The sequence below is a fragment of the Schistocerca americana genome, chromosome 2 (assembly GCF_021461395.2).
Source record: "Schistocerca americana isolate TAMUIC-IGC-003095 chromosome 2, iqSchAmer2.1, whole genome shotgun sequence".
NCBI classification, from domain to species: Eukaryota; Metazoa; Arthropoda; class Insecta; order Orthoptera; family Acrididae; genus Schistocerca; species Schistocerca americana.
The window spans coordinates 588,546,422-588,809,838 of NC_060120.1; the positions used below are offsets into that span (position 1 = coordinate 588,546,422).

The window sequence follows — 263,417 nt, forward strand, 5'->3', positions numbered from 1 at the left end:
TGACCAATGCCCTTCTTCTAAGGCAACTAGTCAAAATACTCAGTTACATTCTCTAGGCTGACTGCTTTGTCCTGGCACTGCAGCTTGGCTCATGTGATGGGTTGTATTGGGTCAAATGCATTAGGGGAGCAAGAAAGCATGAACTGGATGAAAGATTTGAGGGAAGCATGATGATAATTGGAAGAGAGAGGCATGGAAGAGTTGATGCAAGGAGGAAGAGAGAAAAGAGGAGCAGGAAGATGGCAAAGAGAGGGTTGTGAGTACGTAACAAGTGAATTTGGTGACGATGACTCTTGCAATCCCAGTGGACATATTGGTGGATCAACTGATATAATTGTGCATACATCCAACAAGGTCACTAAGTACGACAAAAAAGGATACATCTGCCTGCAGCAAGTCCCATACCAAAACACCCACAGCATATTTAAAGACTGCTGTGGACTGTGATTCGGACTTGGCTGTTACCTAATGCCAATGGCTGGCTGGCAGCGGGACTTGTCAAGCTGCCTAATGCAGTACTCCCTCCACTCACTGTTCAACTGGCAGTTGTGCCCTTGGTGAAGAAACTGACAGCACAGGGTGCACTGAGAGCATGGTCTGTATTCTAGTGCTTCCCAATCAAACCTACTGCATTTCAACCAACTGCCAGAATACAGAACTAGCCAAGACGTACACCAGACCAGAAGTTTTCCATTTTGTGTATTTATAGAAGAGACAGGAACTATTTCTACAATTTATTTGTACACAATTTGTGCTTAACTGAATCTGTACTGCTGAAGAAGTAGTCTTACAGAAGTGACATGTGTGGAGGTGGATGTGGGATAGGGGCTGATGGAGATTGAGGCCATGAGAACTGCAAGACTGAAGAATAAGTTATAATGACAGTTCTCATGTGCATACTTCAGTGAAGGTGGTATTAGGGTGGTGGGGTATCTATATCGCATAGGTTGCGGAACAGTCACTGAAGTTGAGCATGCTCCACCAGTGGGTAGTCATCTCTGCTCTTGGCTACATGATGGCGGTCATTCATTTGGGTGAACAGTTAGGCCATGCAGAAGTCATACCACAGTTGGTATATAATATGGCTGCTTCCACATGTGGCCCTGACTCTTGATAGGATAAGATATGTCTGTGAAGGGGCTGGAATAGTGTGGGTTGAGTGGGTGCAAAGAGCATATCTGACATGGTATTCCACATGGGTATGACCAGTGTTGTAGGGGATTGGGAGTGTTTATGGCATAAGTATGAATCCGGATATTTTGTATACTAGGTAGATGGCAGAATACCACATTGGAAGTGATGGGCATAAGGCTTCTCATTTCTGGGTATGATAATAAGCAGTCAAAATCCTGGTGAAGAATATGGTTAAGTTGTTCCACTCCAGGGTGATACTTAGAAATGCTCTTTTGCATTTGGTTAATGGAAGTGGCTGCAGGATTAGGGCAAGTGTGGATCTGGCATAGAGATCTGGACTGGAGGGTAATGCCTGTCTACTAAGGCCTTAGTAAGACCTTCAGCATACTGAACAAGAGACTGCTCATCTTTGCAGATGAACTAGTCATTGGTGGCCAGACTGTATGGGAGAGACTTTGTAGCACAGAAAGGATGGCAGCTCTTGAAAGAAAGGCACTGTTGATTGTTAGTAGTCTTGCTACATATAGAGGTTTTTATGGAGCCATCGGAGAGCTGGAAGATGGCTGCTTGTTATTTATGCCTAGATCTTGCATCAACTTGGAAACAGAAGCTATTTTCTATCTGTATTAATTTATATGCTTACAAGTGCTATCTTTTTCCTCAGTGATAAAAATCATTACTGTTAATACAGGAAAAGCAACAGCTTCAACAACTGCTGGCAGTTAATATATAAGGTGATTCAAAAAAGTTTGCAAACTGACACAGCACATCAGGCATACAACAAGGCTCAGAAATCACATAGGAATGAGGGGCCACAAAGGCCATCTGTGGCTACTAAATGGAGCTGCAGTTATTTAGCTACAAATGGTTGACCACTACAGAAAATTCTCGAAGTTTTGTCCAGATGCATCGAGACACGTGTGACATCAACACTGCATTGAATGATGCACCTTCTCAAAGATACCTGGTCTATTTTGAAGGCATCCTGCTACTGCAATGATCCTACCCACAAGGTCCTCTGGCAATGTAACAGGTGTTTTGTATACAAGACGCTACAGATGCCCCTCAGGAAAAAATCAATTGAGGAAAGATCAGCTGATCATGGTGGCCATACGTCTGGCTCACAATGATAAATCCAGTGGCCAGAAAAGATTGCCTGCAGATGTACCCTAACTTGTCTGCTGGAATGCACGGGACTCAATCATTCTGAAACTGAATGCAGTGATGCGTATCCATGTGAACATCATACAACATGTCTAGCAGAACCTCTCACAGGAATACGAGATACATGCAGCCATCAAGTCAGCCAACAAGAATGTATGACCCAATTAAACTCTCTCCGATAATTCCAGCCCAAACCTTAAGAGCAAATGTGCATTGTGAGGCTTGCATACATGTAACATGTGGGTTCACATCCAGCCATGCAGATTGTGAACGTTCATCACACCCTCGAGTAAGAACACAGACTCATAAGTGAAGAGGACACTCACTGTGAAGCCTCAGTGTGCAGTAGATTCCTGTAGAAACTGCTATGCAAGTCGCATACACTTGTTGTAACCCCCAGTTGCAATGCCTGGACACGCTGAAATGAAAGAGATGCAGTCTTTCATCATGTAACGTGCACCAGACGGAGGGTTGGGGGATATCAGTGGTGCAGGATACACCTCATGTACTTGTTGATGGTGCATGCTGCACTGTTTTGAGAATTCTTTCTTCTGTTGCAACTGTACGGGTTGTTCACTGGCGACCAGCATCCAGCTTGTGCACATGGAATGAGCCAGTTTCACACAATGGGCAATGCAGAGTGGTGAATAATGTTTGGCACAGTACTTTTCTAATGGGACATTTTTCATGATACAATTGCATGGCTTCTCATCCATTGCAGTGGGTTGTTCCATAAATCAAATGCATCTCAGCCATTTTGCAGCATGTGTAGCTAGTCATGTTAGTCCCAACCCACAATGGTCTCCACATGCTCCACCTGTGTTTGTATAGCAATGCCCTCTCATGACTGTAGTGCCCTCTTGTGGTGTTTCCAGCCCCCAGTTCCTATATGATAATTGACCTTTGTTGTATGCTCAATGTGTCATGTCAGTTTGTAAACATTTCTCTGAATCATGTTGTTGTTGTTGTTGTTGTTGTTGTTGCTGCTGCTGCTGCTGCTGTGGTCTCCAGTCTGAAGACTACTGCAGCCTACATTCTTCTGAATCTGTTTACTGTATTCATCTCTTGGTCTCCCTTTATGGTTTTTGCCCCCCCCAAACTCCAAACTTCCATCCACTTCTAAATTGATGATCCCCCGATGTCTCAGAATGTGTCCTACCGACCAATCTCTTTTTTTGGTCAAGTTGTGCCACAAATTTCTTGCCTCCTGAGTTCTATTCAGTACCTCCCCATTAGTCACATAGTCGACTACTCTAATTTTCAACATTCTTCTGTAGCATCACATTTCAAAAGCGCCTATTTTCTTTTTGTCTAAACTGTTTATTATCCCTGTTTCACTCCCATACACGGCCACACTTCGGTCAAGTACCTTCAGAAAAGACTCCCTAACATTTAAATCTGCTTTCTTTGGAACTGGAATCCCTACATTCTGCTTGAAGTCGGAGGGTAGGTCAAATGTCTCAAGCATCTTGTGCACCAGATGGAGGAGTTTTGTCATGGCTGGCTCTCACAAGGCTATCAGCAGTTCTGACAGAATATAGTCTACCCCTGGGGCCTTGTTTCAACTTAGATCTTTCAGAGCTCTATCAAATTCTTCTGACTGTATCATATCTTCCATCTCATCTACATCTACATGCACTTCCGTTTCTATAATATTGCCTTCAAATTCATATCCCTTGTGTATACCCTTTACCCACTGGTGTCCAAAATTAAAGAAACAAACCACTATTTCCCTGTTATGTGTCTAATTCATGTTCTGCATGGAAGGTGGCATTCTGGTCAACGGACAACCATGCCAATGATGACAGCAGGGCATCTATCAAAAGGGGTAGCTTTGCTGGCTAGTCCCTCATCCACGACTGCTTTGTACATAGTCACAGACAATGCAGTATGGCACACAGAAGTTGTCTACCAGACTCTCTGCGGTGGAGGGCCATAGGAAGAATGGAAGCAGGACAGTCTCAAAACTGATGTGGCCCAATGGCTTAATGTAAATCGTTCTGTTGTTTCTCAGTTGTAACAAGACTGAAACTGTATCCTGAAGACCAGGGCAGGGCCAACCATTTGTGACATCAGAAAGCGAGGACCGTTATTTGGTTGTAAGAGCATGACGGTGCTGCCTATGTAGTGCAGCACCCATTGGACATGTTGTATCGAGGTAAAAAGTGTACAGAAGGCTTCGGTAGAGTGGCCTTTATTGATGGAGACCTGCTGTATGTGTACATCTGACGTGTCTTCACAGAAGGGAACATCTAGAGTGGAGTCGTCGGTATGCCACCCAGATGGTCAAACAGTGGGCCAATGTTCTTTTCACAGATGAGTCCCAATTTGGTCTGCAGTGTGATTCTTGATGGATTAGCATCTGGAAGGAATATGGAACTTGATTTTGGAACCCAGACATTGTGGAAAGAGATCGATATTGAGGAGGGTCTCTAGTGGTGTAGACAGGGGTTATGTTAACCACAAAAACACCTCTTCACGAAATTGTGAATTGGCAAGGTTTCACTGCTACCAGGTACCTCGACAAGATCTTGGGACCTCATGTGTGGTTGTTGCGAGGTGCTGTAGGCCCAGAGTTTGTATTGATGGACAATGATGCTCGACCTCATAGAGCACAGATGGTTGATGTTTTCTTCGAAATGGAAGATATTGCACCCTTGGCGGGACCTGCTTGCTATTCCAATTTGAATTCCATAGAGAATGTCTGGGATGGATGGGGAGACAGGTTGTATTAAATCAGCTTCCACCAACCACTCACCAAGATTTGTGAGCAGCTCTGCAGGAAGAATGGGTGCTATTGCCTCAACATGAGATTTATGACATCATTCACAGCATGCCCCATAATTGTCATGCCTGTATTGCTGCCAGAGGTGATCACACCCAACACTGAGCCTATTAACCAGTTATCAGAATGTGCTAATCTGTTAAACTGGAAAAAAATGAAGAACATTTTTGTCTATCATTATATTTGTTGCAGTTGTTTGTGTGCTGTATTCTTCACATTGTTTCTACTTTATTATTACCTGTGTATACTGTTTTGCAGCAAAATAAATTCAACCTTGCAAAATTTTTATTTGTTGCTTTAATTTTGGACATCAGTGTATACTCCTTCCACCTTTCAACTTTCCCTTCTTTCCTTAGGTCTGGTTTTCCATTTGAGCTCCTGATATTTGTAGAGCTGCTTCTCTTTTTCCCTAAGGCCTCTTTAATCTTACTATAGGCGGTATCTATCTCTCTACTAGTGAAATATGCTTCTAAATCCTTACATTTGTCCTCTAGTCATTGCTACTTAACCATTTTGCACTTCTTGTCAATCTCATTTTTTAAGTATTTGTATTTCCTTTCAACTACTTCATTTTTAAATGTTCACCTTTCATCAAATGAACACACTTTTTAAAAAATAAATTCTTTTCTCATTTCATACAATATTCCAACTCATATTTGTTCACTGATGTTATGTTAGGTTATGTTATGAGCATACATGCCCCACATAAATAAATATATGTATAATATTTACTTCTAAAACTATGCAGCCTAATGCTACTAAGCACAGTCCTTTCGCAGGTACTAAAATGCAGAAATTCAGAATAAACAGTGGCATGCTGTATCCTTAATTCTTTTTTAACTTTACATGGGTTCCCATCTTTCTGTTATACATTTTCTGACAGTCCATCCATGATTTCAGTGCCAAAAATAACTTCTCTTTCCGAATACTTGACAGGGCTGAAAACTATGTGTAAGCATTAGCCTAGCTCTTGAAACAGCATATTTTGTAGTTTACTCAAAATTTATTTTCATTGTTGGATTCAAATAGCAGAAATATACAGAGACCATAAAAGAAAAATGAAGAGGTCTTTGCATGAAAACTGATTCTAAACATTACATACTATTCACACTAATCACTTCTACTTGAGAACAAAAAATTCATCAAATAGTTCCTTGTTCTAAAAAATGACACCACAGGAAAAGTCTGAAAGAAAGTGTTCCAAGAATGCTGTCATCTTTGCAGGCACACTAGCACAGCAACAGAGAAGCATAACTGTAAAGCACACAGAATTTAGATTCTTTGAGTAGAATATCAAAATTAAGAGAATATTTTAGTTTATTCTCAGTCTGGATATTAGAGGACTTCACATGGGTCATATAATCTAAAGTGCCCCTCCATATTCCCATTTTGTTGTTGTGTTCTTCAGTCCACCACGCTATTTCATCCTGTAGAGGCTTCTTCATCTCTGCATAACTACTGCAGTCTGCATCCATTTGAACCTGCTTATTATAGTTAATCCTTGGTCTCCCTCTGCATGTTTTAACCACCACACTTCCTTCCATTACCAAATTGACAATTCCTTGATGCTTCACGATGTGTTCTATAAATAGTCAAGTTGTGTCATATATTTCTTTTCTCTCCAATTCAGTCCAGTACCTATTCATTAGTTATTTGACCAACCCATATAAACTTCAGCATTCTTGTTTGGTACCATATTTCAAAAGCAATCTTCAGCGTTCTTCTGTGGTACCATATTTCAAAAACTTCTATTCTCTTCTTGTCTGAATTGTTTACCGCCAATATTTCACTTTCACTCCAGACAAATACCTTCAGAAAGAACTTCTTAACACCTAAATTTATATTCAGTTTTGACAGATTTCTCTTTAGAAATGCTTTTCTTACTATACATTTTATATCGGCCCATTTCAACAATTGTCAGTTATTTTGCTCCCCATACAAGAAAACCCTTATAAATTAATTTTAGTGTCTGAGTTCCTAATTTAATTCCATCAGCTTCTCTTGATTTAATATGAATACATTCCATTGTCCTTGTTCTAATTTTGTTGTTGTTGTTCTTTAACCTTTTTTTCAAATACTGATGATATAACAGATTCACTAAGCAGAAATAGTTGTTGCTGGGAATGTATTGTAACAACTAAAGCTTTTGACTGTATGAACTGTGATAGCCTCAAGCAAAATTTGATATTCTGGGATACATTCAATATAGTAAAATCACTGCTTGATTTCTATCTTTACAACAAGGAGAAGTAGATATAAATTCCATGTTCATCTCATGTTGCTAAGCATCCTGGATTTAAAGCATTCAGGTTTGATGAACCATAGGCATCTGTCTTGAGTCCTTGTTTCTAATATGCATGAATAATCTCCTGTCTGACAACCCCAAACAAAAATGAGGAAAGGCAACCGCTCATCTATAGCTGAACTGTGTGTTGTGTGTAGACACATGAAACACTACAGAGACGTAACTACTTTTTGAACTACCACTCTGGAAGTATAACCTATCCGACACACAACAGCATGTGAGGTGTGATCAAAAAGTAACATGAATTTTTTTTATTTCGTGGGCTTTATACATCCAATTTCCAAAATGTTTTATCTTGTTGGAACACATGTTCCTGATGTATGTTTGTATTTTTAACTGTTTTGAATATTTTGTTTATTGTTGAGAGTTGAAAATGTTGTATGTGTTTTTGAGTGCATTAAAATGAGATAAAGTTCAGCACCACATTAGAAATATTGACTGTGGCTTTTGGCAAATCTACTATGATAAGACGAGAGTTTATGAGTGGTATAAATGTTTCAAACATGGTCAAAAAGACACTGAGCACAATGACCATAATTACCACCCTGCATGCCCTAGCACGTCAATTACTGAAAATGTGGAAGAAGTAACTAAATGGCTATGGAAAATTGCCAATTCACCATCAGACAAGTTGCTGATGATGTCAGAATATCCTTTGACTCATCTCAAGAAATTTTTTTGGGTGTTTTGGGCATGAAATATCTAACATCAAAGTTTGGCCTGAAATTGTTGAATTTCACCCAAAAACAATGTAGCATAGACATTTTCCAGGAATTGATGAATGAAGTCAACAATGTCACAGAACTTCTAAATAAGGTTAGAACAGGTAACAAAACATGGGTATATGGGTACTATGTCAAAACCAAGGCCCAATCATCCCCTGAAGAGACAAGACTGAAAAAAATTTGACAAGTCTGATCACGAAGTTTCTTCTCACTGTTTTCTTCTATTACAATGGGACAGTGCATCATCAGATCCTGGCTTATGATCAACAAGGAACACTACTATAAATTATGTTCTGTTTGTATCAGGAAGACCAAAGAAAATGACCAGAATTGTGGCAAAACAACTCATAAATTGCATCACGATAATGCTTTCGTTAACACCTCAATGTCTGCTCATGATTTTTTGGCAATAATCAAAACCATTATGCTGCCTCAGCTACTGTACTCCGGGAATATGGCCTCCTGCAGTTTCTTTCTATTCCCAAGGCTAAAGACAACCATGAAAAAAAATGAAGAGAGCCATGAAACAATATCATTTTGCCACCATTGATGATTCCAGAAGTGCTTCCTAGATTGGAAAAAAGTGCTGGCACCAGTGTATTATGCCTAAGGAGGATTACTTTGCTGGGGATGAAGGTGATTAATAAATAAACATTCTGCACCAACCTGTGACTGCAGGTGAATGTGCGTGTGTGAGTGTGTGTGGCTTAAACTATACAGAGACTGCCAGTTCAAGAGTTAGTAAAGTCTCCGTACTGATATGCATGTCTATGCTTCACACATCAGTCTGTTACTGATGAGTGGTTTCCCTTCCTCATTTTTTCTTAGGGTTTCCATCCTGGAAATTCACAGTTGTAATAAACTTCTGTTTGCACTATCACAAACTATAAAATTCATCATTTGTACAGATAATACAAGTATAAGAATAATTATCAGCACTAGTTGTCTTACTAAAATAAGAACAAATGGTTGCAGGTAAACATCATCACAGTTGACAAGATTCAGTACATGCAGTCCAGTATTTCATATATAAGCATAATCTATGCCAGCAACGAAATCCAGAAAGTAGATAGTCCATTGTTTTTGTAAATACATATCAACTATAAACTTAAATGGGAAATCTAAGCATAGACTAAGAAGTGTCTCAGTTCAGCTACATTTGCACCACCACTGATATTACAGCTAAAGGGGATTTGTAAATGAACAAACTAGTTTATTCTGTATATTTCTGCTCAGTAATGAGTTCGGGAATCATAGTGTGAGACTTTTAGCTTAAAGGGCTAGATTGTTCAGCATATACAATAATGCTGGAAAAATTGTGTGTGATGTTACTCCTGCAACATTCCGCACATAACTTCTCAATGGTTTTGTGTTTTGAGGCTTGATCAAAATATATACATAGATTAATGTCTTTTTGTTGTTACCAATATCTCTACTTTTCTGAAACAATATTTGATTACATAGCAGAATCAGATGCAGGGGTACACATTCTTTCAAACAACCTGCCAATGCATGCTGAATTCCTTGTCAGAAATACGGTAGTATCAGAATGTGAATTAAAGAACTGTATGTTGACCACCACCTCCTACTGTAACAAAAAGTATCATCAAAGCGTACAGAACTGTTAGGATTCTGCAGCCACTTGTTGATGTATTTTCTGTTGGCACATCTTGTGTTCTTTGGCCGACATTTTTTTGATGATTTTTCTGACTCATGTAAGAGATATGTCAGGCATAAATCATCAAACAAACATCAGCTGTAGAACCTGAGCCAGAAGCCAATTGGTACTATGTCTTCAGATAATACTTCTGAATAATGTGAAATGGCTTCAGATTTTACTTCTCCTGCATCCATACTCTGAGTGTCACCATGCAGTGTATGGTCAAGCGTATTTATTATTTCATTATAATGACTATAGTTAGTTTCACATTACACAGAACATTTTCACGATAACTGTTAATACTTGGAACTTGTCACTGGAACAAAAGATATCAGATACAACTTAAATTGAATTATATTTACAGATTATTTAATGGCCATTTACATGTTTGTAATTGACTACTTATTTCTTTCTGGGGCTTCCTCTATGCTATAGGAGAAATAGTTAAGGAGAAACATGTTATGTATGTTTGAAACCCCTTCTGCAGTCTGTCAGACTTTTATTTCGTGGACAGAATGTAAAAAGAGTTTTATAGCTGAGTATTTCACTTTCTCCTATGCCAAATTTAGATTCACTGGAGGGAGGTACAGATCTTTTTCCTTATAGTACTGTATTTGTGCATATCTCCATTGCTCTCAACTGCAATTGATTGTTGATAAAAAATGTCATCAGTGAATAAAAGCATAGTAGAGTTTAGGTAAATATTTCCAATTGCTTAAATAGATGCCTGCTAGCTATATGAGAGTGAACCTACACATAAATCTAATTACTTTTTTGTTGACTGAATACTTTTTGCCTGAGTGAGAAGTTACCACTGAACATTATCTGGTAGTCTGTCAGTAAATGAAACTAAGCTAATTCTGTTACTTTGCTGCTTTTTATGCACCTAAATTTGGCAGTCATTCTAATGGTATAAATAGCTGACCTTAAATGTATTAATGGGTCCACTATGTGGGTTTTCCACTTTAGGTTTTCGTCAATATCCCCCCCCCCCCAAGAACCTCAAACTCCCTACCCTGTTAATTATTTTTTGCTGATAGGTTAGGTACTTCAGTCAGATATGTGTTTTTTTTTTCAGCACAAAACTGGATTAACTGAGTTTTTTTTTTTTTAAAGTTTAAATTGTTGCATCTATGCAAAACAGTAAATTTAAACATTACAGCATTTACTATTTTCCTTGCTGATGCTTCTTTGCTCAGTCTGATAATAATGCTTATATCATCCAGTACAATGACTAATTTTCACCCCTGATTAAAATAAAATGGTAGACCATTGACATTATTGTAATGGGTATATATCTAACCTTACAGAGCACCACTATGATTTCTCCCCAAGGTGCTTAGTTACTCATACATCCTGTTTCTCAAATTCCTTTGGTATTTCTAAACTCATTGGGGCAGATGACAGGACATGCCTTAAGATATCAAGGAATAACTTCCATGGTACTCAGGAAGCTGTGGAGGGTAGAAACTGTAGGAGAAAACAGAGACTGGAATACATACATCAAACAAGTGGGGATGTTTGGCGGATAGGGGGGGGGGGGGGGGGGGGGAGAATGAATCCAGATATGACCTCAGGTATGTATACCATAAAAACTTATTTTATCTAATATAGAATATTATGCAAATTTTCCTTGATATAAAAGAATACTGTAACTGACACAATAAAATACCCCACGTAAGTTGCTAACTTTTGATACTTATCATTTAAAATTTTTATTATGTCGCATGAATAAAGTAAAAATAGCTTCCCCAGTACTGAAAAACATTTGACATTCAAACCCTGATTCTCTAAGTATAACAATACTACATTAGTGTGTGACAACCATTAAGTATACAACTTTCTCAAAAATTACGGTATGTGTAGTCGCCTTTCTTAGGCAGGCCTAACAATGTGATATGTTAATCTGTCTGGTAAAATACCAAAAATTAATATGTATTACACATGTAACTAAGAGCATTACATATTACAAGACCATAACACACAATCTGTAAATAACAGCAGCATTCATAAATACAATTACCTACACTACCCAACATTCACCATTAAGAGTGGCACTGAAAGGATTGAGGTATCCAGCCACAAAAGTCTTTGACCTCTTGCCCAGTAATGTGAAGAATTTAATAGATAATAAAATTAACTTCACACACGCTTATGAGCCATGAAACATGCAAATAACTAAATTAATATTTTAGTTTCTTGTCAGAGATATCAACTACTCCAAGCACTTTTACGTTTCATCACAGTGACGAGTTTCCTTTTTCATAGGGATTGAGTGAGATATTTTCATTTCACTAAATTTCCTCTGTATTGCTTCTTCAGTGTACCTTTTTGCTTGATCTTATTGACATGAGTAGCTCTGATTGTTGTTTGATAAATCGGCAGTCAAAGAATAGCACACTTTTACATTTTGTGAAGTGCATATTTTCCAGTGGCGTAGCGTGAGGGGAGACCTTGAGACTTAGTCTCCCCTGTACTCGTGCTTAAAAAAAGATGCAATAGTAATTCATAACAAAAATATAAAAAACTTTCTACTAAGAGCACTAAATGTGGAAAGACATCAGTTTTGTAGACCGCGCCGCCACATCCTGAGTGTTGGTGTATCTGCCTGCTCGAGACTGGACTGCTCTCAGTCTCTGCCTCCCTTCCCTTACCTGACTGTGTGCGCCTGCACCCCCTCCTCTTCCCCTCTTCCACGAAGGCCGGTGTGCTGCACTTGCTAGCAGATATCAAGACTAGACTCTGCCACTTCTATGCTGGCTTTTAACAGGGAAGTGAACAGTCGCGCGGTTTGTGTTCATAGTCATTCTTGAGTGATTTTAGTGCATATTTTCGTTGTGTCGCCAACGTGAGTGAGCCAGCAACCGTACACCTTATAGAATTTTTATTAAAAACGCCTTTTTCTACATTAACGTACGAAAAAAAGTGTGAACTGAAGGACAAACGACCTACTCCTGTACTCAGTGCAGTTTTAAGTGAAGCCAAACAAAAACTCACTTTTCAGACAGCCTGGTACAAAAAGTATGCTTGGCTGACTGCAAATGCGGTTAATAACAGATTATATTGTTATATATGTCTTCTGTTTGGTGGTGAAAAGGAATGATGGAATGAGGGCATTTGTACAATAATGGACTTTGATAGGAAAGCACAAAAACATCAGACCTCAAAACATCACCTACAGAACAAAGAATCATTTCAGTTATTGGGCAAAAGTAGAATTGATCACTCCCTTTCTGAAGCCGCTTGTCTGACAGCAATAAAATACAACCAACAAGTTGGATCCAGCAGGAGAGTATTGGCTCGTCTTATTCAGGCAATTGTATTTCTTTGTAGACAAGAACTAGCCTTTCGCGGTCATCAAGAGGACGAATCCTCGAGCAACAAAGGTAACTATCTGGAATTGTTGGATTTACTAGCTCAAGGAGAGCAGTTAATCCGAGACCATCTGTCGTCATCCTCAACCTTTAAAGGAACGTCTTCAAATATACACAATGATGTAATAGGAATAATAACTCCGGCAGTTAATGAGAAAATAAAATCTGAAATTCAGAACTGCAATTTCATTTCGATTCAGGCTGATGAAACATTACATGTATCATGTAAGAGTGAAATGAGTATAATATTCAGGTACCGTATTGCAGACAAAATTGAGGAAAGATGCGTTGGATTTTACGATGTTTCTGGAGATAAAACTGCTGAAGGTTTGTCAAACATTGTTCATGCAGTATTGAAAGAGTGGAATTTGGAAGGAAAAGTGGTTAGTCAAACATATGATGGCGCTTCAGTAATGGCGGGCAGAGAAAGAGGACTACAACAATTGGTGAAGCAGTCCTGTCCCCATGCGCTGTTTCTTCATTGTTACGCACACCAACCGAATGTGGTACTGTTACATGCCTCCAAAATCATACGACAAGTATGCATGTTTGTAAGTGATCTTAGTGCATTGCATTCGTTTTTCAGCAAATCATCAAAACGGAGTGTATTGCTAACTGGGACAGGTTTTAAACTGCCACATGCAAGCAACACTTGCTGGAACTTTCGTTCCAGGGCGGTTTGCACATCTAGTCATTTCTCAGGACTATATAGTGTTTTTAATTATGTATTTGATGATACAGACTCTCAGTCGGACCCAGAATCTTTGAGCTGTGCTTTGGGAATGGAACGACGGATGGATGATCCTACGTTTGTCTACTTGCTTTGCTCCTAAAGAGGGTGCTTTGTTTATGTTGACCATCTCTTTAATGTTATTCAGTCAAAATCTGTCAGTATAACTGCTTGCCACGATGAAATAAGAACTGTTTTGAGAAACTTAGGACAATTAAGAACGGAGACAGTCGTTGATGAATGCATTAAATGCAGCTTGTGTTTGAATGGCAACTTATCATTCTGTGACAGTCAAAAGACATCTCTCAGGTCACTAACTTACGAGATACTGGATTTGCAAATTGTTCAGATGGAAAGAAGGTTTCGAGACTTTCCCCAAATTCAGTTTGTTGAACGAAAAGTGTTTCTCCAACTATCAAAACGAATTCCCAAAGTTGAAACTGCTTCAATTATTAGAACTGTACCCTTTTTTCAAACAAGAACAAGCTGAAAATGAACTGTGTAACATATACGCTGATGAGAAAAAACACTTATCTCCAAGAATCCTCTTAAAGTACATTGTCAACAATGATTTATATTCAGTTTATGAAGAACAACGAAGTTCCTGCGTTTAGTTTTGACCCTACCTGCATCTACAGCAAGCAGTGAATGAAGCATGAGTACTCTTAAATGAGTGAAGAATTATTTAAGGAATTCAATGTCCAACATCCGGCTGTAGTGTTTGAGCACGTTGGCAATAGAAAAATCACTACTTGGAGAGCTATCCAGTGATCAGATCTTTGTAGAACGAGTTATAAACTTATTCGTGGAAAGAAAAGACAGGCACATTGCACCTGCGTACAAGAAAATGTAAGTGCTTCTCCTCTTGCTGCTGGAGTTCTACCAATTTGCCATCGTTTCTTGTACAAGTTAGTTATTATTATTACTATTATTTGTTGCGGTGGTAGTGGCAGTAATAGTAATAGTAGTAGTAGTTTTCTTTGATGCATTTTGTTTCATTTGTTTAAATTATTGTTTATTGTACTATTTTGTCTCCCTATAATAACTGCAGTCTCCCCAACCTTTCCAACCACGCTACGCCACTGATATTTTCGTATTTCACTAAGTTATAAGGAAGCTTTTAACATTGTCTATTTTCACAGATGTGAGGTAGATACTATTAGACATTACTGATATCTTAAATTACTACATCCAGCCATGTCATATTGCTGAACTACATATTTATTGAGAACAAGCATCCATCTTTAGCAAATACTTCACCACAGCACCATTGTGGTTCTGTCTCCCATCTCACACTCCAGCCATTGCTTAACCTGGTAATGGGCAACACTGAGGTGAATGTTAAACTGGACCACTGTTTCTGCTTCTGACTCTACCTAGTAGAATTTATATGCTCAGGAAACTATCTCTAGAGAGGTTGACAATTATTAAAATACCAGAATCATTTTTACGGCAATGAAGTTCAAATATACTTAACTCAAAATACTGAGTTTCCCTGAAATCACTTCAGTTAAATGTCAGGATGGGTCCTTTAGCAGTCCACAACTGCTTTGTCCTCAAATATTTAGTCTCTGAAAATCCTCGCAAAATGTTATTATCTTTCTCCTTTTTCCAAACTCTTCAGGGACTCCTGTTTCCAGACATGTTATCAACATTCAAGAACAAGGGGTATGAATACCCTAAAACAATACAATGGAACCTCACTTAATGAGCACCTCCCATGATGTGCAATTTGCATTATGAGCAAAACATATTGTAAAAAATGACCTGATTAATGAGCAATGTTTCACATAATGGGTGATAACGATTTAGGATTTAGTGTGATGTGGTGGGGGAAGCATTCTACAATATGGACGCCTTTCATTGTCAGCAGCAGTATATGAACACTGTCTTTAGTATGTACTGCAGTCAGGGTTTAGTGCTCTTTCTGTTACCATCTTAGTGCAGCTGTGATCACACATTTTTCTAAACTTGTGTTCCCGCAGTGTTTTTTGTGTGCAAATTAACCTCTGTAGATATGTCTCCAAAGATAAAAAAGCAAGAAGACAACCATAACAGAAAGAAAATGATCTTAGAAATCACTGAACATAAAACCACTGAAAAACATGAAAGTGTTGTGAGCGTTGCTAATTTAGCATGCACATACAATCGGTCTAATCTAACTATTTGCACTATTATTGAGAACAAGAAGATTAATGAGATAGATACTTCAAAGGGAATGACAAGCAGCTAAACGACAGTTTTGTAGTCTGGACAAAATTGAAAGGTTGCTCCTTATATGGATAAATGAAAAGCAATTGCAAGGCAACACTATTAACAAGAACATCGTTCTTGAGAACACGAGAATGATTATCGCCGACCTCGTTAAGAAGAAGCCAGGGTCATCAGTGGCTAAAGACTTTTTTAAGGCAAGCCATGGGTAGTTCAAGAATTTTAAGAGAAGAACCAACACCCACAGTGTTGCGAAGCACAGTGAAGCAGCCAGCTCCGACATAAAGGCAGCAGGAACTTTGTCGGCAACTTCAACATGTTCGTAGATTCTGAAGGTTATCTGCCACAAAAGGTTTTTAAGAGTGGATGAGAATGTGTTCCCCGGTCACATGCCAATGAAAGACCATGTCACTTTGCTATTCTGTGGCAATTTGAAAATTAAACCACTGCTTGTTTACCATTCAGAAATTCCATGAGCCTCCAAGAAATGAAAAGTCCAGAAGAGCATGTTAAATGTGATGTGGAGTTCGAACAACGTGGTTTGGGTGACACGTGACCTTTTTTGTGATTGGATCAATGAAGTGTTTGGCTCTTCAGTGAAAAAATATTTGCTTGAGATTAATCTGCGGCTCCATGTCTTGTTTGTTATGGACGATGTTCCTGCCCATTCTCCAGGCCTACAAGACCACCTCTTCGAAGATTTCAATTCATCAAGATCCAGTTTCTGCCTCACAACACTACACTCTTACTCGAGCCTATGAACCAGCTGATTGTTTCGAACTTTAAAAAGCTCTACATTAAAACACTTTTTGACCGTCGCTTTGAGTTGACGGAAGCTACCAATCTCACTCACAGAGAGTTTTAGAAATGTCATTTCAACATTGTTTCCTGTGTCAAGAGTATTGAAAAGGCTTGAGAAGGGGTTACCAAGAGAACTCTCACTTCTGCATGAAAGCAGCTTTGGCTGGAGCATGTTGTTGAATGTGACTAAGGCATTTGAGTCACAACCTGTGGAGCCTTTAGTCAACGAGATTGTGTCTTTGGCCAAGAGCATGGGACTAGATGTGGAAGATCACAGCCAAGAAATAACCACTGAAGAGCTTTTGGAGTTGCAATGTGTTTTACAGCAGGAAGTTGCGTTTGACAAGTTCTTCAGAGGAGGAGGAGTAGGGGGAGGAGGAGGCAGTAACAGCGAAGCAGCAATCTTCTGGTGCAATAAGAGAAATGCCGAAAGCATGGGAATTGGTTGTATTGTACATTGTAAATCATCACCCCAATAAAGCAGTGGCGTCACGTGCACTACAAATTTATTTGACGATAATGCTGTGTCAATTTTCGGCAAGTGTTGAAATTTCAGCAGAAAAGAATGACTATAGATAGCTTCCCAGTAAGAAAGAATTAAGTTACATATCATAAAGTACGTAATACTGTATGTACAATTTTCTTTGAATAAATGGCATGAATAAGATAAAACTTTTAGTGCTTTTTCTGCATGGGATGCATTAACGAGTGTTTCACACTACCAGTAAGATTCTGGAACGAATTAGGCTCGCTATGTGAGGTTCCACTGGACTTCATTCATATATAAATTACACTTCCAATGTTATTCTCCTAAGTAACAATCAAGCTTTGCCTTTTGATTTACTGGAGGCATGTCATCCTTCAGCCACATAAAACTTCCAATATGCACTCACACAGATTTATCAAACATGTTTTTTTTTTTGTTATGGTTTTAGGGTACAAAACTGCTATGGCCGTAAGCACCTATTCTGTGGCTTTCAGAAGAGTAAAAAACCGAATGTTAAATCAACAGCAATGGGAGCGAAACTCAAGAAGGAGGGAAACTAAAAACAGAAGGAAATCTTAGAAAACTACTATTGAAGGGGGGGGAGGGTGTATTCCCCAAAAAAGAGCTTCAAAATGACCAATGTCATCTCACTGACACTGATAAACTCAAGGACATGATCAGCTGAGTGCATGTCATCTGCTAAAAGGGAAGATATATCATATAATAGATCAAACATGATGTATGGTGTAATTCCACAATAGAAAGGAAAAGATAAAACGGAGTGTGAATAATTACATATTAATGAAACTACAACCGAACAAAATTAGAAGGAAAGCCATATCAGTGGCAGAAGGACAAGAGATGGAGATAACTCATGAACAGATTACAGAAACTGTGAAGAGGGAACCAGAAAAGGCGAATGATGACAGAAGTAGGGATCATTTCAGGACACATAATTGTTAACCTAGCAAAGATCTCACAAAGGTGTTAACCCTGTACCACAGAATTGAACTAAGTTGAAATACTTGTATCTCAAGTCCTTCAGTACAGAGAGAACTATTCCAGTAATAGTTGAGTAACATACTTATTACACAGAGGACTATTATGGAATTTGATTGACATTTTTCACCATTACAATCCATGACCGCTGTTGTTTGAACTATCTTTTATGTAGGCAATGACAACTTAACTTCTGTATTGATTATTAATTTGTCTGCATACTGAACTTTCAAGCATAGATACGCAATCACTATTATGAAACTGCATTATTTCATTGGAAGAATGCTGATGTACAGAATGAGCAATTCCACATGTCTTGGCATTGTTTCTATGAGTCTTGATTTTTGACATCTTCATCATGATGCCACATTTGGATCAGTTTCTCAACGAGTTGCAACCTGGTTGCAATGTTGATCTTCCTCACCTTCCAATTAACAATTGCACATGGATTCTCTACATTGTTCATGTCTGGACTATTTCCAGGCCATGGCAAAGTTTCTACATTGTTTTCAGCTAATAACTGTGAAATTGACTGAGTCTTATGGCAAGGTGTTCCATCATACATGAACACAAAGTTACTGTCGGAAAACCATTCCTTTGCCTGAGATAAAAAGCCTCTTCTTCCAGAACTTTCCTATGCTGAGTTTGATTCATACTGCCTTCCACAATGTAATGGTGGCCAGTACCCTTTGCTGGTATGACAGTCCATATCATAACAGACTTCAGATGTTTTACAGTTTGCACTATGCAAAACTCTGAAAACTCTTCTTCGACCATTCTTCGGACATACTGGGTATTATCTTCACATATGGAGAATATACACTCATCAGAAAAGCAAATGGGAAAGAAAATAAAGTTTAAGCACAAAAAAATCCATGTCATCAGATTTTATATGCTCATCTGAACGGAAGGAAAAAAAAGGACAATTTCTCAATATGTTTTTTAATATTTTGTTGAAAACAAATACTCATCTTTCAAAAGAAATTTTCACATAGAGATTCTCAGTTGGTTTAAATGAACTTTATTTACCTTGCTCCAATTCTCTCCAAACTGATTTCTATCTTCACGAGTCCATCTAAATCTCTCTCTACTCATTTCAGGGTTAAGTTTTGCTTTTTTGTGTGGACCTATGAGCTGGAAGACCATCACTAATAAGTTTTCCGAGGACTGTGAAGCAACCAACATCGACTCCGAAGTTCTCCAGAGCCTCCTCCAAATCTTGACTGGTAACTCTGCTGTTGTTTTTTTGCCATCTGGACAAGATTGCATTGAATTCTAGGTGACAGTTTTCTCTTGTGTCCGCAGTTCCCTCGGCATGCAGGACTGAAATTAAGGCCATCTTTCGCTGCCTGACAAATCCAGCTTACAGATTTTTGTGAAATTTATAACCTGGTTGCTATTTTCCACTGTGAACACCATTTCTTCGATTAACAATTTTATAGTAACAACTTTTCTTGGTGACAGATCACTTTTGCGACCCACACCAACAAATATCTGGCACACAAAAGAATTATTGATAACAAAAATATTCTCAGCTGAATTAAACTGTCTCCAAAACAACTGCAGCCATGCTATCTCTGATTCAACAGTAAGTGATTTGCTTAGGGAGTCCTGTCAACATTGTTGTTGGCACAGTATTGCCAATAGCAAAGGTAAATGTCATATACATATGTAATAGAGTGAAAAATGCTGATATCATATGGCTGAATAATTCCAGAGGAGAGAAACTAGGAAATATCAAACTCTGTTTTGAGTCTAATAATTTTCACACCTCTGTAGACCAACAACTACTGCACGGCAAGAGGATATACGTTTAGTGACATTCATGCAGGTTCTTAATTACGAATATAAGAAAAAAAGTGTACCTGTTCTAAGTTAAATCATCATCATTTACATGGCTCTAGCAAAGTAAAAGTTATAATCACATCACACACAATTACTTTGAGAACAAAGTCACTACTGAAGGCTTACGGAAGGGTGAAGTGATGTCAACATGTGGATGGGTACAACTTAAGTGATTATCATGAGCTATTTAGGGTACACAGAGTACGATTCCAAAATTTATTAGCTTCTGCATTATTATTTAACAATCAAAATATAAAAATACATGTCGAAAAATTATGTTTGGTTGCTTGTAGATAGGCAACCTAAACGAATAATATTCTGGACCACAATATTTTTAATATGATAAAAGCAAACAGCACTGTACCTAACACAAACACTCAGGTACAATGTATCTTAGAAGTTCTCACTAGAGAACAGATACTATATTACTACTACAGAATCTGCATATTTCTGGCGAAATTGAATTCCCTCTTGAAAACAGCTTAACAAATCTACTTCGTTGTAAAGCATAAATGGGTTTCCTCTACCCATTTTCAAATATATTCTTTGCAGGCTATAAATTAACTACTCTGTATCACATACTTTGGTGTTAATAAGTTTACAAACCAGTCACAGTTACATTCAGCCTTATTTTCAGAAATCACAAAAAGAAACTTATATCAACCTCTCACTTTCATAAGAAAATGAATATTTACAAACAGCTATATTGAAAACATGCACAAACCACAAAAAACTGTTATTCATTCGATACCAAAAATACCTTATGATACTCATAACCATGCTCAAAAATGTATTTAACATAATCTGAAAACTGACAATTCATTACCTTCTGGAAAGCTTATACATAAGTTTTTAAAATAATTCATTTACATAATACACATACTCAAACAACAAAATCTGCACTCATTCTTATGTTACACAGAAATTGCACTAATGTTCAAATAATTTTAATTTTATATGATATTCAACATCTCTTCTTTTACTTCATTTACCAATCCTCCATCATTATCTCAGCAATGACATTCTAGAGCTGTGAGGTATAGTGAATGACCAGGTTAATAGCACTTAGCAAGATTTTGGTGTTCTTACATGGTGTGTGTGTTTGTATATATGCAGAGAGAGAGAGAGAGAGAGAGAGAGAGAGAGAGAGAGAGAGAGAGAGAGAGAGAGAGAGAGAGAATTTCTTTTTGCACAAACATCATAGATGTTCTATGTATTTTAACAGGTGCAACAACTTAGTGCCGTAACATGTTGTATTTATGATTTCTATCCTGCATAAATGCCATTAGTGTCATGTGTACTCTTATTCCAGTTTTATTTTTTTTTTGTATAAAACTTATTCTCTCATATGTGATCTGGTGTAAAGCGTTGAAGGGCCTCATACGTCTATTACAAAATTTTACAGTAGAAGAGTTCATGATAATAGCACTCCAGTAAATATATTGAATTTCTCAAACAAATTAACAGCACATAGCAATAGCAAGTAATTTTACCAGCACAGTCTGTGTCAAAAGTTGTTGATTACACCTGTCTGCTACCCACTGTCTGCAGAAGTCACTGAGTTGATAACACAGTCAGTGAGTGTAAATGAAACCAGGTAGATGGCAAAAACACCAATCAGATGGGAAGCTACAGACACACAATAGGCACAAGTCGTCACTAAATGTGAAGGTAGTCCTATCAATATCAGAGCTCCTCCCAAAATGCCGTAAGTGCTTGAGCTATTAACTGTTTTGGTCAGCAGTATTTCGCTCAGCAGCAGAAGCAGTAATGGTAAAAACACAAGCTGAAACCAAGGAATATTTAATTACTACCATAAAGTTCTCAAAAACTATCTACAGCAAGCACCAATTCAATTATAATAAACTCCTGCTACTTTATATTAGAATTGCCTTATATATGTAAATATAGCTACATAAGTTGATTGAGACAAGACAAAGTTGCCATCAGTTCACTTGAATGTTGAAACATTGTACCCATCCATATGTAACACACAACTACGGCACAGTAGCACAAACTTGTACTGAGACAATTGTGACAATATTAAAGTAATTCTAATACGAAGCATAACCATGTTCTTTATTGTGCTGGTAATCGGTAACAACATTCTGAGCAATAGCCATAATCACATATTAAGATCTGGGGCAACAGTATTAAGCCTAACTTCCCAAAAACCACAATCTTCTTATAGCTTATGTAGAAAATGATACTTGTGGGTAATCTTGTGAATCCACAGTTTTGAATAGGCCTACACTAATTGACTACCTATGCACCTCTGGTTGATTTGTGGTAATAGGCCTAGTTCATTCGTTACACGTACCAATGTGTCAAAATCTTTATGATGAAAAATAAAAGAACTATTTCCAAACAACACATTCATTTCCCACTGGTAAGGCTACATGCCAAATATTTTCTGGTGTCCGCTGTGCCAATTCATGTGAGATTCATTTCTGGCTACAGTAGCTCTAATTGCACCACAGCTACCAACATACCAATACCCACTTACGGTGAGAGGTAGGCTTAATTGTTTACTTGTCACTGTACTACTAGTGTCATCATTACACAGCAGTTCCTTCCAACCTCATATCACATTTTATGAACGGTCATTCTTTCTTATTGTATTTTATACTATTCAGTACAATTCCCTACAAAGAACTTTATGATAAAATTTAAGTGAAAATAAGACCACTTTGCGCTTACCTCACTAAATAAGTACCCTAGTCCAAAGGCAAATAATGTTCTTGTGATTACTGCCGAACAAACAAAATGCAGATTCCACACAAAAAACCGTGACCTGTAGGTTCGCTGCTCCACTGCTTTAACTCCTGTTGTCGCCTCATTAGAAGTTTCATCTATTGGACTGTCTAATCTGCTGTACGGGATGTTGCAATTTTGCACTCTTCTTAGTATTTCGTCTGCATATTTACTTCCAGCACTCTCGTAGTGTTCTTCAGTTTTCTGCTGGATTTTTACAGGCCTAATAAGCCCATTTATCGCATCCTTTTGAATGCTACTCTTCCACGTCGTTGCTTCTTCACCTGTTGTTGAATACTCCGCTTTTGCTGTAAATAAAAGCGTTTTTGAATCATACATTAAATATGAACGGCTAATCATAGACTGGGTTCAAAACAAAGCACTAAATCTTAACGAAGTATCGTTTTTATTACCATCTGACCCGCTCTCATATCTTCCTGTTATTCTCTGCAACCTGTTCTCCGAATTTTCTAAAATTCTTCGCCTTCTCGCTTCTCTACGAGCCGCTCTCTCATCAGCTGCCATCACTGAAACAAGCGTACCACCACAACCAATTACACTACATATTCTGCCTTTGTTTTTGTTGCCACCTTATTTTTTTCTATTTTGGTAGCAAGAGGTTTCCGAACTAACCTATACTAGTGTTTGAAACTGGAAAGTAGTTGTGTTATTAAGTCGCTATATGCAATATAGCTTTTTATTATGAAAGTTATATTTACGTATATTGGCCGTTCATTTCTCCTAGGAGGTACAAACGCCACCCAAACAGCAGAAATTTCGGAAAGGGTCGTACGCTGATTCCTATTTTGCATTGCCTGAATACGCGATTGATTTATCTCAACATATCACTTAAAGAACAGATAACATTCTACGTTTTAAGACGCCACTTTTCAGAGCGAAAAAAAAGCGAAAGTGACTAGTGCACGTAAAGCAGCTATCCCCTCCCTAACAGTTTCATTCATACCAAGTACGCGTTTGACGTCAGAGATTTGCTGTGCAAAAATCAGCTGGTACACTGTAACAGCAGTCTAAGGGAAGCTCCGTGCGCTGCAGTGTTTCGCAGCCGCAGTGAAGTTAATGTAAATGACGGATTGTAGTAAGGGTAGAATTATCATGAAGTAGGTCATGACCGCGACATATGGAGGGTACGGGGACGTCTTCACTTCCTCAGGTGTGCTGTCAGTTGACTCGGGGACATGCTTGAGGTGAAAGCAAGCGTGCCCGCCTGTTCTGTGGAAGCGTTTTACTTGTCACATTTGTGTAGCAATGGCTCTAGCAACAGAGCAAGGAACGTCAGTGGAATTTATTTTGAAGTCACTCTTAGCGGGAGGTAAGCCACGCTTTTTAGTCATTTATTGATGGAAGAAAGTATGTATTTGACCAAAACAGCAAATAGTTGTTGGTATTAAAACAGCTTTCTAAATGGCTGCATTAGCCTTCTGATACTTTCTTTTCTTCCATTTTTTCTCTCTTGCAGTAGCCTGTTGACTGTTTACATTGTGGAAGCTTAACACTGTCATCATTGTTATAACAACAAAGACAAAACTAAAAGTTACATATGAAAACCAGATCTTATCTAGTTTCTATTATGATCTGGCTGATCCATCTGAATCCAATGCCTACCTTAAACCTGCAGTTTGAGATATTTGCACTATGTGAGTAGTTAAATTGGAAAGTAAGATTAAACACAACTCAGTATTTCAAATATATATCTACTCTGTAAACTGGAAGTGACTTTAAATCCATGAGGATTTAGTCTGCAGTCACTCAGCTAAATGGCAGCTACCTCCATTTTTAGGGAATAAATTTAAGGAAACAGTAATGGTTGTGCACAATAGGAAATTTTTTAAAAAATCTCAAAATTCTGTCATTTTTTGAGCCATCACTAAACATCATTGTGGACAATAAAAGAGTCAGTATTAGATTTTTTTGTAGTCTTAACAGATTGTAGAATTTGTTAACAGTTTTGGTGTTACACATAATTTCAGCTGTTCATAGGGCTATTGCATCTGGTGCTTCTTGCGTTTACTCATGATATAGCTGTAGCTGTTTCTTGTATTTACAGTGTATCATCATACCAGCGTATATGACGTGCACTGCAGTGAGACACACTTGTTTGAGTGATTATTGCAGTGGACTGACAGACATGAATTCAAGGTTTACATCTCTATTTTGTTTCTTCCAGGAAACCGAGACTGCTATAATCACTCTTTCTATAAATCTACATTATGGGTGCATATATAAACTTCATGATAGTTTACAGTTTTGTAGAGTGGGTGTGATTCCATACTTTTTTTAAATTTATTATCATTGACTGAAAGCAGCATTCAGTTCTGCTCGGCTGGAAGACACCTTTGCAGAAAAGAGCAACTGCATTAGTAACTGTGATTCCTGACATGTTAAAGATTAAGACTGAACTTGTTAAGATTGTAATGAAACAGTTTTTATTGCGTTCTTGCATTTCATGAAAGAAAACCATTGTTGTCATCTTCACTGTTACTTTAAATAAAATGTCTTGAGTCACCATATATTTTACGTATCTGTAGTTTGAGAATCTGCCCGATATTATCAAGTATCTTTTATCCAGTATCAGTCACCCTCCTGCCTTTTCCATGAGTTGAAGATTTTATGTTCTGCATTTATTAACAGCTTTTCTTATAAATGTAACACTTCATATATATGTTGTTCGATTGAAAAGATTGGGTTCCCCAGCATTCCTAAACTTCCAAGGAGACCGCTTTATTTCAAAGTAGATATTGCATCAGTACAGGGATTGTTGTGGAAGCCTGAGTGACTAAATAAAGCTCCTAATACAGATCATTTTCAATGCGGCACTGATACTTTCACCATAGCAACACTTCTGCCAGAAGAAGAGATAAGATGCTATGTCAAACATACCCTGGATATAGAGATAATATTGAAGATTTCACATTATTCGTTAAGTTCTTACACACAAAAATGCACCTTCAATGAAATAACCTAAGTACCTTTTAAACTGAGGCCTTATCAGTAAAAACTGAGGAAGAAAGATGGCACTGATTATTTTTATTAGTGTTATAATGCTTTTTTCTGGTAAAATTACTGTGGGAAAAGTAAGTGTAACGGGATCCAGTAGAAGTCAGTTAAAAGTTATTGTTAAAGTCAAAAACGGAATATTTTTAGATGTTAATTATTACTTCAAAAGTCAACAGAAGTAGACATGTATTTGCACACATCATATATATCATGAGAGTGGATACTCAAGGATATACAATAAGTAAGCATACGTTTGTCAGCAATTAATTTACATAAGTGCCTAGTTGTGTGTAGTGACCCTTTTCACCCTGAAGGCTGGATACACATCATAGCATGGAGTAAATGAGACACCAGAAGTATTTCGGAGCTATTATGATACATAAACTCAACTGCTGTGTACAGCTCACAGACACTGACTGTAGTTGGGTTCAAGGCTGAACATCCAGATTGATGGGTCCCATTTATGTTCAGTAGGACTCATGTCAAGTGACTTTGGGGCACAAAAACATCTCTGTGGAGTGTTCTGGATGCCATCCTGACACAGTTTGAAAGTGAATGAAAAGTGCATTGTCTAACTGAAAGTGGCTTCCTGCTTGTCACTTAGGTGAAAGTGACATGTTAACGACTTACGAGCTGTAGAGAAACACTGGTATGACTGTCATAGGCCCTGATCTAGATTTTAGTTGGACAGTTTGCTTCTCTATCTTTTGGAACCGAGATGATGAAACGCACACAAGACCTAATTTTATCGCGTGTAAACGCACCACACATGAGAATCCCATGACTTACCTTAATTTTCAGTTAGTTGGGTTCATTGCATGGATTACGAGGAATATTAGATTGTAGTCATCAGCTTTGACCAGAGACATTATGTCAATGACTGATGTGACATCACCTTTCCTTGTGTATCTTCACGGCTTGATTGTTAGTTGGTGAAGCCAACAAATGTAAAAGCGAAAAACGAGGTTGTGGTGATAGATTGAGCTATAGCTTAGCCAGTTTGAAAAAAAATCACCACTGATATGACATTATAGTCACCACGGTGTTTGCAAAGTTCGTTGCAGGTTTTCTACTTCACTGGTTATAGTATGTTTCCTGCTTCACTGGTTATAGCCAACAGAATTGAATATTACTATTAGTCAATTGTCTCACACAGTTCTCAAAATGTCTCTAATGTGCCCATTGATACGTATCAACATATACCACGACTCATCAGTCTGTGTGATTTCCATCCATGATTAAAGGGACCATGTTTTACTCTGTTTGCTATGTTGGCCATTTTAATGCAAAAACACCTTGATTGAATATTTAGTGTCTACTTTGATAGCATGAACATTTCTGCTGCAAATGAGGAGGATACCATTGATAAAAGCATGTAATTTCAAAGAAAACTACATCAGTGTGAGCCGTTCATCACTTTCATGAAGAGTATTACTTATGATGAAGACCTGTGACTACTTCAATCCATAATGATACGTAACTGCAATCCTCAGGCATTGTTGAAAGATCTATTGCATGGTTACTGAGCACTGTAAATGAGAACTAAAACTGTCTGTAGGTGATAATTTGTGCTTATCTATCTCGTCAGCAGCTAACCAACTAAATCTGACATTCTTATCCAAGTTTGTTGCTGATAGCAAGAAAGTGCACTTTTGTTAAAATAAATAAAAGGTGTGCATGATTGGAAAAATGAGCAGCTTGTGCAAACATGTGAACATTCACTGAGATGGTGACAGAAGGCTGTCGAGGTAACACGGCTTAGTGTGCTGCAAATTACTTTCCAGGACTTGAACTATAACTCCTGAAATTTTATTTCCATGTACTACTCTGCAGCCTCAATTGAAGAAATATATTAAGGTTGTAGCAACACTTTATTCTCACAGATAGAAATACCTATTGATGTGTGTGGTTGAAAACAACATGCTATACAGGGTCAAGTCACATTAATGTGACCACCACCTATGTTCAATGTCAACATGCAAAAACCACTCATAAACACCTGGTGGCAGTGGTAGCATTGGACGGTATACAAGTCATGTCAGGAGGATGCAGAAAAGCAGTGTAGCCATTGTCATAATGCAGAAATGGAGCGATTTGTCTGATGTCCAAAAGGGCATGATCATTGGATTTTGGGCCAAGGGTGGAAGCATTTCTAAAATGGTTAAGTTGTAAACTTTTTGTGTACCTCTGTGGTTAAAGCAAACCATGTGTGGCAAAATGGCACCATCCAAAACAGGCGGTAAGGTAACTGTGGTGTGGCACAGGTCATAGATGACAGGAGTGAACAACGGTTGATGGGTGAATAGATGTGCAGCTGTTGAGCAGCTGACAGCCCAGATGAACCAAGGGGCTACCAACAGGGTCTCCTCAATGACATGCATTCAGGAGCATAATGTCTCTGGTCAAAGCTGTCTTTGAACAACAGTGCCATTCCTCTTCATTTCACTGTGTGTTTCTTTCAGTTACTATACTGTACTGTATTGTACATACTGTAGTTCTTCTGTCTATGTATGGTCCAAGCTTGATTGAGTTTTTTACTTGACAGTGACATAATTTGAAAGCTATTTTCATCCTTAAGTTTTGCGCACGAGTATAGTCACTGGAACCCGACACCTGGTAGACATTCATTTGAACCTGAATGATTTGTATTCTTATATGTATAACAGTAAGGGTTTTGGTGCATTGCTGTGTTTGTTGTATACCATTTGGCAATGAAAGTGTAAACAAATGTTGGTGCATAACTGTACCTGTTGAATAGGCCTAAGTGTCACTGAACCTATTGTCTCCAGCGATTTGTCTTCTTTCCAGTAAAATACTTACAGGTAGAACATTGCAACAGTAACATTTCAGTCACTAACTTGCACGCATGCAGTCGCACACGTGGCACGTGTGTGCCCCCAACCACTGCAGTACTTCTTACTTTTCTGTGCTGCATGTCTATCCTCCTCCTATTCTATGTCCCCTCCCATGGGGACCATGTCTTGTGTACAGTTGGGAAACTGAAACTTGTGAAAGTATTAGAAGACTTAGGTAGGGTTCATGCATACACCCTGTTAGAGGCCAGGCTTAGGGAGGGGTGTTTCTACCTTCCCAATTGCTGGTGGGTCTCTATGTCTGGAGTTCAGGAGGTGTGACCTGATATATGAAAATTCACCTAAGGTGGCTGTGCTCTTCTCTGTGGGGGCCCCCAGAAGGAAGGAGCACTCCATCAGAGACATTAGCAATCTTGGGGACTCACCCTCGATGAGTACTTCAACTCCATGAATGCAACCTAATAAACAGAATGGAATGAGGTCAAAGACATGATGAAACTTGCAGTTGCACCCTGCTATCATGGTCTCATGCTCAGGAGGAGGTCAGAACTTTTGTACAGTGAACCTCTTCATCATTCAGAAAGGTATGGATATAATTGCAGGCCCACTTAAATCCTGCACTTGCTTACACAATGGAAGTTTGCTTCTAGAGACAGACAGTGCCTTTCAAGCCCAAAAACTGTTTACAGCCATGCTTCTCCACAGATACCCTGTTTGTGTAGAGTCTCATCAAGCACTGTATTCTTCACATAGTGTCGTGTACACTTGGTGCTTGATGGCTTGACTGAGGGCAATATAGAACGTTATCTCTCCGACCAGGGCGTAACTGCAGTCCATTGGATTATGAAGATGGTTGATACAAAATTAGTGCCTACTGCACCCTTTCCTTAACGTTTTATCGAGTAGAGCTCCCGTTGAAGATCAGGTGAGGTATGAAGTCATCAACATCAGACCTATAAAATGTATTCAATGCATTGTTACCAAATGTCAGTGTTATAACTGTACTCGCATGACCTGTAAAAACACAGCCAAATATGCAACTTGTGTCGAGGATGTTCATGAACGAGACGGCCCACCTCCTTCTCCCTACTGCATCAACTGCACTGGCAACCATGCTGCTTCATCCCATGAATGCCCTGTTTACCTTGATCAGTGAGCTATTCAGGAGACCTGAGTGAAGGAAAAGGTACCTCTTAGTGTTGCTTACAAAATGTTAACTAGCAGAAAGCCGTGCATACCACTATGTAGCAGTTACAGTACCGTTGTTTCTATATCACTATGCATGAAAGATATGCCCAGGCAGACCTGCAACCTCCAGTTCTGTTCTGTGGTGGTGGAATATCGTAGTGCTACGGTTATGTCCTCACCTGCGTGCACCACAGTTATTTTGACTTAACACACCAAAAGAACATTTGTCCACACTGGTGAAGCCACTTGGGACACAATGAGCAGAACGGAAATTTAGAAAGAAGAAAGTCAGCAAATGTCTGGGACCATGTCTGACGGACCAAAGGTACTAAGAAGTAAAACAAAGACGAACATTTTTCCCCTGCTCCAACTCAGAGATCCTCTACAACAGTGACACCATGTGACACCTCTGTCTGGCTGACCTTTGTGTTACCAGTGCACATCACCAACCAGTGTTCCACCACGGAGTCAGCTGACCAACCAAGGAAGGTTACTGGTACCTCTGAAGAAATAATGGAAGTGGATGCTCCAGCCTCAGAACCCTGTAATAGTTCACAGCTGAAATATGGCTCTCGGGAGCCTCTGAAGTAGTTGCTCCTTCTAAGAGAAATATCTCCTTTCATCTAATATGGCTTTTCTCCAATGGAAAATTCGTGGTATCAGATCACACAGGATAGAGTTACAGCTATTATTGCGATGACAATGCCCAGTTGGTTTATGCCTCCAAGAAACGAAATTATGCCCTCAAGACCTCTTTGATCTCTTACACTTCACTCTAGTATGTTTCGACCTTTCTTCCAAAGAAGGAACTCCAGCTCACAGAGGAGTCAAGATGCTCATTTGGGATGACATTCATAGCCCAGCTACAAGCTGTTGCTGTCCATCTTTCTCTCCCCAATTATGCCATTTCTCTTATCCTATCATTTGATCTCACCAGGAGGTACATACTGCAGCTTACCACTCATCTCCCTCAAACCTTTTTGGTACTTGGTGACTTAAACCCCCACCATTTCACTTTGGGCTCTGAGAACTGCCCAAGAGGCTCTCTCCTGACAGATATTCTCAAGCAGCTTACTCTCATTTCTCTCAACACAGGTGAATCCACATTTCTTTCAGATGACACACACACTTTCTCGCACCTGGATCTCTTGTTCTATAATGCACAACTTGCCCACCATCTAGAGTGGTCCGTCCTCTCAGATACATACTCAAGCGACGATTTTCTGTGTGTACTTTGTCTGCTAACTCGTGTCCCATCTATGTGCAGAGCCAAATGGTATCTTTCTAAAGCTTACTGGAGGCCCTACTCTTCACTGGCAATCTTTGATGAACATCATTTCCACACCAGTGATGATCAGATAGAGTGCCTTATGAGTGTTATCCTTACCACTGCAGATTGTCCATCTCCTGAAACTCTTTCATACTGCGATGTGTCCCAATATCCTAGTGGAGTGAGGAATGCCACAACACTGTCTGCAGAGATGTGCTCTCCATGTCTTTGAACACAATCCTTTACAGAAGAACTGTATTCGTTATAAACAGTTGCACACAAGATGTCTGATTGCATTATCAGAGATGGCGAAAAACCTAATCGGATCTCTTACTATTTCTTTCAGCTGTTTAACTCCCTCTTCTGTTGTTTGGGGTAACCTATGTCGGATTTCTGGAAACAAGGTACATCTCCCAATTCCTGACATGACTGTAGTGAATGATGTTATTGTGGTCCCTGTCTATATTTCCAACACCTTGGCTCAATACTTTGCAGAGATCTCGAGTCCCACCCATTACCATCCACCCTTCCTACCTTAGAAACAAGTGAAGGAAGCTTGGGAGACATCTTTCCCCTCTCAGAATCATGAATGCTACAATGCCATTTTTACTATGTGGGAGCTCGAACATGCTGTTACCTCACCATGATCCTCTGCTCCACGACTGAATGATTGCACATTCAGATGTTGCAGCACCTATCTCTTGATGGCAAGCACTTTCTCCTTTGTATGTATAATCACATCTGGACAGCCGATGCGTTTCCTTGTTGTTGGTGTGAAGCCACTATAATCCCCATTCAAACAAGCCTGTCAAGGACAAATATCTTCTATCCAACTACCACCCAGTTTCCCTCACCAACTTTGTCAGCAACGTGATAGAACACATGATCAAGGGTCGGCTGGTATGGTGGCTTGAGTCTTGGAATTTGCTAACTAATGCTCAATGTGGATTTAGTAAGCACTGCTCTGCAGTTGATCACCTCATCGCTCTGTCAACCCACATTATGAGCAATTTTATGCTCCTTTTTTTTTTTTCTTTTATTTGGAGAAGGCAATACCTGCTGGAGGACAGGCATCCTCCATGAAATGCACATGTGGGGCTTCCCAGGCCGCTTACCCCTTATTATTTGGGAGTTTTTAAATGACCAGATTTTCAAGGTACATGTGTGTCCAGCTTTATCGAACACTTTTTTTCAGCAGAACTGGGTGCCTCAGGGCTCTGTGCTGAGCGTAGCCCTACATGTCACAGCAATTTATCCTATCATGGACTGTCTCCCACCAGGCATCTCGAGCTCTCTTTACATCGATGACTTTGCAATCTGCTGCAGCTCTCAACGGACCTGTTTAGTTGAGCGACGACTTCAGCAATGTCTCAACCGTCTTTACTCGTGCAGCGTCGACAATGGCTTACATTTTTCCACTGAAAGACTGTGTGAATTTCTGGCAGCATAACGAATTTCCTCCACTGTCCTCAAATCTCGGTCGTTTTGCTCTTCCATTTGTCGAAACCATCAACTTTTGGGGGCTCACGCTTGATAAGAAACTGTTTGTCCTCCCCTATATCGTATCTAGCAGCACACTGTACCCAATCTCTGAATATTTTAAGTGTTTTAAACGGTACTTCATGGGGCGTTGATCGGAAAATCCTCCTCCACTTATACCGACCCCTTGTCTGATCAAAAAATGGACTATGGGTGTCTTGCTTACTCACCTGCATGACCGTGTATTTTACGCCGTGTCAATACAATCCATCATTGAGGCACACATTAGCCACTGGAGCATTCTACACTAGCCCAGTTATGAGTCATAATACAGACGCTGTTGAACTACCGCTGTCATACCGGCGTTATGTTGTCTTGAACAGATACATGTGTTGACTGTGCTCTATACCTGACAATTCAACCTATGCAACTTTCTTGATAATTGTCTTGACCGCCAATATGGGAAGTGCAACTTCCTTTCTTGCCTCCCAAAATGCGCTTTCATATACTGCCTTGGAAGCGTATCCTTACGTTGCCTGCCATGTTCCCGATGGGTGATAGCCCTTCACCGCTTTGGCTTTGTGCATAGGTCTGCGCACATCTTGGATTTAGTTCACTTCCCAAGGACACTACTTTGGATTTGACCTATCGCTGTAAATTTCTCGAACTTTTCACACAACTTGGAAGACAGCATATTCGCCTACACTCATAGCTCGCTAAGACAGTCCGTGGTGTCAGATGCATTTGTGTCATTGGCAACAAACATTCTAGATACCGGCTCCTAGAACAGTACTCTATGTTGCGCACATCCCCCGCGTCACAGAACATCATTACGAATAGTTCCAGGGCTTAAAGTGTTAACACACTGATAACATCCTCCGTGTCACAGGACTGCACTACGAATAATTCCAAGGTTTTAAAGTATTAACACATTGATAACATAGCTGGTCATGATTGTGGCCGATATGAAAGGAAATGCTCGATTTTGAACTTAACAGTCGTTATCAGGGACTGAGCATTCCAGCAGTTGCAAGTGACTTGGAGTGTTATTCATTGAAGTGTGAGGGGACCACTTACTCTTCTTGGTCCAGTCTGACCCTGACAATATTTCACCCATACGGAGAGTCTTGTCAGGCTTCAGTTGCTGAAAAACTTAAGGTAAGCACTTAACAAAACGGACCTTCTCGCTACAAATCGCGGCTGTTTACTAAATCAAAAGAATATGTGCAATTATACAATCTCATTTAGGAATAAAAATAGTGATAGAATTTAGCTCATTAACAGGGCGATGACAGTAATGTGAATGAGATCACTTTAAAATAATTTATGAGGCACATTGAGTTATTTACTTATGTTCGCTGCATCTATCAGTGTATGGGATGGCGTATAAGGGGGATTGGATGAAAAAGGATGTTGAACGTGTCTACAGTATAATCACATGGCCATTTCACGAGTTATATAATTCAGTAAAATATGATACCGTAAAGGTTTTGGAGATAATGGCTTCATAAACTTGAAACCAGAGATATATGTTACAAGGATCACTGGAAACACTGAACAATTATTTCAAATTTGTTTCCCAAAAATCTAACTTCGCTTGTTTTTAAAGCACTCACCATAAATCTGAACAGGTAGCCGCATTCTTACTAATCTTTTTTTTGAGTCTTCTGCAATCTTTTTTTTTGAGTCTTCCGCCTTCTGACTAGTTTGATGCAGTCCGCTACGAACTCCTCTCCTGTGCCAACCTCTTCATCTCAGAGTAGCGCCTGCAACCGACGTCCTCAATTATTTGCTGGATGTATTTCAATATCTGTCTTCCTCTGCAGTTTTTTCCATCTACAGCTCCCTCTATTGCCATAGAAGTCATTCCCTGATGTCGTAACAGATGCTCATCATCCTGTCCCTTCTCCTTGTCAGTGTTTTCCACATATTCCTTTCCTTTCCTCTCCGATTCTGCGCAGAACCTCCTCATCCTGTACCTTATCAGTCCATCTAATTTTCAACATTCGTCTGTAGCAGTCACTTACGTTAGTAAAAACATCAGGAAATATTAGGGAAGTTGTTGGGGCACCGGTCATAAGCGGATACTCAAAACTATGCCTATTGCGGATTTCATTTGCTTTATGATTTGGTGCGGAAAAAGAAATTAACAAGGGACCAGACTTCGACTATAAGGTATAAGCGATATTGTCTAGAGTATAAAAATGCCTTTGTCTCGGCCGCAACGTGAATAGGTGGGTTCTATGTGTGGATATTAATACGCAGGGCTACAAATACTGTATTATTGAAGCGTGCGCTTGTGACCACGAGGTGATGCGCACCTCAAGATGCACCCTCGATTTTTTCTCATTATCTCTCACTTTAGATAATAATTGCGGGGAACGCATATGACTGCCGCATTTTCTCTGATATAGCTATGTCTCATTCAATTTTGGAATATTCATTTCGATCTGCAAGACTTAAACTTATCAAGTATCTGTCTACAGTTTCACGAATACCGAGTACTCATTTTATGGTTGATAGTATGGTTGGTGGAAGAACAATACTTTCGCAACGTTCTCTAGAGTGGTTAGATATTTCAATCTGAATGAGGGGCATTTAGCAAGTGAAGAGAGAAAATGATGTAGAGAAACAACTGTATTTTTCCAAAATGAGACTTTTACTATTTCTCAACATAATCTCCACCAATATCAATATGCTTGTCCCAACGGTGAACTAGCTTTTTGTATCTGATATGAAGAAGCCTGTCTTGTTGTTGAGCCACTTTCCCAAAACTTCTTAGACCTCCTCATCGTTTTTGAACTTTTTTCCACGTAATGGCCCCCTTGTGTGGACTGTTTCATCAAACCTTACAATCTTGTTTAGAAAAGGATCACCTTCCCTTTCATATTGTTTTCTAAAGTCTGTACACACTTCGAATCTTGTTTCCTTGTATTGTTGTATTAATTCTTTCGGGACCAATCTTGCACTAGTTTTGCTTACTTGAACTTGTTACTGGTAGCGTTAGGAAGTGTGCCAACACTTATCGCAAATGTTTTTGCTACATATTCAGCTGTAATGTCAGTCTTCACAAATGCGGGTTTCAAGTGAAGGAACTGACATGTCCAGGACGTTGCTCGTCAACCAGTGAGGTTCGATCGTCTTTGAACCGTTCTACAAGCTTAAAACATTTCCGCGCTTCATAAAACTATCATCATTCATTGAAATCATTCGAGAGAAGATTGTTGCCCATTTTTCACCTTCAGAAAGCAACAAGCGGGTCACTCCAGATTGTTCAGCTAATGTGGAAATTTAAAGCGGACGCACAATCGTTAGATGCAATATTGTAGTTATAAATGAAACAGTTTTTATCCGTTAGCTGTTCTTAGCCATCACAGTGACGCCAGCCTAAAGTCATGAAAGAACAAAACTCCTCATACAAACTGTTTCATATCTACATCAGTTTGTCTTTTATTTATTAAATGTCCCTAGCATTACGGTCGAATGAGCTGCATGGGCTTGTTAAAAGGGATATTTTACTTCAAAATCCTACGTTTGCATTATTCAAACACCTAATCCATTGATCTATGTTCCATCCTTTTAATAGGTGGGTCTGCAAAGTCACGGCCGGCAGGTGTGGCCGAGCGGTTCTAGGCGCTACAGTCTGGAACCGCGAGACCGCTACGGTCGCAGGTTCGAATCCTGCCTCGGGTAGGGATGTGTGTGATGTCCTTAGGTTAGTTAGGTTTAAGTAGTTCTAAGTTCTAGGGGACTGATGACCTTAGAAGTTAAGTCCCATAGTGCTCAGAGCCATTTGAACCATTGCAAAGTCACGTTTCTCATGCAGTTGGGAAAAACTACTTCATTTACAGTTTCTACCGTAGCTCTACAGCATACCACCCTAAGCATCCCACAGTACGCCGGCACGACTAAAAGGAGATCCCTTTCACGTGCACGTCGCATGACATAAAGACGCCGACACTGACCGTGAAGTTTGTGTAGTATTGTTATCTCCTGCGAGGTTTGCTATCGTGTCTTACTCTCCGCTACACTCGATAGACGATTGTCTGGTCATACATGTGGCTCTTGAAGCACGGAGAAGCGAGAGACATCAGAAAGCTATTAATGACATCTTTGAAACAGAATTACGCGGAACGCACGTTGCAGAGGACTTTGGAAGCTGTTGGACACTTACTTACAAAACTACTACCATAAGGAATGGTTACGTCGTGGTTCTTTCCCCTCTCTCAAAGAATCATTACAACGATGAGGCACGTTTAGAAATGAAACAGGTGAAAACTTAGCTTCTAGCCAGTAGTCGACGCAACAGCTGTGAATTCATGGCGGCGTGTCTAAATGAATATTTTTCGTGAACATCAACCGAAAAGGCTCCGATACGAGAAGTTCGATTAACACATTGCTAATACAGTTTTTTGTTGTCTCTGTCATCACTTCTTATTTCAAAATGGTTTCATCTACCTTCCAAAAAGACAATGGCCGCGTGGGGTAGCCGCGCGGTCTAGGGCGCCTTGTCACGGTCCGGGCGGCTCCCTCCGTCGGAGGTTCGAGTCCTCCCTCGTGTGTGTGTGTGTGTGTGTGTGTGTGTGTGTGTGTGTGTTGTCCTTAGTGTAAGTTAGCTTAAGTTAGATTAAGTAGTGTGTAGGCTTAGGGACCGATGACCTTAGCAGTTTGGTCCCATAAGATCTTACCACACATTTCCATTTTCCGAAAAGACAATAGATTTAAAGAAGCCTGATGGAGTAGATATAAAAGTAGTTTCATCATCACAGCATGCGACGGCATATCATCAGAATGTAGTTTTATCTGTTCCTCTCATCATCTAACTGTATCACATTGCAAAAAAGACCGTGAAACATGCAGACACCGACAAATCAGAAACAGCTGATAGATTTTGGAAATACTGTAGCTCCCGAGTAAAAAAGTTTCAGCACTAATTATTTGAACTATTATAATCAAAATTTGAAGAAGTCCATGTAACCACCGTACCACTGCTTCACATGCTCGGTCTGAACAACTGGTGCTGTGGAATTGAAACGGTGAAGTGTCATGCTATTTGTTGACATTTCTATGCAAAGAATCATTCGATATGAAAATCAAGTTTTTTTTGCAGTATCTGTAAACAGTCTCATTCTGGTCTGAAGTACCCGCACGAATCCTGCTTTCTCGGCTTTCACGTAAAATACACGACAGTAAGATTAATATCATGTGCTCGATTGTACTTGTTGATGGGCACAGCTTCCTTGTACTGCATGTAGCTTTAGTTACACAGCGACCGAGACTTTCAGATAGCTGTTGCATACGATTGAAGAGAGACTCGGGAAAGGGACTACACTGAAAAGAAGCTGTCCACTGAGAAAGTCAGCAGGCGGCTGTGCGCAGTAGAGAACAAAAGATCTCTCTCTCTCTCTCTCTCTCTCTCTCTCTCTCTTTCTCTGTGTGTGTGTGTGTGTGTGTGTGTGTGTTTGTGTGTGTACGTGTGTGTTTCATACCGACGTCAAGTCACGTGTGACAGTCTTACCGTTAAAAAAGAAAAAAGAAAAAGGCGTATTGCCGAAGTTTGGGTGCAGATTTTAACAAACACAGTAAACTTAAAGACAGAACGTATCTTCCTTTCGTAGCCACTAAATGGCAGAACATTCGCAGTGATATTTTCCTAGATTAGGCAACCGAAGCACGATGGACAGATTTCCCGAGTCGGTGCTACGAAATGAGAGCTGACTCAATGGCAACAGTGCAAGTGGTTTCTGTAAGACTCCTTCATTCATAACATATTTTCCTCTAAAATCTATTTCATTGAGCTTTACAGACATCTGTTGTATTTACATCATGGACTCCGTTCAAAGTTCCAGAACTCGGACAAAAAGTTAGAAGTGCTATTACTTATTATAAACCAGACAAATCAGCCACATCCGGAGGCATCAAAGGAATCTTGTGAACTAAAATATACTCGCAGATATAAATTGTTTCTACGCAATGTTCGCTTTCTTCCATCTAAGCATGGAAAGTTCAAAATGTTCAAATGTGTGTGAAATCTTACGGGACTCAACTGCTAAGGTTATCAGTCCCTAAGCTTACACACTACTTAAGTTAAATTATCCTAAGGACAAACACACACAACCATGCCCGAGGGAGGACTCGAACCTCCGCCGGGACCAGCCGCACAGCCCCTTAGACCGCTTTTTTTTTAAATCTCATTTTGTTCGAGAACAGTGTATTGACAGCCTGGCTAGATGTCAGAAAGATATGATCATATTCTCCCATGATTGTCCACGTCGGATATTTATATGGTATACTTGCAATAAGGTACAAATGTCATGGGATACCTCCTAATTCCATGTCGGACGTCCTTTTCCCCGGCGCAGTGCAGCATGGACTTAACAAGTCGTTGGAAATTTCCTGCAGAAGTATTGAGCCATGCCGTCTTTACAGCCGTCCATAATTGCCAAAGTGTTGCCGGTGCAGGATTTTGTGCGCTGTCTCGTGACTTTTTTCACTTCAGTATATGGGATTCATGTCGAGCGATTTGGGTGGCCAAATCATTCGCTCGAATTTTCCAGAAATTTTCTTCAAACCAGTTGCGAACAATTGTGGCCCGGTGACATTGCGCTCTGTCATTCATAAAAATTCCATCGTTGTTTGGAAACGTAGAGGCTATGAATGGCTGCAAGTGGTCTACAAGTAGCTGAACGTAACCTTTTGAAATCAATGATCCTCGCAAACACAGCCCACACCATTATGGAGCCATCACAAGTTTGCTCGGTGCCTTGTTGACAACTTGGGTCCATGGCTTCGTGATGTCTGTGCCACACTCGAATCCTCCCATCAGCTCTTACCAACTGAAATCGGGACACAATAGACCGGGCTACGGTTTTCCAGTCGTCTAGGGTCCAACCGATATGATCACGAGCCCAGGAGGGGCGCTACAGGCAATGCCGTACTGTTGGCCAAGGCACTCGCGTCGCTCGTCTACTGTTACAACACATTAACGTCAGATTTCGTAGCAGTGTCTTAACGGATACATTCGGCGTACGTCTCACACTGATGTCTGCGACTATTTCACGTAGTGTTGCTTGTCTGTTAACACTGACAACCCTACGCAAACGCCACTGCACTCGGTCGTTTTGTGAAGGCCGTCGGCCACTGCATTGTCCATGGGGAGAGGTAATGTCTGAAATTTAGGATTCTCGGCACTCTCGTGACACTATGGATCTCGAAATATTTAATTCCCTAACGATTTTCGAAATGGAATGTCTATTACGTCTATCTTCAACTACCATTCGGCGTTCAAAGTTGTTAATTCCTGTCGTGCCGGCGGTAATCACATCGGAAACCATTTCACACGAATCATCTGAGTACAAATGACATCTCTGCCAGTGCACTACGCTTTTATACCTTGTGTACGCGATACTATGACAATCTTTATATGTGCACATTGCTATTTCATGACTTTTGTCACCTCAGTATATGAACATTGCGCATTATCCAGGTATCTGTCGACCATACCGAGCTCCCACGAAAACATCGAGACCGTCTACTTGATGCTAACGAGGATGCCGAAATTGTATACGCACAGCACTGTGCGATCTTTGTGTAACATTTTTGGAAGTTGGACCGAAATAAATCTAAATTTCTAATGTCATTCTTTTTTAACAGATGTGCTTAAGTATGGTATGGTAAGAATGGTCTCTATGTTCGAAGACAGTGGAAGCAAGAGTGTGGAACACAACCAGTAACGCGGTATAATTTTTCACTATTATGATAAGTTATAAACTTCGGTAGTGTGGAGACGTAGATGTTCTGCGGATCTCGCACAATTTCGTTCTGCTTCCTTTCCAGTGATCTGAACATTTTGCACACTCGCTATCGAAATGTACCTTTGCAGTGTTAAAAGAAGAAGGTTCAGTGAAGTACACTGCCACCACACAATGCATGGGAAGCAAAGATGTAGTAGCAGTATTATTGTCAGTCTTAATTTTATTAGTTCATAGTCGGTGTTATTGACTTATATTGTCGCTACAGGCACTGTGTGCGTGAAACCTTGGTCAGACGTAATAGAGGGCATGGCGGCCACAGTCAGATCAGGATAAATAAACAAAATAAAAAATAAATTGAATGCGTGTTGTGTCATAGCCCGGCGGAAAGTTTAAGGACCTTTCGTTTTCGGTAAAGGCAACTGTAACTGGTGTTTCCTATCTTGATGAGGTAGAACTCTGGCTCATTCCACAATTGTTAGACGATGGACCACAGAACGTTATTTGGCAGCAGATGATGCACCGCCTCACTGCCGTAACTCAGTACGCGACTGGTTAAACGGCGTTGTACCCTACCGCTCGATTAGCCGCAAGAGGGTGGATGACAGAGCTTGTTTCGAATGGCCTCCACGTTCACCCAGCCTGACGCCATGCGGTTTTTATCCTTGAGGGTTGATAAAGGATCATGTGTATATGCCTCTGCCACCAGTTGATCTACACGACCTAAGGAATAGTATTGAAGCAGCTGTTGCAACAATTACTCTAGTCACACTGATCAAGGTTTTGGAGGAACTCTCTTATCGACTCGATGTGTGCCGTGTGAAGAATGGTTCAGATTGAACACTTGTGAGACAAACTTTTCGAGTTGCTCTTCCACTTGATGAATTATTTATACTTGTAAGTTGAATATAATAAATGCTACAAAGCCTTAAAACGCCGATATTCATTTTGAAACTCTCGGTTGTTTAGAGCACGGTGTAAAGCGGATTTGGATTTTCTACGCAAATTTTTGATTTGAGAGTATGTTTTTCTGGAAAAGAAAGCCAGGTTACTAAGAATTAAGACTTGGTTTAAACTGTCATCTCCGGCTCTGAGTGGACCAAGTACTGGTGGCAATAAACTGAATCACAACGTACATACGCACTCTACTGTACTACCTTCTATTCGTACATTATGGAATTGAGCAATTTTACTTACTATTTACAAGAGAAATTGTGCACATTCACATTACAATAAATTTGAGCTTACCACGATGACAATCATGCAGTATACTGGGTGGAACATAGTATGAGGGTGAAATTTACATTTTCTCTGAATTTAACAATGAAGACGTCTATATACGAAGAATGTCATTTTCAACATTTGGAGTAACTGCGCAAGCCGGCAGCTGCAAGTGTTCTCTATTTATGTCTGATTAAATTTGACGCTTCAATGTTATATTGCTTACTTTTAATGTAACGCGTGTGCATTTCTTGTTACCTTCAGTACGAGACGTTATGTTTGATCAACGAGCAAACAATAGAAAGTTTTGTCACAAACAACATCGTCTCTTATTCCGTGCAAACATTGTACGTTACTATTAATTTTATCTACTTACAATTTATTTCCATGAGTTCCAGCCAACATTTTAATACGGAAACAGTTAAAACGTCATTTAATTTGTACAAGGTATGCTACTACTACACAACGCACTGAGATTTTTTACACATGCTACCACATCTTTTATTAGGTTAGGGTATACAATCTTTGATCTGTGATGTATAGAATTAGCGCACTCATGGATCTGACAAACGCCGAGTTTTTTTAACTCACGATATTCTCTTCAACCACTTCATTTTTATGAAAGATATGAAATAGCTTGAAAGAAATGTAAGTGTTGCATTAAACATGAGAAATAGTACGAAAAATGAGATCAAGAATACAGAGAAGCTGTACACTTCTAGTAATGAAAGAAACGATTCAGCTGCAGTTAATGACTAACTACAAGAAAAGATTTTAAAAACACGTGAACAGCATACGTACATACCTCGAAAAGGGAGACGATGTGCCAGGGCACCGAAATACGGCACACAAAATACAGGGCATTTGAACGAAGAACTAAAAGGTGTAACTGAAGATTCCGCTACAATTTCCAATTCGTGTTATGTTGTCAGTCCCAATATTTTATCAGTATCATCAAGCAGTAAGGTGTTCTTTACTGGCTGACCTAGGTAATATAGCGTCAATTTGAAATATTTCGAGAAACCTAAAAATTCTGGCTTCGGACCGATGTGTGGTGCACAAAACGCAGCTACAATCTTCTGTTCAAAAATAAAAGAGTGTAGTGGCGCGTAAAAACTGTGGTATATAAGGTTATAATAGTTCAAAGAGGAAACACTTCGGTCTGTCAATGAAGGACCGTGTTTTTTGTTGCGTGAAAGTGTACATCATATCTTTTAGGACAATACACCATGTTCAACATTTTTGTGAGTAGGTTCCGTCCATGAAGTGGAGTGATACTGGAAGAGCTGAAAACACTAGTGTAGGATTGCAACAATCACTAGACCAGGAACGCTCTACAGCCACAAATACTTTTATGTGCAAGTAGAAGGGTACGAAATATGATGGATGAAGAGCGTATGTTCTAACAGTTTGTAATCCAAACTCCTCTGTTTTCAGAATGTTAAAACACTTCCATGGGTCGATACATTGTCTAGACGTAAAGGACTTTTTTTCTTTTGAAAACCTTGGCCTTCGTTGCAAACTTCTTCATCCAGCTGGCCAAGTTGACTTCGATAGCATCCACGAGCTGTTGTTTTACCCCTTGCAAAGAATTTAATGAAAAGAATCCATTTTGCGTACTGGAAACCATTGTTAGTAACGTTTTCAACAAATGAAATAGCTTCGTCCTCTTGGGTGCAAGTCACGGCTTCTTCGCTTTACTTGATTTTCTTGTCATTTTGTCATGAATTGATCCCTTTGGTTTAGGTAAATTGGTCACCTCTTGAAACGGATGGAACTGTTTCGTGCCCTAGCAGCAGTCACACGAACGTACCGGCTGCTCACTACAAAGTTCTTCAAATTGCACCTGACGACTACACGCACACACGTATTTCAACGATAAATACTATAGAAAGCGGGGAAAAAATTCAGATTGTGTCTTGTAAAATTGACCGTTGCAAACTTGAAGCCTCACTAGCAAAATAAATTCAAAAATGCCTGTGTCAAGTCTGGCAGCGATTATCGGCTGTGGATTTAGTCACACCTGTTTCCTTGTACAATAGCAATTGCATGCGTGTAGTACAGATAGGCGCTCAAAAAACGATCGTTACTCTTGTGTTTACTACGATACGGGTTATCAGCTTGCCACTCGCGGTTCCCGTGGACACAGTCGTGACGATAGTTCAACTCCCTGCCAAGGCCTCTGGGAATGGGAATATTCCAAGCTGACGTGCGTGGTTAAGTGGATGCCGCATCTAATGTTGCTAGCTGACATTGGGGGTACAGTGCTGTGACGGTTTGTTTTCAGTTACCTACTCCTGCATCACATACGAAAAATCAGCTAATGGTTGCTGAATTAATTTCACAGTTTTCAACCTTGTCGTTGAAGGGGCAACATTATTTAAATCGTATACCGTGCATAAGGTCATGTCCGGTTTCCCCAGCACCAAGATGAAAACTGTACTTAAGTCTTAGACGATCTCTGCTGGGAAGCAGGCAGAACTAAGGAGGATAATATGTGAGCGCACAGCACAACACCAATGTTCAAGGACAAATACCAGTGACGAAAAAGGACTTCCAAAGTGGCTGATATGCATTGAATGATTAATCAGATAGGATTAACAGCACTCTGGTCATTCGCTGATGATTCTGTTTCCTACAGGAATGTTATGTCGGGCGATCGAAAGGAAATGTCGAAGCAGTTTGACTAAATTTCCATTTGGCGAAATGAATGAGAGGTACAAATGGTGATGGAAAAAATACTTTCAGAACCAGCTACATACCGATGGAAAACAGCCACAAAAGTGTTGTAATACCTGAAGCATATCATACAAATGCGAAAGAGCACATTTTTCGACTGAAAATAAATACAATTGAAATCACTGTACTCTAGGTCATCTATCTTCTGTTTGCAGCGAACCCTATATTTCCGCATTCGTAGATACCATATACTTAAACCGTATTCCTACCATGCAGCTGAATGCAAGATCCGTACTAAAAGTACAGTCCACGGTATGTGGTAGAGGGTACTTTTGGCACCACTAGAATTTCTCCTTTTCTCTTCAATTCACTAAATTTGCTAGGGAAGGAAGATCATCAGTAGGCCTTCGTATAAGTTCGAATTTATCTGCTTTTTACACTCATATTTCTTTCACTAGATGTATGTGGGAGGATGTAATATGTTTCATGACTCTTCTTGGGTCGTATCATTTTGGAATAGGTACGGATTGAATAAAAAATCAGTCGTGTGAAACTCTTTACTTTATTCGTACGCGACAACTTACAACTGGTAGATACAGGTGAACACGTTTGACTGTATACCACATCATTGACTAATAAGCAACTTATAGATACACGAAGTGTTTTTACAGATATGTTATTGACTCGATGAATATTTGACTAAAAGAACTCATTACGTTACAGTGGTTGCCGAATGTGCAACAGAAACTATAGTAACAGCGAGTGTGCCCCGAGGAAGCATGGGTAATACATATAATGGTCTCATTATACATAAATGGTTTGTTAGGCGTTGTCTACAGGAAAGTAATGTTGGGGGATAGAAAATGAGTGGAGAAATACTTGGACAAAAATGAATGATAGCTCTCTTTAAATGTGGATAAATAAAAGATAATAACAAAGAGAACGGCCGCGCGGGATTAGCCGTGCGGTCTAAGGCGCTGCAGTCATGGACTGAGCGGCTGGTCCCAGTGGAGGTTCGAGTCCTCCCTCGGGCATGGGTGTGTGTGTTTGTCCTTAGGATAATTTAAGTTAAGTAGTGTGTAAGCTTAGGGACTGATGACCTTAGCAGTTAAGTCCCATAAGATTTCACACACATTTGAACATTTTTGAACAAAGAGAACGAAACCGATAGTATCAGATGCAAGATTTGTAGTGAATGTCTGGAACATATCATATCATTTACATATTTAAAACTAATACTAAGAAACAATATGAAACAGGGACAAATCTTCAAAATCATTTGAAGAGACAGGAAAGTGCAATGTTCTTCAATATCGTATCCAGTAAACTTGTGTGTCCAATTCTAGAAAACTGTTCCAGTGTTTGAAGTCCTTATCAAGTATGCAAGACAAGTCGTCGAAGGAATTCAGAGTCGCGCTGGTAAGATCGTAACAGGTAAAATAGCCCTTACAAAAATATTGAGAGCATGGATAACTGAGATTGGAACCATTGGAAGAAAGTTGAGGTAGTTCCCCATGAAGCTCTCTTGAATAAATTTAGAACATATGTACTAGATGAAGACTGTGTGAGTAGTCTACTGTTGCCATCAATACCTCGCATAGGGATCGTGGGAATGAATACAGAGGCTTGTATACTTAAAAGCCAAAACATTATGACCACTCCCCTGCGAGATTTAATGCAGCCTAGTGGTGCTGTGGGCGCGTGATACGGCAAAGAAAGTATATTAGTGGAGCAGAGTTGGATGGTGAATCATTCTTGTGAGGAAACAGATTGTTCTGGTCTGGCGTCTGCAAATGAGGACCTTGCAAATGGAGATTCTGGTCAGCTGTTCGCATGGTTCAAGTACGTTCACATTCCATGTAGGAGACAGAGTGATGGGGTCCACGTCTCGTAACAGAATGATGGAGGTTGGAGGTTCAAATGGTTCAAACGGCTCTGAGCACTATGGGACTTAACATCTGAGGTCATCAGTCCTCTAGAATTTAGAACTACTTAAACCTAACTACCCTAAGGACATCACACACATCCATGCCCGAGGCAGGATTCGAACCTGCGACCTTAGCAGTCGCGCGGTTCCGGGAGGTTGGAGGCTTGTCTGCTTTCTAGAGCAGAATAGGTTGCGATCTTTGACAGATTTGACCACACAGTGCAATGCTGGTGCAGGTACAAGTCTTTTAGAGCCGATCGTTCAGTGCACATTGGTCAACATGGGTATCTGTAACAGACAAACCCCTATGTGTACCGATTTTAACCAACGACATCGTCAGTTACGATTGTAAGGGGTACAGGAACATTGGGACTGCACTGTGGATCAATGGGAACATGTCGCCTGCATGGAGGAATCACGTTTCTCCTTACACAAGGTCGATGGTCATCTCTGGACAAGCCATCGTTCTGCCAAACACTATCACGATTGGTACACATAGTCGTTACTTTGGACAGTTGACTTCACAGTTCTGACGCGTACAGGCTGTTGGTTGTCATATCTCCAATATCTCCGTGACGTTTCCTTCCAACAAAATAGCACAACACCACATGTTGCTCATGCTGCCTAATCTATCGCAATACACTGGATATTAGACTGTTGCCTCTTCCAGCACATTCGCCATGTCTGTCACCCACTGAAAGAAAACATCTGGTATTGGTTGCCAAGAGAGCGCTATTACTGCACTCGCCAGCCACAGCAATTGAACTCTATACCAGAGTTGAAGGAGCCTAGGATATCGTACCTGGACTGTCATCCAGGCTCGATTCGACCCAGCCATGTTAGAACCATTTTTGTTAATTTGGCACGTCTATTTACTATGTTTTGCCATCTGTACATCCCAAATCACCTACAAATTTAATCGTGTATTCTTTCTATTGTAATGTACACATACAATAAACAAACTTTTGTTACTTGCTATCCTCCCTGGTGTTGCTATTTTAATAACCAGTACAAATTCCAATTGAAATTTTAAGACTTCGCTACTGTTTACTTCTGGTTTCAGCCAGCTTACTGTTCCAAATAATTAATATGCGGACTCTCTGGCACCGCACCACTGACGTTCTTGTTTTTAACATTTTGTCTTTCTGATGTGTAACGACGAATGTTCTCCTCTCTGATGTGGGTGGTCCACGTCTCTCTATGAATACTCCGTTTCGCTGCGTGTGGCAGGACTTCTTCTCGTCCTGTGCCATGGTAGAGGACCAACACGTCGATTTTTGCTCCAGGCTGGTGTACATTGATGTTCTATGGCTCTGATCGTTCTTGGTGAGCTCCTGAAGTATTGTCTTGATGTCCTCTCATACCAGCAGCTTCTGAATTGCTCAGCAGGTGTGGCCAACTTGGTGAGTTCATTCTCTGCCTAGGGCACGCACTTGGGGGTAGCTAGGCTACGCAGTCTTCTGTTAGAAGAGGGAGGTCTCTCGCAAAGGAGCGGTAACTCACTTATCCATTGAAGACCCCCAGTCGAAAGTGTTGTCACAGGTGTAGGGCTAAGCAGAGGGCACAGTTCTGAAGCCTCTGTAGACGACCAATACGTGTGCGTGTGCGCGTGCGTATGCGTCTGCGTTGTGCATTTCAACTATTTAAAGCACAAGCTTCATGTAGGTAGCGAAGCTCTGCTGTGGGAGAGGCGTGGTCTGACAATTTAGGGACAAGTATGGAAACCATATCCTTCCTGAGACTGTGTGGAGGAGGTTCTCAGTATGTTGATTCCAGGTTAAGCTGCGATCAGTGATAATGCCCAGGTATTGACTGAGATGCCCCAAGGTTTTCCATTCTCTGGATGGTAGCCAGTGGTAGTGCTGCTGCATTGGCCATCAAGCAACCACAGTGGAGTATGTCTTTTTGCTGTTGGATTTCAGATGCCATCTGGTGGGCCACCTCAACGAATCCTCGACAGCTTATTGCAGTTAGTGCTATGGATGGACGGCACTCACGCTACAACTTTAGTGTGCTGTGTTGTCGGCATGTGGGGCCATCTGGACTTAGGAGCCGTCCTGGTAGTGTCTGCTGTGTATGATGTGTACAGAAGTTTTCAAGGATGGGTCCCTGTGATAGGTCGGCACACATGCGCTGTTCCGAAGACTTCCCTTCTGATCCAGCGATGTATGACTGGAGGAGGAATATACGTAGAAAGAGGACTCCCTTCTCGAGAAGCTTGTACTGAAGCTGCTTGTGCCAAAATAAGTCCAATACTCTTGACACGTGTGGGAGTATGGCTCTAAAATACTCCAGCATTCAGTTGCATCCAGTGCCTCGAAATTGGAGCAGTTATCCATTGTCATGTGGTGATGTTGGAAGTGAACTGTTCCCTTGGGAGCAGCATTTTGTCTCAACAGCTTGTAGACGACGGCGTAAGTAATGCCATCTGAAGACCTCCACCTCCTTCCAGTCTTCTGGTTAGGTACCTGAGTGAAGGACCTGATTAAACATTGCTGCAATATGATCAATGGTGGCAAGTGGCGTAGAAGGGCATTCCTTCGTGGTTTTCTAACGTTGGGCCATCAGAGGTGTTGCGCAACCTCATCTGCGCTAATCCCGTCAACGGTGTCCTCTTCAACATAGGGGTGTGCTGCCAAGAAGGCAAGAAGCCTGTTTAAGACGAGTGCAGTGTAGTCTTGATCCATAGGCTCTTCAAAAGGCATAAAATTTGCCTCAAAAATTTCTACCACTGCATTTGATTATGCAACAGGCTCGCTGACGACTTGCTGACAATCCTGTACCTGTGTCAAAGGAAGGTCTTTGAGGCCTTCCAAGCGGAGTCATCGTCCTACCTTAAGGTTGCCATTGGTGTTCAATGACTACGACCTGGATTTCCTGACAATTGCTTCAGCAGCTGCTTAGTTTGCGACTGACAAGTTAACTTGTCACTGACAAAATACTGTTCTTCTGTTATGGCTTCCAGTGACTGTAGAGGCAACAGTCTTGATTGGTCTGTTGGAACTCACGTGGGAGGTGGAGCTGCAAGTCGCGTAGCTTCGGAGAGTTGCTCGACAAAATGTCGGGAGCTTATGTCTCTGCCGACTTCTTCCGTTGAGAGGCAGTGACCATAGCGATCTCCGTCTGTGTTCTGTACTGGTCCCAGCTGGTGCGCTGTGAGACGAAGTGTCGTCGTTGGGGTAGCGTCCCGTCAACATAAAGGTAAAAAATAACGAATATATAGTCCGAGGATAGAGGGTTGCAGGTAGTCGCTCCGTTAAGACGCTTCACAAGCGCTACGTGAAGTGCGTCTGGGTGACGGCCTGCTTTTGGGTATCATGTTGGCGACAGCAATATCCGCACCAGTCGTCTCTGTTGCACGGAGAAGCCGCGACTCACTGTTGTTGATGAGCCGCGAGTGTCACGTTGCATACTTCGTGATGAAGTCACTCTCGACGAAGACATTGCCTTTGGGAGAGAGAAGAGCTTTCAGCGCGAGCCACTTCGAGATCTGCTCTGCGTGGTCTATTGCTGCAACAAATTTGATGCGTCCAGCTAACGTCTCTACGGCGACGGCGGTTGCTTACATTGCCTAGAATGGCGCTGGTTATGCTACATGGTGTTGTTCAAATATGTGTGAATTCCTAAGGCACCAAACTGCTTAGGTCATCGGTCCCTAAACTTACACACAATACTTAAACTGTTGCTAAGAAGAAAAAAAAAAAAACACACACACACACACACACACACACACACACACACACACACACACACACACACACACATATGCCCGAGGGAGGACTCGAACCTCCGGCAGGAGGGGCCGCGCAGTCCGTGACATGATGCCTCAAACCGCGCGGCCACTCCACGCGGCGATGGTGTTATGTACTGCTACATTTACCCACCTCTGTGCTGTTTCGAATTTGGAACGAAAAGTCGTCCACAGGCCCAAAGACGAGGCGCTTCCTCCTAGCACAGATGCTGTCTCGGTAGTACTTCATATCTGTTGCTAAAGCATAAGAGGGCTGCCGTATAGCCTGTTACTTCTTCTGCCTAGACACCTAAGAACCTAAAACTCTCCACTCATCACCATCATCATGCATACACATTCTACGATATATATAATCTCAGAAGGCGCAGCGCCATCAGCATTTCCAGGGAACACTGGATTCACCAGAAGTATTTTTACTCAACAGGCGCATGAACAAGACGACCCTCTAGTCCAGGAAAGTAGCATGAAGCCTTCCGATCATGGCTAATATAGCTTCTTATTGTTTCTGGACAGCGGTAAATTTGTACTATAGCCATAAACAAGCGTGCATCCATGAGTCTCTCCTACTATGGTTCAAATGGCTCGGAGCACTATGGGACTCAACTGCTGAGGCCATTAGTCCCCTAGAACTTAGAACTAGTTAAACCTAACTAACCTAAGGACATCACACACATCCATGCCCGAGGCAGGATTCGAACCTGCGACCGTGGCGGTCTCGCGGTTCCAGACTGCAGCGCCAGAACCACGCGGCCACTTCGGCCGGCTCTCTCTCCTACTATGAAGAACTATATAACAACTCAGACATCGTAAAACTGAAAACTATGGGGATTCAACTATAACAAGAGATCGGAATGCACTATATGGGACTGCAGATGATGGAAAACTATGTTGTTATTATTACGATCTGCAATGAACGAAAACAAGGAAATAAAGACTTGGCCAGGTATCTCAGACTATATTCGTCAGAGATTCTCTTCCTTTATACTCGTGAAATATTTTCACAATGCAGGATTTTAGCAATAGTCGGCAGAATAATCTTCAAACCAATTCTCGTAGTGTGGCAACTTTTCTTTACCCGCGTGACTGGTCAAGGTGACGCAATAGTTACGGCACTGCACTCAGTGTGAAGGAGGAAGGTCCAAATCCGCATACGTTCATAAAGATATAGGTTTTCCATCGCTTCCTTAAATTTCTTAAGAAAAATTCCGGGTAAGTTATTATAAACAGACACAGCTGATTTCCTTCCTCGTGTTGTTCTTCCCTACCGTATTCTATGTCCGTAATGACCGTCTTGTCGACAGAATCTTCCTTTCTTTCAAACGCGCATTTCGCCAGTTATTGGAGTTTCTGTTTTTGAAGTTTCTTGGTAGCCTTCTCATAAAAAAAGACAGTGTATGGTATCATTCCACTCGTCCGTACTAACGCGAATCTCACCGTATGTCGGAAATTTCCAGTACCATACGGCCATGTGACACGTGACCGAACTCTCGTAAACCAGGCCGGGGAACGAGAGCACTCAAACAGCGAAGCAAATACAGCCTACAGCAATCAGGCAAAGCAAACAGACTGCGATCGATTGTCGTTTGGAGTTCTAACACGAACAACGTTTATGTTCCCTCCGCTTTTAAGATTTAAAGGGAGAGATGATTTTACTGCGAAAATGGAGAATTAGCACATTGTTATGTCAGTTCGTGTAACAGGTCATACTAAAAATAGTGTTACACTTACGTAAGCATCTACACGAGCAACCTTAGGCGGTTGTTAAACTGTGTAATAAGAGTTGAGACTGTCCTTCACTACATGCGTTGTATTTCGTCCAGATATCAAATTGTAAGACGCTGAGATGTAATGAAAATATGGTAAGATGGACAATGTGTAGTGTGTGTAATAAGAGTTGAGACTGTCCTTCACTCCATGCGTTGTATTTCGTCCAGATATCAAATTGTAAGACGCTGAGATGTAATGAAAATATGGTAAGATGGACAATCGAAATGAGTAACAGATTGAAGAATACAAAATAGAAATATGTCGGGTAGACAATAGATATCATCAGTTGCGATGACATATGGAGCAAGTAACAAATCACAGAAAAATTGCAAAAGCGTTACTAGATTCCTGTAAATGTTTGTGCAGTTAAAGAGGTTATTGTGACACACGGACAGTTATCCATGCAAATAGTAAAGTAGTATAGTGCTATAAGAGGTATGCCGATGACGCCATAATTTTATTTCATGGGAATGGGGAAGACATGAAGCAGGTGGCTACGAAAATGTGTACCGTGCACTCTAAAAGACAGTTTAATTTAGAAACAGAACGATAATATCATCACTTATCTTGACTTAACCATTTCAAAAGCGAATGGGAGACAAGTTCAGCATCTTCAGAAAACCGATATTCACGGAACTGTAATCCATGCAAAATCGTACCATCCTAAGTGGTATAAGGAGGCCTATTTTCACTCTAAGTTGTTTAGAATGATACGACTGTCTTTGGCACAGGACGAGTTAGATAAGGAGCTCGAGATACTGGAGCAGACTGTGGAAAAAAGGGATACGACAGTTCTATGGTTACACGCACATACAGTAAATTAAAGCGCAATCAGCACGAACTTAAACCAAGTAAGATGTGTAATTTTGTCAAAATGTATCGTGGCGCAACTTCTGATAAAATCGAAGGGCACCTACATAAATTTGACGTATAAGTTGCCTACAGTTTGGATAACGATCCATCAACCACACCACACCGCATCACTGACACTACCGCGACGTGGTACCTTCTCGTCAACAGCAGATATACTACAAGACAGAAACTGCACTGCATCGCGCTGGTGGACTCACCCCTGTGCTCAAGTGCAATGTCGAAGATACATATTTACTCCGTTTTGAGTGTGGCACAGCAACAGCTGTCTGGATCTTTGTACAGAAGATCGTGGCTTTCGACCACAGAGTAGCCCCACATCACGTCTCTCCCTCCATGCTGACATACCCTTACACGACCTACTTTCCGTCATCTAAGTGGCACGCCATCATCCGAATCAAATGGTTCAAATGGCTCTGAGCACTATGGGACTTAACAGCTGTGGTCATCAGTCCGCTAGAACTTAGAACTACTTAAACCTAACTAACCTAAGGACATCACACGTATCCATGCCCGAGGCAGGATTCGAACCTGCGACCGTAGCAGTCGCGCGGTTCCGGACTGCGCGCCTAGAACAGCGAGACCACCGCGGCCGGCTCATCCGAATCAGCGGCATGGATATCAACTATCTCTTATGTTACGACATCGTCGAACTGGCAGACTTCTGGACATGTCTCCAAGCACAACACCACTCTCTGCGCCGACATCGACACTATCGGGCCACTTTCGCGAACTAACCAGCGAATTGGTTCAATTGGCTCTAAGCACTATGGGACTTAACAACTGGGGGTGACGTGCTTCGAAGGGGTTTCGGGGTGGGCGTGGTCGGAGAAGGCGGTAGATGTCGTGGGTGGTCATCTTCCTGGACCTGAGGAGCTCGGAGCATATGTAGCTGTATTCCAAAAAGAACCAACTGATGTGTGATATCGGAGGTGGGATATGTGCCAAAGACGTTGGCAGGCGTCTCGATACGGGTGCGAAACCGGTGGTCAATATTCTAGTGAAACTAGTCTATTATTTTAGCTTTTCCATAACTGGAGCATAATATCGGTGTAAATTGCTGTGGTCCTAGCTCTCACGTTAACCAGACGGGCCAACATCCCGCTTCGGTAAGGTGAGGGAACCATACCGGATTTTCAAGGCGTGTCCGGAACATATAAAAACCTGAAAGCCAGCTAGAGTCTGGCCGCCGTTATCGCACTGATGGGCATAATCTGCGCGATTTGCGGTATCTGGGCTGCCAGATAGGTACTGACGAAGGTGACTCTCTGGCATATATTCAGCGGGCACAGTGGTGATTCTGTACGTTTGCCTGAATGCGTTGCAACAGCGCCCGAAAACTGATCGCGGAGGTGCGGCGAATGACTCGCATATACATCAATCCGAGACTGCGAAGGGTGTCCACCGTTTCATAGCGCATGATTTTGCGACGTTCATAGCGCTCCCTGCCCCTGCACTGCAACGGGTAATCCACTGCATCGTAGCTTGTAGGTCGGCCGCTGAAGTACGATGAGGTCCAAGTCTTCCGCGTCGGCTCGGCAGCGGAACACGGGGTCCCGGAGTGGAATACCCGTCAAGCGTCGCCGTAACCCGCACATGAGTGGTTCCATCGCAATGGCATAAACACGGTCGACGGTGGGCAGCCCTGCCCTACTGAGCGTTCGATCCGCTTAGGTTCTGTCAGTCTGCCATTGTTGAGAAGCCTGGACGTTGCCTCTTGAAGGAGCCACATAATGACCTGCGTGATCCAGTCCATCACTGCGTTGAGGAATGCATGATTGGCACGGTCAAACGCTAGGTTGAAGTCGATGAAGATTTAAACGCCTGGCAGTTGCGAGTGTGTTCCCACAACGATCTGCGAGGGCAGTCTGGATGTTATCATCGCTGCCTAAGGGTGTTTGTTCCTGGGAAACAATTTCTTGTAATGAAGCGGCTGGCGGAGTGGCTCTTGATGTGTGTATGCCCTGGGCAGTCACCGTGTACAAATCTCCAAGTGTCGATGGATAAATACAATACTGAAGTGCCTGCAAGTGAGTTTCAAATAAAATGAGATATTAAAAGTATTAGGAGAGTTTTGCTACATGGGTAGTGAAATAGCTGACGATGGACAAAGCAAAGAGGATATAAAATGGAGGCTGCTAATTTCTGAAAAAGAGAGATTTGTTAACTTTTGATATAAATTTAAGCGTTAGGAAGTCTTTCCTGAAGATATTTGTCTGGAATAAAGTCTTCTATGGAAGTGAAACATGGACAATAAGAAGTTCAGACAAGAAGAGAAAAGAAGCTTTTGAACTGCAGTGCTCTAGAGGAATGCTGGAGATTAGACGGGTAAATAGGTGTAACTTACGAGGAGATACTGAATCGAATTCGAGAGACAAGAAAAATTAATGGGATAAAGTGTCTAAAAGAAGGCATCGGTTGATAGGACACATTCTGAGGCGTCAAGTAATTGTTAATTTGATATTGCATGGAAGTGAGGGGGGGGGTAAAAATTGCAGAGGGAGAATAAGGCTTGAATATAGGTTCAAATGCATATAGGACGCGGTAGGTACGCAAAGACGAAGAGGTCTGCACAGGATAGATTAGCATGGAGATCTGTAACTGTAATTAAAATGAAATTAAGTGGATGGGACATGAAGCTAAGCGAATGGATGGTAGATGGGCCAAGTAAAGTATTTATCGGATTTAAAAACTTAAAACGACGACCTAGTGGGAGGCTGGTGGATGGCATTATAAAACAAGTGGGAGCAACCTACATACGTTTAATCAGTGTCCCTAATGCGTAGAAACGTCGAGACGAGAAATTATCCGGAAGTGGATGTCAAATGGTTGGTGATCTACATCTACATCTACATTTATACTCCGCAAGCCACCCAACGGTGTGTGGCGGAGGGCACTTTACGTGCCACTGTCATTACCTCCCTTTCCTGTTCCAGTCGCGTATGGTTCGCGGGAAGAACGACTGTCTGAAAGCCTCCGTGCGCGTTCTAATCTCTCTAATTTTACATTCGTGATCTCCTCGGGAGGTATAAGTAGGGGGAAGCAATATATTCGATACCTCATCCAGAAACGCACCCTCTCGAAACCTGGCGAGCAATCTACACCGCGATGCAGAGCGCCTCTCTTGCAGAGTCTGCCACTTGAGTTTATTAAACATCTCCGTAACGCTATCACGGTTACCAAATAACCCTGTGACGAAACGCGCCGCTCTTCTTTGGATCTTCTCCTCTGTCAACCCGACCTAGTACGGATCCCACACTGATGAGCAATACTCAAGTATAGGTCGAACGAGTGTTTTGTAAGCCACCTCCTTTGTTGATGGACTACATTTTCTAAGCACTCTCCCAATGAATCTCAACCTGGTACCCGCCTTACCAACAATTAATTTTATATGATCATTCCACTTCCAATCGTTCCGCACGCATACTCCCAGATATTTTACAGAAGTAACTGCTACCAGTGTTTGTTCCGCTATCATATAATCATACAATAAAGGATCCTTCTTTCTATGTATTCGCAATACATTACATTTGTCTATGTTAAGGGACAGTTGCCACTCCCTGCACCAAGTGCCTATCCGCTGCAGATCTTCCTGCATTTCGCTACAATTTTCTAATGCTGCAACTTCTCTGTATACTACAGCATCATCCGCGAAAAGCCGCATGGAACTTCCGACACTATCTACTAGGTCATTTATATATATTGTGAAAAGCAATGGTCCCATAACACTCCCCTGTGGCACGCCAGAGGTTACTTTAACGTCTGTAGACGTCTCTCCATTGATAACAACATGCTGTGTTCTGATGATGGTGATCATGTGACGAGACAGCGTGTGGATGCTGCTATTGGCGATAGAAGACTATAAGGGTGTGGTTCCCTGGCCACAAGGCTGGGAGTGGATTGTTTGTGCTACCAGGATGCCGCAAGAGTCAGTTGGGAAGCCAGACGTGAAAGTGCCTCTTGTGGCTTCTACGTAAATATCGCGGCCCCATTCCAACTGGGAGCTGATAGCGCCCATGTTTTCACTTCGACAGCTCAACATCCTCTGAGATAGCGCTCGATTTGGCCTGCAGTACTAATGGGTTGGCTAGGAAGTAGTTTGTTGAATTATTCACTGCAGGTTTGAATATACATATTCTGCTTCCTTCCGTCCAGTTTCTCCCCCCACCCTCACTCCTTATTCCTCGTTGTGAGGAAAGCGAAGGAAAAAAGAAAGGTGTTGAAGAGTGGAAGTGCGACGTAACTGCAACGCTTGGAATAAAAGAAATGTTGTTCCAAAAAGAGAATAAACGGAAAGTTAATTGCCTTTTCGTAACGTTAATGGCAGCTGTAAATAAAATTCTTGTAATTTGGCGTGTGTAACTCAGTATCTTCAGAATAATAATAATTAACGTCGTTAACGTATATTGCTCTTCATGCTGTTGAGGCTTTGCTGCAGATGCTGATTCCTGGATTTTTTTTTTTTTTTTAAATGAAAACGTGCCGTGAACTGCATGGTTCTATACTCGTGTAAAGGCAGTTTTTGTTTCAGGTGTGCTATTTATTATGTCACAGAGCCCTCGTCGAAATCTTACATCGTGCTGCCCACCCTTACTCCCCCTCTTACACGCTTCGTGTATCTTTTATAACATTCAATACATTGTTACACACAGAAAATTCGTCAATTACAATTACAATGGTTATCAGCAGTTACAAAAAAATATCATCCGGAAGTTAAAAATGAAATGGATAGAATGTGATATCGAAATGCTTTGAATAAACAACGCTGGCTATGGTTTTGTTAATTACACAGAAGCTACTCATTAATTCGAAATGCCCTTCGTTTATTACTAATGTTGTTGGTCTCACTTTTGGATACCTGCTTATTGACGATGTAAACAAAACGATTATTTCGACTATTGTAGCATTTATTGAAATTCTGTTCACAACAAACAAACGTCTTTCGCGGAAGTGAAAGGAATGTTAGACTGTTATAGGGATAGTGGGTTCAGCAGGTATCCAAAAGTGAGACCAACAACATTTAGCAATAAACGAAGGGCATTTCTAATTAACTACAAGAAAATGTACCTATAACTGCCCATGTAAAAGCGTAGGGATCCTGTTACATTTTAGGGAGGCCCATATCATTAACGTCGATATACAGCAGGATTTTGGAACATACATTGCGCTCGAACGTTGTGAATCTCATCGAAGAGAACGGTCTATTGACACACAATCAATACGGATTTAGAAAACATCGCGCTTGTGACACAGAACTAGCTCTTTACTTAAACGAAGTGTTGAGTGCTACCGACAAGGGATTTCAATTCCGTATTTCTAGATTTCCAGAACGCCTCTGACACCGTACTTCATAAGCGGCTTGTAATCGAATTGCGTGCTTATGAGTTATCGTCTCAGTTATGAGACTGAATTGGTGACATCCTGTTAGAGACGTCACAGTTTGTAGTAATTTACGGAAAATCATCGAGTAAAACATAAGTCATTTCTGGCGTACCCCTACGTGGTATTATAGTTATACGCCTCTGCTGTTTCTTATCTTGATAAACAATTTAGGAGACAATCTGAGCAGCCGTCGTAGATTGTTAGCAGATGATGCTGTCGTTATATCATTTAGTAAAGTCATTAGAAGATAAAAACCTATTGCAAAACGATTTAGATAAGATAACCGTATGGTGCGAAAATTGTCAGTTGACCCTAAATTGTGAAGAGTGTGAGGTCATTCACATGAATGGTAAAAGGAATCAGTTAAACGTGAGTTACAGGATAAATCAATCAAATCTAAAGGCCGTAAATTCAACTAAATGGCCAGGAATTACAATTAAGAACAACTTAAATTGGAAAGAACACGTAGTGGGGAAGGAGAACCAAAGATTGAGTTTATTGGCAAAACACTTAGAAGATGCAACAAATCTGCTAAAGAACTGCCGAACTACGCTTGTCCGTCCTCATTCGGAGTACTGTTGCGCGGTGTGGGCTCCTTACCAGAGAGAATTAGCGGAGGACATTTAGGACGTTCAAAGAAGGGCAGGACTTTTAGTTTTACTGAGAAATTGGGGATAGAGTGTCACGAACATGATACAGGATTTGCGGTGGAAATAATTAAAACACAAACGTGATGCGACGGGATCTTCTTACGAAATTTCAATCACCAACTCTCTCCTCCGAATGCGAAAATATTTTATTGACGTCGACCTTCATAGAGAGAAATTATCATCATAATAAAATAAGGGAAATATCGAGCTCGCACGGAAAGATGTAGGTGTTCTTTTTTGTGCGCGCTGTTCGAGAGTGAAATAATATAGAATTAGTGTGAAGGTGGTTTGCTGAACCCTCTGCCAGGCATTTAAGTGTGACTTGCGGAGTAGCCATGATATCTTCAGCTGATATCAAGTTTTGTATGTTCTGGACAGAAGTAGAAGCAAATGTAAATTTGAAGAAATATTACGATATACGGCAGATTTTTCCAAATATTCAACACAGCAGTGTGCTGTGAGCTAAAGATAGCGATACGCCCAGATCTGGTTGTTCAGTCGTTAATGAGTCAAGTGTTGTAGATGATTCTGTCGATAAGACTGTTTCAGTATAGTGTGGGTCACGAAAGTAGCATAACCCACAGAAGCACAAAAGACTATTCGCACCTATGCTTGTGTTTTGCACGGACTGACCGGCACTGCCCTGGCATTTAACATGGCCTTTCACCACCCGCTGGGAAGATTACAACTAAATGACCTATTTATGGACTAAATGCATAACGGAGAAGAAATACCAGTAACTTATCGTTAGGCAGTTCGTAAAATATCCTAGGGTCGCGATATAAAAACCCCGTAAACACTCTAAGGTATCATTCTTTCCAAAGCAGGGTCTTAACATATTGCTGCTTGTTTGTGTGTTGTCGTGTGAAAGATTACAGTAAATATCTAATATTAGTGTAGCAAGCAGTTCTTTTTATTTAATTCAGCATACTAGTAATCTCACAAAGAACCATCTTAAGAATAGCTGACAAACTTAGATACAATAACATTTTAGAAAAAAATACAAACATTGGGAACTACAGTTGTGGTACGAGGCGTTACTATCGAAATAGTATTTTTTGAAACGTGTACTTCTTGCTGTTTGTGAGAATTGATTTAGCAGTATTGATAAACTTGCAGTTACTGCATACCTAAATATCCCTAGGTTCTATAGCGTTACGCGTAGCAGCTAGTTAACCACACATAGTGAATGGAATCCACCTGCGGTGTCCTCCTACCTTCACAGGTTCGTACACATTTGCTTTGTCAATTACTCCGGTTCTGGCCGTATGACGGAATTCCATTTGACCATTGGTTCAGTGTTAGCAAAAGACAAAGTCGTACAGCATTGTTTAGGAGAAGCTATTGAGTTGTTAGTCACCTAAAAGTTTAATGTTTCTTGTTTCTGTCGCACATTGGCATCTGATCTACTTAAACTAATCGTGTTACCAGAAATAATCATGCTATATGAACGATATTCCTGGCTGTGGAACAATGTTATGCATGATGATGCATTTGGGCACTGCATGTCAAATGTCAGTCGTCGCAAATTGGGAGTTTCATTCTCATTGGGCCGCGGAAAGCTGTTGTCGGGAGAGTTCAGTGAGGTCTTCTATCACTTGGTCTGCAATAGTTAGTATTTTTCACAACGCTCCCTCTCAGTTGTGAGAGATGTTCCTTGCCAAGTGGAACGATCTTGCTTTGTATTATACACGCATCAACAAAAGTTTTGCGTCACCCCGGTTCCCATAACCACAGAAGATACACGTTGACTGTGGATACTGTAAGACAAATACAGTCCCTTTGACTGTTCAGAGACGTCACTAAATCCGCCCAAAGATGTAAACAACCATGCGTGAGCAGCGTCTATTAGACGGAGGGGTCCGACAGCCGATCAGTTCCAGTCATTCCTCCAGGAAGGAGGTACACGGCTGTAGTTCAACCCTGCCTAGACGGTCAATACCGCGGTTCGATCGCGTCCGCATCGTTACCTTGTGCCAGGAAGGGCTCTCAACAAGGGAAGTGTCCAGGCGTCTCGCAGTGAACCAAAGTGATGTTGTGGAGGAGATGCTGAGAGACAGGAACTGTCTATGACATGCCTCGCTCAGGCCGCCCAAGGGCTACTACTGCAGTGGATGACCGCTACCTACGGATTATGGCTCGGAGGAACACTGACAGCAACGCCCCCATGTTGAATAATGCTTTTCGTGCAGCCACAGGACGTCGTGTTACGACTCAAACTGTGCGCAATAAGCTGCATGAAGCGCAACTTCACTCCCGACATCCATGGTGAGGTCCATCTTTGCAACCAAGACACCATGCAGCGCGGTACACATGGACCCAACAACATGCCGAATGGACCGCTCAGGATTGGCATCACGTTCTCTTCACCGATGAGTGTCGCATATACCTTCAACCAGACAATCGTCGGAGACGTGCTTGGAGACAACTCGGTCAGGCTGAGCACCTTGGACACACTGTCCAGCGAGTGCAGCAAGGAGGTGGTTCCCTGTTGTTTTGGGGTTTCATTATGTGAGGCCGAAGTACGCCGTTGGTGGTCTTGGAAGGCGCCGTAACGGCTGTACGATACGTGAATACCATCCTCCGGCCGATAGTGCAACCATATCGGCAGCATGTTGGCGAGGCATTCGTCTTCATGGACGACAATTCGCACCCCCATCGTGCACATCTTCTGAATGACTTCCTTCAGGATAACGACGTCGCTCGACTAGAGTAGCCAGTATCTTGTCCAGACATGAATCCTATTGAACATGTCTGTGATAGATTGAAAAGGGCTGTTTATGGACGACGTGACCCACACACCATTCTGAGGGATCTACGCCGAATCGCCGTTGAGGAGTTGGACAATCCGGACAAACAGTGCCTTGATGAACTTGTGGATAGTATGCCACGACGAATACAGGTATGCATCAATACAAGAGGACGTGCTGCTGGGTATTAAGAGGTACTTGTGTGTACAGCAATCTGGACCACCACCTCTGAAGGTCTCGCTGTATGGTGGTACAACATGCAATGTATGGTTTTCATGAGCAATAAAAATGGCGGAAATGGTGTTTATGTTGGTATCTATATCTGTTCCACTTGTCTGTGCAGGTTCCGGAACTCTCGGAACCGAGGAGATGCAAAACTTTTTTTGATGTGTGTATGTGCGTCGTAATCCACGGAAAATATGTATCTCGATACGTACTTATCAAGGCAGCCCCGGAGTAATTAGTCCAGCTAAACGTGCACCAAGAATCTTGCGTTTCCTATATAAGTCTTTCTTGCATGATCTACTTAGAACATTATCGGAATCAGTAGCAGGTTGTTCTATGCTTTGACAGTTAAGACGTATCTTCATTTTACGAAAGTTCGCTTGAAATCGATAATTATTCTTTCCAATCAGTTGCCGCTGCTTATGGTGGTGGTGGTGGTGGTGGTGGTGGTGCATTTACAACTGTAATGTTTATCATCAATGCCATTTCTAAGAAATGAAATTGCTGCGGCGATTCCCCGTGCAGATACATAGCGGAAATTCTTCAGAGTTTCTGGCAATGCTGACATAAATACGTGGTTTGTCACCGGTAAAATCATTTTATCTGTTACCTTGTCATAAATTAAAATCCATCAATTGTTTTGAGAAAAGTCCTTAGGAAATACTAAATTAAGACACTTAAAATATTCAGCTCACTGTTTCCACGGTGAGTGGTTAGTTAGTGTTGGATTTAGTGAACCTTAATATTGTATTACTACAGTCCATAATTTTTTTCTTCAAAAGGGAGCCATGATACTTAAAAGGTTGCTTATCTTTTATTTAAAAAAATTGACCAATTGTAATTAGGACTCGCGCACGGAGAGTTCCGTACAAAGTTAAAGTTCATCCATCCTGGAATGGAGGCTCTCAACGATTTTTGTTTGTTATCGATACTGGCAAGATATTAGTCTCAAGAAGTAAAAGACTGTATTAAAATCTGTACAGGATTTCCGCAGACAAGCCTGGACATACAAAAAGAAGCGAGCAGGGGACTAAAGTTTGTATATGTAGAGAGAGAAGATTTATTAAAACATTTTTTATTTACTTACTAGCACATGTCTACAATTTATGTTTTGTGTTTGCATGCAGTAATGTTCGTCTATTATACTTTTGACGGATGATGAATGCATTGTATGCTCAAATGGCAATATATATTTTTTGTGATATAATTACAGTTTAACAAGTTTCAGATTTATTACTTTATTTGTAGTGTGAAATCCTGTGTCTTGCCGAATTTCGTGACTCCAGGTTATGGGGAAGTACCCTATAGCTTTTGATGAGTGAGTTTTCGAGTATCAAAATATGAGGCATAGATGGCCGTATATTTTGATTCCATTGATGTAGAAGCGTAAATTTTTTACACCTCCAAGGGACCATAGGCCTTTGAATGTGACATAAAATTGAACTTAATACGACAAACTGTTCCAAAGAAAAAGGGTCTTAAAAGGCGGACCGACTAACGTCCAGATAAAAACGAAAAATTTTTTTTTTTTTTTTTTTCGTGTGATACAATTATACATTAATTATTTTCGCATTTGTTACGTTATTTGTATTGTGAAACCTTGCTTCTCGCGTAATGCCATGATTCTAGTGCAAAGGAAAGCAACTTATACTCGTACATGGGCGACTTTTCGAATATCAAAGTATGTGACATAAATGCTCATATCTTTTGACTGAAGTGACTTAGAAACCTAAAATTTTTACACCTCCAAGGGACTATGGACCTTCTTCATATTTTACATAAATTTGAACGTTATACGTCTCCGTGTACCCGAGAAAAAAGGGTTCTTTAACAGTCGGTCGGACGGACGGACGGACAGACGGACCAACAACAAAGCGATCCTCTAAGGGTTCCGTATTTGCAGATTGAGGTACGGAACCCTAAAAAGGTAGAGTATGGGAAAAATTTAAGTGTGTTAGTATCCCCACTCAGTCTGGCGTCTGCATAGGTGAACACAACTTTACTAATGTCCTTCTTCCACTGCTTGAATTTTGTGAAAATGAAACAAAGATAACGATAACTAATGTTATATGAACGGCGAATATAAGGGAAGTAAATTCGTCGCAGTAGTTGGTTTACCATAACACCATCACTTCGTATTCAGTTTTGGCAGATAAAGCTTCGGATAGATGACAGGCTGCACTTCAATGGTATCACAGTTTCTAGTTTCCTTGAAAATTAAAGGCGGCAGTTGTGATCTCTCAGGTTTCCTCGGTGCGATTGATTAACAGTGAGCTTCCGAGTGTTAAGCCGAGTTGCTGTTATTTTCATTTTATGAACAATATTTCGACGACCGACACAGCCGACCTCTTCACGTGCTACGACTTTGGCTGTTGCGTGTACTCGCTGCCTTGTCTCCAACCAGACTGTGAACTATTGTTGGTCTCACGCCACTATTTATAGCAGATTTCGATTCCTGGTGCTCACAAGGGCCTCTGAAGCTCTGCAGTTAACCTGTCAGCAACTTATAATGTAATCCGTAACTCAAAAAAATGGCCTCAGACTGTCTTCTACGCAACAATGAACATGGCCAGTATAAATGCTGCTATTGTTCAGCGATCAAATAACAATAAAAACCAAAAGCGTCGTAATTTCATAAAAGCTCTAGGCTGTATGCTCGCCAGTAAACATTTGAGTGCCAGACAAGAAATACCTCAACTGCGAAGCACTCTGCGTAAGAGAATCAGAGAATTTAGTGGGGAATCTTCACAAGAATCGACTGCCTCTGTACGGAAACGACGTCAAGTGTGTCTCCATGCTAGACATCGTAAGACACTTAGGTTTGTGTACGTTTGTCAAGAACACATTGTTCGATTCTGCCAACAATGTGCTATGGCAAGAGATGATTAACAGCTCATATCAAAAGTTTATTGCTTATTTTGTGTTCGAAGAAAATTTATCTCGTAAATAATTAGCAAAAAATGTATGGTTTTGTAGATTTAAAAAGAAATGTAACGTTAAGAGCTGTTAAAATGATTGTTTTGTAGACTTTATGTAAAAATCAAGTAATAAAGCATTCGTACGCTTAATGACGTTTATTTTTATGAAAATCCTTTAATTAATAAATAATTCACAAATTTAACTCCCATCGATTGCTGAAAAGTGCCAATAAACACTTAAAAAATATATATGAGAAACAGGGTCAATATGACCCTCCACATTCTTGATATACCCTTTTTGCATCACATTCTCGCCGGGTTGAGAGAAGAACGGACGGATCCCGGATAAAAATGTAGACAGAAAACCTTCATGCTCCCATTTCCACACCTCATGCCATCACCATCTGTCATAAAGAAAATCGGTGCAGGAGACTGTGGTCCACAGAGCTCTAAAACTGTTCAGACAAAGATATCCTCAGCGAAGAATTAAAGCACGTAAGAATAATGTTACAAGGGGATTGGATACTCAGAGCTTCAAACTGAACGGCAGTCAAAATCAATAAGGCATAAGAAAGAGGTCGAGATTTAGACCTTATGCTGGCCTGTTATCTGGAAAGATAGATAGACTCCTACGTAAACATGGCATTCAGTGTATTTCGGTCCCTTCAACTAATACGAGAAGTATCCTTTGCAGTATTAAAGACGATGTGGGTCTCCGAAAGTCGGGTGTTCTTCGCATTCCATGAGAATGTGACTTGTCTTACAGGAGGCAGGCCATCAGAACAGTCTAGGAAAGATACAAGGAACATCAGCTACGCACCCGACTAAAACGCGCAAGCAAATCACCTGCCGCCGAGCAGTGCGTCGAATATAATATAATTAAATGAAACTCGAGGAGACCAGTATCATGGTGCAAACGCCAGATTCTGAGACAGCATAACTAAGGAGCTTATTGAAATAAGGATGACAGAAAACCTAATAAACAGGGACGGAGGTTTCGTTTTAAATCCTCCTTGGAGCCTGGCACTCAACTTCTTAAAATTTCATCGGCCATCATAGCCCCAATAGTTGGAAAACGCTGAAAGAATACGCGTTTCACGAATCACGGAAATATCGGCACGAGATCTGAAAAACAAAACGCCATCAAAGGGTGTGGTGAAAGTCGGGAATAAATAGTGGCGTGGGACCAACAATAATGCAGTTTGCAGTTTGGTCCAGGCAGCGAGTACACAACAGTAAAACTCGCAACCCCTGAAGAAAACCGATGGGTCGGCTGTCGAAATGTTGCGGATAAATAGAAACAAGAACTGGGCAGAACACCCGAAGGCATGTTTTTAACGGCGGCAATTATTTTGATAAAACTGGGTGTTTATTCCGCAGAGAGTGAACCGCCTATATGTCACTCTGGCAGTGAACTGAAGCGTCGAAACAGCCAGGTACGCGTTTTCTGATCGACGTGTAGAACTTACCGACCTCACGTTGTACATTCTTGAATAGCCTTCAAAGGCATAATGGAGACAAAACGTGTAAGCTGTAAACTGCAGCGTTCCAGTTAGCAATGGTGGACTCGATGTTTCTGAATCTCTTCGGAATTTCACCTGGTCAGGGGTTCGGCAGATTGTGTTTCCAAACGAAGGAAATGTGTCATAAGAACGTCATATGTCTAACGATTTTTCAGTGTATAATAAGTACTAGTTCAAATGGCTCTAAGCACTATGGGACTTAACATCTGAGGTCATCAGTCCCCTAGACTTAGAACTACTCAAACCTAACCAACGTAAGGACATCACACACATCCATGCCCGAGGCAGGATTCGAACCTGCGATCGTAGCAGCAGCGCGGTTCCGGACTGAAGCGCCCAGAACCGTTCGGCCACAGCGGCCGTCTATAAGTACTAGGATAATGTGTGTTCTCATAGATACAAGTCCATCGTTTCTACTTGTATCAGTCTTTCGTTTATAACTTTCTCGAGAAACTTGTACATCCACCTCAAATGCCTATGAAATTTACTTTCCTTTATTATTAAAGACTCGTTTTTCACGCCATTGTGTCCATAGTTTCTTCGTTTTAGTTACAGTTTCTGAACATCGTGTTTCTTGTTCGCACTATGCATCCATCATACCTTATATACATATTCTTTGTTAAACTGTTTAACTTTGTATTATTTTATTCTATTTTGTTGTTTGACTTCCATTTTGAAAAGTTGCCCATGTATCGGTTGCAACTGTCATGTTTTTTGTCTTTTGTCAACAGCAATGTTAGTCGTTAATTTTATATAGTTGATTTGATTTGTATCAGTTACCTGTCTAAGCCTTTCGCTCAGTCGCTTCGTTGAGACGAAACAGGTGCAGATATGTGATGTCAAATATTGGTCGTTATGTTTGTATGTTCACTTGTCGAGCTGGTAATATCTTGTGCATACTGGCAGAAAAACACCTTATTACGTATGCAGAAAACATAGAAGCAAGGCATCTTTAAGAAAGTGTACGGATATTTGATGAGATGTCACATCTAGAAAATACATATTCAATCACTTCGGCATTACTTCTTAACACGTAAACGTTGTAAGATTATTTCCTACTATACTGTCATCAATTAATCGATACGGATGAAACGTAGGGCAACTCGATGTGGGTATACAGGGTGAACATTAATAAAACTGACAAACAGCAAGGGCGGATTCGTAAGTGCAAATGGAGGAGAAAAGGTCGTATGAACATGTGCCCGAAAATGCATCGTTGCCACGGTAGACGGCGCTGACGAGCGGAATTTCCTCCGACCATGTGCCATGTGTTCCTATTGTGTTGCAGGTGAACAGTAGCGGTTGTCCTGCAGGATACACATAATCATACTTTGGCTTACGGCATGTTCGCGGGCCACTTGCCTAGAGGTTGTACTAGGGTTCGTCTCAATATCCTGTAGAACCGTGTCCTCCAAATCTGGTGCACGCACAGTCCGCCGCCTCACTGCACGTTCGTCTGTCTGAAAGGACCGACTATCATACAAACACCCAAAGAGGGCTTGAAATGTTGTGTGGTCCGGTTGGGTCTGCGAGAGTACTTATTTTAGTACAGCCGCCCTCCCTCTCGAACGTATCCATCTACTCGGCCGTACACAAACACCATCTCGGGTTGTTCCCGACACGAATAAGGAACCGTTATGCTGCTTACAGTACGCTGCGTCAATCACACAGTCAGAGGAACTGTCATTCGTCATTGCTGTCTACCGTGGCAACGATCCATTTCCGGACACATGTTCAGGGGCCCTTTTCCCCATTTCCAGTCACGAATCCGTCCTATAGTTTCTCGGTTTTATTACTGTTCACCTTGTAGAAGCGTCGACCTTTAGGCAAGGGCAAACGACGGTAGACATCCATCGGAGAAGGAAGAAAGTGTTTAAGGCAGTACGTCTATCGAAAACCACCGTTGGGAATTGTGCGCCAAGAGATGCTGCTGCTTCATAATAACGCCCGCCCCCATATCGCAAGTGCCGTAACGCAGCTACCCTGTAGTTCTGATCTCTCCCCACGCGATCGTCTGCCTCCGACACCTTAAAAAAGGCCTTGAAGAGTGGGCGATTCTTGACGGACGAGGATGTGCAGCAGGCAGTTAAGAAGTTCTTCACGTCGCAGGACACAGTGTTTTACCAAACGGGTATCTTCAAGCTGGTGTGTCGGTGAGATGATTGCCTCACTGCTCGCGACGATTTTGCCTGATTGGCATACCCTTTCTGGACTGTACGGCCTCCGAACGGAAACTTTGAGATTGCCCTTTAGTACCGGTTGTTACCAAAAACTTCTACTTTTTCTATTATTGTTGATATTTTCACTACTTCTTTGTAAGACATTAATACTGTGTAGTATCTAAAGTTAACATTCCCTTTTTCTGACTTTCATGTGGTCTGAAAGCTGATGTTCAACGTTATTCAGAAGCTGCAAGTTTAATTTGTATTATATGTTTTACCGTAGTGTTTTTCTTTGCAGGAGTGGCTGGTATGTGCTCCAAGACCGCCGTTGCCCCTCTTGACAGAATAAAAATCCTGCTGCAGGCGCACAACAAACATTACAAACATCTGGGTGAGTACACGCTACGTATTGGACATGCCAGACTGCGTAGAGCGCATCGAAATTTCGTAGTTAAGAAAGGGAATAAACGCTAAAAGTAATTAGATGAATGTCTTCGGACTGTGCATATTTCAGGGATTTGCTTCGGATGATGTCACTTGAATTAAATCATGTACTATAAAATAGTTTACCTAAGTATAGGTTCTGCTGAAAATTAAGTTTCGCCAGGAGCAACGTCAGCAGTGTGTTGTAGATGTTTTTCGCGGATCGAGGACAGATATAAGGTAAAGTAACTAAAAACGAAGATAATAAAACATAAACGGCAGTAGGTATTGAAGTACAGACCCTGAGCATCGATTCGATCATTGAATAAACTTGGTCTCCGTCGGACTTTCTAACCACGGAGCAGAGTTAATGTCGCCCAGCCGGCCTGTTGTCGAGACGTAAGGCCGTGCCAGCTTACTTGGCCGGGTATACGTGTTTAGAGACCGCGAAGGCCAGTCATTCAGAGTCAAAATAATCACACGTGCCGGACTACATTGGCTTTTCGTGTGGTGTAGGGTGGCAAAGACTTGTGTCATACTGTGTACGACGAGGAGTTGTAACCAAAAGCATATTCTGAGTTCGTATACAGTAAATTTTCTTCAGAGAGAAAAACTTCTGTACACAAATCAAATCGAATTTAGACATCATCGCTCGAGCGAAACTCAACTTGCCTGTCTCTCGCACGATACCCTGCAAACCGTGGATGAAACCCAACAGGTGGAGTGCATATTCCGAGACTTCCGGAAAACTTTTGACACAGTGCCATACTGCAAACTGTCAACGAAGATCCGAGAATAATTTCCCAGATGTGAGAATGGTTCTAAGATTTCTTAAGTAATGCTACTTCGTACGTTATCTTGGATGACGAATGTTCTTCAGAAACAAGGGTGTCGTCACGCGTGCTCAAGGGAAGTGTGATAAGACCGCTCCTGTTCTCTTTACATATGAATGAGCTGATGGACAGGATAAGCGGCAGTCTTTGACTGTTCTCTGACGATGCTATAATGGACAGGCAAATGTCGTCCTTAGGTGACTGTGGGAGGATACAGGATGCCTTGAATAGAATTTACATTTGGTGTGGTGAATGGCAAATTGCGCAATATGCGTTAAAAAGTAAATTAATGCAGATGAGTAGTGAGAACGATTCTCTAATGTTGGATTATTGTATTAATGGTGGGCTGCGTGACACAGTGACCTTGTATAGCGACATGAAATGCTATATGCACGTAAGGTCAGTTGTAGGAGAGGCGAATGGTCGACTTCGGTTTACTGGTTTATACGAGTGTGTAGCTCATCTCCAAAGACGACCACTTACAGAATACTTGAGGATCCATTCTAGAGCACCGGTCGAGTGTTTGCGACCCCATCAGGTCGGATTATAGGAAGACATCGATGCCATTAAGAGGCGTGCTGTTACATTTGTAACCGGTATGTTTGATAAACACGCGAGTTTTACCGAAATGCTCCATGAACTTAAACAGGAACCCCGGAGGGAAGATGATGTTCTTTTTGCTAAACACTACTGAGAAAGTTTAGAGAACCGGCATTTGCGACAGACTGCAGAACGATCCTACAGCCACCAACATACAACTCGCTTAAGGTTCACGAAGACAAGATAAGAGAAATGAGGGCTCGTACGGAAGCGTATAGACAGTAATTTTGTCTTCGCTTCATTTTTAGAGTGGAACTGGAAAGGCAGTGGATCAAGATACTCTCTGCCATATATAGCGAGTCCACTCGTAAGACGCGTCAGTCGCATTTTCTCTGGTGTTACGGCAGATATGAGGGGCAGTCTAATGAAAATCGAACACCCGCCACAACGGGACAATGTAATTGGTCCCATTCAATAGTAACCACCACGAGCGTTAAGAGAGTTATCGACTGGGAGACGATTAATTCCTGTCTCGTAAAATGCGGTCGGCAGCTGACGGCTCCACAATCGCACCCACTCTTGCACTTCCTCGTCCGAGTGCAATCGATGTACACACACATCTTTCTTCAGGTCGCGGAAGATGTGAAAATCACACAGGGAAAGATCCTGGCTGTACGGAGGGTGTTGCAGTGTTTCCCAACCAAATCGCTGAATTGTAGTCTTCGTCTGATTGACAGTGTGATGTAGGTTGTTATCGTGCCCACAGCATTCCACAGCCTGAGGCCAAACGGGTAAGCCAACAGTGGAAACATACCACGTCTCCCCCGCCAAAGAAATCCGAAGCTGTTCACACAAGTTCCGATAAGGCTATGGCGACCTTGTTATTCGACTGCAGGGACCCTCTGTTCGTTGAGTTTCTCGAGCATGGAACCACAATAAGCGTGCAACGCTATGAAGACAGTTCGCAGGAACTGCGGCTCGCCATAAAGCCAAAACGCCCAGGAATGCTATTGGACGGAATCATCTTGTCGACAACGCCCGCCACAACACTGCCAATCGGACGAAGGCTAGTTCAGCGATTTGGTTGGGAAACACTGCAACATCGTCCGTACATCATGGTCTTTCACCGTGTGATTTTCACATCTATGGCGACCTTAAAAAAGACATGCAGGACGTCGGTTTTTATTGGACGGGAAAGTGCAAGTGTGGGTGCTTTTGGGGAACTGTCAGTGGTTCAAATGGTTCAAATGGTTCAAATGGCTCTGAGCACTATGGGACTTAACATCTGAGGTCATCAGTCCCCTAGAACTGAGAACTTCTTAAACCTAACTAACCTAAGGACATCACACACATCCATGCCCGAGGCTCATCGAACCTGCGACCGTAGCGGTCGCGCGGCTCCGGACTGAAGCGCCTAGAACCGCTCGGCCACTCCGGCCGGCAACTGTAAGTGGCCGGCCGCGTTGTACGCAAGAGGAATTGATCTTCTCGTCTCCCAGTGGATAACTGTCTTAACGCGTGTGCTGATTAATTTTCAGCGGTACCATTCCGTTGCGTTGTTTCACCTGACTGCCCCTTATATTTGGAATTTCGTTTTTCCAACGTGTTTCTAAAGTCATCCCAAATAAATACTGCTTATGACGTCTTTCATGCGACCCAGTGTCGACGGAAAGCGTCTGTTTGTTTCGCGTTAAAACCAAAACCATTTCTAAAACGCATTACTCCGTGCCCGTTCGATAGTGCGGTCCTAGATTAATCTAGTGCGATATTCGTTTTATAGATATGTATCAACAGGAACTGTAATACACGGAGGATAACCAGTACTTCAGCAACGACAACACCGCCCTGGTCGTCGCCGACTGCTACCACCATGCAGCAGCACTGCTCTGTCGCTGCTAGAGTACTGGTTCAAAATGGTTCAAATGGCTGTGAGCACTATGGGACTTAACATCTGAGGTCATCAGTCCCCTAGAACTTAGAACTACTTAAACTTAACTAACCTAAGGACATCACACACGTCCATGCCCGAGGCAGGATTCGAACCTGCGACGTAGCAGTCGCGCGGTTGCGGACAGAAGCGCCTAGAACCGCTCGGCCACCGCGGGCGGCAGTACTGGTTATTCTCCGTGTACTACAGTTCCTGTTAATACATATCTATAAAACGAATATCACATTAAATTTTCCGAGCGAGGTGGCGCAGTGGTTAGCACACTGGACTCGCATTCGGGAGGACGACGGTTCAATCCCGCGTCCGGTCATCCTGATTTAGGTTTTCCGTGATTTCCCTAAATTGCTCCAGGCAAATGCCAGGATGGTTCCCTTGAAAGGGCATGGCCAACTTCCTTCCCCGTCCTTCCCTAATCCGATGAGACCGATGACCTCGCTGTCTGGTCTACTCCCCCCAAAAAAACCAACGCGCATTATATTAATTTGGGACTGATATCGAATGGGCACATAAAATTCCGCATCAAAAATCGTTTTGTTTGTAACCTGAAACAAATCGACGATTCGGGTCGAATCGGGGTGCCGTATGAAAGACATAATGAGCAGTACTTGTTTCAGCGGATTTCATCTCGCATCGCAAAAACGAAATTTCAAATATCTGCGTAAACACCAGAGAAGGCTGTTAGGAGAGACAGCCTGAGTGTACACACTGACTGGAAAAAAAAGTAGCAGCACCAGCAAAGAGTTGTGCAACATAAACGAAAGTTGGTAGGCGTGTTTCTACATCTGAAGGATGATCTCTATTCAAATTTCACGCGAGTCGCGTAAGAGTGGCACTAGTACCTTTGAGATTGGACATGGTGAGTTGATGTTGGTCAAGAGTGCCTTTAACGCGACAAAGGCGCCATTATCAACACCCCACTGAGGTTGAGCGAGGTCATGTAAAATGGCTACGAGAACCTATATGTTCCTTCTGTGATATTGAAAAAGGACTTAGCAGGAATGTAGACAATGTCTGCGAGGTAAACACACTGGACCTACACCTGGTTATGGTCTGGGGTGCGATTTCTTACGACAGCAGGAGCACTCTCGCGGCTATCCCAATCAACCTGGCTGCAAGTTTGTACGTCTGTCTGGTGATTCGACCTGCTGAGCTGCCATTCGAGAACAGCATTCGAAAGGGTGTTATCCAACAGGATAACGCTCGCCCAAGTACCGCTGTTGCAACCCAGAGCGTCGCTATGTTGCCTTGGCCTGCACGATCACCAGACCTGTCTCCAGTCGAGCACATATGGGACATCATCGGACGACAACTCAAGTGCCATTCACAAACAGCATTAACCGTCCCTGCATTGAGCGACTAATTGCAACAGGCATGGAACTCCATCTCACAAACTGACATCAGGCACCTGTACAACACTTTGCATGCACGTTTGCATGCTTGGATTCAACATTCTTGCGTTTGTACCGGTTGTTAATGTATCAGCATTTCACATTTGCAGTGGCTGATCTCGCGGATACATTAACCTGTGACCCTGCAACGTTAATCACTTAAAAATGTTATCTAGACAAGTGTATTCCCGAAATGTTATTACTGTTTATTAATTAATTATTTTTTGGCGTTGCGATTTCTTTTCGTCAGTGTGGGTACATTCCACTGCTACTGTACAACGCATGGCGGAGGGTACTTGTCCTGATATTATCGATTTTCTTCCTATCAGTAAACCCTCTATTCTTTAAAGAATCGAACTCCCTCGTATAAAGCAGCTTCAAACGCCTGATAACAAATGAGTTAATTTTTTAAATATTTGACATTAAGCGTGTAAGCGAGAAAAAGTTTAAAAAAAGGTTTGAAATTATGTTTAAATTTTGTTGGAAGTCGCTAAGTGGTCTCATTATCAAACGCTCTATGAGTATAGTCCAGGTAATTTGTGCTCCGCTTTAAGCAAAAGTTAGTTGTTCGCGCATCCGAATGTCTATGACGTCATATCTCACAAAATACATGTAGTACAATGATGTATTTTTGCACACACTTTCAGTGATGTACGTACACTCCTGGAAATTGAAATAAGAACACCGTGAATTCATTGTCCCAGGAAGGGGAAACTTTATTGACACATTCCTGGGGTCAGATACATCACATGATCACACTGACAGAACCACAGGCACATAGACACAGGCAACAGAGCATGCACAATGTCGGCACTAGTACAGTGTATATCCACCTTTCGCAGCAATGCAGGCTGCTACTCTCCCATGGAGACGATCGTAGAGATGCTGGATGTAGTCCTGTGGAACGGCTTGCCATGCCATTTCCACCTGGCGCCTCAGTTGGACCAGCGTTCGTGCTGGACGTGCAGACCACGTGAGACGACGCTTCATCCAGTCCCAAACATGCTCAATGGGGGACAAATCCGGAGATCTTGCTGGCCAGGGTAGTTGACTTACACCTTCTAGAGCACGTTGGGTGGCACGGGATACATGCGGACGTGCATTGTCCTGTTGGAACAGCAAGTTCCCATGCCGGTCTAGGAATGGTAGAACGATGGGTTCGATGACGCTTTGGATGTACCGTGCACTATTCAGTGTCCCCTCGACGATCACCAGTGGTGTACGGCCAGTGTAGGAGATCGCTCCCCACACCATGATGCCGGGTGTTGGCCCTGTGTGCCTCGGTCGTATGCAGTCCTCGATTGTGGCGCTCACCTGCACGGCGCCAAACACGCACCTTCCGCCGACCACTGGCGACAACATCGATGTGCTGTGGAGACCTCACGCCCCACGTGTTGAGCAATTCGGCGGTACTTCCACCCGGCCTCCCGCATGCCCACTATACGCCCTCGCTCAAAGTCCGTCAACTGCACATACGGTTCACGTCCACGCTGTCGCGGCATGCTACCAGTGTTAAAGACTGCGATGGAGCTCCGTATGCCACGGCAAACTGGCTGACACTGACGGCGGCGGTGCACAAATGCTGCGCAGCTAGCGCCATTCGACGGCCAACACCGCGGTTCCTGGTGTGTCCGCTGTGCCGTGCGTGTGATCATTGCTTGTACAGCCCTCTCGCAGTGTCCGGAGCAAGTATGGTGGGTCTGACACACCGGTGTCAATGTGTTCTTTTTTCCATTTCCAGGAGTGTATATACTATATGCAAATGTGTAGCTAATACAGTCAGTAGTAAAGAAGTAAGAAATTAAAACGTTGTGCCTGATGCGGAAGTTTTACTGCCTGAACAGCGAAAATGTAGTAAGTAATAAAGCTTTCCATCATTTTGTGGGCAGGTGCCAGCGATAAAAAGTTTCGTAAAGGCTTTAAATTGTGTGTAAAGTTTGTTGCAAGTCACTAAGTGCTCTCATTCTCAAATACTGGTTGAATGTAGTCCGGTTATTCGCGTGCTGTCAGTTACTACGCCTCAAGAGGTGTACATAGTTTTAGATGTAATACTTGTTTTACTGTGTTAAATCGGTAGATTAGTATTATACCCCTTTAATGAGTAGGTTATTACAGCGTTTTAAATTATTAAATTCGGTCAATAATTACACGTAGTATTGAGAATCCAAATTTTTGTTGCCCCTGGAAGCCGGTGGGTAGGGAACTTGTAACTGCGATCATGCACCTCGTTTGGCATTTACTAACATTGACTCAATTCACGTGCTTGTGTAAGGAAAATGTCTATATGTATGTGTACGTGTCCTAATCTCTGTTGTCATATGTATGATACCTGCGCAAGATAGACGGTGGTGGCAGCATAATGATGGCACCGACTTTTTCGGATATGGGTTCTTACAATTTACCTAACATGGTTCGCGAAAATCCAGTCGTTCTTCTCCGATTTCGTGTTTAAGTTATCCGAGCATTTCTGTTACTTTTGTATATGCTATTATCATCTTAGAAGCGCGTCTCTGAATTCGTTCAATGTCGGTTGTAAGGCCTACTTGATAAGAACTCCAAACACCGGATCAGTACTGTAGAAATGGTCACACTGACGTCTTGTCTGTGTTTTTCTTTGCAGATGCATTTCTCTTTCCGAGAAGCATTCCAACAAACGTATTTTTCATTCGTCTTTGGAAATATTGATTTTCTACTTCTATATACATACTTCGCAAGCCAACATACGGTGCGTGGCGGAGGGTACCCTGTACCACTACGAGTTATTTCCTTTGCTGCTCCAGTCGCAAATAGAGCGAGAGAAAATCTAGTGACTATATATCTCAGTATGCGCCCTAATTTCTCATATCTTACCTTCGTGGTCCTTATGCGAAATACAGGTTAGCGACAGTAGAATCGTTCTGCAGTCAGCTTCAAATGCCGGTCCTCGAAATGTTCTCAATAACGTTCCTCGAAACGAATGTCGCTTTACCTCCAGTGATTCCCATTTGCAGCCCCGAAGGTTCTCCTGAGCACTTACGTGTTGCTTGAATCTACAAGTAAAAAATGTAGTACGCTGGCTCCGAATTGCTTCAATATCTTCGTTTAATCCGATCTATCGCGGATCCCAAACACTAGAACAGTACTCAAGAATGGGTCGCACGAGTGTCCTGTACGCGGTCTCGTTTACAGATGAACCACTCTTTCCTAAAACTCTCCCAGTAAGGCGAAGCCGACCGTTCGCTTTCCCTAATACAATCTTTACATCCTAGTTCCGTTTCGTATCGTTTGCAACGTTAGGCATAGATATTTAAACGATGTGACTGTGTCAAGCAGGACACTGTGATCGATGCATCCGATCATTATGGGTTTGTTTTTCCTGCTCATCCGCAATAACTTACGTTTTTCTACATTTAGAGCTAGCTGCCATTCATCACACCAACTAGAAATTTTGACTAAGTCATCTTGTAGCCTCCTTCAATCACTCAACTTCGACACCTTCCTGTACACCAGAGCATCATGAGAAAACAACCGCAGATTGCTGGCCACTCTGTCTCCCAGATCATTTACTTATATAGAAAAAAAATGGCTGTCCTATCACACTTTCCTGGGACACCCCTGACGATACCCTGTCTCTGATGAACACTCTCCGTCGGGGACAAAATATTGAATTCTATAACTTAAGAAATCTTCGAGCTACTCACACATCTGGGGACCTGTTCCATGTGCTCGTACCTTCCTTAACGTCTGCAGTGGGGCACCGTGTCAAAACTAGAAACATGGAGTCTGTCTGTTGTCCTTCATCTATAGTTCGCAGTATATCATGTGAGAAACGGCCAAGCTGAGTTTCGCACCAGCGATGCTTTCTAAAACTATGCTGATTCGTGGATATAAGGTTTTCGGTCTCAAGAAAATTTATTCTATTCGAACTGAGAATATGTTCAAGGATTCTGTATCAAACCGATGTTAAGGATATTGGTCTGAAATTTTTCGGATCCTTTCTTTTGCCCTTCTTATATACAGGAGTCATGTCCGCTTGCATCAGGTCGCATGGAAGTTTGCGCTGGACAGTTAATTCGCTGCAAATGCGAGCCAACTGATGGGCCAGTGCCATAAAGTACTCTTTGTAAAACCGAATTGGGATTCCTCTGGACGTGGCGAATTATTTATTTTTCAACTCTTTCTGTTTCTCTGCATCAGGGATGCTTGTTACTATGTCCTTCATTGGGGCTCTATGCGATGATAAAACAACAGTATGTTTGCACGATCCTAGTGCGTGGAAGATTTTTTAATTTTGACATATTCTGTAACCACGCTGATTGTTCGCCCGATTTCCTATCTTTCCCTAGTAGTTCCTCTAAATACTAATACCATTTGACGTGCTCTAGATGTTCGCTACTGATTTTGTTATCAGATACTGTAGGTTATTTGAATTGTTCCAGACCTGCTGTTCTCTGAAAAGGAAAACTAATCCCTAATATTGATTTAATATTTTATCCATTTACTTTTAAGTCAATGTCAGTAGAATTAGAGGGCAGCTGTTAACATCCGAGTTTTATCCTCATTGCAAAATGGAAATCACTTTGAATATGATCAGTTCGTTGAACAATATTAATTACGCTAGGCTGTTCAAATGGCTCTGAGCACTATGCGACTTAACTTCTGAGGTCATCAGTCGCCTAGAACTTAGAACTAATTAAACCTAACTAACCTAAGGACATCACACACATCCATGCCCGAGGCAGGATTCGAACCTGCGACCTGAGCAGTCGCTCGGTTCCAGACTGCAGCGCCCAGAACCGCACGGCCACTCCGGCCGGCTACGCTAGGCTGTAATTCTAATTCAGGGAGGAGCAGTCTCTTTATTGAGATACCGTTGTAGCGTTTGTAATGAGCAGTCGGAAGATAACAAAGTACAAGATGCAGTATGAAACTTCTTGGGACAGTTAAATTTCCAAAGCTAACACTCTTTTCTTCAATGTTCTTTTAGGTGTGTTCTCGGGTCTTCGGCACATCGTGAGGAAGGAGCGGTTCTTCGCTCTGTACAAAGGCAATGGGGCGCAGATGGTGCGGATCTTCCCGTACGCTGCCACGCAGTTCACAGCTTTTGAGCTGTACAGCAAGGTAATCGAGCTGAGCGACTCTCTTCGTCTGCCTCTCACTGAAAGCGTGTAATCTCATTTCTATGCAGCTCTGCCGCTCTACTTTGCATAAACACGATGGTAATTAACTTTAGAATGTATATGTCCGCCTGAGGAGAAAGTAAGTTTTCTTAGTTCAAGAGCCGAGACAGCTTACTTTGTGTTAAAGAGAGAGTTCTGTGTGCTACATGCACCATCGCCTTGTTGTTGTTGTTATTGTTGTTGTTATTATTCAGACTGTCATAGTCTATTCACTTATTTTCTCCCAGAGAAGTCACGTCTACAGAGGTTCACGGTTAGTAGGGACTCTACTGTAAATTAAATCGTACACGCCGAGCAAAATGACACATTAGCGGACATTAGCCTCTTTTTTTATGGAATGGATTTAATTGTCCATTCGATACACTTGACTGGGATTTCTATAACTTGCTTTAGATGATGGGCAATATGGTTCTTCTGGATAGCTCGCAACCGATGTATTGCATGTAGTTGATCAATTATTGGACTTAGTATCGAATGTTCTGCATGTAGATGGCATGTAAACCCTTACATTATTTCGAACTGGAAGAATTTTTATTTGAAACTGAAACAGCAAAGAACATTGATGCTTCAAAATTTTCCACTTCGTTCAAAAGCTACACAAGAGCCAAAGGAATGTATTATAGGCTTTCCGTTTTTCTTCTAGCAGTGAACACGACAATCGTTTCTGACAAGAAACTGTGTGAGGAAGATATGTAGCTACGTCACGATACGTCGTTGGAACACCCTCTCCCCCCTCTCTTTATAACTGGCTAAATGAGCTGGCTTTCTGGTCGATAGTAGGAAAGAGCATACGATCTGCAGTAGGGTAGTACTGTGTTGAAACCATTCTTATTAGTTAAGACTAATTTAACTACACTGATGTGCAGAACGTAAGGACGAAAGTAACTTTCGCATGTGTTTATCTGCCAAGTAATATAACTCGATGAAATGTTGACCATACATAGTCAGAACTACTACAGTACAGTGCAGAAGGTAACAGAAAGTAATGCGAATTGAGACGATCAGAAATAATACTTATTCAGAGACAATAGTTCCACTTAAGTCACCGCGATTTCTCATGGTCCCCTGATATTACAAATGAAAGGACTTGGCGTGTGATCGCCACAGACGAGCTGCCATACTGGCTACAGGGTTGGTACCGGCAAGGTGTTCTAGTGGTAGGGCGTTCCAGTCTTACACCAGCTCGACTAACATCTGCTGGATGGTCGTTGTCGCCTGTGCACATACAGGAGTACGTCTCCCCAGCCTCGATGAGATTTAAATCGAGGGAATGGGCAGGCCAGTCAGTTTGCCGAAAATCCTCTCGTTCCAAGAGCTCCTCCACCCGCGCTGTTCGATTCGGCCGCATATTATAATCCACAAAAAATTAAGTAGGGCCGAGTGCACCCGTGAAAAGAAGCGCATGGGAAACGAGTACAGTGTCACATTAACGTTGACCGGTCATTGTACTGTGTTCAAAGACTTGTAGGTCAATACGTCCGTGCAACATTATGGCTCCCCACGCCATTACACCTGGATGGGCAAAACGATTATGATAAACAACGCAGGACGTGCCCTCATGTGGCTAGAGTTGGGAACGCGTAATGCACTCAGGAACATTGTCGAACGTGGTCGTTATGGTGGTACACGTGTTATGGTATGTGGAGGAATAGTGTTGCATGAGCACACTGATGTCTAAATATTTGAACACACTACACGCTCTGGTTAAAGTTACTGTGTCACTGTACTACTTTTTTTGATCTATTGTTATTTCATCCGCCCCTCGCCCCATATTGGGGCTTGGGGGGGGGGGGGGGGGGGTGAGCCGTTAGCGATACAATCAACCTGCTCTTCTCTCTTCTGACAACTGACAAGAAAAATCTGAATGAGATGAAAGATAATAAACAAAAAGGTGATATACTTACAATGAGTTTAAAGATTTAAAGGTGAAAATAAAATGAAAGACTTGACTTTCTTCGCATTTAGCTAAAAACAATTGTAATAAAAGATAAAACTCAGAAGCACAGTAAGATTACATTTAAAAACATATTAAAAAACCTTGATGCAGAACACTGATGTTACAATGAAGCACTTCACTGGCACGAAAGCTTGGAAGGACTTGCTCTCGGGTAGGTGGTCTGTTATTAAAGTGGGAATGGTGATCATTCAGAAGGATAGAATGAAGATGGTATATGAATGGAGCATTGGTGCGGAGGTAGTGTGGGGTAGGAGCGAGTTTTGGAATACAAGACGGTTTGGGGCGAAGGGCGTATTAATGAGGCTAAAATTTGTTAAGGGAAAGGGCCTAAGGAAAGAAAGATGAAGAGGAAAAAAGGGGTGGTATGGAAAATACGGAGAAGGGAGGGAAAGCAGAGGTGGAATACCTGTGGTGGGTTTAACGTTCGTAGGAGGGATAAATGTCGGAACGGAGTTCATGATCTGGGAGGGGGAGACGGTTAAGCTCCTTTGGCAGAGTATGTGGAGCGTGCGTAGATGTAGGATTGGTGGGAGTTGGCAGCAGCGCGGATTGGAAAGTAGAGGGGAAACTATAGGATTATCGGAGTCGGGTTTGCGGATGGTGTAGGTTTTTTGGAGTTCAGTGTGAGGAGAGATGGGAATTTGATGAGTTGATAAAGGATTCATATTGGGGAAACTAGATGGATGTGGGAGGTGAGGTGGAGTGCATGGCATTCAAGGATCTGGAGGGACATATAGAACTTGGGGAGGGGGGGGGGGGGGGGCGGATATCCATGCAGCAGCAAAGTATGGGTCCGATCAAGGTTTTGTAGGTGTGGAGAACAGTGAAGTGGTGCAAGCCACAGGTTTGGCCAGTTAGTAGTTTTGCTATATTTTGGACTTTCTGTGGGATCGCTATTAGAGGTGGTTTCCGCCTTAGTTGCCAGTGGTTAGTCCAAGTTATTTTAGTATGTTATTAGCTGGATAGAACGGTGGTAACAGTAAGGTAGAAATCGTGGAGGCTGAAGGTGCTGTTGGTTTTTCTTATAATGATTCCCTGGGTTTTGGAGGGGTTGATCTTGAGGAGCCATTTGTTATGCCAGGAGCTAAACTGATTGAGCTGGATTTGGAGGGATCGTTGGATTTGGAGGGATTGTTGGATTTCTGGAGTGTAGGGGAGAGGGCGAGGAAAGCGATGTTATCAGCATACTGGACGAGGGGGACTAGTGGGGATGATTTGGGCATATCAGCGTCTAGAGGAGATAAACGAGAGGAGAGGGACGGAGCCTTGGGGCTTTCCTGCAGTGGGGTGGAAGGTATCGAAATTGTTATTGTTAATACTGACAAAGGATGGGCGATTAGATAGGAAGGGTGCCATAAGACGACATGGTTAATTGGAAGTGCATTGTACCTCTTCCCGATGTGCGTCTTTTCTGGGTTCATTCTTCCCTGAAAATACGCTATCACATCGAATAGCGTACAAAGAGAGGCAAAAAACTGCTCGGGCCGAATAATTTAAAGAACGCGCATGCCCAAGTTCAGAAGTGCCAATGTTCACAACTCTAGCCTTCTGTGGAGCTTCAGTTTGGTATTTACACGATGAAGTAGAAATAATATTATAGTTAGGTTACAGTATATGTCGAGATTCATTGTAATTTAACTCATCGCATCATTTCTTTTGAAAACCATTATATAAGAATTCCACGTCGGTAGAATTGCTACGACGTCAAGCGTTTCATATCTCTTTCAACGTGTGATTGGATAAGCTGACGGTTTATGAACGTAGAGGACGGGCGTTCGAATCTGATAGGAGTCATTTGTCACTTTTTTTTAAAGACCTGTGCAGGTAATATTTTAAACTTTAATTTGTTACAAATTGTCCAGTTGTAGGCTTTTCTAGGTTCCACATTCTTTCAAAGGATTCAGTTTTATAATAGTCTAATCTTTAAATAAACAGACAGATGGTCATAGTAAAAATATTGAAAATGAATGTATTTGTTTGCAATTACTTCGACCGCCTCCTAGTGTCTCTATAGTTCTTAGCTAAGAGAAACGTATTAGCTAATAGGCATAGTCATAGGTTTTCTCTCTTTTAAAACAGTGTTAGTGCGTCGTTATGGTGCTGATGCCTCCATAGCAAAGAGACGGATTAGACGATTTAGAGATAACGGTGAGATATCGAGTTGTCCAGTACGTGGAAAATCACAGCTCTCTAAAGAATTGGTGAGGACGGCCCAGAATGCCCCCTTCTTATCAAAGAACCTTTGCCTGACGAACAAGTCGTAGATAGGCTAGCAATTGTCAGTTCCTGGGAAGATGTTGATAGGAGGAAAGTCATTTTCTAGGGCGAGTGCGCAATTGAGTCCGCGAGCAGAGGTCCTGCTCATGTTTACTGCTCAAATGGGCAACGATATGATGCGCATTTCGTGGCCACACGCGCTAGAAGCGGATGCATAAATGTGAAATGTTGGGGCTGGATGTCATACATGGGTGCAGGAACTTTAGAACGTATCAAAAAATGGCTCTGAGCACTATGGGACTCAACTGCTGCGGTCATTAGTCCCCTAGAACTTAGAACTAGTTAAACCTAACTAACCTAAGTACATCACAAACATCCATGCCCGAGGCAGGATTCGAACCTGCGACCGTAGCGGTCTTGCGGTTCCAGACTGCAGCGCCTTTAACCGCACGGCCACTTCGGCCGGCAGAACGTATCCAAGGCAAGTTCAATTCAGCATGCTATGAACATTTCCTTGAAAGTGTAATCATTCCTGGGTTCGACTTTGGTACACCGAAGGATGTCTTACTTACCAACACGATAATCAGCCATTACACAATAACACTAGGATTCAGATCTGGTTTCAGAGGAGGGAGAATATTATTCAGTGCCTTCCGTGGCCTCCAACGTCATCTGATTTCAATACCATAGAGCACGTATGGCTTAACTTCAGAAGACTCTGCGGGACAATTGGCCAGACCCTTCTCCGGGTACTGTGACTGCCCTAAGGGATTTGGTTCATTCTTCAATGGAGAGAATTTCCATGGATGGGAACTTTTTCCATAGACTTGTCACTTCTATACTCGAAAGATCCAAGCTGTTCTTGATGCCAGTGGTATGTGGACTAAATACTGAAGCTATACGTAGCCTATTCTTCATTTTATTTTATTCCATTTTTCTGTAAAAGGTCTACTTGTTATTAATATCAAAATACAAATCTCGTACTTGCTTCTATATTATTTGTATTTTTATGGGAGGCAAGATGAACAATCACCGTCCAAGGATGATTATTTTTATTGTTATGGGAGGTCAGATAAATATTACCTTCCAAGAAGGATTATTTTTAGACATGAAATTCAGAAACCGTAGTTAGTTAGTTAGTGAAGAGAATAGCGGAAAAAGTAAAATAACAAAAAGTAAATAAAGCACGAAATCCCTGCGAAGCAATTAAAAAAAAAAGAAAAAAACTGCGGTGAGATTCATTTCGACACGTACTACAGTAAGCTGACATGCTGTCAAGGAGCTAACGATCTCTTCTTTTTAGCGTAACCGTCAAATATGCCTACCGTACTTGAAGAACGAATTCTAAACTGGAAGCAACAGTTCTGAAAGGCACATCTAATCACTCGTGTGAGCCGCGCGTGAGGACTTGAAAATGCGCCAGACAGCTGATCAGTTTATGGTGGAATCAAGAAAAGCCTACAACTGCACAATTTGTAGCGAATTAAGGTTGAAAATATTACCTGCACATGTCTAAATAAAAAAGAAAATCACAATCGACTGCAGTTAGATTCGAACGCTCATCAGTCTAAAGCGTAACCACTCAGCCATTGCAACATATGTAGAACGCTCGTCGTTGTAGTAAGTCTGGCGACGTGGAGTTCTTATATTTCAACCGCTTCTACGTGCTCGAATAATGATTTTCAAAAGAAATGATATGATGAGTTAAATTGCAATTTATCTCGACATACACTGTATCCTAACTATTACATTGCCTCTATTTGACGATGTTTACACCAAGCTGAAGCTCCACAGACTGCCAGAGTTGTGAACACTTCTGAACTTAGGCATGTGCAATGCTCTATCCTTGGCCTCTCAGTGTACATGGAGAAGCTCTTGGAACAAGAGAATATTCGACGAATGAACTGTCCTGTCTTTCGCTCGGCTAACTCTTTGAGCACCAGTGGCTTCTGCCTGAAACCTCGATCCCATTAATTTTTTCAAAGAAATATTAGTGTGTTTCGCATGAAATCACCGACGCTACTGCAATACGGAGACATCTAATGGTACACTTAGATACTTACACGAATGTAGTGCATTTTGGCAGTCCATTAACAACGTTAAAAGCAATAGTTGGCGCGGAGATTGTGACTGTAGGAGATTGTGACAAGTGGTATATATGAGAGAGAGAGAGAGAGAGAGACTTCAGTGTAATTATTGTCTTTGAATAACGATCTCATTTCTGTTTGTCTCAACGCGTATTTCTTTCCGTTACCGTCTGTACAATACTGTAGCAGTTCCGTCTTATGTATAAAGTTTCACCGAGCTATGTTACTTGTCAGTGACACATCATGCGAAAGCTGCTTTCGTCCTTAAGTTTTGCACACCAGCGTAGTAATCGTACATGAATAAGCAGGGTTCAACCTCGATGTCACTGGAGATCGGGCCCAAGATCAGGTACACGGTAAGGACATGAACGCGGCCGCAGTCTTTCCTACATTTACATGTACATGATTATTCTCCAATTCACACTCGAGTGTGTGCCAGGTGTTTCACGATATCACCTTCAAGCTATTTCTCTGCCTTCCATTCCCGAACAACGCGGGGAAAAAGGAACACTTTAAACTTTCCGAGCGGAACTCGATTTATCTTACTGTATGTAGGTGATCTTTCTCCTTATGTGCGTGGGCGTCAAATGGTTCAAATGGCTCTGAGCACTATGGGACGTAACATCTATGGTCATCAGACCCCTAGAACTTAGAACTACTTAAACCTAACTAACCTAAGGACATCACACACATCCATGCCCGAGGCAGGATTCGAACCTGCGACCGTAGCAGTCGCGCGGCTCCGGACTGAGCGCCTAGAACCGCGAGACCACCGCGGCCGGCTCGTGGGCATCAACAAAATATTTTCGTATTCGGAGGAGAAAGTTGATGATAGTAATTTCGTGAAAAGACCTCGCCGCAACGAAAAATGTCTTGCTTTTAATGATTGCCATCCCTTTCGCGTGTCTTACTCCTAGCACTCTCTCTCCCTTATTTCGCAACAATACAAAACGAGCTGCCCTCCTTTGAAGTTTTTCGGTGTCCTCCACCAGTCATATCTGGTAAGGGTCGGCTGCCGCGCGACCGCATTCCAGAGGAGTACAGACCAATGTAGTGAGGAGCCCGCCCGGCCAGCCTGTGGATGGTTTTTAAGGCGGTTTTCCATCTGCCTCGGCGAATGCGGGCTGGTTCCCCTTATTCCGTCTCAGTTACACTATGTTGGCGATTGCTGCACAAACACTGTCTCCACGTACGCGTTCACCATAATTATGCATGATGTAACCATAATTACGCATCACGGCAACATTTGGGGTTACACTGGTCTAGTATGAGAGGTTCCCGGGGGGGGGAAGGTTACACTGGGGGTCGAACCGCACAATAACCCTGGGTTGTGAACATCCGAGGGCTATGGCGGGGAAGAAGCCTCTCCGTCGTTTCTTGGTCCACGGTTCAATACACACAATGTAGTGAAGGCATTTTCCGTAATAGATTTGTTGCATCTTCTAAATGCTCTGTCAATGAAGCCTTACCCACATCATTTTCTGTGATCGTTCCAGTTTATTTTGTTCGCAATAATAATCCCTCAGTATTTAGTTCACAGCCTCCAATCTTGTGTGATTTATCGTGTAGCCGAAATTTAACGGATTCCTTTTACTACTCATGTGGATGAACTCACACTTTTCGTTATTTAGAGTCAATTGAAACTTTCCGCCCGCTATAGACATCTTGTCTAAATCATGTTGTAGTTGGTTTTGACATGTGGTTACTTCACTAGACGGTAAATGACATCATCATCTCCAGACAATCTAAGAGGGCTCCTCAGATTGTCTCCTATGTCGTTTGTGTAGATCAGGAATAGCAGAGGGCCTATAACACTTCCTTCGATTTGTCTAGATCAGGAATAGCAGAGGGCCTGTAACACTTCCTTCGATGGTTACTACGGACTATGATCTCTCGGACAGGAAATCACGAATCACACAACTGAAAGACTTTCCATAGGCACCTGATTTGGCTCTGAGCACTATGGGACTTAACTTCTGTGGTCATCAGTCCCCTAGAACTTAGAACTACTTAAACCTAACTAACCTAAGGACATCACACACATCCATGCCCGAGGCAGGATTCGAACCTGCGACCGTAGCAGTCGCGCGGTTCCGGACTGAGCGCCTGAACCGCTAGACCACCGCGGCCGGCGCACCTGATTTGATCGGAAGTGTCTCGCGAGGATCTGTTTCAAAAGTCATCTGGAAATCTAGAAACGTGGAGTCAATTTCTAATTCCTTGTCGATAGCACTCGCTGCTAGAGTTTCATAAGAACGGTATTTTCTGAATTCGTGTTGACAATAGATTTTTCTTAGAGGTAATTCATAATGCGTGAACACAGCATATGTTACAAAATTCTGCTACAAAACAACGCCAGTGATATATGTCTGTAATTCAGCAGATTACCCCCATTTTCCTTTCTAGAGTACTGAAGTGATCTGTGCAATTTTCCAGTCCGTAGGTATGGATCTTTCGTCGAACGCGTGGTTGTGTACCATTGTTAAGTATGTGGCTGTCATATCAATATACTCTGATTATGAGCGAAACAATCCTACATTCATTGGTTACAAAAGGGAGCGACCTCTGTAGCATTAATTTATGTTAACTGTATGTGGTTAATATATCATGTAGAAATGACTTGCGTAAATGTTCATGTGACGAAATCACTGACATCAGTTTCTATTGAGACTCAAGGAAGCGTCCTGGTACGAGTATTGTACAATGTTCATACAAATGATCAGCCAATACAAAATCAGAGAATCAATTCATGCACGCTGACGATACAAGAGTGACAGCTCAAGGTTCGACCTAAGAGGCAGAAGAAGAACTGACACAAATATGAGCACTGTCTACGTCCTTTACTATGAAGCCAAACCCCAGCAGGTAGTGACATTCCACCTCAAGAACAGAGAAGCATGGCGAGAACTCAGTGTGATGTGCGCGGTGAACAGCACCAGCACTGCCCACGACCCTGGATCGCACTCTAACTTGGGTTGTCGATCCTCGTCTGTTGCGAATATCAGTTATGGGAATGCGTCTGTATGCAGCCGAGTACGCTGCTTGTGTATGTAGCGCATCTGCAAATTTAAAGACTGTGGATACCGCAGCAAACTGGTTAGTGCCACTTCCAACGGGATGCCAGAAGCAATCAACAGTGCAAAAACTCTACCCGGTTATTGGTATTGCATCCTCTTACATGCACAGGGACATTGCGTCGGATGTGAAGAGGACGAAGATGGAAACCGACTGCCCTCAATGAACGGATCGCACCCCACTGGCAGACACTTGCGACCCAGGAAAAGCTTCATACGAATAACGCTGGTCCTCGTGGGTGCCCATAAAGGCACCTGGTCGAGAGATGACAGACAGAACTAGGTAACCCGGACATCGTAACAAAAGAAGTGCCAGATTGTGGTAGTGAGGTCTCCTGTCCTGCTTGGCGAAATTTGAACAGCATGAGGGTGGGAATCCGGTGCTGCGTGACCACGTGTAGATGCTGTGCGGATATGACGACTGGACCACTTGTTGCAGTGCCGCTTTGTGGGTCAACATTTCATACCAAAATATATTTTTAACTTTAATTACAACACCATTTCGGCCGCCGTTTTCTGGAAACAACTTCTTTAAACGGACTCGGAACAGAAAGAAATAATGCGTCATACTGATAGGATCAAATGAATAATCTAGGGATAAGAATCCAAATTGGAATGTAAAATTTGAAAAATTTTGTAGGGCAAGGTATCAGAATATTAATTTTTCAGCAGCTCTTTTGTGATTATATATACAGGCTGTCCCATTTGTCGTGACCACCCTAAATAACTGTTTGTCCAGATGCAAATTACAAAATGTTTCAAGCAAATATTCTTTAGCCGTCAGGGGGACATCAATCAACACGATAGCCTTCGTTGTAGCTTTGTTTTTTTACAAAGATATGAACAGCGGTATGACTTTTTTAGATGGCACCCTGTATTTTTATTCGGTAATTCATTTCCTCTCCTAAAGACCTATTCAAAATGTATCACAGTGTACCATTCACTGAAATACGACGTTATTAATTACATAACACAACATTGACTTTGAGCCAGGGATCACAAAGTTGTCCACTTGCTGCAGTTGTCAGAAAACAAATGAAAACCAAGTAAAAACATGACACAAAATTGACTTTGACTCTCCTGTACCATTGCCCAGGAATAGAACATTCGAAGGTGCTCAAAGTCGTGAGCCTGGACACCGATACACTGGTTCACTCCTTGAATGGAACCGTTGTTTATCGCTTCCAGTGTTGACTGCTGAATATAATTACATGCAAAGACGATACGCTCCTGTATGTTTTCTGGAGTTGTTGGAATATCGCGATAGACAACGTCTTTAATGCATCCTCAAAGAAAACGTCCAGAGGATTTAAATCAGGAGACCTAGCAAACCAAGTGACTGTTCTTCCTCGACCAATGCATCTGACAGGATACCTTCAGTTCAGAACACGACGTGTACGCAAGGCATTATGCGCTGGACATCCATCGTGTTGATATTACATAAGCATTCTGGTTCTTAGCGGCACTTCATCCAGAAGAGGAGGAAGAATTCGTCTCAGGAAGTTGGCATACGCTGTGCCGTTTAGACTACCGTTGATGAAATAAGGGCCAATAATTGTAGTACCAAGCATCCCACACCAGACGTTGACTCTCCATTGACGCCGATGTTCCACCTGTCTAAGCCATCGTGGGTTGTCGCTGGACAAATAATGCATGTTCCTTGTATTTACCCGTCAAAAAAATGGTTCAAATAGCTCTGAGCACTATGGGACTTAACATCTGTGGTCATCAGTCCCCTAGAACTTAGAACTACTTAAACCTAACTAACCTAAGGAAATCACACACATCCATGCCCGAGGCAGGATTCGAACCTGCGACCGTAGCGGTCACGCGGTTCCAGACTGAGGCGCCTAGAACCGCACGGCCACACCGGCCGGCATTTACCCGTACTTTATTTGAGAAGGAACATTCATCGTTAAATAGAACATCGGAGAAGAAGTTCGGGTTGGCGAGGATTTACTGCTGTGCCCACTGACAGAACTGTACACGATTCTGGAAATCATTCCCAGGCAATTCTTGGTGATGTAGGTGTACATGGTAAGGATGGAACCGGTGATGTTGAAGAATACGATCTTCTCTTCGTTGGTGTACATTCTACTCACACAACTCTGCAACTGACGATGGTTGACGGAATGACGGGTGTGCATTCTACTTACGTTTACATGTCCTCTGCCAACGTCAGCACGTGGCTGTGTTCCATACCCCGAGTACATGCACTAAGCACTGGGAGCGTCAACATCAGTGTTGTGTTATGTAATTAATAACGTTGTGTTCCAGTGAATGGTATACTGTGATACATTTTTGAATAGGTCTTTAGGAGAGGAAATGAATTACCGAATAAAAAATACAGGGTTCATTTAAAAAAGTCATACCGCTATTCATATCTTTGTAAAAACTACAACGAAGGCAATCATGCTGATTTATGTCCCCCTGACGGCTAAAGAACAATTCCTTGAAACATTTTGTAATTTGCGTCTAGACAAAGAGTTATTTAGGGTGGTCAAGATAAATGGGACATACGCATTACAAATATCGGTTTATAAAGAACTCGACAGCTGCGTTTCGTAAGATTCTTGCCGAATGATTTGATTGACACGGAATAGTCACTGTTGTAGAGTCAAATCGTCAGGGACACATGGCGATCATTGTTAGAGACAACTCGAAACAATGACGACTACATGTGTGACGCTTCATGTGTGGAGGAACACCATTTTCAGCAACTCATGTGGCTAAATATATATCCCCTAACAGTAATCCTATCTCATTACAATTACAGACCTGGTTGAAAATGTTTATTTTAGTACGCGTTTCTTTCTCGACATGGCATGTTGTGTTCTTAGTATAACTGTATAGTGCAGGTGACTGATGGTAGAACGGATGCTGTTTGGCGGTTACACTGTTGACGATTGATTCACTCTTGTTACAAGGCCGAACATGCGTATCACGTAGCGCAGAATGCTTAAATATGAAATTGAGAAACTGACTAGTAAACTCCATCTCATGCAAGACATGCTCGATTACATTTGTCTTTCGCCCATGAATGTTTCAGCATGTTATATACTGTCGTCAGTGGCCTTATTATCTACTCAAAATCAGTCTGAAGAATGTCATGGAACAACAGCTTTTGAAGATACTGTTAAGTCTTAGAAGTAAGAACTATTCCTACAAACAAGAACAGTTTTCTGGTTCATATTCTTTCATGTAGGTAAAGACCGTGACCCACGTTAGGAAGCGATCTGTGAAGTATTCCTGCCTGTAAGGTTCGTTACGAAACTTTGGGCTATAAAATTCTTTTTATAAATAAGGGAATAAAATACTCTATTATCTTAAGGGCCCCACATACGAGCGGGGCAAAAGATCTCTTCGTACATTGCGCGTGTGTAGCAAATTGCAGTGATCGATCGCTGATCGCTGGTCGCATGGAAATCCCAGGCAATCTGACGGATTGCATGCGGTCTGTGCACGCAATATGCCGCACGACTAGTTGGGAGTTGTGTGTCGCTATGTGGCTGCGATTCGTTTCTCCATTTATCAAGCGTGGTTTTGTGGTTTTGGTATGTTTTGCTTTGCCCACGTTGATTAAGAAATTTGCGCTAGAATTTATATTTATCCAGGAACCAAGAACTAAATGGTTCAAATGACACTGAGCACAATGGGACTTACTGCTGAGGTCATCAGTCCCATAGAACTTAGAACTACTTAAACCTAACTGACCTAAGGACATCACACACATCCATTCCCGAGGCAGGATTCGAATCTGCGATCGTAGCGGTCGCGCGGTTCCAGACTGTAGCGCCTAGAACCGCTCGGCCACTCCGGCCGGCACCAAGAACTGCTCGGAGAAGTGATGTAGAAGCTGGAGTAGCCATTTGTATTGAGAAGTAATACATCCTCCGATTTTGCAGTGATTAGTATTTTGAAGCTTGTGCTATAGTAGCAGAAGTGATGGGGAGTTCATAGTAATAGTCGCGATACAATGGGCTCCATCTTATGAAATAATTATACGCATTATTAAAGTTTCTAACGTCTAAACAGAATGACATACGTACCTACTGCAATATTAAGAGGACATTTTAATGTGAATGTTCAGCGCAAATCTGTTATACAGCTTCATTATAACAATAATTATTGTAATCAGTAGTACTGCCGTTGACAGTATCTCTATATAAACACTGAGACAATTTAGTAGACCTAAAGATTTTCAATTAAACGATAAGACTAACGAATAGAAAAGGAATTGAGTACTAATAAACGTGAAACATATTGTCTTGGCATTCTGGAAAGATTTACGCAACCCATTTGGCGTCACTGGAAAATTTAATATATTTGTAAGGTAACCTAAAGTTTCCAAGAAAAGTATTTCAAAACAAGTTCAATAACTTATAAATAAAATAAATGTCGGACAACACAACACCAAGTCCCTGAGCGGAGAAAATCTCCGACCCAGGCAGGAATCGAACGCTGGCCCGTAGGATTGACATTCTGTCGCGATGACCACTCCGCTACCGAGGGCAGACCAATAACTTATAATTCTCGTCTGTTTTAAATTTGTGTTTAGAAGTATTCGTGAGGATACGGCGATCAACTGCAACTGCTGCTAAACAGAACAGTTCATTTCCTGTAGCAGAACTTTTCCGACACATTGACGTTCATAACACTGACTGCAACCACTTGGGAAAACGATATCGCATGCGAGGAATCGCCACGATTCGTCGCTCATGTGTGGGACCGTTTATATGCCACTGGCTACTGTCTTCAGCTGACAGTGTCACGGGGTACACATACTGTTACAACTTAACCTGCATCTACATGTTCTAACGTCAACTAAAATTATTATTCCTATTTGTGAAATAGTGTTATGTCTTATGTATAAGAACTATCTTTAAATTCTGTTATTCTTTGACATTTTCAAATCAAACCCACTGAAGTTGGCACATAATGTGCTAAAACATACGTGAGTGAAACAGAAGTTAATCAATAGTGTCTTGAATAAGGAGCATTTCGAAACAAATTTCTCCATTTTTTTCTGCGGAAATTAAGAGCCTTACCTTCAAAAATTTGTCCTCACTTATCAATATTCGAATTTTGTTGCTGAGCTATGACGAAGGGGGTTGGGTTTGGTGTCAGTTAGGTAGAGAATTAAAGCCATTAATTAGAATGGTGTAATTTCCAGTCAAATTAGAGTGGGCTTTGGTACGTGGAATACTGAGCATGTGGTTGTCACGCCTTCACAGGATCGGTGTATGTACGTGGCTGAAGAATATTGCTGTTTTCTGCACTGAGAGCCGGTTAAGATTTTTCTTAATTCTTTTGCCAGCCTTCCCGTCTGAACAATAAGCCTGTACCATACGTGCCGCGTTGGCTTTTCTATAATTTTACACCCTTTGTGCAGACAGTCACAGGTAAATGGGGAAATGATGCCATCGAAAGAACTACTCTCTCTTGTTAGAGGGCGTGATTCTCCCCAATATATTCTGAATTAGTTTCAACAGTTGAGTAAAACTCAACATTGTAACTAAACCATCGTATATTTTGGTACTCCATATGTGATACAAGGAAGTCGTAATTTATAAAAAAAAAATGGCTCTGAGCACTATGGGACTCAACTGCTGAGGTCATTAGTCCCCTAGAACTTAGAACTAGTTAAACCTAACTAACCTAAGGACATCACAAACATCCATGCCCGAGGCAGGATTCGAACCTGCGACCGTAGCGGACTTGCGGTTCCAGACACCAGCGCCTTTAACCGCACGGCCACTTCGGCCGGCCGTAATTTATAGTTGATGCACTAGTTAAATACAATTATAAGGTCTCCAGTGGTATCTCATATACAAAATCAGTACAAAACGCCCCGTTCTACACCCTATACTAACCATTGTACTACACAAAATAATGGTGGGAACCACGAATTGGTACCAATCGCAATCGTAAATTCTAGGAGGGTTTAGTGATCTAATGTTAAATTGATGGGAGTGAAGCAGTGACTTTTATATTATTTGCTGTTACAAATACTTGGCTTTTATTCTACGAGTAGGTTGCGATTTCCAGGAGTGCGGTTAACCCGTTTTCGGCTGTATTTTCCGAGTATCTCGCGATTTCCTGTGGTGTTGTTATGTAGAGACATAAGAGCACAAAGCGTAGCTAGAGGTCTAGCTTAGATGGAATACAACAGTTTGGTTCTGGGTTGGCGAAGCCAATGAATGCGGAAAAAAAGAAAGAAAAAGAACTAGTTGTGGTAACAAATTGATCTGTAGTGTTTCCAAACGTCTAGGTTAGGTTGGAATGCAACAGTTTGGTTTGATTGGGCGAAGCGAAATTTGGGAAGAGGAAACACAACAAAAGCTGTGAAATAGCAGGAAGTTGGGTGTTCGGTTGAATTTAGCGAGGGTCAAAAAATACTTCCTTGAGCCCGTTCGGAATAATAGAGAAGATGGTCCTTGCGGCGACGATCGTTGCCGACTGCTTTAGTTCATACAACATTCAAGGTACTGAAGGCTTTCAGCACTGTAAAGTGAACCATAGGCTGAACTTCGTAAATACAGAAGATAGTTCCGTTCACACACAGAACGTGGACAGAATGTTGCGGGGCTACAGAGGCGCCATCCCACGGTATGGCAGAAAGACCAAACACTTCACAATTTACCTAGCTGAGTATATGTGTCGTCGGGTGCATCGCTAGAAATAAATATTGCATCACCTTTTCGTTGAAGCGGGTACACTTTATAATATAACAATTCTTTCGAAGATCGCCTTAAGCGCGACTAGCGACTACAGTTCCGTGCCTTTCGTGGAAACCGGTGCCTTCAATTTCCTCAACATTATAGGTATGTTACAGCATCGCTTTGGTTGATTTTGTACATTAAATTTGAATATCTACTTTTTCTTTTTTCATTCTTAGATTTTTTTCGTTGTTTGTGTGTTCGCGCATTGAAAATTTGATGATGCGATTGGCTGATTACGTAACGTATATTATGCTCTCATTCTGTATTCTGATTGGCTTGATTGGACTGGAAATCACGTGTCCTCGCCCATGTTGAATAACCAAAGTACACTGTAGATCGCAATCTCGATTTCACAATTTCGGAAGCTATCGTGCCGTATTTGGTGGATTTCGTATTCATACTTGCTTGTTCCGCAAATACGCAGTTTCAGTGCTACAGCGCATTGAAGATCTGTTCAAGAGACGTCCTTTTTTTCTCGATCCGTTGTGCTACAGTGCCTGAAAGTGCGATAACGATACATAAAAATTACTTCTGTAAGCCATGCTTAAATCTGTATTGTACCGCATTCTGAGGTCAGCTTGAGCCTTCGATACTGCCCGACGGTTTTGAACTGTGACGTAATACTATTGTTGTGGGTCACGACATTATCAGTTAGAGATTAAATATTATTTTTAGTTGTCTTAGTTGTGAGTGGAAACAATGATTACAGTTGAAATGATAGTGATGTTATTTATGAATACATTTTACTTTCGAATGTCAAATTCTAGCCTGACGTGCTATTTGTTTTTAAAGACCGAGGCTCAGTTCGTGTATTATAGTGATGTTAACTTATTAATCCTTTGTTTTATTTCAGTACTACTTAATTACTATATTTTTCGCAAGTTTCCTATATCACTGGTCAAAACCGACGACTGGACCATGAGAAATGTTCGATAGGAGTCATTGCCTTTGGCCAGTAAAGTAATGCTAATGGCTGCTGCGACATCACCGTTTAACGAACCCAATGAACAGGGAAAACAAAACGGAAAGGAAGTTGGTTGCGGTGGCAGACTGATCTGTAGCTTAGCTCGAGTTGCAGAAGCCAACGAATGTGAAACTAAATAAACCTGGTTGAGATGACAGAGCGATCTGTAGCTCTGCCCGAGGTCTACGTTATGTTGGAAGGTGACTGGTTGTGAGCTGGTGAAACCAATAAATGTGACACTCTAAAACCTGGTTGTGGTGACAGACTTACCTATAGCTTAGCCTGTCTGAAACAAATTGCCAATAACATCTCGCACTAGTCGCCATATTGTCTACGATGTTTGTCGCTTATGTCACTGGTACAACCCCACGACTCATATCAGACATTCCTCTGTATTCGACATATTGTTGATTGCAGCGAATTTTGGGTGCGTGTTTCGTGTGTTTTTTTTTTTTTTTTACTGCTATCAGTTTTTGGCTATTTGCATTGTTATTGCCATTTAAGTTGAGCTAAATAGATCAAGTGACGTTTCTGACACATGTTAAATTTCGCGCTAATTTTGCGTTTTTTTTTTTTTTTTTGCGTGTTTGAAACCAACCATTGCATCATTTTTCTCTGTTTTGTCATTTTATATGATATTATTGTGATTTTGCGGTTGTTATTTTAGTAAGTCCCCGCCAAAACCCCCAATTTTCCGCTGTTGTCCCAGGCGGCAGCATCAGCAGCAGGCCCAAACAGACGCAGCAACAGAGAAGTAACCGATTTTGTGACTTCTACGAGTTCCTAAGCAGGAGAGAATTGTATAATTTCATCTGCGTTTCTGATAGTTTGGTTTCCGTAGTTTCTGCGTGTTAATTTAATATCTAATAGCCACAGTTCTCGTGTTTTCGTTTGCGTCGGAAAGTAAACCGATTTTGTGACATATTACAAGTTCTTAATCAGGGGCGAATTATTTAGTTTTACCTGAGCGCTTCGGTTGTTATGTTTTTGAAACTCTGCGTATTAATCTAATTTATTAGACACAGTTCCTGCGTTTCCATCAGCATCTACAGCAGAGTTCCGCAACACCTGCCAATAGTCCGTTTATCTGGGTTGTTTAGTTTTCTACGGTCTTTACTATGGATAGGGATTGTGATTGTTGTGTGTATGCGAGCCGAGTTGGTGACACTTCGATCTCAGCTCCAGGCTATGATGGCTTCGGTTACACAGCTTGAAGTTGCAGTGGCTAGGCACCACTGTTTGAGGCAGGCCGTGGGGATCCAACGGACATCCAGCACGTCCGAGTCCTCCTATTGGTCCTCATCGATGGCAGCCCAGTTTATGCTCACACTGAGGTTGACCGTCACCTGTGGCCGAGTGGGAGGTCACCCTGGGGCGTAGCATGCGGCGAAAGACTTCCCAGGAGGCCACACCCGCTCAGTCTGACAAACAGTTCCAGGTGCTGACTGTGGCTGACACTGTCGCTCAGCCAGATGCCGTCGCCTGTCCTGTTTCAGAGGAAACCTCTCAGCCTGCAAGATATGGGCAATCACAGAGGGCATGATTATTGATATTTGGGAGCTCCCATGTTAAACGCGTTATGGGGCCGCTAAGGGACAGGGCTGCCAATTGGGGGGGGGGGGGGGGGGCAGAAAGCCAATGTGCACTCTATGTGCATACCGGTTTTGGAGTCATTCCAGATGAGGAATGGATCCTTCCGGATGCCATGAAGAGCACAGGGTGCAGCCAACTGCAGGTGGTGGCTCATCTAGGTACCAATGATGTGTGTCATTTTGGATCGGAAGAGATTCTTTCTGGTTTCGAGCGGCAAACAGAAGTGGTAAAGGTTGCCAGTCTTGCTTGCGAGATGAAAGCAGAGCTGGCCATTTGCAGCATAGTCGACTGGACCGACTGCCGAGTGGAGGTCTGAACCAGAGGCTCAGACGGTTCAGTGACCTTGTAGACATCAGATTCCTCGACTTGCGCCATAGGGGGTTTGGGTTTCGGGTTCCGCTGAATAGGTCAGGAGTCCACTATACGCAGGAGGCGGCTACACGGGTAGCAGGGGCTGTGTAGCTTGGGCTGGGCGGTTTTTTAGATTAGAGGGTCTCGGGAAATCACAAAAAGGGCTTCAGTCACAAAGGGTGCAGGCTGAACACGTAAGAACGTAGATATAGGAACCATCGGTATAACAGTTGTAAACTGTCGTAGCTGTGTTCGGAAAGTAACAGAGCCCCAAGCGCTAATAGAAAGCATTGATGCTCAAATCGTTATAGGCATTGAAAGCTGGCTAAAGCCGGAGATAAGTTCAGCCGAAATTTTTACGAAGAACCTAACGGTGTTTTGAAAGGATAGGCTAAACACGGTTGGCGGCGGCGCGTTTGTTGCTGTTAGAAGTAGTTTAACTTGTCGCGAACTCGAAGTAGATAGTTACTGTGAGTTAGTATGGGCATAAGTCATTGTTGGCAACGGGAATAAAATAATAATTGGATCCCTTTACCGAACTCCCAATTCAGATGATATAATTGCTGAAAGGTTGAAAGAAAACTTGAGTTTTTTTCAAACTCATACCCGACTCATACAGTTATAGTTGGTAGTGCCTTTCATTTACCCTCGATATGTTGGCGAAAATACATATTCAATTCAGAAGGTACACATGAAACATCATCCGAAATTGTGCTAAATGCATTCTCTGAAAATTATTTCGAGCAGCTTGTTCCTGAGCCCATGCTAAAAGTTTGTGAAAACACACTTGACCTCTTAGCAACAAATAATTTTGAGTTAATAACGAGCATCAAAACGGATACAAGGATTCGCAGCGAGATTGAATATTGTAACCCCCAAATCCTCAAAAAATAAACGAAAAATACACCTATTCAAAAAAGCAGATAAAAATTCACTTGATGCCTTCCTGAGAGACGATCTCCACTCCTTCCAAATTAACAATGTAAGTGTAGGCCAGATGTGGCTCGAATTCAAAATATAGTATCGGCAGCAATTGTGAGATTCATACCAAATGAATTGACAAACGACGGAGCTGATCCTTCTTGGTACACAAAACAGGTCAGAACACCGTTGCAGAAACAACGAAAAAAAAAAAAAGTCAAACAGACCCAAGATCCCCAAGATTGGAAGTCTTTTACAGAAGCTCGAAATTTAGCGCGGGCCTCAATGCGAGATGCTTATAACAGTTTTCACAACGAAACTTTGTCTCGAAACCTGGCAGGAAATCCAAAGAGATTATGGTCGTATGTGAAGTATGTTAGCGGCAAGAAACAATCAATGCCTTCTCTGCGCGATAGCAATGGAGATACTATCGAAGGCAGTGCTGCCAAAGCAGAGTTACTAAACACAACCTCCCGAAATGCCTTCACAAAAGAAGACGAAGTAAATATTCCAGAATTAGAATCAAGAACAGCTGCCAACATGAGTAACGTAGAAGTAGATATCCTCGGAGTAGTGAAGCAACTTAAAGCACTTACTAAAAGCAAGTCTTCTGGTCCAGACTGTATACCAATTAGGTTCCTTTCAGAGTATGCTGATGCAATAGCTCCATACTTAACAATCATACATAACCTTTCGCTTGACGAAAGATCCGTACCCAACGACTGGAAAGTTGCACAGGTAACAGCAATATTCAAGAAAGGTAGTAGGAGTAATCTGCTAAATTACAGGCCCATATCATTAACGTCGATTTTCAGCAGGATTTTGGAACATATATTGTGTTCACACATTATGAATTACCTCGAAGAAAACCGTCTATTGACACACAGTCAACATGGATTTAGGAAACATCGTTATTGTGGAACACAACTAACTCTTTACTCGCATGAGGTATTGAGCGCTATTGCCAACGGATTTCAAATTGATCTCGTATTTCTGGATTTCCGAAAGGCTTTTGACACTGTACCACACAATCGGCTTGTTGCGAAATTGCTTGCTTATGAAGTATCGTCTCAATTATGTGACTGGATTTGTGACTTCCTCTCAGAGAGGTCACAGTTCGTAGTAATTGACGGAAAGTCATCGACTAAAATAGAAATGATTTCTGGCGTTCCCCAAGGTGTTTTTATAGGGTCTTTGCTGTTCCTTATCTATTTAAACGATTTAGGAAACAAAATGAGCAGTAGTCTTAGGTTGTTTGCAGATGACACTGACGTTCATCGACCAGTAAAGTCATCAGAAGATCAAAACAAATTGCAAAACGATTTAGAAAAGATATCTGTATGGTGCCACAATTGGTAATTGACCCTAAATAACGAAAAGTGTGAGGTCATCCACATGAGTGCTAACAGGATCCGTTAAACTTCCGTGACACGATAAATTAGTCAAATCTAAATGCCGTAAACTCAACCAAATACCTAGGAATTACTATTACGAACAACTTAAATTGGAAGGAACACATAGAAAATGCTGTGGGGAATGCTAACCAAAGACTGAGTTTTATTGGCTTGACACTAGGAGACTGCGTACATTACCATTGTTCGTCCTCCTTTAGAATACTGCTTAAGGGTGTGGGATCCTTACTAGATAAGATTGACGGAGTACATCGAAAAACTTCAAAGAAGGGCAGCACGTTTTGTATTATCGTGAAATAGGAGAGAAAGTGTCACTGAAATGATATAGAATTTGGCATAGACATCATTAAATAAAAGCGTTTTTCGTTGCGGGGGAATCTTCTCACGAAATTCCAATCACCAGCTTTCTCCTCCTAATGCGAAAATATTTTGTTGACGCCGGCCTACATAGGGAGAAACGATCACCATGATAAAATTAGGGAAATCAGAGCTCGTACGGAAAGATATAGGTGTTCGTTCTTTCCGCGAGCTGTATGAGAATTGTGAAGGTGGTTTCAAGTACCCTCTGCCAGGAAGTTAAATGTGATTTGCAGAGTAGCCATGTAGATGTTGTCTTCAGTATTTATTATTAAGAATTTGAACGCTTCTGTCTATGTTTATATTTGACGCTGTGGGAAAGGGTATTGTCAGTGTTAGCCTATTTAAAATCATATTTGTGTTGCATTTTGGGGCTTATTACTCTCTAGTAAATGGGTACAAAAGCTTCTACAAATTTTTGAAATGACGTCTTATTTGTTTTTAGCTGTTACTGATATTTGGTTTTATAACTGCAATTTCAGCATTTATGTCACTTGGAGTGTAAGAATTTTGATACGCAGGTTTATCGTGTCAGAAATCTCATGCTTGAAAATCGCACAAATGCCGAAGTCGCAAGAATAAAAGGGTCTAGTGAAGCAGGGGATACAACCCTTCTGCTTTGACCAATGACGTCACACATTACTCATAGATAATAATGTCTTCACTTTCAGCCATAGATAATAAAACAGTTCTGTGTTCCGTATAAGCGCTATCATTGTACATTAAAATAATTGAATCTGATTTTAAAAGAGATCGCTGCATATTGTTCAAAATATTCTTTGTGTGCATTTATTTAAATAACTGGTTTTTTGCATTCATTCGGTACTTGATTTCATTCTTAGTGATATTGAGGTAATTTGGAATATTAGTTTCTTATTTTAGGACAATTTTTAATACCTCATTTTCGTTTGTAGGTATGGATTTATCTGTTCCGATGAACCTGGATGATTTGAGAGAGGCTATGGGCGTAGACATGTTGTACACGATTTGTTTTTTTACAAATGTGTGGTCTTGTTGCCGAGTATGCTCGATGTCGTGAGTGCGGCCAACATATGCGCCTCACAAGTGTATCTCGTCGCCGTACTCACGACTTACTCGTATGGCGCTGCAGCAAAGGTCGGTTGTGGCGGTCCATTAGACGAGGGTCCGCCCCAGTAGCTGAGTGGTCAGCGTGACGGATTGCCGTCCTCTGGGCCCGGGTTCGATTCCCGGCTGGGTCGGAGATTTTCTCCGCTCAGGGACTGGGTGTTGTGTTGTGTTCATCATTATTTCATCCCCATCCGGCGTGCAGGTCGCCCAATGTGGCGCCGAATGTAATAAGACCTGCGATATGACGGCCGGACCTGCCCCGCAAGGGGCCTCCCGGCCGATGACGCCAAACGCTCATCATCATCATCATTAGACGAGGGACATGGTTCGAAAAATCTAAGCTCGCCTTGAGAGACAGTATGAAAATCACGTACTGTTGGTGTCTGAGATATCCTGTGTGGCTGTGTGTCCATGAATGTCGTGTGAGTAAGCGCACAGTTGTGGATTGGTACCCTTTTTGTATGGAAGTTTGTGGGGAATACATGAAATGTACGGGGCCGTTGGGTGCGGGAGCGGGTGTTATGGTCGAAATTGACGAGTCGCATTTTGGCAAAAGGAATTACAACAGGGGGAACGTCCGGTGGGATTATGTGTTTGTGTAGCTGTAGTTTCAGGACAAGAGTGTGACGTTGTAATGTTTAAAGTAGTATCCTGTCGAATAAAGGAAGTTTGGTCAGCTTAATTGAAGATCACGTTGCAGAGGGTTCCATTGTAATTTCAGATGGTTTTTCTTCATATAGGGATTTAGGGGAAAGGGGTTATCAGCTTCTCGTAGTTAATCACAATACTGAGTTCAGATCATTATCCACAGGGGCTTGCGGAAATAGCATAGGCCATAGAGGGTTTATTGGTCAGGTGTGAAATCTCTTGTAGGGAAGGGGAAACTCCGGATTTCCACACTTCAAAGTCACTTAGACAAATATTCATGGAGGCTTAGTATTCCCCAAACATATTGCTCGTTTGAATGTCCATTACGTATGTTTTCGTGTACTCCAGTACTGTACGTAATAGAAATTTCGCAGCTGTCGTCCTTCTTTCGTTTTCCAGCACTACTATCAGTACGGTTTTTTCGAATCTGTACTAGCAATATTAAAGGTGAAACACCCGACACAACTAAAATTTGTATCCCGTCCTTCATTTGACCTATTCTAAAATAACGATATCTGTGACGTTGATGAGATTTACCTATAAATGTTAACTGGAGAGCAGGAAAGAAATGTTGTGTATAGTAATACAGCTCAACTAAAGAATGGGATAGTATTGTCACATCTGTGAGCAAAACTATAACTTTCAGGCGATACTATTAGCATCGAAGGCGAAAAAAAAGCTGTACCCCATAACGAAGTACGGGATACAAATTGTATGCGTGTCGTCTTATTGCCTCTTCACGTAGTTCAACTGAGGTACAGGTTGCAAATGTAACGTACGTCCATTTCCACATTTTCGTTAGCAGTGTACGTGTATGTAGGTTAACGGAAGTATGGAATACAAATATTATGTGCGTAGCTCCTTCTGCCATTGGTAGTACTACTATGTACGTAAGAACAACTATTAGTGGTAGCGGAGGCGAAAGAAACAACACATGTAAAATTTGTATCCTGTGCTTCAGTTGACCTAGGGAGTTCAACTGAACAACAGGATATTAATGCTAACGAAAACGAGGAAATCGATGTACGCTAAACTTGTATCCCGCACTGCAGTTAACCAATACAGTTCGAATGAGGTTCGAGATACGACTCATATATATGTGACGTGAAGTATTCTATGCTACCAATATTTCTACCCATTTTTTCCCCTTCATTTTCCACGGAAATAATATGATACAAACACGCAACATCCTTAACGTGAAAATACTACTTGCCTTGATATATGTCAACTTATTTTCGTCTCTTGCATTCCTTTGTTTCTGAACAGTCTTGTCAGCTCTTTCATCTGTGTAATAAATAGTCTCTGGCCAATTCTGACGTCATTGGTCAAAGTCGATGGGTTGTATCCCCTGCTTCACTAGACCCGAATAAAATATAAACGGTAACAGCTAAAAGCAAATATAACGTCATTTTAAAAAATGAGCCATGTCCTGACGTCGTTGGTCACACTCAACCGATGGTATCGAAGTCTCTGATTTCTCTGCATTCTGCACTTCGTCTATATAGCTTTGCATAGTTGCTTCCCATTCTGCATTTCAAGCTGTCATTCTAACCAGCCTGCTGGCGTGACGAGACATTCATACTTTACTCCTTGTCATGATTACTTGGGAATAACTGCCATTATGATACGAGGCACAGAAAACCGCCAGTAACGCTACTTGCACAATTGGTAAATTGCCGGCTAATGTTGCGATTGAAGGCCGCGGAACACTGCCAAGAACACGAGCGCATCGTGTACAGTGCCTTGACACCTAGACCCGACCTCCGTGGCACGCATTCCCTCGAGGAACGAAAGTCGGCCACACTATTCCCGTTACATCTCACCTTGTGTATTTTGAGCAACCAATTTGACCCATTACCCAGCGGCTCATTGTCACAGTATATAGCTCTGTCTATCTTTTATGCGACTCCTGTGATAAATGAGCATAGTTTGTGAAGAGTCTTACCTCCTTTTCATTCCTGGTTATTTGTAACTTTTCGTCGTCTTCATCTTGATACAAATACCTTTTGATCCTCGGTTAATGAATTGTGAGCACAGTTCAGTACTCATCTGTAAAATGTCCCGTACCGCAACTACGTTAAAACGTTAACTGGAACTATTTTCTTACTCTGGATACACAAAAACAAATGAAGATACACTGACTGATATCCATATATTCTCTGCTGCAGTCTGAATATATTCTGGGGCGATAAGCGATGCATTTGGCCACTATAGTTGGCGCCCGGCGGCACGTGTGTTTCCTTAAATAACTGCCTAGATACTGATGCTTATTTGGCAAACGACCAATATGCAAGTAATAGACCTATTTGGAAGAAACTCGTTGCCGAGAAGATTTTCCCAACAACCGATATCGTGCTGCCTTTCACCATATTCGTCGTGTCTCTCTCGGAATGATTACACAAATGCATTTGACCGACGTTATTTTATCGCTTGCTTATACTGCTTTGCTCTGTCTTCAATTCTCAACCACTGATGGCAGTCTGCAACCGTCTTGGTATGCCTTGATTTTCTTCAAGTTGTCCTTGATGATGTCGCAATAATTTTCCCGGTATACTGTCTCGCCAGGAACAGTATCTTCTCATTCAGAAGACTCGGGACTAGGTGGCAGTTTCCAGGAAATCCTTAGCCCTGCTCAGGTGTCATTGTTAGTCGCATCGTGCAGATAAAGTGCATTGCTGTGTTCTTTCAGTAGGATACATCGACACTAGAAAATACATCTTTGGAACACTAAGGTACGAGTAGGAGCTACACGAAACCACCTAACTGTAAAATCCATTGATTTCTCAAGTTATTTTATATACATAGCTTAAGGCGTTATCTTATATTTCCTTTTTGCACGAATGAAGTCACCCATGTCCGATAAATCCACGTCGAAAATCTATATCTTAACATTTTAATGCAAATTTAAATGTGCCTTCCGTGTTGTGTCCCGTTAACTTTCGCCGACTGAATCAAAACTGCCGCGTATGTTGTGATACCTGTACCTATACTGTTACACTGATGGAAAAAAAAAATCGCAACACCAAGGGGTTGTGCGACATAAACGAAAGTTGGTAGGCCTATTTCTGCCTCTGAAACATGATGTCTGTTCAAATTCGCACCAGTCCCGTACGTGTGGCACTACATAACTACTACTGTAAGTTACAGGATGTAGGTTCCGCCTTTTTGCAAACACACTGTTTTTTCCTTAATACCCAAACATGTTTCAGCACCTCTGTGCCATCATCTGCGGGTTTTTCGTTTTGAAAACTGTAAAAAGTGAACATATTTTAGGTTGTCAAATGGTTCAGATGTCTCTAAGCAATATGGGACTTAACATCTGAGGTCATCAGTCCTCTAGACGTAGAACTACTTAAACCTAACTAACCTAAGAACATCACACACATCCATGCCCGAGGCAGGATTCGAACCTGCGACCGTAGCAGCAGCGCGGTTCCGGACTGAAGCGCCTAGAAGCGCTCGACCACCGCGGCCGGCTGTTTTAGGTTGTAACTAATCTAATGAAGTGAGGCCTAAAGAAAGTTTTTGTTCGTTTTGCTTCTTACCGTGATCTTACATTATATCATTTTGTAGAACCAACTGTATGGTGTGCTGCACTAATCGCTTGTCACCTGCAAACCAAACGATGTAAATGTGAATGTCGTCGGCGAGTTAACACACTCCTTGATTTGTAATACGTGATTTTTGCGTATATATACGTTACTACTGATGTTTTGTTGTCTGAGGACACTGCACACACATAATAATGAACTTCGTGTAATTTCGTTCTTTATAAACGCCTTTTTACTTCGCAAAATGCGGTGAGCACTATGTTGTATTTCCTAACTCCGTCGGCGGTAATTTGTTCCCGAGAGAGTTTGGAGAGGGATTTGAATTTTGTTCTTCTCTCTCTCTCTCTCTCTCTCTCTCTGTGTGTGTGTGTGTGTGTGTGTGTGTGTGTGTGTGTGTGTGTGTGTGTGTGTGTGTGTGTGAGAGAGAGAGAGAGAGAGAGAGAGAGAGCACCTTTAGCTGTTTTTGTTGTGTCGCTGTGGGCAAAAATTTTTGAGTAAATCGCTCAAGAACTTTTGTAGGTAGGCCTATACGGTAACAGCGTTAAACGACGACACGTCTTGATACAGTTGTATAGATTTTATTTATGTACCGTTAATATGGCAAAGAACTTTTCGAGATTTTTGGTAACAACTTTAAACACCGACTTCCCCCTATATGCACTGACGGAAAAAAATCTCAACGCTATAGCATAAGACTAATTGTGTCTCCCATACCCCTATTCTTTCTCCTTATAAATAACTTAAAACAAAAGTTGTGTACACAACTGTGTGCTGTTTGTTTTCTTCCTTGCAGCCGGTTTTAATAAAACGAGTAAATTGTGTTTATGGCTTATCGGCCCATGATCAGAACACTGATACGGAATCTGAATCGTCCGAATGTAATACTACCTATTTGCAGATTAAAACTATGCCAGATACTATAATTGAAGCTACTATAGTAATAGATCCAGCATCAGGAGAGGTCTCTCAGAACCCGTAGAGTCTACGGCGTAGACCAATGATGCCAATCGATTTACCATTCATTTTAAGCGACTTCAACTCCAATCACCGAGCGTGGTCGCGCAGTGGTTAGCACGCTGGACTCCCATCCGGGAGGACGACGACTGAAACCCGAGTCCGGCCATCCTGGTTTAGGATTTCCGTGAATTCCCTAAATCGCTTCAGACAAATGCCGGGATGGTTCCTTTGAAAGGGCTCAACTGATTTACTTCCCCATCCTTCCCAATCCTGGCTTGTGCTCGGTCACTAATGACCTCGCTGTCGACGGGACGTTAAATACTGACCTCCTCCTCGTTCCCATTCAAGGTTTCCTTAGCAATAACAACAAACAAGTCTCAAGGTGTTAGACACAGGGGGAAGACAAGATTGACAGTGGGGGGGGGGGGGGGGGGGGGGGAGAATGGAAGTAGAGAGGGAGAAGAGGGAAACGGATGGAGAGAGGGGGAGGAGGTGATGGACAGAGAGAGGGGGCAGAAGCAGATTAGGACAAATATCCAATTCCCATACATATATAGCAATGGCGAAGCATTGCCATGTTCGCTGGTATTCTATATTTTCGAACGCTGAGCCGCGAAAAGCTTATATTGTAGGTACCATAACATCTGTTCTAATCTACATTTGTACATTCTACAGATTTTCTGACTACTGTCCTCTGTCTGAAAACAGTAGTTAGTAATTTTAGGGTATAAGCACGCGAATGGAGCTAGCTTTTGTAAGTTCCGGTAGTTCATGAGTGTCTTGCACAGGGCAATTCGTAGTAAATCGCTGGCTGCAGGTTATCTACACTTTCTACAAATTTAAGCAGGAGTATCTGATTTGTAAAATTGTTTACTTTTAATTGCAATGTATGTATTTACTTAAGCAGTGCAATATATCCACCAGTTTTCATCCATTGATCAGTTCGTTCTAAGGACGTACGGTATTTTAAAGTATACAAACCGCAATGTAAAAATAGCTCTTAAAAGTCGACTGCTGTTGTGTAATAGTGTGTTCTGCACATGTACCAACTGTTATGGTCCGCAGCTCGTGCTCGTGCGGTAGCGTTCTCGCTTCCCACGCCCGGGTTCGATTCCTGGCGGGGTTAGGGATTTTCTCTGCCTCGTGATGACTGGGTGTTGTGTGATGTCCTTAGGTTAGTTAGGTTTAAGTAGTTCTAAGTTCTAGGGGACTGATGACCATAGATGTTATGTCACATTTCATTTGTTTTCTCCTTTCATCAGCAGTGTATGTTGTCTGTGTTTGTCGTAAAATTCTGCTGTTTTAGAGTCCATTAGTGAGAATAACCGACGAAACAAAAGTTTGAGATTCAAAGATCGCAGCAGAAATCACTTTGTTGAATGAAAATGTCTTTAGTTATTAAAGGTCACTTGTAATCCTGGTAGCGTAGCATATCCAGAAATTGAAAGAATCAGCAATCTTAGTTTAAAGTTACTTGCTTATTTCTTCAGAAAAACATTGCGCCAAGCACAATGTAGCAGTCTGTTAAAGCTATTCTCCAGCATAGGATGCAGTTGTTATTCGTAAGCAACTGGAAATCGCCCCGACTGTCGCGAGATAGGAAATTTCCGCTAGGAGGGCTACCACGAGACGTGTACCAGAGATACTGACAGCATCATAAGTACTATCCTGTCCTGTGCATACTGTCTCCTCTACTGGAAGCGTCAGCGGGAAGCACGCGCTAAAGGTTGATGGCTGGCAGTAGAAATGTATGAAAAATAAAAATGTCAGTTATGGAAGCGGGAATAATAGACAGGGTCACCTTGTGCACTATGTCTATGTGCGAGAAAATGCACCTCGTTCAACATGTTCAAAGGCTGTTCGAAAATAAGGAACAGACTGCAGCTCCAACAGTAGGCTTTGTCGCACGTTGGAACAATCGATGTCGTTTGTCTGGGATCAAAAGTCATCCACTATCTGATCAAAAGCATCCAAACACACCAATGTAATATTGAATGACCACGAGATGTTAAAAGAGGAGGACCTGACAGTATATAAGGAGGCTGGTAGCATTGTATACTCTTCAAACCACTTTCGACCATTTCTGTCACTCGATGGGTCCGTATTAGTGGGTAATCCTACCCAGACGTACGGACATCACAGAACCGCATGCTATGAACTCCTCGATGTAATTACTAACAAACGCAGAGATGACAGTAGAACTTTTGTGATGGTCGCCATGTCGGTGCAGGCGTGGAGGGAATGCGCTGTTTAAAAAATGCCTTATCAGTTCAGAAGCAGCAGCAGCACGGATAGGTGAGGAAAGTTCATTGACTCTGATCTTAGACTAGTCATTGAATGTCACCTCAGTACGAAATCGATCAGGACATTTCAGCCCTTCTAAGGCTTCCAAACTCGACTGTTGGTCATGGGATTTTGAAGTGGCAACGCGAAAGCGGCCACAGTTAAACCAGGATCAGGAAGACTTCGTGTACTGACGGAAAGGGACTGTCAAGCATTACGGGTGTAGGTTGTAAAAAATCGCCTGAAATCAGCCGGGGGAATAACTCGCCAGTTTCAAAGTGCTACCAGCAGCCCAGTTACCACAGTGACGATGCGTAGGGAGTTGAAAGGGTGGGGTACAGTGGTCGAGCAGCTCCTCATAAGCCAAATACTCCTGTAGTCAGTGGTGAGCGACGCTGGAGGTGGTGTAAAGAGCGAAGCCCTGGACAGGTGATAAATGCCGCTATTGTGAATGGCAATCCGATGGAGTGGTTTGGGTTTGGCGAATGCCTGGAGATCGTTACCTGTCGTCGCGTGTAGTGTCAACAGTGGAATGCAGAGGATGTGGTGTTTCGGTACGAGGGTGATTTTCGTGATTGCGCTTAAGAAAACGCTAACTGCGGGAGGATACGAACACATTTCACAGCGCTGGGTACTGTGTACAGTAGAGGAACAGTTAAGCAATGATTATTGTTTGTATCGGAATGACAATGCACCTTGTCATGAAGCGACGTCTTTAAGGCAATCGTTTGTGAACGGTAACATTGCTGAAATTGTCTGGTCTTCCCAGAGTCCTGACACCTTTGAGATGAGTTTGACCGTCGACATCGTTCTAGTGGCCAGCGTCCAACATCACCGCCTTCTATGATTTCGGCTTTTGAGAAAGAACGGCCTGTCATTCCTTCACAGTCATTCAGACACACTCATTGAAAGTGCCCCAGCAGAGTACAAGCCGTCATGCAGGCGGGTGGACGCCTGTCCAATAATACGTGTCTGGATACTTTTGATCAGACAGTGTATGTATGTTTCTAACTTGAATCGGGACTCATTCCTGAAGACTGTTGACTATCTGGTTTTCCATTCTACGAAAAGTTTACCACCTACCTACTTACAGGTTTTGCCTCCCATTTGCCACTGTTTATCCATTCAGATTGTTCAGAGACGTCATGATGCCATTTATGAAAGCAGCTACAACGAACACACACACACACACACACACACACACACACACACACACACACACACAGAGAGAGAGAGAGAGAGAGAGAGAGAGAGAGAGAGAGAGAGAGAGAGAGAGAGAGAGAGAGCGAGCTTTTGTCAGCAACACATTTTGTTAACCGTCCCGTTATAATCGCAACTGTCGCACGAAACACGTCGCGTGTAGCACGTTCCGTCGTCGTATTCAGTTTAAATATCGTGACGGGGGTATGAATTCTCACCTGTCTCTTGCTATTACTCGTAAATTGTGGCTTTGACGTGTGAATTCGTGCATTCACAAAAATTCTCACCTTCGGCACTGAGAATGGGAAAAAAAAGAAAAAGGTAAAACCTGCAGCCAAGATAAAATTTGTGTGAAATGTGGTATCAGGCAGCAAATTTACTCGTGAAAAATGGAAGATACAATAGTAGGGCAGGTTCCTGCGAAAGTAATACTACATATTTGAAGCATACATGCATCGAATTTATTATGAAAGCAGTAGATGCGTATAAGACGTAAACAATAATGACAGTCCCCAGAATGAGATTTTCACTCTGCAGCGGAGTGTGCGCTGATATGAAACTTCCTGGCAGATTAAAACTGTGTGCCCGACCGAGACTCGAACTCGGGAAGGTAGGAGACGAGATACTGGCAGAAGTAAAGCTGTGAGTACCGGACGTGAGTCGTGCTTCGGTAGCTCAGATGGTAGAGCACTTGCCCGCGAAAGGCAAAGGTCCCGAGTTCGAGTCTCGGTCGGGCACACAGTTTTAATCTGCCAGGAAGTTTCAATAATGACAGTGTTACATAGTTTCCATCATAACACGAGTGGCAAAATAAGGCGTTTCCACTCACTGTCCTGTTGTGTTATTGCATTGTTAATACTTTGTCCAACTCCGTTCTTCCTTAAGACTTCAAAAATTCTCTTAGGCACTGATTTTGTCGGGATTTGTAGTTCTTGCAGTAAAATTGCCGTCCTCTCTCCTCGTATCGCTCTTTTCAGTACACATAAGGCCTCAAATTGCTTTCCTTTGTGGTAAACTCGCCTTGCGAGTATTGCCCAAAGGTTTTCCACCGTTTTCAAATCCGAGCTACGTGCAGACAAGGACAAGACATCGGTATTTTTGTCTTCAGACCACTTCCTGAATGTAGTAGAAACATGCACAGATTGCATTATCTTGTTGAAACTTTACACTTTCGTCCCTATATCCTCATACATTCTAATCAATTCCGTATCTAGCAGCTCAGTGCACATGTTACAATTCATTCTAGTGTTCATTCAAGCAATGCGTGACTTACCTTTACCGCACAAGGCTGCCGAAATCATAACATTTCCACCATCAGATTTTCTGCTCGTTCTTACTTGCTGCTCTCTTCTCAGGTCATTGCAGTATTAATTAAATCGATCCGGCCCACCTATATTAAACTTCTTCTCGTCACTGAAGCTCACTTTATCCCATTCCGAAGTCCATGACATACTTATACTTTTTTCGGCAACCTCCAGTCTAGCCTGTTTATGTTTGGATGTTAGAGCAGGTTTCTGTAGTCTTTTCTTGAATTCATGATGTTTGCCATTTGGCAAAATTTGTCGTACGCATCTGGCAGTTATTGGCAACTGTGAACCAACAACAAGTTTAGAATTATAACGGTTTGTGGACCTTGCTTTGCACAAATTTAGCCGTTTTGATGCCTTAGATTATTTTCTACTTTGCCCATATTTTCCTATGTGTCCATATCGTACGCCCAATCTGACGTAATTATCAGTCACTGCATTTGAAAAGTTCAGCTTTGTGGCGACCTGACGATTAGTGTGTCCCATTTCCTTGTACACACCGATTTGTATTTTTTTCATCAAATGATAACTGTTTTCCGCGTGACATCGGCACAATCGTGGTTTATGTACACAACACGTACTGTCACAAAGATTTCAATTTCCTATCTGCAATAAAGGCATATACACAAACTAACATCGCAGAGAACCAACTGCCTTTATATCGAATTCCACCTTTACCACCTGCATCGCTGGTGTCTTCTTATATCCTATACTGCTAACATCAAATGCGATACCGTTTAACTACATTTGTCGGTATACTGGCTCTCATACTATTGCATATACACTGTAGACAACTTTTCAAACCGTCAATGTTAATTTTCTTACAAATTTCCATGTCTTTATACTGATTTCCATTACTGTAGAATGCCTCCACCGACGAATATTAAGTCATTAAAAAGCGATGTGATTGATAACAAAAAACGCATTTTAGTACTTGAAGACATAGTTATTATGAATAAGGTACATCATGTCACAGCGTGGAATTTCATGTTCCACTGCAGTGCAAAGTCTGAAAGGAAGAATGTGCCAAGTAATATTTTTGCCTAGCGGAGAGTAACGTAGCCAATGAGCTACAGGTTCAGTATTACAAGCAGGACTTCGTGGCACTATATTGGATTAATTCATATAGAGCTGAACTCTGTGTTCGGTGTTATTTATATTGTAGCGTAAGTGCTATGAAGACAAGCTGCTTCAAAGCACTGGCACATTTAGGATCTCTCGAAAGCGCGCCGTTTTTGGTACAATCTGCTGTGGTGAAAGGACCGGAAACTTCATACTAGTTTTGGTAGACGAAGTCTTCTCGTAGTAAGTGGTCTCTTGGTAGCCGAACATCACCATTTCCAGTCAATGATCGGTTTAATTGGACCAGAGGACCCAGTCCACTCCGTGTAAATACAGCCCACACCATTACGGAACCACCACCAGCTTCCATAGTGCCTTGTTGACAAGTTGGGTCCATGGCTTCGTACGGTCTGGCCAAAATGGTTCAAATGGCTCTGGGCACTATGGGACTCAACTGCTATAATCATCAGTCCCCTAGAACTTAGAACTACTTAAACCTAACTAACCTAAGGGCATCACATACATCCATGCCCGAGGCAGGATTCGAACCTGCGACCGTAGCAGTCGCACGGTTCCGGACTGCGCGCCTAGAACCGCGAGACCACCGCTGCCGGCTTTCGTACGGTCTGCTTCACACTCGAACCCCTACCATCAGCTCTTACCAACTGAAATCGGGACTCGTCTGACCAGGTCACAGTTTTCCGGTCATCTAGGGTCCAGACGATATAATCACGAGTACAGGAGAAGCGTTGCAGGCGATGTCGTGCTGTTAGCGAAGACACTCGCTTCGGTGGTCTGCTGCCATAGCCCATTAATACCCAATTTCGCCGCAATGTCCTAACGAATCCGTTCGTCGTACGTCCCTCGTTGGTTTCTACTGTTACTTCACGCAGTGTTGCTTGTCTGTTAGCACTGACAACTCTACGCAAATGTCGCTGCTCTCGCTCGTTAGTGAAGGCCGTCGGCCTCTGCGTTGTCCGTGGTGAGAGGTACTGCCTGAAATTTGGTATTCTCGCCACACGCTTGACACTGTGGATCTCGGAATATTGAATTCCCTAACTACTTCCGAAATGTAATGTTTTCCTCGTTCAAAATATGTTAATTCCCGTCGTGCGGCCGCAGTCACGTCGGAAACATTTTCACTTGAATCACCTGACTGCAAACGACATCTGCGCCAATGCACTGCCCTCTTACACCTTGTGTACGCGATACTATCGCCATCTATATATGTGTCATCCCATGACTTTTGACACCTCATTGTATTAACTGAATGTGAAAAAGAAGTGAGCCACGAAGTTACCCATCGCAGCCGTGGGGCAAAAGGGAGCGATAGGAAGGACTGTTTCTCCGAACACAGAAGTCATTATTCTGAGCTGCCTGCTGCATCGACATCTGCATCTACATGGATACTCTGGAAATCACATTTAAGTGCGCGGAAAAAAACGAACGCCTATATCTTTCCGTGCGGGCTGTGTTTTCCCTTATTTTATTATGATGATCCTTTCTGCCTATGTTGGTCGGCGTCGACAAAATATTTTCGCATTCGGAGGAGAAAGTTGGTGACTGAAATTTCGTGAGAAGATTTTTCCTCAACGACAAACGCCTTTGTTTCGATGTTGTCCTCCCCAAATCCTGTTTTATTTGAGTCACATTCTCTCAGCTATTTCGCGAGAATACAATACGTGCTCTCCTTCTTTGAACTTTCTCGATGTATTCAGTCAATCCTAACTGGTAAGGATCCCAAACGGCGCAGCAGTATTCCAAAAGAGGACGGACAAGCGTAGTGTAGGCAGTCTCTTTAGTATCTCTGTTACATTTTCTAATTGTCCTGCCAATAAAACTAGGTCTTTGGTTAGCCTTCCCTACTTCCCCACAACATTTTCTGTGTATTACTTCCAATTTAAGTGGTTCGTAATTGTAATTCCTAAGTCTTTAGTTGAATTTATGGCCTTTAGATTTGACTGATTTATCATGTAACCGAAGTTTGACGGATTCCTATTAGCACTCATGTGAATGAGCTCACACTTTTCGTTATTTGTGGTCAATTGCCAATTTTATACCATACAAATATCTTTTCTAAATCGTTTTGCAATTTGTTTTGATACTTGTACTTTACTAGTCGATGAACGTCAGCGTCATCTACAAACAACCTAAGACGGCTGCTCGGATTGTCTCTCAAATCGTTTATATAGATAAGGAACAGCAAGGAGCCTACAACACTAAATTGGGGAACGCCAGAAATCACGCGTGTTTTACTCGATGACTTTCCGTCAATTACTATGAACTGTGACGTCTCTGAGAGGAGGTCACGAATCCAATCACATAACTGAGACGATACTCCATAAGTAAGCAATTTCACTACAAGCCGGTTGTGTGGTACAGTGTCAAAAGCCTTCCGGAAGTCCAGAAATACGAGATCAATTTGAAATCCCTTGTCAATAGCGCTCAACACTTCATGCGAGTAAAGAGCTAGTTCTGTTTCACAAGAACGATGTTTCCTTAATCCGTGTTGACTGTTTGTCAATAGATCGTTTTCTTCGAGGTAAAGTACAAATGACACCTTCTCCAATGCACTGCCCTTTTATACCTTGTGTACGCGATACTACCCTCATCTGTTTATCTGCATAACGCTATCTCATAACTTTCGTCACCTCATTGTATTATATGAATGTAAAAACGAAGTGAACTACAAAGTTATCCACCAGTAGCAGTGGGGCAGAAGGGTGTGAGAGGAAGGACTGCTTCCTCCCAGCACAGAAGGCATTCATCTGAGCTGCGTGCTACAGCGATCGCTGGTCGGTTGCAGGCGCTGACCTCGCTGCTGGGCCCCGGGCACCACGCGGCCAAGTTCGTGGCGGGGTCTTGCGCCGGGGTGACGGCCGTGGCACTCACCTACCCGCTGGACACGATACGAGCGAGGCTCGCCTTCCAGGTGACTGGCGAGCACGTCTACACCGGCATCTTGCACACCGCGCTCTCCATCTTCAAGGAGGTACTCCTCAGCACTCACATCTGTTTTGTTTTGATTAATAGAACTTGCCTATATGACCTTACACTGTATGACCTTTGACCACCAGAAGTTACGAGAAGCGGTCCTGGCAGTGTAAATGGAGACGAGGGGTATTTTCAGTAGAGAAGCAATAATAGCAGAGTGGGGTGGTCAGCAGAACTCAGTGACATCGAATGTGGACTAGTCATGGGTGTCACCCGAGTAACAGATCCATAAATGACTCTTTTTTATCTGTCTTCTGACTGGTTTGATGCAGCCCACCACGAATTCCTTTCCTGTGCTAACATCTTCGTCTTAGAGTAGCACTTGCAACGAACCTACTTCCTCAATTATTTGCTGGATGTATTCCAGTATCTGTTTTCCTCTAGTCGTTTTACCCTCTACAGGTCCCTCTAGTAACATGGAAGTTATTCCGTGACGTCGTATCGGCTGCCCTGCCATCCTGTCCCTTCTTCTTGTTCATTGTTTTCCATGTACTCCTTTCCTCGCCGATTCTGCGGAAAACCTCCTCATTCCTTACTTTATCAATCCACCTAATTTTCAACATTCTTTCTTGTGTAGCACTACATCTCAAATGCTTAGATTCTCTTCTTTTCCGATTTTCCCACCGTCAATGTCTCACTGCCATTCAACACTGTGCTCCAAACGTATGTTCTCAGAAATTTCTTCTTCAAATTAAGCCTTATGTTTGATGCTAGCAAACTCCTCTTGGCCAAGAATGCCCTTTTTTCCAGTGTTGGTGTGCTTTTTATGTCATCCTTGCTCCGTCCGTGATGAGTTACTTTGCTGTCTAGGTTAGCAGTATTCCTTAACTTCATCTACTTCGTGATCACCAATCCTGATGTTAAGTTGCTGCTGTTCTCATTTCTGCTAGTTCTCATTGCTTTCGTCTTTCTTCGATTCACTCTCAATCAATATTCTGTACTCACTAGACTGTTCATTCCATAAAGCACATCATGTAACTCATCACTTTCACCGAGAGTAGGAATGTCATCAGCGAATCTTAACATTGAGATCCTTTCGCCTTAATTTTAAGTCCACTTTTGAATCTTTCTTTTCTTTCTGCCATTGCTTCTTCGATGTATAGATTCAACAGCAGGGACGAAAGACTACTTCCCTCTGTAACTCGCTTTTAAATAGAGCACTTCGTTCTTGGTCTTTCACTCTTATTGTTCCCTCTTGACTCTTGTAGATATTGTATATTACCCGTCTTTTCGTATAGCTTTCCACTGTTATTCTGAGAATTTAGAACGCCTTGTCCCAGTCTTCATTGTCGAATGCTTTTTCCAGGTCAACAAATTCGATGAACATGTCTTGATTTTTCTGTAGTCTTCCTTCCATTATCAACCACAACGTCAGAATTCCCTCTCTGTCGCCTTTACCTTTTCTAAAGACAAACTGATTGTTATCTAACTCATCCTCAATTTTCTTTTCCAGTCTTCTGTGTATTATTCTTTTCGACAACTCGGATGCGTGAGCTGTGGAGCTGATTGTGTGATAATTCTCGCACTTGTCGCCTCTTGCAGTCTTCGGAATTGTGTGGATGATGCTTTTCCGAAAGTCGGATTGTATATTGCCAGACTCATATGTTCTACACATCGACGCGAATAGTCGTTTCGTTGCCACTTCCCCTAATGATTTTAGAAATTTTGATCTAATGTTATCTGTGCCTCATGCCTTATTCGATCAAGTCTTCGAAAGCTGTTTTTAATTCTGATTCTAATACTAGATCCCCTATCTCTTCTATATTTACTCATGTTTCTTCTTACACGTCACCGTCTGGTGACAGCGGCCTTCAGTGTACTCTTTCCGCCTACCCACTCTCTCATCTACATTTAACAATGGAATTCCTATTTCAGGATATAACATCTACCAATTTCCGACCTATTCGGATAATTCCTTCGTGGTGCGTCGTTTTTCGTCTTCTTTCTCCCCGACATGTAGGTCCGACAGTTCGATGATCAAGGTGGATTCAATCTGCCAGGCATGTAACAGTATCACGGTTGCTAGTTGCTACAGTTCGACCAGTGCGCATCTGTTGGTCCTGTAATACAATGTTAGGTGCTCTAGTATTACGTACATGGTCGTACGGTTTGTTGGAAAGGTTCAGTATTCAAGGAGTCCTACATATCTTCCTGTGGAGATGTGATCACATATTATTCTGCCTCTTACACTTACTCATTTTTCGTTACGACTGAACAGCCTGATACGTCGTAGTCGATGCAATTGTACCAAAGTTTTGTTCGAATCAGACCCTAGACTGGAGTAATGTGTAAAAGCTTTTAAGATGCACCTAATTTTATTTACACGTTTAATAGTAGAAATACAGCAAATCTCAGATTATGTCTTAGTTGGATCATTACATGATTGGCGGTAAATTTGCTTTTTATGTGCCTTACTGCAGATGAGGTTTGTACCACTCGTGATATGACGCATAAGTTGTTCTGAAATATCAGTAATATCAGAAGAGAAATAGAAGTACTTATTCAGAACAAGTAAGTTTTCGCTGTGCACATCAATTTCATTTAATCGAGTCACATACTACAGAAATGTGCTCGAAATATTACATACATTTACAGATGATTCGAAAAGGGGCTCTCTTTTGCTTCTGCTCCTAATAGGAAAGACGTGGCCGTGTTGTTTTACTTGTCACAATTCATCTGCGGACGAAAGATTTTTAGTATTCTGTGGCTGCGCCGTATCAGGCCACTGCCATCTGGCCGCTGTGACCTGTGACCACCAGCCAGCACGCGAACCGTGCGACGCCGTTACAGCGTCACATCCGGCAGGTAACTTCCGGTGAGCTCGGCCCTGACCTATACCCACTTGAGGTGAAATCGCGCATTTCTCTTGGAGAAACAACTACCATAAATACAGCGCAACTGACGTGTGTAGACATTCAAACAGCGTCGTAAAAGATTTAAGTGAGGTTAAGGGTTAGAGATAGGAAAAACCAAAATAGCTTGACAATTTTCAGCGCTAGGATCTTTATCTCGTGACATGCCGTCTTTGCAGTAACTGGTAGGATCACTGCGAGGATGGCGACTGATAATTTAATTGCTATAATGTGGTGCAAGAAATGACCGTCGCGTAGGTACACTCAAGTCGACAGATTGAGCTTCACAGTGTATAGTATTGCGCTGTCGCTTTTCTTATTTCGTTGTGCTTCAAGGGTAGTTAAATTTTTATAGAGTTGATTGACTACTTGAAAAACACAGTGTTGCCATCTGGTAAATAGTTGCAGTAAGGGTGTGTTGCAAATGAACCACTGGAGAAACGTTTGTTGTTTGGTATAACAGAAGCGTACAAGACCCACCTCAAGATGATGCATAGCCCCAGAATAGAGACATGATAGATACCTACACTGTTTTTGAAGCACTGCCTAGCTATACAGTGTGCCTCAAACATTTTGGGTCAAATTGAAACAGGTGATAGTGGATCCACAACCAGTTACATTAAGATAGGGAACCAAAATTGAAACAGGTGATAGTGGATCTACAACCAGTTACATTAAGATAGGGAACCAGTGGTCGAACATGTATATTTATTGCATTACGGAAATACGAAGTGCACGCTGCGTAACAACAACGTTGCTCACAGTAATTCTTCAAAGCGACGACCACCAATCTCACAAGGGGAGGCCACGACGTTTGGAACGCGGATTTACTTCAAACTTCATACACTCGTAGTACTCTATTAGGACAACAAAACGTGTAAGCAGTAGCGCGTACTTCTCAAGCGTTATTGAGAAAATCGCAAGATAATTTCGGTCGTCAAATATATACCTGCGCGTGGCCGTTTTTACCATGAAGCGGCGGCAGCTGAGTGGGTAGCGTTCGAGCCTCGTAATCGCTGGATCGAGTCCCGTTCCTCACTTTTTTAATTTTTATCACAGTCATTTTCTTTACTATTTATATTACAATTGATATAATGGGAAAAATACGTGTAATCGGATGAACTTTTATTAAATTTACAATGTTATTTGGCAGTCTACAAATTTTTATTATCACAAATAATATAATATTCATAACTATCGATTAGTAAACGACCAAACGCATAAGGTGATAGTGAAAATGTATGAGAACTCCCTTATTCCTGGAAGGAGCCCGAAACGACTTGTTACCTCCAAGTTTTGACAGGCACAGACGTCTTTCGAAAGATGTACAATTAATCGTCGCTTTCTACATTACGAGTACAATGGCAGGACGGTATTTTTCGTAAAAACATACAAAACATAAAGTTTAACGGCACCAACTGCACTGAATAAATGCTGTTTCCGCATACACAAGGTCTTTTTAAGGTTTTCCGTGTAAAAACAAACCTCGTTAACATTTTCAAAAACGTCTTTTTCAGCTGATAATTTGGAAGCAAACCATGCATAACGCAGCATTTCCTCAAATATCGGCGCTGATAATTGATCATGCAGTATCGAGTGTATTTTAACGCGTCTTCACTAGAAGCAATTTCTCGTTCTTTTTCGATTAAATACGAACAATTTTGAAGACACGGACAAGCATACATTTTCAGTATCACTTTATGTGTTTGGTCGTTTACTAGTCGATAGTCATGAATATTACATTATTTGTGATAATAAAAATTTGTAGAATGCCAAATGACATTGTAAATTTATAAAAGTTCATCCGATTACATGTATTTCTCTCATTATATCAACTGTAATGTAAACAGTAAAGAAAGTGACTGTGTTAGAAACAAAAAAACAAAAAACTGACGAGCAGGACTCGATCCAGCGATTACGGGGCTTGAACGGTACCCACTCAGCTGCCGCCGCTTCATAGTGAAAACGGCCACGCACAGGTATATATTTGACGACCGAAATTGTCTTACGATTTTCTCAATAACGCTTGAGAAGTACGCGCTACTGCTTACACGTTTTGTTGTCCTAATAGAGTACAACGAGTGTACGAAGTTTGAAGTAAATCCGCGTTCCAAACGTCGTGGTCTCCCCTTGTCAGTGCATGTGTTGCAACTGCGCAAGCAGTCCTGGCACACTCTCGCAAGGATGTCGGGTGTCTGTTGTTCACGAGAACAGCCAGTGGGTGATAAACAGTGTACACCCATGGCCACCAAACAAACATACTGTACACAACTTAGCTCGTAGCACGAGTATCATATGACGACCGCATGCATCGCACCGGCGCGTTAACTTGTGCCGCACGCACATCACTGTCCCTGGTGTCAGATGTCCATTACGTTAAACAATGCATGATGTGTCCATGATGAGGTGTGTGACTGCGTACAGTGCATGACACGTAGTCAAAGATGGAACGTTACTCGTCACGACAGTGGTAGAATCCGTAAAGCAACATGAATGTACAGAGAACGCTTTTCCAACAGGCGTCATCCTAATTGGAAGTGATTAATCTCTGGTGGATATTAACTTACGAGAGTCATTTCCATGCATGCATTGAGCCTGTCGGCCGTCACTTCGAACAATTACTATCAGCTTCGTTGTTGTTATGCGGTGTACGCTGTGTACGTCAATGTCACAATAAATATGCATTTCCGATCATTTGTTCCCAGTCACAGTATAATTAGTTGTGGACCCACCATCACCTGGTTCAATTTGACCCCAAAGGTTTGAGACACTTTGTGTTTCATTCTGCATAATCACTGCCACAAGTACCACTGCAACTGCATTCTTGTGTTAGCTTCTCCATTCAGCTCACAATTATTTCTTCAGTGGCCTCTATGATTTCTCGTACGTCTCCAATTTAAATTTCGATTAAGTGTTTCACATTTTAGGTAATAATGAATACCACAGAGTATACCTTGGGGATATTTGTCGATAAACTGGTAGACACAGTCGTTAAAGATGGTGAGACCATGTATATATAGAGTAATGTTATTAATAATTAGTAAGTTAGATTCCCCCCCCCCCCCCCCCCCCCCCATGAAACATGGACCTTGCCGTTGGTGCGGAGGCTTGCGTGTCTCAGCGAAACGGGTGGCCGTACCGTAGGTGCAACCACAACGGAGGGGTATCTCTTGAGAGGCCAGACAAACGTGTGGTTCCTGAAGAGGGGCAGCAGCCTTTTCAGTAGTTGCACGGGCAACAGTCAGGATGATTGACTGATCTGGCCTTGTAACATTAACCAAAACGGCCTTGCTGTGCTGGTTCCGCGAACGGCTGAAAGCAAGGGGAAACTACAGCCGTAATTTTTCCCGAGGGCATGCAGCTTTACTGTATGATTAAATGATGATGGCGTCCTCTTGGGTAAAATATTCCGGAGGTAAAATAGTCCCCCATTCGGATCTCCGTGCGGGAACTACTCAAGAGGACGTCGTTATCAGGAGAAAGAAAACTGGCGTTCTACGGATCGGAGCGTGGAATGTCAGATCCCTTAATCGGGCAGGTAGGTTAGAAAATTTAAAAAGGGAAATGGATAGGTTAAAGTTAGATATAGTGGGAATTAGTGAAGTTCGGTGGCAGAAGGAACAAGACTTTTGGTCAGGTGAATACAGGGTTATAAATACAAAATCAAATAAGGGTAATGCAGGAGTAGGTTTAATAATGAATAAAAAAAATAGGAGTGCGGGTAAGCAACTACAAACATCATAGTGAACGCGTTATTGTGGCCAAGATAGACACAAAGCCCATGCCTACTACAGTAATACAAGTTTATATGCCAACTAGCTCTGCAGATGATGAAATTGATGAAATGTATGATGAGATAAAAGAAATTATTCAGGTAGTGAAGGGAGACGAAAATTTAACAGTCATAGGTGACTGGAATTCGTCAGTAGGAAAAGGGAGAGAAGGAAACGTAGTAGGTGAATATGGATTGGGGGGAAGAAATGAAAGAGGAAGCCGTCTGGTAGAATTTTGCACAGAGCGTAACTTAATCATAGCTAATACTTGGTTCAAGAATCATAAAAGAAGGTTGTATACATGGAAGAATCCTGGAGATACTAAAAGGTATCAGATAGATTATATAATGGTGAGGCAGAGATTTAGGAATCAGGTTTCAAATTGTAAGACATTTCCAGGGGCAGATGTGGACTCTGACCACAATCTATTGGTTATGAGCTGTAGATTAAAACTGAAGAAACTACAAAAAGGTGCTAATTTAAGGAGATGGGACCTGGATAAACTGATTAAACCAGAGGTTGTAGAGAGTTTCAGGGGGAGCATAAGGGAACAATTGACAGGAATGGGGGAAAGAATTACAGTAGAAGAAGAATGGGTAGCTCTGAGGGATGAAGTAGTGAAGGCAGCAGAGGATCAAGTAGGTAAAAAGACGAGGGCTAGTAGAACTCCTTGGGTAACAGAAGAAATATTGAATTTAATTGATGAAAGGAGAAAATATAAAAATGCAGTAAATGAAGCAGGCAAAAAGGAATACAAACGTCTCAAAAATGAGATCTACAGGAAGTGCAAAATGGCTAAGCAGGGATGGCTAGAGGACAAATGTAAGGATGTAGAAGCTTATCTCACTAGGGGTAAGATAGATACTGCCTACAGGAAAATTAAAGAGACCTTTGGAGAGAAGAGAACCACTTGTATGAATATCAAGAGCTCAGGTGGAAACCCAGTTCTAAGCAAAGAAAGGAAGGCGTAAAGGTGGAAGGAGTATATAGAGGGTTTATACAAGGGCGATGTACTTGAGGACAATATTATGGAAATGGAAGAGGATGTAGATGAAGACGAAATGGGAGATAAGATACTGCGTGAAGAGTTTGACAGAGCACTGAAAGACCTGAGTCGAAACAAGGCCCCGGAAGTAGACAACATGCCATTAGAACTACTGACGGCTTTGGGAGAGCCAGTCCTGACAAAACTCTACCATCTGATGAGCAAGATGTATGAGACAGGCGAAATACCCTCAGACTTCAAGAAGAATATAATAATTCCAATCCCAAAGAAAGCAGGTGTTGACAGATGTGAAAATTGCCGAACTATCAGTTTAATAAGTCACAGCTGCAAAATACAAACGCGAATTCTTTACAGACGAATGGAAAAACTGGTAGAAGCGGACCTCGGGGAAGATCAGTTTGGATTCCGTAGAAATGTTGGAACACGTGAGGCAATACTAACCTTACAACTTATCTTAGAAGAAAGATTAAGAAAAGGAAAACCTACGTTTCTAGCATTTGTAGACTTAGAGAAAGCTTTTGACTATGTTAACTGGAATACTCTCTTTTAAATTCTGAAGGTGGCAGGGGTAAAATACAGGGAGCGTAAGGCTATTTACAATTTGTACAGAAACCAGATGGCAGTTACAAGAGTCGATGGGCATGAAAGGGAAGCAGTGGTTGGGAAGGGAGTGAGACAGGGTTGTAGCCTCTCCCCGATGTTATTCAATCTGTATATTGAGCAAGCAGTAAAGGAAACAAAAGAAAAATTCGGAGTAGGTATTAAAATTCATGGTGAAGAAATAAAATCGTTGAGTTCGCCGATGACACTGTAATTCTGTCAGAGACAGCAGAGGACTTGGAAGAGCAGTTGAACGGAATGGACAGTGTCTTGAAAGGAGGATATAAGATGAACATCAACAAAAGCAAGACGAGGATAATTGAATGTAGTCAAATTAAATCGGGTGACGCTGAGGGAATTAGATTAGGAAATGAGACACTTATAGTAGTAAAGGAGTTTTGCTATTTAGGGAGTAAAATAACTGATGATGGTCGAAGTAGAGAGGATATAAAATGTAGACTGGCAATGGCAAGGAAATCGTTTCTGAAGAAGAGAAATTTGTTAACATCGAGTATAGATTTAAGTGCAAGGAAGTCGTTTCTGAAAGTATTTGTATGGAGTGTAGCCATGTATGGAAGTGAAACATGGACGATAAATAGTTCGGACAAGAAGAGAATAGCAGCTTTTGAAATGTGGTGCTACAGAAGAATGCTGAATATTAAATGGGTAGATCACATAACTAATGAGGAAGTATTGAATAGGATTGGGGAGAAGAGAAGTTTGTGGCACAACTTGACTAGAAGAAGGGACCGGTTGGTAGGACATGTTTGGAGGCATCAAGGGATCACAAATTTAGCATTAGAGGGCAGCGTGGAGGGTAAAAATTGTAGAGGGAGACCAAGAGATGAATACACTAAGCAGATTCATAAGGATGTAGGTTGCAGTAAGTACTGGGAGGTGAAGAAGCTTGCATAGGATAGAGTAGCATGGAGAGCTGCATCAAACCAGTCTCAGGACTGAAGACAACAACAACAACAACAACAACAAGTTAGATCAGATGAAAGTACTAATTATTGTAACCAGTAAAATTTATTGTTCTTCCCGCTACACGTTTTGAGCATTATACAGGATACGGCGCGGGGACATCCTTATTTGAAAAGCGCGTCACTCGGCGGCCATTATTCGTTGTTGTGAGGCGATTAACGCATTCGAAATGGCTGGACCTAACTTTCTTAAAAAAAGTTTAGATTATTAGCGATCATGCAGTGGACGAGAGAGGAGCGCTCGTTCGCCGCGGCGACTTACTTTTCTAATGAAATTATAATGAAATCTAGACCATTAACTGCTTACAGGCGTTGATAAATATCAACGGGGACAGTTCAGAATGTGTGTCCTGATCGGGACTCGAACCCGGAATCTCCCGCTTACATGGCAGACGCTCTATCCGACTGAGCCACCGAGGACGCAGAGGATAGTGCGACTGCAGGGACTTATCTCTGTCACGCTTCCCGTGAGACCCACATTTCCACATTTTCGGACATGTCTGAAAGAACAGATACCATCTTCTTTAGATAAGGTTTACCGGCCAGTGATCTTTTTCAGTGCGGATGCATTCACATTGCTCAAACTCAGCCGGCCAGGGTGGCCGAGCGGTTCTAGGCGCTACAGTCTGGAACCGCGCGACCGCTACGGTCGCAGGTTCGAACCTGCCTCGGGCATGGATGTGTGTGATATCCTTGGGTTAGTTAGGTTTAAGTAGTTCTAAGTTCTAGGGGACTGATGACCTCAGAAGTTAAGTCCCAAGGTGCTCAGAGACATTTGAACCATTTGCTCAAACTCCTACGGGAATCGTTAGATTGACTGCCGCGAGTAATGAGTATAGTGGGTAGGGGCACTATAAATGTAGTGTGTGGACAGTAAGTTGGAAATGTGGGTCTCAAGGGAAGTGTGCCAGAGATAAGTTCTGCAGTTGCACTGTTTGCTGTGTCCTCAGTGGCTCAGTCGGATGTAAGCAGGAGATCCCAGGTTCGAGTCCTTGGCGGGGGACACATTTTCAACTGTCCCCGCTGATATTTATCAATGCCTGTAAGTAGCTAATGGTCTGGATTTCATTGTAATTTCATTTTTCGAGAGCTGCAAGAATATTAATGGTATCTGTTCTTTCGGACAGTATATCTTAATATACTTTTCTAATGGCCGTGTAATGTTGTTGCTTTAATTTGCTATGAAAGCGGTGCTGATAGACAATAAAAGCGGGTTAAAAGCTGTGAGCTGTCTGTGGAAGTTAACCTTGCATTACTGCGCAACTGTTTCACCAGATATCCAGTCTAGCTTACCAAATTCCCAACCAGACTAACATTAATTATAATCTTTTAATAGTCATATGACAACCGGTGGTATATATATAAAAAGAGAATTTAAATAAAAAGAAATAAATCAGTTTATATTTGGAAATTTATTTTAACATTGATCATTGAAATTTCAGCATCTTAAACTTGATTCATAACTAAACTGGTGCCTTATTTAGGATTGTGAAAATGTGAGATTGTAATCTTACGGAACACATCAAATATGGAGCCAAGATTGGGAGACTGCATACAACACTGCATTCATAAAATAACACACGAAAAACATTGAAGCATATGCAAGAGGAAATCAACCACAACCAACCGATTCAATTTTCACCCAAAGAAGTTACGTTCCTAGCACAATCCTGTCCGTCATGTAATTACCACACACTGGTATACTAAGTTCATACTAACTGTCTGTGAAATCTTCCCGAAAAGAATAACTGAGGGCTACTTTGATGATTTCACCACATGCTTCACCTGGTCAACTTGGTTTACACAAAGAGTGTAACTCCACAATAATTTTGATAATTAAAATAAATTAGATCGAAAAGCAATTTACAAAAGAAAAACCTCGAACTGGTTACTATCGTCTTACTATTAACCTGATGGGTCAAACAATTGTATAAGCACGTGGTACTGGTCTCACAAAGTACAACCCACGTGGGTTGAACATAAAGAAAAGTTGCTATATTGAAAAATATTGTCAAGACGAGACGTTATAATCTCACGCACATTCGCATTGAAGATTGATGATGCTAGTTAGAGTTACTGATCAACATGTGTTTCCACTTTACTTACAAAGTAGTGAGAAAGCAACTACCGGAAGATATGCTGAACTTCACACGCGAATTACACTGCGTTGCAATTTAAGATAACATTAGATATTTTAGGGCTAAACCTGAAATAAAGGTGATTAAATTTTCAGTTAGGCTGATCTTAAGAAATCCATTGTCCTACAGACTTAGCAGACACGCGCTTAGCCGGAGATCTTACCACTTCAGACGCTCGCCGCGGACTGACTCACCTGGCCTCCTACCAAGGGTGCTTCCGTATACAAAAGCGGAAGTGACCAGGAGGCAGCTTCCTATACCAACATGACAAGGGATGTACAGGACCGTACTAAGGATAGAAACCTCTTTGCTTTTAGAAAGTGTAGCTACCTATTCCGACGTTGGTCCTACTGTTCTCTAGCAGACAGGCTTGTCTGCTACCATCCAGCATGCAACTAGAAATACATTTGCTCATTCATCCTCTCACACAGAAGGAAAGGGGGATGACAGTATCTTATCATATACAGCATACAAAAGAAAGCGGATGTAGGTTCCGTATGAGACTGTATGACATGAATTACATATAAACTGTGTTTTAAAGTGTAGTAGTGTGACAAATCGTTCTTGTTTACGTGTAAAAGTAACACGCTCCACTACTCAGTCTCCTCCCAGATAGTCAGAAACGCCACGGTCAATTTAGAAGATGAATTTATGCCGTAAATGACAACAGATTTAAGAAATTAACATGAAAGGAATCCAACAGAGACCTTTCATAACCCCAACGCTCCGAGAAAAGACTGTGCAGGGAATTTTCTGGCCATGCTAGGACATTCCCAAGCAGGCTTCTCACACCCAACTTAAACCAAAAATGTAAAGAAAAGGCAAAAGGTCACCAGCTACTTGCTAAAACACAATAATTTCAACACATCTTTAGAATCCACCAATTTCAAAGAGAAAAAACAATATATGACACCTATTTAAAAGATAGTGTAGACCTAATTCGGTCAGCAAGTAAAAACAATGGTTGCTGTGTCATTAATATGAAAACAATTTCTGGTTACCCTTATGGAGTTCACCAGTATCTGTTCATTACTATAGCCAACTGATCACAGGAAAATTTATGACTGTTTATCAACAAGTAAAATTTATGAAAATAGCAAAGGTGCCACAGCAATTAAAAAAAACATGAAAATAACATCAGTATTGTAAATCAGAACATTACAATGCACAATCCGCAAAAGCAAAAAAAAAAAGATAAGAGAAAAAAACATGTTTTACAAAGTGTTTATCGCAAAAAAATTCTATATCGTATAAAACTAATAATTTGTAGAATTAAAATAACTTTGTGGCACTAATTTAATCACTCTACTATATTTCAGTTAGTTAGCAAACAATGATCACTGTGTTGTTATACTGAAACTACAATGAATTATGTGATTGTTACCCTTAAGGGGTTCCTCACTATAAAAATGCCCCATGCAAAGGCTAATTGATCACAGTCCAATGAGAATGAATAGCTATCTGACTGATAAACGAAGCAATGCCACAGGAATGAATTTACGAAACAAAATATCACAAATCTAATACATAACACAAGAACAAACATTGATCAATAAAACAGCTCTGAAAGTACAATAGTCAACGTCTAAAAAAAACCAATAAATGAAACACCTGCAAAATACAAGAGTCGAAGTCTAAAAAAAACAATAAATAGAACACCTGCAAAATACAAGAGTCAGTCTAATAAACACCAATAAATCGAACCCCTGCAAAACACATGAGTAAAAGTTTCTGACAGAAACACACGTATATGCATTGAACTAAGAACCGTATAATCACTGTTCACTGACACACTCAGTAGTTCCACTGTTCCGAGGCACAATATGAGGGGCGGGGGGGTTCGTCGCCGCAGCTGTCAGTAGGGATTTTTGTCCATCTGTTGCGTGCAATCCCGCCGCCTCTGCCCTCTCATGAAGTTCCTCTCGGTGGCCTGTGTCACGTACATCTCGATTTGGTTCCATGTTTGTGTTGTCAAATTCGTGCGGTATTCTCGTTTGACACGCCGGGTTGATATTCCTGGGCAAGGATGACACTTAATGGCTCTTCTTTGTGCCACCCTTAGCTACCAGAGAACATCGCACTATGATTTACTGCCGCTTGACAGTGGGCATCCGCCAGGAAATGTTGATAGTCGTCGTTGACGTCTGCAAGTTTCTCTGGACAGTACCTGTCAAAAGGCTCCACGCCCCTTTATCTCCTGTCTTTTGTCGTTTCACCGCGGCCGTCTCGTCACGGTCGCGTGCGTGTGGTGCGTTGCCAGCAGATGGATTTCCGCACGGTGGACCGCTCGGCCATCTCAGGTCATCGCCTCCACGGAGGGTCGCACTGATGCGGCCGGCCATTAGCTCCAGGTGCGAGGGAAAGTGTTTCCCGCGTACCCCTCTTTTGTGGTCGACCGCGCTCCCGAAGTGGCCCGGTTGACAGTGTGTCCTGCTGGGAAACCCGCCAGTTTACAACTAGCCCTCCTCCTCGCTGCTCCCGCTGTCACGTAAGAGTTTAGCCGGTTCGCTTTCACGTTCTCAACTGCATTCACAGAAATTGTTCATCATAGTTGTGTGATTACAAAATGTCATACATAATACCACTTAGTATTGTCTTTCACAATTTTTAAGAACAAAAGTGTGACTTAATTTTTTTTAAATAAAAAAAGTTAGATGAATCGACAATATAAAAATAAAATTTAAATGACTTGACAATATAAAAAATAAAAGTGAAATGACTTGACACTATAAACATAAAAATTAAATGAACTGACAATATAATAACTAAATCCACATCACTAATGTGGTTCACTTCCGCTTTAATAAATCAAATGCTACTTATTAATTCACTAAAATGAATAGGATTATGCCTTGTGCAAGTATAGGTCAGGGCAGCATAGGGTTCACATGTTATTTACACACACACACACACACACACACACACACACACACACACGCACACCTGTTGTCTATACTACAAACTAACTACCCATAAACATGTATTACTCAAAATTCTACTTCTATCCACTACTACTTAATACAACAAGCTACTTCAATGCTACTTCAACAAAGTGTTTACACCACTACAACATTGTTCTAATTCGTCCTCTTCCTGACGCTCGCCGCATATGTCTTGTCACATGATAAATATGGAGAAACTTTCCTTAAACATACACAGTAAAAAGAACAATGGTTATTTACACACCAAAACATTTATACCAGTTGACACACCTGATAAGAGACTCGCAATTATACATTTATCATACTCATATATTCACACATAAAACAGTAAGAAAATTTCATCTAAAATTACGTTATCGCAAGAATTAATCACATAGATGACTCTGAGCGGGGTAAAAATATTTTCCTTATACAGATTATTTTACATTTTCTTACCCATTTCGTTCCTTTAAGTTACCTTTCGCTTGCAAATCATTTATTTCGCCTGTGGTGGTTATTCTGGATTCATTTCTCATGAATGGCAAAATTGTGGTCTCCTCTATTCTGTAAAACAGTTTCATCTTAACATATTGAACTTACAACACACACAAAAGATCCGAATCCTCCTGTAGTTTAAATGACAAATGTTTTGCTTCATCCTTATTACCTTAAACCAAGCTTTCCTTCGGTCCCATAATCAAAATTATTTAATCTTCCTCTACCTTCAAGAGGGAAATTTCCTCAGTACAAATCATTTAGGCTGCAGTGCATCCCGCACCAGCGAAAACAGTAAGCTGTAATGCTCACAGCATCAGCAAAACACATATACGTCGCTTTTCTAGGACAAGTATTAACGCCGAATAATTTTTCAGGCTTTGGTTCAACATCAATCAAGACTACAGAAAGGATCCATATTTCTGTTCCATTCTCCATTTGCTGAAAAACTGCTCGTATTTGACTACCACAATAATATTTCAGGGCCACGTAAATTACACAAACCACAATTCTTCTTTCACCTTGAAGGGAATCAATATACTGACGAAATCCATAGACAGCACTTTACCTACTCAGCAATAAAGAACAAAAAAACATATATCATCAATATTAACATATCATCGCATATTGGGAAGCCAATGGTTAAACAATCGTATTATCGCATCCTGTTTTCAAGATTCTAAACTTACTCATTCCTTTCTCAGAGTTCTCCTATCTTAAAATATTCATACAGCACGCATACTATAGTAAGAGATCTTCATTTATACTGACAGATATAGAATAGTAATAGATAGATAGTAGCACTGAAAGCAGAAAATCGGAAACAAGGCCACTAACAGCTGGGGACCTGGGTTTGCCAGACCCATAATACCCACAGATCGGATATTCCCCTGAGTTTTGCATTAATTCAACTCAGGTCTTGCTTTTCTCAGGAGCGACTCTTTTCAATTTACATAAAAAACCATAAACAGCATTTCACTCGTTCACAAAGAAACCTTTTATCTTCACATTTGAACCAACCTAAATCTTAATTGCACAAGGAAAGAAAAAAAAAACTAAAAACATCACTTCAATCAATCACATAGAAACATCTTTATCATTATTTTTACTAACATATTATTCAAAATGCATACGTCACAAATTTAAACTAATCAATTCTTTCTCCTCACCGTCCTCTCTACTTCTCACTGTCCTTTCTACTCATTTGCCATGTCGCTCATTTGTTCCGATTGGGCGCCTTCTGCGCTGATCGTTTGTCATTGCCGGTTTTGTTCATTTCCATTTGCTGGATTATGTCTAGGGTTAGCCGGCCGAATTTCAACATCATGAGGTGCTCCGCCTACAGTCCTATTCCCACCGTGTTCACCGTGGTATCGATTCTGGTTGCCGTAACTGTTGCGTTCACGATCCTGTCCACGTCCTCGATCATTTCCGTTGTTCACCCGTGTTCGCGACTGTTACCCCAGTTTCTATACGGCCGGTCCCGATTATTGTTCCGTTCGCGTCGCGACGACCAGTCACGCCGTTGATTAGTACTACGGCCACGACTGCGATCGCGCTTCTGTGCCCCGTAATAACTTTGTGCCTGATTAGGCGGGCATTCTGCTATATTATATTCCAACTCTTGGAGAAGTGTCTTAAACGTTTCCACGTCCTCTTTCCATCGTCCCGCAAGAATGACGTGGCGCAAGTGCATCGGCAATTTGGTGATGCATATCCTAATTAGTTCCGCAGGCCCGTATGGGTCGTATAGAAATTGATTAGCCTGCAGCATGTGGTCGAATAGGCGTGCTGGGCTGCCGAAACCAGACTGGTACAAATTTGGCAGCATAATTATGCCATGCTTGACCCTATCTTGTGCCGCTTCCGACCAATAGGCGGACAGAAAGGCTTGTCGAAACTCCCGAGTGGAGCTGCAGTGTCGCGCTGCCGATCTCATGCGAATCGCCGGTTCGCCTTCTAAATAGCCACACATATATTCTATCTTGTGTGAACTTGCCCAGTCGGGGGGAAGACAGAACTCAAATTGCTCGAGCCATGCTCGTGGATGTATTCCTTTTTGCGAATTTCGAAATATCTCAAACTTTCTCACCGTAAGGAAATGTTTGAAATCAAACCCCCACATTTCCTCCCGGCGAGGCCCTTGAATGTTTCTATTTTTCTCAAGTCTGCCCCTCAAAATACATTCTTCCCTGTCGTCAAAATCTCCCTCGTGGGCGGAGTCCCTCTCTGCACTGTGCATACAGCTATTTTGAGTGCTATTGGCGAGTTCGGAATCACACCCAATGCGGCTTTCCAGATGCGCCACGTGTTCTTGTAATTCGCCTGTTACAGCTTTGTGCCGCCTGTTCACTTCGAACTGTCCCTTCTGAACTCTAAGAAGCGAACGCACTTCTTCGGTCGCTGCGGCCGCTACCTGTGTAGTATTGTTATCGCTCTCCGTCACCTTCATCGTGCCTACGATGTCCGCTAATGCCGCAATCTTATCATGTATTTGTTTATTGTCCTCCGCCCCAGTCTGCTCCAATTGTTCTACTTGCTGTTCGAGTGCGTGAATCACTTGACTGTTGTCCGCTACTGTGTTGCTAACTGACGCGGGACAATGCTTTTCCGCCTCCTGGACCCTCGAGAGTACCTGCTGGCGTTCCCTTTGGCATTCTTCTCTCAGCACTTGGAAATTCCTAAGTAGCTGTTCTTCGATCTCTTTCAATTCTGCCTCGCGACTCCGCTTGCCCTGTTCTAAGGCTTGCAAACGGTCATCGATTTATTCAAATGTACGGCCTAATTCTTTCATAATATCACTATTTATTTCACTAGCCAGATTGTTTATTCTTTGTGAGATATCATCGGACACTCTCTGCATCGACTTGTCGACTTTATTTGTCTGCTGAATTAGTTTTTCGTCTATTTGTTCGCCTAGCTCGCAGATCGATTTTTCAGATTTCTGCGTCATTTGTTTACCTAGCTCGCGGATCGATTTTTCAGATTTCTCTGCGTTTTCTTAGTTTTGTTGCAATAAGGCTTTCATGAGTTCTGCCAAATCAATTTGGTTAGTTGGAGGCAAATTAATTTCTGGCTCTGATGAGAGCCCGTTCCTCCTGTTTTGCATTTCCTCCGAAGTATCCCCCAATGCATTTTCGGAACCGTCCGACGCGTTAATATTCGAAATCAAATTATCCCCTTGGTCCATGTTGCTTAAGTTGTTGGACCGCCCACTTTTAGCTTGGTTACGTGTCTGCATTAGTTCAATTTATACCCGGTACGCGACACACTAATCAAAATAAATGTATCCCCCAAAATTTACGACAGTCACACGAAAGGTACCCAACCTAGTATGCGCTTTTTCACAGGCAAAACAAATTTATATCTTTGATCGAAGTCAGTGCAATTTACAAGCGGGAAGAAAAACACATACATATAAAACACACAAATATAGAAAACAAAACAAGACAAACAACACAACGCCGCTCAACAACGCCTTGAATCTTTTGAAAGTCTGCTCAGAAACAACGCAGAAGTTGTTTGAGTGCTGCAGGGGAAAAAAAATTAAGATTATACAACGCTCGCAATCTAACGTTTCAGAGATTCCAGAGTCTAGCGGAATCACAGAACAGAGTCGCCATGTGTAATGTTGTTGCTTTAATTTGCTATGAAAGCGGTGCTGATAGACAATAAAAGCGGGTTAAAAGCTGTGAGCTGTCTGTGGAAGTTAACCTTGCATTACTGCGCAACTGTTTCACCAGGTATCCAGTCTAGCTTACCAAATTCCCAACCAGACTAACATTAATTATAATCTTTTAATAGTCATATGACAACCGGTGGTATATATATAAAAAGAGAATTTAAATAAAAAGAAATAAATCAGTTTATATTTGGAAATTTATTTTAACATTGATCATTGAAATTTCAGCATCTTAAACTTGATTCATAACTAAACTGGTGCCTTACTTAGGATTGTGAAAATGTGAGATTGTACTCTTACGGAACACATCAAATATGGAGCCAAAATTGGGAGACTGCATACAACACTGCATTCATAAAATAACACACGAAGAACGTTGAAGCATATGCAAGAGGAAATCAACCACAACCAACCGATTCAATTTTCACCCAAAGAAGTTACGTTCCTAGCACAATCCTGTCCGTCATGTAATTACCACACACTGGTATACTAAGTTCATACTAACTCTCTGTGAAATCTTCCCGAAAAGAATAACTGAGGGCTACTTTGATGATTACACCACATGCTTCACCTGGTCAACTTGGTTTACACGAAGAGTGTAACTCCACAATAATTTTGATAATTAAAATAAATTAGATCGAAAAGCAATTTACAAAAGAAAAACCTCGAACTGGTTACTATCGTCTTACTATTAACCTCATGGGTCAAACAATTGTATAAGCACGTGGTACTGGTCTCACAAAGTACAACCCACGTGGGTTGAACATAAAGAAAAGTTGCTATATTAAAAAATATTGTCAAGACGAGACGTTATAATCTCACGCACATTCGCATTGAAGATTGATGATGCTAGTTAGAATTACTGATCAACACATGGTTTCACTTTACTCACAAAGTAGTGACAAAGCAACTACCGGAAGATATTCTGAACTTCACACGCGAATTACACTGCGTTGCAATTTAAGATAACATTAGATATTTTAGAGCTAAACCTGAAATAAAGGTGATTAAATTTTGAGTTAGGCTGATCTTAAGAAATCCATTGTCCTACGGACTTAGCAGACACGCGCTTAGCCGGAGATCTTACCACTTCAGACGCTCGCCGCGGACTGACTCACCTGGCCTCCTACCAAGGGTGCTTCCGTATACAAAAGCGGAAGTGACCAGGAGGCAGCTTCCTATACCAACATGACAAGGGATGTACAGGACCGTACTAAGGATAGAAACCTCTTTGCTTTTAGAAAGTGTAGCTACCTATTCCGACGTTGGTCCTACTGTTCTCTAGCAGACAGGCTTGTCTGCTACCATCCAGCATGCAACTAGAAATACATTTGCTCATTCATCCTCTCACACAGAAGGAAAGGGGGATGACAGTATCTTATCATATACAGCATACAAAAGAAAGCGGATGTAGGTTCCATATGAGACTGTGTGACATGAATTACATATAAACTGTGTTTTAAAGTGTAGTAGTGTGACAAATCGTTCTTGTTTACGTGTAAAAGTAACACGTTCCACTACTCAGTCTCCTCCCAGATAGTCAGAAACGCCACAGTAAATTTAGAAGAGGAATTTATGCCGTAAATGACAACAGATTTAAGAAATTAACGTGAAAGGAATCCAACAGCCGTTTGGTCTTCGCAAGCCAGCGTGCACTCGGGGAATAGTTTAATATCGCGCCTGCGGATCGTGTTCCTGGTCGAAAATCGATTTTCATTTGGGTGAACACGTTTACGGATACTGGCAGTGTGCAGAAAAAGATCCAGGGCATTCGGGAACCACCAGGACACCAGAAAACGTCGATAGAGTAACGCTGGCGATTTTGAATTCTCCCAAGCGATTTTCACGCAAACATGCAGTTGTTTTTGCAGTTTCTGATTGCATAGCGCGACGAATTCTTCACGAAGATTTGTTATTACATCCATACAAACTGGCAGTTGAGCGCACACACTTGATCCTCGCGATTTTGTTTCATGAGAAATTGGATGTGAAGCCTTGATCGAAAACCTGCCTCATGTCGCTCTTTTGTTTTTCAGCGACGGGGCACATTTTCACTTGTCTGGATGCGTGAATAAACAAAAAAAATACGATGTTGGAGTGGTACGATCCCTCGAGAACTTCACGGGCAGCCCTTGCATGCAGAATGTATGTCTGTTTAGTATGCATTACCCAAAATTGGTGTTATTGGTCCATGGATTTTCGAAGGGAACGATACGGCAGTTGCGGTCATTTATGAGCGTGATGTCCAGATGATTGAGGATTTTGTTCCTCCCGAACTTGAAGAAGAGGATATGGGGAACCGTCTCATCGCTTTGAGCACGAATTTCAGTGGCAGGCACGCTCACCTGACTTAGCCCCTGCGCCTTTTTTCTTGTGAAGCTATCTTAAATCCTTGGTGTATACCAGTAATCCACGTACTCTGAGTGAGCTGCTGTTGCCAACATAGACAGAGACATGCTGGACATAGTGGACCGAAGCTTCCGATTTCGACAGTCTAAAAGCATTGAGCAGAGCGGAGGCCACCTTCAGGATATCGTTTTCAAAACCTAATGAACTAAACTTTAAATGTACCTCTGTGTAAAGAAAAGAGAACTGAATTGGTATCTCCAATACTTTCTGTTCTATGTTATTTTTTTAAAAAAGTAAGGGCTTTTCCGCGCTGCACCCTGTGCTTCCCTTATCTCATGAATTAGGGTGCTTCCCTCATCACGTGAATTTATTTCAGTTAATAATGCATACATCTATGCCTACGTATGGTAGTATGTTGGCGCTGTCTGGCAACAGAAACTATTTAGCTCAATGACATATTAATAATAGTTTTATATAACATCTGCCGCAGTTGGCAGCATTGTTATTGTATATCTTTGGCGTCTTTGGTTAGTTCAGTTTGTAGAAAGTGTACGTCATGCAAACAGGTCTTGTTATTATTCACCTATGAAATTCTCGTAACTTTGAGCCTGTTTTTTGCCTTCTGCTGCGAGACACTAGTACACGTTACAATTAAGCAAAAAAGTTGTTTTGGCGTTATTAATTGAAATAATCCACCGGACTATTTTGAGGGAAAATCCACGAAAATGCGTAATGAGAAGAACAATAAATATTACTGGTAAATATAATTAGTAGTTTTAGCTGATATTCATAGTGGTTATGTCAGTCCTAACGAAAATGTAAGTTTTTTTATTTAAAAAAAAAAAGTTATAAATTCGACGCTCCACGATTTCGATGAAGAAGCAGTGTTACAGGAAATTATCAAGGGCATTGTGCTTATTCTAAAAATATTTGTTGCAATAAATACTCGTTTGCCCACATTATTTAACACAAAACAATGACGTTACAGTGGTATATTGTCTTGACAACTTCCGCATCCGGGAGTTTATGCGCCTGTTCAGCATTCTCCCGTAGGTTGGAAAAAGGGAAAATCGTCATCGTTGTCGTGTGGAGGATGATGAAGCACTTCGCTTGCCGTGGCATGAGGTAGATTTGTTGTTTCTTCGACGGCTTGGGATAAACGCTATCACGAAGCGAAATAACGACGTTTGTTAGGAGCTCTCGGCGACTGATTTCAGTTGGCACTTTGATATAGTGTCGTTGTTGGCTGCTTCGTTGGTTGATGCACTTTTGTGAGAAATGTATCGAACAGGCCAAAGGAAGCATGCGGCCTGACCTTACCAACTAATGGGGTCGATCTGATTCTCTTCATTGACGCCATTGATCTCGTACGTTTCCACAGGCCACCATGCAGTGAAGAATTGCGTCTCAACGGCAGCGCTGACTCTATAGACACATATTCACTCTTACCCTGCAAACCACTCTAAGGCGCATGACTGAGGGTATATCCTATTGTATTACGTATTCGGATATTGTGTTCCGTTCGTTTATGGAGCGGAGGAAGAATGACTGTTTAAATGCCTCAATGTGCGCTTAATTAGTCTAATCTTGTCTTCGAGGTCCTTACGGTATCGATACTTTCGGGGCTGTAGTATATTTCTAGATTTCTGCATAGTGATTCTATATGCTTTGAATTTCGCGGATGTCTACAAGCGTCCGACAGTTCTAATTTTGTACCATTTTCATGAAGCTCTTCCGTGATTCACACAAACCAATGACCATTCGCCTTCTGCTTTGCATTTATTCAGTAGCCCTCATTAACCCTAACTGGTATGGGTCCCACGTACGTTAGAAGCCATTAGAGTAGATCGAATATCAAATACATACAATCATCCGATTTTAAGGTGCTTCAGGTCCCCTTATGCACGTCAATATCTTGGGACCCAACGTAAGCTTCATGACATGATGTGTACCGGAGTTACCGATAGACGATAAAAGTTCACCGATCGAGCACCCTGTTTTCACGTTTCATTGTTCTGCCTTTGATATGACCGTCAGCAGGAGTTTATCTTTAACCTTCAAAAGTGTACTGGTGTTCTCCCGCACGTATAAGAAATATTTTCTGAATAGTACCGCAAACATACTAGTGATTATGCTTTAAATTTAAGAGATATTTATAGCCACTCTATCAAAATCTTAAATTCTTATAAAATTTCATAAAATTTATTCATTTAAATGTCACTGTCTCCCTTTTCATTAGTATCAACATATTTCGGCGTTACTAAGTTCCGCATTAAAATTTATCTGTGTATCCGCTCCCTACTAGTAACAAAAGAATCACTACACTATTCCACTAAGCCTAGTGAATTTCCTCTGACAGGATAGGATCCAACCCCTCCCTCCCCCCCCCCCCCCCCCCCCCCCCCCCCCCCCCCCCCCCAGCTAGAGCAGTAAATACGCCTTCTATTGGATCCAGATCCCACAAAGGGTGGAAACCAACGCGTGTGTATGAAGCATACTTTCTCCCAAACAAAAGTAACTTTTTTCATTTAAACTACTTTGGCTTCACATGAGACGAATCTAATCCTGTTCTTCTGACACTGTTCATAACATGATCTACTTAGAGGCATATAGCTTACGGACACGAAAGGAGCATCAGTCAGCAACGAGCTGTGCTGGTTGCTTTCAGCCCCCCGTACAAAATTGACGATGTGTTAGATGACCATCAGTTTGGATTTCGGAAAGGTAAGGGCAGCATAGAAGCACTTCTGGCCTCGCGATTGATAATGGAAGCAAAGCTTACAAACAATTAAGATATATCTATAGGATTTGTCGATCTGAAAAAAGCATCCGATTGTGTGAAATAGTGAAAGATTTTCGAAATTCTGAGAAAAATAGGAGTAAGGCACAAGGATAGACGAGCAACATACAACATGTACAAGAATCGTCAAAGAACAATAACTATCGAAAACCAAGAACGAAGTGCTCGGATTAAAAAGAGTGTGAGACAGTAACAGAGTCTTTTGCTCCAACTGTACAATCTATACATCGAAGAAGAAATGACGAAAGTAAAAGAAAGTTTTAAGAGTGGGATTAAAATCCATTGTGAAAGGGTGACAATGATAACATTCTCAGATGAAATGGCTATCCTCGGTGAAAGTGAAGAATTACAGGACGTGTTGAATGGAATGAACAGTCTAATGGGTACGGGCTATGGACTGGGAGTGAACCGAAGAAAGATGTAAGCAATGAGGAGTGGAAGAAATGGTGTTATCGATAAACTTAACATCAAAATTGGGGATCATGAGATAGACAAAGTTAAGGAATTCTGTTTCCTTGGAAGCATAATAACACGCAATGGACGAAGCAAGGGGGATATGGAAAAACAGATTAGCACAGGCAAAGAGGACATTCCTGGCCAAGAGAAGTCTGCTAGTATCAAACGTCGGCCTTAATCTGAGGAAGAAATTTCTGAGACTATATGTCTGGAACACTCCATTGTATTGTAGTGGATCGCCGACTGTGTAAAAACCGGAAAAGGAAAGAATCGAAGGGTATGAGATGTGATGCTGTAGAAGAACGTTGAAAATTAGGTGAACTGAGAAGGATGTGGAAATTCTCTGAAGAATCGGCGAAGAAAGGAACATGTGAAATACACCGAAAAGAAGAAGGGACAGGATGATAATATATATGTGTTAAGACATCAAGAATTAACGTCCATGGTACAAGAGGAAGTTGGAGAGGGTAAAAATTGTAGGGAAAGACAAGACTGTAACACACCCAACGAGTAATTGAGGATGTAAGGCGCAAGCGCTATTCCCAGCTCCAGTTCCCTCTGTTGGCATGTTAATTAGTTCATAATACCTCAGCTCATTTCCCTCTAATCTGATTAAGGTTTCTCATGTGCATTTTATCAGCTCACATAGTTACAAATATGCTTTTGTCGTACAGTATTTCTGTTGTGTGCCGTTTCTTTACCTCCGTTTGCTCTACAGTCGATGTGTCACACCATACTGTCAGGTGTCCAATGGACAGATTGAGAAACTTCTATTTCAATTCTAGCCCAATGTTCAGTAGCAGACTACTCTGTAGATGAAATAAATTTGTTTTGTCAAATGTCTTGTTTGGTCTTTCATCTAAGATAGAAAAATTCTTTTACTTAATTTTTAGTTTTGATCTTTAATTTGTCATACTAGATAATTTTCATACAAGTACTCCATTTTCATCTTCTTATTAAAGTTCCGAATCTTCCTTTTTTTTAAAAAAAGGGGAAATTTTATCTGTAAATCTTAGTATGTTTGCCCATTCTGATTGTAACTCAGATTTCCTTCCCTGCCTTCTTACTTCGTGTCACGATTGTGTTTTTTGATTTTCCAGTATTATGCTGGCTTGTTTATGTACTTTCTCTTTATTCCATTCAAATCACACACTAGTTAACAGGACATTGTCCAAGTCTATATGTGTATTGAAATTTTACTGATTTTTCTGAAGTGTTGTTCTATTAATACAACTACATTTTAATAGCTGTAACGAACAGTGAATTTCTCTACATTCACCCTTTGCTGTAGTCGTCCAGCTAGCTTGTTTCATTCTTCCGGCAATCTGCTCAAGGGAGCGCATAGAGGAACGTGTAAGCATCCACTAACTGCTGAATCTCGACCAGAAGTCTGATCATGTAGAAAACAGAGTTTTGGTGAGTATACATACAAATTCCAAAGGCTGTGCCTTGTCGATACAGCTACTCTCTCTTTTGTAATTAGTTCTTCGTTTCAGATCCATGTAATTATCACATGCTATCGTCGTCTTGATGTCTTCCAAGTACTGCATCCTAGACCATCCTCTTCCCTTCGTTCTCAGCGACTTCCCTTCAAGAATGTTAATCATGAAAGTGTTGTGTCTAATGAGATGCCAATAAATTCTATTTTTCTGTTTTCCATTTCGTTTAATAATCTTCTCTCTCTGGTGACTTCACTTAGCGCTTCCAGATTGATTTTTCATACTGCCGAGCTCGTTCTTGTCATTTTGCGCCATAGCCATCATTCAGCAGCTTCAAGTCGATTTCTTTCCATTCTACCCAGAGTCGAACTTTCACTTCCATAGAGCAGTATACTCCATACAAACGATTTTGCAAAGAATTTCCTGACACCTGTATTCATATGTTTGCTCGTTAAAATGGCTTTCTTTGTCGTAAATGTCTGTTTTGTCACTGTAATCCATCGTATCCAATAAGGATTTATTGCCTTCTGTGATTATGCTACCGAGATAACAAAATTGTAAGTATATGATGTAATAATAAGCCGTAATGGGATAATTGCTGCACTTTTCTTGGAAGGTTTAGGAAAACCACAAAGCAAACGTTTCTTACGGATTGAAGACCTGCGAAAGACTGGGATTCAAACCGGATTCTAAAATGTTCAAATGTGTGTGAAATCTTATGGGACTTAACTGCTAAGGTCATCAGTCCCTAAGCTTACACACCACTTAACCTAAATTATCCTAAGGACAAACACACACACACCCATGCCCGAGGGAGGACTCGATCTCCGCCGGGACGAGCCGCACAGTCCATGACTGCAGCGCTTCGGACCGCTCGGCTAATCCCGCGCGGCAAACCCCGGATTCTCTGCCTTCCCAGTTCCGTTATGTGAACAGTGTTCTCAGGCCACACAAATTGACTCAGACTCACTCCGAAAGTAATTCAGCCTCTTTCCTGTCTTTCTTTCTTGTACTTCTCTTTCTCCTTCCTGATGTCACGGAGGCACTCCTGTTTTGTTTTCTAGGAATGCTAGTGCCGAGTGAAGGTTCACGGTAACTAAACCATTCCCATTTGTTCCCTTGTGCTCCTGCAATGACTGCCCAACAAAGTATACGGCATATTTCGGATTCCTCACCTGTTAGAGTGCTTCTCTCCACTTCCGTCCCCTTCCCACACTTGCGGTGTTTTTCCCTAGAATATTAGCATTTTACTACGTTTTAAGGAAATGTAGGTCTAATTACGTCTTCCCTCGAGTGTCACAAAAAGGGGAGAGTGATCAGGAAAGAAATTGGTTGGAAAACCGTGTTAGGAATCATGTAACTCTTACCTAGTCATTCTGGCAGTTTTCCCTAATTCGTTATAAACGGTGCGCTTAATTTTGTGGTGCGAGCAATTTCAAATCATACTAATAAATATTAAGCAGTAAGTTTGCGTAGAGGTAGCACCACCACACATTTGTGATCTTGTGGAACTAGGTCCTCATTCAAATTGGATAACGATGCTTGAAATTTCCTGTTTTCCCCCGGTGAAAAGCGGAACGATTTCTTGGGTAACGCCACGACTGAATCCGCCTGGCATTCTTGTCAATAGCTGGGCTAGTGGTCCGTTGGAGCCAATAAAAACGTAGAACTAATGCCGTTCGTTACGTATCTAGTCTTATAAAACTACGAGACACACAATGAAAACCGTTATTTCAGACTCATCTAGACGTGAACATTAAATTGCTGTTGATTACTCCTTATCTAGCCACCAGCCAGTGAAATACCGTAAGCTCTTCCGTACTTATCAATATATTACGGGATTGTCTACGGCAAACCTTAGTGAGAGTAGAGCCAGATCTTAATGCATTGTCGGCTAACTCAGACGTGGGTCACACGGCCCATGTTTCTAAAAGTGTCCTAATTCTCTGAATTTTTTGTTATGGATATTTACTCAGAGTTCTGACCCACTGCCAGCCTTCGAGAATAATTGCATCCTTTACTATTCGTCTTTTGTTTTCCGTTGCATCCCTTGACGTTCACTGAACAACTTCTGGACCCAGAGTTCTCCTATACCTCCCGTGTATTGACAGATTTTTCCGTTATAAGTCAATATTTTTGTTTATCCTTAGTTAGTTTCTATAATGTCAGGCTGTTATTTACAAACCATGAATAATACAGTTAGTGGCAACTCACGAACTTCCATACACAATTTGTTTTTGGCCCCATAGAGCTGTTTGTACTTGATAAAAGTGTTTGTAGTTGATAAAAGCTAGTTCTGCCCTGTCAGCTGATTTTGGCGTGTGACAGTGTCATTTACTTTCTGAAATATCCGAAGACCAAAATACGAATTTCACCTTCAAAAAGCTATTGCTCCACCCAGGCGGCGCAAGGCAAGCGTAATAGCGAAAATACTGGTATTCATTGTCGTATGTTGACAGCCTAACTACTTCATTTAGTCACTGTTCTATTGTTGCTCAATATCTTTCTTCAAAAGGATCTGGAACAAATCTTTTTAGGCGTAATCACTTTTCGCAACACGTGCATTTAGTATATTTCTACCCCAGTTATATCTGTTAATGTATCTCCAGTTACTGGCACACAATGTCTCTCATCACAGCTTGGAGTTTCCGTGGGAAAACACCTGATATCCCCCCCTTTGGGTCTGGGGGTTCGAATAGGCCCGAGGTATTCCTGCCTGTTGTAAGAGGCGACTAAAAGGTGTCTCACACGTTTCGGCCTTTACGTGATGGTCCCCTGTCGGGTTTGACCTCCATCTTTCTAAATTTTCCCGTTGTGCGAGCCAATTGGGGTAGGGCACCTTGCATTCTGCATTGTGTCCATCGTGCATTGAGATCTTTAACCCACTTTCTCGTCGTCACATTGCAGTCCCGCTCATTCTCCATCTCTTGTGCGAGGACATCTTCCTGGGTGCGTTTTCCACCATGCACTACGCAGTGTAGCTTTCTGCGCCGACGATGACTATGGACTTCTTAGCACCTCATATCCAACACAGTAGCCAGTTCATTGTGATGGGGCCACCATGTACACTGTTGGTTGTAACCCTCTGACAACACAGAGGTCGCTCTTCTGATGCCTGCGCCGTTAACTCCCCATGTATGCCATGGAGTAGATGCCCATCTCCCTGGGGCATCGGGACTCGTAACAATGGCCATCCTGCCAGGTGGCCCTTGCTGAGGCTGGGTGGCCCCTGGTCGGAGTGGGTGGCATCAGGGCAGATGACACACCATGAAGCGTAGTACATCATCTCTTGCTGGTGGTCCGCCACCAGCAGTCTCTAAGCAGGCGAAGTCTAACTTCAGTTGTAAGAAATATGACCCCAAATCATTCCCCTCCCTGGCCACACCATCTGAGGAACGCCAGGCTAAGGATGGCAGTGAAGCTTATTTGCCCCGTTACCTCGTATGTACGAGAGATGATGGGGAATCTCTCATGAACATGAAGCCTTAGTTTTTGTGGAGCATTTGGAGGACAAGTTTGGGGAGATGGAGGCTTGTCCCAAATGCCTCTGGGTCAGTCTTGATAGAAACAGCATCCTCTGCCCAGTCACGGGCATTACACGCTTGTGACAAGTTGGGGGATGTTTCTGCTACCATCACGCCCCATAAGAGCTTAAATATGGTCCAGAGAATTATATTCCGCAGGGACCTTCTTTTGCAGTCTGAGGACGAGCTGCGCGCCAATTTAGAGTGGCGGAGTGTTCATTTCGTCTTGCGCGTCCATGGGGGTCTGAGGGATAATCAGGTTGCCACTAGTGCCTTCATCTTGGCCTTTGTGGGTTACACATTGCCCGAGAAGGTCAAGGTGATGGTCTACCACTGTGACATCAAGCCACATATCTCTCCCCCTATGTGGTGCTTTAAGTGTTGGAAGTTTGGCCGTATGTCTTCCTGCTGTACTTCCAGTATCACATGTCGAGATTGTGGACATCCATCACATCCCAATACTACAAGTGCCCCGTCTCCCATCTGTGTCAACTGCGAAGAGCATCATTCACCTTGCTCGCCAGATTGCAGGATTTTACACGAAGAGACGAAAATCATGGAATATAAGACTCTGGACTGACTGACCTACATTGAGGCTAAGAGAAAATTTGACTGCCGACATCCTGTGGCTATGACCTCATCTTACACCGCCGCTATGAGAACAGTCGTCGCCCCCATCAGTTCCTCGCATTCCTGTCACCTCTCAGAACAAGAAGACTACACCTGCCCCTTTGATAGTGGGGGGCACTTCCCTCCCTGTTGCTCCTGCAGCACCTACCTTGGGAGCAACACCCCCCCCCCCCCCTCCCAATTATCAGGGATATCAGTCCCCACTTCTGAGCCAGAGAAGCGTAAGTCTTCTTCAGCTCCTCTCGCTAGAAAGGTGTCCCTTGGGGCACTCCCATCCCAGGTTTCTGCTAGTGTGAAAGATGACACCCACCAGTGGCTGAAGAGCCCAACAGCAGATGGTCTTAGGGCTTCACACTCATCCACAGTCCCAAAGACTGAATCAGTGAAGTCCTCCCAACCAGGGAAACCCAAGGAGCAGCGAGAGAAATCCAAAAATAAAATCCTCAAGACCAAGGGAATTGCGGTGGCACCCACACCACCGCTACGGACAAGCTCTGTCTCTACAGATGAGGTGGAGATTCTGGCATCCATTGAGCACCTAGATCTGTGGACCCTCAGACACAATGGATGTAGACTGCTCAGGCAAAAAGTCGGTGGCAGCAGGTGACCCTGGGGCATAATGTTCCGTGCCATCCCAGTCTCACGATGATGTCATCCTCCAGTGGAATTGCGGCGGTTTTTTCCACCGCCTGGCTGAGCTATGGCAACTGTTAAGCTTTTCACCTGCTTTCTGCATTGCCCTCCAGGAAACCTGGTTCCCAGCAATGTGGACCCCTGCCCTCCGCAGCTGTAAGGGATATTACAGGAACCGTAGTGACTGTAATCAAGTGTCAGGTGGAGTTTACATTTATGTCGTAAACTCAGTCTGTAGTGAAACTGTGCCCCGTCAAACCTCTCTTGAAGCTGTGGCTGTCAGAATAAGGATGGCACGGGAAATAACTGTCTGCAATGTATATCTTGCTCCAGATGGTGCAGTATCCCTGAATGTATTAACTGCACTGATTAATCAACTCCCTAAACCTTTCCTACTTTTGGGAGATTGTAACGCCCATAACCCCTTGTGGGGTGGCACTTACTGGCCAAGGCAGAGATTTCGAAACTTTGCTGTCTCAGTTCGACCTCTGCCTCTTAAATACTGGGGCCACCACACATTTCATTGTGGCTCATGGTAGTTACTCGGCCATTGATTTATCAATTTGCAGCCCAGGACTTCTCCCACCTATCCACTGGAGAGCACATGACGACCTGTGTGGCAGTGACCACTTCCCCATCTTCCTGTCACTGCGCTGGCGTGAGGCCCAAAGACGCCTGCCCAGATGGGCTTTAAACAAGGTGGACTGGGAAACTTTCACCTCTGCTGTCACCGTTAAATATCCCCCACACAGTAACATCGCTGCGATGGTTGAGCAGGTGACTACAACAATCGTTTCTGTGGCAGAAAACACGATCCCTCGCTCTTTAGGGTGCCCCCAGCGAAAGGTGGTGGTCGCCGAAGTCGCTGAAGCAATTAAGGAGTGTCGGCGAGCTCTACACCTCATAGCCTGGAGCACCTCATAGCCTTTAAACAGTTCCGTGCCCTCGTTGGCCAACTTATCAAACAAGGGAAGCAGGAGTGTTGGAAGAGATATGTCTCGACCATTGGGTGTCATACGTCACCTTCCCAAGTCTGGGCAAAGATCAAACTTGTCTCTGGGTACCAGACTCCAACAGGTGTTCCTGGTGTTAACATAAATGGCGTGTTATCTACCAACGCAAACACTATTGCCGAGCACTTTGCTGAGCACTATGCTCGAGCCTCTGCGTCGGAGAATTACTCCCCAGCTTTTCGCACTCTCAAACGGCGGCTGGAAGGGAAAGTCCTCTCATTCACTACATGCCACAGTGCATCCTATAACGCCCCATTTACAGAGTGGGAGCTCCTCAGTGCCCTTGCACATTGCACCGACACAGCTCCTCGGCCAGATCGGATCCACAGTCAGATGATTAAACATCTCTCATCTGACTACAAGCGACATCTCCTCGTCATCTTCAACCAGATCTGGTGCGATGGCGTCTTTCCATCGCAGTGGTATGAGATCACCATTATAGCGGTGCTAAAACCCGGTAAAAACGCGCTTGATGTGGATAGCTATCGGCCCATCAGCCTCACGAACGTCCTTTGTAAACTGCTGGAACGTATGGTGTGTCGGCGGTTGTGTTGGGTTCTGGAGTCACGTGGCCTACGGGTTACATGTCAGGGCGGCTTCCGCCAGGGTCACACTACCACTGATAATCTTGTGACCCTCGATTCTGCCATCCAAACAGCCTTCTACAGACGCCGACACCTGGTTGCAGTCTTTCTTGATTTACTAAGAACGTATCACCCCACCTGGCGACATCATATCCTTGCACATTATGCTAGTCGGGTCTCCAAGACCCGCTCCCGATTTTTGTCCAAAATTTCCGGTTGCTTCATACTTTCTGCCTCCCAAAGTTCCCCCCCCCCCCCCCCCCCCATATCCAGGAGAATGGGGTCCCGCAGGGCGCTGTATTAAGTGTCTCTTTTTTTAGTGCCCATTAATGGTCTAGCAGCAGGTGTAAGGCCGTCCGTCTGTATGCGGACGACTTCTGCATTTCGTACTGTTGCACCAGTACTGGTGTTGCTGGGCGACGTGTAGAGAGAGCCATCCACAAGGCGCCGTCATGAGCTCTAGCCCACGGTTTCCAGTTTTCGGCCGCAACGTCGTGCACTTCTGTCGGCGTCGTACCGTTCATCCAGAACCAGAACATTAATGACAATCCACTCACTGTAGTGGAGGCATATCGATTCTTAGGACTGGTTTTCGACGCCCAATTGATTTGGCTTCCCCAACTTCGTCAAGTTAAGTGGACGTGCTGGCAAGACCTCAATGCTCTCCTCTGCCTGAACAACACCAACTGGGCAGCAGATCGCTCTACACTGCTGCAGTTCTGCGGGGCCCTTGTTCAATCCCGCCTTGACTATGGGAGTCTGGTTTATGGTTCGGCGGCGCCCTCAGCTTTGCGTTTACTCGACCCAGTGCACCACTGTGGCGTTCGCCTAGCGACAGGAGCTTTTAGGACGAGTCCGGTGACCAGCGTCCTGGTAGAGGCCAGAATCCCTCCATTGCAGTTTAGGTGTGCACAACTGTTGGCCTGTTACGTTGCATACGTTCGTAGTTCTCCTACGGATCTAAATTACCGTCTCCTTTTCCCACTGACGGCAGTTCATCCCCTGCATCAGCAGCCCAGGTCAGGGCTTCCAATAGCAGTTCGTGTCCGATCCCTTCTTTCCGAACTGAAGTCCTTTTCTTTACCACCTATACTTAAGGTCCATTCACGTACACCTCCACGGTGTACACCTAGGCCGCTGCATCGCCTGGACGTTTCACAAGGCCCAAAGACTCAGTTAATCCCGCGGCTCTCCATTGTCACTTCCTCTCGATTCTTGACATGTACCGGGGCCACAAAGTGGCTTACACCGACGGCTCGATGGGTGATGCTCACATCGGCTTCGCGTATGTCCATGGAGGACATCTTGAACAACATTCCTTTCCCGAGGGCTACAGTGTTTTCGCTGCCGAAGTGGTGGCTAAATCTCGTGCTCTTGAGCACATACATTCATGCCCTGGGGAGTCGTTTCTTCTGTGTAGTGACTCCTTGAGCAGCCTACAAGCTACCGACCAGTGATATCCTCGTTATTCTTTGGTAGCGACCATCCAGGAGTCCATCTATGCCTGGAACGGTCCAGTCGTTCAGTGGTGTTTGTCTGGACCCCAGGCCACGTCGGAATCCCAGACAACGAACTTGCCGACAGGCTGGCCAAACAGGCTACGGGGAAACCGCTTATGGAGATCGGCTTCTCTGCAACTGACCTGTGTTCAGATTTTGCGGCTTTGGGAGACGAAATGGAAAAACCTCAGCACGCACAACAAACTGCGTTACTTTAAGGAGACTACGAATGTGTGGCAGTCCCCCATGCGGGCCTCTCGGAGGGACTCTGTGGTTCTCTGCCGGCTCCACATTGGCCACGCTTGGGTGACACACGGCTACCTCCTGCGCCGTGATGACCTACCTCAGTGTCGGTGCGGCGCACGGGCGGCAGTGGCCTATATCTTGGTGAGCTGTCATTCTTTGGCTGCCCTGCTCTTCAGTTACCGGACTCGCTGTCATTAATTTTAGCTGACAACGCCTCATCGGCTAATTTAGTTTTACGTTTTATACGTGATGGTGGGATTTATCATCCTATATAAGTTTTAGCGAATGTCCTTTTTTTCTCTTTGTGTCCTCCACTCTAAAGGCTTTAGGGTGGATGTTTTAATGTGTCGCAGAGTGGCTGGATTTTCCTTTTTATTATCGTGGTCGGTCAGCCACGGTCATGTTCTCTCTTGTTTTTACCCCTTCTACCTGTTTCTTGCTTCTCTCTGTGGATTTATTTTCCTGTTTTGTCGTTCTTCTGGTTCTTATTTTCTCTTGTTATTGTGCTGTACGTCTCCTTTCTTTTCTTCTTTCCCTTGTTTTATTATTTTACCGGGAACAAGGGACCGATGACCTTGCAGTTTGGTCCCTTTCCCCACTCCCCTCTTTTAAACCAACCAACCAACCAAACACCTGATAAAACAACACTTGGATCGGGAGTTAAGGAATGTACAATAGGACGCAGAAAGATGGAATGGGATTTGCGGAATACCTTTCAACACTAAGAGAAAACTAAGAAACTTTAATTCGTCGTAGGAGAAGAGAAAAACTAGACGCATAGGTCTCAAAGCACCGGGTATGTATCTACTGCATTATTCTAGGGGGAAAAAACCGGAATCAAGCTTCCTCGTCACAGATAAACGTCAGCAGGCCTAGTGGTCGAAGCAGTATACACCCACTGTGGTTATGTGAGAGCTCTAGCATGGACAGTGAAACCCCCTGCTGTTTTTAGAGTGCAACCACGACACAAACAAGGAGACAGTATACTGTTTTGTGATTTCTTTGATCAGAGGGGGCGTAACCGGTGCCAATTCACAGGCAGGTGGCGGGGTAATACTGGTATGAGGAAAGAAAGAAAGGGAATCAACTCAACTGGTGCAGTTACCTCGAACAAATTAAGGAGGAGGAAAAACAGTAACATTCTAGGAATCTTAGTTGTCCAGCGTACAGGAGTACGTTGTTAAAGTGGGTGTTTTGATTACGATGGCCTTTGGTAAGAATCTCTGAAGCGTCGATCGTTTTTGGAAATCAACTGTGGATCAGCATTTGGCGTAGCCCATAACGACTTCTGACACCTGAGGTTCTGGAATCCCAGTACCGTTACTTAAGTATTTAAATAATAGTTGATTGATTCCACTCTGATTCTCCGAGGGTACGAAGAGCAGCAATGTGGGGTGAATTATTGTTGGGTGACGAGGCATGGATTTATGGTTACGACCCGGAGAGTGTACTGGGGACACCAGAGCATTGCTCCAGGAAAACGTTATTTTAGGACATAGCATGTTCTATATTTCTGCACTTTTCAAGGGCATTAGGAAAAAAAAACTGACTGTGAAAGTCACAGTGTTTGCTACACGATTGACACTGAATCAGTAATTCTCAAGAAGTTAAAGAAATGTATATAAAAAGTATTGTTAATCGTATCAAAGTGCTTTCTAACATAGCGGCTGTCGCTGTTTGTAGGCTAGGTTAGAATGTGTCTCATTCTTCTTCCAACACAGATTTAGTCGTTCGCGCTATTTCATTATCGCGCGCTATTTCATTATCGGTGCATTGAAAGAGGCGTTTTGCGGTAATAGATTCGCTTCATCTTACCAGTGGTCTAGGCCGTACTTGCTTCGGCAGTACATATACTAAAATTGGAACGATACAGAGAAGATTAGCATGGCCCCTGCGCAAGGATGACACGCAAAATCGTGAAGCGTTCCACATATGCCGGCACGGTAGCTCAGCGTGTTCGGTCAGAGAGCCGGTTGGCCTCTGTAATAAAAAACTGAGTGGAACGATCAACGACCGAACTTGAACAGGATGTCTTGCGACGTCCGCAACGACCAAACACAACGATCAGTAATGAACACAAATAAACGGGGGGTAGCGTCTTTGATTCATAATCAAGACGTCTTCGGTCCCGGGTTCGATCCCCGCCACTGCCTAAATTTTGATAAATAATCAGCATTGGCGAGAAACTTAACATCAGGATTGATGGTCACGAAGTCAATGAAGTTAAGGAATTCTGCTACCTAGGCAGTAAAATAACCAATGACGGACGGAGCAAGGAGGACATCAAAAGCAGACTGGCTATGGCAAAAAAGGCATTTCTGGCCAAGAGAAGTCTATTAATATCAAATACCGGCCTTAATTTGAGGAAGAAATTTCTGAGGATGTACGTCTGGAGTACAGCATTGTATGGTAGTGAAACATGGACTGTGGGAAAACCGGAACAGAAGAGAATCGAAGCATTTGAGATGTGGTGCTATAGACGAGTGTTGAAAATTAGGTGGACTGATAAGGTAAGGAATGAGGAGGTTCTACGCAGAATCGGAGAGGAAAGGAATATGTGGAAAAGACTGATAAGGAGAAGGGACAGGATGATAGGACATCTGCTAAGACATGATGGAATGACTTCGATGGTACTAGAGGGAGCTGTAGAGGGTAAAAACTGTAGAGGAAAACAGAGATTGGAATACGTCAAGCAAATAATTGAGGACATAGGTTGCAAGTGCTACTCTGAGTTGAAGAGGTTAGCACAGGAAAGAAATTCGTGGCGGGCCGCATCAAACCAGTCAGTAGACTGATAACCAAAAAAAAAAATAAAAAATAAAAAAAAGTTCATTAACAAACAGATACGTTGTCTCCCAAGCTGTCTGACACATCTATTTCATTCCCGTTTGATTCTCTGGAGAACACCTAACTCTAAATACGTCTTTACCGTTGCACCAGAGTCACAGCCATTGGGATGAGCTAATTTCTCTTTACTATATTGCACATTAGAATTAAAGTGCCACTTTTTCGAGACCCCTTAATTGACTCCCAAGGCGACCCATAAGTATGAAATTTGGCTCAAAGGTGCCTACAAGCTTCCTCTGTAATGGTGTAAAAGCACGGCGCCCTGGGACGTCACCTTTCGCCTCGGCGGCGCTTCAAACAACAAGATGTCTACGCATCCGAAAGGAAGGGCCATAGCTCGGAAGTTCATGTGAGCTGTAAGGTGGTTTAATGAATCAATTGGGCACCAAATTTCACCACAATTCTGCCCAACGCCAGCGTGGACGTGTCACAAGAAGAGGAGGTAGTCCCAACCCCTCTTATCCACATTTCAATCATTCTTTTGACGTCTCTGCGCTGGAGGTCAAAAGCTAAATAACCCGCGTGGAAATCACGCGGTTTTCTTATGGTGGCCGAGGAAAACATTTCAGATACACAGCCACTCAGCCGGCCGTTGTGACCGAGCGGCTCTAGGCGCTTCAGTCCGGAACCGCAATGCTACTATGGTCGCAGGTACGAATCCTGCCTCGCGCATGGATGTGTGGTGTCCTTAGGTTAGTTAGGTTTAAGTAGTTCTAAGTCTAGGGGACTGATGACCTCAGATGTTAAGTCCCATAGTGCTCAGAACCATTTGAACAGCCGCTCAGAATCGACAGAAAAATTCTCAGGAAATGGCATAAAGGGCTATTGTGAAGCCACCCCTTTCCCTGGGGCGTTGATTCCCACACATTTTGGGGTTCGCAGTGCGATGAGCGACAGGAAGATGTTTTTGACAACCTTTGACACTGATGACAGCCTCGGACCATCAAATCCGTTTCCAAGGACATTGTGGGGCTGTATCCTCATTGACTGTGATCACAGATGTTTGGTATGCGGCGTGACCGCAATTTTTGCTCGCGTACACAGGCTGGAGTCACTTTAGACCATTTAAAGCCACCCGATGAAATTTTAACGTGAGACGAAGCAGTAAAGGGTGCTTATGCTTTTTCAACCCTCCTGGTTTCCTCCCTCCTGTGGCGTGGTCACACGGGAGTGCGACACTAACACGTGTGTGGCTGAAACTACAGAAGGTCCTTCTAACACCCACCAGTTCGGCAACACCCTCGGTGCCACCCACGCACCTTTGTTGAGCACGCTGGAAATGTGCCTTAAGAAATTTCGGCACCAAATCAGCCTGGCGGCTGCTCTAGTACCTGAGGGTTAGGCAACCACTTACACACCTCTTGGGTGGGGTTTGCCTACCTTGGCACGAAGCATCTGTTACCTACATTATTCCGTGAAGTACTGAATTTTCAACTGTTAACAGACTTTTAGGTCACCTTGTACTTCTAGCCTCTGCACACGCTAGGTGTCAGGTGACACATCATTTGAAACTAACGTTCCTCGGAAGACGGATCGCCAGAAACGGTCACGTTTATTGGGCACTAGGTCACCACTCGACGAATTGATCGTTCGGGTGCTGCTTTCATAAAAGAACGCCAAGACAACCTCGGAAGAGCTTCACGTGGTTGTGAAGAGAAATCAACAATGCACTGAAGTGTGAGGAGAAATTTATGAACTTCAGATTTGAATTTAATGCCTTCGCTTTTGACATATTCTCAGTATTTGTTTTTGGGTTACATTGTCACTAACATAAAAATAGAACTCATGTTACATGGAATATTTTATTCGAATTAGTTATTCTAACACCGCTTAAAATATTTGCTATTCCTCCTGAAACACCGTGCATGTGGCCATTCCAGTTTAGATTGCTCCGGATTGTTACTGGTAGGTATTTCACGACTGTTTCCAATGATATGTCGCCAGTAGTGTAATGGCACAATAGAGGATTTCCTTACCTGCTTATTTGCGACACGTTACAGTTATTTACACTGAGGAAGTCCTGAATCCAATTATAAATCTAATCCGATACTCGGTAAGCTCGTATTTCGTTCACTAAACGACACTGCAGAACTGCGTCAAATACCTTCCTGTGGAACTCATAGACTCATACCGTACTTCAAGAACACATCAATGAAATGTAATTTTGACGAGGTGAATACTGGACTAATTACTCAAATGAAACCACGACAGTTTGCAACCTTTCCATCTAAGCTCGAATTCCAAGAACGTGCACGTCTCCCTAGTCGACTTTTTCATCCGTTCCAGCACAGTCAAGATTGTAGGAAACAGCGCATGCAGTGGCCGTAGTTTCCCCCTCGATGCTCGCTGCACAGGAGGTTGTGGAACTCGTTACGCTTTCAGCACCCGTCACGTGGCCACAGCCTCCTGTTCATCTTCGTTCTGGCAGCGCCTCACCCATTCACAGTAAGCAATCCAGATTAGAAGAGTGCAGCTGTGTGTTTTCCTAAGGTAGATGCTAACAGAATCGCCCCTAACAGAATCTAAGTTGTTAATCCTCCATGGCTCATTGTAGTTACATATGCAATGGTACAGTGAGTAATGGCGAGATAAAAATAAATAAATAATACAGATCGACAAATTTTAACTTTTTGCGTGGGGTTGGCATGAAAAAACGAATTTCTGAATAAATCTATTGCACTGATCACGAATCTGAAGCCTGTTTCTTTACAGCATGTCAGATTTTCGCATTATCATCATCCATATCTGTACCCTATGAAATCGGAAAGCAGTTACCATAATATGGAGTCCAAATGGAACAATAAAATGATAAAGAAAAGTAATACGAAAGACATATGAATTAGAAGAAGCAAAGACGTACCCAGCGGAGGTATTAGTTTCGTTTACATTTGCCCGTGAATGGACCCTTGGTGTCACCTCTCCTTCACCTGTGATACACAAGCAGTAGTCGGACACCATATTTATTCCCCAGTGACCATGATAACGATGTTCCAGCGTTTAAGTTCCTGATAGAAACATTCACCGTGTTCTTCAAATTTATCAGCCTAATTGTCCTGAAAATTGTCTAGGTGTGGCATTAGATAATGTAGTTTTAGGAAGACCTTACATCCTGTCTGGTTAAACGACTGTGGCATATCTTCTACTGTTTCATTGTAATCAGGCTGCCTATTTTGGCCAAGGAAACGATGCACAACAATTTTTAAACTTCTCCAAGCTTGCTGTTCTATTTCCGTCATTGTACTTTCAAAGTGTTCATCAGACATCAGCTTACATCTGTCTGGATAACAAATACCCATTCTTTCAACTTTGCAACCAACGGATTTGGGAATTGCCTACACAGACATTGGAAACAGTTCCTTGTTTCGTCCAAAGCTTTCACATACTGCTTCATCAGTCATAATTTCGTGCGCAGTGGAGGCAATAAAATGTATCTGCATTATTAATCAAATGCTCTTTTACAATGTTCATCAATCCCTCAATCAGCTTTTTGTTGTTAGGCCACTCTCTCCTATTCCAGTGCTTATGGTATCCTCCACTGTCCCATTCACACATGCAGCAAGGCAGCTTGATGTACCACTTTTGCCGGCTAAAAGAATGCCAGTCAAAGAATGCCAGTCACTTTAAAGCACGGGCGGCCAAGACTTCACCTTGACAACCGTGCCCTGGCATGAGTGCCATAGCATTCAGCCTCGCTGCACACTTCCCTCACCGCCACAACATGATGTCAGAGTGCGAAGAGGGGAAGAATGGGAAACTGCCTTTAAATGGCAGTGCAGCTTCACTGCATACGACTTGGTTTTATATTTCACATTCCTCAACAACATAGGTAAAAAAAAGAAACAAATATTCAGTATCATTTAATTATTTTTGCCCCGTTGAAGACATACTATAATTTTTATCTGGTACTGCAAACTGTCACAGACAATTTCATAGGTTTTTGCACTCAAGTTGCCACATACTCGTGACTTATTTAGTTTCATAATTGAAAAAAAGATCGTTCACACATATATATTGATCGAAATACTGTAGTACTTTTACAACCTCATTATGGAGACGTGGAAACTCTACCTGAGGAAAGCAATGTAGACGTCCTAAACAGTTTTAGATTAGATTAATACTAGTTCCACGGATCATGAATACGATATTTCGTAATGATGTGGAACGAGTCAAATTTAACGTACACTCTTTGACATAAAACTTGACCGGCGGCCGGCCGCTTCAGAGGCTAAGTCCGCGCCGATCGCGACATGGGACAAAAAAACTGGCCAACTCGCTAATTCTCTAAGTCCGGTTATCTGCACAATCTGGCAACACTGTAGACTGCGGCACTTCCTGGAGGAAAACTTGTCCCACGATAGAGAAACTCTAGGCTGATTACGCCTGTGGTCTAGCGGTAGCGTGCGTTGTTTCTGTTCATAATGTCAGTGGATCGAGAGCAGCTGGCATAAAATATTTTTATAGCCTCTTCTGTCTGAATGCTGAAGACGTGAATGTAATGGTAGCGCAGATTCAATCTATTTCGCTTTGTGACACACCGATATCAAAATTTTATCCAGTAACGATTTTGCGGCAGATTTCCTGCAGACTGTCCTCCTCTGGACGCCGTATGCGGCAAAGCTCCGGGATCCATTTGCTGGCTACTGGCAGCGGCCGTGGCGACAGCAGCGGCGCTGCACTCCCCCGTTCTTTATCGAAAGCGCCTGCTACCGCTCATCGCTTTTGATGATTTAAAACGCTTTATTATTAAATGTTGCTCCACAGAAAATTTCTACAATTTCCATTCACGTTCAAAAGCAACGGAGACAGACGTCCTGATTAGTAGGCGGGTATTATATTACATTAATCGGCAAGAGCTGAGTATGGCCCGAAATTAATTTTATAGACTGGGACGAAATGAAACCACCTCACTACATTCGATGAATTTATAAATGCTTCATGCCTCGTTTCTTTTCCTTTCAAACTCAATTATTTGTGCAACTTTTGGTCAATGTTTGGATGTTTTCGTCAAGCCAGAGTGAGCGTCTGTGGTGTAAAGTGTATTACAGTTCTTGTTTCATTCCTTATGGTAAGTCTATGCGATAAACTGTGTGAATACCTTGCAATGCATGCTCTGTAGCAGTGCAGGAACACTGCACATTTGGAGTTCATGAAGTATTTATTGTTGATCGGAAGTGATAGTTAAGGTCATCAGATTTAAACCAGAAAAATTTGTCGTTTTGAAGGTTTCAGAGAACGGAAAGGAATTGCTAACGCCGGTGTTAGAAAACGTCTACAGTTAAATGCTATTGCAAAAATTTAGAAGAAGGGAACTATATTAATGAACATGTGCACTTCATAAACAACCTTCTGACCTATATGACGAACAAAGCTCAAATTTATATCGTTGACAGTCGGTTTGAATCTTTTCAGGGTCTATTTTACAGTGAAGCACCTTGGAATTTGCAAAGCAGAAATCCATGATATTAACTTAATTTACCAAGTCGAAATCGAAAGAAGACTGATGTTTAAAGGCATTCTTCAGATTTCGCATAAGAAATTTTTAATAGCAGTTTGCAACTCCATTAATTAAAATGGAAAATAAAAGGTTGTAGTCAGCGGCTTCTACCGTGATTCGAAGTGCTATGTCTTATAGTACAAGCACTGCAACGCACAAGGGAACCTCTGAGCTAACGACACACTGGCTGCCAGAGGCGGAATATAGTCACTGCGATGTTGCCTGAGCCTCAAAACGCAACCTTAAACACACGAACAGAGGAGGTGGAGATTACTGTTTTAACGTCCCGTCGACAACGATGTCATTAGAGACGGAGCACAAGCTCGGATTAGGGAAGGATGGGGAAGGAAATCGGCCGTGCCCTTCCTAAGGAACCATCCCGGCATTTGCCTGAAGCGATTTAGGGAAATCATTGAAAACCTAAATCAATATGGCCGGGCGCGGGATTGCACCGTCGTCCTCCCGAATGCACACACAAACAGGTGTTACTTATGTGAAGAACGCCGTTCTTGGAGTCCAGAAATTAAATATACTTCCTAATTGTGTCATCTTGCAGTGGATTATATCGTACGAGTCTTCGATGTGGAAAACGAATGTCAAGTGAATTTAGCGAGATAACGCCGACCTACACCCGGAAGTAAATGCACTATCAGAGTGTTGACAAATACTTGCTACGACGCTGCCATTTCTAGGCTCTCTGACGAGGCAGCTCTTCAGCGACATGCTTGCCGTGATTCTCCGATACGGTTCTTCAGAGTGGAGACGCGCGCGCACGTTTGGTTTTTATGCGGCGTTCTCCCCTGATGGTTTCTGACGTCGCCTTGTGGGCTATGTATACATATGAGACATTCAATTATCATTAATCCAGAATCATACAAGTTTCAGCTTCCAGCGTGGAAGAAGGCTGTTGACGCCGACATTATATCATTTCAACGTAGGGAAAGCAAAACGGATCATTCAATGTTTCTCATTCAACATAAAGCATGTGAGATAATTTTCCGTAACGTTCATAATCATCTAAAAATACAAACGAAGTAAAAATACACGGGAAGCTTATTCGAATTGAATATAACGCTTTGCACCTCGATGTCGAATTTGTCCACTTGCAATGTTTTGCAGCATACACATAGAATGTCATGATTATCCACGAGAATGAAGAAATATGTTGGTAAGGATGGAAGCAAGAAGAGACGCAGTCAACAAATATTCTATTCCTCATGGCATTCATTTCATTTGACACGTAAGAAGAGGTAAAGCGGGAATTTACTTTCGTTAACACGAAAGATATGCCGCACATATTGATAACGAGGAAGTCTGCGTCTTCATACGTTTCCTCCTTGAAATCTGTATGCTCTATTATATACTAAGTAGCCCGATCATTGTTTCAGTAATGTTACCCTCTTGTTTGACCCCGTAACGATGAACAGATTCCAAATGCATGTCTCCCTTCCTGGGTTGTTTTTTGTGTTTTATTGCTTGGAATTCCTGAAGCAGACCACTGCGCCTTCCCGCCTCGTGGGTTAGGTCTCAAAACTAAACCGCTTTGTATCCAATGGCATAATTTATTCAGACAGCATCAGCATAAGACTATCAAACAAAGCCTTCCATTTACAGTTGCAGCACTCTAACCAGCACTGACCAAAGTGTAATCCACGGTCATGGTCCTAAATTACCAGCTGTCTGCTACTGTGGCAAAGTCCGTACTACACTTTCGATTCCGCAGCACCATTTTATCTGGTAACGCTGTGTAGTTGCACAGTTGTGCTACCAGGTCTGTCCTCACACTGTCAACTTTATGTATCTCACTTCTCCTGTAGCGCAGATCACGAGGAGCCGAAGTAAATGAGTGTATTCTGCATGACGTAACATTCAGTATTCCCTTCTTTCATAGCCACTCTTCATGTGCATCGATACCAAATAGGAATGCGAAAACTCTTGCGAGTGAGAGAATGACAATAACAATCGTAACAAGAACAAGCAAATAATGAATGATGTTTATTCCAACGCAGAACGAGAATGGCTTTAAATATAAAAATCTGTATCTATATCTATATCCATATCTATTGATCTTTGAGTTGGCACAATGCAAATATATTCTTAGCATTTAGTTACTGAATTTAGTTCTGGATGTTTGCAGAGAAAAGGAAAAGTCGGTACTTCTCGCTAGTGTAATATAATGTGAACCAGCAACTACCCTTTCCTTAGAACACGACTCAAGCAGGTCCTCAAGTAGGTAGCAAGGCACTGCTGCATTCTGTTCCCTGACATTGCTCTGATGACGGTTAATGCAGATAGTTCAGATTATGAAATACAAAACGTATTGCAGGTTAGTTCCTAGGATAGTAACATTAAATTTGCGTTGTAGACGGCACATGAACGTGACGACTATCCATATTACTCATCAATATAAAAAGACAATATTTTGGGAATTTAGCAGGATTACTCAAAATGAATTCTGAAATTGGGTGACTGACTGCACAGGTGCTAAACGTCGTCAAGAGTATACGATGTCCTAATCGCATTAGGAATATGAAGATCGTCTTCGACAGCTCGCAACTTTCACATTGCTATCTCCACCCTACTCCAGACAGCCCTCGATGGAGTTGCACTACGTTGCCGATGTTATGGAAGGCCTTCAAACCGACAACAGACCACATATTGAAAAACACAAGCGAATTCTCTTGCAGCGTAAGCTTATTGTAACTAATCTAAAAATTATTGGAGAGGAACATTCTCCTATTCAAAAAAAGTAAAATGTTACACACTGTTGACGTCAAACGGACATTATCTATGTCCTGTCTTGTGTCCTACTCATCTATAATATCAAGTGTACTATGAAAATGATTATATATAATGGATGATAGGGTAATGCATTGATACCAGATGGTGGGGGCCGGCCGGTGTGGCCGTGCGGTTCTAGGCGCTTCAGTCTGGAACCGCGTGACCGCTACGGTCGCAGGTTCGAATCCTGCCTCGGGCATGGATGTGAGTGATGTCCTTAGGTTAGTTAGGTTTAAGTAGTTCTAAGTTCTAGGGGACTGATGACCTTAGAAGTTAAGTCCCATAGTGCTCAGAGCCATTTGAACTATTTAACACAAAATGACATTAAAAATTAAAGTTATTCACGAGCAGCTAGTTGAGAATATGTATGAACATTAAATGACACGACGAACTGAAATAATATGACGAAGAGTTCAGCGCTCACTGGGAATATAGCCCCACACATATCGTTGTTGACTACACACAAAGAGACGTCAGCTACCGAATTTTTCTCCACCAGCTGCTCAGAATAGCATCTTGAACTTACAGTCATCTCGCAAATAGTTCTGTGTCTCACTGGGAGTTAAAAGCGTCAGATATCGTTAGTGTTGACAACGAATGAAAATACATTAAAAATCAAAATTATTATCCACCAGCAGATAGGTGTTCTCCTGATAGAGCTTGATAATACATAATTAAATCTTTAGTGCCGGGCCAGGATTCGATCCCATTCACGCGTAATATGTGAAGGTGTTGAGGAATCTGCAGTTTTGAACAAACAACAAATTGTAGCCGAGCTGTATTGCCACGAAGGGATCAAATTCCGCGTTAAGGGCGGTCTGAGTTGCATTCCCAGTTTAGAACCAATTTTATCGACATACAGAAGCTCAAATAAAAGATGGAATAAGTGCCCTGTGACCATACATAGCGTTTGTGTCGTCACTTGAAATAAATAACTAGTATAAGAAAGGTTACTGGTGATAGAGTTTCTACATGTCGCCACTCCAGACTTTATTGTGGTTCAACCTACCGTCTACGTGGTAAAGAAGGAATATCATCTTTAATGTGAATTTTCAGACCACGCAGCCATTATATCTCCTTCACTTGGTGTAGCCAGGAGAGAATGGAATCTGTCTCTCCCTATCTAAAATCATTGACGGAAGTGGGAATCGAACCCAGACCATAGGTATAACAACCTACCATCCGTCCAACAGACCACGAAATCCTCTTCTCTGCGAGTCATTTTTCTATCGTAACACAGTTGCGCCACACTGGATGAGAATTCTGACACACAGGCTCCCTGTAGTAATTTGCAGCATGTTCAGTAAATTCATTTACTTGGTTGACCGAATCACCATGAACTAGCTGCCTCAGCTACCCAGTGCATACATTCGACTATTTTGTAATCACAGAAATAAAATCACGTAACTGCCACCTACACACAACTGCCAACAGTGTAGGATGCAGAAGTTTGAATAGGAAGTGTTCCTTTCCACTTGAGCTATTCTATTGCGCTATCTGTTACTAGAAAACGTCGTTCAGTCCAAAAGAAAAGCTGTAACTGTTTGTCTCTCAGAAGTCAAGACCTGGCCATATGCATAATCTCACAGTGCTGTGGAATCCAAAAGTTCTGGAGGAATAGTTGCCGAGCTCTGGAGCTTAAGTAGCTACGTGTCAGCTTGTAGCATAGATAAGATGTCGCGAGTTCAAATACATTCAGTGCTACATTTTTTAAAACGCAATTCTGCTCTCTGCTGAAGGTATCAATCTAATGGAACTTTGAACATAATTCCCTTCACTTCTCAACCCAAAGTAGTCGCATGTGGAAAAAGGGCTAACTACTGTGACATTTTGTTCTATTCAGGTTTAATAGACAGCAGGCAGCAAATGCATCTCGAAGATGTGCAGGGAGAGCGCATCGTGCCATAATATGTCAGAAAAGTATTTTCTACATTAGCCGTCGTGTGGTAGTGATATTTTATTCTTCTTCAAACTTTGTTTGACAGCTTTAACTCAGAACAAGTTTTCTACATGCATGTAATCAATAAACTGCATGTGCTTTGTCAGACTGTCATAGGTAACATCAGAGAATTCGCATATATCGTTGATGATTAATTTCTCTCTCATGTTTACTATTGTTTTAACAACACTAAAGGAAACCTTACGAAAATTGTGCACTGTATTATAAGAAATGAAATAAAACTAACCATGATAACCTTACGACGAAAGTATCTGTACACAAGCATGCCTCTATCGACACGAATTAGTAAAATACTACTCACTTAGATTTTGATTGGGTCTGTGTTTAATTGGTATGCTGTGTCATACTCAAGAGGTATGCAAATGTGGCAATTCATAAATATAGTTACGTATTCCTAGAAACCCAAAATTCGCTTGGCAGCAGCGGAAAGAAGCCTTACCTGTTGTGCAGCATTGTAAGTTTTTCAACATTGCACTATGAGCTGAAAGCATTTTCTTGCGATTTCCTTATTGCTGTTTGATCTGACTGCTTGTAGCTCTTTCACAGAAGGGATAAAAACGTTACAGTCAGTGAGACTGGAACTGCGAACCGTAACAGACGCTTTTTCACAGGTCAGCACGTTACCACAGAGCTGGCGAGGAGGTGTGTGTCTGAGCTTCCTATTACGAGGGCAATAGGAACTCGAATTCGTAAACCGCTATTTGAAGGTCGAGATTAGTTGCGGTTTCCACCTGCAACGACTTTCCTGGGCTGAAAACCGTAAATTTTCAATCTTTTGTTACCCTTCAAGCGATAATAACTCAGATTATTCAATGGAAATGACAGGTAAAATCAAGTGAACTTTGAGGCTTAATTCCGTGCACACCAGGAAGTAACTCGTCGATCACAGAGTTGCCAAACATACGTTGCCTTGTTGCCAAATCTCAGTTACAGTACCAGCAGGAAGAAGACGAACCGATGTGATCCTACAGCGGTCTGGGAAGTGATCATAGCTGGTGTCTCCAAGTCGCGGCTGCTACGGCCTGGAATACGTAATGCGTCTGATTCGCTTTCTGTAACTAGGTTTAGGGACTGGAGCGAAGTTACTAATAATACTCAGAACTGACTGCAAACTGAGCATCATAAATCAGTAACTCTCATTGTTGTTTTTATATTTCTTTCGTAAGTGTACTCAAAACTAAGAAAGTCATTCACAGGCGTTTTCGTGCCTCGCCGATAGTCGAGCACAACATACAAATAAAAATAAAAAAGAATGTGTGTGTGTGTGTGTGTGTGTGTGTGTGTGTGTTTGTGTGTGTGTGAGAGAGAGAGAGAGAGAGAGAGAGAGAGATAAATAAAAAGCAATGAGAGAGAGTGTAAAAAATTGTTGTAAAGAAATTGAATCATGGTATTTAAAGAAATCTTTCATTAAAATGACACGTTCCACATCATTACGAAATGTCGTATTCATGATCTATGGAACAAGAGTTAATCTAATCTAATCTAATCTAATCTAATCACATCATATTGATGATTAGCCATGAAGAGTCATGAATTACCGAAATTTTGGCCCATACCAGTAACCAAATCTAAACTTGAAAATAAAAGACGACAATTGTTACGATAAACCGTGACTCCTATCAAGACCCTTTCGTCCCTGTTATCTAACCACGAAAGATGTTTGATATACCTCCATTCTGAAGCAACAAAGTGTGCATGCATTTAAAGATGAAGTGCATGATGTGAAGTTCTGTGACGGAGATACGAACCCAACACGTAATCCGATTGTTAACTAAGAAAAATCAAATGTTACGTATCGGTTTTTCTTACGAGCCGCTAGGTGTCTGAATCTAAAATAAGGATACAAACTTTTGTGCCTAAGCGACAATCGAACTGCACACCTACCGTGCATCCACGAATATAGCTTAAGTATCAGTTGCTTACTCATGAACAGTAAGATGTGTGCGTGTTTGACCAGAAATAACGACACCTGTTGCGATTGTTGGAAACACATGAACAGACATTGAAATTGCGCGTTAATTTTCACTAGCAGGTGAGTGTGCACTTGATAAAGCTAGAAATGAAATTATGAATATTTTTGTACTGGATCAGGTTTCAGACCGACATACTTACCTTTGGAGGAGACCTAGAGAAGATTGCAGTCTTGGGAAAAGGAACGAAATGACTGAACTACACTGTTCCGAGAGATTCAGATCCTCGAAAGAGGAGGTACGAGTTCGAATCACAGTCCAGCACCAAATTTTTAAACGTCTCTAGTTCAATCAAGTACAAGTAAAATAAGAGCCCTGTCCCTTTAAATGGATATCGGTTCATCAAATAAAATAAAATTTTCTAATGTAAGTAAGCCCTTCTGGCGACTGTATTTCTGTTTACCACGACTTTCGCTGTGTCATTTCCCAACGTCAACCGGCTCTGCCCAGTTGGTAATGAAGGAACATGATGTTTAATGCGGATTCTGGATTATAACGTCTTTCTCTTGAGGTTACCACAGGTAAAATAAATCTGTTTGTGCCTCTTAAAAGTAAATGCCTGAACCCACACATTGCACCTGTGATAGCTCGTTCCACCATACCATTGTGGCCACATTACCCAGCCCCAAGAGTGTGCTGTAACGGATGATGTGCTTAGCTTACAAAATTAGTCACGGTGGAAAAAATGCGAGTCTATTAAATGGTCAAGTAGAAGCAAGCTTCTGACGCAGAGATTATGCTATTCTCATGTCAGAAGGATGTAAAGACTCTTCTAGGCATCATAGGCTGGATGTGAAGCCATTTTGATTTTTCACAAATTCAGCAAATTTCTTAGTTCGAGAAAATCCAGTGTGAAGTGTGAAGTTGCCGGATAATTCGATTATTACTGTTATTATTAATATCATTTTATTCATACCGCTGCTGTAACACAAGTGGTTGAACATCATTTAATGCCTTTTGGTCACTATAGATGTAGTTTCCCAAGAACAGGTTCTTTCCCTGTCTACGGAATACTTTTCATGTTAATATCAAACACCAGCAATTACTCGTAGATTACTTTAAAACTAAAGTAATTGACGAAGACGTTACTTGGTAACAAAAACGCACTGCCTTTCTTCATTTACTTTTGCCTAGAAATGGCTATCGAGTACTGACAAACCAAAAGGCAAGAGATCTTACTGCCTTCCGATATACGTTGCTGTTAGTTCTTCCACATGATTTGGTCGACATGACCTGTTTCAAGTTGTGTATGACGACAGTGTTTTAGAAAATCTATTGTTTCCCTTTGAAATAAACAGAAGTATTTTCATTCTAAGCTGTCCAAGTACAAAATTTTCGCAATATTAGTTCAAATTTAATATTCGCTTCTATAATGTAGGAAAGTATTTCACAGTCGCAAAATTCGCATCCGAAACGTTGACCTTACACTTAGTCGCTGACCATAAATTCTAGCTCAGAGTGACACCAGTTTAAATAACCTAATGTAGCGAAGACTGTTTGCCAGTTCTCTTTCTCACCGGAAAATACGCAATTCACTCATTTGGCTCCATAAGTACACTGTAACAGTAATTTCTGTGTGAATTTGTCAGTAAGCTTTTGCCTTCCAACCGGCAAAATACGGCAGAGTACGGCCGGTAAACAATTCACAAACCACGATTTAGTGCCAATAAGACGATTTCTTTAAACATTGTCGAAGCTGAGGGAATTTAGTTTCTGCTTAAAACGTCTTAAGCAGCAACGTTCACAGATATCTCAAATAGGAAAAAGCTGAATATCCAGGTACGAAGGTTGTAAAACAAACTTCCCACGGTTTGTGTCAGGTTGATTTTTTCGTCTGATAACACTGCTTAAGTATTTTGTCTAAGAGGTATCACAAGTACTATCCCTGTAGCTGTGGGAATCATTGGTTGAAAACGAGTTTAACACCAATGGGTACAGTGCTGCTAAATTTTCACAATTATTATCAACCTAAGTCTGAGTTCATCCACAAACTGAGGCGTATTTATAATATTGGAGCTAGACTGTGTCTCCTTGTCTTTCTTGAGTGGTCATTGGAAGGCGTTTACACACACGTATACAATACGATGAATACTTCGAACGCTATGGTTAACGTTGCTCTCATAAACTACTTTTTTTTAAAATTCTTCTGGGTCTTCAGCGTGCAATATGTGTTGTAGATACAGTCTCAGACCAAAAAATTGACCGCCGAGTCGTTCACGTAAGGTGGACAATACAGTCGTGCTCCTCTCAGAATTCTATGTCTGGCAATATGCTCGATCTAGCAACATGTAGACTGCGGCACTTCCCAGAGGAAGTCTTGACTCCAGTCTTAGTACATTACTCTTGACTACGACCGTAGTCTTGAGGCAAAACGCGAGACCAGCTAATATGATATTGTAGATTCGCTTGAATTACACTCATAGCTTCAGCACCGAGAGGAAAGGGGCGATAAAAATTTTGTCGATATGTGCTTTCGGTCGACAGACGTCATATTAGCTGGTCTCGCGTTTTACTTGAAGACTACGGTCGTGTTCCAGCAGCGGTATGAATAAAATGATAGTAATAATAACAGTAATAATCGAATTATCCGGCAACTTCACACTTCACACTGGATTTTTTCGAACTAAGAAATTTGCTGAATTTGTGAAAAATCAAAATGGCTTCACATCCAGCCTATGATGCCTAGAAGAGTCTTTACATCCTGCTGACATGAGAATAGCATAATCTCTGCGTCAGAAGCTTGCTTCTACTTGACCATTTAATAGACTCGCATTTTTTCCACCGTGACTAATTTTGTAAGCTAAGCACATCATCCGTTACAGCACACTCTTGGGGCTGGGTAATGTGGCCACAATGGTATGGTGGAACGAGCTATCACAGGTGCAATGTGTGGGTTCAGGCATTTACTTTTAAGAGGCACAAACAGATTTATTTTACCTGTGGTAACCTCAAGAGAAAGACGTTATAATCCAGAATCCGCATTAAACATCATGTTCCTTCATTACCAACTGGGCAGAGCCGGTTGACGTTGGGAAATGACACAGCGAAAGTCGTGGTAAACAGAAATACAGTCGCCAGAAGGGCTTACTTACATTAGAAAATTTTATTTTATTTGATGAACCGATATCCATTTAAAGGGACAGGGCTCTTATTTTACTTGTACTTGATTGAACTAGAGACGTTTAAAAATTTGGTGCTGGACTGTGATTCGAACTCGTACCTCCTCTTTCGAGGATCTGAATCTCTCGGAACAGTGTAGTTCAGTCATTTCGTTCCTTTTCCCAAGACTGCAATCTTCTCTAGGTCTCCTCCAAAGGTAAGTATGTCGGTCTGAAACCTGATCCAGTACAAAAATATTCATAATTTCATTTCTAGCTTTATCAAGTGCACACTCACCTGCTAGTGAAAATTAACGCGCAATTTCAATGTCTGTTCATGTGTTTCCAACAATCGCAACAGGTGTCGTTATTTCTGGTCAAACACGCACACATCTTACTGTTCATGAGTAAGCAACTGATACTTAAGCTATATTCGTGGATGCACGGTAGGTGTGCAGTTCGATTGTCGCTTAGGCACAAAAGTTTGTATCCTTATTTTAGATTCAGACACCTAGCGGCTCGTAAGAAAAACCGATACGTAACATTTGATTTTTCTTAGTTAACAATCGGATTACGTGTTGGGTTCGTATCTCCGTCACAGAACTTCACATCATGCACTTCATCTTTAAATGCATGCACACTTTGTTGCTTCAGAATGGAGGTATATCAAACATCTTTCGTGGTTAGATAACAGGGACGAAAGGGTCTTGATAGGAGTCACGGTTTATCGTAACAATTGTCGTCTTTTATTTTCAAGTTTAGATTTGGTTACTGGTATGGGCCAAAATTTCGGTAATTCATGACTCTTCATGGCTAATCATCAATATGATGTGATTAGATTAGATTAGATTAGATTAGATTAACTCTTGTTCCATAGATCATGAATACGACATTTCGTAATGATGTGGAACGTGTCATTTTAATGAAAGATTTCTTTAAATACCATGATTCAATTTCTTTACAACAATTTTTTACACTCTCTCTCATTGCTTTTTATTTATCTCTCTCTCTCTCTCTCTCTCTCTCTCTCTCACACACACAAACACACACACACACACACACACACACACACACACATTCTTTTTTATTTTTATTTGTATGTTGTGCTCGACTATCGGCGAGGCACGAAAACGCCTGTGAATGACTTTCTTAGTTTTGAGTACACTTACGAAAGAAATATAAAAACAACAATGAGAGTTACTGATTTATGATGCTCAGTTTGCAGTCAGTTCTGAGTATTATTAGTAACTTCGCTCCAGTCCCTAAACCTAGTTACAGAAAGCGAATCAGACGCATTACGTATTCCAGGCCGTAGCAGCCGCGACTTGGAGACACCAGCTATGATCACTTCCCAGACCGCTGTAGGATCACATCGGTTCGTCTTCTTCCTGCTGGTACTGTAACTGAGATTTGGCAACAAGGCAACGTATGTTTGGCAACTCTGTGATCGACGAGTTACTTCCTGGTGTGCACGGAATTAAGCCTCAAAGTTCACTTGATTTTACCTGTCATTTCCATTGAATAATCTGAGTTATTATCGCTTGAAGGGTAACAAAAGATTGAAAATTTACGGTTTTCAGCCCAGGAAAGTCGTTGCAGGTGGAAACCGCAACTAATCTCGACCTTCAAATAGCGGTTTACGAATTCGAGTTCCTATTGCCCTCGTAATAGGAAGCTCAGACACACACCTCCTCGCCAGCTCTGTGGTAACGTGCTGACCTGTGAAAAAGCGTCTGTTACGGTTCGCAGTTCCAGTCTCACTGACTGTAACGTTTTTATCCCTTCTGTGAAAGAGCTACAAGCAGTCAGATCAAACAGCAATAAGGAAATCGCAAGAAAATGCTTTCAGCTCATAGTGCAATGTTGAAAAACTTACAATGCTGCACAACAGGTAAGGCTTCTTTCCGCTGCTGCCAAGCGAATTTTGGGTTTCTAGGAATACGTAACTATATTTATGAATTGCCACATTTGCATACCTCTTGAGTATGACACAGCATACCAATTAAACACAGACCCAATCAAAATCTAAGTGAGTAGTATTTTACTAATTCGTGTCGATAGAGGCATGCTTGTGTACAGATACTTTCGTCGTAAGGTTATCATGGTTAGTTTTATTTCATTTCTTATAATACAGTGCACAATTTTCGTAAGGTTTCCTTTAGTGTTGTTAAAACAATAGTAAACATGAGAGAGAAATTAATCATCAACGATATATGCGAATTCTCTGATGTTACCTATGACAGTCTGACAAAGCACATGCAGTTTATTGATTACATGCATGTAGAAAACTTGTTCTGAGTTAAAGCTGTCAAACAAAGTTTGAAGAAGAATAAAATATCACTACCACACGACGGCTAATGTAGAAAATACTTTTCTGACATATTATGGCACGATGCGCTCTCCCTGCACATCTTCGAGATGCATTTGCTGCCTGCTGTCTATTAAACCTGAATAGAACAAAATGTCACAGTAGTTAGCCCTTTTTCCACATGCGACTACTTTGGGTTGAGAAGTGAAGGGAATTATGTTCAAAGTTCCATTAGATTGATACCTTCAGCAGAGAGCAGAATTGCGTTTTAAAAAATGTAGCACTGAATGTATTTGAACTCGCGACATCTTATCTATGCTACAAGCTGACACGTAGCTACTTAAGCTCCAGAGCTCGGCAACTATTCCTCCAGAACTTTTGGATTCCACAGCACTGTGAGATTATGCATATGGCCAGGTCTTGACTTCTGAGAGACAAACAGTTACAGCTTTTCTTTTGGACTGAACGACGTTTTCTAGTAACAGATAGCGCAATAGAATAGCTCAAGTGGAAAGGAACACTTCCTATTCAAACTTCTGCATCCTACACTGTTGGCAGTTGTGTGTAGGTGGCAGTTACGTGATTTTATTTCTGTGATTACAAAATAGTCGAATGTATGCACTGGGTAGCTGAGGCAGCTAGTTCATGGTGATTCGGTCAACCAAGTAAATGAATTTACTGAACATGCTGCAAATTACTACAGGGAGCCTGTGTGTCAGAATTCTCATCCAGTGTGGCGCAACTGTGTTACGATAGAAAAATGACTCGCAGAGAAGAGGATTTCGTGGTCTGTTGGACGGATGGTAGGTTGTTATACCTATGGTCTGGGTTCGATTCCCACTTCCGTCAATGATTTTAGATAGGGAGAGACAGATTCCATTCTCTCCTGGCTACACCAAGTGAAGGAGATATAATGGCTGCGTGGTCTGAAAATTCACATTAAAGATGATATTCCTTCTTTACCACGTAGACGGTAGGTTGAACCACAATAAAGTCTGGAGTGGCGACATGTAGAAACTCTATCACCAGTAACCTTTCTTATACTAGTTATTTATTTCAAGTGACGACACAAACGCTATGTATGGTCACAGGGCACTTATTCCATCTTTTATTTGAGCTTCTGTATGTCGATAAAATTGGTTCTAAACTGGGAATGCAACTCAGACCGCCCTTAACGCGGAATTTGATCCCTTCGTGGCAATACAGCTCGGCTACAATTTGTTGTTTGTTCAAAACTGCAGATTCCTCAACACCTTCACATATTACGCGTGAATGGGATCGAATCCTGGCCCGGCACTAAAGATTTAATTATGTATTATCAAGCTCTATCAGGAGAACACCTATCTGCTGGTGGATAATAATTTTGATTTTTAATGTATTTTCATTCGTTGTCAACACTAACGATATCTGACGCTTTTAACTCCCAGTGAGACACAGAACTATTTGCGAGATGACTGTAAGTTCAAGATGCTATTCTGAGCAGCTGGTGGAGAAAAATTCGGTAGCTGACGTCTCTTTGTGTGTAGTCAACAACGATATGTGTGGGGCTATATTCCCAGTGAGCGCTGAACTCTTCGTCATATTATTTCAGTTCGTCGTGTCATTTAATGTTCATACATATTCTCAACTAGCTGCTCGTGAATAACTTTAATTTTTAATGTCATTTTGTGTTAAATAGTTCAAATGGCTCTGAGCACTATGGGACTTAACTTCTAAGGTCATCAGTCCCCTAGAACTTAGAACTACTTAAACCTAACTAACCTAAGGACATCACTCACATCCATGCCCGAGGCAGGATTCGAACCTGCGACCGTAGCGGTCACGCGGTTCCAGACTGAAGCGCCTAGAACCGCACGGCCACACCGGCCGGCCCCCACCATCTGGTATCAATGCATTACCCTATCATCCATTATATATAATCATTTTCATAGTACACTTGATATTATAGATGAGTAGGACACAAGACAGGACATAGATAATGTCCGTTTGACGTCAACAGTGTGTAACATTTTACTTTTTTTGAATAGGAGAATGTTCCTCTCCAATAATTTTTAGATTAGTTACAATAAGCTTACGCTGCAAGAGAATTCGCTTGTGTTTTTCAATATGTGGTCTGTTGTCGGTTTGAAGGCCTTCCATAACATCGGCAACGTAGTGCAACTCCATCGAGGGCTGTCTGGAGTAGGGTGGAGATAGCAATGTGAAAGTTGCGAGCTGTCGAAGACGATCTTCATATTCCTAATGCGATTAGGACATCGTATACTCTTGACGACGTTTAGCACCTGTGCAGTCAGTCACCCAATTTCAGAATTCATTTTGAGTAATCCTGCTAAATTCCCAAAATATTGTCTTTTTATATTGATGAGTAATATGGATAGTCGTCACGTTCATGTGCCGTCTACAACGCAAATTTAATGTTACTATCCTAGGAACTAACCTGCAATACGTTTTGTATTTCATAATCTGAACTATCTGCATTAACCGTCATCAGAGCAATGTCAGGGAACAGAATGCAGCAGTGCCTTGCTACCTACTTGAGGACCTGCTTGAGTCGTGTTCTAAGGAAAGGGTAGTTGCTGGTTCACATTATATTACACTAGCGAGAAGTACCGACTTTTCCTTTTCTCTGCAAACATCCAGAACTAAATTCAGTAACTAAATGCTAAGAATATATTTGCATTGTGCCAACTCAAAGATCAATAGATATGGATATAGATATAGATACAGATTTTTATATTTAAAGCTATTCTCGTTCTGCGTTGGAATAAACATCATTCATTATTTGCTTGTTCTTGTTACGATTGTTATTGTCATTCTCTCACTCGCAAGAGTTTTCGCATTCCTATTTGGTATCGATGCACATGAAGAGTGGCTATGAAAGAAGGGAATACTGAATGTTACGTCATGCAGAATACACTCATTTACTTCGGCTCCTCGTGATCTGCGCTACAGGAGAAGTGAGATACATAAAGTTGACAGTGTGAGGACAGACCTGGTAGCACAACTGTGCAACTACACAGCGTTACCAGATAAAATGGTGCTGCGGAATCGAAAGTGTAGTACGGACTTTGCCACAGTAGCAGACAGCTGGTAATTTAGGACCATGACCGTGGATTACACTTTGGTCAGTGCTGGTTAGAGTGCTGCAACTGTAAATGGAAGGCTTTGTTTGATAGTCTTATGCTGATGCTGTCTGAATAAATTATGCCATTGGATACAAAGCGGTTTAGTTTTGAGACCTAACCCACGAGGCGGGAAGGCGCAGTGGTCTGCTTCAGGAATTCCAAGCAATAAAACACAAAAAACAACCCAGGAGAGGAGACATGCATTTGGAATCTGTTCATCGTTACGGGGTCAAACAAGAGGGTAACATTACTGAAACAATGATCGGGCTACTTAGTATATAATAGAGCATACAGATTTCAAGGAGGAAACGTATGAAGACGCAGACTTCCTCGTTATCAATATGTGCGGCATATCTTTCGTGTTAACGAAAGTAAATTCCCGCTTTACCTCTTCTTACGTGTCAAATGAAATGAATGCCATGAGGAATAGAATATTTGTTGACTGCGTCTCTTCTTGCTTCCATCCTTACCAACATATTTCTTCATTCTCGTGGATAATCATGACATTCTATGTGTATGCTGCAAAACATTGCAAGTGGACAAATTCGACATCGAGGTGCAAAGCGTTATATTCAATTCGAATAAGCTTCCCGTGTATTTTTACTTCGTTTGTATTTTTAGATGATTATGAACGTTACGGAAAATTATCTCACATGCTTTATGTTGAATGAGAAACATTGAATGATCCGTTTTGCTTTCCCTACGTTGAAATGATATAATGTCGGCGTCAACAGCCTTCTTCCACGCTGGAAGCTGAAACTTGTATGATTCTGGATTAATGATAATTGAATGTCTCATATGTATACATAGCCCACAAGGCGACGTCAGAAACCATCAGGGGAGAACGCCGCATAAAAACCAAACGTGCGCGCGCGTCTCCACTCTGAAGAACCGTATCGGAGAATCACGGCAAGCATGTCGCTGAAGAGCTGCCTCGTCAGAGAGCCTAGAAATGGCAGCGTCGTAGCAAGTATTTGTCAACACTCTGATAGTGCATTTACTTCCGGGTGTAGGTCGGCGTTATCTCGCTAAATTCACTTGACATTCGTTTTCCACATCGAAGACTCGTACGATATAATCCACTGCAAGATGACACAATTAGGAAGTATATTTAATTTCTGGACTCCAAGAACGGCGTTCTTCACATAAGTAACACCTGTTTGTGTGTGCATTCGGGAGGACGACGGTGCAATCCCGCGCCCGGCCATATTGATTTAGGTTTTCAATGATTTCCCTAAATCGCTTCAGGCAAATGCCGGGATGGTTCCTTAGGAAGGGCACGGCCGATTTCCTTCCCCATCCTTCCCTAATCCGAGCTTGTGCTCCGTCTCTAATGACATCGTTGTCGACGGGACGTTAAAACAGTAATCTCCACCTCCTCTGTTCGTGTGTTTAAGGTTGCGTTTTGAGGCTCAGGCAACATCGCAGTGACTATATTCCGCCTCTGGCAGCCAGTGTGTCGTTAGCTCAGAGGTTCCCTTGTGCGTTGCAGTGCTTGTACTATAAGACATAGCACTTCGAATCACGGTAGAAGCCGCTGACTACAACCTTTTATTTTCCATTTTAATTAATGGAGTTGCAAACTGCTATTAAAAATTTCTTATGCGAAATCTGAAGAATGCCTTTAAACATCAGTCTTCTTTCGATTTCGACTTGGTAAATTAAGTTAATATCATGGATTTCTGCTTTGCAAATTCCAAGGTGCTTCACTGTAAAATAGACCCTGAAAAGATTCAAACCGACTGTCAACGATATAAATTTGAGCTTTGTTCGTCATATAGGTCAGAAGGTTGTTTATGAAGTGCACATGTTCATTAATATAGTTCCCTTCTTCTAAATTTTTGCAATAGCATTTAACTGTAGACGTTTTCTAACACCGGCGTTAGCAATTCCTTTCCGTTCTCTGAAACCTTCAAAACGACAAATTTTTCTGGTTTAAATCTGATGACCTTAACTATCACTTCCGATCAACAATAAATACTTCATGAACTCCAAATGTGCAGTGTTCCTGCACTGCTACAGAGCATGCATTGCAAGGTATTCACACAGTTTATCGCATAGACTTACCATAAGGAATGAAACAAGAACTGTAATACACTTTACACCACAGACGCTCACTCTGGCTTGACGAAAACATCCAAACATTGACCAAAAGTTGCACAAATAATTGAGTTTGAAAGGAAAAGAAACGAGGCATGAAGCATTTATAAATTCATCGAATGTAGTGAGGTGGTTTCATTTCGTCCCAGTCTATAAAATTAATTTCGGGCCATACTCAGCTCTTGCCGATTAATGTAATATAATACCCGCCTACTAATCAGGACGTCTGTCTCCGTTGCTTTTGAACGTGAATGGAAATTGTAGAAATTTTCTGTGGAGCAACATTTAATAATAAAGCGTTTTAAATCATCAAAAGCGATGAGCGGTAGCAGGCGCTTTCGATAAAGAACGGGGGAGTGCAGCGCCGCTGCTGTCGCCACGGCCGCTGCCAGTAGCCAGCAAATGGATCCCGGAGCTTTGCCGCATACGGCGTCCAGAGGAGGACAGTCTGCAGGAAATCTGCCGCAAAATCGTTACTGGATAAAATTTTGATATCGGTGTGTCACAAAGCGAAATAGATTGAATCTGCGCTACCATTACATTCACGTCTTCAGCATTCAGACAGAAGAGGCTATAAAAATATTTTATGCCAGCTGCTCTCGATCCACTGACATTATGAACAGAAACAACGCACGCTACCGCTAGACCACAGGCGTAATCAGCCTAGAGTTTCTCTATCGTGGGACAAGTTTTCCTCCAGGAAGTGCCGCAGTCTACAGTGTTGCCAGATTGTGCAGATAACCGGACTTAGAGAATTAGCGAGTTGGCCAGTTTTTTTGTCCCATGTCGCGATCGGCGCGGACTTAGCCTCTGAAGCGGCCGGCCGCCGGTCAAGTTTTATGTCAAAGACTGTACATGGATTTGTCTTTAAAATGGGAATTACCTTGCAGATCAATCAGCTACATCTGCATGTGCACAGGGGCGATTTAAGCTGACATGGCAAACGGTCTCGAAAACGGGTGTAAGACTGGCGCTGCGCTGAAAACGTTTAGGAAACTATCCTTATAGTTCTATCAAGGCCGCAACGAATTCTCCACACTTCTCGTTATCCTTAGCAACAGTGAGCTTAGGGAACTGACTGTTTCTCAGAATGTGTCCCTTGTACTGCGCAATATTATTTTGGAGTGCATCCCCATCGCCTGAGAAAGAAGTTGTTTCTGACCTTGCAATAACTTACTTTGGCAGTGTGGAGTCGAGTCCATTTAAAATGCAAGGCCTGCAGTCAATCCCGCATGTTCTAATTTTATCTTCCGCCCTTCTTTTTTCTTCACAAATTCAAGAATAGCGAGTTTTAAATCGAAGAATCGTTCCAGCCATGCCCACTAACTTAGCCAACGTGCTGTGCAGAAATATATAGTGTCCATATTCTTTGTTCAGTTCCATCGAAAATTGTTGCAACTGACAGTAGAATAATGTATCCGGCTTCAGAAATCTTACTGTTCGTACCACAGAAATCTTACTGGTCGTACCACCAATTTCTTCACATGCTGCATGCTTGCGAATTTAAACAAAGAATGCTTCTTGATGTACAGAATAATGAATCCAGTCTGTCGATCGTTGTAATTTTTCGCTCTTTCATTGTCAAGTAAATTCTTTCTGAATTGTACCATAATGTCGTTCCATAGAAAACTTGTAGTATCTGTCTCTTATGCGGCTGCGTAATATGTACTGAGAATTCTCTCTCTTCTGTCATTCCCTTTCATTTATAAAGGCTTGGGACGATAGATCGTTAGCCTGCGCCTATTTGTGTGAACAGCCACCGGACCTGTGAACGTCTTTCGTACCATGAACAAACAGCAAAGCGTAAACAGCCATTCTGTCGAACTGAAGAGAGTTGCGACGACCGAAAAATTCACACAGCAGTACTAAATAAAATATGACGCCGTAACGGCTACTTACCGAGAAGAACCGAGCAAAGTGGAGACAGGCCGAGCCTCGGCCCGCACTCATGGCCCACGTGAAATTTGGCACGCCATGGCCGGCCCTGACTTAAAGTTTTCACATGCAAGCCACTAGTGTTCTTCAAATGTCACATTTTGAGAGAGTACTTTCGTGGTAGTGTACGGGCCTTTTAAGTGTACTAAATACGAAGCTAGAATTGATGCTAGCTAATTTCCAATATGTGGCAATACAGCTTTTAAATTTCTTTTTAAAAAATCTATAAATAATCTCCATTGCTTAGTGTCGTACTTTTGACCTCCCACTTTCATCACTAATCCGGCGATGTCTTTGCAGAACATTATTAGACAATCTTCGACAAAAAATTCCTTAGTGTTTCTATCATGATTCCTCTACACTGAATATGAAGTACTGTTTGCAAGTAAGCTATTTTCCCTGAGACATGACCCCTGAAGTTGTGTTGCATCTTTTGAGAGTCCCAGGCCCTTCACTAAATTGTTTAGTTCTGTTTGGGTAAGAGATTTTGGGCTACTATTAATACCACACTCTGAATACTTTCATGATGTGCCTCGAATTCAGAGAGTTCAGATGTATGCATTAATGATGTTGGAGAGGGGATCGGCAGCCCTGGACCGTGAGCAACATCACCGAATCTAAGTTCAGATGCAAGATTTCGTTCATATTTCTTTTGTTGTATTGTGCTGCTTTCTTCACACAGTTATAACAGAGATGTGATTCCTCTGTTTGCTCTTTCACGAGAATACTGAAGTTCAGACACTTCATTGTACCATCACTCTACTTCCTTAATTGTTCCAGTCGTGTTTGACACACTATGTGCTGAGCAAATGATTTTTTCTGATCTCCAAGCTTTGTGCTGAAATAAGCAAGCCATGAGTTACCCACAAATTCTGTTATTTGCCAATGTATTGTACATGTCACATAATGTATCTGAGCTATTCACACACTGCCTTCCCAACATTTTGGTCACAGCTTCAATGATATAACACCACTCACAACGATGTGTGTAAACACCTTCTTCTAGCTCTCACATCCACGTAACTGTTGATTTCTGCAGTGATAATGGAACTTCAGCTTTGAAGTTCATCTTTCCTGTTTGCTTCACCATCCAACAGGCAAACAATGTTGCCACATTTATCTAAATTACTCTCCTAAACTCTCATTTATATAAATTACTCTCAATAGTAAATAGCTTGCAGTAGATTGGAAGGACGGGTAGTTGTGAAGAGAAAAGTGAGGGATATAGAAGGAAACTGATTTTATTTTCATGTTCGAGACTGCCAAATTAGTAAAGAACACCACTTACTTTGTGAACACCAGAACACATGTCGACCTGTGTAATCAAATAAGAAAACAGACACAGAACTACATTGAACAGCTTATTCTGTGAACCTTTTTTTGAGGAGTAGGCTTCTATTTAAATTCATGTAAATTATTTTTCTTTAGAATTACACAAATGATAATCTTTTTTCCATTTGATGTTATTTCCCCATTTAATACAATGTAATTTTGGACTGATGAATAATACCTTCAGCTGCTAATGCAAAAGTTTCAAGTTCACTCCATGCCTTTGTTAATATTTTTAAAGTACAAAGAGAAACTATAAGGTGGGACTGATACTGAGACCTTCTGACTCTAATTTCTGCAGAAGGTCTAGCATTTCTATTACCATTGTGAATGGAGCCGCCTGTTGCACAACCTGGTTCATGTTGTGTGTTAATGACTTGGAACGTGCTTTAAGCATACAGATATGTAAAATTACCGGTATGCACTACACAAATTGAAAAAAAAAAAAGTGTTAGCCTACACCTACAATATCAGTGAGTCACAGTTAGAATCAATCAACTCATGCAAATACCTGAGTGTAACAACTCTTAGGGACATGAAATGAAATGATCACACAGGCTAAATCACAGATACGATTGGTGGCAGACTTTGGTTCATTGACAGAGTACTGGGAAAGTACAGCCCTCTGCAAAGGTGATTTCTCACAAATCACTTGTGTGTTCCCTCTTAGAGTACTGTTAAAGTGTGTGGGACCCATACCAAATAGGACTAACAGGAAATACTGAACATATATCTACACCTACATGATTATGATTCACAATTAAGTGCCTGGAAGATGGTTCATCGAACCATTTTCAAGCTATTTCTCTACCGCTCCACTCTTGAATAGCACGTGATAAAAATGAGCACTTAAATCTTTCAGTGCAAACTCTGATTTCTGATATTTTATTGTGATGGTCATTTCACCCTGTACAGATGAGCTCCAACAATGTACGAGGGTAAGTCAAGTATTATCTGCTAGGTAGTTATAAAGTTTTCTTGTAATCAAACAGGAAACTTACAAGAACATGGTGTCAGAGGCTTTCTGGAAACCTGAAAATCTGCCTGGATCAGTGAGCAAGGAGTCACCAACTCAGCTTGAACCTGAACACTGCAATCACAGATGGTGGAAATATGCACTAGACAGTTAATAAAACACAGAGCTGTGCCAGATAAATACATAAACATGCTTGAGGTATAACTGTGCCAGCCCATAGATAAAAATGGTGCCCTCAAATGTGCTTGTGCATTAAGAAAAGATACCACTCAATTGGCGGACTAATATCTGCAAATGGTTCTTCAAACACAAGACTCTGTACAAAGAATAGTTGCCTGAATGGTCACATATGAGATGAATTCTCAGTTGCAAATAATGACTACCATCAGCTATACAGTGGAGTGATGCCTTTACAAATGTCTGCTTGTGTCTGTATATGTGCGGATGGATATTGTGTGTGTGTGTGTGTGTGTGTGTGTGTGTGTGTGTGTGTGTGTGTGTGTGCGCGCGCGAGTGTATATCTGTCCTTTTTCCCCCTAAGGTAAGTCTTTCCGCTCCCGGGATTGGAATGACTCCTTACCCTCTCCCTTAAAACCCACATCCTTTCATCTTTCCCTCTCCTTCCCTCTTTCCTGATGAAGCAACCATTGGTTGCGAAAGCTTGAATTTTGTGTGTGTGTTTGTGTTTATTTGTGTGTCTATCAACATACCAATGCTTTCGTTCAGTAAGTTACATAATCTTTGTTTATATATATTGAGAGGTCAATGTCAAAATCCCTAGACTCATGTACAGGGGTTGACAAGAGGTTAGTGAACTTAATGCCACTTATTGCCTGAACCCCCCATTTCTGAACCAAAAATATCCTTTTTAGATTGGGAAGAATTACCCCAAAATATAATGCCATATGACATAAGCGAATGAAAGCAAGCAAAAAGTAGACTAATTTTCGTGTTGAATGATCAGTCACTTCAGACACCATTCGAATAGTAAAAATTGCAGCATTAAGTCTTTGAACAAGATCCTGAATGTGGGCTTTCCACAACAGTTTGCTATCTATATGAACACCTAGAAATTTGAACTTTTCAGTTTCACTAATCATATGCCCATTCAGTGAAATTTGTTGAATTGTGTCTTAGAAACTGTAAAAACTGAGTCTTACTGTGATTTAGCATTAGTTTATTTTCTACAAGCCACGAACTTAGGCCATGAACTGCACTATTTGAAACCGGCCCATTGTTCCCGACAACATCCTTTACTACCAAGCTAGTGTCATCAGCAAATGAAAATATTTTAGAGTTTCACATAATACTAGAGGGCATATCATTTTTATAAATAAGGAACAGGAGTGGCCCCAGCACTGATCGCTGTGGCATCCCCCACTTGACTGTACCCCACTCAGACCCCACATCACAGCCATTCTCAACATTGTGAATAATGAACTTTTCCTGTCTGTTGCTAAAGTAAGAGGAAAGTAAGAGGTGACCCAATTGTGAGCTACTCCACGTATTCCGTAATAGTCCAAGTTCTGGAGCAATATTTTGTGATCAACACAATCAAACGCCTTAATTAAATCAAAAAATATGCCTAGCATTTGAAACCTTTTGTTTAACCATCTGGTACCTCACAGAGAAAAGAGAATATAGCATTTTCAGTTGTTAAATGACTTCTAAAGCCGAACTGTACATTTGATAGCAAATCGTGTGATATAAAGTGATCAATTATCCTTACATACACAGACTTTTCAATAATCTTAGCAAACGTTGATGGCATAGAAATAGGTCTAAAATTGTCTAAATTAGCCTTTATTACCTTTTTATAAAGCGGCTTTACTACTGAATACTTCAATCGTTCAGGAAACTGACCATTCCTAAAGTAAAAATTACAAATATGGCTAAATACAGGGCTAACATGTGCAGCACAGTACTTTAATATTCTGCTAGGCACTCCATCGTATCCATGAGAGTCCTTAGCCTTCAGTGATTTAATTATTGACTCAGTCTCCCCCTTGTCTTTATCACACGAGAGTATTTCAGACATAAATCTCGGAAAGGCATTTGCCAAGAAAGTTATATTATTTCCTGTAGAAACTAAATTTTTATTTAATTCACCAGCAATGTTCAGAAAATGATTGTTAAATACTGTACATATATCTGATTTATCAGTAACAGAAATATTTTTACTACGAACTGACTTTATATTGTCAATCTGTTGCTACTGACCAGACACTTCCTTCACAACCGACCATATGGTTTTAATTTTATCCTGTGAATTAGCTATTCTATTTGCATACCACATACTCTTTGCCTTCCTAGTAACATTTTAAGCACCTTACAATAATGTTTCTAATGAGCTACTACAGCTAGATTGTGACTACTTCTGACATTTTAATATAATTTCCGCTTTGTTCTACATGATACCCTTATCCCACTAGTCAGCCACCTGGGTTGCCTATTACTGCTAGTACCATTTTTAGAAAGTTCTAATGGAAAGCAACTCTTAAAGAGCATGAGAAATGTGTTAAGGAAAGCATTATATTTATCACCTTTGTTATTGGCACTATAAGTATCCAGCCACTCTTGTTACTTGACAATGTTTAAAAAAACTCTCTGTTGCTGTTGGATTAACTTTCCTACATTGTTTGTAATTGTATGTGACATTTGTTGGAGTGCAAAAGCCTTTTAGTGTTCAAATTTGTGCATCATGTTCTGAGAGGCCTTTCACCCTGTTACTAACTGAATGCCCGTGTAGTAATGAAGAATGAATAAAAGTATTGTCTATGGCTGTGCTACTGTTCCCCTGCACCCTAATTGGAAAAAATGCAGTCTGCATCAGATCATATGAATTTAGGATATCTATCAACATCCTTTCTCTTGCAGCATCATATACAAAATTTATATTGAAGTCACCTCATATAACTAACTTCTGGTACTTCCTACAAAGTGAATCAAGAACCCTCTCTAGCTTGAGCAGAAATGCTCTGAAGTCAGAGTTACGGGACCTAAAACAACAAAAATTAGAAGTTTAGTTTGACTAAATTCAACTACCCCTGCAAAACATACCAATATCTGTTCAGTGCAGTGCTGTGAATATGACTATGGACTCAAATGGAATACTTTTTTTAAGTACATGGCAACTCCCCCACCCTGCAAGGAACTCTTTGAAAAACAAACAGCTAATCTGTATCCTGGTAAAGGATGCCTCTGCATTGTCAAAATATTTAAGCAGTGCTCCGATATACCAAAAATTTCAGAGTCAGTATCTATAAGCAGTTCACTGACTTCATCTCTTATATTTTGATGAAATATGCTAATTCCTTTGCTACTTGAAAATATGAAGTCCTCTGTAGGTGAGCCCTTAGTTAGAGGGACTTCCTTTAAGCAGGTATCAGCCTACTTCAATCTAAAAAAGGTGCAGCTCTAACACAGTCACTGCCATATTGTATTGAATGGTCACAGGTTTGCTTGAGTCACAGGATAATCCTAATGAAAATGCTGAAAAATATAAACTGCAGATGCCTGAAGATATGTGTCAACTGTCCTACAAAAGCATACTTACAAAACTTCAACAATCACTAATAAGTAGCAAATCTAGAAATATATTGCAGGCCCTTATGTATCACTCTCATAGGGACTGCAATGACAAGATTATCTGATTACAGTACACACAGAAGTATTTAAGCACTCACTCTTCCCACACTCCATATGTGAATGGGACGGCAAAAAGTCTGTGCAACTTGCACAGTGGGAAGTGTCCTCTGCCACGCACTTCACAGTGATTTGCAGAGTATGCATGTCAATGTAGAATGTCGTTTAGACCCTGCACTGAGATACTAGGTGACTCCACATGGTGAATGAATTAAGGTCAAGAACAAAATATGAACCCTGTTATTCTTGTTGTGGTCTTCAGTCCTGAGATTGGTTTGATGCAGATCTCCATACTACTCTATCCTGTGCAAGCTTCTTCATCTCCAAGGAAATGCTGCAACCTTCATCCTGAATCTGCTTAGTGTATTCGTCTCTTGGTCTCCCTCTACGATTTTTACCCTCTACACTTCCCTCCAATACTAGCTTCTATTCTTTTTTTTTCCAAACTATTTATTGTCCATGTTTCACTCCCATGCATGGCTACACTCCATGCAAATACTTTCAGAAAAGACTTCCTGGCACTTAAATCTATACTCATTATTAACAAATTTATTTTCTTCAGAAATGCTTTCCTTGCCATAGCCAGTCTACATTTTATATCCTCTCTACTTCAACCATCATCATTTGCTCCCCAAATAACAAAACTCATCTACTAATTTAACTGTCTCATTTCCTAATCTACTTCCCTCAGCATCACCTGCTTCAATCTGGCTGCATTCCATTGTCCTCGTTTTGCTTATGTTGATGTTCATCTTACATCCTCCTTTCGTGACACTGTCCATTCTGCCCTTTGCTGTCTCTGACAGAATTAATATGTCATCGACAAACCTCAAAGGTTTTATTTCTTCTCCATGGATTTTAAATACTGCTCCAAATTTTTATTTTGTTTCCTTCACTACTTTGTCAGTACAGAGATTGAATACCACCGGGGATAAGCTGCAACCCTGTCTTATTCTCTTCTCAACCACTACTTCCTTTTCATGCCCCTGACTCTTATCACTGCAATCTGGTTTCTGTACAAATTGTAAATCACCTTTCGCTCCCTGTATTTTACCCCTTCCACCTTCAGAGTTTGAAAGGGAACATTCCAATCAACATTGTCAGAAGCTTTTTCTAAGTCTACAAATGCTAGAAACTTAGGTACGCCTCTCATTAATCTATCTTCTAAGATAAGTCATATGGTTAGTATTACCTCGTGTTTTCCAACATTTCTACAGAACCCAAACTGATCTTCCCTGCATTCAGATTCTACCAGTTTTTCCATTCATCTGTGAAGAATTCGTGTTAGAATTTTGCAGCCATGACTTATTAAACTGGTAGTTCGAAAATTTTCACATCTGTTGACACCTGCTGTCTTTGGAATTGGAATTATCATATTGTTCTTGAAGTCTAAGGGTATTTCACCTGTCTCATACATCTTGCTCACCAGGTGATAGAGTTTTGTCGTGGCTGGCTCTTCTAGGCTATCAGCAGTTCTAATGGAATGTTGTCTACTCCCGGGGCATTTTTTTGACTTTGGTCTTTCAGCACTCTGTCAAATTCATCACACAGTATCATACCTCCCACTTCACCTTCGTCTACGTCCTCTTCCATTTCTATTATATTGCCCTGAAGCACATTGCCCTTATATAGACACTCTGTATACTCCTTTCACCTTTCTGGTCTTCCTTCTTTGCTGAGGACTGGTTTTTCATCTGAGCTCTTGATATTCAAGACATGTGGTTCTCTTTTCTGAAAAGGTCTCCTTCATTTTCCCGTGGGCAGTATCTATCTTACCCCTAGTGATATGTGCCTCTACGTTCATACATTTGTCCTCTAGCCATCCTTGCTTAGCCATTTTGCACTTCCTGTCGGTCTCATTTTTGAGATGTTTGTATTCCTTTTCGCCAGCATTTTTATATTGTCTCCTTTCATCAGTTAAATTCAATATCTCTTCAGTTACCCAAGGATTTCTACTAGCCCTCGTCTTTTTACCTACTTGGCCTTCTGCTGCCTTCACTATTTCATCACTCAAACCTACTCATTCTTCTTCTACTGTATTTCTTTCCCCTGTGTTTATCAATCATTCCCTGATGCTCTCTCTGAAATTCTCTACAACCCCTGGTTCTTTTGGTTTATCCAGATCCCATCTCCTTAAATTCCGACCTTTTTGCAGTTTATTCAGTTTTAATCTAAAATTCATAAGCAATATATTATGTTCAGAGTCCACATCTGTCCCTGGAAATGTCTTACAATTTGAAACCTGGTTCGTAAATCTGTGTCTTACCATTATATAACCTATCTGGAATCTTCCAGCATCTCCAGGCCTCTTCCATGTATACAACCTTCTTTCATGATTCTTAAACCAAGTGTTAGCTATGATTAAGTTATGCTCTGCACAAAATTCTAGCAGGTGGCTTCCTCTTTCACTCCTTTCCCCCCAGTCCATATTCACCTTCTACTTTTCCTTTTCTTCCTTTCCCCTACTATCAAATTCCAGTCCCCCATGACTTAAATTTTTGTCTCCCTTAACTGTCTGAATCATTTCCAATTTCCTCCTCATCTGTGGAACTAGTTGGAATATAAACTTGTACTACTGTGGTGTGTGTGGGCTTTGTGTCTATCTTGTTTACAATAACGCATTCACCATGCTGTTCGTAATAGCTTATCCCCGCTCCTATTTTTTTATTCATTATTAAACCTACTTCCACATTACCCCTATTTGATTTTGTATTTATAACCCTGTATTCACCAGACCAGAAGTCTTGTTCCTCCAGCCACCGAACTTCACTAATCCCCACTATATCAAACGTTAATCTATCCATTCCCCATTTTAAATTTTCTAACCTACCTGCCCAATTAAGGGATCAGACATTCCACACTCTGATCCATAGAATACCAGTTTTCTTTCTCCTGATAATGACGTCCTCCTGAGTAGTTCCCACCCAGAGATCTGAATGGGGGACTATATTACCACGAGAATATTTTACCCAAGAGGACATCATCATCATTTAACCATACAGTAAAGCTGCTTGCCCTCAGGAAAAATTACAACTGTCATTTCCCCTTGCTTTCAGCCATTTGCAGTAACAGCACATCAAGGCTGTCTTGGTTAATGTTACAATGCCAGATCAGTCAGTCATCCAGACTGTTGCCCCTGCAACTACTGAAAAGGCTACTGCCCCTCTTCAGGAACCACACTTTTGTCTGGCATCTCAACAGATACCCCTCCATTGTGGTTGCATCTATGGTATGGCTATCTGTTCCACTCAGGCATGCAATCCTCCCCACCAATGGCTAGGTCCATGGTTCATGTGGGGGGGGGGGGGGGGGGGCAATTAACCCTATCATTCAAAAAATCTCTTCACCTCGAGATACAAAGGTTGGTATCCTTGATGACTGAATATGAGACATAAGCATGAATGCAGAAGTACCACTATTGCAATATGGCCACCAGGACACGGAATATGTTGGTATATGATGTCAGCAGATGAGTGTAAAAAGTTGCATGAGGTAATGAATCCTGATGTAAGATAAAGTTTTTGCTCATGTAAGTTCATGGAACATTTGGCATCATTCTTATTGCCCTTCACAGTATGTTTGTGTGGTGGTGCTGGTGATGATAATTATGATGATTTAGTACAGCACACTGACTTGGTGCAGGTCTTTCAATTGGACGCCACTTCAGTAACTTGTGTGTCCCTAACCTACCCCAGTTGTCCAACCTACAGTTTAACATGGGACCCGAACCATGTGCCATTTCTGGCAGTTCCTCACATCACTGAGAGGTGAAGGCTAGGTTGAAACATAGCCTGAAAAATCCAAGGTTCATCTGAGATTCAATCGTGTCGCCCCTTGGTGTCCAGTCAAGTGCTTTTCTGCTGGATTATCAGTCCTAACATTTGTGTGACTTTAATGGTCAACAGCAATTTTACTACCTTGCTCCATAGGAATTTTGATTCAGCAAGACAATGTATCATCCCACAACTTGTGGCTTGTGGTGGTCGTGCATCTTGAGAGAATGGTTGCACCTCAATCCAGATTCAATTCCCTTTGTAAAGATAAGTTGCTGTGAAGTGGTAATTGTTGATTGTAGCTCATAATTGCTGTGTCTTGTGTACTATGTGCTTATTGCCACTGGCACTATAAGAAGAAAGTGGGTACCTGATGCTAGTGGTAAATTTCCTGTAATAAGGTGCTCATTGGTGTACTTGTATTCACAATTTTGAGTCAAGACTGTGAAAGAGGTGGTGGAGGCACAAAAAGGATGTATCTCTACAGGTACAGTAGTCAGTATAACAAATAAATAGGATAGGAAAACTGAATACAATCTATTTTTCTATCTCTACCTAAGTCACATTATTGTGTAATGCTATGATACCGAGTATTAAATCAGTGTTTATGATTGTCATTAAAAATTGAGGTTACATGTGAATTAACATAATGAAGTATGGGATACACTGGGTTTCATTAAAGTGAAATGGATTTTTGTAGATAGGAATTATGATGTTTTTGTGGATAGAGGTTTTACTAATGGTTACAAGTATTGTGAGACCATTACTGGGTCGGAACAGATTACTCACAGCAGGTTTCATTGTGATGTGAGACTGGAACTAGGAGAAAGATAAAGGAATAATGATGTACATAACCAGGTTTTGCAGAAACACATTTAAGGAATCTCAGCTTCATATTAAACTGTAACTGACAGAAACACCTCAGAAAACATTACTGAGGTACTTCAAACATAGTCTAAAGTACTAACAAATAAGCATCTATCTAGCAAGTATGCATCTAATTAGTGAGTTGTGGAGTTTGCTGAATAGGTAGCTTGTGCTCAACAAACTATTGTGCTCCTGCTATTAACAATCTAGAGGCTGTTTACATTATCATTACTTTCAGTCACTCAGTACATTTAAAATACAATAATTATGCAAAAACATTCAAACTAGAAATGTTTTGCACAAGGTGGAAGGCTATATGTACAAACAGAATGAATAACAAATACCAGAACATTACAACAGATGGTGTACATTCAGACCTGGAACAAGTACTTTACCTGCTGGAAAGAGCCATTTTGACTTCAAGTCTGTCTTAGTTCAGTTGTTCTAAACACACTCTGGGTTGAGAGATTGGATAGGACATTGGAATGATAACATGTGACTGCATGTATGAACATCTCTCTACACATTCCTTTCTTTGACTCAGGCTACAACACACAGCTTAGTCAGTCACTTTAATGCAAAAAGTTTTTTTTTTTTGTGGTGGGTTCTGGAATTGACGTGGATTGCTTATAAACCTGTACATATGATGAATTTATTATAAATGGGTAGAAAATTTCTAAAATGATATCATTTAAATGTTCAGTGACTTTCGAGAATTAGCGAGTAACTATATGGATAATCATTTTGAGCTAATATTCTTCCTAAAATTTTAATTGGAAAGAAACTTATGATAATGGCTTTTTTCAGGAAGGTGGCATCAGAGCACTGTATCGAGGATTTGTACCAACATTATGTGGTATGGTCCCATATGCTGGATTCTCATTCTACTGTTTTGAGAAGCTGAAATACCTCTGCATGAAATACATTCCTAATGTAACTTGTCAACCGTGCCCTCGCAACACAGGTATTTGCAGAACAACTTCCAGTTAACTTTCATGTAGACTAATTGGTTTGATTTTGGGATGAGGAATGATAAGTAATTCAATATAAAAAATAAGATGAAGAAAGAAAATACATGCATATGTGATATTTTTTCATCACAATCATAACATACTGTTTGACTGAATTCTAGAAATATTTTGAATATGTTGCAAATGCTTTCCAAATTGCGTGTGTTTATTATGGCAGTCAGCATTCTGAGACATCTGTATCCCTTCTGTTGTCAAAAATAGAGCTTAAATCTGAAAAATATTAAATTTCTGCAGAATTACATACCCAGAATCAACTTTGGTGTCACATTAGTTTCACAGTGGCCAAAATGTTAGAATATTTATGTAATGTTATCTTTCTTTAGGTAACAGCTGTTGGCTGCACAGCATTGTTCAATGAGTTATTTTATTTTAAAACTTTTTCATTGTAGCATTTACCAGATAGCAGAAATAACAGTTTGCCAACTGTGTGTGTGTGTGTGTGTGTGTGTGTGTGTGTGTGTGTGTGTGTGTGTGTGTGTGTGTGTGCGCGCGCGCGCGTGTGTAAGAGACTTTCACCAGTTAATTGTAGAGAAACAATTTTTGTAATAATAAATTTTATTTGAACTGAAATTAAATTTGTGACTAGGTGGCCTTGTTTTGGCTGTGCCAGCAAAGCTCTTATGTGGAGGTTTAGCTGGAGCTGTGGCACAGTCAGTGTCATACCCACTGGATGTAACAAGGCGTCGGATGCAATTAGCAATGATGAATCCAGATACACGGAAATTTGGGTTTGTAGCATAGCATTGATATTTATGGGTCAACTTTACTTTATAGTTTACTGCATGATGCAATGTATTTACTAATTGAGACTAAAACATTACTTTAATTTCATAATTATACACAAATATTTGTCAGCAATGATCACTTCTATTATCCTGTAGAGATGTATGTGAATGAAAAATAATAGGGATAAAAGGAATGTATTTGGCAGTTTACAAATATTACATGACCTTTGTAAAATTTTAGCCACTCTTTTTGTATAGCATTGATGTTGAACATCTGAGAGTGAACCAACAGAAGAAACATGTCACTTAAGATTCTGAGGTCAGTATTATTTCATAAAATTGCTCTCTTGCACAATTTTTAAGGTACTGTCATTACTGACTATTGCTGACATTGTTTACTCTGTGGGACTCAATGGAAAGAAGAGAAGGAGAAGTAATGTAAATAGACATTAACGTAGAAATATGTAAAATAAAAAAGCAGTTCTCACTGATGTCCAGATAATATAATTGCTGGAATGGATATTTTGTAAATATTTGTGTTATGCTCATATAAGACTGCTGTAAGTTACTATCCCATTACTGCTGGCATAAAATAAGGATGTAGGAAGTGACTATATAACAAAAAGTGGAATAAAGTCTCAGGTCATGGTTGCTAATGAGTATCATATTCACACGTATTAAAGTGCCATTTTTCAGTAACTGACTGAGAAAATAATAATCCGGCAGCTCTAGCAGGCCCCTAACAGTAATGTTTCAAATTTCATTAAGCAGTATGATTAAACAATTAAAACAGTTGGTGCCAGAATAGTAGACCATTTGGATCTCCAGGTGGGGACAATTCGGGAGGATGCTGTTGTTAGAAAAACAAATCTGACATTCTGTGGGTTAGAAAGAGTATTAGGTTACAGAATTTAAAAGGAGAAGTTAACAGGCTGAAGTAGATATAGTGAGAACTAACGAGGTATGATGATTGGACAAAGAGGACTTCAGCTCTTTTGGGTAATGCAGGAGTAGGTCTAATAATGAGCAAGGTAAAGAACTGTGAACAGCACAGAGAAAAGATCATAACAGCCAAGATGAGACAAAAGCCACAACCAAACACAGTTCAAAGACTTGTATGCTTACTAGATTTACAAATGATGAAGAGATTGGAGAAAATGTATGATGAGATAAAAAATTAAATTAAATAAAAAAAATACTCGGTATGTCTAAAGAGACAAAAATTTAATTGTGATTGGACACGAATTCAGTAGTAGGAAAAGTAGTAAGAGAACATGGACTGGAGAAAGGGATGAAATGTGAAACAACCTAGTACAACTTCATATAGAGCAGAACTTGGTAATTTCTCTTGCTTTGTTGAAGAATCAGGAAAGAAAGTTGTATATTGTGGAAACAACCTGGAGACACAAGAAGGTTTCAGATAGAATAAAACAGATTTGTAATTAAATTTTAAGCTGCAAATCATGTCCAAGGGTAAATGTGGAATGCAGATTCAAACTGAAGAAATTTCAAAAAGGCAGGAAGTTAAAGAGGAGCATCCTGGATAAATTAAAAGAATCATTGGCTGTAGAGAGTTTTGAAGGGAGCATTAAACAATGATTCAATGAAATGGCAGAAAGGAATACAATAGAAAAAGAATGGGTAGCTTTGAGAGATGAAAATGTAAAGGTGACTGAGTCTAATTGTTTCCTAACATGTCAAAAACTGGACATCTAATGTCTTATGATTTGAGCTAGTTTCTGTGGGCATGACTGCTCACGACTCATTAGTGTTCAATCACTTCTCACAGGGAGAACATATTGTTCTTGTGCATCACCTCCTAGGAGCACCCTAGCAGTTTCCAAGGATATAGACAAGTGTACTACTTGATATCAACTCTCCTTTTTTAACTACCCCGCACCCAAAAATACTGAAGGGGAAGTAGTACACACAATGAAATTCTCACTCTGGATTGCCGGTGCCTCTAAATTCTTTACATAGTGTATACTACAACTTTAAGAAGTAGTGTGATCTGTCCACACCAGGGATGGACAATAGTTCTGGTGTGGGGGCCACTTTGTGGAGGCAGAGATTATCGGAGGGCTGCACGTTTTAAAAGAGTTGCATGCATTAGTTAACTTTGCCTTTCAGGGAAGGTAATATTGTGTTATAAAAATTCTGACTGTCTTAGTGGCCCACAAAACAAAATCATTAGTGGGTCGCATGCGGACTGCAGGCCACTATTTGACCACACCTGGTCTACAGATTGCTGTAGTGAATGGGTTTATTGGATACCCACATGTAAGATTTGGAGTGTGCATGGTGACATGTCTATTAAATTAGACTAAGTGACCTTTTGGCAGCTGGTAGCTAAACATTTAGAAGTGTGTTAAACGAAACATTCTTTTGATATGTGATCTTAAGACAAGAAGAACTGTGGTAGTTGTCTATGTGCTCTTCAGTCTGAAGATTGGTTTGGTGCAGCTTTCAATAATAGTCTGTCCTGTGCAAGCTTCTTCATCTCTTGCATAAGCTTCTTCATTTCTGCATAGTTACTGCAGCCTACATTCATTTGAACCTACTTCCTATAATAAGCCTTGGTCTCCTTCTGCAAATTTTAGTCACCCCACTTCCATCACCACATGGACTTCCTTGATGCTTCTTTATGAAAGCTGTCAATCAATCCCTTCTTTTAATGAAGTTCTGCCATATATATATCTTGTATTTCCAATTCAGTTCATTATCTCTTCATCTGTTATTCATTTGAAATGCTTCTAGTCCCTTGTTGTCTGAACAGCTTATCGTCCATGTCTCGCTATCGTACAAGCCCAAACACCTGACAAGTATCAAGTACTTGCATTTAATTTTAACAAATTTCTCATTTTCAGAAGTGCAGAAATGCTTTTCTTGCTATCACTAGTCTGCATTTTATTTCTCTAGACTTCAGCCATTGTAAGTTATTTTTCTCTTAAAAAAAAAACTCTTCTACTACTTTTAGTGTCTCATTTCCGAATATAATTTCATCAGCTTCTACAGATTTAGACAACATTCGTCCACCATTGATTTACTTTCATTGATATTCATCTTATAACTTCTTTTCAAGACACTAACGATTCCATTCAATTGCTCTTCAGAGTCATTTGTTGCCGTTTAGGGAACTAAAGTTATCAGCAAACTTTGAAATATTTATTTCTTCTCCCTGAAATTGAATTTCCTTCCTAAATTCCCCCTTGGTTTTCCCCACAACTTGTTCAGTGTACAAATAGAATAACATCTGGGATACATTACACCATTGTTTCACTCCCTTACCAGCTACTGCTTTCTTTTCATGACCCTCGATGCATAGAACTGCAGTCTGATTTCTGTACAAGTTGTTGTTAACTTTTTGTTTGCTGTATTTTACCCCTGCTGCTTTCAGAATTTCTGGAGTGTATTCCATTCAGCATCATCAAAAGCTTTATATAAATGTACATATACTGGAAACATGGATTTGCCTTTTTTCTGTCTGTCCTCTGAGATATGTCGTAGGGTCAGTATTGGCTTACATATTCCTCCAGTGCTCTGAAACCCAAATTGATTTCAACTACCAAGTATACAAGTTAAATTAAAATCATTGTGTTATATGTTTATGTAATTTGAAGCATAGTTTTGAATTTGGATATGTTGTTTAAAAAATATGTTCTGTATGTAACTAAACCTTATAGAATGATACTAAATTGTAGCATAGACAGGAGAACACACATGTATCAAGGATAAGGAAATTTACAAGCTTTCAGAATCAGTGGCAGAAGATTTGAAGGGGAAGAAAGAGGGAGGAAGACAAAGATCTGGTGAGTTTTCAGAAGTGGGGAGAGTTTGAAAAAGTTATCCAGAACCTTTGGTCAAGGGAGGCTTGCTGGGTGGGATGAGAAGGAAAGACTGATTGTTGGGGACTGCACCAGATGAGATTGGAAAATCTGAGGGCTTGGAAGTGTAAGATAGGGTAATACATAATACAGAGATTACTGACAAAACATCATGCAAGAATTGATAAGAGTGGAAAGCTAAGTACATTGTAGGTAGTAGATGTGGGGAGTAGAGAAAATAGACAGGTCAGAAAATAAGATACAAAAGACTAAAAGGTACTGAAGAAAGAATTAATTACTGAACAGAAATGCTGAGATCAAAGAGATTAATGTAAATTAAGGCCAGGTGGGTGGCAAGAAGCAACAACATACTGTAATGCCAGTTCCCACCTGTGGAGTTCTGGGAAGTTAGTGTTTGTGCGAAGAAACAAAGTGGCACATGTGGTGAAACAGGCACCAAAGTCATGAGTGTCATGTTGTAGATAATGCTCTGCAATAGGATATTGTGTGTTGCCAGTGTACAGCCACTGTCTATGTCCATTTGTTCTGATTGATAAGTTGTGGTAGTCATACCAATGTAAAAGCCTGAACATAGCTAGTACATGGCATGTCATTTCATAGGTGGCTCTCACTTCGATAGTGTATATTTTGCCAATTACAGGGCTTGTAAAGGTGGTGGTAGGAGGGTGCATTGAGCAAGTCCTATATCTGGGACAGGCATTGGGATAGGAGCCACGAGGTAGGGAATAGGGAAATGGGTGCAGGAGGAGCATAGGGTTTGACCAGGATATTGCAGAGGTGACAAGAAACTATTCTAGGTGTGGTGGGAAAAATGTCAGGCAGAGTGGATATCATTTCAGGGCATAATTTGAGGAAGCCATAGCTTTGTTGAAGTAATTGATTTATTCATTCAAGACCTGGATAATACTGAGTGACAAGAGGTGTGTTCCTAAGCTATTTTTTGAAAGTATGAGCAGTACAAGGGTTGGATGTGATAGCGTGGGAAATTTGATTTTGAACTAGCTGGTTGGGTAATTATTTCCAGTGAAGGCTGAGATCAGAATGATGGTGTATTTGTGTAAAAAGTCTGCATCTGGCATTGGGAAGGATGGCAACTGTCAAAATCAAAGCACTGTTGCTTGTCAGTTGGTTTAACATGAAAAGAAATGTGTAGCTGACCCTCAGTGAGGATGAAGTCAGTATCAAAGAAAGTTGCATGGAATTAGGATAGTGTTGCCAGATGTCTCATATTTCCTGGGACATCCTGTATTTCTGGCATAATTTTAAATGTCCCATGAGGACAGACTCTGTCCTGTATTTCACCCTTGTTTGATTATTAATGCAAAATCTAACATGCTACACTGTCGGGCAACTCTTATATATCCAAGTACCGCATGAAGATGCGATTATGTCAACTGTCAGTCTTTGATAGTGCTGGGGAGGGGGGGTCAATATTCACCAATTCCCAACTTATCGCTTGGTGCCATGCATCTCTGTTTGCCTCTGTCTGTTTGTTTTACATTCTTCTACTTATTTATTATCCATCTCACTTTCATTCTACAATTTTATATTTAACGTTTTCATTCATTTGCTAATTCCTTTAAGTGCTATACCAATATGTGTTTACAATACTGCAAGGATTTTTTAATTCAATTCTTGACTGTCATTCTATTTTAAAATTTCGCTTATTGTTTTGTGAGAACTGCTGAGTGTTGAACAAGTTACACTTGCGAATAATTTCTCAAGCTATAGACAAAATGAGTGATTTAAGTGACAGTGACACAGATAATTCATCAAGAAGTGGTAAAATACCTTCTGAGAAAGAGAACAGGTTTATGAAGTGTTATCTGAACTGGGAAAATAGTTATTCCTGGTAAAGACAAGGAAAAGAAAACTCATACAAGGCATACTGTCACCAATACAATGAAGATTTCTTGTGTGCTCATGGAGGCTTTGCTGATGCAAAACAACATGCATCTACTAAATGTCACATGACTTTTTAACAATAGAGCATCAAGTACCTTATACAGATATTTCTCAAAGCCTGAACTATCTGTCTCAAGACATATAAGACTACTACTGAAGAACTCACATCTGTTTATCACATGGTAAAGCATTCTCTTAATTACAATAGTATGGATTGTTCATGCACATTATTACCACATATATGTAGTGATTCAAAAATTGTTCAAAGTTTTAGCTACGGAAGAACAAAAGTGGAATCTGTTGTATGTGAAGTACTGGCCCAAGAATCTGTTAAAAATATCTTAAGGAACATCTAAGGAGAAAATCTATACCTTTCTGTAGTGACAGGTACCAAAAAAAAAAAAAAAAATAAAATACTGGGGCTGTAAACCATCTACTGGAATTTGTAGAATGTAATGATGAATGTGAATATAAAGTTTTGAAGTTATTAATATACACATTGGGTGGATTGGATGTAAATAAAGTTTTAGCATTTGCTGCTGACAATACTAATGTAAACTGCAGCAGAACCTATTCCATTTATACACTTCCTCTACCTTAAAATGATAAGATTGTCAAAGCTGGTTGTCCCTTCCGTGTTCTCCACAGTGCTGTAAAATACAGCACTGATAGATTGGAAGTGGGTGTAGAAATTTTGATACTGAAAATTTTCAGTCGCTTCAGTAGATCTGTGAAATGAACTCCAATTTGAAGTGAATGAAATGCAATACGAAGAAATAACAAAACATGTCACCACAAGGTTTTTATCTGTTGGTCTTGCTGTCAAAAGAGTATTGAAAACATAACCTGCACTGAAAACTCTTGTTTTCAACTTCCACAATGAAGTCCGCATCTCTTAGAGAAAATGATCCCATGTGGAGAAGAAGGGAAAAAACTTCGGTGTATTTGTCATTTTTGCATAACATAATATTTTTGGTACAAACAACAATGAAGAAGATTAAATCAGATTCTCTGTAAGTTGTTGAGATGCATGCTGAAATGCAAAGGATTTGTGAAAAGACTGAGCAAAGAATTAAACACAACTTTTTCAGAAGTAAAAAAATAAAAAATAAATAATGGATGAACTAAGCACAAATACAAAACAATCTATTTGGGACAATTTTCTGCAATTCTACACCAATATTGTAAGATAGTTGCTTCCATGATATGATTTCTCAGAAAAATATTCTGTCCAGGATATTGTTTTCAAACTTAAAATCACCAATAAATTATGACCATTTTGAAAAAACTGTATAACTTTCAAGGATCGATCAACTGACCATTGACTCCTTATATGAGGAATTTCAAATAATTAAAATAAGCCTGGACATGGGAGCGTTTTGATAACAAAAATAAGTGTGTGATTGAGAAGTGGAAAAAAATCATGGAAGGGTTTTCCAAGAATGAAATCTCTAATTTTTTTCACTTCTTATCATTCATCTTTAGTATCTCTTGTTCCAAGTGCTTTGTAGAAAGGATTTTTCACAGATGGAATTAAAATTTAAAATGGAGTAATGCACAAAATTAATATACCCCAAATTTGATGAAAAATGAATTAATGACCATTTCCAACTATGATTATAACCACATTGATTTTTTAAATATGTAAAATCAAACAAAAGCATGTTGAAACTTACACATGCTTCATTAAAATATAATAAAGACAAATTCACAAAAAATAATTGTGCTTCTCATTTGTCCCAGGTAAAAAAAAAAGAAATTCAATTTTGTTTGCCCAATTGAACATTTGTCCCTAACAGGGTAAAAAAAAATTATCTGGCAATACTAGATTCGAATAAGCTCTCAGATTTTTAAATATCATTTGGTGTAGTCCCTGAAAATCAGTCTTTCTTTCTCATCCTGTCTCGTAAGACCTCCTGAACTGTGTTTCTGGATGACTTTTCCATACTCTCCCCATTTCCTAAACCTCACCAATCTTCCTTCTTCCTCAGCCCTTCTGCCAGAAGAAGGGGCCACTGGGTCCGAAAGCTTGCAAATTTCCTTAACCTTTACATGTGTGTATGTACTCCTGTCACCACATGGTGAGTAGATTTTCTTATCTATCCAGTTATATTGTATTTTCAAAAATTGATAAATTGTAGTGTAGGCTACATTTTGTTGACAAGCATCAGTTTATCTAATCTGTGAGTTAAGCAAAAATGAAATGCACATAGAAATGTTGTTTATATTGTGGTATAAGTATTTGACTATTTATGTTGGTATTTTTGTATATACTGGTTTGGTTACTCTACAATAAAGTCTTTAATGTCCATTTCAGCAGCATGATATAAAAATCTAAGCATGGGTGGCATGTGTTACTTAACATTTTAATTTCTTATTTGAGTAGATCTGTGTTGTTGGTCTTTTCTTATTCACACTGTCTTTCATTTTCCATGATTCATGGTGTCCTCTTGGTTCTCTGGAATGCTGCTATTTCTGCTGACATTACATCAGACGGTATGTTACTAGAATTGTATTAACCTGCATAAGTTGTTAAGAGATGGTATTTGTGTTTTGATATTATTTCACTTGGTAGACTCCCTTCCATTAACTTTTTGACTGCTGTGGACACACTTGGTATAATCTGTCTTGAGCACTGAGTTTTCATTGCTTAATCTGTCTACTTTCACTGAGTGCTCTGTACTCCAGTTGCTACCAGGTACTGAATAGCTAAGTGGGCAGATTTTTCCCTGTGCTGAATAGTTATGGAGTGCTTGAAGGTTAATGTTATTTGAGTATGCACAGTTATTTGTAAAAGAGAATATGTAAATATTTTTAATTAACACTATGCTTACTGTGTTTTCTTCTCTTCTGTATTTCATGTACAGAGTATATGTATCATCTAAAATGTCCTGTAGTTTGTCAGTGCAGTAGGTGATTGGAAGAAAGGCTCAGAATTAGAAACTTTAAATGGTACTGTATTGTTTACATGCACCACATGTGTTTTCCATCTTTCATTTTGCAGGGACTTTAAACCAGCTTTGGCAAATTTAAAGCCTAATAGTAGTTTGTTTTGGTTTCAAATACTCTTGTTTTTTTTAAATAATGTTTTGAGAAGTAGTATTTCCCATGCATTTGATGCATCTTTTTGCAGTAACTCATTAATCAGGGAATAACATTTTATGTTCTGCATTTGTATCCAGTTTGTTGGTACACTTTGTTTTGAATGAACTATGTGCTCATAAGCAGTCTCACTGGGCTTGGAATGTTTTCTAAAAAGGGAGGGTGGGGGAGGGAGGGGGGGCAGTTGAAAATGTGCCCCAATAGATAGCAGAAGATATCCATCAAAATGTCTCCCTCCATCAGCTTTTACCTATTTTGTCACATGTGGTTTTAAAAGCTCTCTTACTAGAGATTGGTCAGGTTGGCTGCCCAATATGCTATCCAACTGACTTAGTAGTGCCTGTGGAGGTCTAGCCTGGTGACATATCAAACATAAGCTCTTGTACAGGATCAAACAGATACTTAATTGCTTACACAGCAGGGAAACTTATTGGGAGTTAACAGCTTTGGAGAAGTTTTATGCAAGAAGAACCTTAACTCAAGGAAACATAAAACTCTCTATCTAGTAACCAACCAACCAAATTGGTAATACACTATCTAAAAACGGTAGTGAACCACTCTAAGAACAAGCACATTCCTAAGTAATAAAATAGTGCCTCTTGCAGCTGGTGCAAAAAATGTTTTAACAGCTGTGATGTAAATAAACACATGCTTACTTGATTTGACACTGCACAAGGAGGACTGTAATCTAGACTGTTAAATTAGCCCCCTCGGGGGAAGTGGAGCACAGTCCACAAGGTATGCTGGGAAATGCAAGCATCATCCTGATTGTGTTATGTATTCTGAAAGAGGGTCTGTGATAGGGGGCATAAGGGCTGGTGGTGGTGGTGGTGGTGGTGGTGGTGGTGGTGGTGGTGGTGGTGGTGGTGCTGCTGCTGCTGCTGGGGGTTGTAGCAACACTACATCAGTCAGTAGTACTTCCTGGGAAACATATGCTGATGTGACATGGTTGATAGAGAAGCTGCCATTTACTAATAGGTCCAGAACGTGTGCTCCTTCTTGTAGAAATCTGTGTGGACCTGTGTACCATTGTAGAAGTGAGAGTTTGATGCCATCCATATGAAGCATCATGTGTGTACATGTTTAAAGGTCACGATGTATACAGCTAGGAGATTTGTCATGTCACAAAGTGTGCGAGGGTGAACTTGTGAAGGCCAAACCCTCGACTGATGAACAAAATCACGCTAAGTTGTGGTTAGTGTGTTGGAAGGTTTGTGTGTCTACAAACTCTCCTGCAAGCTGCAGAGCTTTGCCTTAAACTAGTTCTGCTGACTAGAAATCTAGGCCTGGATTGTAAGTACTCCTTAGACCCTGTAAAACATTGGTACAGCTGTGGTCCAGTTTGTTTTATGACTCACGAGTGCCGCCTTTAGAGAATTCTGTTACTCACTGGATGGTTGCTTATGGCCTTGTGATGAACAGTGCTGCAGAATTTGTTGAGCTGAGCAAACAGGTCAGATTCAGATTGGAGGCCATGGTCTATTGTGACATGTAGTGGGCCATCAAATTGAGAAATCCAACTTGAAACAAAAGTGAAGGCTAAGGTATCTGCAGAGATGTTATCAACTGGCACTGCTTCCAGCCAGCAAGTAAAATGGTTAATAGTAGGGAGAATATAACAATGCCCATTCAACAGAGGCAATGGGCATATGATGTTGACTTACACAAGTGTAAATCTTGTAGTTGTGTCAGGAAAGTCCCCCGCTGATACATACACATGGCAGGAAAATTTGCTTTGTTGGCACTTTACATATGTACAAGTCCATTCTTGGCAGTCTTTTTGCATTCCAGGCCAAACCAATCACTGAAAGACTAGGTGGAATGTTGATCTGATGCCAGGATGATGCAGGTTATGTATGCTTTCAAATGTGCACATGCAGAATGTAGTAGGCAAGAATGGACAAGGTTTTCCACTTGAGAAGTCACAGTACAGTTTGACATCTGCAGCAGGGACATTGACTAATCGCGATTCCAAGGGTTATAAAGATTCCTTCAAGAGGTTCTGTATTCCATGGTCATTCTCTTGTGCTTTGCAGTTTGAGTGAAATTGATAGTGCTTGAGATGCTGTTAATACGAGAAAGGCAATGATGTCCATGCTGAGATGAGTGATGAATACCAGGTGGTTATGTTAGTGGAGCAAGCAATTGTTGTTTTGCTGGAACGAATAAGTTAGAGGCTTATGATTCATGAAAGTAGTAAACTGTCTAGCTTCCAGTTGTGGGCAAAAGTACTTGATAGCCTCATAGATAGTAAGAATGTATCTATTATATGCACTCCACTTTTGCTGTAAGGCTGCACCAATAGCTGTTTGGCTTGCATTGACAAGTAGTGTGAGGGTTTAATCCATGTCAGGGTGAATGGGAAATGCTGCATCCACCATGCTCTGTTTAGCCACTTCAAAAGCAGAACTCGTGGCATCCATCCACTGAATCAGACTTCCAGACAAGTGTTGTGATCAGTGGTATTTGTAGCTCAGCCGAGCAAGGCAGATGTCAACAGTAGAAGTTGAGCATGCCTAGGAAGTGATGTAATTCTATAACTGTATTTGGTCAAGCAGTTTGTAAAATGGCTTCCACTTTTTCAGGTAATGGTAGCAAGCCTTTAGATGATGTCTGTTGCTGTAGGAAGTTAACTTGTGACTGACCAAATACATACTTAGCTGTGTTCGGAACCATGCTATACTGTTCTAATCACTTGAAGACTCAGTTCATTGCTGTTATGCAATGGAAAAAAGACAAGAATGTCATCCAGGTAGGTGAAACAGAAAGAAAGACCTTGCAGTACTGAACTGATTAATCTTTGCCATGATTGCACAGCATTCTGTAGGCCAAATGTCATGGAAAGACTCTCAAATAACCCAAACGGGGTGATGATGGCTGTCTCTGGGATATCTTCTTCCACCACTGTGATCCAAGTAATGCCTTAGCACAATTAAGTACATTGAATATTGTTGCACCACATGAAGCATAATAATAATCCTGTAACAGACGCACTTGATACCGGTCTGGCATTGTCCAGGCATTGAGTGCATGACAGTCTCCACATGGACCCCAAACACCACATTTCTTTGGTACAAGGTGCAAAGGAGATGACCATGGGTTATTGGACAGACAAATAATACCTTCCTTCTGCGTGGGATTAAATTCTATCTCTGCAGTGGCTAAGCAGTCAGGAGCTAGATGTCTGGATATACATGAGACAGGTGGTTCATCAGTTGTTTTAATATGGTGTATTATGTTGTGAAGAATATCCTTACCTGCCCCATGAAGTTGCATCATGACTGGAATTTGTTGCAGTAGCCCTGGCCACTTCCACAATCTTGGCCATGTGCAGTATTGCACTGCTTTGGAGCACTGAATCTATCAGGCCTTTGATTCTTTGGACAGTTTACATGTTTGCCATGTTGGTAGCTGGTGGTACTGTGCTAGGAAATCAGCTCCAATTTTAGTTTCTGTCACATCCATAGTTATGAAGTCCCATGCAAAGACGTAACACAGCACCAGATCTAGTTCCATTTGCTGTGTAACCCCCCCCCCCCCCCTCCCCCTCCCCTGTGGTTCCGGGGGGTTAGAATAGGCACAAGGTATCCTGGCCTGTCGTCGTAAAAGGCAACTAAAAGGAGCTTCACATGTTTCACTTATAACTTCCAGTCCCATTTTATGGTTTGACCGGCCAGTTTCAAAATTCTACAGAAGTGCGGGCCATATGGGGAAGGACGCCTTACGTGGAGCATGAGTTATCCATAGTGCCCTTAAGATTTGCTCTCCTGAACCTCTTGTCATGGCTTTGCATCTCCACCTGCTATTCAACTATTTGGGTGAGGACATTTTCCGGGGTATGTCATCTTCTTCTGTTGTCTCCTGTCCTCATGACAATATTGGATTTCTCTGCACCTAACATCCAGCACGGTAGCCAGTCCATTGTGGTGGGGCTGTCATGTACCCATTTGGTGGTAGCCCCCTGACAATACAGGGATCACACTGCTGATGACTAGGCTGTAAACTCCACACATATGCCAAGGAGTAAATGCCTGTCTTCCTGGGATATCAGGACTCCCGGCACTGGCCATCATGCCAGGTGGATTTTGCTGTGGCTGCGTGGCACTCGTGGGGAGAGCCCATGATCAGATTGGGTGGCATCAGGGTGGATAACCCGCAATGAAGCGGACTAAGTCATCTCTTGCTGGTGATTGCATGATGCCAGCAGTCTCTAAGAAGGGCAAGGTTGAGTACAATGCTAACAGATATGACTCTAAATCATTTCCCTCCCTCACTACACCATGGGAGGAACATAGGGCTACAGAAAGAAGAGAACCATATTCACCTCGGTGTTTAGTCTGTAGCAGAAAAGATGAAGGCTTGTTTCTACCTACGAAGCCTCAATTTTTTTGTTGAACATCTTGAGGATAAGTTTGGGGAAGTGACAGTGCCGTCGAAGATGAGAAGCGGTGCAGTCATGATCTAGACAGGATGCCCAGATCAACCCTGGGCATTACTCGCTTGTGGGGCTGGGTGATATTCCTGTTTCTGTCGCTCCCCATAAAAGCCTCAACATGTTCCAGGGGATTATTGTCCATCATGACCTCCTCTTGCAATATGACAACAAGCTTTTCCCCAATCTAGAACGGTGGGGTGTTCATTTCATCTGGCGCATTTACAGGGGACCCAAAGACAACAAGGTTGCTACCAGAGCCTCATCTTGGCCTTTGAGGGTGACTAATTGCCTGAAAAGGTCAAGGTGATGGTTTACCATTGTGACATTAAACCATACATCTCTCCTCTTATGCAGTGCTTTAAGGGCTGTAAATTCGGGCACATGTCTTCCCACTGCACTTCCAGCACCACATGTTGAGAATGTGGACGTCTGCTGCATCCAGATACTCCATGTGCGCCTTCTCCCACTCATATCAACTGTGGAGAGCAGCGCTCCCCGTGCTCACCAGACTGCACAGTACTCCAAAACGAGTGGAAAATCGTGGAGTACAAGACCCTGAATGGGTTGACTTACCAAGAGCCTAAACGTAAATTTGAATGATTACACCCCGTTCAGTTGACGTCCACATATGCTGCAGCTACATGACCATCACTGTCATAAGTACCAGTCATACCACACTCTGTGCCATGAACATTGAGCCCTTCGGGCCTCCAGAACACATCTGACACCTTGGTGGTATGGGGAAAATCTCCTTCCGTTGCTCCCAAAGTACCTATTTCAGGAGCAAGCCTTCCCCCCGCCCCTTCACCCCCCCCCCCCAAACACAGGGGACATCAGTCCCCTTCCCCCAGCTGGAGAAACAACAGCCTCCACTGGCTCCTCTCGTGCAGAAGGGGTCCCTTGGGACTCCCTCTCCCAAAGTCTCCACTAATGCCACAGAAGAGCTTCACGGTCTTCCTCCATCCCTGAAGCTACTTCGGAGAAGTCCTCCCAGCAAGCCCCCAAAGAGAAGCAAGAGGGCAAGCAAACAAAGAAGTCTGCTAAGTAAAAGGACCCTCCAGTGGCTCCAACACCACTATTCCCTACCAATTCTGCACCTGAGGATGAGATGGAGATCTTAGCATCCCCTGAGGACCTGGATCTCATTGATGCCTCATCCACAATACCAATGGGTACAGATGGGAATTTAAGGAGATGGGACCTGGATAAACTGAAAGAACCAGAGGTTGTACAGAGTTTCACGGAGAGCATAAGGGAACAATTGACAGGAATGGAAGAAAGAAATACAGTAGAAGAAGAATGGGTAGCTTTGAGGGATGAAGTAGTAAAGGCAGCAGAGTATCAAGTAGGTAAAAAGATGAGGGCTAGTAGAAATCCTTGGGTGACAGAAGAAATATTGAATTTAATTGATGAAAGGAGAAAATATAAAAATGCAGGAAATGAAGCAGGCAAAAAGGAATACAAACGTCTCAAAAATGAGATCGACAGGAAGTGCAAAATGGCTAAGCAGGGATGGCTAGAGGACAAATGTAAGGATGTAGAGGCTTATCTCACTAGGGGTAAGATAGATACAGCCTACAGGAAAATTAAAGAGACCTTTGGAGATAAGAGAACCACTTGTATGATCATCAAGAGCTCAGATGGAAACCCAGTTCTAACCAAAGAAGGGAAAGCAGAAAGGTGGAAGGAGTATATAGAGGGTCTATACAAGGGTGATGTACTTGAGGACAATATTATGGAAATGGAAGAGGATGTAGATGAAGACGAAATGGGAGATAAGATACTGCGTTAAGAGTTTGATAGAGCACTGAAAGACCTGAGTCGAAACAAGGCCCCCGGAGTAATCAACATACCATTGGAACTACTGATGGCTGTGGGAGAGCCAGTCCTGACAGAACTCTACCATCTGGTGAGCTAGATGTATGAAACAGGGGAAATACCCTCAGACTTCAAGAAGAATATAATAATTCCAATCCCAAAGAAAGCAGGTGTTGACAGATGTGAAAATTACCAAATTATCAGTTTAATAAGTCACAGCTGCAAAATACTAACGCGAATTCTTTACAGATGAATGGTAAAACTAGTAGAAGCCGACCTTGTGGAAGATCAGTTTGGATTCCGTAGAAATGTTGGAACACGTGAGGCAATACTGACCCTATGACTTATCTTAGAAGCTAGATTAAGGAAAGGCAAACCTACGTTTCTAGCATTTGTAGACTTAGAAAAAGCTTTTGACAATGTTGACTGGAATATTCTCTTTCAAATTCTGAAGGTGGCAGGGGTAAAATACAGGGAGCAAAAGGCTATTTACAATTTGTACAGAAACCAGATGGCAGTTATAAGAGTTGAGGGGCATGAAAGGGAAACAGTGGTTGGGAAGGGAGTGAGACAGGGTTGTAGCCTATCCCCGATGTTATTCAATCTGTATATTGAGCAAGCAGTGAAGGAAACAAAAGAAAAATTCGGAGTAGGCATTATAATACATGGAGAAGAAATAAAAACTTTGAGGTATGCTGATGACATTGTAATTCTGTCAGAGACAGCAAAGGACTTGGAAGAGCAGTTGATCGAAATGGATAGTGTCTTGAAAGGAGGATATAAGATGAACATCAACAAAAGCAAAACGAGGATAATGGAATGTAGTCGAATTAAGTCGAGTGATGCTGAGGGAATTAGAAAAAAATGGCTCTGAGCACTATGGGACTTAACATCTATGGTCATCAGTCCCCTAGAACTTAGAACTACTTAAACCTAACGAACCTAAGGACAGCACACAACACGCAGCCATCACGAGGCAGAGAAAATCCCTGACCCCGCCGGGAATCGAACCCGGGAACCCGGGCGTGGGAAGCGAGAACGCTACCGCACGACCACGAGATGCGGGCTGAGGGAATTAGATTAAGAAATGAGACACTTAAAGTAGTAAAGGAGTTTTGCTATTTGGGGAGCAAAATAACTGATGATGGTCGAAGTAGAAAGGATATAAAATGTAGACTGACAATGGCAAGGAAAGCATTCCTGAAGACGAGAAATTTGTTAACATCGAGTATAGATTTAAGTGTCAGGAAGTCATTTCTGAAAGTATTTGTATGGAGTGTAGCCATGTATGGAAGTGAAACATGGACGATAAATAGTTTGGACAAGAAGAGAATAGAAGCTTTCGAAATGTGGTGCTACAGAAGAATGCTGAAGATTAGATGGGTAGATCACATAACTAATGAGGAAGTATTGAATAGGATTGGAGAGAAGAGAAGTTTGTGCACATCTTGACCAGAAGAAGGGATCAGTTGGTAGGACATATTCTGAGGCATCAAGGGATCACCAATTTAGTATTGGAGGGCAGCGTGGAGGGTAAAAATCGTAGAGGGAGACCAGGAGATGAATACACTAAGCAGATTCAGAAGGATGTAGGTTGCAGTAGGTACAGGGAGATGAAGAAGCTTGCACAGGATAGAGTAGCATGGAGAGCTGCATCAAACCAGTCTCAGGACTGAAGACCAAAACAACAACAACAACAACAACAACAACAGCAACAGCAGATACTCAATTGGTGGAATCAAGTGACCCTGAGGTGTAACCTGCCTCCTTGCGTGCTTCATGCCTTCCCAGCCTCACAATAACGCTATCCTCCAGTGGAGTTGCTGGGGTTCTATCCACCACCTGGCTGAGCTACGGCAACTGTTAAGCTTTACACCTGCTTTCTGCATTCCCCTCCAGGAAACCTGGTTCCTGGCAATGCAGACTCCTGTCCTCTGATACTTATGAGGATATTACAAGAAGCGTAGCAACAATAATAGTGTGTCAGGTGGAATTTGTGTCTTTGTCCTGAATTAGGTAAGCAGTGACCCTGTGCCCCTTCAAACCCCTCTTGAAGCTGTAGCTGTCAGAATAAGGACGACACATAATATAACTGTCTACAACACATATCTTCCTCCAGATGGTGCAGTACCCCTGAACACATTGGCTGCACTGATTCATCAACTCCCTAAACCTTTCCTACTTTTTGGAGATTTTAACGCCCATAACCCCTTGTGGGGTGGCACTGTGCTTACTAGCTAAGGCAGAGATGTCAAAACTGTTCTATCTCAACTCAACCTCTGCCTCTTAAATAATGGGGACCCCCACACATTTCAGTGTGGCTCATGGCACTTACTCAGCCATTGATTTATCCCTCTGTGGCCCAGGAATTCTCCCATCTGTCCACTGGAGTGCCCATGATGACTTGTGTCGTAGTGACCACTTTCCCTTCATCCTGTCACTCCCCCGGCATCATGCCAATGGATGCCTATCCAGATGGGCTTTAAAAAAGGCAGACTGGGAAGCTTTCACCTCTGCTGTCACTGTTGAATCTCCCCCACATGGTACCATTAATGTGGTAGTTGAGAGGGCCACTAGAACAATCATTTCTGTGGCGGAAAACATGATCCCTTGTTCTTTAGGGTGACCCAGTGAAAGTCAGTACCTTGGTGGTTGCTGGAAATCGCTGAGGCCATTGAAGATCATCAGCGAGCTCTACAGTGACATAAGTGGCACCCTTCCCTAGAGCACCTAATACGAGGGTTATTCCAAAAGTAAGGTCCGATCGGTCGCGAAATGGAAACGACTATGAAAATCCGATAAAGCTTTGCACAGATGTGTTGGGTAGTGTCTCTAGTATAACCCCAGTTAGCATCACGTCGCTCTTCTCATTTCTGAGCTCGCAGTGAGTGCGTAAAGATGTCTAGAAAATATGGCTCTGAGCACTATGGGATTCAACTGCTGAGGTTATTAGTCCCCTAGAACTTAGAACTAGTTAAACCTAACTAACCTAAGGACATCACAAACATCCATGCCCGAGGCAGGATTCGAACCTGCGACCGTAGCGGTCTTGCGGTTCCAGACTGCAGCGCCTTTAACCGCACGGCCACTGCGGCCGGCTGTCTAGAAAATAGTGTCTGCCGCCAAGTACGAGGGCCTGGTGAGAAATGTCGCCTGAAGCTATGCAGCCAACATTACATAACTGTCGTTCTGTTTCGTCTTCACGACAATTCTCAGCCGCATTCTGCAGGGGCAATGAAGATGCTCCTGCATCGTTTTCAAATGGAAATGTTAGATTACCCACAATACAGTCCGCAATTGTCTCCCCCTGAGTTTCATCTCTGGTCACATGAACCGCTGTCTTTGAAGACAACATTTTGACACAGACAACGAGGTGTAGGCCAGCGTGGAGAATTGGCGGAAAGCACTGGCGGCTGCCTTCTATGATGAGGCTATTGAAAAGTTGGTACAACGCTATGACAAAAGTCTAAGTCAGAACAGCGACTACGTAGAGAAGTAGCTGAAAGGTGTAGCTAATTGTTACAAGTAAAACATTTCTGATGTTCACTGTGGTTTCAATTTGGCAATCAATCGGACCTTACTTTTGGAATAACCCTCGTAGTTTTTAAATGGCTCCGTGCCAGCGTTTGCCAGCTTATAAAAAGACGGAAACAGGAATGTTGGGAGGGGTACGTCTCGACCATTGGCTGCCATGTGGCACCTTACCAAATCTGGACGAAGATCAGACATGTTTGTGGGTACCAGACCCTGACAGGTATCATTGGCATTATCATCAATGGCGTGTTATCTACTGATCCAAACACAAGTGCCGAGACTTTGCTGAACACTACGCTCGAGCCTCTGCATCGGAGAATTATCTGCCAGCATTTTGCACCCTCAAATAGTGGATGGGAAGGAATGCCCTCTCATTCACTGAACATCACAGTGAACCCTATAATGCTCCATTTACAGTGAGGGAGCTCCTCAGCTCCTGGGCCAGATTGGATCCACAGTCAGATGACCAATCATCTCTAGTCTGACTACAAGCAACATCTTGTCATCATCTTCAACTGGATCTGGTGTGATGGCATCTTTCTATGGTAAGAGAGCACAATCATTCCAGTGCTCAAACCCAGCAAATATCCACTTGACGTGGATAGCTGTTGGCCCATCAGCCTCACCAACGTTCTTTGTAAGCTGTCAGAACATGTGGTAAGTCGGCGGTTGTCTTCGGTCCTGGTGTCACGTGGCCTACTGGATCCATGCCAGGGCAGTTTCCGCAAGGGTCGCTCTACCACTGATAATCTAGTTTCCCTCGAGTCTACCATCCGAACAGCCTTTTCCAGATGCCACCACTTGGTTGCTGTCTTTTTTTGACTTGCGAAAAGCTTACAACATGACCTGGCGACATCATATCCTTGCCACATTATATGAGTATAGTCTCCAGGGCCCATTCCCGATTTTTATCCAAAATTTCCTGTCGTTCCATACTTTCCATGTCCAAGTTGGTGCCTCCCATAATTTCCCCCATATGCAGGAGAATGGGGTTCCGCAGTGCTCTGTATTGAGTGTATCTCTATTTTTAGTGGCCATTAATGGTCTAGCAACAGCTGTCGGGCTGTCCGTCTCACCTTCTCTGTATGTAGATGATGTCTGCATTTTGTACTGATTCACCAGTACCGGTGTTGCTGAGCAGCACCTGCAGGCTCTGGCCCACAGCTTCCAGTTTTCTGCCACAAAGTCATGTGTTATGCACTTCTGTCAGCATCATACTGTTCATCCTGAACCAGAACTTTACCTTAATGATGATCCACTCACTGTGGCATTAAGCGTCCTGGTGGAGGCCTGAGCCCTCCATTGAAGGTTAGGTGTGCACAACTGCTCACCAGTTACATTGCACACATTTGTAGTTCTCCTGAGCATCCGAATTACTGTCTTCTTTTTCCACCCATGGCAGTTCATCTCCCACATCGGAGGCCCAGGTCAGGGCTTACGATTGCGCTTCACGTCCGATCTCTTCTGTCTGAAGTGGAGTCCTTGACTTTACTACCTATACTTGAAGTCCATTATGTACACCTCCATGGTGTAAACCTAGGCCGAAGAGGGCACCCGCTCATGCCCTGGCGAGTCGTTTCTTCTCTGTTCTGACTCCTTGAGCAACCTACAAGCTATTCACCAGTGCTACCTCTGCCATCCTTTGGTAGGGACCATCCAGGAGACCATCTATGCCCTGGAATGGTCCAGTCAATATGTGGTGTTTGTGTGGACCCTAGGCCACGTCAGAATCCCAGGCAATGAACTTGCCGGCAGGCTGGCCAAACTGGCTACACAGAAACCGCTTCTGGAGATTGGCATCCCTATAACTGACCTGCAATCATTAGTATGCCACAAGGTTTTTTGGCTTTGGGAGACAGAATGGCATAATCTCAGTATGTACAACAAACTGCCTGTCATTAAGGAGACTACGAATGTGTGGAAGTCCTCCATGCGGGCCTCTTGCAGGGACTCTGTGGTTCTCTGCCAGCTCAGTATTGGCCATACGTGGCTAACACATTGCTACCCTCCTCCATCGCGAGGATCCATATATGACTGTCATCCACATCTTGCTGGACCACCCACTTTTAGCCCCTCTGTGGCAGACTTTTAACCTTCACAGCACCCTACCTTCAGTGTCGGGTGACAATGCCTCAACTGCAGATTTAGTTTTACATTTTATTTGTGAGAGGGGTTTTTATCGTACCATCTAAGAGTGGGCATTTAGCCTTCTCTCTGGGGCTGCCACCCTCCCTCCATTTTAATTCTGTTGCACTTTCTTTGCATTTGTTTGTCTTGGTGGCCATCTTTTCCCTACATGTGTTCATCTCACCTTTTCTTTTTGGGGTGGACATTTCAATGTGTTGCAGAGTGGCTGGCTCATCCTCTTTTATTCTTATGATCAGCCAGCCCAGACCATCTGCTCAATGGTTTTAATACCGTTTTCTACTTTTCCTTGTGGTGTATGTTTTCCTCGGGTGTGGTTCCCCATTCTTTTTCCCCCCTTTTACTTTCTCAAACATACTTTGGGAGTTTTTGTACCTTGAGCCTGGCTTACGTCAGGAAAAAGGGACTGATGACCCTGTAGTTTGGTCCCTTTATACCCCAAACCAACCAACCAAGAAATCAGTTGTCTGCTTAAAAGCCTACTTTATTTGGATGAAATAAGAGTAATATTCTTTAAACTAAAATAGGCTTTTGTCAATGAAAAGCCTTTAATGTGGATAAGATTCACTATTGGATACCTTGTAAACTTTCCCAAACAGTTTCTAATTTCAAATGAACATTTTCCTCTGACGGTGGAAGAATTTTACTGAAGTGAAGAAGCATTCTCCACAGTTACACAGAACATAATGTAATTAAAAACTGAAAAGTCCGTAAGTAGATGAGTAGGTCAATTGTTAACTTTTTGCCTAAACTAAGAGAAGAGACCGAGCGAGGTGGCGCAGTGGCTAGCACACTGGACTCGCATTCGGGAGGACGACGGTTCAATCCCGCGTCCGGCCATCCTGATTTAGGTTTTCCGTGATTTCCCTAAATCACTCCAGGCAAATGCCGGGGTGGTTCCTTTGAAAGGGCACGGCCGACTTCCTTCTCCGTCCTTCCCTAATCCGATGAGACCGATGACCTCGCTGTTTGGTCTCTTCCCCCAAACCAACCAACCAACTAAGAGAAGAGAAAAAAACGAAGCAATAAAGCTTGTCAGTCTCTACCTCTCTTCACTTTGACAATCTACAATTGATGGATTCTTCCTTATCCTCCTTGGTGTATCATTAAAATCAACTGGCTTCATTGAATACAAATATCATCATGTTTTGTGTTAGAAATATCATGAAAAATGTCTATTTCTTACTTGACACTTCTGTACTGAAGTCAATCCTAAAATACATGGGTAAAAGGACTAAAATGACTGTTTCATGATTAAAATATGTTGTAAAGCATGATTCTGTGCCAAGAATTTACGTCTGTTGGATTTTTCGGATTCTTAGAACTATTAACTACATCAGTTGTTGTACAAATAGAGCAATATGTTGTACCCGCTGAAACTTAAGGTTCAGAACTATTACTCTGAAATTCTTAGATGAGTGTCACAGTTTCTGATATTGAAAAATAAATCTCACTGTCAATTTTACTGTCTGTTAGGTTTCTCCTTTTGCATAAATATGATTGTCATTTTACTAGCACAACTTTTACTTTGTAGAACAGCCCAATGAAGAGTACAGAACTCTAGTGTCGAATTTGATAATTCGTCACTGCAGGGATAAACTGAAAAACCTCAAAAGGAGGACACCACCATTAAATGCCCACAAATATTCCAGTTCAGTCACCAAAACTTTGAAGAGCTACTGGGGGAACAGGATAGAAGTACAGCTGTCTATATTAAGACACTCACAGCATGAATGTACCTGACTGCACCATCTCAATAGGCACAGTTGGGGTTGAGGAGGTAGCATGAATATATTACCTCTACAGTACCATAGGAATGGCAGATTGGTGCATGTTACGAGATTCACAGCACCAAGGGGGAAGTATGGTACTTTGCATTAGTGTGTCTACTGCAGTCAAGGGGTTGATGTTTAGTTGGATTTCTGCACCAAATGATTTCAGGTTGAAGTGGCCAGTTGCATTGTGCTACTTTAAATTCTTATTAGTTGTCTACATGACCCTTACATACAGTATAAGTAATAAAGCTATACTTTGCTACAGAAACAGTGTGCTAACGCTCTTACAGCTTTTTTCTAACAATGTAAATGTCATTTTTGTTAACATAGTCAGTAAAAAATTGACTTTTTCAATTTAAAATTACCATATTATAAAAATTGAAACTTTATTAAACAAATACCATGAGATTTGAAAAAAAAAATTGAAGTAATTAACCTCTGGTGGGTTTGTCAATTCTGGGTACTTTGGAAGTACTTGTCTTATTGCTGACACATTCCCTAATTTTGACACTTGTTATGCGAATGATCAAAGCTAAAAACATAATTTTATTGAAATGTGTGGTTAGAAACATTCAATTAGCACTGTATTTATGGTATACCAGGATGTCAAAATAGGCTTTGTTACTGTTGTTGCCTTCAGTAAAACTTTCATTGGTATGTGATGTCAGCCATATTATAAAAACAAAAACAATCAGTTATTGACAAAATTATTTCCTTCTCGTCTCATATGGTAAGTCTCCCCTGACCCTTAGTTCTGCATGACTTTCCCACAAACTACCCCCTTTTCCTAGACCTCTCGAGTCCTTTTCCTTCACCCCTCTTCCTTCCCCTTCAACCCTTCTGCCTGAAGAAGGAGCCACTGGCTCCAAAAGCTGGCCAATTACAACCATCTTTTATGGTGTCAAATCCAGGATTGAATGTAACAATATTAAGAGAAGGAAAGTTGCTGCTCATCATACAGCGGAGATGCTGACTTGCAAATAGGCACAACGAAAAGACTCTCACAATTAAAGCTTTCCGCCATTAAGGCTTTTGTCAACACTAGACACGCACGTGTGTGCGCGCACCCCCCCCCCCCCCCCCCCCCCCCCCCCCCCCCCCCCCCCCCCCCCACACACACACACACACACAACTGCAGTCTCAGGCAACTGAAACCACAGTTTTAGTGGTTTCAGTTTCCTGAGACTACAGTCGTGTGTGTGAGTTGTGTTTGCATGAGAGAGAGAGAGAGAGAGAGTGAGAGTGTGTGTGTGTGTGTGTGTGTGTGTGTGTGTGTGTGTGTGTGTGTGTGTGTGTGTGTGTCTGTCTGTGTTGATGAAGCCTTAATGACGTGAAGCTTTAATTGTGAGAGTCTCTTTGTTGCGCGTATCTGTGATTCAGAATCTCCGCTATATGGTGAGTAGCAACTTTCCTTCTCGTAATATCATCTTTTACCTATGTGTTCTGCTGCCGCTTGGTGAAAAGATTTTTATCCATCCAGCCATATTGTAATATAGACCAGTCTTTCAGCCACAGTTACAAGAGTCTTCATCAGGATTGCGTTTTTGTGATGCTGTCCCCATTTAACTTGGCTTGAATAAGTTTCTTAATATTTAGGTTTAGCCTTGAAAAGTAGTCTTGTGCATACTTACTTCTGTTTGTCTACAGAAAGAGTCAATGAGGGAAAAAGAGTATTCCACAAACTTCCTAACCCCCAATTATCATTTTGTTGTAATAACTAATGATTCATGTTATGATCATGCAGTGGCAGCATTTGACTGGTGTGCTTCACATAACATAGATAAAAAATACAATCAACACTTCAGTTAATGAGGGAACATATCTTTTTAAATTTTGAATGTAAGACTGGGCCAATATTGGTGCAACTACATGGCTTTCAGATGAGGATTTATTTGTTGTGACTGAAAGCTACAATCAATATATCCCTGGTAATGGAAAAATAAATGAAAATAGTGATCATTTTCATCAGTTGGAAGGATCTTAAAAGTAGACAAAAATATCACCTTGTATAGAGCCAGACATAAAAATGAAAAAAATTTCATAGAAAAAAGACAAATGGCCCATTCAGATAAAATAAGTAGAAATGAAACACTGTGGAAAACAGATGAAATATTTAGCACCTACAGAAGAAGAAGGTCAAAGTTTTAATTATGGGAAGAAAGTTACATTTTCTAAGAGTTCCACATGAGCACAATAGGATGGTTAGCAAGCAAGACCAGGATGAGTTAGGAGTCTGTCAGATAATCCTCTCATGAAAAAATAAATAAATAAATAAATAAAATAAAAACAATATTAAATCTTCGGTATGAGAGCAGAATACAAAGATGGGCATTTGCAGAAATACAAATCAGCCAACTATTCCCAGAGATCATATTAGTGGAGTGAGGGAACTTTACTATTATGGACTCCACATCTCAAGAGTTTACAGCAGAGCTGATATTATCAGTTTTTACTACAATTTTCTCCAACTTCCTAAGTGCCTTCCTCAGTTATACGGAGCACATATTTCATTTGCCACCAGTAATAGCTCCAACCAAACTTGAGAGATTGTTAGCCCCCATTTGTAACTTAGAACAGAACAATGGTGTTCTGTTGCAACTCTGATTCTAACATATTCTCTGTACTGGACTGACATGGTATTCAATAAGGTCTAAGCTGACTGAAAACCACACACATGCTGTTTTTTAGCTAAAATTTGATCCATCTGGCATTCGTAAGCTGTAGCACCACATTTACTAAACCATCCCACAAGTTTGGCTCTAAGGGAAGGTAATAGTGTGTTTGAATAATTTAATTAAGATAGGATGTGGCTTAACCAAAATTTTGGCATCACCACTCAATTTGCTTATATGTCAGCAACAGTAGTATCTATCTGATATGGCAGATATCTTGGAAGCTCACTCACAACAGAAGTTGATGCCAGGACGCAATTGTTGTTATAAAAGCAAAAACTGTAAAGATGGTGGTTTTATTGGAATCAAAACAGTGAGCAACTGAGACTGCACACAACATATCTTAGGAAGACAGGTAAGGAACCTGTTGAAATATTACAGGGAAGAATGACATATATGAGGGCTGGAACTTCAACAGTGGCAACTATTTATTTACAAGTTATACAAAATAGATACATATTTCAAAGTTTTACTGTCATTCTGAGTAATCACCAGCGTTGTTTATAACCCATTTCCAGTGATGTGGAAGTTGTAGGATAACCGTAGCAGCACCAGTTGTGTTGATAGTTAGAAATCAATTTGAAGTCCCAAGGGTTTAAGTCTGTAGAGAGTGGTGGGTGGTACATCATTTCCAAGCAAACAAATCAGCCACAATCTGCACCACATGCTCCCAAGCATCATCCTGCAAAGTAATGGGTGGATCCTATAGAAAGTAACACTGCTTCTTTCTCTAAGCTGGTCACTTGCTGTGTTCCAAATATGAACAGGCTGAGAAGTGTTTAACTCCCTGGAGAGAAGCTCTTGTGACTTCAACTTAATTTCTTAATTGAAGGGAAGCCCTTCATGGCTTTTGCTTTAGACTTGTTACAGAGATCCTTGAGGCAACAGACTGTTTCAATCGAACTATAAACGCAACTTACACTGCTAAGGTTGTTGTTGGGTTGTTTTTTGGGGGAGAAGACTAGACAGAGAGGTCGTCAGTCTCTTGGACTAGGGAAGGATGGGGAAGGAAGTCAGCCATGTCCTTTCAAAGGAACCATCCCGGCATTTGCCTGGAGGGTTTTAGGGAAATCACGGAAAACCTAAATCAGTATCACCAGACGCAGGACTGAACCATCATCCTCCCAAATGCGAGCCCAGTGTGCTAACCACTGCTAAGAGTATCGTATGACTTCCTTATCGCTGGCGATGGGTTATACACAATGCTGGTGACTACTTTGAAGGACAATAAAACTTTGAAACAAGTGTGTGTTTTATAGAAGATGTAAATAGATACTTTGTCCAATAGCATTAATGAGACCACTTGCCCAAAGCCTTAATAAGCACCTTTTACAGTGCAGACTGCTGCAAAATGTGCAGAAAGACTCAGTGAGATTCTAGAAGGTACTGACAGGTATGTGGAGCCATGCTTGCTCCAGTGCTGCTGCCAACTGCAGTAGGTTTCTTGGTTGAGGATCCATGGTGAGAGCAGTCCGACAAAGGTGGTCCCATAGACCCTTGATTGAGTTTAAATCTGGGATATTTGGTAGCCAGGAGAGTATAGCAAACTCATGATGTCTCTCTTTGCACCATGTACACACACTTCGAGCTCTGTGACACATTGCAGTGTCCTGCTGGTAGCTGCCACTGAAAAATGAATTGCGTGCAGTGGTGAACATGGTACCAAAGGAGAGATGCATACTTGGGTTGATCCATTGTGCCTTCCAGAGTAATGAGATCACCAAGGGAATGCCACAAAACCATTCCCCAGACCATAATGTTCCATCCTCCAGATGTGTCATGCCACACACGACAACAGCCATCTGATGATGGAGCATAAAATGTGATTCATCTGAAAAGACCACCTTTCACCACTCAGTGAATGTCCCGTTGTGGTATTGGTGTGCAATTTCCGGCCTTCATTGCCAGTGAATGGCAGTCAGCATGGGTGCATGAACCAGGTGCCTGCTGCAGAGGACCATATGCAGCAATGTTTGCTGAACTGTCATTGAGGAGACTCTGTTGGTAGTCTCTTGGTTCTTGGGCCAGTCAGTCGCTAAACAGTTTCACATCTATTCACCGGACTGCTGACCACAGATGTTAAGTCCCATAGTGCTCAGAGCCATCTATTCACCCATAAATGTCTCCACAGCTATCATTCATCTGTGTCATCTATGGTCCTTGGTTTTGGATAGTGCCATTGTGCCATGCACAGTATACTTTAACCATGGTGGCATGTGAACAGTTTCCATATAGGAAATGCTTTCAACCTTGGCCTGAAAGCCAATGATCCTGCTGTTTTGGACATCATATAAATTGGCCCATTTCTGCATTAAGCCATAAACTGTACTGTTTTCCACATTCTCCAGGCATTCTTTACATGCCCTCCACTGCTAGTGCTGCCACCTGTGAGCCGTGAGTGGTTATTGCACATTGACATTGAACATAGGCAGCACATTAATGTGACAGTTCCCCATACTAAAATTCCAAGCCCTGTATACATGGCTACTGTTCTATCCATAGGTCACTGTAATTTATTCTTTGACCAGTACACACACATGAAAGACAAAGTACAATACAAATAACAATACACAAGTGGCCAGCAGAGTCTTGCACTCTGACCTATATATTCTTAGTTCAACAGGGAGCACAGCCAGTAGGTTGCGCATGCAGCTGCTGTTGCATTAGTAGGCCGGGTGGCCTCTAGTGACCAAATCAAGCACAGACTTCATGTGCAAACTATGAAGTGAAGTGGTGCACCCACAAAATTGGTAGTTACAGCAGCTGCAAACCCTGAAATATCAAAGTTATGTGTTATGCCGAGAAAACTTGAATTCTCACAGGCTTTTGTTGTTACTTGTCATGAAATTAATCTTTGATGAGAATACTTATTACACGCACTGCTGAAATATTTAGTGGTAGGTTTAAATGTTCCTTGAAATTGTTTTGTAGGTAAGGATGACTACCATTGGGAATTTTTTATATGACTACACTACCAGAGAAGGCATTCAGGTGATAGGGAGTACTGCATACTATTGTTATCGATCAAGTAATCGATGCTGAAGGCAAGACATTGTGAATTTGGCTTTGAAAATTTCATTTATTGAATAGTGTACAAACAGACCGATGACCATGCTGTTTGGTCCCCTTCACCAGACCAACACCATCACCACAAACAACAACAACAACAAGAGTACAAACAGTTGGTTCTCCTTATTGCTTCACAAATCAAGGTTATGTTTATTGACAAATTATCACAGAAGGCTATGTAAGAGAAATAATACAAAGATCAAAAGTTTTTATGTGGTAGCTGTGGTTCCATAAGCATGGAAAATTTCTTGTAGGGCTGTGCATCTGCTGCCACCACTGATGGAAGTAGCAAGCACATTTTTAAGAACTTCACAATAGATTTATGAGAAACAGTGAAACTGAATTTCAAGTAAGTTCATTACATTAGCTTGTACACAGCATTACATGTGTTGTTTTGAACATGAATACGGTTCACTCACTTGTGGTTCACAAAATGCTGTCTCCAAGCAGAAGCAAGAGAATGTGTCAGTAACAATCAATCTCATTTATTTAGAAAAGACAAGTCACATCCTATTGGAATGTTTGGAACATGTTGTGATCTGTGATGAAACCTTTATTTCCTCAGATGTAAAATCAATCAACAGAAAGGCAGAATAAAAAGTCTCAGAAAATGAGATGCATGGAAATTATGGGAAACTGGTGTTTTGGGACACAGAGTTTTAGTGATAACATTCTTGGAAACATGTTAATCAGATACACTTTTCCCATAAATTATGTAAATATATGGTTTCTGGTTCTGTCAGTACTTGGTAATAATGTAAATATTAAAATACGCTGTCGTTTTTGCGACAAATGGAAATTTTTACATCAGTTAATGTTGAAATATTCAAATATGAAGTAGTCAAGGATATATTTACACACTAACAGCAACTGTAAAACATAGCTAGAAATGTAGTTGCTTTTTCTGCTAATTGAGATATGTCATCATAAGGACCTATATTATTAACTTAGGTAGATGAAAAAATGTTTTCATTTATGATGAGAGCTATATAACACTGTATGTGCGAATATCATTGGAAATAGTAGAATGAAAATATAACAAGTGGTCCAGAGCATATAATGTAATTACTCTGTGTTTAAAGAAATTTTTGTACTTTCAGAATAGCTCTAAAAGGATTTTTGCCCCACACCAATGTAAGCAACTAGCTCCTTTATGTTTATTTCATCAGTCTGCTGCCAGTGAAATCAGGGCTATGGGAAAATAATGAAGTAAATGACAAATGAATACGTGACAGCTGTTGTCATTTCTTATCTGTGTACACAGACTTGTTTCTTTTTGCAGTTTTTGTAGTATACCATAAGATGGTTTCAATAATAATGGGTACTGACAGTTGTGTAAGCTACAGCTAGTGTAGAAAATGTCTTGATAAAACAAAAATGTTTTCCTAAACTGGATGCTCTGAAAGCTCAAAGTGCCACTTTTATGATTTGTGAGACTAGGCCAGGCCTTTCAGAATTGGCATTGAAGATAATACCAAAATTATGTTCTTAAATTATTAATTCATTAGATATCCAATTTGTGACTACTTAGTATTAACATGTTCAATATCTCAAGGTTAATTACAGAAAAAATTGTTTTTGTGAAACATTAGTTAGATATTGAACCTATATATAATTATATGGATAGAAACACTTGGGAACGAGAGAGAGTCAGTGGGTGAGAGAACACAGACAACATGGGCAGTATGACATTCCCCTACAGCATGAAGGCCTAAAACTTTGTCTGTGTCCTCAGTAAAACTGACAGGAATAAATGTAATTACACTGCATTGCAGACTTATTGGTGGTTTCTGTCCATCAGACTAGAACTAGTTTAAATGAATGGCCAGTAAAATTTTTGGGTGTATCAAAACTGAGGAAAAAACAGAAGTGGCTGTGGGGGTGGTGAGAGAAAGAAACCCAGAGGATTAATATTAATATCATTTTTTTGCTTTTAATAACTGTTTGTCTCAAAAACACAAGCATGCTTTAATGCTAAGTAATTATTTTGCAGGATGGGCATGAGCAAGACACTTTTGCTCATATATCGAGAAAACGGTATACTCCGTGGCCTATACCGTGGCATGAGCATTAACTATATGCGAGCCATACCTATGGTTGCTGTATCGTTTGCAACATATGAGCTCATGAAACAGACACTTGGGCTTGATACTGGATTGAAATTGTAAACTGGTGAGTAAAGTGTTACACACACACACACACACACACACACACACACACACACACACACACACTGATGTTATTTGTGAGTGAGGGGCACAAGTCTTACTGCATTTCCAGCTGTTTTAAAATGACAATCACAATTTATGTTAATACCGATACACTTTATTATGTGGACATTTAGGGAGAAGAAGAAGAAGCAGTCAATCTTATGACAATTCACACAGTTTTTTGTGTTGGTATACACTATTTTTTGTTGTTGTGGTCTTCAGTTCAAAGGTGGGTTATATGCAGCTCTCCATGGTATTCTATCCTGTGAAAGCCTCTTCATCTCTGGATAACTACTGAAACTTACATCCTCCTGAATCTGTTTACTGTATACATCTCTCAATCTCCCTCTATGATTTTTAACCTGCACACTTCCCTCCAGCACTAAATTTGTGACCCCTTGATGTATCAGAACATGTTCTCTCAATTGATCCCTTCATTTAGTCGAGTTGTGACACAAATTTATTGTCTCTCCACTTCTGTTCAGTACCTCCTCATTAATTACACAGTCTAATCTTCAGCATTTTTCTGGAGCACCACATTTCAAAAGGCTCCATTCTTTACTTGTCTAAACTATTTATTGTCCATGTTTCACTTCCATACATGGCTACACTCCACACAAATGCCTTCAGAAAGTACTTCCAAACACTTAAATCTATATTTGATGTTAACCAAATTTCTCTTCTTCAGAATGTTTTTCTTGCCCTCACCAGTCTACATTTTATATCCACTCTACTTCGATCATCATCATTTTTTTTTGCTGCCCAGATAACAAAACTATCACAACTTTCAGTGTATCAATTCCTAATCTAATTTCCTCAGCATCACCTGCTTTAATTTGATACCTGTTATGCTTTTGTTAATGTTCATTTTATGTCTGCGTTTCAAGATGCTGTCTATTCCATTCAACTGCTCTCCCACTCCTTTGCCACCTCTGACAGAATTACAAAGTCATCGGCAAACCAATGCAAGTTTTTACTTCTTCTCCCTGAACTGTAATTCCTGCTCCAAATGTTTTTTGGTTCCCTTTACTGCTTGCTCACTGTACAGATTGAATAACATCAGTGATAGACTACAACCCTGTCCCACTCCTTTCTCAACCGCTGCTTCCCTTTCACTCTTGACTCTTATAACTGGCATCCGATTTCTGTACAAGTTGTAAAGAGCTTTTTGCATGCCCCTGCAGGTCCTGGGGTTAGAATAGGCCCAAGGTATTTCTGCCTGTTGTAAGAGACATACATTTTGGCCTTTATGTAATGGTCCCCTGTAGGTTTTGACCTCAATTTGTCCAAATTTTCCTGAAGGGCAAGCCAATTGGGGAAGGACGCCTTACATGGTGCATTGTGTCCATCATGCATTGAGAGATTCAGCATCATTTATCATCATGGCTTTGCAGTTCCCCTCATTTTCCATCTCTTGGGTGAGGACACCATCCTGCGTGGACTTCCTCCATCCCCTATGCAGTGTCATTTTGTGCACCGATGATGACACTGGACTTCCCTGCACCTCATATCTGACACGGTAGCCAGTCTGTTGTGGTGGGGCCACCTTGTACCCTGTTAATTGTAGCCCCCCTGACTACACAGGGATCACTCTGCCGATGCCTGTGCCATTCACTCCACACGAATGCCAAGGAGTAAAGGCCTGTCACCCTGGGGCATCAGTACTCCTGGCAATGACCATCCTGCCAGGTGGCCTTTGCTGCGCCAGGGTGGCGCACATGGGGAGGGCCCCTGGTCAGAATGGGTGGCATCTGGGCAGATGACACTCCATGAAGTGTACTACACCGTCACTTGCTGGTGGTCAAATACCAGCATCCTCTAAGCGTTCAACAGCTTAATTTAATGCACAAAAGTATAATGCCAAAACGTTCCCCTCTCCGGCCCACACCATGAGAGGAACACCAGGTTAAGTATTGCAGCAGATCTTATTCACCCCGGCATGTAGTGTGTATGAGAGAGGTTGGGGAATCCTTCATGTCAATGAAGCTTCAGCTTTTGTGGAGCATTTAGAGGACAAGTTTGGAGAGGTGGAGGGATTGTCCAAAATGTTATCTGGATCAGTCTTGTCAAAAACAGCATCCTCTACCCAGTCTACGGGCATTACTCGCCCTTGACAAGCTGGGGGATGTTTCCATCACACCCCCTAAGAACTTAAATGTGGTCCATGGCATTATATTCCACAGGGACCTTCTTTTGCAGTCTGATGACGAGCTGCATGCTGATTTAGAGTGATGAGGTGTTCATTTCATCTGGCACGTCCATCGGAGTCTGAGGGATAATCAGATTGCCACCAGTGCCTTCATCTTGGCCTTCGAGTGTGACACATTACCCAAGAAGGTCAAGATAATGGTGTACTGCTGTGATGTCAAGCCACATATACCTGCCCCGATACGATGCTTTAAGTGCTAGAAGTTCGGGCATATGACTTCCCACTGTACTTCCAGCATCACCTGTTGAGATTGTGGATGTCCATCCCATCCCAATACTCCATGTGCCCCACCTCCCATCTGTGTCAACTGCAGCAAGCAACATTCCCCTTGCTCACTGGACTGCAGGATTCTCCAAAAAGAACAGAAAATCATGAAATACAAGATCCTGGACTGACTGACCTACTCTGAGGCTAAGAGGAAATATGAAACGCTCCATCCCGTGTGCATGACATCAACTTAAGCTGCCAATATAACTACTGTTCCAGTCCCATCCATTCTGCCAATTCCAGTTGGCTCTCAGAGATGTAAGACTACACCTGCCCCTTGATGGTGGGGGACACTTCTCTCCTTGTTGCTCCCGCACCACCTAACTTGGGAGCAATGCCTCCACAACCATTGGGGACATCAGTCCCCACTTCTGAGCTGGAAAAGCATCATTCTTCTTCGACTTCTCTCGCTAGGAAGGGGTCCCTTGGTTCCCTCCCTTCCCACACTCTTAACAGGGCAAAGCAGACACCTGCCAGTGGCTGAAGAACCCACAGGTAACTGGTTGTAGGGCTTCACGGTCCTCCTCAATCAAGCCCTCCCAGCCAGAAGAAACCTAAGGAGCAGTGAGAGAAACCCAAAAGAAGAAGAAGACCCCCAAGAACCCAGACATTATGCTGGCACCCACACCACTGCTACCTACAAGCTTTGTGTCTGTGGATGAGGTGGAGATTCTGGCACCCCCTGAGGACCTAGATCTCACTGGACCCTCAGACACAATGGATAGTGATTGAATGGGTACTCAGTCGGTGGCAGCCGGTGACCCAGAGGCGTGAACTGGCTCCTTGAGCATTTTGTCTTCCCAGCCTCACGATAACATCATCCTCCAGTGGAATTGTGGTGATTTTTTCCACCACCTGGCTGAGCTACAGCAGCTGTTAAGCTTTCTACATTGCCCTGCAGGAAACCTGGTTCCCACCCTCGGCAGGTTTAGTGGATATTACAAGAACCATAGGGAATATAATAGAGTATCAGGCGGAGTTTGTGTATATGTCCTGAACTCGGTATGTAGTAAACCTGTGCCCCTTCAAACTCCTCTTGAAGCTGTGGCTGTCAGGATAATCATGCAGAAATAAACTGTCTGCAACATATTTCTTCCTTCAGATGGCGCAGTACCACTGAATGTATTGGCTGCACTGATTCGTCAACTCCCTAAACCTTTCGTATTTTTGGGAGACTTTAATGCCCATGGGGTGGCACCATGCTTACTGGCTGAGGGAGAGATGTAAAAAAATTTACTGTCACAACTCGACCTCTGCCTCCTAAATACTGGGTCCGCCACACATTTCAGTGTAGCTCATGGTACTTACTTGGCCATTGACTTATCCCTCTGCAGCCCAGGACTTCTCCCATCTGTCCACTGTAGAGCCCATGATGACTTGTGTCATAGTGACCAGTTTCCCATCTTCCTGTCACTCCCTCTGCATCATACTAATGGATGCCTATCCAGATTGGCTTTAAAAAAGGCAGACTGGGAAGCTTTCACCTCTGCTTTCACTGTTGAATTTCTCCCACATGGTACCATTGATGTGGTAGTTGAGCGGGCCACTAGAAAAATTGTTTCTGTGGCAGAAAACATGATCCCTTGTTCCTTAGGGTGCCCCCGGTGAAAGACAGTACCTCGGTTGTCTTCAGAAATCGCTGAGGCCATTAAAGAGCATAGGTGGGCTCCACAGCAACATAAGCAACACCTTTCCCTAGAGCACCTAATAGCTTTTAAACGGCTACATGCCCGCATTCGCCAGTTTGTAAAAAGACAGAAACGGGAGTGTTGAGAGAGGTATGTTTCGACCATTGGGTACCAGACCCCAACAGGTGACACTCGCGTTAACATTGTCGGCGTGTTATCTACCGAAGCAAATGGGACTGCCGAGCACTTTTCTGAGCACTATGCTCGAGCCTCTGCATCAGAGAATTACTCCCCAGCCTTTCGCACCCTCAAACAGTGCATGGAGGAGAAAGTCCTCTCGTTCACTACATGCCACAGTGAACCCTGTAACACCCCATTTATGGAGTGGGAGCTCCTCAGTGCCCTTGCACATTGCCCAACACAACTCCTGAGCCCAGTCGGATCGACAGTCAGATGATTAAACATCTCTCATTCAACTACAAGCAACATCTCCTCATCATCTTCAACCGGAAATGGGGCGATGGCACCTTTCCATCGCAATGGCGGTAGAGCATCATCATTCCAGTGCTCAAACTCAGTAAAAGCCTGCTTGATGTACATAGCTATCGGCCCATCAGCCTCACCAACGTTCTTTGTAAGCTGTTAGAACATATAGTAAGTCGGTGGTTGTGTTGGCTCCTGGAGTCACAGGACCTACCGGCTCCGTTCCTAGGCAGTTTCCGCCACAGTTGCTGATAATCTTGTATCCCTTGACTCTGACATCTGAACAGCATTTTCCAGGAACCAACAACTGGTTGCCGATTTTTTGATTTACAGAAAGCGTATGACACAACCTGGCGACATCATATCCTTGTCACTTTATATTAGTAGGGTATCCGGGGCCCACTCCCGAATTTTATCCAAAACTTCCTGTAGCTTCATACTTTCAGCTTTCCGTGTGCAAATGGGTGCCTCTCATAGTCCTCCCCCTCCCCCCTCCCCCCATATCCAGGAGAATGGAGTCCCACAGGGCTCTGTATTGAGTGTGTGTATATTTTTAGTGGCCATTAACGGTCTAGCAGCAGCTGTGGGGCTGTTGGTCTCACCTTCTGTGTGTGCAGATGACTTCTGCATTTCATACTGCTGCTCCAGTACTGGTGTTACTGAGCAGCACCTACAGGGAGCCATCCACAAGGCACAGTTATGGGCTCTAGCTCACAGTTTCCAGTTTTCAGCCGCGAAGTTGTGTGTCATGCATTACTGTTGGTGTCGTACCATTCATCTGGAACCAGAATGTTACCTTAATGACGATCCACTCATGGTAGTGGAGACATATCGATTCTTAGGACTGGTTTTTGATGTCAGATTGACTTGGCTTCCTCACCTTTGTCAGCTTAAGTGGAAGTGCCAGCGGCACCACTATGCCCTCTGCTGCCTGAACAACACTAGCTGGGGTGCAGATCGCTCTACGCTGCTGCAGATCTGCAGCACCCTTGTTCAATCCTGCGTTAACTATGGGAGTGTGGTTTATGGTTAGGCGGCGCCCTCAGCATTGCATTTACTCAACCCAGTGCACCACTCTGGTGTTCGCCTGGCGGCAGGAGCTTTTAGGACGAGTCCAGTGACCAGCATCCTTGTGGAGGTCAGAGTTCCTCCATTGCAGGTTAGGCGTGTACAACTGCTGGCCAGTTACGTTGCACACGTTTGTAGCTCTCCTGAGCATCCGTATTACCATCTCCCTTTCCCACCCATGGGGGATCATCTCGCGCATCAGAGGCCCAGGTCAGGGCTTACAACTGCAGTTCGTGTAAGACCCCTCCTATTGGAACTTGAGTCCTTCCCCTTACCACCTCTACTTGAGGTCCATTCACATACCCCTCCAAGGTGTAAACCTAGGCTAGCGGCCTGGACCTTTCACATAGCTCTAAGGACTCAATTAACCGTGCGTCTCTCCGCTGTCACTTCCTTTTTAGTCTTGTCATGTCCCAGGACTCTGAAGTGGTTTACACGAGGGGCTCGGTGGCTGATGGTCATGTTGACATCACCTGTCTTCACAGAGGACATATTGAACAGCACTCCTTGCCAGATGGCTGCAGTGTTTTCACTGCAGAGCTGGTGGCCATATTTTGTGCTCTTGAACACATCCACTCATGTCCTGGTGACTCTTTTCTTCTCTGTCCTGACTCCTTGAGCAGTCTTCTACCCTTTCCATCCTTTGGTAGTGACCATCCAGGAGTCCATCTATGCCCTGGAGTGGTTGAGTCATTCAGTGGTGTTTGTCTGGATGCCAGGACATGTTGGCATCCCAGGCAATGAACTTGCTGACAGGCTGGCCAAACAGGCTACACTGAAACTGCTTCTGGAGATTGGCATCGCCATAACTGACCTGCATTCGTTATTACACCGCAAGGTTTCTTAGCTTTGGGAGATGGAATGGCATAATCTCAGTACACAGAAGAAACTGCTTGCCATTAAGGAGACTATGAATGCGTGGAAGTCCTTCCTGGGGGCCTCTTGCAGGGACTCTGTGGTTCTCTGTCGGCTCTGCGTTGGCCACGCTTGGGTGACCCTTGGCTATCTCCTGTGTCAATGCAGCACCCGGTTGACAGTGGCCCATATATTTTTGAACCGTCATTCTTTGGCTGCGATGTGACGGAATCTTCAGTTACCAGACTTGCTACCATTAATTTTAGCTGACAACACCTCATCGGCTATTTTAGTTATTCATTTTATACATGAGCGTGGGTTTTATTGTTTGATATGTTTTAACACATGTCCTTTTTCCCTCTGTGTTCCCCACCTTAGTGCTTTCAGGCTGGAGGTTTTAATGTGCCACAGAGTGGCTGGCTTATCCTTTTTTATTCTTGTGATGAGCCAGCCATGGCCACCTGCTCTCTTGTTTTACTTTCTTCTATCTGTCTCTTGCATCTATCTGTGGTTTTCTTGTCCAGTTTTGTCCATTTTAGTGTTTGTTGCTCTTCTGTCATTCTTGTGCTTTTTTCTTTCTTCCAGTGTTGTGTTGTATGTCTCATTTGTTTTACTCCCACCCTTGTGGAATTATTTTAATCAGAACACGAGACAGATGACCTAGGAGTTTGGTCCCTTCCCCCCTCTTTAAACGAACCAACCAAGCCTTTTGCTTCCCGTATTTTACCCCTGCTATGTTCAGAATTTCAAAGCATTATCTAAGTCTACAAATGCTATAATTGTAGGTTTGCCTTTCCTTAACCCATATTCTAAGAGGATATGTAGGGTCAGTATTGCCTCTTGTATTTCTACATTTCCTCAGAATTCAATCTGTCCTTCCCCAAGGTCAGATTCTACTAATTTTTCCACTCTTCTGCAAAAAATTCATTTTAGTATTTTGCAGCTATGACTTATTAGATTGATAGTTCAGCAATATTCACACCTGTCGGCACCTGCTTTCCTTGGAATTGGAATTATGTTATTGTTGAAATCTGAGGGTATTTTGCCTCTTTCATACATCTTTCACGCCAGATGGAATACTTCTGTCAAGATTGTCTTTTGCAGAAGTTCTGAGAGAATGTCCACTCCATGGGCCTTATTTTGACTTAGGTGTTTCAGTGCTCTATCAAATTCTTCTTGCAGTATCATATCTCCCATCTATCTTAATCTACTTCCTCTTCCCTTTCTGTAATATTGCCTTCAGATTCTTCTTCCTTATACACGCCCTCTATAGACTCCTTTCACCTTTCAGTTTTCCCTTCTTTGCTTAGTATTGGCTTTCCTTCTGAGCTCTTTATATTCATACAGTTGCTTCCTTTTTCTCCAAATGCCTCTTTAATTTTCCTGTTGGTGGTATCAATCTTTCCCATAGCAAAATGTGCTTCCAACTCCTCACATTTGTCCTGTAACCATTCCTGCTTAGCCATTTTGCACTCCCTATCCATCTAATTTTTAGACCCTTGTATTCCTTTTTGCTTGCTTCATTTGATGCATCTTTATTTTTTCTCCCTTCATCTGTTGAATTCAAAATGTCCTGTAACACTCAAGTATTTCCACTAGGCCTTGTCTTTTACCTTTTTGATTCTCTGATGCCTTCATTATTTCATCTCTCAAAGTTACCTATTTGTCTTCTACTGTATTCTTTCCCATTGTTGTAGCCAGTTGTTGCCTAATTCCCCCTCTGAAAATCTTGACAACCTCTCATTCTTTCAACTTATCCAGGTTCTGTCTCCTTAATATCCAACCTTTTTGCAATCCTACAGTTTTAATCTACAGTTCATAACCAATAAATTGTGATCTGAATCTACATCTGCCCCTGGAAATGTCTTACAGGTTAAAATCTGTTTCTGAAATCTCTGTGTTACCATTATATAATCAATCTGAAACCTTCCAGTGTCTCCAGGACTCCTCCACGTATACAGCCTCATTTCATGTTTCTTAAACCAATTAAACTGAGTGTTACCAATGATTAAATTATGCTCTGCGCAAAGTTCTACCATGTAGCTTCCTCTTTCATTCCTTTCCTCCGTTTCATATTCACTATTTTTTACTTCTGTTCGTTTTCCCACAGTTTGATTCCAGTCTGGCACCATTTTCATCTCTGTCAACTGTTTGAATAACTCCTTTTATCTTATCGTACATTTCTTCAATCTCTTCATCACCTGTAGAGCTAGTTGCTTTATAAATTGTACTTCTGTTGGTAGATGTGGGATTGTCTATGTAGGGTATGATATGCATCCACTATGCTGTTCATAGTTGCTTACCCTTTATCCTATTTTCGTATTCATTATTAACCCTACTCCTGCATTTTTCCTATTTGATTTTGTGTATATAACTCTGTATCCTCATGACCGAGGTCCTGTTCCTCCTGCCACTGAATGTCACTATTACCCACTGTATCTAACTTCAAACAATCCATTTCCCTTTTTAAAATTTCTAAACCTTTTGCCCAATTAAGGGATCTAACATTCCATGCTCCAATCTGTAGAATGCCAGTTTTGTTTCTCCTGATGACAACATCCTCCTGAGTAGTCCCCATCTGGAGATCTGAATGGGGGACTATTTTACCTCCACAATATTTTACCCAAGAGAATGCCATCATTTAACAATACAGTAGAGCTGCATGCCCTTGGAAAAATTTTGAGCTGCAGTTTCCTTTTACTTTCAGCCATCCGGATTACCAGCACAGCAAAGCCATTCTGTTTGATGTTACAAGGCCATATCAGTCAGTCATCCAAACTGTTGTTAGAATTTATTAATTTCATCAATCTGTTGTGTAAATTTTGTACATGTTCTTCAGAACCTGCTGGGGAACACGATCATCTGCCAGAGTATGTAATAATTTGTTTCTGTTGACTTTATTGAAAGTTTTTTAAGTTGATGAAGGTGATGTGTGTTTCTTGGTTAAAGTATCTATATTTTTCAAGTAACAGTTTGAAAGGGACATAGCCATCACAGCGTAAAGTTTCTTTTCAAAAGCCATTTTGGTGCTCACTTACGCACTTATTACAATTTATTTTCAGTGTTAGCAAAATTTCAAAATTTTTATATGGTGAGCTCAACAGGCTTATTTCTTGGTAGTTATTCCAGAGGATTTCTGGCTGAGGGGGGCTGCCACCTTGTAGCTTCTAGACCAGCTTTGGAGGTTATTTTAGCAGTCCTTAGCGTAGGGAGCTGACACTGTTGGTAGCTCACTTTAACCTGGGAAACAGATGCTGCCTGGTGGCTTTGAGAAAATTCTTCTGCTTTGTCAACAATTGAATGAACGGTCCTCTTACAACCTGAAAAACAGTGTCTATCTTCAACTGTAACCCTAACAAGTGATCATTACAAGGTACTGCCCAGTGGACCAAGGTTTTTCTTTAAGAGGTGTTACACCTGTATCACTCACCCTTCATGCTAGCTTGTGACAGGTAGTGTCTGGTTTCCCAATGTTGAGCCTGTAGATTTATGACAACTACCTAAAAGTTAAACTGTGAAGCAATGATTAAATAACAACACACTTTTAAAAATGTATTGTGTTAATAGTCATCAATGAAAAGCCCAGGATGGAAAACAACAGTATTGTGAAAAGGATAGAGTTCTATATAGAGGAGTTGCTGAGTTGCAAACAGGCACAACAAAAAGATGGCTGTACATTTTAGCTTGTGCCCAAAAGACCTCCTTTTGAAGTAAACACATATTTACACAAGCACAGCTCACACTCATTAATTTTATTTGGTTAGAAATGAAATACTCTCCAACTATTTATCTCAGTGCTGTCACTCTTGGGAAGGCACATTCTCAGGTGTTAAATTGTAGTCAGTGCTTATTGTTCCTCACACTAAAATACTGAGTATGGTAGTTTTCCAGTTATGGGAAACTCTGCAGATGTTAGTGTCTATTTCATGTTGTCTTCCAAATAACTGGTCTGAGAGCTAAATGAGAGGACAATCATATTTCCCTCTTACATTATGCACAAATTAAAACATATAAAAAAACATTTAAAAAATAACTGAATCATCATTTAAATTTCTCTGTATTTCATTTGGTCATATGACTCTCAATATGTATACTTAATATAATTTAATCAAGCATCACACTAATGTATTATGTAATGACACTAGATTCTGATTTGAGACATTCTTTTTTTTCAGATTTTTTCGAGATGGTGTGGCGAACATTGTCCATTCCATAAATGTTGTTTGATGGTTAACAGAGGTTAATGCCATACAAATCTATAATTATTTATTAAAATTATTTTAGTGTCCAAGCAGTTTCCTTATTTATTCTTTAAATCTGAAATAGTTGTGAGAGCATAGTAGTAAATTCTTGGGAACAACACTTGACTGCAAAGAAGGGGTAAAAATGCTTTGATTGCAGTATTTTCTGCAAGTTTCTAGAATTTCTCATTAGAAATTAAAGACAGTACTATTCCTTAATTCTTTATGGCAGTGAATCAGTTTTTTATTGTCAATATGTAATAGATTTCACATTTACATAGTTACCTTTAATCATGACAATTGCATAATTTACTCCCAGGGAGCTACATTTTGTGCTAATACTTTTAAGGTCGGAACAAAAAGGCAATGTGTCTTTTATTAATGTGTGATAGGATAATGCAGCTTCAGTTGAATATAGAATAATTAGTTTTTTATACTTTCTTGTTTCAGTACAGTTCTGTACATGAGATAAAGGAAAAGTAGATTTTCTTCAACTTACAATACTGCAGTGCCTCTATGAATGACATGACATACACTGTAATTTTTGTTTTATGATTGGAGTAGAACAAGTTATTTACAGAAAACCTTGGCACTCTACTCATCATGTCAGTATTATTCCTGTTATAGTTCTTTGTTTTAAATGGTACTGTGAATTGTATGACTTGTATACCAAAGATTGTTTGTGAAGGTAAAGGATGGGAGGTTACAGAAAATGATTTCTTTCCTATGTATGTAAGGCCATTACTTAATTATATTTTAATGTCATGTATTTTTGAAATGTTTATTTTTACAAAGGATGTTAAGTAAAATGTGTTACTTTTCCTTTGTACACTAGAGTATGTGACATCTATTTTCAGAAGGTGAAAGAATAATATTTTATGTATGAAGATACTGATGTTTATTTGCTTTTTATTAAATGATTCTTAAATTTATTTGTCCATTGACACCAGTAGATCATCCTCATCAGTAAGGTTAGCTAAGAAGGAAACAATGAGATTTCACAGAATCATAAATGCTTACTTAGTCACAAATTCACAATCAATTTAGATGATGAGCAATAGAAAGATGTTTATAAAGGACATACATTAGATGAAAAATTCAGTGGTTTCCTATAACTTTTCTGAAACCACTATGATCTAGTTGTCCTTTACAATGTGCCAAGGATAACTACAGTAGAAACCCAGATGAAGAGTAGGTAACCATCTGAAATTGAAGTTTCATGTGCCAGGAGAAGAGAGCTTTAATGAACACAAAGCACTACCAGCGGCTCAAATTGCAGCAAAAATGCACCACAAACAGTACTGCAAAATCCTTCACAAAAACATTTAGAAAATCAAATACTGTTCAGTCTGTTGTGAACATTAAAGTAACTGACCACTAAATTCAATAAATACTTCCCAACAGTAACTGAAACACAATGAGAGAAATTAAACTGTATGAATTATGGTAGTTAGCGTACTTCATCACCAGGCACCAATTTTGCAAAAAATACTGCTAAAGATGATACAGAAATTATGATTTTACTATCTACCTGTATCCAAATCCCACTCCAGCTACTACCGGGTCTGGGTGCTGATGAGTCCTCTCCATTTGGCCCGGTCCTCCCACCACTTTTCTTCCTCCACTTGCTGCCAGGTCACACCTCTCCTTTCTACAGATATTCTCACTCCCATTTTCCACCGTGTTCTTGGGCACCCTCTAGGTCTTTTCCCATCCATCTTTAGTTCTTCCATAATTTTGGGGAGTCTCTCCCCATGCATCCTCTTAACATGCCCATACCATCTTAATCTCTTTCTTTCAATTTCTTCTCTCATACTTTCTTGTTTGAGATCGTTTCTAATCTCTACATTCCTTACTCTGTCCATTCATGTTTTTTCCCTTAACTGCTCTGAGAAATTTCATTTCCCCTGCTTGCAGTCTGCTCCAGTCCCTTTCTGTCATTGTCCATGTTTCTCCACCATAGGTGACAATAGGAATGTAATAATTCTTATACACAAGGAGTTTTGCTATTTCTGAAACTTCATTATTCCAAATCAGGTGTTTTATTGTTTGGTAGAAATTGCCTCCCTTCTGTAACCTCCTATTAATTTCGTTAGTTATTCTTCAATCCCTAGATATTTCACTCCCTAGATAAGTGAAACTTTCTACCACTTTGAGGGGTTCTCCATTCAAGGTAATATTTCCGTCGATTCCTTTCTCTCTTCCAAATACCATTACTTCACTTTTATCTTTATTTATTTTTAATCAATACCTTTTCATTATTTCCTTCCACACATCAAGCTGTAACTGTACATCTACCTCTTTATCACCCCATATTACCATATCATCTGCAAAAATAATCTTTTTGTCTTTTTCTTTTACTATATCTTTAACTGCCCTATTCATTCCCTCCATCACAACATTAAAAAGTGCAGGAGATAGAATACTTCCTTGCTTAAGTCCTTGCCTTATTTCGAAGTATTCAGAGTTCCCCAATGGTGTTCTAATTCTACAGTTGTGTCCTCTGTACATTGTCTTTATAACATTAATGTATCCATCTTCTATATCTATCTTCTTCATTTCTTCCCAGAGTCTTTCCCTGTCAACTGCGTCATATGCCTTTTCTATGTCTATAAAAACCATTATCACCCTTTTGTTATACTCCCAACTTTTTTCCATCAGTTGACGGATAGAAAATATCAGGTCAATTGTGCTTCTTCCTTCCTAAACCCATGCTGTTCTTCACTCAGCTCCTTTTCTATCTTTTCACTTATTTGATTTAGTAAAATTCTTTCAATAATCTTGGCTCTATGACTCATAAGGGTTATTCCTCTGTAGTTTTTACAGTCTTTTATTGCCTTTCTTGAAGATGGGAATAATGTCTCCTATTCTCCAGCCGTCAGGTATTGTACTATTTCTCCACACGCTTGATAGTACTCTATGCAGCCACTGCATTCCCACTGGACCTGCTGCTCTTATCATGTCCACTGATACTTCATCAGGTCCTGAGGCTTTCCCCCCATTCATCTTCTTCACAGCTTTTTCCATTTCTTCCCATGTAATTTGTCCTAATTCTGCTTCCCAACTTCTCTCAATTTCTCCATTATTTGTTGTTTCCTCATGTACCTGCTCCTCAGCATTTAACAGCTTCTTAAAATGTTCTTTCCAGAGATCTTTTATATTCCCTGGATCTTCAATAATGGTACCGTCCTCTGTTTCCATCTTTACTGGTACTTCAGAAGCCTTCCTTTTCTTTTTCATCATTTTATAGAACATTTTCTTATTGCTCTTCACATCTTCTTCAAGTTTTTTTGTAAACTCTTCCCATGCCTTTTTCTTTGCTGTTTCCACTATTTCTTTGCACTTCCTCTTTTCCTCTATATATCTTTTATGGTCTTCATCATTTTTACTCTTCCACCACTTTCTCCATGCTCCATTTTTTTCTTCTAACTGCTTGGATTGTGGTATCATCGCACCAACTTGTCTGTCTTATTTTTTCCTTTCCAGATGTTCTGCCACATACTTTTTGTCCTGCTTCGACTAAAGTGTCTTTGAATAAACTCCAATCTTTTTCTACATTGCAGAAAACTTCTTTTGGAAATTTTTGTGTGATTAATTCTCTGTACTTCTCAGCACATTCACTCTCCTTCAGTTTCCAATCCTGTATCCTCATCACTTCCTTCTGTTTTCTATTTTTCACACACTGATTCATTTTCCATTGTCCCACCAGTAATCTATGGTCTCCATCTGCACTCACACTTGGAATTACCTTCACATTTGTTACTTTCTCTCCCCATCCCCTATCTACTAGAATATAATCAATTACACTCTTGGTTCTTCCATCCCATCTGTATCTGGTGATAACATGACTTTCTCTCTTCATAAACCAGCTGTTTGCTATTTTCATTCCATTCCTCTGGCATAAATCCAGGAGTCTTTCCCCTTCTTCATTTCTGCCTCCATATCCAAAACATCCCAATACTTGCTCAAATTCCTTTCTGTCTTTGCCTACCTGTGGATTAAAATCTCCCATCACTATATTAGCACTCTCTATATGGTTTTCTAACACATTTTCGAAGTCCATCTTCTCTTCTCCACTACATCCCACTTGAGGTGCATAAATCTGGATTACTTTTAGTGTTTCTTTTTGGAAACTCAGGTTTAAGATTATGATCCTGTCTGATATATATCTCACATTTTCAATACAGCTTTGTACATTCTTATTCACCATCACTGCCGCACCATTTCTTCCAGACCTGTTATTCCCACTCCAGTACAGTTTTCCTCCTCCTCTCAGATTCTTCTCACCTTTTCCCTTCCACTTTGTTTTGCTTAATCCCAATGTATCTAACTTCCTCTCTGTTAGGACATCTGTCATTTCTTCCATTTTTCCATTGAGGGTTAATATATTAAGGGTGCCAATATTTAGGTTATTTTTTAGTCCAGTTGGTTTCATCTTCTTGTACTGATGAACATTGTCAGGTCTCCCATCATTTGCACCAGTACTTGAAGAAGTCAAATCCTGAGTGGTTCGTTCCAAGGCTCGTCTGTGTTTTGAAAGCAATATATGACTTTACTAAAAACTGTAATTCTTCTGGTAATAATGGTATTTTTCAAGTTTGATGAGAAATTGTCATCATAGAAATAGCCAAATTGTCGAGAATCTTGTAAAGAATTTCAAAGTGTTGAACTATACTGCCCGATCTTGACAGACAAGGCAAATCATCCTACTGTTAGTGCATGAACTACTCCTTAGCAAGTATCAAACCTTGTATCAACTAAGCACAGCTGATAGGGTGTTAAACATATTTGCTCTATGCACAGGTCAGTCACAGTAGTTGACGTGTTTTCAAAATCACTGCAGGTTAGCTGAGCGTGTAGAGTGTGGATTATTTTTGCAATTTTAAAGCATGTAACATTGTAACATTTACCAGTTATCCCCACAGGCTTTGAGGATTTCACCTGCAGCAGAAGAGGGAACACTGAGCAAATAAATATTTTTCGCCACAGTCAGCTCACAAGCCTTCACAACAAAAGAATGTGTTAGTGAAGATAATCGAAATCATGCTGTAAGACGTCCAGAAGAAGAGTTGTTTTTAATGATGAAACTGGTTTAACATCCTTATATCTGCTGGGAGGCGTCGTCTGGTGTCAAAAGAATACAGAACTGTAGACCAAAAATGTATGGTAACTCCAACTGAAAAACATGTGAGTGAGTCAGTGTTGGTGCATAATAAGTTTTGCTGGTGTAGGAAACCTCCATGTCACTGAAGGAGTCCTTGGGAACATAAAATATTGATATACTGGAGGGAAACTTGCAAGAAATGCAAAGCTGCTGGTCCCCACTCTATCCATCACATGAAATCAATTACAATGAATTTTCCGAGTCATTCTGGCACAGGAGACCAATAATGTCAATGGTTTTAAAAATTGTGATGGAATGTCCTGATCAGAAGATGTGTCATGACAAAATATAACTGACCCTGGACAATGAACTGTATCAGTTCATACAGGAGGAGGCCACTGTAACCACAGCTGAAATGTTAGTTCTGTACACTTAATAGTTACTTTACAACATGATATGGCACCATACCCACTAAACCTTTAGCTTAACTGATTCTAACACAGAAGCCCACTCAATTATTGAAATGTTATACAGAATCAACAACTGTGTACTGTGAGAGGTGGAGCACTGGCTTTTTTTTTAAGTATATGGTTTTCTCCTAATAGTGCATATCCATATAAAATAATTTAGCTGTAATTCCAATAATTATCAATGTGAGAGCTTAGAACCAGTTATAATTTGTTGTTAGTATAGCTTGTAGAAGTAGGTTGCAGTGGCTGCTTGTGATAACTGTTAATGCATAACTTAAAAGGGCCCTCCTTCACATTGGGTTTTAGAATCGAAAACAAAGATAGTGTGTGTGTGTGTTTGTGTGTGTGTGTGTGTGTGTGTGTGTGTGTGTGTGAGTGAGTGTGAGAGTGAGAGAGAGAGAGAGAGAATCATGCACGGAATTGTTAATCTGTCAAGAGGGCTAACAAGTAATTTTATTTTTAAACTTGCACCTACAGATCTCTGCTACTAGACTTTTCCCAAAAAATTGCCAATATGACAGGAAACCAAAAATGAGAAAAGTGCTTAAAATATGCACTGGTAATGCCAGCAAAGGAAAACAACTTAAGCAGTAATTTCAGATAGTATTGTAAAATTTGAAACTGTCTAGGCTTATGCACAAAAAATCATATTTTTACACTATAAATAAGGAATCAAATTACAAAATGAAATCCTTGAAGAACACCGAAGGCAGATTTAAAAATTGAGAAAGTGAAAAATTTGAAACTGTCTAGGCTTATGCACAAAAAATCATATTTTTACACTATAAATAAGGAATCAAATTACAAAATGAAATCCTTGAAGAACACCGAAGGCAGATTTAAAAATTGAGAAAGTGAAAAATTAGCAGTTTCAGAGCACAGTCTCACAAATAAACAGAGGAATGTATACACCTGAAGATGGTAAGAGGAGTCTGTACTGAAATATTGTGGTGACATGTTATTGACATCTGGCATTTCACATGAAATTTCATGGAACAGTCTATACACCAGGAGAATTTTAAATTTCACAAACACGGTATAATGTTTGATGAAACTAAAACATTATCTCATACTTCTACAGACTGGGATTCTATTACTAAAGAAGTAGTATAAATCAGAATGTGAGAGAACAACTTCAACTAGGACAGTGGCTATAATATTATTGGTGGAAGGAAGTGAGATGTTGGTGAGAAGAGACAGAAAAACGTGCTGGGTTTTTTAGGTTACTGCGAGATCTGCAGCACTACGAGTGCAGACATGGACACAGTCTGTGTCTGCATGCCTGGACAATGATCTACACTGATCACTCACAAGCCATCTGTGGATATAAACAGTCATCGGAACAGTCAGATTTTCCTGATGAAGTGATGTTGGATTTCATCAGTTGAACATACGTAGTTTATAAAAGAAGGAATACTGAATTTCTCTTGATAAAGAGTGATATCAAAATATTCTAGAAACATCGTTCCTGTAATTGGCTGACTGTCCTGAAAACAAGGTGCATATGCAAAATCAACCTCATATAGCAGGTGTCCCACCTAACAGTTGTTGGGAATATTTTCTCTGATTTTTTAGCAGATATCTGCAATTTCCTTTTTTCAAAGTGTAGCAGGAGTTAACCCATACAGATACTGATCATCGCTTCTTTTATGAGATGCCCAATGTCTACAGAAAGATTCAGTTCATTTCTCATTACAAGAAAATGATTTTAAAGTAGAATTTTGTGTACCCTTGTGATAGAGCAGTCCCAAGTAAGTCTAGTGTGATATTTGTTTTATTGACACATATTAGCAGAGACTGTAAAACATGAAGAATATCCAGTACTCCAGCAGTGACAGCATTGCCCTGGCCTGCACTGACTTATATTGCCATGCGACAGTGCTGCTTGTCTGTACTAGAGTACTGTGTATTTTTTGCCCTTTACTGACTCTGTCAATACATATCAATAAAACGGGTATCACACTAGAGTAATTTGGGATCACTCTACTGAATGGGTGTGTAAAATGTTGCTTTAAAGTAATTTGGCTTGTAATGAGAAACAAACAGATGCTTTCCATCAACACTTGGCATTGCGTGAGACAGACATGATGAGCTGTTTTGGTTTGAGCTGATTACACACACACACACACACACACACACACATTACTTTCAAAGTAAATTTCCTTTTAAGCAAGACGAATTATGTTACAAATGAGAATGTGAGATGAATTTCTTAAATTGTGGAGCATTTTGAAACTCATTCTAAACTTAACACTATGAGGACCAACGACTTGGAAAATTGTTGGGTCCAGAAGACCAGCCATTTGTGCCATCATTTAAATTTTTTTCTAGCACAACAGTGCTTCATATATCTTAAAGGGTAACACAGGCTAAGAAAAGACCAACCTTCATGGATAGTTTTTCATATTTATTTCAGTTTTTTTGTAGATTATAATTTATGCAATAATCATTTTAAAAAACATAATTATTCTTCAAGAAAAGGTGCAAGGTGAGCTCTTGATCAATGCCATATGCACCCACGAAATTTTTTGTGCACAGCAGTGAAACTTACAATCATGCTTATCAGAAATATTCAGCTGTTGTAATTTAAGATATTCTCTTAGGACCTCGCCTAACCTCATGCTGGGGGGGTGGGGGGGGGGGGGGGAATTCACGTTGTTGAGAAGAGTGAACTCAGTTGCTCCACATCTCCACATGTTGCAGGCACATACTGACTGCTCAAGTGTGAAGATAAGTGTTCTAAAAACATAATAATCTGAGGAAAACTAAACAACAAATGATGTTATTACAGAAACTAGCAGAGAGTGATCATAAAAACATGCAACTGCACATGCTGCATTGCAAGGGCATCTTTTAATACAAGTGACCGTAACACTCACACTACTCACTTGCCTCTGCGTATACTGTAGTTGGAAATATTGTTCATGTAAAGTGCCAAAAACCTTTTTCAAAGCAAGAAAGATTATGAAGCAATGGTTCTGTCTTCAAAGTATGTCGCAAGATGTAGGATACCCAGGCAGTGACCCCACATAATTTCTGGAATTGTCCACCTCAGTCGGTTTTGTGTGTGACCATGCAATTTCAAAAGCATAGGATAGCCAACTTAGATGCTGCCATCTGGGTTGTTACTAACCTGATGAGCTCTTTGCAAATAAAAGATTGATAAGAGACAGATAGATGAGACCAGGAAGTGTTGGACCTTCCATTGTTCACACATGGTGACAATGATTGGTAACCACACATTCGGCATCCAGATGATTCGCTAAAGTCTCTCGTGCATTTCAATGACCAGCTGTTGTTGTTATGAGCGCAGAGGAGCAGGGTTGTGACCCAACAGTGAACTGTCCATTTTGCAACTCCTGGAAGGCTGATGTTATTGAGTATTGTAAGGTTTCATCAAGGTGAATGAGATGAACAGCAGTGACTGTTTGCTCACCACTGAAGTCAGTAACAGTACACAAACATTAATCTAGAAAGCAGATGAGTGTTGAACCATTCTCTTCACAAATGAGTTCTGGTGTAGATTAGAGAAATATCACCCACATCATTTGTTCTGTTGCAATGGCTGAGCCTGCAAGTATGACATGAAAAACAAGTCATTTTTGGCTCTGGTCATCTTTATCCTGATGCAGTAGGTCATGGCACTACTGTACAATGACACAGCAGATGACATCACAAGATCATCTCCTGGACAAATCAGCAGATAGTCAGGTAATGATGTGCCAACTTAATGGCTGTTTGAAAGTCATGTGAGGCCCATAGCACTGTGAAATGCAAGCTTCCTATTCAGCAATATGTAGGCCTATTCTTATGTTTTCTAAATGTATTATAATATAAAATATGAGGATAGTGCCTAATAATATTTTTTGTTAATTTAAATGCTAGCTTTCTCTTTCAAATAAGCCTCCCCATCATAAAACTGAAACAAAAGATGTGGTGATCTGACTACTTTAGGCAGAATAAACATTGAAACTGACCAAGTGGCTAGAGCATTGGAGCGCTCAGTTTTGCTGTGTGGGAAGAATACTGCAACTTAACTACTGTTGTGTATTTCTATCACTGCTTGAGGTACCATCAAGCAGTTCACCATCATTGCAGGTGCTGTCTTGCACAGACTGTCTTGAAATTCTTTGTAAACTATAACATTTAGCATTGGAAGAGAAATGCATAGTATTATAAATTTACAAAGTTTAAATCGTTGAACAGGACAAAACTTGACAGCACACTTGATAGAGAGTACGTAACACTGTTAAATGTTGTCACTCCTCAATTGAGAATGACTGATCTACAATGTGTAAGCTGGAAATTTAAAACTGTTTACATTAAGAGGGAGCAAATGGACACACTGGCACATCTGAAAGGGCTAACCATTAAAGCATGCATTAAACCTTTACAGAAAAGTGTGGGGATGGGTACACAAATGTACTGCAAAATACTTTGACTGAAACAGAAATTGGTGAAAGGAACATGAATCAGGACTGTAAATGCAACAGTAGGTGAGCTAGATTATCATTAACTGTAACTCAAACGAATTTTGAGTGTCCAACTGTTTCGTTTAGTGTTATATGTCATTTGGTATGAGGGTATATCTGCAGATGATTTGTGGGGATATTGATACCTACTAGCATCAACTGTTTCATCTTTGGATGACACAAAAACACTAGGGCAGTGTTGCCAGGTCCTTCAAATTTTCGGAAGATGTTACTTTTTTAATCATTCCACAAAATAAGAAATTTTTGTGTAAATCTACTAAAATTTTCCGATCTTCCTGAAATTTTGAGTGAATCTTCCAAAACTTTCCAATCTTCCTTTGTTGATAGTATATGCAGCTACATAACACATACCTAACAATTCGATCACAATCAAACATTGCATTAACAATTACTACCACTGTGCTACTACACTACTGTTTGGACACAAAGGCTGGCAAAACCATGGAAAAACAAATGCTGACAAGCCATTGTATTCAGAGTTTCACCAAATCAGTGAAGGATTACACGGGCAACAAGTAGCAGTAGCAGCTTTATTCATCCATAGATCTCTTTTTACAAGGATATAGGACACGTCAAAGTATTTACAAATTTAGATCAATTTGAAATAAACTAATTCATATACACATATATTTACAGACTTCTAGTTAGAGACAATCATTAGATTTACTCCTGGTATACAATACTTTTTTTTACAAATAACTTATTGAATAATGTAATGCCACATTGTTCACTCATATCTCACTATCAGTCACTACACACACTATACACACATTGTTCCATAACACTTCACTCGCTACACACACAAGCACACATACAAAGGCTGGGCAGTTCGTGACAGTTACCAGGTGACACAATAAGCTTGCACAAATTAGTGGAGTGCTGTGCTTGTGTGAATATAAATTGAAGTTGGATTCTGCATATGTGGTGACAGTGCTCAAAAAGGTAAAATACACTATGAAATATGGGAAAAAGAAACAGTGTTCAGTGGTTGGCTGTGAAGCAGCAAGAAAGGTCCTTATAATGCTTACTGCTGTGCATGTGACTGTGATCTAAAAATTACATCTAGGAAAAGTGATGCTGTAAAGCACGCAAGTGGTAAGAAGCATGTAGGCCTAAGTAATTGTGGTGCGTAGCAAGGGCAACCTAAACTTACCGATATGTCATCAGTTAGTGGCAACTCCACATTACATGTCACAGTTAAGGCTGGTGAAATTCACCTTGGTAGTTCTAGTGCAAGCGTGACTTACCACTTTTGAGTTATTTAATATTTACTGAAACTCATCCAGGCAGTACTGGTATGTCTTGATTCCCTCGTTGCAAAAGATGTTGATTGTGGTAAACAATAGCAGCTGGAACCATAAATAATGTTACTGGCAAGGCAAGTTTGGTGAAAGTAATTTTCATGCTTGAGACAAATAAATTTAGCCTCATTGTTGATAAATCAACAGTTAACGGGTGCATAAAACATTTGTGTTTGGAGTACATGTTCTGAGTAAAGGAAACAAAATAACTGATGCCTTTCTAGATTTGATTCCACTTACTGTTGCTACTAGTGATAGCTCATATCAGGAGATTTTCAAGTTCTGTGACAATAATATTCCACAAAGAGAAAGTGATTGGTTTTGCAGCAGATGGAGCAAACACTACGTTAGCAGCCCGTCATTCCTTATCCACTTTGTTTGTGCAAGAATGTAGTGCCTCGAGACCTTAGACGCAAATTCTAGAGACCCTCCACTTTCCACCGTCTCGAGCACCCATTATTTTACGTATGAGCGTGAGACATGTGAGAGTGTCTACCTCGCGCCAGTTTCTAAGGTAGCTAAGGTAGAATATTCAAAATTTCTAGGTGTATGCATTGATGAGGGGTTGAAATGGAAAAAACACACTGAGGATCTGCTGAAACGTTTGAGTTCAGCTACTTATGCTATTAGGGTCACTGCAAATTTTGGTGATATACATCTGAGTAAATTAGCTTACCACGCCTATTTTTATTCTCTGCTTTAGTATGGCATCATATTCTGGGGTAACTCATCACTGCGTAAAAGAGTGTTCATTGCACAAAAGCATGTAATCAGAATAATTGCTGGAGCTCATCCAAGATCATCCTGTAGACACTTATTTAAAGAGCTAGAAATCTTCACTGTAGCCTCACAATAAATAAATATATATATATATATATATATATATATTCACTTATGAAAATTGTTATTAACAATCCGAACGAATTCAAAAGTAATAGCAGTGTACATGGCTACAACACTAGGAGAGAGGATGATCTTCACTACTCAAGGGGGTAAATTATGCTGCCGCAAAAGTCTTTGTTCACTTACCTAATAGCACCAAAAGTCTGACAGATAGCCATGTGGAATTAAAAGGAAATTAAAAGAATTTCTTAATGGCAACTCCTTCTACTCATTAGATGAATTTTTGGATATAGTAAGTGGGTAATTTCCCAACCCCCCCCCCCCCCCCCCCCCAAAAAAAAAAATAAAAATAAAAAATAAAAAGAAATTGAGTGTTATGTAATATTTTGAGTAATATAATGTCTTGTGTATAGACACCTTTTATTAACCTGACACGTTCCACATCATTACGAAGTGTCGTATTCATGATCTATGGAACAAGTACTAATCTAATCTAAACTTCCTGTGTGTGCAGAGTGGTTGTGTGTAAAGAGAATGCCACAAGGTGAATGGTTGATTGGCACAGGCAAGTTGTTGCCTTGCACGTCACAGAAGTTACATTACCAGCCCTAGGAGCAAGCACGCCTTACTCCGTGACGGTGCTACGTCAGTCATTATTGTGAACAGTTGAATTGTGTAAAAGAAAAGAAAAGACACTCACTTTTTACTTACTTACTTACTGACTGTCTAGAGTTGCGGATGGTGGACTTGTGAGAACCTTGAGAGATTTTTGGAACTGTATTTATTGTAAAAGTAATCCATAGTTTCCGATGGATCATTGGATTTACGAAATATTATTCATTGATGTGAAACTGTTATGTGGTGTTTTGTTGGTCGAAGTGAAATTTAGTAGGGTTGATTTAAAAGTATCCTGAGTGCATGCAATCATTTTAAGAGCAGAGAAAATTCTTCCAAACAGCATCATATCTTCGGAGAAGAAGTTGGGCAGATCTTCGCAGCCAGCTATCCTGAGGAAAAGATCGGCAACGCACCTCCAAGTAAGTCCAATGATGAAGGGGACGTGTGAGTCTTGCACACCAGCACCACTTTACTTCCTCTAGTCACCGGAAACAGCCAGAAGATACTCCAGAGCTGTTTGTGATGAAATGCATTAAGAGGAGTTGGTGTGCCCTATCCCGACAATGTTAAATTTAGTGACTTGGCTTCCCTGTATTCCTGGAACACAAAGGTCATTAAACTGTATGTTCTGAGTCTACTGAACTACAATAATTGCATTTCAGCCACTGCTTTCGGGAATACAATTTTTTACTTACACAGCTAAAATTTTGTATACTTTATTTGGACATTATCCTAAATAATTTTAATTATATGTAACATTATCTTCTTCTTTTAGTTCAGTAAACTCAGGACATGTATGTTATTACTCCCTGAAAATTTGAATACTCTACTCGAAGTAGTTTGTGAGTTTAAGGAAAAAATGCAACAGAAAATGTAAATTTTCAGGAACGGCTTCTAAAGTTTCAAAAGACTGTAACTCACTTAACATATGCTCAATTTTTTATATCTAGTCGCTCAGAAGCACCCTGTACCATACTGTATATCATCCTCTTGATCTTTTTCCAAGTTTTTTCTTCTCCCTGGACTCCTTAGTGGCCAACTGTGCTGCATACTCTTCTTTATCAATGCGAACCTAGTCCATCTGTTCAAGTTCTCTAATGCATTTTGCTCCAGGATTAATTCCCATACTATAGCACTTTTCACCCTACCAATGTTGGCATAATTAAAAGCAATAACAGCATCACTGACCCCCTACTTTAGTGTCTTCATTCCAACAACAACTTTTTTGGTAAGCAAGTCCATATAAGATTATTGAACGACTCATTGGGATTTTGAGTCTGACCATGCAGATACTTCTTCAGTAATTCAGGATTTGCCAGGTCTCTCTAAACAGGTTGTGTGATATCCATGACTACTTGTTGGATGGAACGTTTATGGCTGTGTGACCTGTTTGAGTACTGAGCATTGCGGTAATTGCACCATGAATCAGGTCCAGGAGGGCAACGGTAGTGTACTGGTTTTTCATCAGTTGACAGTCTGTGGAAGAAGGTAGCCCATACTACCTTCTTCATTTTCAACAAATCCTCAGTATTATTTCTAATGACCATCACATAATACTGCTGTAGTTCATCAACCATTTTGTTTGTCAGCCTGCCTCTTATAGTTTTACCATCAGAAAGTTTCTTTTCTCTCATACTTTGTTTCAACTTCCTCAATCTGGTGCACATCCTCTTCTGGACATGACCAACACATTCTAGTTTTGTTATAATCTTCTCACCATAAGGCTGAGTGGCTACTACACTATTATATGCTTTTGAGTCTCCATCACCTAAGAACTTAGTGTAACACACTCCCCTTTCGTTCATCGATCAACTAAAAATTTCAATAGCTGCAGAGGCCTCCATACCACCACTTGTTCCTTCATAATTCCTGTCACAGATATGCCCTTCTTCATTCCCTGATTTTCACTTATAACAATGTTTGGTTTAAATCTGGAAATATATTACGTTTCCAGTATCCACACTGGTCACCGTAGCAACAGAATTCATAGAACTGTCGCCATGGTTCTGCCAAGTGCCATTAAAAGCTACTGGTATGTCAGTCATATCATTTATGGAAATACGGAATCGTCCGATCCCGCCCTCTGCTTTGACCCATGACGTCACAAATATGGCGGAAACGACCATAAACCACGATTCCAATATGGCGCATATAAAGTCGATACGTACACATTATGAGGACGAAAATACATCGAAAAACGAACACACACACACTTTCCACAAAAAGCCTAATGACACTAACGGGACAAGCGTGGGAAATGGGGTGTTTTTGGTTGGGGGCAAACTAAATATAAACAAATTTAGACACCCACCCCCATACAAAACCACACAAAACGACGAAAAAAACCGACACCACAGAACTCCCCAAATACCACTAAATATATCATCTGGAATCGGACACTTCCCTTGACCGATAGCTCAACAGCAGCTCCCGATACCATAAATTAGGATCTAACACTTTCCTTGGCCTATATAGCTCAAAAACATCTCCCGATACCGATATCAACATACACAGCCACACATTGGGATCGAACACTTCCCATGACGTGTGCACTGTTAATTTTATCCGCCATATCCATTTCTGAACAAAAACAACAACCGATTAATTTTACTAAAATTACCAGACGATGTACAGCGAACAACACTAAATTAACCTTCACACAAAATCGTTAACTCACTGAAACGAATTTCACTACAAACACAGCCGACACTCAAACAATTCTGGATAATGAGCGAAAGCAAACTTAGCCCATTACATCACACAAACGAAAACGCTGGACATACCACCAGAGAGCACAACAAACCACAACACGACGACATCTACAAACACGCCAAACTCACAAACCAAACTCCGCGCCGTCATGACGTCACATACGACAACACCCTTACGTCACTGGTCAAAGCTGACACGTGGGATCGGACGCTTCTGTCGACCCGCTACCTTGACACCTTCAATCTTCTAAATTGTAATCAACATAGTTTTCGTATAGGTTACAGCAGAGCAGGCCTATATGGAAGAAATTTAGACAATAACAAATGTGTGGTAGGAATCAACCCGGATCTTTCCAAGGCCTTTGATACGGTAGATCATCAAATTCTCCTTGACAAACTGGAGGCAATAGACATCAGAGGAATTGGGAGGAAATGGTTTGAATCCTATCTCCAAGATAGAACTCAGGTTGTGGAACTCACCTCAGAATAAGCAAAAAATAAAGTGGGTTTCTGATGCTACGAAAGTGGCAGTAGGTGTCCCTCAGGGTAGTGTTCTTGGCCCCCTATTACTCCTAATCTACATAAATGACATTGAAAGGCCCAACAGATCATCAAAAATTATATTATTTGCAGATGATACGAGCATAATTATAAGTGATGACAGCAAATCCTTATTCACGACAGCTGAAACGGTTCTGAAGAGTGTGCAACAGTGGTTTTACGCTAATAAGTTAACACTCAATTTAAGTAAAACAAATTACATTCAGTATGGTAAAGTAAATGAGAATGATGATCACCATCTATCATTGAGTGACCATGAAATAGAGAAAGTTTGGTCTACAAAATTTTTGGGCGTGTACATTGATCAGCACTTGAGCTGGAAAGACCATGTCACATACATATCCAAGAAACTCAATTCAGCATGTTTTGCACTGAGAATAATTTCTAAAGTTTGCAGTGCAGAGCGTACAAGATTAGAGTATATGGCTTATTTCGATTCTATTATATCGTATGGAATAACATTCTGGGGTGCAATTAAATGTCGCTTGAGAGAGGTTTTTAAATTACAGAAAAGGGCCATTAGAATTATTACACACAGCTCCCCACAAACACACTGCAAGCCATTGTTCATGCAGCTAAACATACTTACAATACCATCTTTGTACATATTAAAAAGCATACTGCGTACAAGAACACACTTGAATAGTTTACGTGTATATTCAGATCTTCATGACTACAATACACATATCTGTAAGAATCTGCATGTAGAAAGAAGAAGAAAAGCAAAAACTCAAAAACATGTGAGCCACTATGAAATAAAGGTTTATAATGCTCTGCCACTCTGCATCAGGGTAACAGAAGATGAAGGAAAATTTAAGCCAGAATTAAAAAAAGTTTATGATAAATAAATGTTTTTATAGCATAGAGGAATATTTTGAATCCTTAAATCACTAACTGATAGTTGTATTGTCAATATCATGTTCTCATTGTCAGTTCTATGTCTCATTTATACACTTTTTAACTCTAAAATTATGTGTAATATGTGTTTTCCAAAATGTACTAGCTAAATATATATAAATCCATCACATACAGTACATGTTAAAGGGGCATGTAAAAGAACAACACATTAATTCAATGTTTTAATTTTCAACATATTATATAATGTTAATTTTGCGTGTTTTAATTCAATGTTTTAATTTTCAACATAATGTTAATTTTGTGTGTTTGATAGAAATTTGTAATGGAAATGGAAATGTCGTGTGGCTAGGGTCTCCCGTCGGTAGACCGTTCGCCTGGTGCAGGTCTTTCGATTTGACGCCACTTCGGCGACCTGCGCGTCGATGAGGATGAACTGTCACGCTGACCACTCAGCTACCAGGGCAGAAATTTGTAATATTCTGCTGTGCATATTCTGGACAGTATTATGACAATTCCTACATCATGTAAATGATTAAAAGGATGATAATAAATGAAATGAAAAATGAAATGAAATGAAACCACAGCCAGACATATAGTTGTATCCAGTCTTCTTGAGCAATACGATTCTTTGAAACTGTTTTTATCGAAGCTGTGGCCAAAGACAGATTTTAGGCATGTGAAATAATTCTGCGGAAATTAAATGACAATACTACAAGACTCTTTCTTAATTTTTTGTGTTGCAGTGAGAGTCTTCTCAAAGCCACACCACGCATCGTGACATTGAGGCAACGCTGAAAGTGGCGTTAGAATGTTACATAAAGAAAAATTGCAGTATCGAAATCCCACTCATTTTAAATCTCTTGATGAGCTCTATTTAGGAGCCAAGGTTTCGTTGGACATTGATAAAAATATTGATCTGGCTTGTGGCCAATTGAAGAACTTTATACTTCAATGCTTAGCCTTTTTGAGTGAGTGTGCTCAACAGATATTCAAACAGTTTCTTTTCGGTGATAATGTTCTACAAGATTTGGAGGCAGTTGAGCAGATTGGCGTTACAGACAAAAGAATTCCAACTGTTGCCAGTCTTGCTGAAACGAAGAGATGGAGCACCTATGTTCCCCAAGTTATCAGCCATGATGATGTCACTGCTGAGCTTACCCCATTGGGTGGCTAGTATGGAAAGAATATTTTCGGCAATAAACAGAATGAAGACCAAAGAAAGAAACAGAACGAGCATTAGAACGATAACATTCCAAAACAAATACGAGATCAGTTTGCCCTGTTACGACTTTGCTGTTGGCACGGAATTTTGCTTTTTCATTAGTTTTAAGGTTTGTGACACTGTAGCGCTGCAGGTCTCACAAGCGTATGGTCCAGTCTGATATGTCGAAACCCATCTTGAATTTTTTGTGCAGGAAAATACAACAAAAGAATTGCTGTGTAAAAATTTTAGCCGCTAAGACACACTACAAGTATTTTTAAAAAATTGTTTAAGTTATTGATTTTTGTCTGAGGAGAAACCGCTTGTAGTATTGTTTAGTACATAGAGCCCTTCCTATCTAGCGCGCGAATCGTCCGTACAAGTGAGCTTAGCGCATATAACCAGGATGACACATGCAAATTTTTAGCATCTAAACCTTAAAAAAGTGGCTTGTGTGATTAACATAACTAATGAGGAAGTATTGAATAGGATTGGAGAGAAGAGAAGTTTGTGGCACAACTCGACCAGAAGAAAGGATCGGTTGGTAGGACATGTACTGAGGCATCAAGGGATCACCAATTTAGTATTGGAGGGCAGCGTGGAGGGTAAAAATCGTAGAGGGAGACCAAGAGATGAATACACTGAGCAGATTCAGAAGGATGTAGGTTGCAGTAGTTACTGGGAGATGAAGAAGCTTGCACAGGATAGAGTAGCATGGAGAGCTGCATCAAACCAGTCTCAGGACTGAAGACCACAACAACAACAACATGATTAACGTTTTTAATAACAAGCAATTCATATCGACGGCTAAACTGTTGCAGATGTAATTCTTACAAACGTGAATAGCAGGAGAAAAGAAAGGCAATGTTTGACGTTACTTTACGGAAGACTTCAATCAATTGGGACTTTATTTGATAACAATTCCTGTAACAAAGTTATTGTCGTAATTCTTGTATATTCTATGACCATACATCGCTTTTTCTTTGTCAATGTCTTACCGAGTATGAGATTTTTCTAACAAAGTATTTTTTTTCCATCCCAGCTTGAATGGCGTTACCTTCTCGTAATGAAATGAAGGTACCCGGCTCTAGACTCGATGAATGTGTTCAGTCAATGTTTGATAAAGTAGAGAGTGAGTTCAGTTTGAACGATGGCTCAGATATTGATCAAAATTATAGAAGCAATCATGAAAGTGATTCAGAGTCAGACAAGGAAGGAGCCAATGAAAGTAATGTGGAAAATGGAGAGGTACTGAAGCAACTTAGTCAAAAGATAGAACAAGGAAAGTTTGCTTTTTAGTTGTAGCATATCACTACGCAGTGATTGTAGAAAAAAGTTGGTAGGAACTATGTGTAAAACTCTCTTTGGTTTTGTTTACTTCCTGGTTGAAGAAGTTTACAATTTACATTATTTGGTTGCTAAAGATAGTATTGTTATAGTCCATTAATTATTGTGACTCAACAATTTTGTGACAGTAAAAAACATACTAAGTCATTGCACACAGTATTTTTGTTACTTTAAAGTACTTATTTAAGAAGAAAATGTTAACTGTTCTTCGTAAGTCAGGTTTTTTAAATATGTTCACCATAAAATATTAGTAATTATTAACATTAAACTGATTATTAGACATTGTTTTATTTTCATTCCTCTAGTCAGGAATAGAGGTTATATATATGTAAAGATAAACTTCCGAATTTTTTCCTGTATCTTCTGAAATTTTTAAGCTCCATCTTCCAAAGAAAAATTCGCACCTGGCAACACTGCACTAGTGTGTTCTGCGCTATGCTTGGGAATGGTCGTGTTTCATGTATCATGGTTGTTCAATAAATTGTGTATCGTCTCACCATTAGTACATCCCTACCGTCTCCTAGTGAATTCTAGCAAAGGTTGTTAGGAGAGCTTTGTTAACAATATAAAGCAAACGATCTCTATCGACGACAACGTGACTCAAGTTCATAATAGTAACAGATAGCAGACTAGAGTGGAACAAAACTTGCAAATGAATCTCTTGTGCCACACTGAACACGTAAAAAATGGTTTAATGAAGCAGAATTCTGACGACTGCGTTCTTCAAACATTCAAAAGTACTGTTTTGTGCAAATGATCAATTATATCCGATACTGCACAATCGCGCACACATTATTCCAAACTGTATAATTATTGTCAGTTCAGAACTACTAGTAGTCAATTATCTCCCCTTCTGAATAATTGTGCCATGTAGTAACGTTCCCCCTGACAGCGTGGATCCTGTAGCAGGTTCTATGGGGATGAACCGTATCTACCTATCTGCTTCACTGGGGAATTCAAGTAAGTGATGCCGCAATCAGTACAAAACCGAAAAAAAGAAGCAACACCGTTAAGAACTGTGTTCAGTGGCATACTGAGGGGTTGCAGTGTTAAAGTGCGCGTCATTTACCATGGCGGCCGAGTTTAGGTTCGTTCTGTGCATCTGACGTCACAAAACACAGTCAGCCAATTAACAGAGAATGACGATGGCAGAGCTCGACTGCAGTGCAGAGCACGGATGAGTGTCTTCAGTTTTATAAACGTTCAGTCATAAATAAAGTAATTGAACAAAAGCAATGTCTTGATAGCAGACTCTTTTATAGAAAGTTTGGAAAAAGCATTCCTTATACCAATTACTTCATATTCTATTAATTAAACCAAACAAGTAATAAGCCTCCTAATTTAGGCGATAACAAGGAAAGGTGTTTGTATCATTCTCACTAACCACTTTTTCGCAATAAAGAACAGCGGTAATTGTTTATTTCCTATTGTACTTCGACGAAACGTGAGTAATTCAGTCATACCAACAGTGTTTGTCGGTATTTTGCGTGATATTGTAAAGTCCTCCAGGAGTTCTACTGAATGACGGGCTGCGTTAGTGCAGCCAGCATGGTAGTTCAGTGTGTTCGGTCAGAGGATGCCGGCACGGTAGCTCAGCGTGTTCGGTCAGAGGGCTGCGTGCTCTCTGTAATAAAAAAACTGAGTCAAAGAACCAACGATCAATTTGAACAGATGTCTTCTGACGTCCGCCCCGACCAAACGCAACGAACTATGTCGAACAAAATGAGTAAAAAAAAAAAAAAAAAAAAAAAAAAAGAGGGTTAGCTGCCCTCTGTAATAAAAAAATTGAGTGACTGGATCAATAACGAACTCCAACGGGCGTCAGGGGACGTCCGCCACGAACAATTGCAACGAACTATCACGAACAAAATGAGACTTAAAAAAAAAAGTGTAATGGTTGAAGTTTTTGGTTGTTTAGCGAAAGGTTCTGAGTACAAACCTTGTTCGGTGCTTAATATTTTCTTTATTTAAAAACAATATCGAAGTGTCTTATTTCATGAATTTTATTCGTTCGAATGTAACTTTTTGAAATTTCTAGTGGCAACTAAAATCGACCATACGGAAAGTATACGCTATGGACTTCTACCTCTGCAAACTCTTCAAAATTTCGTGCAATGGTTTACTACATCTAATGCTGCACAATAATTGCGTTGAACATCGAAACAAAATTAAGTCATTTATGGGGGGAAGGTATCAGTCAAGAAGATGTGTAAAAATCAAATTTTTGGGCCAAATAGTTTTTGTGAAATCGAATGATAAAGTGTGTCACAGCAGTCGAAACACCATGTGTCTGCACAGGCGATCAGTGCAGTGATGACAAAATCGCGCACAGCGCGGAATGCGGGGAGCACGTCTCTGTAGCACCGAAAGGGTTAATGCGGCCGTGATGGCTTTACTTCATAAACTGCGCGCTCCCCCCTAAACGTAAGTTTGCGAGCTATACTATGGCGCTGCTTCTCTTGGCGCGTGCAACTGGCAACGCAACAATCTCCCGCGTCTGGGCGGGCATGCGCGAACCGCCAAGATAAAAGAATTAACTATAGTGATTCATTTCTAATGGTCATCGGAGGTCAGATGGCGCTAAGGAGGCCTGTCTGTGCACCCTCTGTTTTGACTCTGCAGACAAAAACTGCGCTGAGTATAGAGGTGAACAGTGTTTGCAACATTCACTCTAGGGTACAATCATGCCCTGCTGACGAGTGCATGCTACTACTGAACAGCTTCAGCCATTTGAAAGAGGGCACATTAGGGGTCCGCGGGAAGCTAGATAGATGTATCAGTGGGTTGCTGTGTGTGTTAGGCACAATGTGTTGGTGGTGTGTCGCTACTTTCAACAGTGAGCTGTGGAACATTTCCACACCTACAGACCTGATTCTGAATGTCCGCATGGTACAGACACACATTATGCTCAACACACTGTGCAAGCAGTGATGACCGACCGAACATCATCTAGGAATGGACTCTGTGTATTTGTTGCACCTGCTGTGTCATCAGTGACCGCTGGGGACCATCTGCTTGTAGTAGGATTAAGATCACATGTGCCTGATCACATGTGCCTCTAGTAAGGGTAGCACTGACGCTGCGACACTTATAAGCATGACTATTCTGGTGTTGTTAAGGAACTGACTTGGGAGTGGAATGGTGCCTTATCGCCTTCAGTGTTGACAGTAGATTCTGTCAGTAGATGAGTGATGGATGTCCACGTGTGTGGGTGTATGGTGCAGATCTGGTGGGCTGCCTGTTCCAGAGTACATTCGCCCATGACATACAGGCCTTATCACAGGCCTTACGATATGGGGAACCATAAGCTGTACCACTTGGTCATATTTGGTATTTTTGGAGAGTAAAGTAACCAGTGACCGCTACTCTTTGCAGGCTGTTATCTCTGTGCATTTGTCATTTCTTCGACATGTTCTTCTTAGTGTACAACAACTGCAATGAATAGAAAACTGAGCACTTATGGGACATAATGAAATAGGAACATATTCGTTCTCCAGGGCCTACAAGAACTGCTCTTCAATTGCAATAAAAGGCGCAAATGCTTGGGAAAATCTATAGCAAGCTGCCATTCGGCGTGTTTATGATCGCTTTCATGCAGGAATACAGTCCTGCATTGCCACCAGAGTGGGATACACTGTGTGTTGTTGCGACTATTTGGGCATCCTTTACGCGATATGTGTGTTTCACTTGGTCTAAATTTGTTATCATGTACTATCTGTTATTTCATTTGTCAATAAAATGACCTTGTCCTTGAGAGTGCTGAATTTCTTTTCCCCAATGGTATACATGTGAGCACCTGTGTAGATGAAACCTCATATCTGCATGCTCTTTTAGTTGTTGGTCCAATCGAATTCAGTTATGCATCTGGTCTCCCACTACGACGAACCTGTCAACTAGAACTGGCGGTGATTTTTTCGTGGCGTGGACCATGAGGATATGGAGCTGCGTGGCACAGACGAAGCCTCAGCGTTGCACGCTCAGCCACAGACAAAAAGAGCAGAGAAAATCGCAAAATGCACAAGAGGAGCAGTGGAACCAGAATGGGATACAAGCAAGCTTTGACAGCTTCTGAAAATGCTGAAATGCTCCTGAGATGGCTGCTGCAAGTTTTCAGTGTTTCGAGTGTCTGATGATGTTACAGGAGCACTCACAGACCTTCTCGTCCTATCACAACATGAAAGTCTCAATGACCAATTATTAAGATGAAAGCATCTGCTGCCGCAGTTGGCAAGAAAATACACACCCTTCCACGTACTGATCACAGTCGACCTTGTTAGACAGCTGTCACATCTAAGTGTGGGGCTTACACAACCGACTACTGTAACAATTCATTCTGGCCTCTGGAAGAGGATCAAACAGAGACGCGAGAAGAGAGGATCAGTCCAGAAATCCACACACCAGAAAACGAGATAGACCGAAACCCATGTTGAGCATTTGTTGCAAAACGGAGTGAACCCAAGCCTCCACCTATTGTTATCTAAATCAAAGATGGACACAGAAGCTTTTTCCAACAGCACAGGCAATGGATGTCGCAAAGTTCACGGCAACAGTAGTGGGGAGAAATCTTGTGCGTGCCAGTCAACAGTGTAGGAGACTACCGCAAAGTAACTAAGTAACGCGGTAGCACAACAACTTCCGTTCGATAGAGAAGCAAAGATGCCCATCAAGATAATCAAGACGGTCTTTTCGCGTTTTCTCCGGCAGATAAAACCAGACCACCTTCGACAGACATTAAAAGACTACAGTTTCAGCGTGTGCTCTTTATCACGTATTAAGTACCAGTGTTTACTAGAGGACTCTGTGTTTCTCCTCGCAGTCTGCACAGATACCGTCGATAACCGCAAGATCTTCTTGGCCAAGAGAATAGCCAACACATTTTGGAGGTGTGGGACTTGAAGACGAAGCGTGGTGTATCTCCTTACTGCATTTAACAGCCAACCCCAGACGACAGTTTGTAAAGAGCGTGCTCCTGTCTACAGGAAAAAATGGCTCTGAGCACTATGGAACATCATCTGAGGTCATCAGTCCCCTAGACTTAGAAATACTTAAACCTAACTAACCTAAGATCGTAAAACGCATCCATGCCCGAGGCTGGATTCGAACCTGCAACCGTAGCAGAAGCGCGGTTCTGGACTGAAGCGCCTAGAACCACTCGCCCACAGCAGCCGGCTCTCTACAGGAGAGACGAAATTAACATGCCCCTGGGATTTAAATTACCTTCCTACTTAGACCTGAGAAAAGCATCGGTTTTGTACCTACTTTGGAGAGGATCCTTGCTAATTAGGAGACTGAGGGAAGTGGATCCAGGTTAAACTCGAATTTAAAAAGATATCTTATGATAACAGAAAGTCACAAACATGAGCTGAGAGCAGGCTTCAATGACGTTTCAGCGCCACAGATAAACACCTGGAACATTGGTGGATACCTAAACCAGAGCTTAATAGTATCTATGTAAAAATGTAGAAAGTTCTCTAAACCAAACCAACGTTAGCACTGTGCTTGGGAGAAAATGCTTAAATAGATCCTGTCATGATGGAGGGAGAGAGAGAATACTGAGCCCGTGATACAGTAATCAAGGCCACTAAGGGGCTGATCGTGGCGATTTATTGCTACATGACTGGCACTGTGGGTGTTTGGTCAAGGCTTGATGTACTTGTACATACCTTGAAACGACGGGGACGTCTCTGTGCAAGCAATATTGCGACGCTATGTTCAATGTAATGTATAAGCAAACTATAACTAGCTCCAATGTGGTAGATGTGAAGAGAAAAGATCGTTTGCTTTTGCATCGTCTAGCAGCAGTAGTAGGTTCAGGTGCAAGCAAACAAAAAGGCTTTGGGGGCGGCTAAGCTCCGGGATTTTACAGCCTCGGAGTCGCTGTATTTCAGAGGCCTTTCGAATCTAAAAAATAGGGAAAAGCGGAGGCCAATGACCACCTGCTGTGACATAGGGAACTGACCACAAGTTTTACTGACGGAAGTTTTACATTCTGCCTCAATTCCAACCACTGATAAACGGTCGTTACTGCGTCCATGCTCCGTTACAAGGAAGAAGAAGAGCAGTTTGAAACTTTACTTATTGTGTAATGATTGCCCCCATTTTGAGGAAGTTATCGACTTTTGACTGAATGACTGCAACTTCAGGAATCTCTTTGGTACGGTCTCCTTTCTGTAGGAATACATGTTTGTTGTTTTACAGTGGATCACCCAATTTATTCTTGCCAGGGGAAGGGGAACGTGTCACACCACGGCTACCTACTGGCCGACCAACTGAAGGGGGCAGTGACCACACCCGAAGACACATACACTGCGGTGCAAAAACAGCAACGCGTGCTACAAAGGTTGTGTTAAATTCAAAACAGCGGTTGGTCACCAGAGTTGCCAGTGGTTGAAGCTTGCAGCAGCTCACACTGCAACACTTTTGTGTCCGACTGCGAGGTTAACTAGGTCCCATCGTTGAGAACCAGTATGACGAGGTTGCCGGCAACAGCGGAGATGACAATGGGCGCTACTTCTCCAGGCGGTACCTGTAGACGACGTGCATGTACCAGAAAGTGCGTCTAAGACAGCTCCCCTGAATTGCAGAATCATGAGCGTTGGAGAGGCGAAACACAGCGCCCGCCATCACCAGAGGCTGCAGTAGGCTACCGACCTGATTCTGCACACCAACTTCTGTGCGGAGAAATATCTGACGCTGATGGCACCAGCAAGCAGCTCATAACGCTGGAGTCGTCAGTAGCATAGACTATAGGGTACGCCACAAGATGGCCGCCACCATTCTTACCGGTTACATTGAGGATCTGGTTATATAGCTTCGTACTGCGCTCGATAGTGTTGTCGATCTGATCGAAGAACTGCCGGTTTTTAGGCGATTAGGATCGCTGCTAAAGCAGCCAAGCTGACTATTGTCCAATAGGCAGTGCCTTCAGCATCGTTCAGCGTATTTACGACCGGGAGAGCGAAAGATCGGTCAGCCGCTGACCACCAAAAGTTGAAGGCCTCAGATGCCAGCATGATAAGAAATGAAGAAGAAAAGGAACCAGTGAAGATATCACAAGTGGGTCAATTGAACCCACAAGACCTGAGAGGCATAGCACCAGATGTGCTTCAAATCAGCAGCAGGTGGGCGGCCGGAGTGGCCGTGCGGTTCTAGGCGCTACAGTCTGGAGCCGAGCGACCGCTACGGTCGCAGGTTCGAATCCTGCCTCGGGCATGGATGTGTGTGATGTCCTTAGGTTAGTTAGGTTTAATTAGTTCTAAGTCCTAGGCGACTGATGACCTCAGACGTTAAGTCCCATAGTGCTCAGAGCCATTTGGACCATCTGCACCAGCAGCAGATGTAGCCGTCCCCCTATGAAGATTCCAGAAACTGCAGTGAGACACATGTCTCAGACTTGCAGAAGGACATTTAAAGGAGCAGTACTTGTATGTGTATGCTTGCATTTCTAAAAGAAAATTAGCATATATGTTTTCTTTTAAAAAATATTGGCTTGGATTTATTTCAATTGACTTGCACTTAAGATTTCTAACCACAGGAAAAAGGGACCTATGAAACATTAATACTGATGAAAAAATTGATCAAGGTGTCATGTTGAACAAGCAGAATCATTTAAATGAGAATCTTTTGAGATACATGTACCCAAGAGAACCATAGTGCGCGAATCTGTAGAAACCATGATCAGTGTTTTGTGAACACGTTATCGAACTCTAGCTTAAATAGAGGGAAAAACACTATTCTAAATATTGGTGAATATGAGGAAAACATGAGATTTACTAAAATGTAAATGTAAAGGTGAAAGCATTGCAAAGAGAGCACGTTTAGTAGAGCAACTAAGTCGTCAATTAAATGAAAACTCAACAGGGAGACTGAATGGAAGAAGACATATGGCAAAGCGACATTCATTATTTAATCAGTATTTCTGTGTGAGATAAAGTCTAGTGTTCACTAACTGGCTGTGTTTTTTTACAGCACTTGGAATTTTCCAAGCCACGTGACAGAATGTATTCATATCCAATTCATTGGAGAGAAAATTAAAACGTAGTCATTCATTTTTGTTTCTGGTCAGTTTACATCTTTCACAAAGGACTGTTCGGAGCGTTATGAAAATGCTTGGCAACGTTCTAGCTTGCGCTAGGAAATATTATAAGAGAAATCAGAACCACACCATTCGACAGTGCGACATCAGTTCTTTGTATTGACTGCGATCTGCTTTAATGCACTCAACGATCTCACACATGACAGCTATAATCTTCAGGAAGCTACACTGTCAATAGCTGTGACATTACTAGTTTTAGAAAAAACAAAACAACGATGGATACTTCTCAAAGTAAATGTTTCAGAGTAATAGTCTCCCAGTCGGATCTCCGGGGGAGACGTTTTGTGAAGAATCCCACAAAAGAAGAGGGTGCGAAAGAACGAATGAAGTACAAAATCAGAGTCGGAACTTTAAACATTGGGACACTGAAGGGAAAGAGTCCAGAGATTATAGATAGGAAGGTAAATATCCTCTGCTTACAAGAGACCAGGTGGAAGGGTGACAAAGCCAAAGTATTGGCAGAAGGATACAAGTTGTTCTATAGCAGTGAAGACAAAGAAAGAGTCAGGAAATGGAGTAGGGATTATTGTGGAAAAAGATCGAAATGAGGAAGTCTGTGGAGTGGACAGAATCAATGACAGAATCATGAGCGTACAACTTACTGTCGGAGGAGACGTCATCACAGTTATAAGTGTATGTGCACACCAGACAGGGTGTTTGGAGGAAGTGAAGGACGAATTTTGGAAAATCCTAGATGGAGTAACAATGGAAATACCAGACAATGAAAGGGTGATAATTGGGGGAGATTTAAATAGACATGTTGGTGAGAGGAGGAGTGGAGAAGATAGAATTCATGGTGGATGGAGCTATGGAGAGAGAAATGCAGCAGAGCACAAGATTGCAGAATACGCTGTATCTTTTGACCTAATGATCGCAAATACCTACTTCAATCGTAGAAGAGAACAACATATAACGTACAGGAGCGGAGACCATAAAAGTCAGTTAGACTACTTGTTGTCCAGAAGGAAACACATAAAGGAAATAAAGAATACCAAGGTTATATACAATGAAAGTATAGCTACGCAACACAAAGTCGTAGTGGCCGATTATGAAATGATAGTGGGCAAAAGACGTAAATGTTTTAAGCGAGGAGAACAATGAATAAAGTGGTGGGAACTGTAAGAAGAGGTGTTGCGAGAAAAATTCAAGGAAACGGTATTAAGAGAAGTGTAATTACCAGACGGTGTACAGGAGTGGTGGAATTATAATAGCAATGTAATTACAAAAGCTGAAAAAGACGTTCAGGGTGTAACAACAGGACAGAGAGCACCAGAAGATAAGGAGGCATGGTGGTGGAATGAGGAGGTTCAGAAAGCCATAAAAGTGAAGAAAGATGCAAGAAAACAATGGGACGTAACAGGAAGACAGGGGGATAGGGAAGCCAACAAGACTGCAAAAAAGAGGGCAAAAAGAGCAGTGGCGAAAGCAAAGGCTGAGGCAATGGCAGAGGCGTATGAAGAGCTGGAAAGAAGACAGGACAGCAGGCAACTCCTACAGACTGCTAAAGCAAGATAAGGCGACCAAGAACATAACATCAATGAGGCAGATAAAGAATAAATCAGGTGTAGTATTACACGACCTTGAGAAAATCCGGAATAGGTGGTGGGAGTACTTTGAAAGGCTACTGAATGAGGAAAATGTACGAGAGAAGTATGAGGATGGTGATATAAATGAAGGAATGACTCTAAGTACACTACTGGCTATTAAAATTGCTACACCAAAAAGAAATGCAGATGATAAACACGTATTCATTGGACAAATATATTATACTAGAACTGACATGTGATTACATTTTCACGCAATTTGGGTGCATAGATCCTGAGAAATCAGTACCCAGAACAGCCACCTCTGGCCGTAATAACGGCCTAGATACGCCTGGGCATTGAGTCAAACAGAGCTTGGATGGCATGTACAGGTACAGCTGCCCATTCAGCTTCAACACGATACCACAGTTCATCATGAGTAGTGACTGGCGTATTGTGACGAGCCAGTTGCTCAGCCACCATTGATCAGACGTTTTCAATTGGTAAGAGATCTGAAGAATGTGCTGGCCAGGGCAGCAGTCGAACATTTTCTGTATCCAGAAAGGCCCGTACAGGACCTGCAACATGCGGTCGTGCATTATTCTGCTGAAATGTAGGGTTTCGCAGTGATCGAATGAAGGGCAGAGCAATGGGTTGTAACACATCTGAAATGTAAAGTCCACTATTCAAAGTGTCGTCAATGCGAACAAGAGGTGACCGAGACGTGTAACCAATGGCACCCCATACCATCATGCCGGGTGATACGCCAGAACGGCGATGACGAATACACGCTTCCAATGTGCGTTCACCTTGATGGCGCCAAACACGGATGCGACCATCATGATGCTGTAAACAGAATCTGGATTCATCCGAAAAAATGACGTTTTGCCATTCGTGCACTCAGGTTCGTCGTTGAGTACACCATCGCAGGCGCTCCTGTCTGTAATGCAGCGTCAAGGGTAACCGCAGCCATGGTCTCCGTGCTGCTGCAAACGTCGACGAACTGTTCGTGCAGATGGTTGTTGTCTTGCAAACGTCCCCATCTGTTGACTCAGGGATCGAGACGTGGCTGCACGATCCGTTACAGCCATGCGGATAAGATGCCTGTCATCTCGACTGCTAGTGATACGAGGCCGTTGGGATCCAGCACGGCATTCCGTATCACCCTCCTGAACCCACCGATTCCAGATTCTGCTAACAGACATTGGATCTCGACCAACGCGAAAAGCAGTGTCGTGATACGATAAACCGCAATCTAGATAGGCTACAATCTGACCTTTATCAAAGTCGGAAACATGATGGTACGCATTTCTCCTCCTTACGCGAGGCATCACAACAACGTTTCACCAGGCAACGCCGGTCAACTGCTGTTTGTGTATGAGAAATCTGTTGGAAACTTTCCTCATGTCAGCACGTTGTAGATGTTGCCACTGATGCCAGCCTTGTGTGAATGCTCTGAAAAGCTAATCATTTGCATATCACAGCATGTTCTTCCTGTCGGTTAAATTTCGCGGTTGTAGCACGTCATCTTCGTGGTGTAGCAATTTTAATGGCCAGTAGTGTATAAGTACGGAAGAAGTCGAACACGTGATGAAGAAAATGAAAAATGGGAAGGCCCTAGGGGCAGACCAAATTCCAATAGAAGCATGGAAAAGTCAGGGAACTGATATTCTCTGGAATCTAATGCAGAAAATCTCGAATGGAGAGAGAATGCCACATGCGTGAAGAAGCAGTATACTGCTTCTCGTATATAAGGGGAAAGGAGATATCCAAAATGTGGCAGTTATAGAGGGATGAAACTGATGTCCCACACAATGAAAATCTCGGAAAGGATAGTTGAGAAGAGGTTGCGTCTAGAAACTGAAGTATGTGAAGAACAGTTTGGATTTATGCCGGGAAGAGGAACAACCGACACAATATTTGCGCTAAGGTGATTGATGGAGAGGCACAGAGAAGTACAAGCCGAAAGGCATATGGCCTTTATCGATCTAGAGAATGCATATGACAGAGTGCTGAGGCAAGAGATTTGGAAATGTCTGAGAAGTAACTGCCTGCCAGAAAAATATATCAGGGTGGTAGAAGACATGTATGAAGGCACAATGACACAAGTCAGGAGCAGTGCAGGTGCAACAAAGGCATTTCCAGTGAGAGTAGGACTACATCAGGGATCTGCTCTCAGCCCATATCTATTTGACTTTTTCAAGGATGTACTAGTCAAAGATGTGAAGAAAGAGGGACTTTGGAGCATGATGTTTGCCGATGATGTTGTAATCTGTGAACGCTCCCAGGAGGCACTTCAAGACAAGCTTGAATAGTGGAGAAAAGCTCTAGAGGAAAGGGGAATGAGAATTAGCAGGGTGAAAACAGAGTATTTATGTACAAAGGATGCCAAGGATCTATATATTAACCTGCAAGGAGAACAACTGACGCTGGTGAAGAAATTTAAACACCTAGGCTCTTACACGCAAAGTGATGGAGGACTGGAGGCCGAAATACAGCACAGGATAAATAGTGACTGGATGAACTGGAGGAAACTGAGTGGAGTACTGTGTGATAAGAAGGTTAGCTGCAGAATGAAAGAAAAGCTTTACAAGTTTGTGGTGAGGCCTGCGATGCTGTATAGTGCAGGAACTTGGCCGATTACAAAAGATCAAGAGAAAAAGATGGAAGTGGCAGAAATGAGAATGTTAAAGTGGATGAATAGGGTGACACGAAAAGATAGACTAAAGAATGAGTACATCAGGGGAACAGTGAAAGTGGGGCCCATAGGGAAGAAGATCCAAGAAAGCAGGCTAAGGTGATATGGACATGTGCAGAGAAGGGGGGAGTACTACACGGGGAGAAGAGTTGAAGACCTAGAAATCGAAGGATTAAGGAGAAGAGGAAGACCGAAATTGAGATGGAAAGACAAGATAGCAGGGGACCTACAGAAGAAAGGATGGCTCAGAGAAGAAGCAGTGGATAGGCATTTATGGAAGAGAAGGATCCAGCAGAGCAACGCTGACCCTACATGACGTGGGAAAATGCTGAGAAGATGATGATTATGATTACTAGTTTTGGAAAAACACCAGGAATGGGTCTGTCTCCCATACTATAGGCATAGTTCTGTTAGTGTAAGCTGGACATAACTCACCTGTCTTCGTATCAGTGGATTATCGGTTACTGACAATGGATTGAAGCTGCTAATGACAATGAATAACCAAAGTTTGTTTACAAAACTACTTCTGAACAGAGCTTGGAAGGCCCAATGGTGGTGACCGACATCCGTGTCATCCTCAGCTAATGGGTGTCACTGGATGCGGATGTGTAGGAGCCTGTGGTCAGCACACCTTTCTGTCGGCCATTGTCAGCTTTTGTGACCAGTGAAAGTTTTGTAAAAAGGTAATACATAGCTCTTTAGCAGTCAACTGTCCTAGGCAAAGTCACTTTTGTTGCTATATAAACCAGTTACAACATATCAACAAACCCACAATTCTTTAAAGAATCGAAATCCCATGTACAGAAATCTTCGAACCTGTCATTACTTTACAAATGAGTTACCATATTAAATATTTGACTTTAAGCATGCCAACCGGAAGCGAGGCTAATTGCGTCCACACTTCCTTTAGTGACTGACAGATGCAGCGCCCAAGGCCGAGTCATAATGCGTCTGTCCTCGCGAATGACAACATAAACTCACTGCAACATGTCAGGTGTGACAACCATGGATGCTCTCTCCGACCGCTGTAAATAGTGGAGCTCCGCCTGACCGCCTCCTGATGACCTCACCCTCCGTGCCCAGCGACTAACTGTACTTCTGTCGACAGCAGATGATCCATATACTTTGCACAACGTTTGTGAATATTCTCCACAGTTTCTTTCCCTGCAGTGAGAAATTCAGTGACGGCTTGTAATGCACATCACTCACAGACGCCATTTTGAAACTGTCCTGCAGCTACGCTGTCTGTCGGAAGTGACGGAAACTAGGCTGCTTACTCAGGAGGCTTCAAATAATACATACGTAACGTTTCGTATACGTAGCATTGTTTTCGGCTGAGAAAAAAAAAGCGGTGCATTACTTTCTGGGGAACCCTCGTAGTTAACACAGTCGCT

General features: G+C 41.5%; 2 protein-coding genes and 1 non-coding gene across 5 annotated transcripts; 2 read left to right on the plus strand and 1 right to left on the minus strand.

Annotated features, from left to right (window-relative positions):
• Positions 1–21,633: 21,633 nt before the first annotated feature.
• LOC124593700 lies at positions 21,634–23,925 on the minus strand. Of its 2 annotated transcripts, none has more exons than XM_047132005.1 (4): positions 23,694–23,925; positions 23,388–23,501; positions 22,921–23,282; positions 21,634–22,006 (listed from the first exon to the last, which is right to left on the minus strand). In XM_047132005.1, the coding sequence occupies exons 2-4, from the start codon at positions 23,497–23,499 to the stop codon at positions 21,755–21,757; spliced, it is 726 nt and encodes a 241-aa protein (XP_046987961.1). In that variant the 5' UTR covers positions 23,500–23,501; positions 23,694–23,925; the 3' UTR covers positions 21,634–21,754. The 2 variants fall into 2 exon arrangements, with proteins under 2 accessions (XP_046987961.1, XP_046987960.1); XM_047132004.1 differs by having other exon boundaries at positions 23,608–23,925.
• On the plus strand, positions 23,595–231,087 carry LOC124593699 (graves disease carrier protein-like). Of its 2 annotated transcripts, XM_047132002.1 has the most exons (9): positions 23,597–24,304; positions 68,614–68,706; positions 78,414–78,547; positions 115,165–115,350; positions 187,991–188,147; positions 188,801–188,942; positions 197,183–197,185; positions 219,233–219,411; positions 230,135–231,087. In XM_047132002.1, exons 1-8 carry the CDS (start codon positions 24,241–24,243, stop codon positions 219,405–219,407), a joined length of 954 nt encoding a protein of 317 aa, XP_046987958.1. In that variant the 5' UTR covers positions 23,597–24,240; the 3' UTR covers positions 219,408–219,411; positions 230,135–231,087. The 2 variants fall into 2 exon arrangements, with proteins under 2 accessions (XP_046987959.1, XP_046987958.1); XM_047132003.1 differs by lacking the exon at positions 197,183–197,185 and having other exon boundaries at positions 23,595–24,304.
• On the plus strand, positions 150,805–150,911 carry LOC124596729. Its single transcript, XR_006978370.1, has one exon. It is a non-coding gene; the product is annotated as a U6 spliceosomal RNA (small nuclear RNA).
• Positions 231,088–263,417: the final 32,330 nt, after the last annotated feature.

Coding starts and splice junctions, on each gene's coding strand:
- LOC124593699 (XM_047132002.1), top strand. CDS start 24,241: ATGGCTCTAGCAACAGAGCAAGGAACGTCAGTGGAATTTATTTTGAAG. Junction 24,305..68,613: donor GAAGTCACTCTTAGCGGGAG/GTAAGCCACGCT, acceptor TTTTCTTTGCAG/GAGTGGCTGGTATGTGCTCC. Junction 78,548..115,164: donor CTTTTGAGCTGTACAGCAAG/GTAATCGAGCTG, acceptor GGTCGGTTGCAG/GCGCTGACCTCGCTGCTGGG.
- LOC124593700 (XM_047132005.1), bottom strand. CDS start 23,499: ATGGCAGCTGATGAGAGAGCGGCTCGTAGAGAAGCGAGAAGGCGAAGA. Junction 23,283..23,387: donor ATATGAGAGCGGGTCAGATG/GTAATAAAAACG, acceptor TTTTATTTACAG/CAAAAGCGGAGTATTCAACA. Junction 22,007..22,920: donor TAGGGTACTTATTTAGTGAG/GTAAGCGCAAAG, acceptor CCTTGGTTTCAG/CTTGTGTTTTTACCATTACT.